The 288,358-nt window shown below is 41.6% G+C and overlaps 4 protein-coding genes across 6 annotated transcripts; 1 reads left to right on the top strand and 3 right to left on the bottom strand.

The window, feature by feature from the left end:
• Positions 1 to 57,170: 57,170 nt before the first annotated feature.
• On the bottom strand, positions 57,171 to 85,486 carry FAM124B (family with sequence similarity 124 member B). Of its 3 annotated transcripts, XM_084639194.1 has the most exons (7): positions 85,371 to 85,486; positions 79,836 to 79,867; positions 74,032 to 74,244; positions 73,868 to 73,923; positions 73,463 to 73,640; positions 67,913 to 68,655; positions 57,171 to 59,682 (listed from the first exon to the last, which is right to left on the bottom strand). In XM_084639194.1, exons 6-7 carry the CDS (start codon positions 68,642 to 68,644, stop codon positions 59,038 to 59,040), a joined length of 1,377 nt encoding a protein of 458 aa, XP_084495320.1. In that variant the 5' UTR covers positions 68,645 to 68,655; positions 73,463 to 73,640; positions 73,868 to 73,923; positions 74,032 to 74,244; positions 79,836 to 79,867; positions 85,371 to 85,486; the 3' UTR covers positions 57,171 to 59,037. The 3 variants fall into 3 exon arrangements, with proteins under 3 accessions (XP_084495320.1, XP_084495319.1, XP_084495321.1); XM_084639193.1 differs by having other exon boundaries at positions 73,463 to 73,923; XM_084639195.1 differs by lacking the exons at positions 73,463 to 73,640; positions 73,868 to 73,923; positions 74,032 to 74,244.
• Positions 85,487 to 97,822: 12,336 nt separating this feature from the next.
• CUL3 (cullin 3) lies at positions 97,823 to 200,517 on the bottom strand. The gene is made up of 16 exons (XM_084638902.1): positions 200,136 to 200,517; positions 174,540 to 174,737; positions 161,141 to 161,254; positions 146,643 to 146,803; positions 145,187 to 145,301; positions 142,553 to 142,781; positions 139,561 to 139,706; positions 136,035 to 136,211; positions 134,087 to 134,257; positions 132,821 to 132,928; positions 125,493 to 125,617; positions 125,072 to 125,168; positions 117,787 to 117,921; positions 110,919 to 111,105; positions 99,980 to 100,125; positions 97,823 to 99,026 (listed from the first exon to the last, which is right to left on the bottom strand). Exons 1-16 carry the CDS (start codon positions 200,199 to 200,201, stop codon positions 98,895 to 98,897), a joined length of 2,307 nt encoding a protein of 768 aa, XP_084495028.1. The 5' UTR covers positions 200,202 to 200,517; the 3' UTR covers positions 97,823 to 98,894.
• A 35,397-nt stretch (positions 200,518 to 235,914) lies between these two features.
• Positions 235,915 to 266,495, top strand: LOC311526432 (guanylate cyclase soluble subunit beta-2-like). Its single transcript, XM_084639463.1, has 17 exons — positions 235,915 to 236,918; positions 238,887 to 238,960; positions 239,965 to 240,059; positions 241,283 to 241,443; positions 241,831 to 241,930; positions 243,759 to 243,979; positions 244,851 to 244,962; positions 246,972 to 247,075; positions 249,618 to 249,834; positions 252,086 to 252,406; positions 253,187 to 253,335; positions 258,610 to 258,756; positions 259,028 to 259,182; positions 260,357 to 260,571; positions 260,657 to 260,779; positions 261,802 to 261,979; positions 265,018 to 266,495. The coding sequence occupies exons 1-16, from the start codon at positions 236,916 to 236,918 to the stop codon at positions 261,951 to 261,953; spliced, it is 2,349 nt and encodes a 782-aa protein (XP_084495589.1). The 5' UTR covers positions 235,915 to 236,915; the 3' UTR covers positions 261,954 to 261,979; positions 265,018 to 266,495.
• Positions 266,496 to 268,553: 2,058 nt separating this feature from the next.
• CCDC195 (coiled-coil domain containing 195) lies at positions 268,554 to 275,634 on the bottom strand. Its single transcript, XM_084640151.1, has 3 exons — positions 274,831 to 275,634; positions 273,087 to 273,342; positions 268,554 to 269,029 (listed from the first exon to the last, which is right to left on the bottom strand). Exons 1-3 carry the CDS (start codon positions 275,093 to 275,095, stop codon positions 268,897 to 268,899), a joined length of 654 nt encoding a protein of 217 aa, XP_084496277.1. The 5' UTR covers positions 275,096 to 275,634; the 3' UTR covers positions 268,554 to 268,896.
• Between the last annotated feature and the right edge of the window lie 12,724 nt (positions 275,635 to 288,358).

Genomic DNA, 288,358 nt, shown 5'->3' with positions numbered 1-288,358 from the left:
AGAAAAGGGAAGGCAGGGTAAGGGGACAGGGCTAGGGAGAAGTAAGGAAGGAGGGGCAGGTGTGGTGTGAAGCTGAGGTGAAGAGACTGTGAGGGAGGTGGATAGTTGGATCAAACAGCCAATTAGCACAGGCAGAGACCGTCAGAGAACATTTTACAGTAATGACTGGGGTGGCCAAAGGTCGACAAAGTCCCTGCTCAGCTGCTTCTATCAAATAGAGTCCCTGGCTGGCTCTTCTCTGCAGTTCTTCCCCAGGCCTCAAGGCGGGGGAGGCAGCAGTGGATCCCAGTGCCCCAGCTCACTGGGAGGAGGAGAAGTGATTCAGATTGCGCCCCATTTTACATAAAACACACCTGCTTTGCTGATTCTGTCCCTAGAGGCTGGAGCCTGTGGCTGGCTCCTCTCCTCAGTTTTCCGGCAAGGCCACATGTTGGAGGGGAGGAGAGGCACCATCTGAGCCACAACACCCCTCCCCACCAAAGATGCCCACCCTAAGTGTGAATTTGGAAACTACATTCTGAACAGCAACACACACAATTTTGGAGGACAGGGTGGGAAGATAAGGAAACAGATGAGTCAGCATAGAAGAACCTTAACTCTTTGACCCCCAATTCTGGAGATTATGGTGGAAAACTCAGCATATGGAGACACCGGTCCTGCTATCAATCATTATTTTGTAGCTTGCAGGCCACATGCTGTCAGGCTTCATTTCTGGACCCAGTCCCTCAGGCCCTGAGAGCAGCCCTCTTGCTAGTTAGTTAGATTCACTGGGCTGGAACACACCAACAAAAATGATTCATGAAAATGAAAGTATTTATTGCGTGCCCCCTTGTTCTTGTATTAGGAGAACAGGTAAATAGTGCCTACCATAAATCACAAGTCTCTCTTGTTAGCCTTATGACCAGGTGTAAACTACACATCTATTTATTTGGGGGCTACAGACATGCCATTGTGATTTAAAAATGTACAATATTCAGGATAAAATGGATTTTTTTTTTTTACTATGAAGATGTATATAAAGGACTTTTCTAGAGGAAGGACAATAGCTATTGTCTTGAATGTCTTGAAAGGCTAACACATGAACTGTAATTTTATAGCCATGCATCAGTACTGCCCTGTTTTGTCATGCAATTTTGTTGTCAATTTTTCTCTGGCTTACAGAAGTTTTATGCCATTATAACCCCATTGGCTTCAGTAGGGTAACCAATTTAAGTGAGATCCCCCTGGGTTTAGTAAAGATCATTTGAGCAACCTCATGTGATGCTGGGTTTAACTATTTGAATGGTTTAAAATCACTATCATGCTTTGGGAAAACATTGATCACAATATGAGGGGCTATTAATTTTCCACTTCTCGGAAAGATCTCACTATAATTATTTACATATTTATTTAAATATTTACTATATACTATTCAAAGCTAAAACAAACCAATGCAATCAGAAGCCAGGCAGATATTCCACACCACCTCATTCTTTTGAAAGAATATTTTGAGAGCCCCAGCAATATGAAAACACAACACATACAATTTAGGATCAGACACATTTAACCCTGAATTTCTTTGCCTTTGGAGGACAAAGCCAAACCAGTGATGTATCTTTTAATAGGTTTCCTGTTGTGATCTGTTTTCTGGAGCATTGCTCTTAAGCCTTCACTCCTGTGAAGTTTTAGAAAGACAGTTTAATTGACTTACTCCTTACTAGAAAGGATTTAAAAACCGAACAGGCACATGCACAGAGTTGAGAGTTGAAATACATTAAGATAAAGTTCATGTCAAACATAAGCAGTGATGACATTACTGCAAGGAGAAAACAGAGACTATACTTGTTTGATACAGTGCATTCTGTACAAGTCTGATTTATTCAAATCACTGCCTGTAACAGGAAGCGTGGGCCAAATTTTCAGCTGAAGTGTAATGACTTCAATGGAGCTGCACCAATTTACACCAGTTGAGGATCTGGCTCCTTTTTCTTGCTAGTTATGTGTGTGGAGAAGAGGGTGAGAATGAAATCAGATACATTTACACACAGGTGCCAATTTCCCCTCTTTTCCATGGGTGCTTGACCCCCCCTTTACCCCCACTCTCACTGCACCCCTTCCATGAGGCCCTCCCTCATTCCAACCCCTTCCCCAAATCCCCGCCCCAGTCCCACCTCTTCCCCTGAGCGTGCAACGTTACGCTTCCCCATACTCCCTCCCGTTTGGCCTTGGCTGGGCGGGAAGTTCTGGGAGGTAGGCGGAGGAGTGGGGAGGAAGAGGTGGGACGGGAGGTGAGGGGAGCGTGGCTGCCAGTGGGTGCAGAGCACCCACTTATTTTTTCCCCATGGGTGCTCCAGCCCCCGAGCACCCCTGGAGTCGGCGTCTATGCATTTACAACGCTTCACAGACCAGATCACTGGAAATGCTTCTGCAACAGAAAATGCAGGAGGACTGTGCATTGCATAGAATAGACACCACAAAGAACAAGGAAGTTATCATTTTCATTGTACTTGCCTGCCACTGGTCAGCATTTTAAAAGGATCAAATGGATATGTGTATGTCATCTATAGTAAACTCTAAAATTTATTCCAGAGGCTTCTGCTATAGTTTGAGATATACAATTAGAATGATCAAAATCAGCTAGATTCAGAAACTGGCAAACATGACATTCAGCCTGGATAAGTCATTCTATTTGTTTTTCCCATTACTACAATTTCTAACTGGTGGGTATGCACTAAATATGCCTACGCCATGCCTCTGCTAGCCAAGATACCACAGCTACATGACTATTTATACTCACACTAGCCCTGAGAGCTGGTGAGAGTATATCTACCCAAGCAAGGGAATCATACCCATAGGCTACATCCATGCTGCAAGCTAAGAGAATTATGCCAATTCTTATCTTCATATTAACATGTGTTTGTAAAAGTCAGAGGAACCAGTACTGCAAGAAAGTTTCCTGCTCATCTGTGTCCAAGTGAAGTGCAATGAAAGTTTCAAACTATTAACGGACACCAGGTATTTCCATACAGAACTGGAAATGCCAGTTTCTCCAAGGAAGACAAGACAAGACTAAAAATAGATTCAGGGGCACTCCGTTATCTCCATTTATGCTGGCCCATCCCAGAATGGGTTAGTCATTTCCTGCATATCTTTCTGTTATCTTATGACCAGGTATTTCATGTCAAAAGTGTTCAGCATCAGAAGAAATATTGCTGAGTATCTGTCGCATGGTGATCCAAGGCGAAACTTCACAGCACTTGGATAGTGAAGTTAGTGCCTCTTACTTCCTGTCACATATCAGTTATCACAACACAAATCACAAAGTTTACTGTGTACGTTCGTGTTGGATCAAGTTGCCTTAAGGACCTACACAGAAGATGCAGTTTAATTAGAATACTGCCTACCTTTTATATTGTGCTTTTCATTCGTAGATCTCAACGTGTTATGTTAGAGTTAAGCATCATTATCCCCAATTTATATATGGGGAAACTGAGGCACCTTTGCCACAGTCTCCCAGCAGGACAGTGGGAGCACTGGCTAGAACCCAGGTCTCTTGAATCTGAGTCCTATCCACTAAGCCACACTGCCTTAAAGCCTTACAGCAGGCTGGCTATGAGATCAACCGTCAACATTCTCTAAAAACCTCTCTGTTTTTGTAGTTAGCATCTACATCCATAGAAAATTAGAGAGAACAAAATCCAGGACCAAAGAGATATTTTCCTTCTCCATTCTCCAGGGTAGACAAGCATGGCTGTGTGCAGGAATTTTTTTTTTAAACATCAATTTGGGGGAAAAGTGCAAAATACAATTAATTGATTATAGCGAAGCCCCATTACTGCCTTGTGGAAAGCTGTTCTCTTGTCATAGCTAGTTTTTTTCTACTAGCTTAGTTAGACAAGTAAATTGGTTGGGTCCATTCAAAACCTATACCAGCTGTAAAGTCAAGGAGTGTGTGTTACAGCCTCTTTCATTAGTGGGACCACTGCAATTAATCTCCTAGCCCCACAGATGCCAACTCTGTGGGTACTCGAGGGCTTAACCACCCACCAAAAAAAATAAGGGGTGCTCCGCACCCACAGGGCCGGATTAATCTTTTGTGGGCTTCGGTGCTCAGACCATGGCCCTACCCCCCGCTCTGCCCATGCTCCGCCTCAAGGCCCTGCTCCTGCTTGGCTTCTTCCTCTGAGGCCCCACTTGCCACTCTCATCAAGGGGAGCAGGGGAAGAGGGTGGAAAGGAGAGGATGGCAAAAAAAGTTAGTGCCTGAACTGCAGACACGGAGATGGTTCTTGAGGAGGACTAGAAACAGGGAGAAAATGCCCTGCTAAAGGAGAAGCCCCAGGCAGACAATGCACAGTTGAGCTCAGAAGGTTCTAAAGTGCAGGAAGTGCTGATGAGACGGTGAAGAATGGTGTAACAGAGTACATAGCAGGGACCTGTCAGTTCAGCAATGTAAAAAAATAGGCATGTCCATATCTGGTGCAGACCTAAGGAGATGCAATGAAATATGTAGGAGGAAAAAAGTCTCCCCACCACAGAGGAGAGAAACCCTGATCCTCTGGTTGGTCTTGTGCTGGCCACAGAGGAGATCATATCAGCCTTTGGACTGCTTTAAACTCCACAACTGGTGACAATCACCAAAAGGTCATCTCCCAGCTGTGGATCACAGTGTACTCTGGCATAGAGGCTCTATAGCTGCTGAGGACTCCTCGATGGCAGAATGCAGCCAAAGCTTGCCCAAGTTTAAACCAGGGGACCCAATCCTAAGAAAACTAGATGGAGAAAAATAGTGGATAACACCAGCTGTTGTCACTAGACATAGACAGTACCTTACACTCCTATTTGATCAAGATAGATCAGGGTGCTCACTACAGAAGAAACGGGCAGGTTCCAAACCCAGCTGGATTCTCATGTGACCATAGAAGCAGTACTAAGCACACCATGACCTTATTAAGGTAATAATCCTGCTGAGAAAAGTCGTAAACCTATGGAACAGGGATTTGGGATAATCCAAGAAAAATCAACAGAAGAAAAACCTCCTGCCCTCCAGGCCAGAAGACAACCAAATTTGGATGAGCGGTGGGGTTGGCAACTCATCCAGTTCTATAATTTATTGTTGAATGTTGATTCTTGTTTGTTTAACAAACTAAAAGGAGGAAAGGAGGAAAAGATGTGGAGATAGCATACTCTTAAAAAGTGTAACGGGAGGGAGGGGGAACGTGCAAGATTCTAGAAGAAAGCTCAACAGTGAAGCAGAAAGAGGGGGAGAAACAGAGAGAGGCTTTAGTGAATGGATTATAGTGTTTTCTTACAGGACCTACTGACGTTACTCTAAGTCTAGCTGCACTAGCAAGAATCTAAATTATTTAATGTTCTTAATAAATGTATCTAGTTTGCAACAAAGTTAGAAGAGCAGAAATGCCACCATTCTCTGTATATAGGTTATCAATTCTCCCCACTCCCCCTAAATCTATATCTTAACAATTGCACAGCTATCGCTAATGGAACATTTGTGTCAGTTAATACACAAGCTATTTTGAAAGTTGTCTTCATGACAAAATAATATTTTTGTTGGAATGAAAAGTGTGTTGGAAACATTATGATGCATCTGCTCCTGCAGATTTTTTGATACTTTGGTATTTTCTTGACAAAACAGACCACGAGGTTCTAATTAGGAAGCAGCGTGATGTCCATTCAGCTAAGCAGTAAAATCAGTACTCTCAGCCTTGGCAAACTTTCCAGCCCGCAGCAGTCCTTAATATGTACAGCGAAATGCTGGTCATCACATTAATTGTGGCCCGTGGTTCAGCTTTCCAGTTACACTCCACCCTACTTCAGTTTCCAGATCCAGGAAAAGAGATAAAAATGTATTGCTAAAAAATAAGTTTTGGCTTTAGAGCTAACATAGGGAGTCAGCTTTTGAAAACAATAGTTTTGAGAAATATGAAAGTATTCAGCCTACCACTTATGGACTATTGTCCACCTACAGAAATTAATGTAAATGAACCTTTCAGAATGCACTTAGTGTCTGTCTGTACTCTGGAGGAGAGAGAGACCAGGGAATTAGCATTTACTGCTCTTTTGCTTTGTTGGAGGTACCAATTTCTAACACTTCTGAGCAGATTTGAAGTTTTGCCTTTATTCAAGTGGGGAAGGGGGAGGGAAACCCCGCAGGCTTTGGTAATTCAGTTTGTGCTATTGCACAGCAACTCATTCAGGGTCGTAGCAAAAGCTGTAATCATCAGAAATGTACCAAAATTGTACAGAAGGAAAGTGAAAGAGATGGAGGGGGACAAGAAGTGGAAAGTCATTGGGAAAGCAGCCTGGCTCTTCAGCCAGCACCAGGAGCAGCTAGCTGGCTTTGCAACACTCATGCCTACCATTGTGCCTGCTCCTGTGTTACCTTGTCCTGCTGCTTGTGCCCTGCCTCTGTCCTGCCCTTGCCTTGAATCTTTCCTTGCCTGATACCCTGCTCACTCCAGTTCCTGACCTCTGGTTTGCCCTCTGGCTCCTGATTACAGATTCCAGCTTGACCCTCAGCTCTGGTATCTGGTTCCTGCCTTCTGGTTTGACCCTTAGCTTTGGCATCAGACTGATGCCTGCTCCCACAACTGGGCTAGAACACCCTCGTCCTGGTCAGCTGACAAAGGGAACCAAGAGAGCTGGGTTATGTTTCTGACTGTGTCATTGTGGTGTTTAGTTGCTGCTTGTAATTATTAGAACTGGGAGCACTAGCTGTTGGGAGTCTGAAAGGACAGGAAACAGGAAAGGGGGGGGGTTTGAGGAAGTGGAGTGAGAGCTTCCGAGGGTGCAGCAGCAGCTTGGCAAAGAGGTTTCCACTTTAAAAATAAAGTCCTGTTGAAGTTTGTTAGTGCCTTGCCTAGTTGCTACAACATTTTGGCGATGAGGATGGATCTTCTGCCTCTGAACCCACCTGCACCCTTTCTGCAAAGTCCAGGTGAGCCTCCAATTTGCTTTTACAGCCTGGATCCATATGTTTGAGACTTATCTGCTTGCAATCACTGCTACAGAGATTTCTGAAGTAAGAAAGCGTGCTCTGCTAATCCACTGCCTTGGAGCAGAAGGGCAGAGTATATTTTACACTTTTCCCCTTGTAGATGATAAATATGAGACTGCACTCACTGAATTAAAGAACTTTTTTGTGCAAAAAAGGGAATGTAGTAGTTAATTGCTACAGATTTCACCAGCATGAGCAGAAAACAGGGGAGACTATAATGCAGTATATTGCTTCCCTGAGGAGTCTGATTGTAACTTGTGACTTTGGGAATATGGCAGATGAGATGATTAGAGACCAGCTCATTGAGAAAACAACCATGCTTCGTGTAAGAGAATGCTTACTTCTAGAACCACAACTTACACTAGAAAAAGCAATAACCATTGCTACTCAGATTGAGTCAGCTACAGCTGAAACCAAAATAATGAGCATGGATACAGGAGGCACAGTCCAGGCTGTGACTGCTTTGCAGAAAAGTTTACTATCGCTGCAGACAAACAATTACAAGAGGAAAACTAATGGAAAACCACCAAATTAGCAAATTCAAAATACAGTAAAAGCATGTTTTCGCTGTGGATCCCCACAACACCTTGAAAGCTACACAGGATGTCCGGCAAAAGTAGCTCAGTGCAATCATTGCAAAAAGATTGGGCATTTTGCTAAAGTATGGCGCAGCAGCCAGTTCAATCAACAGGTGCATGCAGTTACAATACCAGATGTTTCTGTGCTGAGCGTGGACAAAATCACTATTGCACATATTCCAGAACAAATAAAGTGCACTGTAAATGTTTCCGCTATACCCTAGGCAAATCACACTCTATTCAGCTAATCTTGGAGACTGGCTCAGCAGTATCTATACTACCTGATTCCATCTATTTGCATTACTTTAAAGACATGGCTCTTACTGAACCCAAACTTCACTTGGTGTGCTATTTGAAAAACCATATTCCAATACATGGCTGCCTGCCAGTAATAGTTACTTTTGGTGATTGCTGTGTAACTGCAAAGTTCTACATTGTCCACAAAGGCACTCCTATCCTTGGCAGAGATTTATTGGCTGCTTTAAATCTCAGGGTAGTTAATGGACTAATTGGTCTTCCTCAGCAGAGCACTCTTGTGGTACATAGACCAGTTTCAACTGGAACCCAACACCAGGTTGAGGAGAAACTCGGCTCTGCTTATGGGTTTCTGCATAAAGTCAAAATGTGGAATAATGTGATGCCTGTATGACAGAAGTTACGGCGCTTACCATTTTCAGTCAGAGAAGCTGTTTCAGAGGAACTTAGAAAACTTGTTTGAAAGTACATTATTGAAGAGATCGACTCCTTGGAATGGGTTTCACCTGTAGTAGTGACGGAGAAGAAGGGTGGAGAAATTTGCCTTTGTGTGGACTTAAGGGAGCCAAATAAAGCTATTGTGATTGACGGCCATCCTCTTCCTCACATAGAAGAAGTATTTGCAGAATTCCATGGAGCAAAGATGTTTTCTACTCTTGATTTTCAGACTGCATACTACCGGGTTATGTTGCACGAAGATAGCAGAGACCTCACAGCATTTATTAAACATGAGGGACTATTTTGTTTTAAACATGTTCCATACAGTCTCGCATCTGCGCAAGTGCCTTCCAAAAAATGAGGTAATTGATTCTGAAGAATCAACATGGAGTTCAGTGCTATCTGGATGATATTATCATGTTTGAAAATACTTCTGAGGAGCATGACAATAACCTGCAGTCTGTACTAAACTGCATCAGCAAAGCAGGCCTCAAGCTCAATAGGTCCAAATGCAAATTTAGACAAACTGAACTCTCCTTTCTGGGCATACAATTTCACAGGTTAGACTAAAACCTGATCCAGATCATATCCTGGCAATTTCAAATGCTCCTCCTCCAACAGATTTGCAAACCTTACATTCCTTCTTGGGTCTTACCTCCTAGTATGCAAAATTCATTCCCAGTTATGCTTCTGTCATTGAACCGTTACAAGAATTACTATGGAGAAGTTCAACCTTAGTGTGGACAACAGATACACAAGCTAGTTTCAAAACGGTGAAAGACTTGATTGTACATAGTCCAGTACTTGCACTATTCAGTCCTGCATTGCCCACAATTGTAACTACTGATGCTTCTGATAATAGACTTGCGGCTGTCCTCGCACAACTTCATGAGGACCACACAGAGAGGACTATTGGATTTGCTTCAAGGACACTAAGTAATGCTGAGAGGAAATATTCTAGTTGAAAAAGAAGCACTTGCTTGTGTCTGGGCTGCTGAAAAATGGAGAACTTACCTGTGGGGCCGCATGTTCAAGTTGCGCACAGGCCACACCCAGTCTGCATTGGATGACTTCACAGTAGTATCAACAACAAGACATTGCACTGGAACTGGAGCTTGTGAGATGGCCTGTCAGACCCAGACAACCACCTGTCTGGACTAGAGACTATGTTATGTAGTAGCTACAGTGTTTTCAGTGTAATATTTCTGCCAACAGTATAGTGTCTTGTTTCATATTTGTTCCTGTGGTTAGAACAACAATGTTTATTTTAATTGGGAGAGTTTCTTAAGAGAGAAGGGAATGTGGTGTTTAGATGCTCCTTGTAATTATTAGAACTGGGAGCACTGGCTGTTGGGAGTCTGAAAGGACAGGAAGCAGGAAGGAGGGGCGGGGAAGTTGAGGAGGAGGAGTGAGAGCTACTGAGGGTGCAGCAGCAGCTTGGTAAAGAGGTTTTCACTTTAAAAATAAAGTCCTGTTGGATTTTGTTAGTACCTTGCCAGGTTGCTACAGTTATAGAGTTTCTTTGTGATCATGGACAATTCTCAGTTTCTTCTTCCATCTGTGAAATGAGGACAGTGCAGCCCTACCTCATATGGATGTTGAAAATGGAAAGTGCATGGGGGGAACCCTCTTATCTGAAAGAGTATGGCAGGAAATTTACTGTTAAAGACTGTGAGTGAAATCCTAGCCCCAGAGAAGTCAGTGGAAAAACTTCCTCATTGACTTCAGTGAAGCCAGAATTTAATCACGGGACTTACAGAAAATTATTGATTCATACCAGGTGAACACATACATATATCTCTCTAGATCTACGTCTCTTCATGCACTTCACCTAGTCAAGATCATCCTGGGAAGTGTCATTAGGCTATCAGCAAGAGTTTAAATATTGGGAGTGGCACAGAAACTGAGTTGTTGGATTACCATTGGCTGACCTTAATTGTCATATGATCCTCTGCAACCACAAAACATTTCAGCAACTAAACTCAATTTCAGTGGCAAGCCTCCCATTGATTTCAACAGAGCCAGGATTTCTCCCCGGAGAACTAAGGTAGGAAAATCTATTGCATTATAACTGCTTATCAGCATTAATAGAAGTCACAGGGTTTAAGGCCAGAAGGGAGCATCCGATCATCGAGTCTGACCTCCAGTGTATCACAGGCCACCACCATCACCCAGGCCCTGCACACTACACCCAATCACCAAAATTAGATCCAAGTATTACTGTGCATAGTAGATGAGACTTATTTGCAATGGGGAGAGGACAGGAGAGACTGAGGTGTACTAATGTCCATGGCCCCTGCAATGGCAGGGAATTGATGAAGGGAGATATATGCAGATAATCCTGGCAAGCGACCCACAGCCACTTGCTGCAGAAGAAGGCAAACCCTCCCCCCACACCAAGTTCCCTGCCAATCTGACCTGGGGGGAAATTATTTCCCAATCCCACATATGGTGATCAGTTAGAGGGTGAACAATTTATGAATGTATCCTGTATAAGCTTTATACAAGGTAAAACAGATTTATTTGGGGTTTGGACCCCACTGGGAGCTGGGCATCTGAGTGCTGGAGATAGGAGCACTTTCTTAAGCTGTTTTCAGTTTAGCCTGCAGCTTTTGGGGGATGTAGTTCAGACCTGGGTCTGTGTTTGTAGCAGGCAAGCGTGTCTGGCTCAAATCAGGCAGGGCACTGAAGTCCCAAGCTGCCAGGGAAAATAGGCTCAGAGGTAGTCTCAGCACATAAGTTGGCAGTCCCAAGGGGGTTTCTGCATAGGCCCCAACTCCATGGGTGCTCCGGGGCTGGAGCACCCACAGGGAAAAATTGGTGAGTGCTCTACACCCACCGGCAGCCAAGCTCCCCACCCCACCCCCCTGCCCCAGCTCACCTCCATCCCTGCTCTGCCTCCTCCCCTGAGCGCACCATGTCCCCACATCTCCTCCCAGCGCTCATGTTTCACGGCGTAACAAGCTGTGGGGCGGGGAGGGGGGAAGAGCGGGAATGGAGTGCGCTCAGGGGAGGAGTCAGGGCCGGGGCGGGGATTTGGGGAGGGAGTCCAACGGGGCAGGGAGGGGACGGAGTTGGGATAGGGACTTTGGGGAATGGGTTGGAATGGGGGTGGGGCAGGGCTGTCGTTGGGGCAGGGCCCTGGGGTCGATTACACACCAGTGCCAGGAGAAGTTGGCACCTCTGGGTTTCTGTGATCCAACCCATTACAACGTTCATAACTTTGTATTATTAAATTTCATCCCCATTTCTGTCATAGAATATCAGGGTTGGAAGGGACCTCAGGAGGTCATCTAGTCCAACACCCTGCTCAAAGCAGGACCAATCCCCAACTAAATCATCCCAGCCAAGGCTTTGTCAAGCCTGACCTTTGTCACTCCAGTCTTTCAGGTCATCGACATCTTCCGGTATCACATTCCGCTCCTTTTCTGCATTGACAATGCCCTCAACTTTGTCAACAACAGATTTCATTTGATATTATGCCATAATCATTAATAAAAATATTGAATAAGAGTTGCTCTAAAACTGATCCTTGAGGAACTCCATTAGTAACCTCCCTCCAGTCCAATAATTCACCTTTCAGCACAACCCTTTAAGCAGTTCCATATCCACCATACAATGCTTGTACTGATCCCAATCTTCCCTAATTGAATTAATAATTTTCCATGTGGTATTTGTGTCAAATGCTTTACTGAAGTCAAGTAGATTAGATCCACTGCACTTCCCGTATCTAAACAAAATCAGTTATTTTCTCAAAGAAGGAAATCAGGTTAGTCAGGCATGTTAGTAAACTTATGTTGCATTATATCCCCTTTACTAGTTAGCTCTATGGATTTAATTATTCTTTCCTTCACAGTTTGTTCTAAAACCTTGAATACTATTGAAGCCAGACTAACAGGTCTGGAGTTGCCTGAATCACTTTTTTCTCATTTCTTAAATATAGGTATGACATCATCAGCTATTGTCCAGTCACATGGTACTACCCCCCAAAGAGATAGTTTTTTTAAAAAAATCCTTGCTACCAGACTAGCAATCTCATGTGCCAGTTTTTCAGTATTGTATGATAGAAACTATCAGGTCCCTCTGATTTGAGTACACTAAGCTCTTAAAAGTTTTTCTTCTACCTCAGATGAGTGTATGAAAATGGAAATGACCACATCATCAGCCACCCCGCCTTCATGCTGATATTCCACATTATCATCCTTATTGAAAACTGAGGGGAAATATTCATTTAATTTTTAGGCCATGTCTATATTACCTTTAATCTCCTTTCCATTCACACTGTAACGACACAACCTCATCTTTCCTTTTATATATATATATATATATATATATAAAAACATATTATTTTAATTTCCTTGGCAAAAGCAAATTTGGCTTGACTTTTAGAAATTCTAACTTTAATCCTACATTTTCTAACCTCCAAGATATAGCTTTCTTCGCTGATCAATCTCTTTTCCCATTCTCTGTTGGGTCTCTGCTTACTCCTAATTACCTTTCTGAGATGGTTATTTATCAAGCTGATCTGGAGCATTTCTCTACAGATTTTTTCCCCCTTGCTTGGGATGCAAATTTCTGACAGTTTTTGTGTAGTTGATTTGAAGAAATTCCAAGTTTCCTTCCACATTTAAGTCCTTGACCTCTTCAACCTACTGGACTTCTTTAATGAAATCCCTTAATTTCCCAAAGTCTTCCCCTTTGAAATAAAAAACTACAACTGATTACTTGGTTTTAGTTATCCTTCTATTTAATTTAAACTGAATCAACTCATGATCACGTGAGCCAAGGTTATTTATAACCAATCTTCTGTGATGTCCTCACTACTTATCAAAACCAAGTTTAAAATTGCATCACTCTCATTGGCTCAGTGACAATTTGATGAAGAGAAGTGTCATCTATCATGTCTAGGAATAACTAGGCCTACCAGTAATTGGTGGCATTTGTCCTCCAATTTATACCAGGGAAGTTAAAGTCTCCCTTTATGACACAATTCCCAATAATATTTCTCTTTCTCTAATAATATTAAAGAGATCTGTATCCAATCCAAGATTGACCCTGGGGGGTCTATAGCAGACCCCTAACACTATCCTAATAGAGCCTGGTACAATCCTTCCCCTCAGCGATTTTGACCCAGACAGATTCTGTTTTGTCCATACCATCACTTCTTATTTCTTGTACATTAACTACCCCATCACCTTTACCTATATTCCGATCTGTCCTAAACCACAAAGACCCTTCAATATTTGTATCCCAGTCATGAGGGCTATTCCACCAGGTTTCTGTAATCCCTATAATATCCAGTTTGGCCTCCTGCATCAGTAGTTCCAGTTCCTCCATTTTATTGCCCAGAATCCAGTATTCATGCTTTTCAGACATTTCCCTCATGTCCCCCCTCAGTTTTCTAGCCAGATTAATCGTAATCCTTTCACTAACAGTCTGTAACACCAACCTGACCACTAGTCCACTCAATATTTGTACTTTCTTTCTCCTTATTGTCCATGCTCTTCCTTTTCTCTGTCTTATTAACACAAAGGCTGAGAATGGGATGAGAATTGTAAGGCAGGCTTTACAGAGAAAAATAACCTAATTTAACAGTTTCAGTTGTATTCAAAGGCTTCAGAGCCAGCACCAGGGTTTCATCAACAAAATCTGAATTGCTAAAATTCTCATTTCTACAGGGACTTTTTTTCATGTTGTGGTTAGATGGTGCTGTAACAATAAACAGACATCTTCGCCATAAGGGATTTTGGATACTGTCAAAGCAAGCAACATTTTAAACCTACAACAACCCTTAACTAATTGCAAAAGTCAGGCCAGACAGTAGAGAAAGACATGAAGCTGATATTTTGACAGATTGGGACTACGCCTTGAGTAAGGGTGACACAACATGAGCCTTTGCAAAGAGACACAGATTCCAAGTGACATAAGCTAAAGTTGTACATCCCTCTGAAAAGCCCGGAAACTGCATCTGAAAAACCTAACAAACTCCTTCACTGTATGCATGATATGCAGTTTATGAACTAAAACCAACACATTAAAGGGGAGATATTTCTTATCCTTCCTCTCTCTCAAAGTTGTCGTTAAAACACAAGGGGAATGTGAAACTGCAGCCTTTTCCTGTTTCTGATCCAATATTACGGATTGAAAACATACATGTCAGTTTTCAGAGGAGCAAGCAGCACTAACGCTAAAACCTGTTTAGAATTCAGATTTAACTGAGTCTAGCTAAGGTTTTCAGTCACGTAACTGGAAATTATTTAAAAACAAAACAAAACAAATGATTTTATTTTCCAAAAGAGAAACATTTATTCTTGTGCTTATCAACCAAGAGATGTTAATAGAGCAGTTAATAGAGCAGTTAATAGAAAGTTGATCAGCACGGAACTTACAGACCTAATGACTAGTAGACTCATTAATGCAACAGGAATATTTAGAGAAATACAGAAAACAAGTGACAGCTACTGTTCCTATGAGATATTCTAGAGACTGAAGGCCTGGAACTAGAGGGTGCAAACTGTGCATTGCCCTAGCACGTAATCCTTGGAACAGGATTCACCGTTACTGTCCCCGCATGTTCCAACATGGTAGCACAACTACTACAACACAGGGCCAGGGTTCTATAATTGTGCCTTTCCTGGGTAAAGCCAGACAAAAAGTAGCTTGGGAGCCCTGGAAAAAAGCCTGAATCTAGCTTCTGGTGCTATGAATCCAGGAATGAGACAAGGCCCAGATATGTATAGGCTTTAGAAAACTACCCTGTCAAGTTTGAAGTTCCATAGCATTCCCATTCCCTTTGATGGGAGGTGGTGCGGAGAAAGGCCTCAGTTTAACTCTGTCGGGGGAACACCAACTGGATGAGTCCAAGCCACGTTTGATCTCACTCCAAGCTTTCTCAGAGGTCAGGGGTGTTTGAATAAGGGTTTTTAAATCCTGGCCCAGATCCCTAAAGAGAGTCAAAACCAGTTTATTGTAAACATAGCTAATATAGAGAGTTACTGTTTATGTGCCAGAAGGGTTTCATTTTAAATCCTACATTGATTCAAAAAAGAGAAGAAAAGAAAAATTAAGAGCCCCATCCCCCGATCAATAAAACAAAAGTACTCCCTGGAGCTGCACAAAACAAATGATCTGGAATTCATAATGGTACCATCTGCCTCCTTCTAAGACATGATCAATCACTCTGAAATTTTAAACACCAACAGTCTCCTTTATCCAATAACTGTGTCCAAATCAACTTGTTTTAAACAGCTGAACAAAGGACATGGTGGCTTTTTATGGTACACAGGGCAGCTCCATTAAGAACTTTGGGGTATAAAAGCTCCATCAGTGTGAACCTCCATTGAAATCAAGTCTGACGATAAAGCACTAACTTTCCCTATTTTTGCAACTATTGCGGCAATGCAGATACTTAATTTTCGAAGAAAACCACTGGAAGGTTTAGGTCCTAAATTGTTACCAGGTTTTATGTGGTCATGCAGTGGGGTGCGTTTTGGAGGAAAATAAGGACTATTTCCTCCCCTTAACATAGTCTGTGCATAGGCTGCCCAGTATCACAGCCCTTGCGCAGGGACTGCTACTGAATTGCTCCATCTGAACATGTTCTCATAATAACACCCCCTCCATCCAGAAACAACTTGACAAACAGTGGTGGGGAGCAGGGGATCTCTCCCTCTCTGAACCAGCCAACAGGGATAGTCAGTTGTGCAGGGGGGCAGCAGTAAGAGGGGAGAAACAGGGGGATGACGTTGGTGGTGGGGGAGGAAGGGTTGCCTTCATCTGCAGCATGAAGTGCAGGTCACTTGCAAGGATCATCTGGCTATATCTCACTACATACGTTCCCTGCCTCTGCAAGGCCCTCAGGCATTGATTCTCTTTGGCGTCCCTCTTATTCTCTGCAAACAACAGTCTCTTGAGGGCTGGGACATACAGAAGGTGAGACAAAACGATTTGGTGGTCCCTTCTGGCCTGAGCTCTGTGATTCAATCATGTTACTCCCCACAGCACAATTAATGAGGAACTGGTTCTCCCTCAAGGGCACTACGGCTCTGCACTGCCCCTTACAACAGGCTGTTCCTAAAAAGCACAATTGAGCCCTTAATTAGGAATAAAACTTCAAAGGATCACCCAGACTTTGCCAACAGGTTAAATGCAGTCCCCAGAAGCACTGCCAGTATCGAACAGCAAGCCATATTACTAATCCATCTAAAATTCAGATTTATAAAGGCCATGTCTACATTAGTGAGCTGACGGCAGCATAGCTGTACCAAAGCAGCTGCAGGGCTGTAAGATCACTTGTGTAGCTGCTCGATGCTGACAGCAGGGAGTGCTCCCGTCGACATAATTAAACCACCCCCAACGAGCGGTGGTAGCTATGCTGACGAGAGAGCGTCTTCCACCATCAAAGCACTGTCCACACCGGCGCTTCTGTCGGTGTAACTTACATCGCTCAGAGGGATGTCACTAAGGGGCATACGTTACACCAACAGTGTAGATATTCCCAAGGTCTTGGTGCAGCCATCCATGTTTCTGCATTACCCTGTTCTGTCAAATCTTGCAAAAAAGATACAAAATATTTACTTTTATTTCTGTTCTCAGAAGATGAGTAAGCAGTACAAAAAAAGGGCTTGAATGTAAGATTTCTTATAACAATTTGGTACCAGACATGCCCTCATCATTGGCTTGGAACTAGTCCATACTGAACAAGTAGTAGTTTGTTCAGGCTGGCAATAAACTGTTTATTTTCTTAGAAAAAATGTTGAATCATTGACAAGTTCATGATTCATTTCCCCTCCTAATTTTCTCTGATGGACAGCTATTTATTCACCTGCTATATCTTTTCTTGGCTTACCTCAGGGGCCTCACTAATTTTATTTGTGCTGGTCTTCATCTACATAACAAAAGAAAAACAAACAAAAATGACCCAGTCATAGTCATGGGGGCAAGGGAGCAAAACAGGACAGAGAATCTGCCCTGGGGTACCTACTCTGCTTTTCATGGAACCAAAGGGAACAGAATGGTCTTGTTAGCGTTAACTCAAATAGTGATTTTCAGTGAGTGCATCACCTTTCTTAACACTTGCTTCTTAACATGTACTGCACATGCAATATGAACAACAAAATGCTTTGAAATATCTAGTCTTCTTTTACTCTGTGCTGCCTTTTAATGCTATATGTGTCACATTCCACTGCAGTTCCATCACCAGGTGGCTGAATGGAGGTACAAAGATTAGTGATTAAAAGCTGAAGCAAATCATCAAGTGAAAAGTTTTTTAGTTATAACATGTGGGAAAGAATTTGAATGACCTACATTAATTTTCTATCCGTTTTCATGCAAAGTCACTGATGCCGAATACAGACCTCCCCTGTGCTCTCTATTAAAATTTCTTTCAGGAAGGTGAGGAAAAAGGATTTTCAAGATGTAAAATAAGTTGTAGGAGCCAAGCTTTTTCCTGCGCCATTTTAATTCTGATGATCTGTACACTTATCTCGATTCCGCCTACACATTACCATGAATGTGTGATTTAATGCATATTGCAAAGCCCACCAATGTACAATTCTCACAGCATGGTGAAATCTGGTTGAGACTGCATTTCCAGTAATTTTTCTGAACAACTTTTGTGCTTTTGAAAATGTCTAAAGACTTCCATTGACTTCAGTGGGCTTTGGAATTGGCCCGAACACAGGAAGCATTGGAAGTTGTGAAACAGAGGTTAATAGGATTTCACTGAACATCTGGTCATTGTCAGTGTCAACAGAAGTATACTGAGATGAACATTAATGATGTTGGCCCTGTATAATTGTTATTTTTTATAAAACAGGGAATTTTAAGTTCACTGTACACAAATCTATTTACTGGCTTCATTTATTGTTTCCATCAGTTTTCTTTCCCAATGGCCTACAAAGAGAAGAGCCACAAATAATATATAACAGATATTTTCCAAAAAATTTACTGCCAACATGATGCTGGTTCCAGACGTAACCAAAGTGTGTGAAATTCTGTTATCTTTAATATAGAAGCATTATAGTTATATACTATGAAACAGCCAAAGATTTTTGAAGGCCCAGGGCAAAATCTGAAACTTAGGCCCTCTACCTTTCCAAAAAATGTACCCCGGAGATGAAAGTGTAGGAAAAGGAGAGGGGTTGGGGTCAGAGAGAACCAAGGCTGTGGGGTCGCTGCCCTCCCCACTTCCATCTGTCCCTAAGTTCCAGGCTCTCAGCCTGCTGGGTCAACTCAGGACCGGTGCGATGATGCCAGTGGCAGTGATGGTGGGATCAGGGCCGGGTCAGGGTTGGTGAGTCACTCCCCATATCAAACCTGAGTGGTATTGGAGCACCATCTCAACTCCTCACACTCTAATTTGGCTTTGCTGCCCCTCCATCATTTTGGGAGCCTGGAGCAAAGTACCCCTTTTGTCTTTCCCATTCCCAACAGCCCTGCTTACTACCATGCAATTAAGATGATTTGGGGGAAGCCTGTTACAAACATACTATGGAACATCATGTTGGAATTGGACCCCTTATCTTGGTTGTAATTGTCATACACACAGGACTTAAGTTTGTACGAAAAATTTAGTCCAGCATTTTCAAATCTGACTTCATTGGGCTGTAGAGTTGGTCAGCACCTCTGAAATCCAGCCATTCTTAATACCTATGACTTGTTTTAGGCATGTAGTTTTGAAAACTTTAGCCTCACATTTCTACAAGCCAAAACCCTGTGAATAATGTCAGTAATTCTACGACTAATGGAAGGGAAAGTCAAATAAATGAACCACAAACCTGACATAACACTTTCTCACAGAGATCATTGGCAAGTTAACAGTATTCTTCTTCTTTTGGCGCTTTCTGCAATTTTACTCTTTGGGGCAGGGACTTTCTTTGTGTTCTGTATTTGTACAGTGCCTTGCACAATGGAAACCTGGTGCTCCTAGCATGACAGAAATACAAATAATGAACAACAACAGTTTATAAGTCACCATCTAGGATATATGGTTCTAAATCTTGAAATCATCTTTGGGGAGGGTTGGGAAAAGGGGTTATTTCAAATGAAAAGTGGTATTGGTATCAGGCCTGAAGGGTTTATGCAGACAAGTCCGTCCTTCTGTTTTTAAAAGCTTGCCATTTTAAAAGTCTCACCCTGTGACTTAGGTAACCAGACACCACAATATTGAATAATTGACGGCATAGTAAAAATGAATGGTTAAACCCTGATCCTGCAAAGACATATTCATTGTGTTAACTGTAAGTATGTGAACAGTCCCAGTATAGATAATAGAACTACACACATGCTTAAAATCAAGCATGCACATAAGTGCTTGCCTGAATGGGAAAAACATGTGCTTTCCTGAACCAGGGCCATAGTCAACAACCCATAGTCTGAAATATGTTCTCATAAACAAGTTAATAAGAAATGAAAATCTAATCTCAGATGATTAATGAATACAAAAAGGGATAAATTCATCAAGTTATTCACCATGACTCACGGTCCCAGCTCTAGTCTTGACTCCCTCTCATCTGTGTGTTCACTCAGACAAAGCCACTTAGCAAGTAAAACAGAAAGAGAGAGGCTTGAGGATAATGATGTGCGTGTATTCCAGATAGCATTTTTGTTTTGGTGGGAGATCGGACGAGTCATTTCAGGGTTTTACAAAGGGACATGCCCATTTCTCTTTGTTATAAACACACACACACACACACACCCCTTTGCTCACTTCAGTAAAAACCCTGCATTAAAACTCACCATTGGGTCCATGTAGGTCTGATTCAGTGAGGTTGTACAATATAAGATGACCTTGCCCAGCCAAACCAGGCTTTTCTCAAAGATATTTTTAAAATAAATGTATTAGATCAGACAGAGCAAGTAGTGGGCAGTTTACCATTCCTTACGATTAGAAGATAGTATTTCAGTATTAATTTCTGCTATAATTATTATTTTTATATGCGTTGCAGTAGCATCTAGAGGCCAGGTCCCCATTGTGCTAGGCACTGTACAAATATAACAAAGACAGCCCTGACCTGAAAAGCTTACAATCTGCTGTCAATTTCCATTTCTTCAAATCTGTTCATAGATCAAAGTTACATCTCAAAGTGTTTGGATGGGAAGTTGTTATGGAACGGCTTCATTTGGCTCTAAAACGTTACTGTCTACATCATTCCACTCTCTGGCACACGCCCAATCCTTTGAATAATCCCACAAGATTTCTTGTTCTTGGAGAACACCAACCATAAGCCTGTACGTACTATCCCCAAATTAATATTAGGAACATAAATGGTGAATTATTTATCAAGAATAGGATGGTTTGTAGGCTAGCCCATGCTGAATGGTTAGAGTGTCCTAATACCACATTGCTACATATCATTATAACTGTGCATTGCAGCTGTTGCAAGAAGCTGGCAGCTCTGAGCAACCCCTTTTTGCTACAGTGGGCAATGCTACCCCTCTCCTGTAAATGCTGACTAATGAAACGGGATATTTATTTACCTTACACAAACATTTCACCTTCCACATGACTCACAGCAGGGCTTGAAAGGAGCAATCACATCACGGGTTTAAAATTGTGGTCACATGCTTTCAATTAGAGACTCCATGGATGGCATCGTTCCAGCTACATTACTTGAGAACAAACACCATGGGAAGCAGCACTGCAGCAAAGACCAAAGGGGAGGTTTTTTAAAGACATTAGGCCAACTACAACTCTGGCGTTACTGAATTTGTTCCATCAAGACAAAGTTATTTCAAACTAGGAAGGAACATGGAAGACAATTAAAGAGATACAGAAACTATTTTAACTATATTAGGCTTAACATTATACAAGTAAGAAGGTTGAGAAAACCATACAGTTCCTTGCCATAAGCTGAATTATGAGTAGTATTACACCTAGATCCCACACCAAGCTCTGTGCTTAGAGACAATTCTTCTTCTAAAGAGCTTATATTCTAAACCGGGGTAGGGCAAAATTTTTGGCTCGAGGGCCACATCTGGGTCTGGAAGGCCATGAATGCTCACAAAATTGGGGGTTGGGGTGCAGGGGGGGCTGAGCATGAGGAGTTGGGGATGCAGGAGCATGCTCCGGGATGGGACTGAGGGGTTCAGAGGGCAGGAGGGGGATCAGGGCTTGGGGTATGGGAGGGAGTCAGGGGTGCAGGCTCTGGGGGGTGCTTACCTCAAGCAGCTCCCAGAAGCATCAGCACATCACCCCTCCAGCTCCTACATGGAGGTGCGACCAGGCAGCTCTGTGCGCTGTCCCGTCCGCAGGCGCCACCCCTGCAGCTCCCATTGGCTGTGGTTCCTGGCCAATGGGAGCTGCAGGGGTGGTGATTGGGGCAGGGGCAGCATGCGGAGTCCCCTGGCTTCCCCTATGTGTCCCAGAGGGGGGACATTCTGCTGCTTCCAAGAGCCACGCGGAGTGGGGCAAGCCCCCGACCCTGCTCCCTCGTGGGAGCTTGAGGGCCAGATTAATACATTTGGAGGGCCAGATGTGGCCCCCGGGCCGTAGTTTGCCCAACCCTGTTCTAAACAGAGGATCCAGATATAGGATGGGAGAAAGTGATACGGCATACAAGCAGAATCTTGAAAAACAAGGTGCCTCAGTTCCCAGTGTAGCAAACAAACACAAAACTGATATGGAGAAGTTAAAAGTCCTTAAATAGGTTACAGCTAACTAATACATTACAGTGTTTTACAGTCTTCAGCTATCACTGAAGGGGACTTAATTCAAATAATCACATGCACAACTAACAAGCTACTACAGCAAGTAGTATGCTGGAAGTACCCCTGTGTTTGTATTATGGTGGCACAAACTATGCCTCTTTAAAATTGAATCAGGTATTGACATGATAAAAATATAAAATTCAGACCTGAGCACCTTCCTATGTTTTCTGTATGAAGTTGGGAACCAGCTGTCATGTTCCTAGATAAAACAGCTGCTGCTTCTGCCAAAGGTATCAGGTATACTCTGGTATTCTGCTGAACTCAGGATGTGGTGGAATGACAGCAACACAAGAAGTGCAATGGAGAACCAGCAACAAAGAGGTTAATAGCTGTAAAAAAAATTGTAATGTCTAATCTTGATTCCCCAGTGCATAATATTGCACAAAGCAAATGAAACTCGCCAACATGATGCCTTTGCAAAATCAGCAAAACAGCGCACGGCTGCAGCAGGGGCACATGGGTTTTGGAAGCCATAACGATATTTCTTAAGCTTTTGGAAGCACACACTGTGTGCTGGATCTGCTTCTTGCATTATTTTCCAGTCACAAAGAAGAAGCTGGTGATCATCATAACTCCTTGCTTACAGAATGCTGTGAATGGTCTGTTCTGCATGCAGGCTTCCTCTGTGTTGGGTATGAATGTAGAATCAGGTAATCAGCAGATCTGTCAGTCTGGAACTTGAGTCATCTTGTATATCTTGATACTACTGTAACCCGTCTGCCGGTCAGAGTTGGCAGCAACAAGGGCTGGGTTCCGTATCAAATAACACAATGCAAAACCGGCTCGAGCCCCCACCCAGTGACCTGGGACAATTACATACCACCCCCTTGGGCACCTCTAAGCGGCAATACTTCCCCTCTCACAAGCACAGAGTCTGAGTGTAGCAAAAGCCTTTTAATAAAGGAGGGAAACAATGCAGCGTTATGTTGGGGGAAACACCACAAACAGGATTCATAACACCAACCATGAGCAAAAGACCCACCCCCAAGTAAGTTTGGCAGTGTCCTTTTCCCCTCAGGGCCTTAAGTCCAGCAACCCAATAGTCACCCCCCACCACACACAGTTTCTGTCCTTTGTCAGTGCAGCCCCCCAGAGTTCAGAAGTTCATCTGCAGAGTTTACCTCCCAGCCTGGGTGGAAGTGGAGGGAGGTATGGGGTGCATCTTACATGCTCCGCTGCTTGGGTTGACGACCGAGTGCCACCCCTCTCCATGGGGTTCTGCTGCAGTCTTCACCGCCAACTGCACCTCTCCGCCAGCCGTCCTGCTGTCTGCTCCTCTCTGCCAGCCACCCGGTTATCTGTTCTGCTCTCCGCTCTAGCCGTCCTGCTGTCCGCTCACCAACTTGTCTTCAGCCCCCCCCCCCCACTTAACACAGCTCTCAGTGATCTCAGCTCTTAGTAACTTCAGCGCTCAATGATTTTTAGCTGGTAGCAGGGGAGCCTCAGTGCTGGTGCACCACTAGCCCAAAGTAGGTCTAATGCTAGACTTAGGGGTCAGTGATTTCAGGTCTGCAGCATGTAACAAGACTCCTAATGGAGCCAAAATTAGCTGTGTTATTACACAGTGGAGAGGTCAAAGTAGCGTTTAGGGCCCTCAGAAGGGGCCCACACTACCAGGCATACATACCTGTCCCCAGCCTCTCTCAATTCACTGGGTTTTGGAACCCATGTCCCTTGCCTAGCACGTGCTACTTAGTTGAGGGTGAGTCCCTCCATCATAAAATACCAAGTACAGTCCTACTGTCCTTGATTCACATAACCAGGATAACAACCCTTTATTACTCCTGCCCCAATAACAAAGAGACTGGGGCTCCCACAGCAGCCAAAGTGACCATTTGGGCAAACAGTCCATCATGCTAGGCAGGGTGGGTGTGCCCAGGCAAACAAGATCAGCCCCTGAATTCCTTTTCTACAGCTCACCACCAGATGTCAGGGTAGAGCGCATTCTGACCCTGCTTACACTACTAATGTGATCTCATTTGGGAGAAGAGGTAAGATGAAGATATTTTAAAATACACCCAACTAACATTTGAGTTACTGAAATATGCATGTAACAGACTGTGGGTTAGAGGACTTCTTGAATGAAGTTAATTCACAGCTGTGATGTAGAATAATGTGCGAGGACTTGGTTTTCAAGCATGACCAATCTTGCTACCAAAGTACAACCATTATCCAGAGAAGCCTTTATCAGTCTGTGATAACAAGCACCTGCAAAGACAGGAGTGCAGCAGGGAACATCTCCCCCAGTTATGTGTAGAGACATGAGGAATGAGTATGTGAGCTGTTCATGGATTGCTTTCAACCACGCCACTTCCATCCTTCTGAAGTATACTATTGATTGTGACAGGGAGTCCGGTGGCACCTTAAAGACTAACAGATTTATTTGGGCATGAGCTTTCATGGGTAAAAAACCCCACTTCTTCAGATGCATGGATTGTGTCAGTTGCAATTTCTCCAAAGGATGCTTTTGAAGAATTCTCATATGACTTCATTTCTACTTTGTATGGAAGAAGGATGAATTAAACCAACCATTGTTCTTATCCCAGCAAGGCATTATTAGCCCTCATCTCCTTCTTTACATTGCTATTAACATGACAACTGCGGCCCATCCTCTCCCCTCATTATTCTGACATGCCATCCTAGCTTGCTTTCTATTCAGGCCTACTTTGTTATCTCTTATTTCTACAGCACCTCAAACATGCTAGGAACTTTACATTACAAAATTAAAGAGAGTGCCATTGCCACACAGTGCTTACAACCAAAATGGAGAGGTGACTTACAAAGGGAAGACTAAAACAGGAGGGAGTGAGAAGGGGGCCTTGAGTGCAGATGCTGAAGATATATAATGGCCTGAGAATTCAGTATGTGCCTAGGTAGCAGTGTGAGATTTTTTTAAAAAACATTAAATGTGTGCTTTATAATTTTGGAAATCCATTTAGATGTAAAATTATGTCAGTGCAGGAAGTAATGTTGAATCAGATCATATGCTTCATGACAATATCTACTAGACCTGCGAAGAGAAAGAGATCTATTGATCAATGCTGTCCTCTGTGGTATCAATTATTACCCTTTACTAACTAAACTAGTAAGCATATGGAAGAAAGATGGTATTATACTTAAGGCACAAGATTAAGAGACAGAAGATCAGGTTTTTATTACAGGTCTTCACAGATTCTCTGTGAGATGTGGAATATGCTGTATAATCTCTCTGTACCTTAGTTTCCCTCTCTGTAGAATGGGATTAATACTTTCCCACTTCATGGGGGTGTTGTCAGGTTTAATTCATTAATGTCTGCTCTGATGCTATTGTGTGCCACTGAAATGTCTATAAAGTATGAGGTTACAAAGAACACATCTAAACCATTTCAGATTGACTGAATTTCTTAATGCAGATGAATTGATTTTCAGCCAACTTCCAAAAAACAAACCCACCATACATCATTAAGTTAAGAATAAGCATGAGAAATTTCACCTCATGGGTAATTTTCTCAAAAAGTTGGACGCCTCTGAAGACATGGGCTTGAAACGAAAGCCATAACCAGACAATTGCTACTGTGACACTATAAGCAAGTTTATATCATTTGTATGATGTCCCAGGAGCAGCTGTGATCTGGTATATGCTATGCAATACTGCAAGACCAGATGATCCGTCTTTGAGCTACAAACCTAGACACAATCTGGGTTTTAAGGCATTAAATTACTCTTGCACATCTCACACTTCCCCCCCACCCCCCAACTAGGTAACGAAGGTTAAAACTATTGTCCCTTTGGGTTAAGCCAGGGTGACCCATTGCCTAACAGCAAGATGAGGCAACTTTCCAACTCCACATTAGATGAATGAATTAGCCTTTTAAAGGAAAGGCTGAATCTAATGTAATACCATTAACTTGTGTGTGTATGTATACTGCATATATCTAAATACACAGACATGCCTATACATATGCATTAGTGTGCATAGATATGTGTAATAAGTAAACAGAATATAATAATTTTAAAGCACTCCTTCACTGTGCAATAAATCTAAAAGCTGGAGGGTAATCAACCCCCATCTTTAAATAAAAGTTCTGAACTTTGAAGTGTCCCTAGCATCTGTAGGCCAGAAGCTGGGAATAGGTGACGGGGATGGATCACTTGACGATTCCCTGTTCTGTTCATTCCCTCTGAAGCACCTGGCATTGGCCACTGTCGGAAGACATAATACCGGGCTAGCTGGACCATTGGTCTCACCCAGTATGGCTGTTCTTATGAACCGGCATAAAGTAGGAAAGAAAAATGGTACAACCCAGAAAACAACTAAGAAGCAACAGCTCTTGGTCTGATGGACGACTGACAGGAACAGTTATCAGATATGTGGGCCCTTCACCGAGAATACCCTGCTGTGAAGAGATTAACTAGCACTGAAAGTGACCCAGTGGATACTGTTCATGAGAATCAGGGAGATCTTAGATAACTGGATTCCAGAGCAATTAGGACTTTATAGAACATAATCAACACCTCAACCCAGAAATAAACAGGCAGCCTGTGCAGCGCATGAGTTATATGCTTGTAAAAGCTTCTCTCATCCCAAGAATTTTGCTGCTCCATTCTGGACTAGCTGAAGCTGCAATGTCCTTTTCTAGGGTGACCTCAAGTAGACCTTATTGGTGTAATCCAGTGTTGTAGTTATGAAGATATGGGTCAATGAGGTGGGGCTGCAGTCATTAGTGGAGCAGTCACAGCATCATAATCTCCTATTAAATGAACCCCCCGCCCAGTATGCCATGCTAAGATATGTATGGGATATCATAGAAAAGATGCTAACAGACCTGGTACGGGACTGTGTTTAGGTGAATAAATTGTGTGGGAGGGGTCATGATGGCTTCTTCTGTTGAGCAATATAATTTAAAGTATTGCGGTTTTATTGAATCAGTCACTGCATCTGGATTCTCAGATAGCATCTTTTCTATCTTAGCTGAATTGTGTTTCAGCCAGATTGCCTTTTCAAATCCTCTTCCCCTGGGTCTTGTCCCTGCCCTCTCCATCAGCATCTGGGGCTGATGAAAATGAAATGTAGATCCAAAATGCATTTTGGTGACAGAGCACATAAATGTGGCACACAGCAAATAAAAATGTCTCACAAAAAAATAAAAGGAGTACTTGTGGCACCTTAGACTCCTTTTCTTTTTGCGAATACAGACTAACACGGCTGTTACTCTGAAACCTGTCACAAAAAAATGACACCGTTGCAATGACGAGAAGGACCCTCAAGAGTGTGCTAAGTGAGGAATTGTTCTCATTCACATTTTCTCTGAGAAAAAGCAATGAACCCACTGAAGGACCATTCCCTACTGCAAGTCTCAATGTAGGAGTCACCAAACCCTCATCAATAATATTGCTGATACCAGTCAAAAATGAACATGGGACTATTTACATGTGTCCATTTCTTGAAGGAGATCCACCACTGCAGATAAAAAATTGTCTCCACATTATACCCAGAGGGATCGGATATCTTCTTCATATTAAATAAGATTTGCTCCTACAATGTACAATTCTGGAAGCGACATGTAAGGGGAAGAGCTAAGATTGTCATCTACCCTATAGTTTCCAGAAATCCATTGGCCTCCCTCTAACATAAATGCAGGAGGGGTAGCTTGCATTTCACTGCATTGTTTTAGTACATGTGCTCTCATTAAGAGATTCCAGTTGAACTGCATTATAATTAACACTCTTTTTTAGTTTTAGAAAAGACTGCTTAATCACAACTCAAAACCGCAACTCAAATATGGTAGTCTATGTAACCCACACCAACTGAGCATGGGGCTCTGTACCCCTCTAGTGTTGGCTGAGTCACATAAAGACAGGACACCACTTGTAACACGATACCTATGACTGGGTCATTGGCAGCCTGGGACTTCTGGACCTGGGATACTGAAACCAGGACTTCTGGATCTGAAACCATGAGCATCTACGGCCTATGCCAAAAGACACTGTTCCTCAAGGCTGTCGGAGGTTCATCAACGTTTATACTCAGCCCAGCCACCCTAGTGGAGAGTGTCACCTGGTGTGGGTTACACCAGCACTGTTTACTGGAGTCCTCCCACATGCTTTCCAATGGGAAATATGATACAGCCACCTTGGAGCCAAAGCATGGCACTGTGTTTGGCTTTGACACAAGCTACAGCTGCTCCTCTTATCACCACGGTGAGAAATGGGAAATTCACTCCAATCTCAGTGTTCTACGTCCCAGAGCAACTTTTAATGAGGGACCACTCCTCCCAAAGCTACTCTGTACTAGCAGTTACCGTAAGATTACTTTTTGTAAGTGGTTAGTCTGCAAAGGGGACTACTTGCTTTGACTTTAAAAATTGGCCATTTAAGAATGCAAACGTAAATGTTGCACATACGTATCTACTTTCATGTTGTCACTGTTCATTCAGGACTACACAATGTACTACTAATACACAATAATAAAAATACACCGCATACTATTCATAAGCATGTATTATGGGTATGAAACTGCTGTTGTGTTTGTATGTGAAGTAAATTAAACAGATAAATATTAAATATACACTACAGCAGCTCTAAAATAGCCACATTATGTGCAATGATTGCACACTGCAAATTAAATCTGAACTAACAGGTTTTGTAATTGTGCACATAGCATATCGGCCGTTATTAGAACCAAAGCAAAGACTCAAACAAAGCATCCAGAGGGCAAGTCCGATCCCGTGTTATTGTAACACATTGCCTCAGCAAGTGTGTCAGTATCACCTCTAGAGGCTGTCCCCATCACAGAATCTCAGGGTTGGAAGGGCCCTCAGGAGGCCATCTAGTCCAACCCCCTGCTCAAAGCAGGACCCATCCCCAATTTTCGCCCCAGATCCCTAAATGGCCTCCTCAAGGATTGAACTCACAACCCTGGGTTTAGCAGGCCAAAGCTCAAACCACAGAGCTATCCCTCCATAGCCTGCTACTCATTAAATAAAGGACATTCTCCTGTAGCTTAGCTGATAGAGGCCTGTGTTTCCAGTGCTGAAGTTATAAGGCTCTATCCACCCGCAGTGATGTAACTGTGGTTTTCACATCATGTTAAATAAGCATTTTCATCCTCCGTCCACTTTCCTATATCAATAGCTTGGGAACAATTTCTCCTCTCAATCCGATAGGCACAAATTTCATTGATTTGCTGGAACATTTCCAGATTTATCCCTGTGTAACACAGCAGAATTTGGCCCACCACAAAAACCAAAAGAATTAGTCAAATCTCAAAGTTACACTGAAGCAATAAGGGACTGAATTAAACCAGCAAATACAATCATGTTAAGGGTTATAGTTGGATCCCTACAATACCCAGGTACTGCAGAGTTCTAGCAGGCAAGCTTCCACACCGAGATGTGACTGGGTGGGTCAGGGATAGAGTTTCAGGCTTAACTCAAAGACTTTCCTTGCTTTTATGGTTTCAGTTAGACTCTTAAATGTTACCTCGTTAACCACAAAATAGTAAGTGCATGACTCAGTTGGGTGGAATGTAAATTCTTGCAATTTAAAGTGGGTTTTGGACAAGTTATCATAAATCAAATAATTGAAAGAAAAAATTTCTAACAGTCAGTCAGCTGGTACAATACTTTACAACTGCAATATGTTAAAAAAATCAGACTTTTTCTAAACGTGTGGGACTTTCATTGCAACATTGCTTTCTGTGTAATTCACAGCCCACAGAAGTTATGCTTGTGTAGACCGCCCTTTAAAAAAACATTCAGAATTACAAGGCCTTCCAGTGACACTCGCTGTCTGGAAATTTTCAACACTTATCAGAATGGGCTGATGTCATTACAGTGACTAAGGAGCTCCCACCCCTAAATAGGATTCCAAGGACCTGCTAATTTTTCACAGCTACCATATGCTGCCTGTTGGTTACAGTTCACTCTTGCTTCACTTTGTTTATGTTGTACTCCCCCAGCCGGATTCTACAGAGACAGGCTTTGTTAGGATCATGCACAGACGGAAAGGGAGAGTCTTTACTGGCACAATCACAGTAAGTAGTTCATAGGCATATTTGGGCGACACTGACTCCACTTCTGCTAGATTCTCATAGCACCGTGTTTCCCAGTCCTCCCGGAAACTCTGATTAACAGTCCATCTCTCATAATAAAGGGTAGACAATACCTCATAGCACCCCTAGCAATTCTGCCTTGTTTTAGGTTCAGCTGGGCTTCCAGCCCACAATAATCTTGCAATATTTCTCAAAGTGCTGCAAATTGACATCAGAAAAGTTGAAACCATGATGCTGGGTGTTAAGGCCAAGATGACCAACAATCAGGGCCGGCTCTACAGCTTTTGCCACCCCAAGCAGTGAAAAAAACTGCCGCCATGGACGGCAAAAGAGAGAAGCTGCCGCTGAATTGCCGCCGCGGCGGAAAAGCAGCCGCCCCTTTCAAACTGCTGCCCCAAGCCCCTGCTTGGAATGCTGGTGCCTGGAGCCGGCCCTGCCAACAATAAAGGGGGTGCGGGGGGGCCCTAAAAATCCCATCCTTAAGTCCACAGTTAGGCAGATAAATAAAGAGACTGTTTATCAACAGTGCTGAGCACAAGCAATCTCTCCTCCCACAAAACATGGTACCAAATACAAAAGATGCAATAAAGAGAACAGCATCTGGTACAGATGTGACTGTACTAGTGATTCTGACACATTGCATAGCCAATTTAATCTCTTTGAACTAGAGTTATTGAAAGATATTTCCTGTTTAATAAAACGTACACATCATATATCACATGCAAGGACAGTGCAAGACAGTGCCAACCCACCATGTGAAACAGGGCATGACAGAAAAAACCCGAGGTGCTGAGTAATATAGAAGCAATTGCAACACAATAAAACAGGAAGAAACTGAACATTAGGGATTTATTTATAGGTTCAAAACAACGACGTGCCCATGTGGAACAGTGTTTATTATCAGATCAGTGATTATTATCAGTGTTTATTATCAGATTCAGACCAAAAAAAGGTCTTCTCTGAGAAAGTGATTTGGAAAGTCAGGAAAACTACATAAGGCAAAGTTTCTATATAAACACTAGGGCTCCCATAACAAGGCATGTAGTAAGATAGTTTTTAGACCTTTTAGGCTTTTACCACATAGTCGCAAGACTGATTGATTCAGCTTTGGCAACTAGTTAATGATTATGAATAATTATAAACTATTTATTTGGAGTGAACTTTCCAAAAGCTACACCAGAAAAGGCAGGAGTTAAAATAAAAGGATTTAAAATAAATCAGTGAGGACAGCTGGGGAAAGAAGAGAAATAGGGCATGGGAAGAAGACTAAACATGGAATTTTCACAAGCATTCAGCACTGGACTAAACCTATTAAAGTCTATAGTAAAAAACCTATTGGCTTGACTGGGAGCAGAGTTGGGCGAATGCTAAGCCTTCTGGAAAATCTCCATCCTTGTAGTCCATTATGATCATTAGAGCGCCCTGACAGTGTGCTTGGCAATGTACAAAACAGCTGAAGAAAGAGTCCCTATCCCAAGGAGCTCATGGGTAGCATTTTCAAAAGCACTTAAGTGACTTTGGAGCCAAAGTCCAATTTTCAAAGTGACTTTAGGCCAGGTTTTAAAAGTATTTAGACCTAAAGATTCAGATAGTAGGATTTTTAAAAGCATCTAAGCAGATTAGGTGCCTAACTCCCACTGAAGTCCTAGGCTCCTAAGTCACTGGCACATTTGAAAAAATTACCTTACATCCTTAACAGCCAGTTTGATGATAGAATTACATACATTCTACATGCAGGTCTTGATTCGATGCCTATTGAAATCAATGAAAAGGCTCCTGCTGACTTTACTGGGCACTAAAACAGACCCTGAGAATGGTACATTTTGTAATGCTCACTGACTGCTCTAGAATTCATGTCTCCCCGCCCGAGGGCTCGCCCAATTACTGTGATTGATTTCTCTTGCAGTAGTGACCAAAGGCCTTGGTTTCAGAACAGGGTTCCCGTTGTATTAGGTGCAATTCAAACACATGGTCACTGCCTTCAAGCATTTCCAATCTAAAATGGCAATACAACACATGGGGTGAGAAAAGGAATACAACAAAACTATCTCTAGTTTTTATATTCTGTACCAGGCTGTAAAACAGAACTCGCAATCTGAGGAGTGGCCAAGAAGATTAGTTTATTTCATTTGGACAGAATTGTTAAAACGACCATTACATTATAAGTAGTGCTGGGGAAAGAACGTTTTAGGAGTTTTCCTGAATATAATCCCTTTTGTTTGCTTTTGAACAAATACCACCAGTTTGACTCAGCATCAGGGGGTGATTTAAACCAATCCTCGAACAGCAATAAATATGCAGATTTGTTTTCAGGTCAAAAATGTGGCAGTTCTAAAGCTAAGTAGAGCTCTAAAGCTCACTTTAAAGTAGCCAGAAAATAAACAAATGTTGCAATTTCACTTCCTGTAACAAAGAAACCCAAACAAACTAAACTGGAATTTTCAAAGCAGTCTGACTGAGTTAGATGTCCAGCTTCATTGGGTTTTGGGTGCCTGCCTCCTGTCGGATCCTTTGACAATCCTAGCCTTTGTGTATTGGTGAAGAGTATGTCAGGCTAAGAAACATCAATGCCTAGAGAGCCTAGAAACTTTTGCTAAACAAGGCTAACCTTTTTCAGATGAAGAAGGATGTCTAGTATTGTACCACTCATGCCTCTCCCAATCTGACATGATGGCCAAAAATGAGACAGGAGATACCTTGTGTTACTTTCATACCATTTTTAATGTTGGTACTTTTTTCTGAATTTGAGTTTTCAACTGCAGTAAGCAAGATGAATAAACCTATTTGTTCACATCTACATGATAGATCAACCCACAAGACTAGACAAATGCTTAATTATAAGTTTCAGTGTGTTCAGCCAAAGAATCGCTATGTACTGCCAGAGACAGGAAATGAAGTTGTGTGTGGCAAGAGTGGAATTGAAAAAGTATAAATGATAAGGTTGAGCTATAGATATTGATGCCAAGAATGAAGTATGAGTGGAAGGTCCTACGAATAGATCTATTGATTTCATCCAGTCTGCAGTGCATCCATTGACTTTTATGGATCTTGCTTTAAATTAGATTTTAAGCCCTTTGGGCCAGACCATGTCAACCTATGTGTTTATATGCTAGCTAGCATAGGATGGCCCTGATCCTGATGTGGACCTTTGGGCACTTCCTAAACACAAAGAAATAATAAACAGTAGCTGCTTTGCTTTCCTGGCTCTGACTACTGCTGACATTAAAAATGCCCAGGAAATCTTAAATAGAATTAAAAAGAAAAATAAAGGGCCTTAAATATGTAGCATGCAGATGGATTGCTGCAGCAGCACAGAGCCCCACCGAAGTTAAAGCAGCTTCACTGTGCATGCAGTGATCTCCTGCATGCCATCATGTACAGGTTCGGAGCCCGAGTCAGTTGCTCCATTAACAACCAGCAGAATTGTGGATATTAGATATATGCAAATAGCATAGCTCTTTCAGCTTTGTGATTTCTAACAGCAAATGAGGTGACCATATCTGAGAAAGGAAGGAGGAAGCACAGTTGATACATTTTTTTCCATGGGTGTGCCACCAGTATAGATTGTTACCTTCCCTAACAGCCAGTCAAATCTCAGTGGCTGTGGATGTTCATCAGCGCTAATTGCAGTACATTGGCCAGGAAAAGATCCCTTTGGTGGCTATTAAAAGGCTTCATTGTACACACACACACACACACACCTCTTTGTCTGCACACTAACATTTAGTGCTTGTCAAGCTAGGTCTCCTTTTATATGGTGTGACAGGGTCAGGCCAGATGGCTACAGGAGAGTGATAGAAGGTAGATACATTAGCCCCAGATTAAGCAAGTCCCTTTCCCCTGAGTAAGATAATGGGCTGTTCCACATCAATCAGGAAGTTGCTGGAACCAATTATGGCAGACAGGCTAATTAGGACACCGGGAGCCAATTAAGAAGCTGCTAGAATCAATTAGGACAGGCAGGCTAATCAGGGCACCTGGTTTAAAAAGGACCTCACTTCAGTTAGTGAGGTGTGTGTGCGGAGCTTGGAGCAAGAGGCGCGCAAGAAGCTGAGAGTGAGAAGACGTACTGCTGGAGGACTGAGGACAACAAGTGTCATCAGGAGGAAGGTTCTGCTGTGAGGACAAAGAAGGTGTTGGGAGGAGGCCATGGGGAAGTAGCCAGGGAGTTGTAGCTGTCACGCAGCTGTTACAGGAAACACTGTAGATAGCTGCGATCCACAGGGCCCTGGGCTGGAACCTTTAGTAGAGGGTTGGCCCGGGTTCCCCCTATCCCTGTAACTCCCTATTTGATACAAGAGGAGTTGACCTGGACTGTGGGTCCCACCAGAGGCGGAGGTCCCTGGCCTGTACCCTGATCCACTAGGTGGGTCCACAGAGACTGCGGGGATTGTTCTCCCCCCTTTCCCCATGCTGGCCAGTGACGAGGTTAGCTGAGTGAATGGCAGGTTTGAGCCACTAGCAAAAGTGGCCAAACTGAGGGCTGCTGTGAATCTCTGAGGCAAGCAAATCTGTCAATAAACAGAGGATCCACCCAAAGCAGAGGAGGAATTTTGTCACAATGGTTAATATGTTTAAAAGTGCAATAACTATTACTACGCATGGAGTGACGGGGCAGAGAGCAGGGCACAGAATAGGGGAATGGTGATGTTGGAACAGGAAGTTAAGATGCAAGTAAGATAACCTGATAAGATTTGTCTTCATTTGGTTTTATGTGCTGTAAAGATGACATCTTATGTCAAGCCCCCATGCTCTTACTAACAGGCTGCTCTTGGGGTTGTTCAGTGAAGTGCCAGTCTATTGCATAGGATTGGTCCATAGCTCTGGCAAGGTGACTAAATGCTATTTTACGTTGTGCAATTACATCAGGGAACGGGTTGAATCAGAGCTGCGTGGAGACTCAACCAGAGAACTTTGGCCTCTTCAATCCAGATTAGGCTTTTGGTGCAGCGTAAGCACTAGGAAAAAACAAGAGTGCAGCCAGCCTGAGAAAAGAGGCACCAACTGGAGACAGAGGAGGGAACTGAGCCCTCCAGCGGTTCTGAGCTTGGTCCCAGTACAAGGTCCAAGCCAGGGCAACTTGTGCCTCTCCAAGCCTGGGCTGCTAGAGAACACTTAGGCCTCTGAAGCAGATTAGAGCAGCCCCAAGGGTTGCCCTAACCCACTCACTCTCTGAACATCCACAGGACACTGTTATGCACTCTGTGTTGGTGGGGAGGGGCAGGATATAGAGTTAGTTATGTCAGTTCAGCATCTGCCAGGGATATTCCCTCACACAGATGATGGCTCCTGGCTGTTTACAGCTACTTTATGCCAGTTCTTCTGGAAGGATGTGAGGGATCCTTTAGACTTCCTCATTGCCAGATGCTAACTCCCAGCTCTACACTCACCCATATGCTCAATACATTCCCTTTGTGCAATGACAGCTGGATGCAGCTTCCTCTGAATATTAGCGTGTGCTTTGGCCATGTCAGAGTGCAGAAAGGAGAAGAGGCATAAGATGCTCCCTACCCCCAGAACAGAGTGCTCAGTAGCAGCCTGGGGAACTAATTTCTCATTCCTTTTACACCTCAACGGTCACTACGCATAATTCACCATTGTTCATTAAAGTGATGTCACTGCTAATGTGGCTGAAGAGATCCATTGTGACACAGATGGTGTAGAAAGAAGTAATTTGATTGTCTGGAAAGGACTCCAGCAGCCAAGTGGTGAAGTAGCAAAGCATCGCTCATATGGGCAGCGTGCTCCCATGTAATGACAAGGGCTGTGTGTGTCTCATACATCTGATGGGGTAGGTAACCCTCTTGTCATTTTGGAGATGGAACACAAGGACATAGCCCCCTCTGCTGGTTAAATGAAGACTACCTACATGCCAGACTCTTAAGCAACCAAGAATCCAAACTGGGCTAGGAGAGAATGCATGAAAGACAAAAATGGGACAGGGGGGCAGCAGGGGACATTTTCCCCCTCCATTTCAACATGCTCAATCACAGCTGTAGAACAGAGTGAGGTTAGTATTAGACCAGAAGTATTTTCCTTCCACCCCGCAGCTGTCAGGATATTTTTAAACCTTGCACAGTGATCATATGCCAGAGTGATAGATTCTTTATAAATACTTATAGCTAGAAAAGCCCTCTTCCTTCCTGTCAAGCCTACTCTGGGCAAAGCATTTACTGATGTTAGGATGTGATTAAAAACTTAGGCTGCCACAATTTTTGATACTCCTTTGGGATGAGGAAGCTGCTGCTATCATGTCTGCTAGAGCAAATTTATATACCTAATTATCTCCCAGCATAACCAGACTGCCAGCTCCCGAATTAGGGTGATGAGGGAAAAGAAAGCCTTTGGGACTTTTAAAGAACATTAACACAAGCTTGTGGAAATGAGGCCTGTACCATAAGTAGCACTAGAGCTGGAATTCTGAACTGGAATGTTAATGCAAGTGCTCCAGAGAAGATGGAAAGCTGTCAAATCCATTTTCAAATTGTGAGAATTAAAAATCAGGATGGCATTGCAGCCAATGCAAGCAAGAATTAAGGAAAGAATTTCATGTTCTGGAGATGCCTGCTAGAAGACTAGGTAGAGAATATTCTACAGAAATTCAGGGGAAGCAGCAGAGTCTACTGGTTAAGCCACAGGATCAGGAATAGGAGATCTGGGTTTGGACCACCCAAGCACCCACTTGCTTTTTGACCTCACCCAAGTCCTTTAGCCTTCAGTTTCCCCATTTAAAATGTTGTGCAATGGAATTTTAAGACTGGATGAAGCTGATCAACCAAATCTGCCTCATGGAACCTTCTATGTGGCTAAATGGGCCACCTCCTTCCTTGGGGAAATTGGGCTTTATAGTCTACAGATTTCAGAGTAGCAGCCGTGTTAGTCTGTATTCGCAAAAAGAAAAGGAGCACTTGTAGCACCGTAGAGACTAACCGTGTTTGTAAGGGAGGAGGAGGGGAAAGACGAGATCTAAGGGGAGATATTGGAATCCCCTAGTTAAAAGTCACTGGTGATTTGGGGGACCCAGCTTGAGATATTTAAAGGTGATGAGCACTTTCTGAAAATCAGGCCCCTTTCAAGTATCTCAAAAGTTGGACACTCAATAATTGAAATACAATATCAGTAGTCACTTCTGAAAAGATAGGCTGCATACAGGTACTGAATACCTCTTGGGAGGGAAAGGTGATTCGGCATGCTACCACTTCCTAGAATACAAAATTAGCTGTATTGTAAAGTGTCTGACTGCACTGATATAAAATTCATCTCTTGTTAATTTATATTTTTAAGTTGAGCAAATTATTGATTAAAAAGAGGATTTGAATAAATAGAACCAGATGGACTGTGTTTAGCCAACAATACCCTATATAATCACAACATATGGCAAATTAATAAATCAGTGACCAACAGAGAGTTTTGTGACTGATATGAACCCTTGAAAATATATAGTATTTATGGTGCTTAGCTGAACAAAAATGGATCCCTGCATCTACCTGGTTTCCTATTGAAGGCAGGGTGACAGCACTTGCTTAAATTTAGATATGCCATTGTATTGCCTAACCAGGAGTCTCAAAGATCTCATCACTGAGGCTTCCCATCTACCAAAGTTCTTAAGCACATGCCTATCTGTAAGTGTGAGTAGTCCCTCTGAAGTCACTGAGACTATTCACATGCTTCAAGGCAGGCATGTGCTTAAGTACCTTGCTGGATCAGGGTCTTAATGAGTGAAATAGAGAGGCTAAGTTTTCACCCAGAAACTCTGGCTATGTCTACACTACAGCTGGAATTTCCAGCTCAGGTAGACACATGTGTTCTAGTTTTGATTGAGCACTGCACTAAAAATAGCTGTGTAGTGGTGGGGCAGGCAGCAGCTCAGGCTAGCTGCCAGAATACGGTCCCATCTTAGGTACATACTCAGGTGGCTAGTCCATCCCACCACCAGCACCATGGCCACACTGCAATTAGCACACTAGCTCGATCAAAGCTGTGTGTGTATATCTCCTGCAGCTGGAAATGACACCTCCCAGCTGCAGTGTAGACATACCTCTGAGAGAAAGGAAGGTCCCCTGACATCCCTAACATAGGAGCTAGACGGGCCATTGGAGGACAAGAGAAAACAAGTAAGATTAAATGAATAGCCCTGTTTATTGAAATCTCCATTTTCCTACAGCGATAATGAAACAAATACTGAAAAGCCAAATATACACTTCGGAGTTCACGGTTGCACAATAGGGTTGCTTCCCCCTAGTGGTCAATGGCTTACACTACATACTGAGTAGCATGCCAGAGTCTCGTAATTTGACTCAACACGGGAAACCTCACTCAGCCCGGACACGGAAAGGATTGACAGATTGATAGCTCTTTCTCGATTCTGTGGGTGGTGGTGCATGGCCGTTCTTAGTTGGTGGAGCGATTTGACTACATACTGAGTTATAAACTATTCTGTATGTGCTGTTGAGTATTGCTTCAGAACATTTTAGCTCCATCTAGATTTTATATGAATGGCATTCTGTAAAAGTTACTCAGGATTCACCAGAAAACTGTACCAGCGCTCTGAGCTTCCATGCACCATAACACAGCTGTGCTATATTTGCAGGATTCTCCCATGCTCAGGAGGAAAACTGGGCCCCCAGATTTATAAAACAGCATTAGTGAAATCTCTGTAAAAACAGGCAAAATAGTCAAGATCAATGTGACTGAATTTCATTTTTCCTGTTTCATTAAACTTTGCACATATATAACAGTGGAACTGCCGTACTTCTCCACAGCGATTCATGTTCAAGTCAACAGGGTATGAGTCAACTAGCTTTTGGGAACCTTGTAAATATTGTTCATCAGATAAGTCCTTATCGTTTAGAAAAGAAAATCTGCTTGATACTTCTTTGTACACGTCACCTTTCCTCTTCATATGAGCTTCATGTATATCAATTATTAAGTAGATACACGAAATTTGTCTCTAGGATTCAATGCTGTTTCTGTTGCACTGCTATCATTTGCTTGTCTTTTCCTGATTCGCTTGCAGGACTGGGCTTCTTTGCATTTAGTATCAGGCAAGATATCTTTTGATATGTCTTCAAATCTTTCAAAATCATTCCTCAAAGTGTGTAAGTGGTCTGCTAATGATTGACAGAGGCCTGCACATATTTTCAAATCCAATTCTTTTTTTTAGAGAGCTTGACTTGTGTGGTAAAAGTGTTGTAAAATTTCATTCCACATGGTCAACATGAATACAAACTCTAGTTCTTGCATCTTGTTTGCAATGTTTTCTGCCTCTCGTATAGTTTCTCCCTTTTGTGATTGGTCTTCAGCTATACTTTCTTATGCATCCACAATCTTTGAGTAGGACTCCAGAATTACACTTGTTGCCACTGCACGTGCCTCCCAGCAAGTATTAGAAAGAGATTTCAACACACGATCATGGCCCAAATATGTTTTAAGAACTGCCCATCAGTGTGTTGAGGCAGAGAAAAATGTATAAAGTTACTGGACTGTTGAGAAAAAAACTTACTGCCCCCAGACAATAATTAACAGCTCTGCGGCCAACAAGATTGAAAGTGTGTGCAGCACATGGTATGAATATGGCATATTTGTTCTGTTCTAAAAGCTTCTTCTGCATTCCTTGAAAATGCCCTGACATGTTGGCAGCATTGTCATAAGACTGACTTCTGCACTTTGAGAAATCTATTTTGCAAACTTGGCACAGATAATGCAGTACTTGATTTTCCATTTCTTCGCCAGTGTGGCTTTTCAAATTGAGGAATGTTATAAATCATTCAACTGGTTTTCCATCTGTGGGAGACACATATCTTAGTACAATAATCAATTGATCAATATGTGAAAGATCAGGTGTAGAGTCGACAGATTACTGCTGGGTACTTCAGTTTCTTATTTCATCCACAATAGCTGAACGAACTTTGTCACTCATTAGACCAATGAGTTCATCACATATTGTCTTGAATAAGTATGATACAAGTACGTATAACTCAGAATAATATATCAATAATAAAACAAATTTATTGCATTTCCTCACATTATTTCGAGGACACCGCCCTGGTTTACGTGGGGATAAGTAATAAAAAGAGAACAGAAAAACGGGGGAAGAGTGTGTAGTGGAGTGTAAGGAAGTCTAACAAAGTTCTGATTTTTCCCAGATTTTTATGACTACTTCGATACTTTTTTTGAAATATCAAATATGATTTTTTTAAAAAAAAAAACACAACCTTTTTTTTAATGCCCCCTGCTTTGCTTTGCACGTGCTTAGTCTGCCTATTGGGTAATCCTTCTCTGCAAATGGTGAAGGAATAGGTGATTGTCTTATGTTAATTCGTAAAGCTAAGTACTGGTGATAGACTGCCTGATGGATAAACTGCCTTATGTTAGTCTGTGAATAATTAATGACTATGCTTAGGAAATAAGGGCCTATTGTTCTCGGAGGGACTCCAACTTTTCAAAGAAGACCTGAAATTATATGAAAGGTCCTTGGGTCCTGATCTTTCTTATCTCAGATCTGCTTAAGCTTCATCAGGGGAAGTTTGAGTCACAAGATGAGATCCCAGTTATGCTGGTACATCCTGGATATGATATTGGACATTGGAGTAAAACCTATGAATTAAATTCTAAAAACTCTTTGCAACTACAATGCTCACCATCTCTGCTATGTATCTAAACTCAAGAATCAAACTCATGTCTGTATGTATACTGATCTTTTCATCATACTCTCCCTCTCATTTTTTAATAAATTTTAGTTTAGTTAATAAGAATTGGCTGTATGCATGTATTTGGGTAAGATCTGGAGTATTCAATAACCAGGGAGGTAAAGTGTTTGATCCTTTGGGATTGGTAGAACCTTTTCTTTTATATGATGAAATAAGATTTTCAGAAATCTTCATCATATTTGACTTGGATACCTGAGGCTGGGTTGCTTTAAGTGTTGTTGGTTTCCGGACAACCAGTGAGGTAATAAAGAAGCTGTTTTATGCTAGCTTGGTAGATCTATGTATTGAATTATCCACCAACTTTGGGGTTTGTCTGCCCCATTCTTTGCAGTTCACCCTAATTGGGTAACCTCAGCTGGCCCCCACTGGGACCCCAGTCACAGCTTCTTTGTTCAGTCCTTGTCTCAGACCTTCTGAAGGCAACTATGGCTATCATGTGTATAAAGAAGCTGGATAATCAGCCCACTTGTTTGATTTAATGGACCTTTCTTCTAGCATCCCATCCAATACAGCATGGCCAACCCTCATGATTTCATCACAAGGGTTTGACTTCTTTATGAAGGTTTGGTAATATTACTACTAGAAGACCCTTCAGTTCCAAGAGTTATTGTCTCTTTAAAGGCATTCCAGGCCTGGTCCCAGATATTGTGTACTTTAGGGCAAGACAACTAATGAAGATGTCCAACAGGAGACTGGGTAATTATTAGGGCTGGATCTCCCCTAATGGTTAGGAGAGCTATCATTCTTGTGCAGTAAACAAAATAACACATGGCTGTAATCTACACGGTTCCTGGGTGTATTTTATCAAATTCTGAACCAGTCAAATATGCATTTAGCTCCATAATTCCCTTGGAGAAATCTTTGGGAGGAGACCCATTTAGTCACAAGTCAAACTCCTGGACAATCTAGAGTGCCACAGATTTTTCTCCCCCAGTTTATCCATGAGTCAAAGATGTTGGGTCTCATCCTTTCTATGCAGTTTGTGATGTGCACACTGGAACGCTGACTCCAGGGTTAAGCCAGCTCTGAGGCTCGAGGCTGTGGGATGCTAATTAGCAACACTCATTTACCTAAATGGGGAGGAAGGGAACTTGGAACCCCAGCAGAAGGGGTCTGTGGCTCTTATCGCTTCCAACAGGAGCAGACCCTTCTTTTAAACCCCTGGACTGTTTTGCAAGGATGTTACTGCTAGTTGGTTTGAACATAATGATTTTTGCTGTAACGGGTAGAAAAAGTGCTGCTGCTCCAGGGCTTTTAGCAAAGCGTCAGTGTTTTAGACATTGCAGCTCTGTATCTTCTAACCGCGTGTGCGCGTGCGAGCGCGCACTCAACCACACCCCTGGCGGATAGAATTAGAAACAGCATATTACATTGCGGGCTCCGTATCTGAGACGACAGGAAAAGGTAAAAATCTGCTGAGGAAGGATGGCTTTTTTTCCTAGCCTCTACATGACAATCCTCTTTAATGCCTGGATGGTTTCTTAGCAGCGAAAATGCATGAATTAAGGGTAAATTGGTCTCCTTTTGTTATTAAATTCTTTATTATTTCCTTACATTTTAGGGTGAATTTAGTGAGGATGAAAGTGAGAGCTGAAAGCCCAAACTGGAGGCAGAGATAACTAAAGAGGCACCTGAGAGACTCCCCAAGGACCTAATCAAGTGCATGGATTGGGCAGCAAGATGGCAGATAACATGTCAATTGAAAGAGATGAGAGGTGTTGCATACAGAGAAGATTTCTCAGCATTTCCCTTGCCTGTAGAAATACAGGCAAGATAGAGGAGACAGAAAGGGGCTCCCTGCTTGCCGTCCACCATAGACCTTTCAGACAAGACCATTAGCATCTAAGTGCTCTCCTGCCACAATTCCATTCTCACTCCTATGCTTGTTGCTGAATGTTACGCTCTTTGAAAAAAACAAGCAAGTTTAAGAGAAACCGTAAAGTGCAGTTATTATCAACCGTGCATGAGAGAAAACTAGGTCACAAAAGGGACTTGAAACGCTCTGAAAATGCTGCCATTTCTGGTCACAAGATGGAGCTGGTGCATTAGCGATAGGATGAATAGTTGTGGTACCATGCTGGAAAAGCCAGCCATCTAATAATAATGATAGCCAATGCCTTCCCTTTTTCCATACACACGCACACAATGCTATGATAGGTTAGATCAGATCAGATCTCTGACTTTTCCAGCAAGGTGTGAGTATATTGTCTTCTCCACAGCCATGACCTAACATTTAGAAACATACATACATATAGCACAACATATTCTTGGGACCTGAGCCTGCCTCTGACATCTCCACCTGTGTTGGTCTGTTCTGATGTTATGTGACGTTACAAGTACCAAACAGTGCAGGAACTCTCCCTTTTCTTTTGAGACAAGTCACATTCCTTACCCATTGCATGAGCAACTGGGATGCAAGCTCTGCAACGCAAAGAAACGTAGCCTAAACTGAGAGTGTAAGCTCCTTGGCAGCAGGCACCATCTTTTGTGATCTATTTTTACTGGTCCTTGCACAATGAGGCCTGTATCCCTGATTGGAGCCATTATCATAATAGAAGTAATAAAGCAACAATACAATAATAATCTGCACAGGGAACATCTAGTGTAGGCAGCATACCACGTGTCCTTGATACTTTCTTCTATTATCCATTGCTCTTGGTGTAGAAGAATATATTAACCGAATGACACAAGACTGTCTCTTGCTCTGCGTCTGCTTTAGAATCTTGACTTTCAGGCTTATGCTGTACAAATACATATTTATCCAGCTAGCTACAAGCATCCTGCAGGGCAGGTGAGCTCATCCTTAATTCTCAATTAGTTATGGAGCTTTTGGGGACTCTGGGTGCTGGTTGCCAATCCTCTAAATTGCCTCCTAGGTCACTGCAAGGCTGTGGATTATTGTTTAGTGCACTGTGTGTCTTCTCTTTTCAGCAAATCTGTCTTCAGATGGGGATCAACAGGAAAGCTGAAAGGGGGATAAGGGACTGGTTAAAGGGGAGACGACAGCGGGTCCCACTGAAAGGTGAACTGTCAGGCTGCAGGGAGGTTACCGGTGGAGTTCCGCAGGGATTGGTTTGGGGGCCAATCTTATTTAATCTTTTCATTACTGACCTTGGCACAAAAGCTGGGAGTGTGCTAATAAAGTCTGCGGATGACACAAAGCTGGGAGGTATTGCCAATACAGAGAAGGACTGGGATAGCCTACAGGAGGATCCGGATGACCTTGTAAACTGGAGTAATGGTAATAGGATGAAATTTAATAGTGAAAAGTGCAAGGTCATGCATTTAGGGATAAACAACAAGAATTTTAGCTATAAGCTGGGGACGCATCACTTGGAAGTAACAGAAGAGGAGAAGGACCTCAGAGTATTGGTTGATCACAGGATGACTATGAGCCGCCAATGTGATATGGCTGTGAAAAAAGCTAATGCGGTCTTGGGATGCATCAAGAGGTATTTCCCGTAGAGATAAGGAGGTGTTAGTACCATTATACAAGGCACTGGTGAGACCTCACCTGGAATACTGTGTGCAGTTCTGGTCTCCCATGTTTAAGAAGGATGAATTCAAACTGGAACAGGTACAGAGAAGGGCTACTAGGATAATTCAAGGAATGGAAAACCTGTCTTATGAAAGGAGACTCAAAGAGCTTGGCTTGTTTAGCCTAACCAAAAGAAGGCTGAGGGGAGATATGAGCGGCGGCGAACCAGCTGAGCAGAGGGGGACAGCAGAGCAGCACACAGCAAGAGTTTGCCTGGGATTGGTGAGTATCCGAGTGCGTGTTTGCTGAGTAAGTACCCGAGTGTGTGTTTGCCGGGAGGGCAGTGTGAGAGCCTGAGCGAGTGCCTGATTGGCTGGTAGCCTGCAGGGGGCGGGCACTGGGGCTGTCTGTCTGTTTGTTTCAGGGAAGCCTGGCTGTTTAAAAATAGCCAGAGCTTCGCGAACCAGCTGAGCAGTGGTGGACAGCAGAGCAGCACACAGCAGGAGTTTGCCTGGGAGTTCGCCTGAAGTGAGTCCAGTGAGGCTTACATCTTGCCAACTTCTCTGAGAAAGCGCATAGTAGGAAGGTGATATGGAAGGGGGGTGGGGTTCAGCTGTTGTGACCTGCACTGGATGTGCCATGTTTGTCTTTCTTCCACAGGACAGAAGCGACTTTGTCTGTACAAAGTGCAAGCTGGTCTCCATATTGGAAGAGAAGATTGAAGGTCTGGAGCAACAGATAACGACCCTGCGTTGCATACGAGAAACGGAGGATTTTCTGGACAAAAGTCAGGATATGCTTCTAGGGGCACAAAGCTCTAAAGATTTAGAGCAGGTTGCACAGCGGAGCCAAGAGGCCAGTGAAGAAGCTTGGCAACATGTGACCTCCAGAAGAAGAAGGGGGAATGTCCAGGTTCCAGCAACGCGGACACAGGTAACTAACCGCTTTCATGTTCTCTCCACAGGTACCATTGCGGAGAGTGGACCAGATGATATGTCTGGGGGGAGAAAGCAGAAGGAGACTCCGCTGGTTGGAAGGCATGAGATGCACTGTCCTGAGATGGGGGGTTCCACGACCACCACTCCCAAGAGAAGGAGGCGGGTGGTGGTGGTCGGGGACTCTCTACTCCGGGGGACTGAGTCATCTATCTGCCGCCCTGACCGGAAAAACCGAGAAGTCTGCTGCTTGCCGGGGACTAAGATTCGCAATGTGACGGAGAGACTGCCGAGACTCATCAAGCCCTCGGATCGCTACCCCTTCCTGCTTCTCCACGTGGGCACCAATGATACTGCCAAGAATGACCTTGAGCGGATCACTGCGGACTATGTGGCTCTGGGAAGAAGGATAAAGGAGTTTGAGGCGCAAGTGGTGTTCTCGTCCATCCTCCCCGTGGAAGGAAAAGGCCTGGGTAGGGACCGTTGAATCGTGGAAGTCAACGAATGGCTACGCAGGTGGTGTCGGACAGAAGGCTTTGGATTCTTTGACCATGGGATGGTGTTCAATGAAGGAGGAGTGCTAGGCAGAGATGGGCTCCACATTACGAAGAGAGGGAAGAGCATCTTTGTGAGCAGGCTGGCTAACCTAGTGAGGAGGGCTTTAAACTAGGTTCACCGGGGGAAGGAGACCAAAGCCCTGAGGTAAGTGGGAAAGCGGGATACCGGGAGGAAGCACAGGCAGGAATGTCTGTGAGGGGAGGGCTCCTGCCTCATACTGAGAATTAGGGGCGATCAGCAGGTTATCTCAAGTGCTTATATACGAATGCACAAAGCCTTGGAAACAAGCAGGGAGAACTGGAGGACCTGGTGATGTCAAGGAATTATGACGTGATTGGAATAACAGAGACTTGGTGGGATAACTCACATGACTGGAGTACTGTCATGGATGGTTATAAACTGTTCAGAAAGAACAGGCAGGGCAGAAAAGGTGGGGGAGTAGCACTGTATGACTGCTCAGAGCTCCGGTACGAAACTGCAGAAAAACCTGTTTAAAGTTTAAAAGTGTGAGCAACAAGAGTGATGTAGTGGTGGGAGTCTGCTATAGACCACCGGACCAGGGGGATGAGGTGGATGAAGCTTTCTTCTGGCAGCTCGCAGAAGCTACTAGATCACACGCCCTGGTTCTCATGGGTGACTTTAATTTTCCTGATATCTGCTGGGAGAGCAATACAGCGGTGCATAGACAATCCAGGAAGTTTTTGGAAAGCGTAGGGGACAATTTCCTGGTGCAAGTGCTAGAGGAGCCAACTGGGGGGGAGCTTTTCTTGACCTGCTGCTCACAAACCGGGAAGAATTAGTAGGGGAAGCAAAAGTGGATGGGAATCTGGGAGGCAGTGACCATGAGTTGGTTGAGTTCAGGATCCTGACACAGGGAAGAAAGGTAAGCAGCAGGATACGGACCCTGGACTTCAGGAAAGCAGACTTCGACTCCCTCGGGGAACGGATGGATAGGATCCCCTGGGGGACTAACATGAAGGGGAAAGGAGTCCAGGAGAGCTGGCTGTATTTCAAGGAATCCCTGTTGAGGTTACAGGGACAAACCATCCCGATGTGTCGAAAGAATAGTAAATATGGCAGGCAACCAGCTTGGCTTAACGGTGAAATCCTAGCAGATCTTAAACATAAAAAAGAAGCTTACAAGAAGTGGAAGGTTGGACATATGACCAGGGAAGAGTATAAAAATATTGCTTGGGCATGTAGGAATGAAATCAGGAGGGCCAAATCGCACCTGGAGCTGCAGCTAGCGAGAGATGTTAAGAGTAACAAGAAGGGTTTCTTCAGGTATGTTGGCAACAAGAAGAAAGCCAAGGAAAGTGTGGGCCCCTTAATGAATGAGGGAGGCAACCTAATGACAGAGGATGTGGAAAAAGCTAATGTACTCAAAGCTTTTTTTGCCTCTGTCTTAACTAACAAGGTCAGCTCCCAGACTGCTGCGCTGGGCATCACAACATGGGGAATAGATGGCCAGCCCTCTGTGGAGAAAGAGGTGGTTAGGGACTATTTAGAAAAGCTGGATGTGCACAAGTCCATGGGGCCGGACGAGTTGCATCAGAGAGTGCTGAAGGAATTGGCGGCTGTGATTGCAGAGCAATTGGCCATTATCTTTGAAAACTCGTGGCGAACGGGGGAAGTCCCAGATGACTGGAAAAAGGCTAATGTAGTGCCAATCTTTAAAAAAGAGAAGAAGGAGGATCCTGGGAACTACAGGCCAGTCAGCCTCACTTCAGTCCCCGGAAAAATCATGGAGCAGGTCCTCAAAGAATCAATCCTGAAGCACTTACATGAGAGGAAAGTGATCAGGAACAGTCAGCATGGATTCACCAAGGGAAGGTCATGCCTGACTAATCTAATCACCTTCTATGATGAGATTACTTGTTCTGTGGATGAAGGGAAAGCAGTGGATGTATAGTTTCTTGACTTTAGCAAAGCTTTTGACACAGTCTCCCACAGTATTCTTGTCAGCAAGTTAAAGAAGTATGGGCTGGATGAGTGCACTATAAGGTGGGTAGAAAGCTGGCTAGATTGTCAGGCTCAACGGGTAGTGATCAATGGCTCCATGTCTAGTTGGCAGCTGGTGTCAAGTGGAGTGCCCCAGGGGTCGGTCCTGGGGCCGATTTTGTTCAATATCTTCATAAATGATCTGGAGGATGGTGTGGATTGCACTCTCAGCAAATTTGCGGATGACACTAAAGTGGGAGGAGTGGTAGATACGCTGGAGGGCAGGGATAGGATACAGAGGGACCTAGACAAATTGGAGGATTGGGCCAAAAGAAATCTGATGAGGTTCAATAAGGATAAGTGCAGGGTCCTGCACTTAGGATGGAAGAACCCAATGCACAGCTACAGACTAGGGACCGAATGGCTAGGCAGCAGTTCTGCGGAAAAGGACCTAGGGGTGACAGTGGACGAGAAGCTGGATATGAGTCAGCAGTGTGCCCTTGTTGCCAAGAAGGCCAATGGCATTTTGGGATGTATAAGTAGGGGCATAGCGAGCAGATCGAGGGACGTGATCGTCCCCCTCTATTTGACATTGGTGAGGCCTCATCTGGAGTACTGTGTCCAGTTTTGGGCCCCACACTACAAGAAGGATGTGGATAAATTGGAAAGAGTCCAGCGAAGGGCAGCAAAAATGATTAGGGGTCTGGAACACATGACTGATGAGGAGAGGCTGAGGGAACTGGGATTGTTTAGTCTGCAGAAGAGAAGAATGAGGGGGGATTTGATAGCTGCTTTCAACTACCTGAGAGGTGGTTCCAGAGAGGATGGTTCTAGACTATTCTCAGTGGTAGCAGATGACAGGACAAGGAGTAATGGTCTCAAGTTGCAGTGGGGGAGGTTTAGATTGGATATTAGGAAAAACTTTTTCACTATGAGTGTGGTGAAACACTGGAATGCGTTGCCTAGGGAGGTGGTGGAATCTCCTTCCTTAGAAGTTTTTAAGGTCAGGCTTGACAAAGCCCAGGCTGGGATGATTTAATTGGGGATTGGTCCTGCTTTTGAGCAGGGGGTTGGACTAGATGACCTCCTGAGGTCCCTTCCAACCCTGATATTCTATGATTGCTCTCTATAAATATATCAGAGGGATAAATACCGGAGAGGTGTAAGTGACCATTTATCACATAGACCAACTTGCCCTGGTGGCAAAATAGACTGGAATATCTAACAGGACTGTCTGTGACTCCATTATAAGATTACTCTGGTACTTTGGAAGTTCACCTTTGTTACTGGGTTGGTTAAATCTAATTATAGAACATACCACCTGTTTGGGGTGTCTGCCCCAGACTGCTTTTTGACAGTCTGTCCTGAGGTCGGCACTCTCAGTCATGAGCCACTCCATAACACCTTCTTTCCTGGCCACTCCAGTTTGGCCCTAATGTAAATGATGTCACTTTGCACCAGAGTGGAATATAACACCTTGTCTATTTCATCAAGTGAATGTCAGCCAGATTCTACAGAAGATTGGTAATGGGCTGTGTAGCCTTTCACATCTAGGTCACTAGTAGTAATTTGATCCAGTTCAACAGAGACTGAAAGGCTCTTCAATGACCCGTATGAAGTAAATTGACATGTGGACTGGTCACAATAGACTGGTAATAAAAGCAAAAAAAATTGTCTGCCAGACTCAGCAAAGCCCAAGGACTGAATAGAAATGAAGCTTGACTTACACTGGAGAGGCAGGTCAGGGCAGAGTCAAAGCAACATGGGGAAGCTCATATGCTGTACCTGCCTGTGGATAAAACTGAGGGCTCCATTGTTCATGTCTTCCAGTTCGCACTCTTTACCAGCAATGTAATGCATTTAAATGAAATTGTAATAGTGCATTTAATTATACTAGTTAAATACATAACCCATTGGGTCTAAATGCAACATATGCTAAAATGCCAACAGGAATCTTATGTCATAAGCCAGTTTATTGATCATCATGAGGATAAAAACTGCAGCTGGTTGCAATACAAATTTGCCCAGTGCTCCTTGTCTGGGCTCATCTAAAGTGACAGCTTTCTTCCTGTCTTTCTGCTAATCCTCTTTTCTGGATTTCCCATGAGCTGCACACCACACAAACTGCAACCAGGTCCTAATGGTCTTGGGTGTCAGCACATGAGGAAGGGAGCAAGCAACAAACATACACAGATGACATCTATCCTGCCACTGCTAAGACAAGGGAGAAAGACCAACTCCTGTGTCAGCCTCAGCAGTATAAATCTGGACCAACTTCACTGAGGTCACTCCAGATTCACAGAGGTGTAAATGAGAGCTGAATTTGACCCAAAATGTTGAGACATGAGCCTTAGTCCCTACAGAGGAACTTCATCCAGCATTTGTTTCTCCACCCAAGTCTTCTAAGCCTCCATTCCAATGTTTTTTTCAATATAAGAGGCCACGGTGATCCATGGCAGAACTTAACTTCAGTGGATTTACACCAGGGGTTAATTTAGCCCACGGTATCTACCTTATTCCTGGGCCCAAGGCCAATATGTGCTGGGCATTAAGCCCAGTGCTTTTTATATTCTGTATCTAGGATGCTAAGGAACACTGCTCTCTCTCTCCCTGGCAACTCATCCCCTGAGCTTCAGAAAATACCATTCTGCTGCTTTCAGGCTAGACAAAAGGCACTGTTACTGTAGCCAGGGGCTAGAAGAATTAAAGCAACAGCATCAATAGTGCCCGTTTAAGTAGAATCCAGCATTAAGTAGAATCCACGGAGCACTCCCCTCTTTTCCAAACTGCCACCTTTATTTTGCTCTTCTCTCAGACTGACAGGCTCTTTCATCTCCAGCATTGCCCCCTCCCCATTACTGACACCGTCTGACTTGAGCAAATGAGAGAATAACCTTTTATTTTAGGCTAAAAATGTTTGGTTGAGTCTCCTGCTAAATGAAGCCATTGCAGCATTTTTGTATTCAGCAGGGCTGGCCAATTAATTATTTAAGCATCATTTAAAGCGATCTTTTGAGTTAGTACCAGCATGGCTTGGCAAGAATGGTTCTACAAAGTTAGTAATTACAAAAGCCATCAAAATGAGAAGAGCATTTAAAAAAGTTAAATGGGTGATTTGCTCAATAGGCAGGGTGGATGAGAGCAGATGCAGATTAATGTGATATAACAGAAAGAAAATATAGTCCTAGCATTTTCCCCTCAGAGATTATACTGCTATTGGCCTGGGTTGGGGAATGAATTCGTCCTTCCTATTAGATTTCTTTTTGGTCTGGTGAAACAGAAATCTGATCTATTTGTCTTGGAAATGTTTGATAGTGTGTTTGTGAATGTAGTGCTCACAAAGAGCTCCTGATTGACAGCTCTATAGACTCGAATCTTCTATTTAGCCCCTGCACCTTGACCACTAAACTGCCGATATTTCCTCAGACTTAATAAGGGACCACCCGTAGAGGTCAAGGGCTATTTCATTCCCCACGCCAAGTCAATCCCGGGCCTCTCTGCTGAGAATGCTAACAAGTTTGTCAGTTACAATGTGGATAATTGCCTATAGAGAATTGGATTGAGAGAACCAAATTCATTTCACCTAAGTCACTGGGTCACAGTCCCGCTTCCATCATCAAGACTGTGTGAAGGGCAGTGCAATCTGAAGACTATAACCCTCCCATTTAATGTACGTTTGTTGGGAAATTAATTATATGTCTTTGCACCCCTTCAGCCAGTCAGACTGTAGTCTAAGTCCATGCTGTTCAGTAAACCATCATCATTCACTTTCACACTTCTGGTGGTTCTACTCAAAGTAGTGCCAGGGCTACCCCACCTGCAGACTAATGTATTGTAGCTCACCAACATCGGTGTTGCAAGAAAGTAGCAATAGAAATAAATGGACATACAGAAATTTCAGTGTCACAATTCCTGATTTGTAGCAGTCTAGGCAAACCTTGAATCAGGCCCAATATGCCTAGATAGTTTGCTGGGGATTCTGGGTTGCTTGATCTATAGCACAAAGTATGGCATCACATTGAAGCATATCCCGCACCACTAGATAAAGACACGATTTATAGACATATAACTTAACGGTATTATTGATGAGCAACTCCACAGCAATTAGACCCAATTTCAATCTAAAATCAGGGTTAGGTTAGAATCATGTCCCTTGGGCCAAATTCATTTCTGATGTGAATGCAAAGAAGCCAATAAATTACACCAGGGATGAATTTGGCCTAATGCTTTGAAAACGAAAAGCCTGTAATAGCAGTTGTCCTACTTCTATAGCAATTCTTTATTGTACAGTATTCTTTTCTTATCACTCTATTTCTCACCTACTTTTCTTTTGCTGATCCTTCTTATTTAACATTTCTACAGTGCAAGGGCCTAGGGGCCAACCAGACTGGAACTGCATCATTTCAGGCTCTATATAAACATAGGAAGTGATTTACTTCTTCCTCTCCTGCTTCTTATTCTCAGTTGTAATCCCATAGCACCTCTGGGCATAATACTGTGCATCATTATTCAGCTCTCTATGGAGGCATGTTTAGTCTTACTTGTTTCGCTATAACTAAGACTTTAGAACAAATATTATGTAAAAAGATAATGGATAAAAGCTTTTCTTCTCTTCAGCTAGCTATGCTAACCTAGATACTCTTTATTGACTTCACCCACAAATGTCCTGGGATACATGACTTGTGTGGGCTCTAGAAGGCCCTAGCAAGCTTGACCAGGTTGCTCAGGCAAAGCCCACTGCTAAGTCACTCCTTTCTTCTGCTTCCCCTTTATGTATAGCATCTGGGCCGCAGCATTTAATAAGCTACATCTACTCTCTAGACACACCTTGGCAGTCTGTTCCCATAACTCTGCAGACCTGGCTGAGAAGGCATGACCTGTCTGGAGTTTAGCTCTACCTCTGGGTGATTCTGGCTAACATGCCTGGGGCCTTTCAAAGACCTACAGGGGTAGTATACCTCATCCAATCCCATCCCACCTCTCTCTTTTTACCCAACACACCCACTATTCATACAATGCTCCCCCTTTCTGATTTGCCACACTATCAACCTCCAACATTCAAGTCCATCCTAAAGACTCATTTGTGATGTTCACAAGAAGGGATCAAAATAACTACAGTTAAATTGCTGGCCTTGCAGCTTTGCCCCATCGTCTTTGGAAGCTCCTTGGGGAAAGCACGGTCTTCAGTCCATGCCTTGTGCCGTGCTGAGCTCACATTTAGCACCTCAGACTAACTCACACCGGAAACAACTCATGCCTCTGAACTGGAAGACGCAGAGAGAATATACAGTGGGAGCCCAAACTCACCCCTCAGATAACTCCACTGAAGTCAGCGAGATACACAAACTAGCAAACTGGAGACAAAGTGGCCCAGTATTCAAGCAAGGTGAAACTTAAAGTGAGCTATAGAATTTAACTTGCGATAGAAAACCAGAGGTTTAAATTATTCAGTGTAATACCATTAAATATGAATGTAAGGCAAGCAGATCTCATATGGCTGATTTTGTCTTATACTAAGCTGCACGGTATTTAAAGAACCAAACTAAGGAACTGCCATGGTCCTAGTGTCCTTCAGTTTAACCCTAAAACACTGGGCAAAAACTCCAGCACTCTGAACAGCTCAGAAAAACTTCCTAATTGCTTTGAAGCATTATCTCCTGATTCTGGACCCAGTTTTGCAGTGTGATGAATGTGCGTGAACCCTTAGGCAGGGCTCCGTTTAGGGACAGGAGTCCACCTGTGTGGATCCACAAAACAAGGCTACAAGGCTCCAGGAGGGTGCAGGGACAACCTCTGACCATCACATTGTTTTCTCTAACAAGCCATCACTTTTCCATTTCTGTACAATGTGTTAGGCACAGAGTTTGGATAGGTACATGTGCTTTCTTTAGAAACTGAACATTGCTCTGTTTCACCTTAATCTGCTTGTGGGATTACTATGGAAGTACTTTTTTTTTTTTTAACCTAAATTTGCTCAGAGGGTCTAAGGCCCTAATTCTGTTTCCACTGAAATCCACGAGAATTTTGCCTTGGACTTCAATGGAAACAGGATTGGGCCGTTATCTTGCGTGTCTCTCTTCAGGACACTTTGAACATCACTTTAAAGATACTGTTGCTCATTTTGAAAAGAAATAGCAATTCCCATTTATACTGGAAACAGCCTTTAACTGGAACCATAGATCAAAGGCTCCAGGAGCTTGGGATACAAACATTTATTGAGGGCATTTTGTCCCAAAAGACCCACAAGTACTTCACAGCACTAGTGAAATGCTTCAGGCTGGGGAGTGATGGGCCAATGAGCATACAGCATCCTACAGAGAGGAAGGACATTTCAGCTGTGAAACGTGAGCCAAATCTCTACTCGGACAGAAAATGGCTGGACAGCGGCCCTCACTGGGCAGATATAGCCTTGTTTGTTAAAGGATCGTATTAGGAAGGCTCACATTCTTGTTCATCTGTCTTGAAGCACAAAGGATATGAACCTGCTGGGATTTGAACCTTCAGTTCCAAGAAAGATAGAGCAATAAGGCTAAGGAAAAGAGCAGTGATTTGTTATAGAAATGGTTATTTACTGCTATGTCCATTGCATGTGATCATTCAGAACCGTTCTTAGAATACCTGTCACTCCCTCTTATCTCCATAGCTGTGAATGGTCTCAGTGGAAAGTACCATTGTAAGGATACTTTGCAGTAGATCCAGCCTGAAAAATAGCAAGCTGCCACTTTGATCATTGTTAAGTGTCAATTATTCTTTTAAATGCATTGAATTTTTTATTTACTTTTATATGTGATTAAACAAGAACAGGTCTTGAATACAGTGGAAATGAAAATGTTAAGATGGATGTTTGGAGTTACACAGATGGATCATGTTTAGAACAAATGAATTAGGGAAAGTGCAAAGGTGGTACTAATTACGGAAAAGCTGCGGGAATACAGGCTTAGATGGTTTGGGCATCCAAAAGAAGATCAGAAGAATATATAGGAAACTGGGTGTTAAACTTAGAAGTGGAGGGTCTGAAAAGGGTTGGAAGACCCAAAAGTAGAAAGATGGATATCATACAAAAGGATTGTATTTGCTGCAGAATTTCTGAGCAACTGCTTCAAGACAAATTGGAATAGAAGACATGAGGCACTGACCCCATATAGATGGGAATAGGACCAATGCTAGAGGAAGACTACATTTATATGTGATTAGATTTAGTCACTCAGATTTTGACACTGGAATTTTCCTTTTACATGTGTGTTGCTGAAATCGTGAATTCTTTCTTCTGGGGAAAAATATTGGCCCCAATTCTGTATGATTCTATTCCTGCATTTGGGATAGGAACAGGGTGGTGGGGGCCATGGAAGTGCCTTTTAGATACCTCTGCATTCATATTTTGGGGCAACCAGGAGCCTACCCAGTCCCTGCTGTCAGTTAGAGCAGCCTCTGGACTGCTCCAAATTACACTCTGCTTTTCATGAACCTGGTAAGCAGAGCATAACTGTGAGCTCTGGACATAGCACCAACATGTCCTCCACGTGGTGAGTGAGAACTGAGACACTGGATACATTTACTTTCTGCACATGTTGCAAGGCCTACCTTGGCTCCCAGGTACTTGTGGAAATGGAAGTTGTTCTATCCATTGCTTGGAGCATTCAAGGGTGAAGAGGTTTAGCTATTTAGCAGCCTGTAATGGCATAATAAGTTTATTATTTGTTGTTTCAAATGGCAATACAAGACTGTGACTTTGACTTGTGGGGAGAGTGTTGTAGGAGACACCTTTTAACAGAACATCATCTTTTATAAATACCAATACATTAAGTTATACCAGCACCAAGCTCTTATCTAGCACTTTTCATCAGTGTAACTCAAAGCACTTTACAAAGGAGGTCAGGATCATTGTCCCCATTTTACAGAAGGGGAAACTGAGGCCCAGGGACCGAACGTGACTTTATCCAAGGTCACCCTGCAGACCAGTGGCAGAGCTGGAAATAGAACCCAGGGATTCTGAGTCCTAATCCAGTGCTCTATCGACTAGGAAAAACTGCTCTGAAGAGAAATCCGAGTATAGCTCCTAACCCTCTGCATCACATAACCCTGTGTGATCTTGGACCTGTGTAGATCTCATTATTCACTCTCTATGTGCCTCCCAGTTCTCTCACTGCTCTTACCTGCCTAGTCATTTAAACCTCACTCACCAGCATAGTGTTGCCTCCTCCCTATGTTAAATTTGAACCATCATTCATTCTTTTCTATGTGCTAGAGAATTGGCTTTTTTGTCCCTAAGGCACCCTTTGTCCCCACCCCCCGCAAGGCCCGATTCTCTTAGGGCAAATTAGGACTAGCTCCACACAACTCAGGGTCTGTTTTCACTGAAGCTGGAAGGTGATCAAGCTAGTGTGCTCAAACTAGAAGTGCAAGCACAGCAATGCGAGTGACAGAAGTAGTTAGTGGCCCCAAGTGCAAGCCCATTCCAGACTCTAGACACATACTTGGGTGGCTAACCCTGCCGGCACTCATGCCATCACAGCTACACTTCTATTTTTAGGGCACAAGCCATTAAATCCCTTCTTAAAACCTCTTATTCCAGGAATCCATCTCCTCCGTCATTCTCCTCTCCAGTAATCCACCACCACCACTCCTTTCCTGAACTGTTCTCCCTTGTCCTGTGTTCGTTTGGCTTCTTCATATTAGCATGTCTCCAGTGGTGGTAAATCACCTTGCTCTGGGCTTGTGAAGTGCTGGGTAAATTTATGCCACTCGATGTTGTTGTTAATAATCAGCTTATATGCAGTAAACTGTCTTGTTATGTTTTATTGAAAACGATTAAAACTACTACAGACTGTAGGATGACACATCTTTTAAAAAATTAAGTGTATCATGGTACAGGTATAAAATGGAAGATCAGTTATCTCTGGCAATGGACGTTCTACCTCGGATCTATAACTCTGCATGTCAAGCCACACAGTATGGTTTCCTTTGCACAGGACGCAGGAAAATAAGAATCCGTTTTCAGGACAGCCTGGCACGGTATGACAATATGTAGCAGATGAAAATAATGTTAGGAACATGTGTCATTCTACACATCAGAACTTGTTCTCCCAGCACACACACAGTTGCGGCTGGAGAACAACAGCCTCAGTTGCTCTGACTCATCTGATTCCATCTTGGCAGTATTAGGGCATGATCCTGAAAACCCACAGGTCCCTTTCATTTGAATGGCCACTGAGGGTGTTCAGCACTGCTCACAATCCGGCATTTAATCCCATAAAGAAAGAACTCCTACTGAAACAATGCAAAGGCAACAAAGATATGAGCTGACCCAGCTTGTTTTGTGTCACTGAAATACACAGATAGGATTCGGAGACAACAGGAGCAGAGCAGATCTGCTGAGTGAGAGGATGCTGTGCTATTACACAGTTATTTTTCAGAGAAGACCCACACTTCAAGGTCTAAGCAGGAGCCTTTTGCAGATTTATTCAAGAGAAAGGTGGATGGAATGAAAGTGGGAGTTAGCCTCCCCCAAGCCAAAACACCAACAAACCACAGCGCCCCCCCCCCCCCCCCCCCGCTGATTAGGCTAGGCTGTTCACAAAGGGGAAATTAACCCTTTTGGACCTGCCTGGGTAATCAAGGTCACACACTGAAGCATAAGGTGTGTTTACTCTCCTTATTTTAGCTAGCATAGACGCAAATGTTGTTAATGATCATAACATTTTCCAGCCCTTTCTAATAGGCAAGCTGCAGTGGGCATCTCAATGTCCTTGTGCAGTAGCAGCAGGAGTGTTATATGCACAGCCCTGGTACTCAGCTGTAAGCAGGACCTTAATTCTGCTGCAGGATTCTTGGGTCCTCAGGCACTCTGGTATAATGCATACTCTGTGCAAAGCTTAAACCAGGTTGCCTGAGTTCACAAGTCTCAGGTGGGCTGGTTACTGGCTAGGGATGGTGATGTGGCTAAATCTGAAATGAATGGGGTGCAGCACTGGTCATCCCCTCCCTAGTCTGTTCTCCCTCAGAGCAGGCAAGAGCATGACAAATGTAAACCTAGTCAAGCCCTAATCCTCTGTTATGAAACATTCCATCAGCCAGGACAGAGCAGACACTTTCAGCAGACACAGTGTAAAGTAGCATCTCCTTGTCATGACTACACATTTACCCTTTTTTGGCAGTGAGGTTCCATGTGTTCCTCATATTCTGGACAAGAGTAAAAAGGGCTGATCAGATTTTTGCCATGCTCTTTGTAATTTTTGACCCCTCAGTCAAGCCCCCTCTAATTCTCCTCCTTTCAGGCCTAGGGAACCGTTCTTGAGTAGGCAAACTTTAAATAAATCCAATCTTGGTAATAAACATTTGTTTCTTTTAAATGAATGGCTTCATTTGCCATTTGGTGAGCACGGCTTACTGACTGTTTAGCTTTTACCATTCTGGTAGCTCTCTCAGCTCCAATGGTTCCTGCTGGTCTCCTGTCATTTAAAATTCAATTGGGATTTTCACCATGTTGATAATTGCACAGAGGTCTAATAAAGATCTTGCATATTGTTTCTAACTTTATTCCATGGAGCACTATGAGGACAGGGGGAATGTGCTTCATGGGGAGAAAAAAAAGAGGTCAAACGATTGATTTTAAATAGTTTTCTTCAAAAATTTGAAAAGAAGCAGTATGAGGGCGTGATTTGGTCTCATTTAAATGCATATGAATGATCACATTCACAGTTTTCAAGTCTGAATGATGGCAGAGGGAGAAATGAGAGGGCACCTAGAAGGAGAAAAACATTGCAAGCCTGTTCACACCTTGTGACCATGCCACTACCTAAGGTACATGTACACGTATGGCAGCATGTAGGGTACAGACACTGCACGCCCAGCTAGCACAGATATAAATAGCAGAGTAGACGGTGAGGCACTGTTTTAGGCGAGTAGAGTGCCCTGCACGCCTGAACTCTGTGTACCCTGCACAGCTCTCTGCGCACTCACGCAGCGCCTCCCGAGTCTGCAGTGCTATTTTTCGCAGTGCAGCGTTCCACTGCCTCCCCACTGCCAAAGCCCTCTAATGCAACTACACAAGACAGAACGTGTCACAGGCTACTGATTAACATTTACAAACAGCAATAGGACTCGCATGGCTTATTCCCATTCATTGCACAATTAGGCTGGTGGGTGCTCTGTATTGAAAAGAATCAAACTCACTGTGTAACTGCACATGATTATTTTTTGTGGTTTTGCCCTCTGTCCCATTAGCATTTTTGTACGTGAGTCACTCTATTGCAATAAAACCCCACTGAAGTCTTTTTCCATCACAGAACAGGTAGCCTAGGTCTAAACACAGAGTTAAACAGCATGCAGATTGCTTTCTCTCCGTTTCCAGAATAAAGCATTTAGCTATCAGTTTTAAAGTCAGTCTGTCAGGCACATTTGTTTCAAGTCAAATAAAGAATTCCTCCTCCTCTTCATTTCCATTCCCATAGTTTGCTCTTGATATTCGCAAGTGAAAGTCTGAAGCTGTCTGTCCTGCGCCTTCATTTCTTTTGACAGCAAATGACGGCAGATGGGTTCTAGCCTCAGAAGGCAAGTTGATTCTGGAGCCAGCAGCAGCTAATGAATAATTTGGTGCTTGTGCTTGAGGAAGGCTGTCCTGCAAGTCCCTTGAAAACCTGCTAAAGGGAGATGGAGTGAATTCAGAATTTACTACTGTGAATCCTGTGTCAACATTGGTCTCTGCTTCTTGCCTTCGAAACCGGATTTCTTGGCTGGAGGTGGTCAGTGTAGTGCCTGCACTTACATTGAAAGAGGTGGTGTCAGACTGTGAAGTAGCTGCTGGACTGCTGGCCTGGGATGCAGAGCAGGAGTTACTCTGTGGGGTGCTGCTAACACTCCCAGAAATAATTCCGTGTTCCGATTTGATTTTACACTTCATCATTCTGACCTTCCGGCTTTTCTGCTCTGAATTAACCCACTTTGTGGGAAAAGGGGCTAGAGTGGAATTCTGTAGGATCTTTTCTTCACCTGCATTATTGTGCTGATTGGAAAGTCCATCATTTTTTTCAGTGTGTTTTGAGTTGCCTTGCACCTGTTAAAGAAAGATTGATGAGAACACTATTAAACCATTGCTTGAACAGCAATGAAGTGACTACTGTGTCCTCAACTGCAGCTATCATGCTGAAATCATCTACAACTTAATGATGAAGGGTCCCATTAGTATCTTCTGCAGTTACACAACTCGGATGTGGAAACCCATGCTAAAGAATTTATGAATACATTCATTTCAATGTATAAATTTATCATTTTACTTTGAAACTAATCACAGTTCACAAATCTCACTCTTTTGATAAAGAAAAACAAAACAAAAACAAAGATTCAGTGGTACCATTAGAGTCATCATTTCTAACCTTATTTTAAGTCACACATGCACTGAATTTTATGGTCTCCTACAAATGTTAAATTAGTTTGTTGATTTAGTTCTGAGATTCCAAAAATCCAGTCTGATTTGTGTTAAAATAACTAACATTTTTCATGAGTTTTAAGATTAAAATCTGTTGGAAAAAGTAATACTTCAGAACACAAAGTGTCTAGTGAGTTCTTGGAGTGCGTTGGGAACAACTTCTTGTTTCAGAAGGCGGAAGTAGTAACCATGGGGGTGGCCACTTTAGGCTTAGTTCTGACTAACAGGGAGAAATTGATTGTGAATCTGAAGGTTTAAGGCAACTTGGAGGAAAGTGACCATGAAATGATAGATTTCATGATTCTAAGGAAAGGAAGGAGTGAGAGCAGCAGAATAAGGACAATGGACTTAAAAAAAACAGACTTTAACAATCTTAGACAATTGACAGGTAGGGAGGGGAAGAACAGAAGGGAAAAATTGTTCAGGAGACGTGGCAGTTTCTCAAAGAGACAATATTAAAGGCACAACAGCAAACTATCCTGACACAAAGGAAAAATAGCAAGAATAGGAAGAGGCCAATTTGGCTCCATGAGGAGCTCATTAATGACCTGAAAATCAAAAGGGAATCCTACAAAAAGTGAAAACATGGAAAAATTGCAAAGGATGAGTTCAAAAGACTACCACAAGCATGTAGGGACAAAAATCAGAAAGCTAAGGCACAAAAACAGTTACACCTAGCAAGGGACATGAAAGGAAATAAGAAGGGTTCTATAAATACATTAGGAATCAGAGAAAGAAGAAAGGAAGGCTAGGTTAACTACTTAGCGGGGAAGGGGAGCCACTAATGGATGACATCATGAAGGCAGAGGTGTTTGATGCCTTTTTTGCTTCAGTCTTCTCTAAAAACGTAACATGCAACCAGATGCTTAACACAATTAATATTAACAAGGGGGAAGGAACACAAGCCAGAACATGGGAAGAACAAGCTAAAGAATATTTAGATAGGTTAGATGTATTCTAGTCGACAGGCCCTGATTAAATTCATTCTATACTACTTAAGGAATTAGCTGAAGAAATCTTGGAATCAATAGCGATTGCCTTCAAGAGCTCATGGATGATGGGCAAGGTCCCAGAGGACTGGAGAAGGGCAAACATAGTACCTATCTTTAAAAGAGGAAACAAAGAGAACCTAGAGAATTATAAACCATTCAGCCTACCGTCGATACATGGAAAGATGCTGGAATAAATTTTTAAACAATCAATTTGTAAGCACCAACAGAATAATAGAGTGATAAGTAATAGCCACCATGGATTTTTCAAGAACAAATCATGCCAAACCAACCTAATTTCCTTCTTTGACAGGGTTACTGGACTATTGGATCAAGGAAAAGCTGTAGATGTGATATAATAAGGCTTTTGACATAATCCCACATGATATTCTCATAAGCAAACTAAGGAAATGTGATCTAGATTAAATTACTATAAGGTTGGTGCATAACTAGCTAAAAAACCATACTCTGAGTAGTTATCAGTGGTTTGCAATAATATGAGAATACAACTGTGTGATAACAAATCCAGACTAACTTTTTTGTGAAGACCTCCATATGTCCCCAAGATGATGCCCTTAAATACTGAAATCCCTTCTGGTTAATGACCAAAGCTCTCAAAACCTTGGGACCATCACCAAAAGACAAATGGCAGAGGCTGTGGATAAACAGCTAGGTCAAGAATCAAGATCTCATTATGGATCCTACAGATCGGCTACCTGGCTTTGCCAGGCTATGTAAGATAAGGAGTGAAATGCCTCAGAACCTCACAACACAATTTCCTACTACACAAATGGACAGCATGATATGCAAATGTGAAGAAGATGCCCAAACCATGGACTGCAAGACAGTAAATATTATAATCTCTCTGTAAATCCATGATGTGCCCACAGTTCTGGTCCCCCCATCTCAAAAAGGACATAGCGGAACTGGAAAAAGTTCAGAGAAGGGCAACAGAGATGATAAAGGAATAGCTTCCATAAGAGGAGAGACTAAAAAGATTAGGGGTGCTTGGCTTCAAAAAAAAAATTGACAAGTCAGGGGGGATAAGATACAGGTCTAAAAGTCATGAATGATGTGGAAAAAGTGAATAAAGAAGTGTTATTTACCTTTTCCCACAATAAAAAAAAATGTATAGACAGCAGATTTAATACGAAGAAGAGGAAGTAACTTTTTCACACAACACACAATTAACCTGTGGAACCCATTGCCACTGGATGTTGTGCTGGCCATACCTATAACTGGGTTCAAAAAATAACTAGATAATTTCATGGATGAAAGGACCATCAATAGCTTCTAGCCAAGATGGTCAGGGATGCAACCCCACTCTTGGGCAGTCCTAAACCTTTGACTGCCGGAAGACAGGAGGAGAAAACAGGGGTAGATTTCTCCAACTGCCCTGTGCTGTACACTCCCCTTGAAGCTCTGGTACTAGCCATTGTTGGAGACAGGATATTGGGCTAGATAAATCATTGGTGTGACCCAGTATGGCATTTCTTATGTTCTTAAGATGAAATTCAATAAAGGCAGGTGCAAAGTACTACACTTAGGAAGGAAAAAAGTCAAATGCACAACTACATAACAGAGAATGACTGGCTAGACAGTTGTACTGCAGTACTACTGGGAGTTATAATGGATCACAAATTGAATACAAACCAACAGTGTGATGTAGGTGCAGAAAAGGCCACTATCATTTTGGGGTGTATTATAATAGAAGGGTCGTATGGAAGATACGGAGGTAATTGTCCCATTCTGCATGGTACTAGTCAGGCCTCAGCTGGAGTATTGTGTCCAGTTCTGGGCACCACACTTCAGGAAAGATGTGGACAAACTGGAGAGAACTCCGAGGAGAGGAACAAAAAAGAGAAAAGGTTTAGAAAAACTGATCTATGTGGAAAGGTTAAAAATACTGGGCACGTTTAGTGTTGAGAAAAGAAGGCTGTGGGGGACCTCATAACAGTCTTCAAATATGTAAGGGTGTTTTATAAAGAGGATGGCGATCAATTGTTCTCCATGTCCACTGAAGGTGGGACAAGAAGTAACTGACAATCTTTAGCAAGGGAGATTTAGATTAGGGAAAACTTTCTAATGATAAAAATAGTTAAGTACTGGAATAGGTAACCAAGGAAGGTTGTGGAATCCCTATGATTGTCTAACCTTGTCTTAAAAACCTCCAACCACCTGTCAGGGATGGTCTAGGTACACTTGGTCCTGCTTCAGCATGGGGGAGTGGACCAGATGACCTCTTGTGGTCCTTTCCAGCCCTAAATTTCCATGATTATATCAACGAAGTATGAGCATTAGCAATCTCCTATAAACCCTTCAGGAAAGGGTAGAGAATGGAACAGTAAAGTAACTAAAGATAACTCAAGGAAGACAACTGAGATCACGGAGGACGTGTGAGCATGTGAAATATCAGGTCTCTTATCAATTATACTATCTATCCCATAATAAATAACCCAAATATAAGAATAGTAATAGACTCCAAGCATCATTTATTTGCTGGAGGAAAAAAAAACAGAGGGATCAGAAGGAGAATGGTAATTATGGGTGAGAGCCTGCCAACCCTGACTCTTGGAAGTCGTTCTTAGTAAGGAGTAAAAAACTACTCACTCAAGTAAGCATAAGTCATATGACTCAGGGTTTGCAGGATCAGGCCTTAAGTCACCAAATGTATTTTGATACCCAAGCATCTTTATCTGAAAAGGGTTGCCCCCTCTTACAACACCCATGTCTCAGTCTGATGCCAGAGCTGCCCCTCTGCCAAGTGGTAGCAGATGTTTGAGGAATTGCAGGTTGGCTTCCCAGTGGTGAAGAAATCAGAATACACCCTGACTCTGTCACTAAGTGTAACTTGTTTTATTTACACACATATGCCAGTCCTGGAACAGAGACAATCACAAATAGCATGCAGGGCAATCCCTTTTTTCAGGCATCTCAACTCAACGCTAATGCCCAGAGAGCAACTCTGCCTCAAGAACTGATTATAATCAGAGACCCAGGCAGTGAGCAAACTTTCCTGCTGCTCACACAGCTCCCTCTCTGTAGATTGCCTATACACAGAATCTAGTGTAACCAAGTCACTAACAGCACACAGCAATGTCCTTCTAAGACTGAACATTTGCTCAAACACTTAGGGCCTGTCTACACAGTAACTTAATGTGTGGCAACCCAGGGTGTGAATGTACTGTGGATTAGCCTAACACATACTAAGTTGCCATGTGAACTATGCTACCATGTTCTAAACATTCTGTAGTGCACTTTGTCATACTGCTGTTAGTGTCAAAACGCACTACCGACCTCTTAGTGCATGGTAGCAGGACCCACTTAGTGCAAGGCAAGCTAGTGCAGCACTTTACAGTCACACCTTGTTGCAACTGTGTCGCCATGTAGACAAGTCATAACACAAGAGAGCTTGGAAAGTTATGCCACCTGTTGGCACCTGCTGTGACAGAAAAAATGCTCACCTATGATTCTCTGGAGAACAGACAGAGTGACTAGTATAGGGGTGAGCACATCCGGCCTGCGGGACCCTCCTGCCCAGCCTCTGAGCTCCTGGCCCGGGAGGCTAGTCCCCGGGCCCACCCCCACTCGCCCCCCTCCCCCGCAGCCTCAGTGCGCCATGCTGCTGGTGTAGAGTATTAAACTGCTCCGCGTAGGAATGTGCTACTGGTAGCATTTACAGAGAGCTATGTACTACTCTACGCCGGAGCAACGCTCTGGGTGGCCGGGCAACGCTCTGGGCGGTGCGGATGTAGCGCCGCCAGCCACTGGTGCTCTGTGCTGCGTGGTCAGAGGGCAGGGAGCGGGGCGGGTTGGATAGAGGGCAGGGGAGTTCAGGGTGGTGGTCAGGGGGTGGGGGTGTGGATGGGGCAGGAGCAGTCAGAGGGCAGGGAACGGTGGGTGGGGAGTTGAATGGGGGCAGGGGTCCCGGGGGGGGGCAGTCAGGAAGGAGGGGGCGTTGGATGGGGCAGTGGGGGGCAGTCAGAGGCAGGGATTCCGGGGGCGGTCAGGGAACAGGGAGCTGGGGGACGGGCTGGATGGGGCAGGGGTCCCGGGGGGGGGGAGCCGTCAGTGGGTGAGAAGCAAGGGGGGGCAGATAGAGGACAGGGCACAGCCTCCCCTAACCGGCCCTCCATACCATTTCCGAAACCTGATGTGGCCCTCAGGCCAAAAAGTTTGCCCACCCCTGGACTAGTAAGCGTGATAAGCCAAGGACATTTTATACTTGTAATTGATCAAGATAAGTTCTGCAACAGGGAGGACAGACTGAAAAGCAGGAAGGTGATCCCTTAACAGAGACAAACTATTAAATAGGTTTCCAAAAAGTCATTCAACATGGAGATGCCCTAACTAATGCTAACTGGTCATTAGCAAGGATCATATGGAACCTTTGTGACTTAAGTAGGATTAGTTCCTTTTCTTAAGTGACAAACCAGGGATACTGTCTTTTCTTCAGCATGAAGAATACAATCCTGGGAAGTGCTGAGAGCCCTCAACTTCCATTACCTCTCGTGGGATCTGAGAGTCCCCGGGTCACAGGATCAGGCTCTTCATGCCAAATTATCAGCATATCAATGTGCTTCTTGAAGCAACAAAACAAAACATAAACCCCAAGTTCAGATTGGCTCCCAGTTCCCTTGACGGGAGGCGGATGAGTCACAGCTAAAAAACAAATCCTAACGCTCTCCTGCCAGGGAATTCAAATGCATCTGTCAAAGTGAAGCCCTTGCCTACATCAAATGGGTAGCCACCTAATTTGCAGATAGACAGGATGAAAAGTGCAAACACTTAAAAGCAAAAGCTGCATTGAGAATTAACAGTGAGAGATCAGTGTAGAAATTAGCCATGGATTAGCAGGAATTGTACCAAATAATCTCTAGAAGGAATAGAAAGAGAAAAAATAAAAATGAAGGCGAAATCCTTCTGCCAAAGAATCAGAGAAAAATTAAAACTACACAGGATTGCTACAAATTATTAAAATAATCCAAATTATACTGTACACAGAAGTATGAGAAAATGGATGAAAATACGAGGACATAAAAATGTTTAAATGGAAAATGCTGAGTAATTTAGATCCAAAAGGAATAATAGTTCAGCAATACACTTAGTTGATATGTTTTAATTGAAATTTTGAATTTTCAAAAAAATCTATTAAATCTATAAACTCGTTGGAAAAAAAACTTTTTTGTGGAAAATTTTCAACCCCAAAATTGACATTTCTAAAATATTCAGGTAGATTGATTCAAAAGCATGTTACAAATACTGGGCCTGTTCCCATAGCTCTTATTCCTGTCCACCATTTGAAGATGAAGCCATTTTAAAGTTAACTCTTAGTAATTATTACTGTATTACAGCAATGCCAAGAGCCTACAACCAGATCAAGGCCCTGTTGTGTTAGGTGCTATACATCCATATACTAAATGAAAGTTCCTGCCTCAAATAGCTATAAAAGCTATTGGGCCTGATTCTTTCCCTCACACTGGTGCTAATCAGGACTTAGTTCATTAAAGTCAAGGGAGTTAAACTGATTTAAAGTGCGTGGAGAATCAGAGCCACTGAATTCATTTTTTTCATTTCTAGCTCTGGGTGACTCATTTACTGCCCAATAACACCAAGTGCTGGGTGCTTCCTGTTAGGTGTGTAATGCTTATCTCCAGCTTCTCACAATGCCCTCAAATATATCAAGCTTTTAATCTTTCTGCCCTCCATTTCCCCATCCGTACAATGGGGATGCTACCTGTGACAGATATGCACAATATCTGATATGCATGTTAGCCTGCCATAGCCTTGAAGAAACCTTACTGAATTAAGTGTGCTTGGGGTCCACAGTACTAAATGCAAAGTTTGTGTGTCATTGTGGGCTGGGATCATATGTAACCTCTAGGCAGGAGATGTAATGTAAGGCCTGAAGGATCACAGAACTATACTGAACAACGTGCCAAACAAGAACGGACTTTTGGGACAATATGTTTGAAGTGGATTTCCTGGCAAATATCAAGGGGGAGGCGAATGCAAATTCCCAACTTCCAGACCAGTAAAGTGCACATAAGTAGGCAGACAGATCAAATCAAATGTAAAGCAATGCAGTGTGGGATAGCAGTAGGAGGACTGCCAGAGGTGGAAAAGTTAATCCAAAATACAGACAGGTCCACTTGAACCATTTTCCAGACTAATTCATCCTGAAATGAACTAAATCCACTTTCAAAATGGATTATCTAATTTGCAAAAGGACACAAGATTATTCTAAAAAGAATTGTGCCATGTGAACACAAGTCAGTTTAAGCCGAAAAACCAAAAGTTAACATGAAAAAAACTACCCATGGAAACAAGCCTTTATTCACTATGATTTATTCACTCCAGCCTAGGCAGTACAGTTTCACGGCTCAGTTGAACAACTAAACATTCACAAAAATTGAAGGATACCATACACCCAAATATACCCTTCCTCGGGTGGCACCCAATAGCACAGCTAGAAATCAGCTTCTGAAAGCTTTTCCACTCTAAACCCTTATCATAAAGAAATAATTCAGACACTTACAGTAATTTGATCGGAGGGTGAAACTTTGTCTACAGACCAGCCTGCAAAGGCCTTGCATTTCAGGTTATCATTTATCAAGTCTAACTGCGCAATGTCATATCAGCCCAGGGGGAGATATTACAAAAATATCTGGCAATCTTTTTATGTTACTTTGTGTGGTTTTATTAATGGGGAAAGCACCCAGAGTATGGGATGGACAGCTATAAATATTCTATAAATTTGAAGGAAGAAATAAATAATAGTAAAACAACTATCTTCCAATCAGACACTGTGTTCTTTGCTAGCAAGTCACCTATTGAATTAAAGAGAAAACACACAAAAAACCCAATACCTGAAGCAAGATTTTGTTTCCTTCGTAGTCCTGAGTTTGCCATCGGGTTCTACTGATAGGAATACATGGATTAGGCAGAAGAGGTACCAGCTTCCCAATTTCGTGCACCTTGAATTGCAACACGGAAGATTCTTTCAGTTCAACAGAGACCCCAGGGGGAAGCTGCTTCAAGCAGAGCTGAACAGCAACGGTTTCTGTTGCATACAGCACAAAGACACAGAAGTTACTCTTCTGCATAGATGCTTCTTTCTGCAGAATCATCTCGTAAAGTCTGACTGCATCATCATAGTTATCAAAGCTACAGTAGAGGGTCACACGCAGAATTTCAGTGCCATAATGAACTTGCCGCAAACCCCATACAGGCATATGCTCATCCAGACCATAAAATTCCTGACTAGCAGGTGCATAAGGGTACAGTTTCCCATTAGCATGTTGCATGTGGTGATCCTGCCATGGAGGGTGCTGGAAAAAATCATGGACCCGAAAAATCCGTTCTTCCCCAAAGTCCTCATGCAGGAAAAGGAGAATGGACATCCCAGGAAATCCAGAGCTTTTCCGGCGATATTTCTCATAATACTTCAATGGAGTAACACGTTCAGATACGAGGAAGAGGCGAACATCCAGGCAGATCCACCCCAGAAGCCGATCAAGAGTTTGCTGCAAGAGTAATGAATGTCCAGAGGTGGCAAGAAGATGCACAGTCATCACCAACGAGTCTGCTCTTCCATCCATTGTAAAATCACCTTGAGAATAAAAATAAAGACAGATGAGTGCTTCCATATACACTGAATAATCATAAACAATTATACTTTGGATTTCTCTTTTGCTTCCCATCTGAAGATCTCAGCATGCTTTACATGCCTCACAACATCCCTGTGAAGTAAAGACTTGTAGCTGTATCTATATTTTACGGATAAAAGACGAAGCACAAAGAGGTTAAGAGATTTGCCCAAGGTCATACAGAGGAACAGTGACAGAGCTGTGAATAAATCTCTCACTGTGAATAAGTCTCTCCCAGTCCTGATCTTTAACCAACAACTAATACAAATAGAAACCATCTGACATTCCCCCTCAAAAACAAAAAACCCAAGCCCTAACATTTTTGTCCTTCATAGTGCAATACAGTGGCGATTAAGAACACTGAAATACTAGCGCAGTTATTCTCAAATGCGTAGATTACTTTTAAAATATACTTGCCAGTTGACCATGGAAATGCAAACTTTGAGATCTAGCAGAACCCTGGCAACGGACAACAAGAGACGCAGTTACTGCCTCAGTGCAAATGCAATGCGGCACTTGTGTTTTAAAGCCTCAGCATGCATTGTTTTTTTAGTCAATGTGCCAATGTTTTTGCTAGATCTAAAGCTTGTGATCTTTATGAGTAACACCCTTCCAGGGTGTGCGGATAAACTATTCTTTAAAAAGAGAAAGGGAAACAGGCTAACAAAAGAAAAACAAATGTGAACTGTGCAGATAACAATTAGTGCAGATGTGAATCAATCTAAGGAAAGACAAGAGTTTAGGGAGATGCCTTAAATCCTAGTTTTCCCATTGTGTCATTTTACACAGCAGGGAGAGCATGCTGCCCTTCGGTTCTAATCAAAATATTTCAGTGCCCTGTTTATTACATTTATTCCAAAGTAATCCCAGTGCCGGGTTTTCCCTCCTCCCCCCCCCCTTTTTTTGGTGCATTTCTATTGCTACGCTGTATTTGGATAAACTCCTACATTTATGTTATTTGTGCATGTAAACAGATCATGACCATTATTATTTGCCTTTACAGATGAATATAGTTTCTACCCAACTACAAAGAGAATGCTGAAAACATTACTCCTTCCAGCTTTTCTCTAGGGACCCTGGACAACTAAACAATACTGGCCCTGGGTTCTCCATCATGTTGCCAATTCAGAAGCAATTTACACAGAGCAAGTTAACCTCAATTCTTCAGACAGAACTTTCTTTACTTCTGCATGTATTTAGGTCAAGGGTTATAATTTCTGGTGATGTATCTGACTACATATGTTTAGGAACCACAGCTCTCTTTGCTTTTCCTCTTTCCAAAGAAGCAGAGTGCACAAAATGACAGCTATTGTTGTTCAACAACGGTGTTTCCAAACCCGGGCATTAATAAAACTCTGTTTTTGAAGGGATTGTGTTATCCAAACTTTGATCCAGCAGTGAATAACTTTCAAACTGCAGTACAGACAGAAGCCTCGTTCATTAAAAGTTTGTATTTTAAACCAAATGTTATGGACTGAACCATAATGGACTGAACTGAAACACCAGGTTTGAACAACCTTGAAGTTTGGAAAGTTCCATGTCTGAATGTTGTGGCCTTATGTGTCTCATTATAAAAGACCACTTTTAATTGACTTTAAAATATATATTTTATATACATACATAGAGAGAGAGAATCACTCTTATTTTAATTAATCTAGGTTTTTACCATGGTGATAATCCCAATATAAAACACAGAATTATAGATTAGATATAGATAAGATCTGGGGAAGTTTTATACAAAAATCTGTTTTACAGCCCTGGCTACTTGACAGTAACTGCAGTGAAATGCTGGGAGTGGTGGGGGCAGAACTACCCTGGCGACAATTACAGGAATTCGATGAAAAGAACAGAAACCAATTATAGCACTTCAAGCAATGTAAGTGTTTAAGGCTTCAGATGAAACACTGTAAATGAATTCTGAACAACATTTTTTCTAAGGCACTTTTGTCAGCCCAAAGGGAAGGGAATATTTGATTAACTGTGTGCTGAACCTCATATACCAGCGAATGGGAAAGCAAAGTCAGCTGGCTTCCTCTGTGTTTGAGATGAACGGGGTGTTTGCCTGAGTGAGGAGGACTGATTAGAACTAAGGAGGAACTTCAGGTTTTGGTCTTCAGTAAGTAATACTAGTGCAAATGGTACCCATGCTCTTAGGCAGGCTGCGGCTGAGCCAAGCAGCTTGGAAGGGGCATCCTAGGCTATCGGGTCACTACTGTGCTCATATGTAAAAAAAACCCCATTATTGTGGTTGTTTTCTGATCAAACCTACTATATAGAGGATGATGAAGGATGAAGATGATGATATAAGCCAGGAAACAAAAAACAAACCCCACTGTAGCTGATCAGAGCGTAAAATATATTCAGGACCACGTGTTTATTGATACAACCGTTCTACCAACACCTGAATTATCAGCCACTACTTTGGATACCTTCCTGACTAAGCAGTCAATCCATTCCGCCATCCCGTTTGTGGGTTTCCTCCCCACGCTGTGTGTCCCCCTCCCCCACCAGTCCCATCGGGTGTCTCTCTCTCTTCACTCCCATTGTGTGTGTTTGTGTGTGCATCTTTCTCCCTCCTTAGTCCACACTTGCTCTCCCCAGGATCACCATGGTGCTGCTACTTCTAAACACGCCGTTTTCCCCAGGGTGCTAGCAAGAGCACCAAAGGGAAAGTGGCATGGTCACGTTCAGTTTCAACATACTGAGTACACGAGTAGCACTGAAAAAGGAGCATCGGAGAATCCCTCCTGCTTAGAGCTGGAAAAAACCTATTCCCCTCCTATGTCCCAGCAAGCCCCTATACTGTGGGGGGGGGAGAAACACATGAGAAGAGATCAGTGCAGTAATAATCCGATTACAAATAATTGTCATCTCCTTCCCTTTCTCCAGTACAGCATGTACACTCAGGAGTGAAGGAGCTGATATACTAGCTTGTTGGCAAGCCCTTAGTTTTCATAGGTGTGAACAGAGAGCATGGTTTGCCCTAGTTTCCTTGTTGTGAGTCACATCAACCTCACTGCAATACCTCTGGAAACAAACAGCTTTTCCACCTCTGTTCAGGTCACTATGACAGCCTGGCTGAGTAAAAACCCCATGGATGTAAAAATATATTCAGGAAGGAGACACATTCTTGAATGCAACACAAAAAATAGAGTATTTTAAACTGAAATTTTACGAGCTAGCATGGGGGGGGGCAGGGGAGTTATTAAAATTAAAAATATATAGGCATTAAGTCTTCATCAAACTTCCAATGAAGTCAGTGAGAGTCTTTCCATTGATTTCAAAAGGGACAGCATCAGCACGAGGATAATGCCATGATAAAGTAGCCTACAAGTGTTAGTGCCCTTGTATATTCATACCAACAGGTCTACACAATGTACTTAATATATCAGAGAGCAAATGAAGGAAAAAAACCATACGTGATCGATCAAGTTTACAAAAAATCCAGCTCCACTTCTGATCTGGTGTTCGTGGCTCCTGTCATATTCTCCCAGCATACGGTGGAGAAGATCAGCTACTGATGTCTCAAAGGATGCAGCAGTACATGCCGGGTTATACAAATCCAAAATAAGGTGCTAATGTGAAAATCAGCAAGTGGTTTTAACCAGGTAAAAAAGTGGGTTCTTCGAGCATGAACACACTGCAGCTGGGACCCAGCCTCCCCACCCAGCTAGACAGACATGCACTAGCTCTACTCGAACTAGCATACTAAAAATAGCAATGCGGCCAGATGCACGGGCCTTGCCCCCTGAACATGGAGCCGGTGGGCTGGGCAGGCTTGTACTCAGGCAGCTAGCCCCCCGGCCTAACATCCACATTGTTACTGTTAGCACGCTAGCTAGTGCGTGTATGTCTACTTGGGCTGGGAGGCTCATACCCAGCTGCAGCACTGATGTCCCCTTAAAATCCCTCTTAGCTATAGCATGGTCAATGAATTCTCAGCTCTAACGGAACTATGGCTCCGAACTTAAACACAATACCTTTCAGAACCCCCATGGGCACAGACAGAGCTACCACTGAAGTCAATAAAAGAGGTTAGCTTGAGTAAGAATTGCCTAAGCGTTTCTGGGCAGGGCCTCATGTAATCAACAGGCTACAACGACGACTGTAAAGCATAGGTGATTTTACCAACACTTCCTGCATCCTTTTTACTGTAAAATTCATTCCAACACACCAGGTTTTCAGCACTTTCCAGTAGAGAAAGAAGAAACACGTAGAGCACAAATCTACATGCTGATTGTCGACCTGGAATTCTGATTTTTGACTCATCCCCACCCTTCTAGATCCTGGTTAAATTGATTTTTGGACCCACCAACTGGAAAAGGTCCATCTGATCAAACACAAAGCATTTTCATAACAGACACTGAGCAAACCATTTATTCATTGTGGTCAGACTCAGATTTAAACATGCCTGAAATTCAAGGAGTCTGGCTATGGATCCAAATTTTGCAGCTCAGGAACATGTTTTCTTTCCAGGAAAGTAAAACCACAATGACTGGAAGAAAGGGGAAAAAAAAACAAAAACCCCCTCATCCCTAGAGCATTAAATGCATTAACACAGGCTTCTCTTTTGGTGTCTCCAGTTTCTTATCCACAACTGACCAATGCAGAAAAGGTTAGAAAACTAACAAAGGTCTATGATAGAAGAGGTACAGAAACTGCAGACCTCTGCTAGGATGCAAAAGGGTCTGATTTCATAAGACAATGAGATCATCCCAGACAACAACAAGAGAATGAAGTGGAACCTCACCATCCCCCTGATTATCTTACCTGAGGGAGCTAATGAGGAGGCTGCACCTTAGGCTGCTGGCTCCAAGTCACCTCTGCAAGCTTTCATCAGGAATGAAGATTCAAAAATTAGCAAAAGGCTGCCTTTGAAAACAAGCTTCGGACAAGCTCTCACGAACAGTCCCAGTGACTTGAGATTCTTTCCTTAAGGAACAGTATTCTAAGAGGTCAACAGACAAGATAGAGTTTCACGGCTCACAAGATCTTTGGCCAGACAATGTTCCCTTGCTGGCTAAGATGATAGGCAGCTTCTTGCTAACTCTAAAAGACAGCTTGGGGAATGTGCACCCCCTGCATTCCTCTTCCTCCAGATCAGGGATTTAAGGCTGCTATTTCCTCCTGCAACTCACTGTGATCACCTTAGCAAGTCTGACTTCAGTTTAGTACCTGCCATCCTGTTCACTCCCAGGGACGACAACAGGGTTAGCCAGTGAGCAGCCAGCCTTCATAAAGCAAAAACATTTATTCAGAACACCAGCATTACAGAAAAAAGCACATCTTGAAAACAAGGAACAGCTTATGTGCATCCTGTTTTGCCAGGCTTCACCCACCTTCTACATGGAGTTCCTGGTGAGTTTCAAAGTCCTTCAAACCCCTTCGGCAGGATCTCAAACCTCTTGGCCACGCTGTCATTTCAGTTCTTTCATAAAGTGAATGACCCCTTGCTGGGTTTATCACTTTATACAATTCCCAGTTCTTTGTTTGCTGGGCCTCTTGAACCTGGGCAAACCCAAGATGTGGAATTTCCCCCGGGGGTGGTACTTCTGGGGACACATGTAAGGATTTGCATTAATTACCATCACCCAGTGATTTTAATTCTTGATAGTTCATTTACAGATAGTGATTTCCCCCTCAGAGACTGCATGCCCTGTCTTATTTCAAGAAAAAAACCCTTCACACCTGGCAGGTAACCATGCAAGGAGAGGAGAAATTGAGTCATAAAAGAGTTTCCCAGTTCTCCACAAAGTGTGGGCATATCCCTGGAAGTCAATGGGAGCTGCACATACAGATTCTGGTCTCTCAGACTATAAAACCTGCAGAATAGTCAGAGTATTTCCTCTCCCATCCAATCACACTGTATAACACCAAAATGGACAAAGACCACCAGCAGCAAAGGGAACTGAAAAGGCAGAAAAGAGAGTGGAATGAGACTATGCGTTGACATAAAAACTCTATAAACAAAATTTCCATTGGCCTCAGGGGGACCAATATTTCCACCTGTATGGCCTGGATAGATAGGGTTCTGCATGGGTGATCAATAAAAGAAAAGAAGAACCCACTTTCCAGACTGAGGGCTTGGTAGGTTCAGATTTCACAATGATCTTTTGGGGCCTGAGCCAAAGCCCACTCTAGTCAGTGGGAGTCTCTCTGTTGACATCATTGTATCAGGCCCATCAAGAACAAACCCTAGTTCTATATAAATAAAGGAGTGGGTCATTGAAGAGAGACATGAAAGATGTTGGCCTCAAACCTACACTCTGGAGGACTGGATTTGTGAGCTTCCGCAACTTTGATAAACCAGGCTGCTATGCTCTCCCACCCCTGCCAGCTCCTATTATTATTAAATGCATGAGATGCAGTAGCTAGATCGAAGAGGGGTAAAGGAACAAAGAACTCAGTGAATAAATCAGTCTCCCCACTATTAGACATTTTCAGACAGCCTTGGCAGGGACATGGTGTGTGGTTTTACAGATGCCACAGCCATAAACTTGCCCCTCTCGATTACACAGAGGAAGTCAACCACAACTATATCCTAGTGAAAATTTCATGAAAGGATCAAGTGAAGAAGGAAATCTCTGCAGTCCTTCAAATGAACTACTTTCCTGATGTGCGCTTTCCAAACAATCCAGAGACAAGAATGGTGGAGAGCCATCAAGGGAACTGCTGTAACCAAAGATGCACAGAGCACTCTGCAGAAAATCCTGCACTCTCAAGCCCCAGCAAGTTAGGATTTCCTGACTAAAAGCTAATGGTTGTGTGCCCCAGCTTCCGGCAGCTCAAAATCCCAACTCAGCTCTGAGTAGTCACACTCTATGCCTTTTTAAAGCTGTGAAATATAGCTTGCCCATTTTAACCTCTGATGAGTAACATAAAACAGGGGTAACTATAGTACGTGCTAACCTGATTATAGCTGAAAATAGGCAAATGGTTAGAAGACTGATCAAGGCAGTTTTCCCTCCCTTTTCACATACCAACTCCAAAGAATTCTGGTTTATATTACCTCAGCAAGATGGGTGGCATTTCCAAAAGATAGTCTTAAACCAGCTCCAAGATTTCTTCTTAACTGTTTTTTATGAAAGGTTAAGTACCTAAAACCTATAATGTACAAATCAGCCTCATGGAGGCTCAGTAAAACTCTGGGGGGAAAACACCTATTTAGAGCTGGTTGAATTTAAAAAAAATAAATCTCCCAAAAATTTGAAATTTCAGATTTTTCTTATTTTACAAGGTTCCAACGAGGTCTTTTTTTCCTTTTTATTAAAATATTCACAACTTTTAATCAATATTTTTCACTAAAATCACAAAAAAGAAACACCTCCAAAAAGTCAACAGTTTCCCACAACATGTTGTTTAAATAAGACCCCACATTCTTCAGTGAAAATTCTTGTTCAAAAAATTTCAACCATTTCTACTTCTACTTGTGAAATAATATAAGAGGCAAAGTGGTGTAGCAAATAGAGCAACTGATGGTGATTTGAGAAACCAGGATTTCTATTTCCAGTTCTGCCACTGACCTGCTGAGTGACCGTGGGCCTATCGTGTCCATTCTCTATGCCTCAATTTCCCATCTGTAAAATGGTAGTAACCTTCTTTGTAATGTGCTTTGAGATCTACACATGAAAAGTGCTACGTCATAGCTGGGTATTATACATTATAATTATAATGTATCTTTAGTACAAATGGAGGACATCTGTAAGGGAACTACCATATCAGTTCCAGATCTACTATTGCGGGGGGTAATAGGATGAAGTAGGACTTTGTGTCCAGCTCCTGCTCGTTGACTTGGGTACTAAAGATTTTTGTTCCTAAGAAAAGAAAAATAAATTTAAAAAAATAAAATGGTACCATTAGAAAAATATCTTTACATCAGTGAAAAACTAAGATGTCAGGGTAGAAGGAAAAAATTGAAAATATCCCTGTATCTTCCTGATGTGCAGGGACAGTGCAGCTGCTGCTATACCCTAACAGGAATGCACCAGGGTTTGCTAATTTTGCTGGCTGGTGCAGAGATGGGGGCAAGAACTTGCCAGGAGTGTGACAGCAGCTGACACCATGGCACGTACTTCCTGTGCCCTGTTCCCCGGAGCACCCATGCAGGGGCAGGCCATGCTCTGGCCTGCCATTTGGGATTTTATGAAAGCAGGAGGGGCTGGACCGTGAGGGATGTTAGGAGAGTACTGACAAGCAGCATTGAATGAATGGCCACCTAGAAGACAAATGTAAAAGGCCAGGTCTACCCTAAAACGAGCTACTCCAGACCCTGAGGCCAACAGAAACAGCTCCAGGAACTTCTCCAAATTCTAGTGGAAACAGTGGGGTTTTTTTTGTTTTTGTTTTTTTGTTTTTTTTTTTTTTACAAACAAATCAATGTTCCTTTGAGGTATCTGCAGACTTGGCTAATCTACAGGGACCTGGCAGGGAGAAAAGACTCCAAACTAAAGTGAAAATTCTCTTATATTCAATAGCTAAATGTAAACAAAGTAAATCAGAATCAGGAGGGGAAAAAACAAACTCTAAATTTAATTACATTGAAGGCGATTTACAGAGAAATGCTTAAAAAGCCAGCGAGAGAGAAAAGGTGGATGAGGTAATATCTTTTATTGGCCCAACTTCTGTGGGTGGAAGGGACCAGCTTTTGAGCCACACAGAGTTTTCCCTCAGGTCTGGAGAGGCCAATAAACTGATGCTGAAATTTGCAGCACCCTAAAAAGTGTTAATAAGAACAAGTCACCAGGAGACGGCATGCTCGCCAGTCAATCTAGCCTTCACTTTAAGAAACAATTGAGATCCATGCTATGTGAGACTCCAGATTACTTCCCTTCCTCAGGGCAACTCCTCCAGACAGGGAATAATACACCTATAATTCTAATTTAAAAAAACAGGCATGGATCCTACATTATGTGGAAGTTTAAGATCTTGTCACTGATTAACTTGAAGCCAACATCATGATAGAGAAGCTGTAGAGATTATTAACCCCTTCGAGGGGAATTTTAAAAGGGGCAGCTTCTAACCAGAAAACACAAGAAAAACACTGAAAATTAGCATCTGGGGGAGTGACTTGCAGGGTCCTACAATGGCTTCTGCAGCAGACACAGCAAAACCCCTGGGATTCTTTAGTGTATGACATTACAGAAAGGTTTGGGCAGAGGACAGAATTACATAAAAACAGGGACAGGGATCTTCCAGCTTTAGATGGTGGAACTGGTACAATATATTATACTACTGAGTAGAATGTTTGGGGTGACTTGTTCCACACTAGGTAGAAGTTCCAAACTCAGAAGCCTGTAGTTCACCACCTCTGCCAACAGACCATGTGAGAAATAGCCATTTTTAACAATTGGGCTCATGACACAGGATGATTGGCCTAATCCTGGCAGCCCTGTGCAAGCTTTAGGCACTCCACGCATTAGAAAACGTAGGCGAAAAGCACCCAGATCTTTCTTTATGCTGTACTTGTGAATGTGCATAACTAAATCCACTTTTTGTCCAAGTGGAAAGGAGGGTCTGGCAGCCTGTCCAATAGATAATTTACAACACAGCGGGCACTGTGTTATTCCCTATGTCTCTCTATTTTCTGATGCTTTAGTAGTTTGCTGACCCTTTAAGAGTTGGCCTAATGTCAAATGCCATAAAACAAAGAAATTCACATTGTATGGCCAGCACAATAGTAGGCAGAAAACTGCTCCGAGCAGGAATCATGGCTACACCTCTCTCTTCATACAGCACCTAACACCATGGGGTCATGGAGGGGGCCTTTGGCTGCTACTGTAATGTGAATATCTTATTATGATTAAAAAGAGGAAGAAACTACTATAGTGAAGATAATGGCAAAGAGAAGACATTACCATTCCTGGGGTATAGGCTGAGTTCTGCACAATTCCTGTTACAGCTCATGACCTGAATGCTCAAAGCACAGCAGCACTCTAAGGTCCAGTCTACGTTTTTCTGAGCTGTAACTCCTGAGGTGTACACACTGCCAAGTCACTTAGTGCATAGAAACTCCGCAGTTGCAACGCTGTAAAAAAACCCCACCCCAATGAGAGGCGTCGAGCTTTCTGCACCAAGGCTACAGCACTGCGGTGCCGGTGTAGACGCCCTGGTGGATTACAGCGCTGCGATTGGACTCCAGGAGGTCCCACAATGCCTGTTCTCACCTCTCTGCTCATCAGTTTGAATTCTACTGCTCTGCCCTCAGGTGACCAACCGTCATCCCCACCCCGTAAATTCCTTGGGCATTTTGAAAATCCCCTTCCTGTTTGCTTGGTGCTGCATGCAGTGGTCTCAGCACATCTTGCCAGGTGGCCATGCCTGCTCCACGCACCCGGAGCAATGCTGAGCTGCTGGACCTCATCAGCATTTGGGGAGAGGAAGCTGTGCAGCCCCAGCTGCGCTCCAGCTCTAGGAATTGTGATACCTACAGACAGATTTCACAATGTGTGACAAAAAGGGGCCAGGACTGGGACACATTGCAGTTCAGGGTCAAAGTGAAGGCACTGCGGAACGCCTACCACAAGGTGGAGAAGGCAAACCGCCACTCTGGTGCTGCGCCCACGAGCTGCCGGTTCTACAAAGAGTTGGACGTGATACTCGGTGGTGACCCCACCTCCACGGTGGCTCAAGTGCCAGTCGGAAGTGGACTGAGCCAGGAGGAGGAAATCTTGGACGAGGATGTGGAGCGGGAGGGGGACCCAGAGGCAGAGGATGACTCAGAGGCCAGAGATGCATGCAGCCAGGAGCTCTTTTCTACCCCAGAGGAGGGTAGCCAGTCACAGCTGTCGCAGAGTGGTGAAGTGCAAACAGGAGAGGAGGCCCCTGGGAAGTGGGTCTGATTTTGGGAATCGCTGAAGTGAGTTGTTGGGGGCAGGAGGGTTGCAGACAGCAGGCTTGTTTCCAATAGGCGTTTCACGCAGTTGAGGATTGGACCATAAATTGAAGCACATCAGAAGACTTTAATGGTATTACTTTTGGTAAGGTGCAGTCCTGAGCAGGGAAAAAGCCCAAGTAAGTACAGCAAGGTTCTTAGAAAGTTCATGCTGGAAGAATTGAATTAGCACTATCCTCCTTGCCTGCCCCCCACTGTTTTTAAATTTATGTAATAAACAAGTGCATTATCTAGAGGGGGAAAGTTACTTACTGCTGGTTGATCACACTCCACTGCAGTGAGATCTGTGAAAACAAAATTCAAGGTCAATGCTATTTTGACCAAAACTGTGTTTGAAATTAAAAGCTTCTACAAACTATGAATTATAGCTGCATGAGTCAATAGCTATCTTCACTATTAAAATTGATCACTTACATTATACACCCTTGAGATACCACTGTTTTTGCTTGCTTTCAATTTTTCATGCAGTTTTGGAAAGTAAAATCTGCCCTCAGTGTCAAATGCTCCCTTCTGAAGCCTTCTACAGTGGGAAGCTTCCCAACTGCAGTCACGTCACACAGCTGCAGATGAACTGTTGGAATGCACTGAGCTCGAAACACTTTGTTTTTGGTCTGACTCCATTTTCAATGTCTGTTCTCACCTCTTGCTTTCAATTCCCTAATCCTGGTCCAAGTTCATTATGCACCTTGGAAATAGCATTTTCTGCCAATACAGCTATGTACTTTGTCTCAGAAAGGTTACCAAGCCCCTGCAATTTCATCAAGGGAAGAAGATCACAGCAGGTGCAAAAAAATCTTTACCAATTAAATCAATTAATGTGAACACTTTTAATGCAGTTTCAAAATTTCTCACCCATTACTAGCTATGGAAGGGTAAGAAATAAGGTCAGTGAATGAATACAATATCATAATAATTAATCAGGGTAGCATGTCCTGTAGTGAGAGCAAGGGACTGAGTTTTAGGACTCCTGGGTTCTATTTCCAATCTACCACCAACTTGCTCTGACATTTTAAGTTTAAGTAACTTGATCGTTCATACTACTCATTTCCCAATATTAAAATCTTTAATATTAAACAAGTGGGATCAGTAAAACAGATTCCCAGGGGATGGCATTTGGGAATGCACATTTTACAGTTTTTGTGGTGATATACAAAATATCCACCTACATTTCTCCTCACCAACATTCATGAGGCTCTCTCTCACACACACACACACCTTATGATTGAAAGCAGAGAAAGGACGCTACCTTAGACTGGCAGTTAACCCAAAGCACTTCCAGAGAACTGTTACTGGGAGATCATTCTCCTAGAACCATTCCTCCACGTATGGATTTAAGAATAAGGAGAGAGGCAGACAGATATCTCAGTGGCACCTCCCTCCCTTGACCAAAGCATGGCACCCAGGAGGAACTCCACTGCAAAATATTCCATCAAAGTACTTATACTGCCCCCACAGTGAGCAGAGCACCTCACAAACATTAATCTCCCAACATCCCTGGGAGCTATGGAAGTACAACTAACCCTGTTTACAGATAGCAAGCTGAAATAAATTAAGTGACTTGCATAGGGTCACATAGGAAATCTGTGGCAGAGACGGGAATGGATTCCCAGACTCAGTTGAATGCCTTAAACACAAGACCATCCTCCATCCGCAAGCTGTGTTAACTTTCGACAACCACCGTCCCCTCCCATTGGAATGTCCCCAAATGGATGGGACCACGGGCTGCTGTAAACGAAAGAGACCCTGAAAGCACGACTCCATTGGAGTCATGTTGCCAGGGCACTGTAGACAGCAGTGGCCCCACAGTTGGCAGGGAAGAACAATGCTCAGATGTGATTGAGGTGGCCTCCTTTGAACTGAGGGATAGGGATGTATTTGCAGAGCTTGGCACATGCCCAGTCCCCCAACAAAGAAACCCCTTCTGTATCTTTTCTACCTTCTTACAAGTTCTAACACATTACGGGGAGGCCTAGCCCTAATCTAGTCATCAGATCCTCTGAAACATGTTTCTCTTCACACAAGAGAATTTTCAGGCAGGCGGGCGGGCAATTTCTTTGGAGAAGCCCATTCTAACATCTCAGACTCACATACTTAAGCTACCTGGGCACTGCTTCCGCTGGCATTAATGAGAGATGTGCTCATGTATCTGAAGGCAGAACTGGCCTCTGCGCCTCGCAACAAATTACAGGACAGCACAGAAACTCTGGAAGCATTGCGAAAAGTCATGGAACGTCAGTAGGCAGGAACCAAATGCTTCAGCTGATGTGATTAATAAGCCTGATATAAACACAGAGAGAATGCAGCTTGGCGGCTTGCGGATTCTGTTAAAATAATTATTACTGAAGAGCACGTGTCTGATTACTCACTGTCCTGATTGACAGGCTCAAGAAAAAATAACATGAACTAATGAAAAAACAACTGATTCATGTGAGCAACTCAGTTTCACTCTTGAATGCTGTCGGTAAGCACATGTAGAGTAGCTCGGAGGCCAGCACGCTTGTCCTGTAAATCAGAGCAGGGGAATCTGAGCCTGCTGGTGGTGTGCTCTAAGTGCTGCTAGTTATATTAAACATGAACATTTCACTGTTAGTTTGTCCTTACCCCCATTTAGTTGTAGCCTCTCTGTGTCTTATCATATGCTAAGATTATAAGCTCTATGGGGCCAGGATCCTCTTGTTATTACATCTGTGGACTATGCCTAGCACAATGGGGCCTTGGTCCCTGATTGGGCCCTTTAGGCACTGTAATACAAATAATGAAAAGTTGTCATCGTCATCATAACTTAAGTGAAGTACGTTGAGCCCCTCAAAAGGTGTCCGAGGTATTCACAGTGGATACGACAGGACATTACAATGGGTTTTAGCAAGAAGAAAAACACGTTAAACTTGCATGGATAGGAGGAAACAAAGGCTGATCATCTGCTCCCAACAGGAAGATATATCTTTTCTTTAAGGGACGGAAACAAGCCAGCATAACATAGACAAGGTCCCCAGCACTAGCAACATTCTCCCACTGAAGAGAGCCGCCCGTGTGATCATCCTGTTCACCTTGTCTTGACATCCTTGTCTTAGGGCACAGGGTCTATGTGAGGGGGAAATGAGCTGAAATACGAGCATTTTAATAAAAGCCCATTGGGAAACATTTCCCGTCACTGAGAAATAACCCCACAAAAGTATACATCCTTCATAGGCAAATGCCTTCCTCAGAGGAAGAGCCCTTTATTGCAGAGTTAACATGTAGCTCTGAAGTAATTACTTGCTTCCTCTGGAATCAGTTAAACAAATGTGTCCTTGGCTCCCTCAGCACACATTCTGGGCACCACCCTTAGGATGGTTAGGGTCCTACTCTGTAAGCAGCTGAGACTCACAATTGAGTCCATATTGCTCTGAGCAACACTAAGTCCATGTGCACAGGTAGGTGTAGGAGTGGGGGATGGCATTCTTTTTTTTTTTTTTAGTTAATTAATTTTAGGGGCAAATCTTGTTTCCAGACACCAGCCCAAACAGCTGACCTAGAGATCTTCTCAACAGTCCTCAGAGCACAAACAGAATGGGAACGTCTCTGTAGCCACTACTCCAGGCTGAGGACTGGATACACTGGCCTCGTCCCTGAGGAGCTATGGTCAGCCTCGGTGATAGCCCCTTGGGAGCTGGGTTCTGCAGGCCCTGCACAAGCTCCTGAAATCCTTCCTCTCCCTCTTCCTCAACAGGGATTCTACTGCAGACAAGGCTTCCTGTACTCATGGAGGAGAGGGCTTGAAATGCAATGTCTATTTGCAGTATGAAGAAAAGGAGGACTTGTGGCACCTTAGAGACTAACCAATTTATTAGAGCATGAGCTTTCGTGAGCTACAGCTCACTTCCTCAGATGCAGTATATTTATTTGCAGTATATTATTCAGCCACTAGATGTCTCTGTGTGCTGGACAGAGTTCCAAAGTGTGGTAGTTGGTCAACAAAATGGGAACTCAAGCTTTGTGGAAGCCTGTTTGGGTCTTTAGTTTTAGCTGCTTTCTTTAATAAATGCCTCCTGTATAAGAAGGTCTGTGATTCTATAGATCATGACAGGGTTTAGCCCCATAAATAGCCCATTCTACAACTGCATGCAATTAAGTATCACACTAGTTTTGCAATGATATTTTGTACATGCAGCGTCAGCTACATGCTTACGTTGCAAACTGTGCTTTATAATTTGTTAATTTAACACATGGTTAATAAAGTCCTCTCCCCACATGCTGGTTTTGTTGTTTAACCATAAAGCTCACTTCTCTTTCAAGCAGCATAGACCGTTTCTCTGTTGGATTCATCAAAACCACACTAAGTGTTTGACATCAACAAGAGCAGCAACGGGTGAACTAATTGGTTTCACTGGCTTCCAACATGTATCTCATTCTCACAATCAAAAGCAATGCCAAAACAATCAGTGAAGAGCCCTATCACTTGTTTTTACATTTACCCTCAGATTGCAGAGCAGGGCTGAGAGAAGAGAAGCACTAGAGTAGGGGAAGTTAAACACAAGTCAAAAGGGCACATTTCTCAAATACCCCAGAAAGGAAATGAATAAGCTTGTTACCGTGGTAACCTCTTATGTTCTTAGCCAGTTAGTTGATCCCACATGAACAAAGTTTTCCCCAACACAAAAATGTCCTTGCATTTTGAAGTATTAGAGAAGGGGGTGAAACAGATACAGTAGGTGTTTTTAAATAAAGACAATTATTTCTCATTGATTAAAAAGTAAAACCTGAAGAAGCTGGGAAAGATCCTATGTGTGCTCAGATGGCTCTCAACAGTGGGATCACATCCACGTAGTTCCAATGGGGTTGGGGTGGGAGACAGACAGACAGACACACTAAAATAAACTTCCTGAGTGGCGAAGAGGAAACACGATTCCCATAGCAAATCTACCTAGCCATTTGAATGCCCCCTTCCTGGGAGGAATACAATAGCATGCCTGCTGCATTGGGTCTGACATTTTAAATTCTTTGCTTTCCAAGTCCCCACTGCACAAGATTCATGGGCTGGGCTAGGACATGGTCTGTGAATATTTTGTGACCAGTTCAGAGCCAGCTTCAGTCACCAGATACTCGTCAGTTTTAGTAATATAACTGTTTTAGTGATCCAACCCCTGATAACCATTGTTTACAGAGCGCCAGAAGTGAACGTGGCATTTTACAGAACAAGGCAAGAGTCCGGTCCTGAAGAATTTACTGTCTGACTCAGAGCCTCCATTCCCCACACCCGCTCCCAGGTCTGTCAGTCTAGTAGCAAAGAGATAAAAGAGGCTGGGGAAGCTTTAGGAAGACAGCTCCACTACTCAGGGACTCCACTCCACAGCCAGTCCTGCATCCATTCCCCCTTCCCTAGTTCTACTGAGCACCCACTAGACCCACCCCTCTGCAAAGAAAGAAATTTAAGTACAGAGAGAGTTAAACTCACACTGGCATGAAATCCTTGTTCTACAATACTGTGTACGCAACACTCATCTCTGCCCACTTCCAAACCTCTGCCTGCCAGAAGCTGGGACTGGACCACAGGGGATGGATCACTAGATAATTGCCCTGTTCTGTACAGTCCCTCTGAAGTACTTGGCACCAGCCACTGTCAGAAGGCAGAATACTGGGCTAGATGGCCATTCTTATGTTATGTAAAGCTGCGCCAGCAGCAGGAGTGAGTGTCCAAGAGAAAGGACTGTCTGATCTCTGCCACCTAGATACCAAACAACAAACCCATTAGTAACCAGCTTACACCCTACAGCCTCCCCAGACACAAGAGCAGCAGCCCCCACCTACCCTGCAGTATCTGCCCTGGAGCCCGGGCACTCATGCTGCAGCAGGAGGATGTTCTTTCACAGCAGCATGACCTCTAGAGAGCAGCTCTCGGTGCAGTGCTCTGAGCCAGGAAGAACCTCACTATCCCTGCCTGGACTTGCCAGTCACACTTCAGCCTGCTGCACCACACGCCTACCTCCTTTCCACTTGCTCCTCCCCTGCCCTAGCCAGCAGCTGCTAGCTAGAAGCCTGGTCCAGAGATCATCCCAGAGAAGTATAAATCCGAGTCTGGGACAGCAGCTGCAGATACCTGCAGGGAGAGAACAGGAAAGGCGGGAGGGTGTTTGTACGACTTACCCATGGGGAAGAGGCAGGGGAGCTACTTGGGAAATAAAATATTGCAACCAAATCAAGGACATTTTTTAGTCAATTTATAAGCTGTAGGAAGGGGAGATTTGGGGGAAAGAAGGGGGAGGAAGAGAGGCAGCCAGGGAAATCCACCAGGCCAGCACTCGCCCCTTAAACTATCTTGTCCCTGGCTCCAAACCAGAGACTCTCTAACTGTGGCATATGGACCACCAGTGAGCCGCAGAGCGCCTGCAGAGCTGCCTGGCCGAGCAGTGCTAGCTTCTCTTCCTTTCCAGCTGTCACACTGTATTAAAGACAGCTACCCACACACTTAATCTTTCCTAATATTAAATAAAACCAGTTGACGTTCTTCGTCCTGATGCAGCCGTGTCAATCCCAGGATACTAGAGAGACGAGGTGGGTGATGTCATATCTTTTATAGGACCAACGTCTGTTGGTGAGAGAGACCAACTTTCAATCCACACACAGCTCTTCCTTAGGTCTCTGTGTAAGCTCGACAGTTGTCTCTCTCACTAACAGAAGCTGGTCGGATATAAAACACATTACCTCACCCACCTTATGTCTCTAGTATTTCATGGGGAAAGTTTTCCCACTGCAAAAAACAATTGTGTAGAAACCAAAGTTTTCCCCTGGACAGTATTAATTCAGACAAAAACGCTGGTTCTCTCACAGGAAATTTCCAAACCAAAATGTTATTTCCTTTACACTTAAAATGTCGTGTGGTTTGGATGTATTGGTTTAAAAATAAAATAAAATTGAAAAATTTTAAGTCAAAATGTTGGTTTAAAACAAAAATCTGGGGTAGAGTGGGGTGGGATAGGGTGAGGTGGGGGGGGGGGAGAAGGGATTAACTGAAGAACCAAACAAAATGATATTTTAAGCCAAATTAAACAACTGATGGTTTCAAATCAGTTCAAAGCTTCCCACAGGAAACCCAAATTTTGCAATTGAAAAATTTCAAACATGTAGATTTTTCAGCTGTAATTTCTCATGGGAAAACTTTTGGGTTTTTGATCAGCTCTAATACTAATGCAATTGCAGTGGTTGCTACAGGGCTGTTATCCAACAGTATGTGAGAAGGGAAGTTGGTTTATGGGACACTCCATTAATAATAATAAATAAATACACACACACACTGCTAATTTAGCATTTTTATCTTTAGATCTCAAAGTCCTTTTCCAAGGAGATCAATATCATTATCCCCTTTTTTAATTGATGGAGAAACTGAGGCACAGCAGTGTAATCATTTGCCCAAGATCACCCAGCAGGCCAGCGGCTGAACCAGAAATTGGACCCACATCTCCTGAGTCCCAGATCAGAGCCCTATCTACTAGGTTATACTACCTTAAGAGGGGGCCCACACTATGAAAACGTTTGAGACCCCCTGCCCCAAAGTAAAAATCCTAGCCACAGTACCATGCAAGGCCAGCAACATTTACACCTGGAATTTTGATAATTTGACTTCTGTTGTAAATTCTTCTTGGCCATGACTGAAGTGCCAGATTCGGAGTAGAGTTACAGCAGGGTAACTTCAGTAAAGCTGTTGGCTTTATTCTGGATTTACAGCAGATCAGAATCTGGTCCTGTGCTGTTATGCAAAGCACTGAATGCCACTCAGCTAACTACCACCAATATTACAACTCGCCATGATCATTGCCCAAGAGACATTTCTGATCTTTAGAAATTCACACAGATTTAGGGAGGATTAAGGCTAAAGAGAACCCACCACTTTCGAAGTTAACCCACATCTCCAGAACACACAAAACATTTCCTCCCAGCCCAGCCTGTCCCTCCTGTAGACTCTTCCTCCCAGCACTTCCTTGGGGAGATAGTTGTATTCCTTCCACTTGAATCCTTGTTCCCTATCCAGTCAAGGCAACGGAGCCCAGCCCAGCTGTCAAGGTTCCTCCCCCACTCTGAACTCTAGGGTACAGATGTGGGGACCTGCATGAAAAAACCTCCTAAGCTTATCTTTACCAGCTTAGGTCAAAACTTCCCCAAGGTACAAAATATTCCCCCCCGTTGTCCTTGGACTGGCCGCTACCACCACCAAACTAATATTGGTTACTGGGGAAGAGCTGTTTGGACGCGTCTTTCCCCCCAAAATACTTCCCAAAACCCTGCACTCCACTTCCTGGACAAGGTTTGGTAAAAAGCCTCACCAATTTGCCTAGGTGACTACAGACCCAGACCCTTGGATCTTAAGAACAATGAACAATCCTCCCAACACTTGCACCCCCCCTTTCCTGGGAAATGTTGGATAAAAAGCCTCACCAATTTGCATAGGTGACCACAGACCCAAACCCTTGGATCTGAGAACAATGAAAAAGCATTCAGTTTTTTACAAGAAGACTTTTAATAAAAAAATAGAAGTAAATAGAAATAAAGAAATCCCCCCTGTAAAATCAGGATGGTAGATATCTTACAGGGTAATTAGATTCAAAAACATAGAGAACCCCTCTAGGCAAAACCTTAAGTTACAAAAAAGATACACAGACAGAAATAGTTATTCTATTCAGCACAAATTCTTTTCTCAGCCATTTAAAGAAATCATAATCTAACACATACCTAGCTAGATTACTTACTAAAAGTTCTAGCTCCATTCCTGGTCTATCCCCGGCCAAGATGACTACAGACAGACACAGACCCTTTGTTTCTCTCCCTCCTCCCAGCTTTTGAAAGTATCTTGTCTCCTCATTGGTCATTTTGGTCAGGTGCCAGCGAGGTTACCTTTAGCTTCTTAACCCTTTACAGGTGAGAGGAGCTTTCCCTTGGCCAGGAGGGATTTCAAAGGGGTTTACCCTTCCCTTTATATTTATGACACCAGCTGACAGTGAACTAGAAGTAATAGGCATTTGCACCTGCCGCTCTCCCTCTAACTCACTGCTGCATTCCGATCCCCTCTGAGCACAAGTCCTTGATCCAAGGATTCTCCTTTAATCTATTCCTGATTATCCAAAGTGGGCACTTCACTGACAAAGAAACAAATGTGGACTGAACACAGGACCAGCAGCTATGGACTGATTAATTCTAATTCTGCCTCTGTCACTAGCTTAGTGTGCTGTGCTGAGGATGGGGCTTAAGGTATGCCTCTGTTTTTTCATTTGAACAATGAAAGTAATACCATGTACCTGTTCTATTCACGGCATACACGGAAAGTCAGAAAAAAAGGAAAATGTACACTCTTCCTGAAAGGGTGCAGCACACGACTACTTTATTCCTTAGAACCCAGAAATCTAAAACACAACCAATTACACAGAGAGAGAGAGAGCGAGAGCGCAGACTACTGTCTAAGGCCGAGAAGCACAACTCTACCCACCTTGCTCCAGACTGGCTCTTGCAGACTGACTGCTGATGACCCAGCCCACAAGCTTCCCTACAGAGCTTCTGGTCCAACTTGCAGGCAAGGTTAACCCCTTACAACTTAAAGTGAGCACTTATAATTTCAACACAGTTTGCAACAGACCACATTGCCTGTCCCCACCACACAAGGGAGTTGGGAAGATGAGCATTAGTACAGTGCTTGGAAGATGTAAAACATATGAAGTGTGAAATAATTCAGCAAAGATAGCAGGAGGAGCAAATTCAGTTTTATTACTACACAAGGTAAGTCATGTCTGATGATTCTATGCGCTAAGCATTTTTGCACTTCTGAAGTGACTCTGCTCTTTCCCACTCATACAGTGCATTCCATTTACCTCAGTATTGGCCAGCTTGGGGAACCCTGTTCAACAATTCAGTGGTCACTGAAACAAACACCTCTTTCAAATTATATTGAGAGGTGAAAATGAGTTGAAACTCACAGCAAGTGAAGCAAGAAGCACTTATGTATCGAACAGCACAGCTGAGTATTAATTTATTGTGCAGAGCTTTAAAGAGCAAGCTTTAAGAAAAATAAATGTCCGACAGAGAAATGGGTATGAAAGGATGAATGCAAAATAGCACTAAACTATGAAAGAAATCCAGGGAGACCATCTAAAAAAGTTTCAGTTCTGGCATAGCCACTTCGTTTGTAGTCACATTACTCCATTGCTTGAAATCCCTGTGCTTACTCTCTCAACTTTCTCAGAATTAAAACTAACTCTCTATCTTTTAATTCCTACTTCAAGGATGGATCAGGACCTTCTCTGATCCTTCCACTTCTTCACCGCTCACAGGTATGTATTATACACCATGCTAGTAAAGGGGGAGAATTAACATACTCAACTGATTAATGATCCAGGTTGTGGGCCCCACTCTGTCCTAAGTCTGTTTGTAACTCCCTTTTCGTCAGGGATCACCTGGCACAGCCACAGAAATGGCAGGATCAGCCCACAAGTGTTGATTCAGCACCTCAACTGGGCAGTCTGCAAAACAATGCATATATAGGGCCTGATTTTCAGAGTAGCTCAGCCCCCATACCTCCCATTCACTTCACCTGGAGCTGTAGGGACGCTGGGCATCTGAAATGTGTCACGAAGGGTGAGATCCTCAAAGGTATTTAGACATCTGCCTCCCATTGAAATCAACGTGAGGTAGGCCTTTAATGCCATTGAAGATCTGGGCCTTAGTTTGTAAATTTCTCATCCTATGACTCCCTCCAAGCCCTGACCTATTGTTGCTCCTGTTTGACCCTCACAATTCTATCATGACCCCTGCAGTTTGTGCCTCTGGGTTATTTAAGCTTGACAGGATCACAGGAGCAGTTTCAGGCATCATGCGACATCTTGCTCTCTCTAAAAGTGGCTATTGTTTCCAAAGGGTATGAAGGCAGGTTGCCCTCATTGAAGATGGCTACATCCTAAGATGGTGTGTATTGTGTCTTTAATGTTGTAGCCTGACGCCAGGAAGGAGGGTGGTAAGGAATTTTGTAGCCCAGCTGCCAAATCTTGTTCTGCTACTTGTGCGACATTTTATGCCGATTATTTAGTGTACTAATCTGCATCTGTAACCCCCTTTGGAGTTTGTCACCTCCTGGAACGCTGGCCTGAGCTTAGTCTAAGGGTACGTTTGCACTGGAACAAAAGACCCACGGCACAGCCATGGCTGGCCTGGGTCAGTGACTATGGCTTGAGCTGCAGGTCTAAAAATTGTTGTGTAGAAGTTCTGCCTCTGGGACTCTCCCACTTCACAGGATCCCAGAGCCTCAGCTCCAACCTGAGCCTGAATGTCTACACAGCAATTTTAGAGCCCTGCAGCCCAAGCCCAGTGAGCCCAAGTCAGCTGATCCAGGCCAGCTGCAGATGTTTAATTGCTGTGTAGACATATGAGTAGGGACTTAACCTATAGACAACAACAAACAATGGCTCCAGGGCCTCCTGACACCATTTCACAGCCTGAAAAGTGTCTGGGGCAGGGACAGACTAGACTGGATGGCTTCTGCCTGCGGAGATATGGACAAGCAGTTTGCTGGATCAGTGATGAACCAGGGCTACTGGAGGTGGTGGGGGTGGTGAGAGAGCCTGACTCAAAGACAAATTAGTTTTAGTTTCACTCTTGGAGCTTTTGAGTTTGGAGCTGAGAGAGAAGCAAAAGTTTCTGCTTAGCTCCCAGTCCCCACAAAGGGAGACTTTGAATTGCTGCAGGATCCAGTGTGTGGTCGGACAGTTCCAGCCCAGCAGAGAGCAGCATCAACCGAGGCAGAGAATTGAGCCAGCTGAGACCTTCACAGGACTCCAACCCAGGCAGCCAGGACGGGACCCACTTGTAGGCGAAAACAAAGTAACCAAAACCCTTTTTGTTCTCTTTAAGCTTGCCAACATTTGCAGCACTGCTACACCCATCTCAGGCCTGGCCCTACGTGTTCCCTCTGCCTGAGAAGGAGCCAGGAGGGTCCTGGGGCTGGTGGTACAGTTGTGAAGTGTTAGGAGGTGGGGAATATGTTCTACTATTAATGTTTTATCAATTATTAGTTAACAGTGACTATTTCCTTCCCTAGACCCTCTGTTTTCTGTCCCCAGTAAAGTGTCCCTTTGTTACATTGGTGTTTTTGGGTGTGGCACTTCATTTGTTGAGGTGTGTATTTTGTTTCTGGTGTACTGGGCTAAGAGTAGCAGTACCAGTCATTTTTACAAGGGACAGCACTCCTTGTGTTCCAGGCACAGAGAGGCATCACCCTGCCTGGAGGCACCAGAGGTCGCAACAAAGAACCCAGGAGCCAACCCAAGCAAGGAGGGGGGAAGAAAGCCCTCAGATTAGCAAGCACGAGGGTGGAGGCTTGAGCCACGCTTCTGGGGAGGGCTACAAATGTTTACATATATGCATCTATATGTAACAGACGCTGCCGCAAGCAATGGCAAGGGTAGGGCAAGGAGCTGCACAAAACTTGGCAGCTCTAGCTAGGACAGGTGCTTGATGGTATTGGGACAGGAGGAGCAGGAGTGGGAAAAAAGGGGTGGCCAGTGAGTGCAGGGGACCGCGGGGGGAATGTAGGAGCACTAGTACTCCTGAAGGAGCATGGTGCAGGTATCACATCCCTCACCTTGTTCCGTTTCTGCTTCCAAAAACTAAGAAGAAGATTTGATACAATCATGTGCCTTATCTTAAAGCAAGAAGAACCAGTAATAGAAATAAAAGATAGGGGAAAGGGAGGAGCTATTGACTACGAACCAATCCACGTTGTGACACAAAGAAGGACTGCAGAAAGAGCGGCACCCCAAATATTGACTAAACAAACTGAAAGTCAGCAGAGTAAATTAGACAAGAGTAGAAACTGTAAGGACAGGAAATCAGGACTCCAGCTAAAAGCCAGTGGATTAAGTATACCTCTTCATTTCAAAAACACGAGAGAAAATCTATGTCTAATCTACATCACTCCAGATACTATATCCATATTGGACTGGGAGCGTCCAAAGCTGTGTCCCTTATTCCCCTTCTGTGCATGTAGCTCAGGAGATGAAAGTCTAAAGAAGTGGGGAACAGGTGAAAGGGGGGAGTGACAAATGTGGCAAGTGGTGAACTGGGGTTGAGAAATGGAGAGTGCACCACTATGAAGTCCTTAATGGGCTTTAATGGAGTAGCCCTTGGAAAAGTGTGAAGTTCAGAAGTAACAAAATAGGAAGGGGATAGGGAGCAGCAGGAAAAAGCAGAGAGCAGGGTAGATAATGAGACCATCTGCCTAAGGATTACTGGATATGAACTTTTTGGTAACTCAGTTCTGGAGCAGAGTCAAAACCTCTTGATGCTAACATGGGCATCTCCAAATTTTCTATCAAAGTGGTAAATCAACTTGTCAAGGGAAGAGAGCCCTAAATAAAACCATTTGCACATGATGGTACAGCAACACCAAGCAAAGAGGATAATTGATGCTGTGTTAAACCACAGAGTTGTGTACTGGTTGTTTTACTTGGTATCCCAAAATGGAATTTTCTACTGACCCCTGCTGTAGGATTCTCCATGGGCAGTCGATACAATGATTATTCTATTACTCCATTGCAAAAATGGTGTCACTTGTAAATACCACTTAAATGCCACATACCTACAATCTGAGTGTGTACAGCTTACTGCAAGACAGCTAGCTGGACCAAAGTTTATTGGTTGTTTTAATTTCATTTTTTCAACTTTGGAATTGCCCTTTGCCACCTTCTTTTAAGGACTCTTCAAGCTAGAGTGTAAATTAATGCGTAGGTGAATTAAACCCAATGGAAAGGTAATGTGATTGGAGAGTGTCTCAACATTTGCTGTGCTTGTAATAAAAAGAGGTTTTTGCATGGTGGATGGTTGTGATGAATGTAAGTTATCCAATATGTAATAAAGCATCAATAATAAAAATACCACTGCAGCAAGTTCAGGTATACGGTACTACTTTGTTACCAGAAATGGACCTGCAAACTTTTATCTCACTAGTGGCATTAAATGTTACTAGCTTCAAGGGATCGACACTGGTCTGAATTCTTACTCCAGTAACAGAGGCCTGGGAAGAAATGAAGTTGCTTTGTAAGCTTGACTCACATTGCTGTCAACACAGCAATGTCGTTTAGCAGTAGCAAGTTCTGTCATGTAAATAGGTTAGACCAAAAATCTAAGACAGGTTACAGAGACATGGTTCAACAAACTTGTGACTCCTAAAGAAACTAAGTGTACTACCAAACATAAATGGACTGGTTACATCAGCTATATGGATGTTGCTGTGTGTCAGCTACTGTATGCTCCACTTATCATGAATTGACATCATGTCGCTGTTTTCTCACAGTCATTTGTTCCAGTGCTGAGTTCAGTGTTAGTTAAGTGTCCACTAGCTATTCTCATCTGAAACTACATAATCCAGTTTTCTCTAACTTTCATTTCTATCACAGTAGATACATGGCCAAGGCAGAAGTGAATTTGCTTTGCAGAGATTCAAAACACTAAACACATTTTGTGCATTAGGTCCATCAAGTTGTTCAATATACCGAAGGACAGAAGTTGCAAGTCAATGGCCCTCCAAATCTTTCGTTCTGCAGAACACTGTATGAGGAGAGATCCTCCTTAGACCGTCTCCCCTCCTAACCCCACTCTGCATGCTTCCAAAATACAGGCAACCTCTCCTGTAACCTGATTTATCAGGAACATTGCAGTTGCTGGAGCCCAGGATGAATTTATCAGGAACCAGTCTCTTACGGGGGCAGGTCCTCATGTGTGCCATGCACTACAACTGGAGATCAAAGAAAAGTCCAAGTTGTGGCTACTTTGGACCACAAGAAAGGATTCCTCTCTTTGTGCAAGCCTTCCTCAATAAAGGCTGCAGAATGACTCAAGTTTCTCCTGAAGAATTAAGGAACTCTCCACTTAAGGAGACAACATGAACAATGCAATAGTAAAAAAAAATGATATTTTATATAGGGCATCAGAAAACTACAGTAATAGCTGATTCAATCCATAGATAAAGGGCATTTCAGTCAATGGGTGCACTTAGCTTATTATCCCTTTTGTTCTGCAGGTCCACAACACTGGTATCTTGCAATTGCTGATTTCCTGATAATACTATAACATCCCAGTATACACTAGAACTGAGTGGGAGAGGGATTTATGTGAAAGGCTTCGGGGCTGTCTGAGCAGGTTTTCCCCAGCACTGAATTCACTTTTACAAAGTAAGAGGAAAGTTCAATATTCCTGTAATGACTTGTGTGACTGCAAAAAGTCTAGGGAAAAAAAATAACTATCACCATTTAACTTACGCACTTACCCATCCAAGACTCTGAATCTGCTTTATAAATATTAAGCTTAACCTCCTCACATACTTTTGTAGGCATGGGGGAATTTTTTAGATTGGAGTATCTGAGGCACACAGTAAATGGGAATCATAGCTGCTCATAAACCAAAGCCTCCTAACTCCCAATCCTGTACTGTAACCACTGAGCCAGATGTCTACAAAGTGTAGGGCATGCCTCCCCTAAGAGGTGCAAAGGAACATTGGGGGGGGGTGGCTGGGGTCCGGGCCAGTCCACTCCTGGCCTTGGTTCTGCTCCCAGCCCCAGCTGTGGCCCCCTTACTCCGTGCCCCTCCCTGGAGGCGCAGCCCCGCTTCCAGCCCAGGGGGAAGGGGGAGGGAACAGATAGAAATAAAGGGGGGCATGCAATAAAAAGTTTGGGGACCACTGCACTAAACCATGCTGCTGCTAACACTATGGTATAAATTTTGAATTTACAAGGAAGCTCATAAAAGAAAACTCAGAGTGGCGATGTGGATGGGGAAGGGAGGTAGTTGAAGTTGAGAAGTGAAACCGATAAGTGTAGATGGGGTGGTTATAGATGCAATGACTTTTTATCATGTGTTGTTGAAGTTGCAGTCATGGAGCCTTAACTATTACTTTACAATTTGCGTAGGAATGCTCAGCACATCTTGAAGTCTGGCCATGTGTGTTTAGAGACCTAAAAATGGATTTAGAAGTCTAATTTTAGGCACCATTGGCAAATATGGATTTAGGAGTAATTTTAGGCACCACTGGTTTGAAATTCTGCCCTGAGATCTTACAAGAAAAACTGCAGGGTATTTTTTTTTTTTAATTTTTCACTTCACTGTCTTAGATGAATATAAAAAAAATAAATTTAATAAAGGAATTACACATAGCAGTATTTAAAAATGCTTGATAATGTTCATATTCTCCATCAATACAAACAGCTGTGTAAACTCTATATATGCCATTTTAATAAATTTCAGTAGGAAGAGCCTAACTCATTAAGAAAAGAAGATCAGAAGTGAAATCAGATAAGGAACAGCAGGACATTTCCACAGTTTGCACAAGACATTTTAAATTCACATGTATACATTCTAAAAACACAGTACTAAACTCACCTTAAAAGGAGCTGTAGCAATTTTCTGCTGTTCTCTAAGTCTGACTTCAGTTTGAATATCCTCATCTAGATACATAAAGATATCTTCTGCTTCATTACCTCACATTTAATGTTTATGGGTAAGATTTTTCGAAGGATCACACAAGCAAATTTTAAAATCATTAATGTCTTTAAAATTCTGTTTGCAGTATTGTTGTAGACATGTTGGTCCCAGGATATTAGAAAGACAAGATGGGTGACGTCTTTTATTGAACCAACTTGTGTTGCTGACAGAGAGAAGCTTTCGAGCTACACAGAGCTGCCCAGATCTGAAGAGTTCAGTGTAGCTTGAAGTCTTGTCTCTGTCACCAACACAGGTTGGTCCAATAAAAAGTATTATCCCACCCATCTTGTCTCTTTAAAATTCTAGTAATTTTAAATTGTAAAAAATTCCATTCCTTGTTACTTAAGGAGGTTTAAATTACCCTGCTATCCTTTCACATACTATGCTTATGTAGGTTAAAAAACATTAGCTACACAACTACACACAATTATTTACACATAACATTAAATGTGAGACAGCCAAGAGCTAGAACACATGCAACATTAACATCTATCCCCATTGAAATAAATCCTAAAACCTCCATTGACTTCAATGGAATTAGAATTTCACTTTTCCATCCCCCCTTCTTTTCAAAAACACAGATTATATAGTGTTAAATTTGAATGTCTAGGTTTTTGATACTTTACCACATCAACACCTTTTAACAAAACAAACAATTTTTTCCTGTATCTGGAAAATTTATAAAAGGTTACACATCAGAAAACATGAGACAAAGCACATATTTGGGGAAAATTTTAAATGTCTTAGGACACAACAGTCCATAGAGGTACTCTGAAATAATTCTGTTATCTCATTTAGTAGGTGTACTGTACTTGGAAAACAATCATGGAAGGGTGCTACCTATCCATAGCATTATTGAAAATAAATACCTTTGTCACTTAAAATATATTATTCATATACACACAGGTATTTAATAACTGACACCACAGAGACCTTCCAGCCTGGCTGCTTGCCAAATATCAATGTTGAAACAGAAGTTAGCGAAATACAAAGAAAATGTTGAAGCCTGGGAGTTTTCTTTCACTCTGATCACTCAGAACTGGTCTAGTCAAAATTTTTGGAACTTTTGGGGATAAAATGAAAGACACTCTTTTATTTGGACTTTGAAGCATGTTGCATAAATTACAAAATATTCAAGATAAAATGTTTGAGATAGAAATATATTTTCTTAGCTGTCAAATGCGGACAGTGAAACAAAAGTAAAATCAATCTACACATATGCAGACCAGAGTAAAAACATTGCCCAAAATGCTATGGAAACAGCTATGTGGCATCTTTATCCATACTGAAATTACGTTGATATACTTTACCATATATTTGAACAGAAACCTTTGTCAGATACAGTTAACAAATGCACAAGCAGTACCTTAATGCTTCATGATCATCAACCAGGTTTTTTTACTCCAAATTGGTGTCTATATTATAAGCAGCCTTTCCCAATTATCTTTTTAAATCTCTTGTGAAAAAGCACAATTAAGGAGAACCGAGAATAAAAGTACAGTAGTTTGATGAAAAATGGAGAAAACCATAGTTATGGAAGAGAAGCTGAATAGAGTACATTGTTTGTAACGTCAAAACTATATCTTAATCAAAAGAATCTTTAGTACAATACACATCCGCAGGCAGTGAAACGGACTTATCAAAGAAAAACGATGTCCATGAATCACAATTTTGAAATCCACGGTTTGAACCACATTGACAATATTTGAAAGAAGTTTTACTGTAAGAACTGAAGATTTCATTAAGATTAAAGTAAGAATATTTATTGCATTTTCAGATTGCATTTTAAAACAATTAATAGTGCACAATGGCTTCACTTTAATCTCCTGAAATACGTACTTAACGTGGAAAACCTTCTGGTCGGTCATGACATTAATAAACAAGGTGTAGTCTTGGTGTGTTTCTTCAAGGGGCAGTATTTAGTTCAACAAATTGTACTCCCTGTGCTCTAAAACAACTGAATTAGTGGTTTGTGTACACTAAATCCGTTTATTTTAAATTTATTGTGTCTACATTAAGTGAAATAAAAACATCGCCCTGTACAATCCACTATCAGCAGTGAGTACAACAGCAAAAATTATTATACAGTTTATACACACTAAAACCTTTTCCTTTTTCCTATAAAGAAACCAGAACAAACCTAATCAATATAGAATTTAATTTGGAAGAACTCAAATTACAGAAGGGAAAGCCAAAATTATTACGGTCTTTACTGAGCCCAAAAAGGTTCCTGATCATATTGCCAGAACAATAATGAGTGCAGCTGGAAGAGTGAAGCATGCTAAAATTGTATTCTTGGGTCTTTATAAATTTACCAAATATTTAAATTAAACATGGCTAGTTAAAGAAATGTCTGAAGCAGAGCAATATAACCGGGAATTCTGTCTTACCAGTTGTGTTGTTTTTAAACCCAACTTATACAATGCGCAAAGTGCTAAGCAACACTACAGAAACACATTTACATCAACACTGAAGATTTGGGGAAATGAAATTCCAACAATTTTATTTTTAATGAGCTGTATTTTCTAAATTTGTTTTTATTTTTTCTGTTTTCATACAGTTTTGAAAACAAACGCAGCACGTTCACATTTTCCCGAGGAATTATAAGAATGATCTCTACAGGGATAACGTTGAAAAGCCTGAAGCTCAATCAATTGATGTTGAAAACTCTCAAAATGAGTAAAGGCTTGATCTGCATGGTCTAGAACATGTATTGTAATTTAATAGAAGAGATGGTCGTCTTTAATATTAATGATTTAAAAGAACTTCCCAGTTCATGCGAAGAGTATAGTCCAAGAATAAATCAAATTTGCTGAATGCATTTTATGCTACGTAAGTGTATACTTTGCGATCCTCAGGTGTTCGTGCCAAATATTCTCTCTCAATAAGTCCTTCAATACGTTTTTTAATAACAACTGGACTTGGTAAGAATCGGGCTTTCAGCTGCTGAGTTACCTAGGACATAAAAACAAGAACAATTAATGCTATATTGCAGATGATAATGCGTAAGGCTGCACAACACAAATGCACACTAAAAATAATCATAAACATGTTAAAAACAGGTTGTGTGTAACCTTTAAAGTTTACATGGCCAGCTCCACACTTCAGGTACTAATCAACTGAAAAATTTTGAGTTTGTAATAGAAATTAGATTAATCCATATAAAAATTACTTTGTTTTTTATTTCTGTACCAGTGATCCATCACATTCAATATTGGACCTCCTTTCTTGTCAATAGCTGATATTTCAGAGAAAGACAAAAACCTAATAATGCACCAGGGAAGGCCATTAAGCAGTTATACATATGGGGAAAAACATCCTTCCTCACACCAGCAGCCAATCAATTTATGTCAAGAAGAATGGTTGGCATGAACTCTGTGCTGAAATTTCCTTATCGTCAGCTCTCTCACTTCTTGGTGCAACTGAGTGTTCATCATGAAGCCTCTCAACCTACACCCATCATGGCAGTTAGAACTGGCTGGAAGACATTTGTTTTCTGTACAGCCTTCAAATTTAGTAACTATGAGTGTCAGGACTCTCCCTACAAAAGGTTCACTCTTTGAAACTCACTCCCCTTGGCAGCTCATAAGACCCCGTGTTTAGCAATTTACAAGTTCAATACAGGATATCAATCTTTTGCAGTCAACTTACTTTTTGTTTTTTGTTATAAACCACTGTACTATAAGCAACTGGTTGACATAATAGGAACTAAAGGAATTAAATACATCTATGCTTCCAGAGGTATGAGATAAAAATATAAAGTCTCTCTAGAATCAGTTTAAAAATCTAACAGCTGACAAGGCCTTGTAACTTTGCTACATTAATAGAAGAGTAACAATTGACAGAGAAATCTAAGATGTGCCCTCTTCCTAACCTCTTAACCACCTCAATACTACATGTGATGTTACCTCTGCTACTAGCACATTGTGCTGCATCTTCTTTCTAGATTTCATTATCCGCACTATAGCAGCTTCTATCTCATGTTTTCTGTCGTCATCTACTTTCTGCCTTGTTTCTTTTCTTTCTGGGTCTGATTCCCCTTGTTTGGCAGCAACTAAAAGAGAAGATGAAATACCTTAAGCAAAAGTCAAAATTATTAATTTCAATAACATTAACATGCACAAAATTTAATTTCACCCACAGTGGAATTAAGTTTCTTGGTTTGTAACATTTTCAAGTGTGGTTTTTAATGAAACGTGGCCGCAAGAAGACAGACATGTAAGAAAGTACTTACACATGCATTGATTGCTATATATGTGTTACTGTGTTGTCAATTGCTATTTACTGTTTAAAATTTAATGTAGTAAACTTCTCTGCTTTTCAAACAGTACTGAACTTTGCAAAACTTTTTTTGGCTACTGTCAGATTGAAGATTCTTTTATTTAAAATTACTCCGATTTTGCCAAATTAACTTTGGAGCTATGGGTTATATATGGTGTTTTCTTATTAAATTGCACATAATTTAGAGTTTGTGTCAAAGAAAAAAATTCTGACAGCGTAGTTGGTTTTTATTTCCTTTGCTTGTCAGGAGACTGTTTCAATTAAGGCAATGTTTCAATTACAGTGGGAATTGCAACATAGTAAGGAAAGGGACAGAATTTTATTTACAAGTTTACTTTCCAAACCAGTTAAACTGCTGAAGATAATTAGCCAAAAGAAAAATATTAATCAACCTATTCACTTTGTTCTCTGCCCCTTTTGGATTTTGTGCATTTTCTACCAATTTCTTATTTCTGTCCTTGCTTGCTTCCAGTCTCTCTCCCCCTACAGATATTATTTCTGGGCACCTCTTCTCCCACACACAAATTCAATATTTCCTGCTTTCGAATAGGATTCTTCTAGCTTCTAATATCCTCTTTTCTCATTTTACTCTCTCCACTCAAAAACCCTGAACATCATGGCAGCCTTCCCTCTGGCTAAGGATAGAAAGAACCTTCTTTTTCAGTTGTTCACTAGAGAATGCTGCAAGATACATCCTCTCATGGAGTCAAGAATTGGTTCTGCTGTGCTGCTAGCAGAGAAAACAAGAGGCCAAAACTCAAATATAATCTCTGATGAAAATAACTGTATGAACTTTGCATCAATGAGTATTTTCAATTAAGAGCCATATTGTACTTGTTTATGTAGTGCAAAGGGTGATGGGAATAAGAGGACCGCACAGTAAGAGAATAATTTAGTATCCCATTGGAATTTAGGTGTTGCCACAGAACTTGGTCCTCTTGTGCCACGGAGTATGTGAGGCCCTAGTTAAGGTGCTCTAAAACACCTGTAACCTGCTATTGTGTCTCTGCCACTTTAAGAATACTCCATCCAAGGTAGACACGTTAAATCATGGATACCTTGGCATTTTGCTTGCATCTGCAGACACCCAAGTCCACTGTAGTGTATGCAACAACATATATGTAGTGTAATCATAAGAGCATACTGCTGTGTTTAAGACGTTTGCAGCCTTGTCCACATCCACTGTTAGGAAAGGGTTAGAATGTCTGTAATATTTGCAATGTCTGGCATGAGAGAAGTACAGTGATTGCAGTTAAAACGTACCTGAGAGACTACCAGTCCCAGTGATATGTTCTATTACACTCTCTCAAAATTACAGAATATTTTAAGATGCTTTTTAAATGCTACCACTGTGTATTGTGGGATAGGGGTTAGATAGATCTTAGTTCATACATGAAGTGTATAAATAATAAGTACTAACACACTGCACTCACATATGCATACACATATACAAGCGTCTCAACATATTTCACAAACAATTTAACTTCAAAACTTTAGTGAGCTAGGCAAAAATGGTTACTTACCTGTACTGTTATTCTTCAAGATGTTGTTGCACACAGGTATTGCACTCCCAGCACACCCAGCATGCTGGAGCCAAAGAGTATTTTGCAGAAGTACCCGTCAGGGCATTGCATGCACCCTGCACATACTCATGGCTTCTCCTGAGTCTGTAAAAGGGCAGCGCTTCCCCCATCCCCCTTAGTTCCTTCACGCCAGAAATATGAAACAGGACTCCAATGCACAGGGAAGGAAGGGTTTAGTGGAATACACACATGCAACATCTTGAAAAACAGTGACAAAACAGGTAAGTAATAGTTTTTGTTTCTTCAAGTGGCTGCACATGTGTATTACACAGATGTAACTCAAAAAGCAGTACTGTTAGAAGGTAGGGCTCAGAGTGACTTTAACAGTGACCACAACACAGCCTTCCCAAAATTTGCATGAGATCTCAGAGCAGTCACGATGGTGTAATGATGAGTGAAGGTATGCACTGAGGGCCAACTGGCAGCTCTACAAACATCCAACATGGATGTGTCCTTCAGAAAAGCCACTGAAGTAGTTTGTTTTGATTGAATGAGCAGACGGTCTCTGTGGAAGTGGTGTGTTCGCTATCCATAAACTACCATAATACAGGAAATATTCCATCTAGAAATTGTCTGTGATGTGACCTTTCATTCTATCAACATAAGAAATACACAGTCAAGGAGTCAACCTGAAAGATTTAGTCCTGTCCAGTTAAAAGATTAATGCTCACCTTACTTCCAAAGTACGTATATATTCGTCATCTTTGTGTAAGTGTGGTTTTGAAGGAAGAAAACCAGTCAGTATATTGTCTGGCTCAGATGAAAGGCAGATACCAGTTCAGTCAGGAACTTCGGCTGTGGCCACAAAGCTACATTATCTTTGAAAACATAGTATATATGGGAGTCCTGCCATGACAGCCTGAAGCTCACCCACTCTTCTGGCTAACGTAATGACTATGAGAAAAGATGTCTTCTGACATAGCCAACACAAAGAACAGGTGGCCTACAGGTTCAAATGGAAGGCCCATTAAAGCGGCCTATACAATATTAAGATTCCAAGGTGGCAATGCATCCTTTACCCAGGGAAAGAATTACACTCTCTCTTTTAAAAGTCTAGAAACCATCAGCTAGCGAGAAAGAGAGAGAGAAAGAAAGAAACCCCCACCCCAAAACAGATCTTCCCCGAACTGGAATGCAAACTGAACAAGTTCTTGGAATCCACTGGAAACAACTTTTTATTTCAGAAGGTGAACAAAGCAACTAGGGGAGAGGCTGTTCTAGAGTGATTCGGACAAAGAGGGAGGAAGTGGTTGAGAATTTGATGGTGGGAGGCAGCTTGGGTCTAAGTTATGAAATGATGAGCTCATGATTCTAAGGAATGGCAGAAGGGAAAACAGCACAATAAAGACAATGGACTTCAAGCAGACAGACTTCAGCAAACTCAGAGAATTGGTAGGTAAGATGCTGTGAGAAGCAAGTCTAAGGCAAAAAAAAAAGTTCAGGAGAGTTGGCAATTTTATTAAAGAGACATGACTAAGGGCACCAGAGCAAACTATCCCAGTATATAGGAGAGACAGGAAGCATGATAAGAGACCACCCTGGCTTACCCTGGAGATCTTCAATGACCTGAAACTCAAAATCGAGTCATACAAAAAGTGAAAACTAGGTCAAATTATGAACAATGAATATATATATATATATATATATATATAAATAAATAAATAAATAAATAAATAAAAACACAAGCATGTAGGGACAAACTTAGAAAGGTCAAAGCACAAAAAAAGATTAAACTAGCTAGCAATATACAGGCTAACAAGAAAACATTTTAAAAATACATCAGAAACAAGAAGATCAATACCAATGACAGGGTAGGCCCATTGCTCAATGAGGAGGGACAGAGTAACAGAAAATGCAGCAAAGACCGAAGTGTTACATGCCTTTTTGTTTCAGTTTTCACCAGAATAGGTTAGCAGTGATTGGACAACTCTTGCAGTGACCACCAATGTAAATGGGGAAAATCTGAGGCTAAAATAGGGAAAGAACTAGTTAAGTATTAGTTAGGCGTGGTCTACACTACAGAGTTAGGTTGACATATAGCAGTGTATGTCAACCTAATTAGGTCAGTGTACACACTACAGCCTTGTTCCCGCTGATGTGAGTGCCCTACTACACAGTCATAATAACTTCATCTCCATGACGGGTGTAGAGCTTATGTCGGTTTAGTTAGGGCGATGCAGGGTCCGTGCATTACTTATATCGGTTGTTGGCTGTCATTCTTGTCAATTTCATGGCTCCAGCATGGAGCCGTGATATTGAGAAAAAAGCTGAGCTGTCACCCTGGGGAGGATGGGCGGCTCCAGCTAGAGCCCCGCTACCCCTGGGCTCTCCACTCCGAGCCGGGCTGTGCCCACCTAGCTACCAGTTCCGCACTGGGAGCCTGGGTACTGCCCACAGGGAGCCCAGCAGCTGCACCGCAGCCCCACCAGGAACTGCCCGGACTTTGGGCGTGGAGCCTAGCTAGGTGGGGGGAGCTGGGCTCTCAGCAGGGAGCTGCGTATGGAGTTGAGAGCCCTGGCTTGAAGATCCAAGAATTAACACTGTCTCGACCATGCTGGAGCTAGAAGAATTATCTTGGCATGGTCTTGCTGCAATTTGAGCCTCACATATGTGATGAAAGGAGAGAAATGCATACATGAGACTCTGCCCCCATGAAGAACAGAATTGATGGCATTTCTTTTGTTGAAATTGGCTGACTGATGGAATACTCCAAACTTGAAAAAGATGGTTCTTCAGAGACCAGTTGAGATTTTGAGAAAATCCTGAGATGACTGGCCAAAAGGTATTGGGAGCTTAGCGGTAAACTGAAATTAAAAGTAGTAATGCCCTTCTTGATGCAAGTTCCCAGAGTTTCATTACTTCTTGACCAAATTTATTGGACCATGCACCTCCTCATCTGTTTGGGTAGTACATAATGGTTGTATTATCAATCAGTATCTGTGGGACTTGCACTCCATATTCCTTATGGAAATATGCTTATGATATGGATAGGACATTTGAGATGTATTTTATGCAAGATGGATCTTGTAAAGTATCATTGGAAAGGTTATAATTTACTGAAAATGATTATCCAATTTGTATGCATTTATTATTTCTGTATCTAAAGTTAGGAATATGGACTATGTAACCATTATTACTGGGTGTGTATTGAGAAGACACCCACCAGACAGGCCATCAAATTTGAAGAGCCATCAGGAAGGAACAACAAAACCATGAAGATACTAATCTCTTTCTCTTCTTGGAGGTGTCTGGGGATGTAACTGTGACACTATTAGGTCAGGTAGTCTTGTCACCTGATACTAAACATTACAGTGGAAAGTTACAAGACATCCCAGGTAAAGGAAGGGGGATCAAGTTTGGGAAACAAAGGATTCCTGCCTTATGTAAATCCTCTTTAAGAGTGGGGAGGAAGGCAAATGGGACTCCTCCTCTCCATGGCCTGTCTGCCCAAGAAGAAAGACTGTTAAAGCTACCTGAAGGGAAGGCCGGGGGTGGGGGGGCTCCAGACTGAAACAGGGGTCCAGTCTGAAAAGAAATATAACTGGAATGCTGAACCACAGAAACTTTTCAACCTGTCTAAAACACCATTTAGGGTAAGAAATTACATTTTGTAACCTGTTTCTTAAGTATACTGATCTTAGCCTACGTACCTAGGATTATTTGCTCGGTAATCTGCTTTTTTCTGATTTGTTATCTCTTATGTTCACTTAAAATTCACTTTTGTAGTTAATAAACTTATTGCTTGTTTATAACATAACCCCGTGTGTACAATTCATAATTGTGCATACCTTCCCCCACATTGAGGGAGGAGGCGGATTTCAAAATATATCTTTGGGTCTGCACTCCAAGGGAGGTGGACACCTGAGTGCTGGGGCAAATCCCTTAAAATGAACCTTCCCAGAACTAATCTCAGTGTCTGTTTTGTTCTGCAGTTTGGTGTGGCCTTGCCTGTGTGTGTGCTGGAGGAAGCTTAATAGCTTGGCTCGGCAAGACAGGTAAAAAGGGTGCCCAGGTTGGCATAACAGGCAGGCTCAGTGGTATCTCAGCACATCAGGTGGCATCCAAAGGGGGGCAACCCGTCATAATCTGGACTTACAATATCTTGACATGAGGGAGAACAGCACAGCAAGCCTTGAGAACTGGCCAAAATTTGAGGATATTAGATATGAGGGGTCGATTTGTCTTCTGTCCATAATGCTTGGCTAACAAACCTATGTAAGCATCCCATCCTATCAGACATACTGATAATGAGAGTCTTGGATGGAAGACGACAAGAAAATAATACCTCCCCCCCGCATACTTTTTTTTAATCCATCCACCATTCTAAAGACACTAGGACAGAAGGAAGTACATGTACCAACTTGTCTAAGGGATGTCTGTTCAGTAGACTGACTTTAGTCATCTGTGGAAGATGTGCACGCACAGCCTGACAAGTTGGGTCACATAAGTACGTGAGGCCATGTGGCCTAGTAACCTCAGTCAGGCTCAGACTGTGGTAGTAGAGTGTGACTTGAGAGACATGCACAACTAGTGAATTGTCTGAAATCTATCTCTTCTGAGGGAGAAAAGCAGTCAGAATCATAGGACTTCTAAAGAACTTGATTGTGTGTTGGGAAAAATGTACATTTCTAGACAGTTGAAAAGACAAAGGATAAACCTGATGTGGTGGAGAACCTGATGTTCAGATCTGCCCTGAATGAACCATTTGTCCAGATAAGGGAAAACATGAATTCCTTTCCTCCAGACAGGCTGCCAAAATGACCAGGCACTTGGGAATAGTGGCAGGGCTAATGATAGGCTGAAGGGAAGTACTGTGTACCGATAACGCTGTCCCACTATCACAAGTCTTAGAAACTTCCTGTGATTTGGCGTGACCATCACATGGAAGTAAGCATCCTGCAGATTGAGTAAAGCAAACCAGTCATTGCAATCTAGGGAAGGAATAACTGATGCTAGGGAGATCTTGCAAAAATCTCACATACTTGCTGAAATTTCAAAGATCTAGAATGAGTCTCAAACCCTCTTGGACTTGAAAATCAGAAAGAATTGTGTATAAAATCCCTTTCCCTGAGGTTGAAGGGGAACTTATTCTGTGGCCCCTAGTGTAAGCAGAATCTGAACTTCGTAAGGAGTATTGATTTGTGAGATGGGGCCCTGAAAAGGGATGGGCAGAAACTGAAAAGGATATTCGTTCTTACAGTGCTTAGAACTGATTACTGAGTGATAGCTGTGTTAGTTTGCATCAGCAAAAACAACGAGGAGTCCTTGTGGCAACTTAGAGACTAACACATTTATCTGGGCATAAACTTTCGTGTTTGTCATTACAAATTCCCAAGCACTGAGAAAAAAGGAAGAATGCATGCAAATGACTGTATTGAGCCAGCTATCCCCGGGCTCCCCGCTCCAAGCCGGGCTGCGCCCACAAAGCTACCAGCTCCCCACTGGGAGCCTGAGTGCTGCCCATAGGGAGACCGGTGGCTGCACCGCGGCCCACCAGTAGCTGCCCAGACTTCGGGCTTTTCCCTACAACTGATTGAGCATGAGCTGCTTGTGTGGTGCTGGAGTCAGTGATTTATGTTTCTTTTTGAAGAATTTGGTTGCCTTGATGTGTTGAAAGACTGCCTGTAATATTGCTGCTGGTATTGGGGTTGTTGAGGTCTGTATTGTCACCTGTTAGGGACTGGAACAGATCTCTAATGAGCGAAGCGTAGCTTGAGTCAAAAGAATGTAAGGTCTCATCGGTTTTATCCAAAAAGCACTACCGACCATAAAATGAAAGCCCAACAAGCCCTGCATACCAATTTTTGCATGTCTGTAGCTATTCCTTAGTTCCATAACCAGGAAGCTCTCCTCATTGTTATTGCACAGGCCATCACCCGAGCAGCTGCATCAAGCATAGACTGGACTGATGTCTTGGCTACCGTACAACCTTCTGCAAGGAAAACCTTAAATTCTTCCTTTGTCTCCTCTGGTAACCAGTTTCTCAGTAAATTTACACATTGCATCCCAGTTTGCAAAGGGACATGATAGTGTTTGTCCATGCAGTTGGCTGTTAGAGCTAAAGAGGCTGGTGAATGCCTTAAGTTTTTTGACGGCCCTAGAACAGCCTCATTAATAGGGAGGGCTACCTTCCCTGGAGCACAAGCCTGGAGAATGTCAAAAAGGTTGTGTCTTCTTGTTCAAACTGAACTTGTATGCCCAAAGCCACAGCCATTCTTCTCAGAAGCTTCTGATGAAACTTCAAATAATCTGGAATTGGAGAAGTATCATCCAGAATCATGGAGTCAACATGTGAGGAGGAAAAAAGGTTAACAGGAGCGAATGGATCCTCCTGTGATAAAAATCAGTTCCTTGTGCAATGATTTCTCCTGCAGCACTAGCTGGTCTGGGGTAACAGTGCCTGATCATACTTGCAAGGCAGCTCTGGAAACTCTGTCATCGTACGCTCTGGTGACCTTCTCCTAAACTGCACAGATGTTGGAGACCTAGGGGAATGGGAAACACCCCAGGGAATCCAAAATGGCCACTGAGGTAAAGTATAAGGCAGGGGAGACCAGTAAGAACTAGGCCAGTCAACTGTCCCCTGCTGATGACCTGTCCTGGGACCAATGCTTTCCTTCTGGAGGCAGTCTGGAAGATTTGCTAGACCTTTTGCACCGAGGATGGAATAGCAAACTACTGAAGGACTCCAAACCACACTGCAGGGAATCATCTGAATAGTCACAAGGCATTTGGGGTGCAAAATCAGATGGGGCCAGGAGGTGACTTGGTTGATCTCCAGTGCATCACAAAGATGACAATATTGGCCATAATGAAGTAGATATGGCGGTCTGTACCCTAAAGGCATCATGAGACATCAATGGTACAGCATCACGAGAGGGTGCCAGGAAATATCTCATAGTTGGTGCTGTGGTACAAACTGTAGTAAGTATCCAAGCTAATTCTCACTCTAGTACCAAAGCTGACTGTGCCAGGACAGAGACAGACAAAAAGAGAGGATGGAGACCGTACTGATGCTGACATAATGTGCACCGCGCGCCAAAGATGGTACCAGAGAAGAAGCTGAACCCTGGCCATGCTCCTTAACTGGTACTCATGTTGGTACCGCTACAGTCTCTGTACCAGAACTGAGGAGAAGGACCCGGTACCCCAAGAGTTGCCCTCAAAGCAATGGACTCCTAAACTACAGGAGAGCCTGGAACAGAGAAGAAATACAAATACTTTGCTGCCTTGAAAACTTGCAGGTCCCACTGGTATCGGACTCAACAGCTGTCCTGCAGTCAGTTATGGAATTGATGGCACAGTACCAAGTTCCTCCCATGCAATACTGGGGAAGTAATAGGTAAATGGCTCAGCTCTATCCTGGATACCTGATGAGCCCCAAGGATGCTCTGAATCCTTTTTCAGAGAAGACAAAGTTCTTAGACTTCGAGTGACTTCAGTCTGTTTTATGTGTCCTTTCATGGGGAGGCACTGGAAAAGACGACTGCCCACTCTTTCACTGTGGAGAAGAGTCCAAGTCCAGGGATCTGTCTGAGTGCAGGAAACAGGGCGTCAAGACAAGCCTGAAAACTCTCCATGAGGTCATGGTCTCTCAAAATCTGCATTCTTTTCTTGAAAGAGCAACAAATACTGCATCTCTCTTTAATGTGCCTCTTGCAGAGAAGAAATGGCAGCACTTAAGGGGGGTAACTATTCAGGATATCTACCCACATGACAGGCAGTGCATAAAGCCCAACAAACCCTGCATGTCAATGGTGTCTAGCATTGAAACTAACAATCGCTTAAAAGGAAACTTTAAAATAAAAATAAATTAACAAATATTAACTGCTAACTAACTACTTAGAGATCAGAAAACTAAACTAGCCAACTATGCATAAGAAAAAAATGTGAGGAAAACTGCACAGCAAGCTCCAACTCAATCCATGGGAAAGAACTGAGGGGGTAGAGGTGTCAGTGCCCTTTTGTAGCCTCAGGAGGGGCCACAAGGATGTGCAGGGTGCATGCATCAACCTGATGGGCACTGCTACATAAAACTGGCTTCAGTGTGCTGGGCATGTGCACACCTGAGTGGAATACATGTTTGCAGCCACTCCAACTAGTAGCAGTATCATCCTGACTCCACAAGTGAGGAAAACGAATCTCGGATTAAATAATAATGACTGAACAAGGAAACAATGAACATCTAGCACAGCCAGGAACAGCACCCAGTGTTCACTGAAGAAAACATCAAATCAGTAATTTCATAGCAGTAGAGCAAATTATACATCTATGAGATAGACCAGCGGTTCTCAAACTTCATTGCACCACGACCCCTTCTGACAACAAAAATTACTACACGACTCCAGGAGGGGGGAATCGAAACCTGAGCTCGCCTGAGCCCTACTGCCCCAAGTGGGGGGGCGGGGGAGCCAAAACCCAAGGGTTTCAGTCCCAAGCAGGGAGCCTGTAACTTGAGCCCCACTGCCCAGAGCTGAAGCCCTTGGGCTTCGGCTTTGGCCCCAGGCAATGGGGCTTGGGCTTCAGCTTTGGCCCCAGCCCCCAGCAAGTCTAAAGCCAGCCCTGGCAACCCCATTAAAACAGGGTCGTGATCCACTTTGGGGTCCCAACCCACAGTCTGAGAACCGCTTATAGATGTCTCTCTCGCCAAGTAAATCACAACACATCCTAGTAAGTTTTAAAACATAGTAATTTAATTTAAAAGCTACAGTCCTTCCACCTTCTTCTCCTAGTTGGAGAGGACTACATACTTTTTTAAAAAAAACATCCCCACTTAACTCAACTATTACTTTCTGTAAGTGCTTTGGATTTCCTCAGCATTTAAATTTTCACTTTCAGGCTACTAGTCAATGACAACAACAAGTTTTACAGATTAATATTTTCCTTTTGCTAGTGTGATGCATTTACCTTCAAGGGAGGTGCCAACATTTTACAACTTAAGTTATTTTTGGAGTACAAGAACTGAATATAAAAACAGACTTACCTGTTTGAATCTTGACTCTGTGCAATTTGGACGTGAACTGGTCATTCACTGTAAATATATGACCATTTTCTATTTCTTTTGATTTAGGCTCTTTTGTGAGAACTCGTTGTGTTGGTTTGCCACATGCAAGGGACTGTAGGGCTCTAACAAGCTCTCTTTCAGGGATATCAGTTTCTTGCTGAATTTCCTGAAGGAAAATCACGACATCATCAATAGCTTATAAATAATGTCAGAACATGTTAGGTAGCTTTATTTATTTTATTTATTTATTTATTGGGGGGGGGGGGGACCACGACTGCTCAAAAAGATAATCCTGGTCTCTCAAAACTAATTTCTGAAATTTAGATCCTTTAGATGCTTGAAAAGTTAGAATTCATTTAGTGATAGTCTAATAAGCACTATGCAAAAAGGCTTATGATGAACATTGGTTGATTTAGAGAAAGTGGATTTCTTCTATTATAATTTAAAGTGAACAGCTGCCAGTGTGATGAAAGGAACAAAATAAATAATTAACTGTTATCAATCAATTTATCTCCTGAAAAAGCCAAAAGGGTTTATTTCCATTCTCTCCAATGTTGCTTTATGGAATGAAACCTGAGTTCCAATGTTACTTTCATCATCAGTTCAATGAAAAAAATATACATCGCGATCAAGGACATTTCTGACAGAAAGCTATCCAAAGTACCTTATCAAGCCAGGTAAGGCAGTTTGTTAACATGAAAAGGCGACAGCCTTACAAGAAATATCAAATAGGACTCTCATCCTGGCACCAGCCTTTTCACAAAAACGTGTTTTCTCACCCTTCTGCAGAGTACACTCCTAATAAAGCATAGAGCTGCTTAAGATTAGTTTTGTTTCCACCTTACACTCAGCAGAGAACAAAACTGAGTGTCTGGTTCACCTCAGCTCAAAGTACAAGAGATGACATTTGGAAGATGTCTACTAAAACACTGTTAGAACCATACAAAGCACAAAATTCCTAGAGAAATATACCCCAGCAGTGCTTTGCACACAGTCTTCTAAAGCAGAGTTATCAGCTTATCTGTCAAGTCCCTCTGAAACTTCCACCAAGTGCTTCTGTAGTTTTAGTGCCTCTCAGAGTCACTTTTTGTTGGGAGAAATATAAACTATGGCATGTTTTGCTGTCTTCCTCATAAAAACGTTAGAAAGTCAGTGTTTCTGAGAGGTCTACTGAGAGCCATTTAGAAGCTGAGGCATCAATCCTCATTTTCCACTTTCTCATGGATGCTGAAGTTTTGAACTACTGCAATGTGCTTTCAGACTGTGTTAGCAGAACACCTTCACATTACACCTGCCAATACCCAAAAAGCCCACCTCTAGGGTGACATGAAGAGCTGATACTTGCTCATTTCCAGTTTCATTTAAATAAAACCACCAATTTGGTTCTATCCTATATTTGTTTATCAAATTTCAGCTGAAGTGCATTTTTAAAGACTAAATTACAGTCATTTTTGTCTTGAAAAATGAACCTTATTGCAATGGCATAATCAGGATCACTTCAGTAAACCAGAAGGAAGTGGATCTTGACCATATAAATTAACTGCTTACAACGATGAGTAAGTAAGCTTTTTAATTATTTATTTAAATTTAATGCCTCAAGGCCAGCAGTTCCAGCACAACCTACCGCTGCCAATGAGATTTCAGTCCAACACCCTGATTTCGAATGCCAAAGGATTAAAATCAATCCATCAATAATCATTGCTGTACTTTTCATCTTAATAAAGTATTCTGACTACTGCCATTGAAAGTGAAATACAGAACTAAAATAAAAATTAAGAACCAGTTTTCATGCTGTACACCCTTATTAACCAGGCAATGTGGGGCATTCACTACACCCTGTGCGTATTTTAATTCTCAACATTACAGTTCATCCTTAAACTGACACTTGCACTAAATCTGGTCCTTCAGAAATGCACAAATTGGCTTTAAATAAGCATCACAGAAACGGTTTGATGCTGTGATACGACGAGCACCATCCACTAGTTGCCTTCGGTGGGGGTGGAGAGTACTAAGCAATTTGTAGCACAGAAAGGTTTCTAGAAGAAGGGTAGAAGAATTAGAATTTTTCTATTAACATGAACAACAGGAGTTACTGCATCCTAACAAAGTTTAAGTCATCAGCATGTTATTTTTAGAAATGCACATCTTTTTATAAAGACACTTAATATCTTTTTAAGATTAAAAATAGATATTTAAAAGTGTTTTTCCCCCTACTTTCAGTTATCTGGTATGTTACAGATTTCATTTTGGGGAGGAAAGCTATAATTACAACCTATTATGCAGCTGAACATATCTAAAACAGATCTAAAGGAGCTATGTCTGGAAAACTACACAATAGGCTGCAATAACTAACAAACAAAGTGTTAAATTCCAGACATCTTAAGGTTTTTTCTTAGAGCAAGGAATTAAATAATTGTTTCAACATTAACATGGTTGAAAAATCAACAGAGCCAAAGAATTTTAAATTCTTAGGCTTCACCAACCTTAAACGCTCTCCCAACATGGAAAAAGGGGAAAAAAGGAAGAGCATGAATTAAGAAGTCAGTCTAAACTTTTAATGAACTAGTTTTGCTGAATGATGTAACAATTTCACATATCAAATTTTGAATTTCACATTGACATGGTTAGGGATGGGACAAATCTTCAGTTTATATTCAATTTGTGAACAAATCAAGCTTTTGATGCTATATACTTCAAAGTATTTAAGTATTCTTCACCAGACACTGAAATGAGCAACAACATAAGTTTTGAATATAAGGAGTAGCCCACTTGGAAAGACTGGGATAAGTTATTAAGAGAATGCAAAAGCTTAAGCTATTCAGAAAAACCTCCCTCTCATGTGGAAGCACCGTTAAAACAAGCCCATTTTTTCTCCACAAAAATATCCAACTAGTTACATAAAGCCCTAACATATGAACCTCCAACAATTAAAAAGCAAAACTCTTTCCTCAAAATCTTAGTACTACTCTGTGCTTCTATAGTACCTCATCAAGTATTAAGTGTCAGCACTGCTCCAAAAGAGAAAGTATTTGCCTTAGTTACCACTTATCCAAAATGGGGGCTAAGAGCTTAGGGAAATTTAAAAGTTGGTGCATCAGTGGCAGAGCTGGGAACAGAAGCCTGATTAGAAAAAACTCCTTCCTCTTTTGCTAAGGCACAATTTTTTATTGGTGCTTCTGCTTATCGTCAGCACAGAGGGTACTTGAACTTCTTCGGCGTTATGCTGTACTATCGTGTCCTTTAAAGTACTGACTTTATAGAGTGCTGAAAGCAGAATGCTGGAAATGGGAGCTGGGTCACTCAAAAGTCTATAGAGTGTCACAGGGTAGATGGTCCCTGTGAGTAGACCAGAACCAGATGCATATATCAGAGCAGGTGGGCCCAAATGAGCCAATTAAAGGAACCAGGATTACACCTGGGTCTATACAGACTTATCAGAGGGCAGGAAAGGGATAAGTTACTGGGATAGGCTGGGTCTGAGAAGTGAAGCCACAGAGAAGTGGAGCTAATTCCCATGGAGAGTCCCTGGAGCAAAGGGCCAGGTACTGGTGTTCCAGAAAGGGAACAGAGCTGTCTGGAACTGGGAAGTTGCAAGAAGCAGGATCACCAGAGACTGTAGGAGGGGAGACCATGAAACCCTAGGACAAGGGTGACCTAAGGGACTATTTCTGTTTCCTTTATTCACTTATGTTTGGACAATAAGCCTTCTTAAAGGAGACAGTGTGGCAGCATATGATTGGAAGCTGGGGAGAAGCCCTGGCCTACCACAATGAGATTTTCACACATACCAAGCAATGTCATGGCTATTTTGGAATGGGGCAAAAGTCTCCTGACCCCCATCAAAGGATAGAAGAAATCACTTCAAGTCAATCTAAGTGGGAGACTTCAGTGGCCTCTATCCCTCTTAGGCTCTGGCTAGCAATAGACCGTGACCCCACAAAGTGACGAGACCTCCTCGTCCACCTTTTCCTGACACTGGCGAAAATGGCTATCCATCACATCAGAAAAGGAAGCTGGAAGGCAGGGTGCTCTGTGACTGTGGGGCCTACTTCTGATCGCTCTTTAAGTCTTGTCTCTGGGCAGAGTTCCTCTGGGTGATGTCTACTGCCTCCCTGGATGCCTTGAGGGGCAAGGGGCGCTGTCTGGGATTCTCTGCTCGGTGTCTCCCCCTGGATCCCTGTGACCTGCACTCCTAGTCTTATTTTTTAATTTGTTATCCCCTGGATTTAGTTGATGCCTGGGTTTGGTGGCTCCTCCCCTCATGCTCGTAGCCTTTAGCAATGGGCAGGGCCAAGCCCACCCACCCCAGTGCCTCAATAGGTTCCCACTGTTTGTGGGGACAGCACTGTTAAGTCAATAGGTCTATAGAAGACAATCTAAAAACTAGAACTCACTGTCCATTTTGGCTGCTGTGGTGATCTCTACCTGTCCAACCTCCCATCAGTACTTGTCACTCCTGAGGGAATTCTGTGCTACTGCATGTGCGCAGAATTTGTGTCCCCTGCAGAAAAATCACTTTCTGACAGGGAAGCTTCAAGAGCTGTCATGCACCACTCCCTAGCAGCGCAGGTACATCGTTTCAGGTACCCGGAGCAGCTGGCAGAAAGGTAAATCACTGCTGGGCTGGGGACACCCCAGCAAGTGGCTCCTACCATGAGCTGGAATCAGCTGCTAGTCCAGGCTGGGCTCCAGGCAGGAGAGGAGTTGCTGGGGCTGTGTCAGACCCACCCCCAGAAACCTCCCGCAGACGCGGCAAGCCCAGTATTCTCCCCTGCTTTCTGCCTCCATCGCTCCTCAGCTGTGGGGAGGGGGGGGGGAAGGGTCACTGTACGGGGAGCTGGTCCCCCATCCACCCAATCCCTGTTCATCTGGACCTCCCATACCCAGACACCTGTGCCAAGCCCCACGCGGTACATCCAGAACTCCCCGAGCCCTCCATACCCAAACCCCACCCCACTGAACCTCAACCCCTGCATCTGGAGTCCCCCTGCACCCAGACCCCCTGCCTCTGTACCTGACTCCCAACCCTGTACCTAGACTACCCCCCAGAGCCCCATGCACTCAAACCCCCACGATGGCCGATCCCCCACATCCAGACCCCCATGCCACTGACCCCCCACTAGCTGCACCCAGACCCCCACCCCACCAAGCCTCACTCCCCCAGCACCCAGACCTGCTGCTGAGACCCCCCACAGCCAGACCCCATTGCTGAGCCCCAACCACTTTCACCTGGAAGCCCCTGGAGAGTCCCATTGCCCCTGCACCTGGAACCCCCACCCAGCATGAATCATAGAATCATAGAATATCAGGTTTGGAAGGGACCTCAGGAGGTCATTTGTCCAACCCCCTGCTCAAAGCAGGACCAATAAGCCTCTGTGCATCCAGATGCCCTCCACTGAGTTGCTTGCACCCAGATTGTCCCATACAGAATCCTCTCACCCCACACTGAGCCCCTCCACACTTGGATCCTTCCTGGTTGAGCCTGCCTGCCCCATACCTGGTGCACCTGGCACAGAGGGACAAGGCCCCAGGCCTTGTGCTGTGTCTAGGTCAGGTGCAGCCTCACCACGGAGTGCCCATATCCCAGGGGTAGAAACTGGAGGGCTGCAGAGTGATCTCCCACCTTTATGCAGCCAGTGGCTTGTGCTCCCCACTGCAATGCTGGAGTCTCTGCATTTATTTATTGACAAATAAAACTTGCAGAATTTCTAATTTTTTGGCACGGAATGCCCTCAGGAGTATACTTGTGTGAAACAGAAAAAGAGCAGCAAAGTGCAGTTTCAAAGGCAACTGAAAAATAAAGTCAGTCTATCAACCTCTATGTTTTGCACAAGCACTTACACATCAGTGATGCTTCTATGTTCTGGCAATCTTATGCTTTTGTGAATGCATGCACTATCTGCAAAGTCATGCTATCATAGGACATCATGAGGTCAACAGAGCAAAGCATCACTATTTTACTGGTACTGAATATATTAACTACTATTCAGCAATCAAATAAAGGCAGATTCTTCCTATTGCAAGGTTTGATAACTCAGAATATGAAACATGTATCAAGAATAAAGATTTCTTCAAGAAAAAGAAGAAGACCAAACAAAATGAAATCAGTCTTTTTAATGCTTTAGGTACAAGTGGATCCTCATATTCATGAAAGAATACTTAAATAAAAGGACCAAAACCAATCTGGGCCCCATCTTCACTAGCTGGCTATACTGAATTAAAACCTTTTAACTTGAAGCAGTCTTAAAATAGTATTTTATACTGCTGTGAAGAATATCATTTCCCTAAATGCAGCTGGGGTCTAAAGGTATATACTTCTAAATCCTGAGTTTCTGGAACAGAGAATGACAAGGCTATCAGCCAATTTTCAACACCTTTAAAGGAAACAAACGGTTAAGGGCCCTGGCCCCTTTGTATAAGTGTTCCAAGGAAGAGGGGCTTGCGGCTACACACAGCCCGCACCTTTAATATGGGTTTCACAGCATACAATCCCAATGGAAACTTCTCTAAAAAATGCACATTCCGTATGTTAAGGGATTAACAATACGTCAGACAAGATTATGGAGCTAAAAACAATCTCTCTAACCATAAAAGTAAATTATTATGGATTCTGAACTCTCACTATCAAGTAAAGAAAAAGGGAGGGAGGTGGTGGTGGTTAAGGACGAATGAGGTATATCCCCTTGGCATCAAAAAGGTCTGAGTACATAGGTCAAGATTTCCTACACAACTTCTGAAAGAGTACAGGCGGATATATAATACCATAGATCTACATATGCTCTGCATCTATCTGCAGAATACATTTTAACAGTTTTTTAAAGTCAGCTTAGAAAGCCACAAATCATACCTCAAACGTGTATTTTTCTCTGTTGTTAAAGAGCATTAGTATTGTCATCTGGAAAGTGGAGACTTGCAATATGTGCTTCCTTGTATTTGAGCCAGTTACTTGGGCACCTCCTACACCAACCTCTGAGCCATCTTCCTGTTTGAATTTAAAAGAAGTCATGAAATCATTTTTAGAAACATTTTTTCCATCTCCTGATTAAACTTTTTATGTAGCCAATGGAGAACTATGCTTAAGCAATATTAAGTTTGAGATTTTAAATCCACAAGTTCCAGAGTAATATATGCTTAGTTCCAATTTTGCCTAACTACTGTAATATACTCTTCAGGTCTTCCTGCTCCCCAATTTATCAAAATAGCTGCAGCAAAAATCTTTGCCCCTTTGCTCCAACCAGACCAGTTCCAAAACTTCTTTTAGTAATCCATATTATTGGTGTGTCCTAATCTTACTTTTATGTTTATGTTGCAGTTACGCTTCGATTACCTTCTCTGTCCTCATGCACCATACAATCTCTTCCTGCCTTCTAACCTTTGCTTAGCTTTCCAGTGCTGATCTCTCCAGCGCTTACTACTCCCCATTTCTCACAAATGAAATTTACTTGTTTTGTTTGTATAATTTAAATTTTAAGCTTTCTATAACTTTAAAAGTGTAATCGACAATAGTGGCATTATGAAACTACATTAGGTTTGCCTTGAAATTTTTTTTTAAACCTTAATTCCAATGTCAGGTTTCAGAGTAACAGCCGTGTTAGTCTGTATTTGCAAAAAGAAAAGGAGTACTTGTGGCACCTTAGAGACTAACCAATTTATTTGAGCATAATTCCAATGTAACAACGGTGGAGAAATTTCACTTTGGTCTGAGTCACAGCCTAAAATAAGGTGGGAGGGCAAGGAAGAACAGCTAGTCCTATAAGAAGAGGGGAAGAATCGATGGAGATACCCAGAGTTCAGAGCTGCAGGAGGATACTGGTTGACTCAGAGAAGATTGTAAGGGAGAATAAAAGACAAGAGGACTTGCAGCCAGAAAGAACAGGAGAAAGGCCGGAGAATCACACCATCCCCAGAAAAAGGCAGATCTATCTAATTGAGGACTCCCTACTAAGAAGAACAAACAGGCATGTCACCAGAGCTGATCCAGAGAATAGAAGGGTGTGCTGCCTGCCAGGAGCTGAGATACAGAATATGGATCTGAGGCTGAAATGGATCCTAATGGGAGCAGGAAAGAATTGAGTGACTGTTTTTCATGTGGGAACAAATGATACAGCTAGATTCTCGCTGGAATATATCAAAGGAGACTATGGCAGGCTGGGGAAGATGCTTAAGGAAATGGAGGCTCAGGGATTCTACCTGTCCCTAGAGGAGGAGAATGAAGGCGAGATAAGATTATGACTATCAACAGATGGCTTAAGGAAGTAGTGCTATAGGGTGAGCTTCGGCATGTTAGATAATGGAAGATAATGGCATGAAAGATAATGGAGCAAATAATTAAGCAGTCAATTTGCAAACATCTAGAAGATAATAAGATGATAAATAACAGTCAGCATGGATTTGTCAACAACAAATCCTATCAAACCAACCTGATAGCTTTCTTTGACAGGGTAACAAGCCTTCTGGATAGGGGGAAAGCAGTAGACATGGTATATCTAGACTTTAGTAAAGCTTTTGATACTGTTTCACATGACCGTCTCATAAACAAACTATGGAAATGCAACCTAGATGAAGCTACTACAAGGTGGGTGCAAAGCTGGTTGGAAAACCATTCCCAGAGAGTAGTTATCAGTGGTTCACAGTCATGCTGGAAGGGCATAACGAGTGGGGTCCCGCAGGGATCAGTTCTGGGTCTGGTTCTGTTCAATACCTTCATCAATGATTTAGATAAGGGTATAAGAGAGTACACTTATAAAGTTTGCAGATGATAGCAAGCTGTGAGGGGTGCAAAGGCTTTAGAGCATAGGATTAAAATTCAAAATGATCTGGACAAACTGGAGAAATGATCTGAAGTAAACAGGATGAAATTCAATATGGACAAATGCAAAGTACGCCATTTAGGAAGGATCAATTAGTTGCACACACGCAAAATGGGAAATGACTGCCTAGGAAGGAGTACTGCGGAAAGGGATGTGGGGGTCATAGTGGACCATAAGCTAAATATGAGTCAACAGTGTAACACTGTTGCAAAAAAAGAAAACATCATTCTGGGACGTATTAGCAGCAGTGTTGTAAGCAAGACATGAGAAGTAATTATTCCGCTCTACTCCACGCTGATTAGGCCAGTTCTGGGCACCACGTTTCAGGAAAGATGTCGACAAATTGGAGAAAGTCCAGAGAAGAACAACAAAAATAATTAAAGGTCTAGAAAACATGACCTATAATGGGAAGATTGAAAACAATTGGGTTGTTTGGTCTGGAGAAGAGAAGACTGAGAGGGGACATGATAACAGCTTTCAAGTACATAAAAAAGGTTGTTACAAGGAGGAGGGACCAAAACTGTTCTTCTTAACCTCTGAGTATAGGACAAGAAGCAATAGGCTTAAATTGCAGCAACGGAGGTTTAGGCTGGACATTAAGAAAAACTTCTTAACTGCCAAGGTGGTTAAGCACTGAAATAAATTGCCGAGGGAGGTTGTGGAATCTCCATCATTGGTGATTTTTAAGAGATGTTAGACAAACACCCGTCAGGAATGGTCTAGATCAGTGGTTCTCAAACTAGGGCCACCGCTTGTTCAGGGAAAGCTCCTGGTGGGCCGGTTTGTTTACCTGCCGCGTCCGCAGGTTCAGCTGATCGCGGCTCCCACTGGCTGTGGTTCGCCACTCCAGGCCAATGGGGGCTGCACGAAGGGCGGCCAGCACATCCCTTGGCCCACGCCGCTTTCTGCGGCACCCATTGGCCTGGAGCCGTGATCGGCTGAACCTGAGTCCTGCCATGAGCGCAGGGGAATGGACTAGATTGCCATTCGAGATCCCTTCCAGTCCTATGATTCTATGTTTGACCACTGGGAGGCATTCATGGACAGAGTACTGTTAGCAAGGGATGGACTCCACCTGAATAGGGAGAGAAGTAGACTTCTGGGATAGAAGCTGGCACAACTGAGTGACTTGGGAGAGATGGCTGGGTGATACTTATGTAATCTCCACACCTGAATACTATTGAGAGGGAGGAAAATCAAGTAAGAAAGGATACAGCAATGGAGAAAGGAAAGCAGTGGGTAGAAGAATGGACATTAAGAGGAAATATAGTGCCGATACCAATAAAGCTAACAGTCAGGTAGGTGATACTGGGAGTAGAATGACTGCATCTAATTAGGCGAGAAATGTGGGTGAAGCCAAGCAGCAACAATTAGGATGTTTGTACACCAATGCAAGGAGCTTGGGCAACATAATGGAGGAACTAGAACTACTGGGACAGAAAGTGAAATCAGATATTATAGAGATAACAGAAACCTGGTGGAATAGCAGTCATGACTGAAGTACAGGTATTAAAGGCTATGTGCTGTTCAGAAAAGACAGAAATAAAGGCAAAGATGGTGGAGTAGCACTGTATATTAATGATGAAATATACTGTAAAGAAATTAGAAATGATGGAATGGATAAGACAATCTGTCTGAGCCAAAATCACTTTGGGGAAGAAACTACTAGAGGTTCCCTTGGGCTAGAGCAGGGGTTCTCAATTTTTTTTTTTTTTTTTAAACTGGGACCCACTCTGAAAATATTTCAGGTTGTGATACACCCCCCCCCCCCAAAAAAAAAAGATGACGACACCCCTCCCATACCATACTTACTTCTGCACTGCTGCTGTCAGAAGTGCTGCCTTCAGATGTGGGGACACGTCCAGCAGCCACCACTCTCTGCTCTGCTTTCAGAGCTGGGCAGTTGGAAAGCAGTATCTTCTGGCTGGGCGCCCAGCTCTGAAGACAGTGCTGATGACACAAGCACAGAAGTAAGGGTGGCAATACCATACTACCATGCCACCCTTACTTCTGTGCCGCTGCTGGCAGCAGCGTTGCCTTCAGAGCTGGGTGGCTGGCAATATCAGCTCTGAAGGCAGCACAGAAGTAAGGGCAGCTATACCACGAGCCCTCCTACAATAGGCTTGCAATCCACTTTTGGGTCAGGACTCCCAGACTGAGAAACGCTGGGCTAGTGCTTGGGGTATGCTACAGACCCCCAAGATCCAATATGGATAGAGACCTCTCTAATGTTTTTAAGGAAATAAATACTACAGGGAATTGTGTGATTATGCGAGACTAACTTCCCAGATATAGATTGGAGGACAAGTGCTACCAATAACAGTAGGGCCCCAGATTTTCCTGGATGTGATAGAGGACAGATTTCTTCACCAAACAGATGCTGAACCAACAAGTGGTGATGCCATTTTAGGTTTGGTACTGGTGAGAAGTGAGGACTTCATAGAAGAACTGGTTGTGGGGGAAAACCTTGCTTAATCATGAGCTAATTCAGCTGAAACTAAATGGAAGGATAAACAAAAATAGATCTGCAGCTAGGGTCCTTTATTTCAAAAGAACTAACTTTAAAAAAAAAGGGGGGGGGATTAATTAGGGAAGTGAACTGGACTGAAGAACTCAAGGATCTGAATGTGGAGAATGCTTGGATTTACTTTAAGTCAGTTTCTGCAAATTTATCTGAAGCCTGCATCCCAAGAAAGGGGGGGGGAGGGAATTCATAGGGAAGGGCCACAGACCAAGAATCTCAAACCAGTGATTAAGAGAAAGCAGAAAGCCAACAAGTAATGAAGATGGGATGGATTAGTAAGGAAAGCTACCTCTTGGAGGTCAGAAAGTGTACGGATAAAGTGAGAACTGCCAAAAGCCAAGCAGAGTTGGACCTTGCAAGGGGAATTAAAAACAATAGGAAAAGGGTCTATAGCCATATAAATAAAAAAGAAAACAAGGAAAGAAGTGGGACTGCTAAGCACTGAGGATGGGATGGAGATTAAAGATAATCTAGGCATAGCCCAACACCTAAACAAATATTTGCTCAGTTTTTATAAGGATAATGAAGAGCTTAGAAATAATGGCAGAGTGGCGAATGGGAACGAGAATATGGAGGTAGAAATTACCACATCTGAGGTACAAGTCCCACTCAAACAGCTTAATGGGACTAATTTGGGGGGCCCAGATAATCTCCATCTAAGAATTTTAAAGGAACCAGCATATGAAATTGCAAGTACAGTAGCAAGGATTTTTAATGAACCTTTAAATTCAGGGGTCATACCCTATGACTGGAGAATTGCTAATACAGTTCCTATTTTTAAGAATGGGAAAAAGGTGATCCGGGACATGACAGGCCTCTTTGTTTGATCTCAATTGTATGCAAGGTCTTGGAACAAATTTTGAAAGAGAAAGTGGTTAAGGACAGAGGTGAACGGTAATTGGGATACAATACAACAAGATTTTACAAAAGGTAGATCATGTCAGACCAACCTGATCTCCTCCTTTGAGAAGATAACTGATTTTTTAGACAAAGGAAATGCAGTAGATTTAATCTACCTGGATTTCAGTAAGGCATTTGATACGGTTCCAAATGGGAAATAATTAAATTGGAGAGGATGGGGATTAATATGAGAATTAAAAGGTGCATAAGGAACTGGTTAAAGGAGAGACTACAACAGGTCATACTGAAAGTGAACTGCCAGGCTGGAGGGAGGTTACAAAGGAATTCCTCAGGGATCAGGCGTGGGACCTATCTTATTTAACATTTTTATTACTGACCTTGGCAGAAAAAGTGCATGCGTGCTAATAAAATTGCAGATGAAATAAAGTTGGGAGGTATTTCCAATACAGAGGAGGACCGAACTATCACACAAGATGATCTGGATGACCTTGTAAACTGGAGTAATAGAAATGGGATGAAATTTAATAGCACAAATTGAAAGGTCATGCATTTAGGGACTAACAAGAATTTCTGCTATAAGATGGGGGTGTATCAGTTGGAAGTGATAGAGGAGGACAAAGACCAGAGCATATATTGGTTGATCACAGGATGACTATGAGCCGCCAATGTGATGCAATTGTGAAAAAGGCTAATGAAGTCCTAGGGTGCATTAGGCTAGGTATTTCCAGTAGAGACAGGGAACTGTTAGTACCATTATACAAGGCACTGGTGAGACTCATCTGGAATAGTGTGTGTAATTTTGGTATCCCATGTTTAGGAAAGATGAATTCAAACAGGAACAGGGGCAGAGAAGGGTTAATAAGATGATTTGAGGAATGGAAAACATACCTTATGAGAGGAGACTCAAAGAGCTCGACTTATTTAGCCTAACCAAACAAAGGCTTGGGGGAGATATGATTGCTCTCTATAAATACATCAGAGGGATAAATACCAAGGAGGGTGAGAAGTTATTTATGTTAAGCACCAATGTGGACACAAGAATAAAATGGATATAAACTGTCCATCAACAAGTTTAGTCTTGAAATTAGACGAAGGTTTCTAACCACCAGAGGAGTAAAGTTCTGGAACTGTCTTCCAAGGGGAGTAGTGGGAGCAAAAAACCTAACTGACTTAAAGACTGAGCTTGATAAGTTTATGGAGAGGATGGTATGATGAAACTGCCCACAACAGCATGCAGCTGATCTGCGACTGCTAGCAGCAAATATCTCCAATGGCTGGTAATGGGACATTAGATGGGGAGGGCTCTAAGTTACTACAGCAAATTCTTTTCCAGGTGTCTGGCTCATGGGTCTTGCCCACATGCTCAGGGTCTAATTGATGGCCATATTTGGGGTCAGGAAGGAATTTTAAAATAGATCAGATTGGCAGAGATGGAGGGGGGGTTCTCCTTCCCCTGCACTACAGGGCATGGGTCGTTTGCAGGTTTAAACTAGTATAAATGGTGGATTTTCTGTAACTTGAACTCTTTAATTCATAATTTGAGGACTTCATTAACTCAGCCAGAGGTTACGGATCTATTACAGGAGTTGGTGGGTGAAGTTCTGTGACCTGCAATGTGCAGGAGGTCAGACTAGATTATCATGATGATCCCTTCTGACCTTAAAGTCCATTATCATCCTATGATTTAATTAAACCAACAGGTTGGAGAGTTTCAAATTTGATTCAGGCTTACAAAATGTATGCTTGTAAGTATATTCCAAACTGCTGCCAAGGTAAGAGTTGAATTAAAAAAAAGATGCACTTTTTTTAAACTTGTATTTATGTCCTATACTGGCAGTTTAATTTATAGCTAAAAAAATCCAAAACTGATAGAAATTTATCTTTACATTTACAAAGTTTTTGAGATTAAATCATAACACTTTCAAATAGACATTTACCTTTTTAACAGGTCCATAGAAAGTGGCATTGAGATCTGCCGAACCCATGTGATGCTGGAGTGTCAGCTGTCGACCACTGTGTTTGGCTAAATAAAATCTATGAGACAATTAAAATGAAAATTTACATATTTATAAGGCACATTTTATGCAGATGATCCAAAATCACTTTACATACGTGGATAATTTTGAATTCTTCAGGATGGAATGTACTAAGTGTAACATATAACTATTACTCTTAAAAAAAAAAAAATTAAATTGAGGTTAAGGTCTCATCTGAAACAAAAAACCAAGTAGTGAGTAGTTGGTTTTCTAGTTTTCCCAAAAAAGAACAAAGCAGCTCTCTAACATGCCTTTAATACTCACAAAAGTATATTTACTGTACCCATTGTTTTAAAAATACGAAGCCTGATTTAATACATACCTTCTAAATACTTCAAAAGCATGTCTGGGGGCTGGAGGAATGTTGCACTTTGGTGTGGCTGACTGAGTAGGCCAGTAGCCTGTTGTGAGAACCCGCACCGTGAGATCAACACCACCTAATGAGACCTACAGCAACATTGGAAGAAGACATCCACCGTTTTAAAACAGGACAGTATTCGCCACTTCCCCTACGTTATAATTAGACTTTCATTTTTTTACTTTCCACAGGCTAAGGAGAAATTGTAGTTGCCATTCTTTCTGAGCTGCACAAATTAAAATTCATCCTTGCTGGAGCAGGAGCCAAAAAGCTCACATTGTTCCCATATGGCAATTTAAGACTATACAGAATATGACAATGTAAAAAATACTATGCAACTGTTCAGTATTCATGATAATAAACAGTAATTCTGAAATTCAGAGCTTTACATGGCCAGATGCATTACAGGTAATGTGTGTCATATTTTGCCTTCTGCTTTTATTCTGTTTCCAATACAACTGACTGGATAGAAAAAATTTATGCTGTGTTGCTAACAATACAAATGGCAAAGTAACAGTTTTTGTACTTGCCCTCTGGCAGAAAAGTACAAGCAACAGTTTGACATTCAACACTAAGCAATAGGGAGTTTTTCCTGCCATTCCCTCTTTGGAGTTTTAAAGCGGAAATCCTCTACATATATATTTTCCCATTGTTTTATGTAAAGGTCTGGTTTCTTGCTCAGCCTGAAAAAATTATGTGGCTTTGACACTTGTTCTCTGAAAGTTGTTATTAACATAGGTATTCACACAAGCTTGGAACACTCTACAGCTGATGGTCTAAATGGTCTCATCAGCAGGTGGCACACATCTATCTGAAATCAAAGTACAATTGTCAAAAAGTGTCTTAACTAAATTCCATAGTGCCAAACTTATAACTGAGTATCTCCAGCTTCCACAGGGAAATGAGTTGGGTTAATGACGGCTTACGATTAATACCTCCAAGGAACATGCTTATAGGTAAGTACTTTTCTTAAAAAGAAAAAGTATAATTATAAACAGATCCAGGTTCTTACAGACTACAAAAACTAATATACAGCAATAGAGTGGATCAGATTAAAGACAAAAAAGTCACAAATATCATTGGGAAAAAAAGTAGAGGCCTCCCAAGTTAAATAGCGACATAGCATCCCTGAGAAGTATTAAGAATGCTATTTTTATATTAGAAGAATAAAATGCACCTAATAAATACATTAGAACTAACATCAAAAGACCTCTTCGGGGAAAAAATAAAAGTCAGCTGGGCCACACAATCCAGAAACAGGGTTTAACAGAGACTGGACTCAAGAGAACAGTCTAAAACAATATTTTACAAATATACATAAAGAACTGTACTGAGGTTTCTCCAGAGTGAACCAAAGGCCATCCAATGTTATTGACATGCTTCTGATTTCATGAGCCTTAACATGACACTGATGTTCAGAGAAATGCAGTCAATCATCCATCTAGAGATGGGGTATGTCTACACGGAGATTAAAAAAACCACAGCACCAAATCTCAGAGCCAGGTCAGCTGACAGACTTGAGGGGCTCTGAAATCACAGCATGGATGTTCAGGTTCGGGCTGGAGCCCAAATGTCTACACTGCAATTTTATATCCTCATAGCTTGCGCCTCATGAGCACAAGTCAATTGACCTGGGCCAGCCACAGCTGTGCCAGAGGTTTATTATCACAGTGCAGACATACCCTTGAACATTAAGCCAATGCATACAATCAACAAAAAGGTGCACTGAATTAAAGTATTTTTGTTTGTTCCAGATAATACCTTGCTTGTGAACTGTGGTATCAGCATGGGCATGAGGGTATGGAAAATATGTTTACTGAATATAGTGGAACCGCAACATCGTATCTGGAAAGAAGAGTATGCTTTCTTACCCACTGAATCTTTGAAACATCTTAGTCATAGACAAGAGCCTGAGCTCGTTCAGATTCTCACAGATGCAGTACTAAACATAATGGGTCAGATATTTGATTTGGAATAAGTTTTAGGAATGCCAAGTCTCATATGACTCCTCTTATCACCAGCATGTGTGTAGCATGGACTAATAGAGGGACAGTGTCTTTCAAGTCGAGAATTGTGCTGCATGACCTCCAAAACCCAAGGTTTCAGGTTCATCAATCTGGAAAATGTCTAAAGTCCTATAATCTTTTGACTTCTCCTACTTCAGCTTCTCAGGGAAAGAAAGAACTGCTGCATGTACAAAGTCGATCATCAGCTGCATCATCCTTCCCAATACCTACTAACTCAGTTTTATATCTATGAGGCTTTTGGCTTCTGAATGAGGAAGAGCTGGCTTGTGACTCTTATCTAGGAAGGATCATATGCATACATTGCACCACAGATGTTTCAAAAAAAGAACACGCTGGGGCTATTTGTTTAATAGAAACTCTAGAACCTCTTGCACCACAATGGTAATATGAAGAAAGACTTGTGATTCCTTTCCCAGCGCCATCTTTTATTACAGAATTGTTCTGCTCGAGCAGTGGTTCTCAACCTATTTATCATTGTGGGCTGCATATGCGACCCACAATGTGTCACCTGGGCCGCAGATTGAGAACCACAGCGCGCCCCGCCTGGATCTCCCCTACAGACCCTTATGCCCAATGCCTCCTGCCCAGAGACCCCTCCACAGAGTGGGGCCAGGAGCAGAGCCCTGGGTGGCGGGCTGAGTGGCAGGGACCCCCGGACCCCGCTGTGTGGGGCCAGGTGGCAACCTCGACCCTGGACCTGGCTGCATAGGGCAGGGATGCAGCCCCCCTGCTAACCTTGCAGGGCCGGCCAGCTGGCATCCCCAGACCCTCGCCGCACAGCCCAGCTTTGTGCTAATTGGGTGGCATGCGTCCCGCAGGCCAAGAACCACTGTGCTAGAGAAACACATGCATTCCCATTCTCTGTATGTACTCTAAGCCAGTGGTTCTCAAACTAGGGCCGCCGCTTGTTCAGGGAAAGCCCCTGGCGGGCCAGGCTGGTTTGTTTACCTGCCGTGTCCGCAGGTTCGGCCAATCGCAGCTTCCACTGGCCATGGTTTGCCACTCCAGGCCAATGGGGGCTGCAGGAAGGGCGGCAAGCACATCTCTCGGCCCGCGCCACTTCCCTTCTCTTCATGTGTCAGTATATTTGTGTCTGCATCTGTAACTTTCACTCCATGCTTCTGAAGAAGTGAGGTTTTCACTTACGAAAGCTTATGCTCAAATAAATCTAAGTCTTTAAGGTGCCAATGGACTCTTTGTTGTTTTTGTGGATAAGACTAACACGGCTACCCCCGATACTTGACACCATGTAAAGAATTTAAGTTACTGTATTTTCATTGCCCTGAAACTTATAAACCATGATGTGACAATTTGAGGAACCTGTCTATATATAAACTTATGAATTCCAATTTGATTTTTTCAACTCTCTGATCCCTTGTCTTATGATTGTCTTACTTTTTACTGCCTTGGGCTCCTTGTGAAAAGGAGACAGGGGTTGGCACCACCATCTCTCTCTCTGAATAACCCAATCATTAAAGACTGTCAGCACCTGAACAGATCTCCTGAAGAGAACAAGAGAGCATTCTAGGGTAACACCGGTTTTCCCCAGCTTCTCTGCAGGGGACTTGGGTTAAGAAAACGGAAAAATCCTAGACACTGCAGCAAGTGAACCGAGAGTTGATAGGACTTATAAACTTAAGGGACTCTCAGATCTAGAGGAAGAGAGGAGCCTGCTCCCATAGCAGAGGGTCCTGTTTAACTGTGGGACCAGCCAAGAAAGGAGGACACAAAGTGACAGGAAAGAGATACTCCATGATTTGAAGCACAGTGCAAGCCTGTACAGGAGCATGAGGCGGCGGGGGGGGGAAAGAGGAAGGAATTGCTGAACGAAGACACACTCCCAAAGGAAGGATGAGCTAGAATGAGGGAAATGGTGCACAGAGGTTTTATTGTTTTGTCTGGGTCTGTATATTTCTGTGCTATCTAAGGCCATGTCTACACTCAAAAGCTTACAGCGACAGAGCTGTATCAGTACAGTTGTGCTGCTATAAGAATGCTTGCGTTATGCTGACAGGAGAGAGCTCTTCTGTCAACATAATAAAACCAGTTCAACAAACGGCAGTAGCTATGTCAGCAGGAGAGAGTCTCTCCCTGACATAGCACTGTGAACATGAGCGCTTATGCTGACAAAACTTACGTTGCTCAGGGGTCTGTTTTTTTCACACCCTGAGTGATAAAAGTTTGCCAACGTACATGCTAGGGTAGACATGGCCTAAGTGAAGAGTATTTAAGAAATCCTTACAAAGCCTTGTGTCTGTTTGCTTTTCACTCTTCGTATCCCTGAAGAGGTGAACTATAAACCCAGAGTATCCATAAGATGGAACTCTGAGAAAGGATGTGCTTAGGCTACTTGGGAATCTGAGGAGTCAGCATTGATCCTGGGGGTCTAGGGAAGTCGGGCTGCAGGGCCCCATTTCCAAGAAGGGATAACAGACAAAGTCTGTTCCTGGGAAACATGCGAGAAGGGTCAAGAGAAAAGAGGGTCCAGTCTACTTGGACCCAAGAAGCTTAGGTCCCATGTGCTGGGGCTCAACACAGCAGTCTGGTGAGCGTTCAGTCAGGGGGAGCTCTACAAGGGCTGTGTATGACACATGTGCTTGAGATAAGTAAAGGCTATTTGGAATGCAAGGGCCCCCAAGACCTATTGAGGCAAGATACAGTAAACTTATCTCACACTACACCAACATCTTGTGTAGTAGCCATGGGAAATTTATGCTGCTTGGGGAAAGTGAAAGTTCAAATTAACTGCTGTTGTCATTCTTTGGCACAAGATATTTAAGTTCACCTGTTCAGCTACAGTAATACAGAAATGAGTATAAAGCCATATGGCATTAACTCACACAACACAAAACCTTGTGGATACACACTTACACAATAAACAAGAGCCTTTAAGCTCAAAGAATCCCATGTCTGCCCAGAGTTTCAAGTGCTGCTTATAGAAAATGGGAAGATTGTAGCAATCCTACTCATGAAATCAACATAGCTCAGTCTCTGGGAGGAGTTTTCTGTTGTGGTTCTCTTTGATACCTGAGAAACTGTAAAAGATCTAGGTGGACTTCTTTGATTTCTCTAAATAAAACATGTCTGTGTAATCCATTTTCAAATCACTTGTGGGACAGTCTCACCTCCCAGTAATCAGCATAAGGATTTTAAGTTGCCTGCTTCAAGGTGGTGAAAATTTCAGAGTGCATTGCTCAACCGAGGTGCTCCCATGAGGCAAAAAATTCATTCACAGTATTCAGATTCTAAAATGGCTTGGCACAGAGAATATCCAGGTTTGCTTGGTGAACAGGAGTCTTTGCGTATTTGTGAGCTGGTAGTATTTGGAAGCCTGTTAGCATTATTGTCTAGTGTATTTCAATTACTGTGAATTTTAAGTTTTTTTTTTAAAAAACGTTGAGCACAAAGCACTTTGGACTGCTATAAACAGAAATAAAAACATGGAGCTTGTAATGCCAAACCACCTACGAAACAAAATGAGCACATTCTATAGGTAGTACACCACAAGGCACATCCTCGCTCTTCCCAGTATCAGGAAGAACAATCTCCAGAAACTGACCCATGTACTAATAATGAGCAAAAGTGAATGAAGTAGTAAAGTCTTGCTGTGTGTTTTGTGGAAGGATTAAACTAACCTTCAAGTCACTGCTGTCACAGAGAACACGGACATAAACTGATGCACTGTTCTAATGTTTCAAACGCCATAAAATGCTTTCTTTACTTGCACTGATGTAACATACAGGCAGAAACTGCACCTCTAATTATTTTTAAAGAATCAGGAAGGAAACAAATTTTGTTGGTTGTATGGTCAATATCTAAAAAGTGCATCATAGGTGACAATAACTATCTAAGATCTAATTCACATACATTCAGAACAACAGAACTAGCAAGACCACCTGTAATAGTGCTATCTGTGACTCCCAACAGAGTTAGTACTATCAAAATCTCCCCATAAAAATTAGACAAACAAAATTTTGTCAAAGTGCTGCCATAAAACTAATTCTGTTGGATGTGCACCAAAGTAGATGGATCTCATACAAAACTTTGACTCCCAAAAGGGCAGAAACTCAATTCTGTAGCCTTTAAACACTTCAAGGTATTTCATACCAATTAAGATCCAAACACAAAGAAAAACTAAATGTCTAAAAAGAAACTTGACCAAAATGAGATAAAAAGAAAGGTCCCTTTAATAAAAAAACATGGGGAAAAAATCCTTGATAAAAAATTAAAACGGAACTGACAGACAATAACAAAGAGTTGCACAAACATTTCTTTAAAAAGGGACATACAAAAATGCGACTTTAAAGTGGAGCTCATGAGTTCAAATACTAACTGATGATTAAACATTTATCATCGATTTGCCTCAACAACAAGTAAGTGTACGCCACCTGCTGGTAAAGCAGTTTAACAGTTCATAAGTTTAGCTACGAAGCTTTTCAAATCTTGTCATGTACTGGTGTATTGACAAGACTGTATGTCCACTGTAATTATTCCTACTTTTACTGAGCACTATGTCTATGCAAATATACTGTATAACTTTTACTTCATGAATTAACATTTAAATTATTACATTATGTTTTGGCATAAATTAGAGTTTTGCAATTGTGTGACTCATTTATAGAAGACAGTCCATACAACTATTTAGAACAGCAGTGGGCAAACTGCGGCCTGTCAGGGTAATCCGCTGGCGTGCTGAGAGACAGTTTGTTTACATTGACCATCCGCAGGCACGTCTGCCCGCAGCTCCCAGTGGCTGCAGTTCGCTGTTCCCGGCCAACAGGAGCTGCAGGAAGCAGCGGGCAGCATGTCCCTGAGAGTGTGCCATTTCCTGCAGCTCCCAGTGGCCGGGAACAGCAAACTGTGGCCAGTGGGAGCTGCGAGCGTCTGTGCCTACAGACAGTCAGTGTAAACAAAGTGTCTCACGGCTCGCCAGTGGATTAACCTAACGGGTCGTGTGCGGCCCGCGGGCCACAGGTTGCCCACCACTGATTTAGAAGAACACTGACACAGTAAAAGACTCAACAGGACTTAAAGAATACTAGTGTCACTCAAAGTAATAAGTCAGGCTTCAAACAAATCTCAAGATCCAAATATTTTCAGAGTGAGTAAGAAAAAGGTTGCAAGGTTAAAAAAAAAGTTAAGTTAAAAAGTTCTTATTTTGTTGAGAGAAGTGAGCAAATGAAGAGTAATGCAGAATTTCTCCAGTGCAGGTTTGTGTTTATATGTAAAAATAGAAGCACAAGAAAAGATCTGAATGATTCTTACCCCTGTAGCCTGTAGATGTTGCCTGAATTCATCCATTGTTGTGTTTGAGATGCTCATATCCCTGAACATTCCTTCCAGTTTAGATGTGAATTGACATCCACATTCAGTCTACAAAAAAAATTATTTGCTGTATTGTAATTATAAAATGGATCTGCAAACACTTAAATCCTGAAATGTTTGAGACATTCAGTGACTAACTCCGACAAACATGGAGAGGACATTCTCTATACTTTTCTTTAGCTTAGTTCTACCCCTAGCCCATTTTCAGGTCTTGGAAGCTCTTTTGCATGTGAGGACTAAAGCCTACCCACATAAATATGGTAAAATCTGTTTTCTCTCATCTCCCCTTACACTACTGCATTTTTTCTAAATACTTCTTTTAAACATCCTTATCTCTTATCATACAGGACAATTATGCAAAACTGTCATGAAAATTCACCAGGACAGGCATAAACATTTACCTATCATTTACCATGACACTGATAAACAAAGTCATAATAGTTTATTCATCCATCCATCCAAAAAGTTAATTTGCTCTAGACAAGTAGAATTTTTTTAAGGATGCTATAGGTTATGAAGTGAGATTACTGAAAATTTTAGAAACCGCATAGTATTGAGTATGAGGGAAGTGAAGGAAACTATAAGGTAAGTTTGTTTTCAGAGATTAGTATGGTATCACTATTAGAATGCATATGGGTGAAAGGAGGATTCATACAGAAGAAATAATACTTGCTGCTTATCAGAGAACCTTTCACCAAAGGACCTCAAAGTGCTTTAGATGGTTAAGTATTATTAGCATTTAAAAGATGAGGACATTTTGATACAGAAATGGTAAGCATCTTTTGCAAAGTTACATAGTATGTCAGTGGAAAAGTTAGGAATAAGATCAAGATGAAACTCCTGGTCTCAAACCACTGGATCACACTGCCTCACTGGAGTCACTTTCTTGCTGAAAAATTGTTCTTAGAGCCACCCTCCTCCCCCAAAAAGTTCAATATTCTAAAATGCCCTCCTACCCAATGTGGGACATTGAACCCTAATTTTGTAGTAGTATTTCTTTTTTCTGACAGATAACCTTTAATATATGGAAATAAAGCTGATTAGTGTTTTCTCTGTTTATTAAAAACTTTAATTTGATTTTAATGAGTATATTGTAATCAGTTTTATGCCAACTAAACATTTATTAAAAAGAAAAGAAATAAAGGAATAAAACTCAATTTAAGAACAGTTTGATGGAAATAAGCTGCGTGTAGGTAGCCATCTTACCTTTAATTTAGATATCATATTTTTCTCAGAGTCATCTGAAACACTCTTGTTTGTAAGAAGCCTTCTTGCCAAGTGCTGTTTATAGTAACGTTCAAAAACATCTTTCTCTTGCATAAACCTAAATAGAACCATTGCCTTATCCAATATAGTCTCTACTTCTTGCTCCGTTAGCTATAAAATAAAGAAAAAATTAATTTGCTATTTTTACTCTCAGAGTACAAATTTCTTATAAAACAAAAAGTAATGGAAAAGTAATCTACAGCCAGCACACACAACCAATCAATACTAGAGTACATTTCACTGTGAAACAATCCAGTTACATACCCAGGACAAAGTTAGGCCTGCTCTACACTAGCAAATGAGGTCAGTTTAACTACATCAGTCAGTGATATAAAAAAACGCACACCCAAGTGGTGTAATCAAGCCGACCTAAGACCCTGTGTAGACAGAGCTAGATTGACGGAAGAATTATTCCACCTCTCAGGGGAGGTGGATTACCTATACCAAAGGGACAACCCCACCCACTGACGCATGCAGTGTCCACACTAAGGTTTTAAGTATAGACAAGCCCTTAGATCAGTTTGCACCCATGACAAAGCATGGAAGTTCTAATGCTAAAATGTTGATTTAATTGGATTTAACTCCTGCATCCTTAAGCATTTCCTCACCACCACTATGGCAAATTAAAGACTCTCTTTTTATGATTCATACCATCAACGCAATTTGCTTCCCTTAATTAGAATCCCATTCTGCCTGTGGGAAGTATGATTACAGATTGGCAGAAGTGGAACCACTGTGGTAGCAAAATGGCCAAAGGGCAGGGCAGTCATATCATGCAAAGAAGAAAACCCACTAGTATGAAAATGGAGAAGAGACAATGAGGAGGGGAAAAGCTGTGATATACAATAGGAAAAAACAGCATTTTATTCGAAAGCTGCAAACAAAGTGAACAGAAGTGCTGCTGAAATGACATGTCATTTTAAATTAAGACTGAAAGCCAGTTAATAACTCATTTTATTGAGTTTGACTGTTACACAGAAAGTGGGTTAAAAGACAGTTTCAGACTGCAACCTGAATTTTCAGATAGTATAAAATAGTATAAAATAATTTATAAATAGAATTTATAATTTAATTTCTGAAGTACAAGAACAAATATAAACTATAAGGATCTCAGAGATTTTCTTGCAATATGAACATGTTAAAGGAAATAAATAAAAGGAATAATAAATAAAGGAATAATAAATAAAGGAAATAAAAAGCAAGCAATTCTGACCAAGACTGTCAGCAACACTCAGCATATACACCTCTAATTAAAAATGGTCTGTGCTTCTTTCCATTTTGATTGATCTTTCAAACTATCCTGCTTTGTTTTCTTTCAAATTAGAAAGAGCCAATAAAACAGAAAAACTGGCCAGTGTCTTTTTGAGTAAGCTGTAACATCTTTTCTAAAGGAAAATCTCTTGGCTTAGTATACATTTTTATTGTGTAATATTTTATATTCAAGTAATACTGATCACAGTCCAGCAGAAATAAAAAACTTACTCTTAAAAGTTAATTCTTTTGACTAGACTTCCTCCACTAACCATCTCTGGCCCCCCACTTTCATGCCTAAGTGTAACTGTAACTTGCATGCCCAACTGCAATTTAAGACATAAAAAAATAAATAAAAACTGAGCAACTGTTTACCATGCTTGAGTCTAATTTCTTCCCCCTCATCCTTTGTCTGTATGTTAACTGTTTAGCTTATAAGGCTTTTGTGACAGGCAACTTTTTTTTACATACCTAAAGCATTACACACACGAACACACTATATAACAGTGCATTTTTAAGAAGTTTTACACACAGTCACATAATGCTTTATAAAAGTATAAAAAGACAACTAGCTTAGTTTAACCTGCTACTGTTTTCCATAGATTCCGTATAGTCTCATAACTGAACTTGTACTTACTCCCTTGACTCCTTTTTTCAGCTTATCATCAATAAATAATGAGAGGTACTCTGGAGACCTAGAGTTGAGGTTGAGGAAATACTCAAAGTCACCCGCAATAGTTTGTTTGAAGAGCCGGTCATTATTGAAAGATTCTTGAAGAAACCGATCAAACCTACTCTTCAAATCCAGTAAACCCTTAAGAAAAACAGAGCATAACATTTTATTTTTACAGATATAATATGGCTAGTAAGAAAATTACACTGCAATATTGCATTTCAGAAGACCATAGTTAAACAGAGATTCTGCTAATTTAGCATTTACCTTCATATTTTGCAGTATTATTCAGAATCTTTACTTCGATTTAAAATTATGTTTCTAGTTGCTGTAATTCAAATTTATGGTCAGCACCACTTTCAGGGGCATGGCAGAATACAAATATGAACTGTTGTAACACTTTTATTAGCTCAACATCTTTGTGGGATGGTTTTGGTTGCATGTTCATGAGCTGAAGATGCTATCTGCTAATGCATACGTAACTGGGTTGCAAATCTTCAACTTTATGGTCGTATTGCTTTTGTTTTTGTATCAAGAAATTCTCAGCATATCATTAAAATCAGTCTTAACTCTCTTTATTCAGTTCATTTTCTGAGATATCCCTTTAGAGTTCCATCAGGTTTTAACACTTGAAATTCTGTTTCAAAGTAGTCTGAAAACTCCTATTTTCTATATTAAAGTCTTTCAGCTTTTTAAAATAGAAGTTTTGTTATGCTTTTTAACTTAAAATTATTCTTAGAGTTTTAAAACTCATCTCATCATCAAAGGCATTTTCTTCTTAATTCTTTGAGAAGTGGTTCTTGTCTTTGAGTCTGGTAAAGAAGCTGCTTAAGCACTGCCACATAACTAATTAATTCCACAATTAATATCAATATTTTTATACTCAAATGGCTTCTTTTACTAGTAATCAGTAATAAGGTCATTTGATTCCATGTTGATAGATAAAACACCATACTCTTAATATAGCGATGATAATTAGGAAATTACACTAAATGTTTGCATTTAGATACAGTACAAGACATTTGCAAATGACCATCCTCCCCCATACACCCACAAATTTAAGAGTTTAAGGAAGAAACAACAGTTTTCACCTTAAGAGAAAGCATGGGGTAAGAAGTAAATCAATAATGCCGCAACTACAGGTTTTCCTTAAAAAGATAAAATGAGTGCTTAGAAAAGAAATCAATTTTAATAAGAACATTTCCAGACTTCTTTGCATGGGTTTAAAACTAAGGTTTTTTCCTCTACGAAGAGAGAGGACAGAGTGGAAAGGATGACAATAGGCTCCTGGCTCAGCTTGTGTGACCTTGATAAACCAGGTGCTACACATCACTTTCCTCTAGAACCTGGGGGGGGAAGGGGAGGGGGTGGGGGAGAGTATCTCATTCCTTAACAAAGAGGATACATCCTGCTTTTTGAGAAGACACCCATCGGCAGGTTGTTGCATTCAACAGTAGCTTCACTCATAATACACAATTAAAAACTACCACCAAAAACTCTAAACAAGATAAAAATTACTATTACTAATATTCAGGTCCCTCTTTCAAACATCCCATACAACTGTAGAGTATTAAAGTAAAACAGAAGTTACAAAGCTGCATTTCAGAGCCTCTACTTGCCTCCCTCTGCCCCCAAACTCAACAGGGCATGCAACACTGCCTGGAAGAAGTATTTTGGGTGGAAGTGAGAGAGCATGCATGGCAAGAGTGAGGGGCTGTCCACATCCCCATTCAGATCTGCCACCTTCCCATTGGCTAGGAGATATTTATAATTACTTCCCAAAACCTCTTCTTCCCACCTGCCTATCCGCCCACCTTTCCCCTAGTCTCAGCTGAATTTTTAGGATGTTCCTTTAGGAGTTGTGTTTTTAGGATGCTCAGTCAGACCAATCACGTGTTTTGAGACCAGGAAGGAACTTTTCCCACAGGACCAAACTGGCAGAGGTCTGGTGGGTTTTTCCACCTTCCTCACATCTTCATAGGGCATGTCTATGCTGCAATCGGGAGGTGTGAGTGCAACACGTATAGACATAGTTGAGCTAGCTTCCATCTAACTAGATCAAAACTAAGTGGAGTAACAATAGCAATTAAGCCATGGCAGCATTATGAACTGACAGGTCAACCACACACCTCATTTGGAACCAGAATTACACAACCGGACAGTCGCAGAGACCAACCAAAAAAAAAAAGGCAATTACAGTATTGTGTTCAATGTAAACTACTAAAAAAAATAAAGTTTAAAAAAAGACTTGACAAGATAAGGAAGCTGCTTGTTTTATTTAAATTAAGATGGTTAAAAGCAGCATTTTTCTTCTGCACAGTAAAGTTTCAAAGCTGTATTAAGTCAATGTTCAGTTGTAAACTTTTTGAAAGAACATAACCATAATGTTTTGTTCAGAGTTATGAACATTTCAGAGTTATGGACAACTTCCATTCCTGAGGTGATCGTAATTCTGAGGTTTAATACTCACGCAGCTGCTGCCCTAGCATATAGGTGGGGCCAGCCTGTGCAGTTGCCTCTGCTGCCATAGTTTCACTGCTATTGTTACTCAAGCTAGCTTTGATTTAGTTTAGATAAGCTTACACATGCTGCAATCACACTTCCCAACTGCAATATAGTCATACCAACAGTGACACAGTTGAGTTGTACGAAATAGAACATGAATGTTTAATATTAGGAAAGGTAAGACTGTTTAGGTTGTTGCAATTTATGGCCGGTGTCCAGCAAGGATAAGGGGAAGCCTGCTAGCTCCTGAGATAAAGGAGACTTGAGCTGATGGACTCTGCATCTATACAAGAAAAGGAGATCTGAAGTCTGTGTACTAAGGTCACCCGTTGGTCATCTCTTCCCCATTCATGTGGGGGAAGGCAAAGAGGATTCAGGCACAAGTCCTCGGAGTAGGCCTACAAGGGGTCTACCCCCAGGTACTGTTTTATGGTGGGAACTTTAACTCTACACTCCTAGTATGTGGGAGCAGGGCATGGGTGCATACTCTCCCTCTCCTCAGTGTTAAAATTAATAAAGTTGTGGCCTAAAAAAGTGTACATCCATCCATGTGGTGTGTTGTTCATTTGCCTACAACTCCTAATCATTACACCTGGAGTTGCTAAGTACAGATTTCTGGTCAAGAGGAAGTATTCTCCTAGAAACTTTTAGTGCTTGTCACTTATTGGGAGAAAAGCAGAGATTTCCTAGGAATTTCTTTAATTAGCCTGAATATATTTCATTTAATAAAATAAGCAAATAAAAACAAATATACAAAGTATTATTCTCCAAGCACCATGGGTATGAAAATAATTGAAAATATTTCCCAAAGTTCACCACAGACAGGTTTGTAACAACCTGAAACTGTAAGGTATAGTTTTATTCCTAACCATTTGTGCATCAGTTTGGAGGTTTAACTCCCAAACAAAGCATTGCTCAAAAATCTTTGCTACCCTGTGAGACAAATAAAAACATTGAAAAGACAACAATGAGAACTTTTATCTACCTGAATATAGTCAACTGGGTTCTTTCCTTCTCCCTCTTCAGATACTAGAGCTTTACCTTGCTCCCTCAGGTACGAACTCATACACTCACACATTGTCTTCAGGCCATTCGGCACACGGCTAAATAACTTGTACATGCAAGCAAGGTCTGAAAACAGAAACAGTGAAATATTGTGCACTACAGCCAACATGTACCATATCTGCATGCATCTCATTCATTAGACATGCAAAATAGGTATGAATAGGACAAGTTCTGTCTCAGAAGATTCACATAGAACAGCCTCTCCAATAAAAAAAAGCCAACATCTGCTAACAGAACAAAAAATACAGCATCACAATTCTCTAGATAATGAGACATTTATTAGTGGGGATGTGCTGTAAATCTTGTTCAGCAATGTACTCTTCAAATTCACCATCCCAAAGATCAAACACCTTATTTAAGGATGAGAGAATACTTAAAAAATTAAAATAGAAAGGGGTTAGTTAAATGACAGTTTCTAGTTTTCACTTAAAATTGCTAAAATGTTAAATTCCCAAAGCAAAAATGAGTTTTTAGCTAAAACAGACCCAAATTCATCATTTTATATCTGTTTGTCAATAACGTAAAAAACTTAATCTTATTTGCAGTAACAATTTTCAGCTCTTGCCTCCATTCCTGTGTTGAGTCCCTTTATTCCTGCCCTTCTTTGCTCCAGAGGATTAGGGGGAGGGGAGAGGGGGGTTAAGTTATATAATACTTCAACACCCCCCCCCCCAACACACACACACACTTTCCTCTAGAACCATCATCCTTTGTAACTGTGTCGGAGTTCTTTTCTACTACTTGCCTCTAACCCATGCCTACCCCATTGAATTTGTGCCTGTTCTGCCATCACCAGCTCCCTGTTTTGTTCCTATCCACCCCACTTACCTTTAAAGGCTCTCCCACTATTAGCATCTTCTGCATTCAAGCATGCTCTTATCTTGAAAAAAATCTTGGCTTATCCCACTTGCCTCTCTCACTCTCTTCCTACTACACTCACTACCATCTCCTTTTCCTCCTCATGTTAGCCTCAAAAAATCCTAGTATCTGCCATCTACTTGCACTTCTTTGACTTCCTATTCTCTAGCCCTGGAACTCCTCCTATTAAATTAATGGGGATTCTCTATCCCTTTCTTCTTTGCCTGCTGCCTTTGATGCTGCTGATTAATCTTCCATCTTTAGCTTTCTGTTGGCTCTCCCCTTACCAACCAACTGCTCCTTCAATATCTCCTTACCTTCCTTTCTCCTCCTCTCTGTTGGTGTCATGTTTTTGGTATCTGGTATCCGATTCCTCCCTCCACACACTCTTGACATCATAGTCCTCTAAGTTCAGTCACTACTGTTATGCAGATGATTTTCTAACATAATACTTCATCCACAAATATTTCCCTTCTATCCAGTCTTACTTTGAGCTCTCTCTCATACAGTTTTGAATCCCTAGTTAACTCGGATTAGATATACTTCCAAAGCTGAAGATAACTTTCCATATAATCCTTCATTGACCATTCAACCACTCGTCTCACCAGCTGGAAACCTCAGAGTCACTTTACTTTATACACCAATATCCAGTTAAATATAGTCCTGTCATCTCCTCTTTAAAGAAGATGAACATTTTCTCTTTCCACACAGCTAATACCTTTGTCCACTCACACCTTGGTTCTCTGTCACTGACTAGTGTTACCTTCTATCTGACTTCCTCGTGTTTCTAAAGTTGCTTTGGGAACAAGGAACTATTTGCATAAGAGACAGCTCAGTTACCTTCCTGTTCTGATATGAACACTGTTGTACAATTTATTGCACAGAAATACTGATACATTACTTAGCACTTCTGTGCCATTTCTCCTCTGAAAAGCCCTACAGTAATGTAAACTCAAAACCCCTTTGAGTGATAAAAGGAGATATTTTTAAACAGATGAGGAAATCGATACAGAGCTTGTGTGACTAATATTCTTCCTTAATATGAGCCTCTGCATTTGACTGACTTTGTTGATTTCCTCCTTTTCTCATTTTTTCTTCACTCCCCTTATTCTTACAAGTTTTTCTACCTTAAAATGGTGCTTTAGCCACATGACTGAAGTTCTGTTTCCATTGTATGTTTCTTTTACGGTCTCTCCTTTTAAGTTACAATTCTGAAGTCATAAGAGTTTTAGTTACCTCACACCCTTTTGAAATCTATCAATTCCTGGATGTACTACTACTTTGAAGATTGAGGATGAGTGAATATGTACTGAATACTACTAGAGCCACTCACACTACACTCACCTCTTTCCTGTCCTGAGGCTCAAGGCCTCTCTTGCTGCAGGAAATTATAACCAATCACTCCATGTCTCATGTTCACCTCTTAAATTGCTATCTTGAGGAGAAGAATAATTGTGTGCTTTTTTTTATTATTATTATTAAACAGAACTGAGACAATTCTCTGCAATGCAGTTTTTAGTCTCTTCCGTCAATGCATTCATCATGCAAGTCTACTGTTAAGTGAATGGCTTACTCTAGCAGTTCTCAAACTATGGCCTGTTGGCCAAAATTAATCCATGGAACCTTTCTGACACTCCACAGAAAGATGCATTTTGAGAACAATGCATTGGAAGAGTGGCAGGTTGGCATTACAGTGGTTCACAGAAGGTAGGAGACATATGACAGGATAATACGATTCATTCTTTTGCCAATGACTCTTTTATATTTCACTGAGAAGCAGAACGTTTGGCATTAAGCAGAAATATATGACATGGATGGTACAGTCCCTGCCCTGAGGTGACTGTGACCTAATTTACTTAAGATGCATTTAAAGTTGTAGCAACTTTCCCAGATATATTTAACATAGAACTAGTGGGGGTTTTAAGCTTCCATAGGAACATCAATATTAAGGTGTAAAGAGAACCCATACTGAGACTTAAAAGCAAGGTTACAAGTGTCACAAGAATCACAGCAGCATTCCAGGCATTTTTGCTTCCAGTGTGATCTAGTCTTACCTTCTGTCTTTCCATTTTTCAGCATATGAACAAGCCCAGAGTTCTCCATTTCCACTATAGTCTTCATGTGTTTGGATATAAGTTCCCTTTCAACAACTTTCACAATTGGCTCTTCTGTTGATTTATCAAGGCAGTGCATCACCCGTTCTATTTCTTCATTAATTCTAGCTTCTACTTTCTTTATATATACTGAAGCACTATTTTCAGCTAAAAATTTCTGACTTTCCATCTGTGATTAAAAAAAACAAATTAATACCTGAGATACTTTTAAAGTGGGAAAGTACTATGAAATTTATTCTGTATTAATCACATCATTTATAAATAGGCCCATACCAAACAAAAAAATGACAAAAATGTGAAATCACCACACCCATGATCCTACAAAGATTTATGAATGTACTTAACTCGAAGTATGTGAGCTCAAAGGGCCTACTCATATACCCAGGGTTAAGCTCACGCCTCTGTGAGCACAATAAGAACATCAGTTTCTCTGGGCACGGGATTTGCCATGCCAAATTTCCAATAGTAGCCATGGTCATACGATCCAGAGAAAGGCATAAAACCCCCAATACAGTGTACCGAGCTGTATAGTACTATACTATGGGGGAAAAGAGGAAAGAAAGGAAAGATAGAAATTTCTCTTTAACGCCCGCTGGTGATAAATTGAGATGTGAGGATTCACAGCCTTTATTATTCCAGCTAATTTCATATCAAATTATTTTGAATCCCTATTGGTCAATATTATACTTTTATTTCTCTTATTATACCTCCCAACATCTTTAATTCACTATAACCACAAATGCACATAAAACAAACATCTTCAATCAGTGTTCACAGTTACTCTGAGGTATTTAGAACTCATACGGAAAACAAGAATTGAAATCAAATTGTTCCACTGGATTATTTCAAATTTAGTCTTCCAATGTGAACCTATGGTAAATTTTGTCTGCCATTATGATGCTGAAATTGCTTAGTTTTATTAATATAGGTCTTTTTCGGAGTTCAATTATTTGGAATTGACTAACCTAAATTGCTGTCAGCAAATTTTGCTATCTGATTTTCTCACTCCCAGATAGTTAATACAGTGAACAACACTAGCCCTAGCCACTGGTTCTTAACCCACGGCCCAATCAGCGCACAGCTGTGGCCCATGACGACATCCTCAGGGCCATATAGGTAGTATATATAGATCATGTGGATGCAGCCCACATAACACACAGAGAGCTGCATATTTATCACAATAGTAAATAGGTTGAGAACCACTGACTTAAGCACGCCTTATTCAACTCACACACACTGAGAATTAGCTATTTATTCCTCCCCCACTTTCTGTATCAACAAGATTTTAAAATTAAGACATAACTTTCTCTTTCACATTTGAGAAATTTCTTTAATAGCCTCGAGTAAGAAATTTTACCGAAACCCTTTTGGAAGAAAATTCTTCACTTTTTAAATCTATTGTTTGTCAAATCTTTCAAATAAATAATTCTTACAAGTTAGAGATGGACAGTTTCTCTCCTTTGAAAATTGTCCATCTCTAACTTTCTTCCCTCCTCTCTCTTTTTTTTTTTCAATAAAGAGTTAAGATAGATAAATCATAAATCCTGCATTGATAATTTTTCTTTAAGAAATTACCTAATATTGAACTAAGGCTCTCCAGTCTTCTTTCCAGAATTATTTTTGGTAATCTGACTTTTTAAAAAGTCAGCACATGTACACCATGCTGCAGTTCACAAATGAAGTAACATTTTTGATTCTGACATTTGTTAGCAACTCATTTTAGTTCCCTCAGATTAGGGAAATTCAGGTATGGGAATTTTTCTGGATTATTTTGGACACCTAAATACTAATCACACACAGGTACATACTGCTGTGTAATTTTTTAAAAATCATGCTGCACATGCTTGCTGATTTCAAGTAATTTTGCAGGATACAGGAACTCATCCCCATGAATGAGGGCAGGACTGAATCGCAACCATTTTTAACAAGTGGCATTTTTCCCCCAACTCAATTTTTAGCTATGAAATTTGTTAAACTTTCTTAATCCATTACTCAGGTCCACCCTCAAAAGGCTATTTACGAAGATTTCATTATTCTTCCTTTATTTTATGCAATTAGAGCCTGTGAAATTAAAAATTCTGCAATACGCTTAATCACTCTCATAAGGCAGTTTCCCAAATAATTTCCCTTTTCTACTGACATTATAAAGGACCCTAATTTAAGGTTAATTGGAAATTTTTGTTATATAGTCAGACACAAAAACACAGACACCCTCCCTATTTATCAAGTTACAATTATCGAATGCTGTGCTTTGATTCTTATCAATTGTCACACTATTCAGGAAATTATAAATAAGGATATGATTTGGTCACGGATGCCATAACTTTAGCAGATCTCTGTGAATTCTTCGGCTTCAGCACCGGGCAGTGGGGCTCCAGCTGTCAGCCCCAGGCAGCGGGGTTCTGGCTTCGGCCTCGCCGTGACCATATCTTGATTTTTATACATTTTCCCACATAACTGTTGCGTGAATTTTGTTTAACTTTACCATGATAAAATCATATCCATAATTATAAATGTACTAGCTCTATTCCATATATAATTAAAATACAAATTTAAGTGGCAACATTGCCGTACCTGAAAGAATTCTGCAGACATCTCCAAAAATGGAGCCTCAAAGTCTTCTTCATAGACTGATCTTCCTTCAAGACCTAGAATCATTAACATCTGGCAAGCATTTCTTATTGCGCCTCTGCCAAAAGATGTTAACAATTTAGAAATTCAGACATGCTTTGAAGATAGAGCAAAAAGAAGAATAAAAGTTAATAAAATGGTACAGAACGCTGCTAAGATGGTTTCTCTCATTAATGTCCCAAACCGCTAATTTGGTGGGAGGGGGGGGGAATCAAATCCACTATAAGCAATTTTAAAATATAACGGTCTTACATTTTCTATTTAATTAAATTATAAAAAAAAAAACATCTTTCAAAGGAACTAGTCTGACAAGAGCAGTAAACAGTTTTGAAATCCATTTCAGTTTATATTGACAGTAAATTCCACAGTACAATGGACAACCAACAGGATTTTTGCTTTAAATGAAGCTAAGTTGAAAACTACCAACGTGGAGTGAACTGAGCAATTTATTTCACCCAGAACAATCCCACAATTAAAGTTGTAGCACTGGTCTAGTCCAGTGAAAGTATACAGTATTTTTTATTACTGACAAAAGAGATAGTCAGCAAGTCGAAACATGGTTAAGTACATGTCAATAAAGATAATGTAAGAGTGCAAAGGATTAGTCAGGCTGGGAAAAATCCCAGTGTGTGGCACTAGGGGACAATATACAGCTGCTGACAGACAATATTATTCTCTTAATAAAATGCCTGTTGGGCAATCCCAATGACACTACTGCAACTAAAGCAGCATGCAGTTTACATGCCTCCACACCCAACAGCTGCTGTGAAGTTGGAGAGGCACAAAAAACTTGCAAATTGCAAGTTACTTCAGATGTAGCATGAGGCATGGCAATCAGCATCTGATGAAATTGTAAAACAGAATAAGAAATGTATTTAGAAAGGAACAAATTAACAGAGAAAGGCACGTTAAAACTCTAGAAAAGTAAAATGGAGAGAAAAAATAAACCTTCCCCCACCCCAAAAAGGTCAAACAAGGAGTGTCCAAGCAAAAGAGGAAACAAGGAGAAGGAATGCACAAGGAATTGCCTTAACCGCAAACTTTAGAGCAACCTGGAAAGCAAAGTAATGGGAAAGACTTGAAACAAAAACAAAAAATAAAAGCAGGGAGTAAATATGAAACCTTTGTAGATAAACTAAATATTTATTTAACAGTTTTCTTAGTACACTTTAAGTTATCCAGACATATGCATTCAACATTTACAGGAGACAAGTGTTCAAAAATCTTTTTTTTTGTCTTTTAAAGAACAACTCTCCAACATACCTGTGATCAGAATTACAGACTAACTGGTGGTTTGCAAAGCAAGCAAGCAAGCTATACATATTTTATCTTGTAAATACTACTTACCACTCTATGATTAAAGATTAAATAGAACAGTAATCAGTCAGAGCCATCATACCTATCTACAACTTCTCCTTTCCGCTCTCTTGCGATCATATCCAACAGAGTCTGTCGTAGGTGATCTCTTATACAGCCATAACGTACAACTTGATCTCGAAAAATTATTAATCCCAAATTGTAGACATTCTCCACATTATTTTGTTGTACATATACACGGTCCTATAAGGAAAAAATACATAAATGTAAATATAAGTTTATATCCCACACACCTGTATAATTCAAAATGTGTTCAAGAGATTGTTCATGGTTTAAACTGCAGGGAAACAGCGGAATAATTGAATTACATTCCCCCCCCCTCACGCTCCCACACCCAGACTGCTACCCTTTATAAACTCAGTATTTAGCTTTCCAAGTCTTTATTTACACAGATTAAAAAAAGGCTAGACTAATCAACACAATGCTGACATTGTTAGTGGCGACATTATATGAAGAAAAACATGTCAAAGACAAATCTGTATCCTTTATGCTGTTCAGCTGTTCATAGGAGAAAGTCGCCATACTATGTGGAAATGCCCATGTATAATCTGAAGTAGCTCCCCCCACCACCTTTTTTATTTTTAAAGGGAACAAACCAATTTAATTATGTTTCCCCTAAGTGAAAAAAAAGCTTAGTACTGCAAAAATTCGCACATTCCAAATCTGAACCTTAGTTCCCAATCAAAAATACCCTTATTTTAAACTTTAATTCTATAACAAATATCTATTGATTCACGACACTGCTGGAAATGAAATTTTCAAATTGCTTTTTAAGGAAGAGACAAGGTGGGTGAGGTAATATCTTTTATTGGACCAACTGCTGCTGGTGGAAGAGACAAGCTTTGGAGCTTCACAGAGTTCATCTTCAGATCTGGAAAACATAACCAGAGCGTCACATCTAAATATAAGGTCAGACAGTTTGTTAAGCATGAGGAGTTAACTTAACACATGTTGCAACAAACCAGGTAAGATGAAGTGGGCAATTAACACCTCTACAGGCAGAGGACAACGGAAGGTTGGTAGTTACAAATTGCTGTAATGAGTCATAAAACCAGCATCTCTGTTGAGACCACAATTTTTAGTGCCCCAACAGAATTATGCATTTAAGTTCCCATCGGGCCCGGAGTGCCTTTGCTCGATTCCACATCCACTTCCTTCGGGAGATGGACCGTGGCTCCCACTTCTTCTATGCCCTGGAGAAAAATAAGGGGGCTAAGAAGCACATCACCTGCCTTCTGGAAGAGGACGGCATCCTCCCTCAGAGATCCAGAGGAGATGTGTGGGAGGGCCAGGGCCTTCTACACGAGACTTTTCTTCCCAGATCCGACCGATCCCAACGCTTGCAGAGTGCTCTGGGATGGACTCCTGACGGTTAGCGTGGGCAACCGGGACCAGCTAGAGCTGCCTCTCACTCTGGCTGAGTTCTCAGAAGTCCTCCGTTGCATGCCCACGAATAAATCAACTTTTGAAGATGCTGTGAAGATTTCCTTTGAGGACAAGGGCTGCTAGTGAGCGACCTACAAAAGAGCCCTGGAAGCTCAAAAGCTTGTCCCTTCCACCAACAGAAGATGGTCTAATAAAAGATATCACATCCCCTACCTTGTTTCTCTCATATCCTGAGCCCAACATGGCTACAACAACACTGCACACAATTGTTAAAAGACCGACATTTTTCTTTAAGATCATCACAAACGAACTTATTCCACCTCCATCTCTCTGCTTAGCCTCAACCTGAAGCATTGGCCAAGAAACTCATATATCCAACACTATTTAATATACATTTCAAATATGGGCCACAAATCCTCATAAAACAGTATCCACCTATTACATATGGCCTAAAGACCATTCCTCTAGAGCCCACCTGCCCATTACTGGATAGTGTCTCCTACTCTCATACACACAGACCAAAAGAAAATCAGCGATCCCACTTTTTGTTGAGTGTTCTAACATTTGTATTAGGAGAAATGGTAAATAAGAGAGTGCCTGATAAACTTTCCTTCCCCATTCATTTGTATGTCTCTCTTATCTCTATTCCTCTCTCCAAAAGTAAACAGGATGAGGTGAATAAATCAGGTAGGGGCTACAATTGTTATCTGGCATTTAATAGTATAGTGCTGAATGAAACCATGCATGTGACATTACTAAGACACCATCAAGAGGAGGAAGTTCTTGTGGTTTGTACTAGTACTGTTGTGAGATGATAAAATGTTTGCCTTTATTTTTAAGAGCATGCTCCATAACTCCAAATAGCAAATCCGCTACTTACTGAAAACATTCCTACACCAACATTTTTAAGGTCTCAGGATATTCATTAATTTTAATACACATTAGTTTCAAAATGTGCTAGTTCATTCCTACCAGCTTGTACAATATAAAAAATTATGGAGATTTTTATAGCTATGCATGTCAGAGTGCATACAAATTCACTGTAGGAAAAAGGTCAGTATTTGAATTGGAGATATAAACACTTAATTGATATTCCGTTAAGCCGCACCGGTTTGTTTACCTGCCGTGTCCGAAGGTTCGGCTGATTGCGGCTCCCAGTGGCCGCAGTTCGCGGCTCCAGGCCAATGGGAGCTGCTGGAAGCAGTGCGGGCCAAGGGACATACTGGCCACTACTTCCAGCGGCTCCCAATGGCCTGGAGCAGCAAACTGCAGCCCCTGGGAGCCTCGATCAGCCAAACCTGCAGATGCGGCAGGTAAACAAACCGGCATGGCCCGCCATGGGCCTTCCCTGCACTAGCGGCAGAACAAGTTTGGGAACCACTGCTCCAACAGATACTATACAAAGAGAAATGAAACAGTAAACGTGAACAGGTGAGAAACATACACTCTGTGGCACTTATATGAATCATTTAACAATTTGGCCTCAAAGCAATGACTGTTACTAACTGGCCTAACAAATTCACCCTCCTCATGTCACATAATGAAGATGGTCGCTAGAGGATATCACCATTAACCAGACTTTCCTGATACCTTGAGACATTGTTATTTATTTCACTGCCTTGTTTATAGGCTTGCACGCAAGAACATTATAGTCCTTGTCTTGTGATTCTTGAATAAAACCAAGACAAAAAGTGTACTTTTGTAAAAAAAAAAAAAAATCAACAAAGTTGAGGCAATTAAAAATAACTTAATATTCTAGGCAACTTTGAGGAAAAAAAGGGCATACTAGCTCCAAAGAAAATTTATGAACAGAGTTTAAATACTAGGGTATCAATTGACGAGATTAAAACCAGGAAAGTGACTGATCTGTATAGTATCCATGGTATCAGTATTAATACCAATAGTATTAATGATGCTATTACAACAGTAGCACCTCACACTCCAGTGAATCTGTGATGCTACAGAGTTAGAACAGCACTACTGTTGCTCCTGAAGCTGCAGATATGCTTTCCACTGGGGACAAGTTACTTTTATTTGATGCTTTCAAAAACTAGAAACAACTGTGGGACTAAAGCCCATGTGGCCTAGGTTTAGTACACAAAAGTTGTAGACCAGGGAGCAGCATTTACATCCCAGGAAAAGCAGCAGCAGCAAGTGCTTGAAAGGATAACAGAAACTCCCAGGAGCCAGGGGTTGGCAATGATTCACAAGCTAGAATGTTGCTGAAGTGATTATGGACGCAACCTAAAACAAGTTACCTATTCTAAAATCAACTACTTTCCCAGTCTCTCCATGGGTATACAAAGTGAGCTGTAGCTCACGAAAGCTTATGCTCAAATAAATTGGTTAGTCTCTAAGGTGCCACAAGTACTCCTTTTCTTTTTGCGAATACAGACTAACATGGCTGTTACTCTGAAAAAAGTAAAGATGAGTTCTCTGGGGCAGGAACTGTCTTCAGTCACCTTTTTTGTATAGTGCCTAGCACAATGAGCACGTCTACACTGCATTTTAAAACCCAAGGCAGCCAGTATCAGAGCCTGGCTCTACAGGCTCGGACTCTGCTATGACACTAGAAACAGTTGTAAAAATGTTTGGGGTTGGGCTGCAAAACGGGCTCTAAAACCCACCTCCCTCACCAGGTTTCAGGTCCCAAGCTCCAGCCTGAGCCCGAACATCTACATAGCTTTTTTTGTGCTGTAGCATGAGCCATGCAAGCTTGTGTCTGTAGACCGTGGCTCTGAGGCCGTGTCCATACTAACCATGCAAGTCGATTTAAGTTAATTTAAGTGGACGTAACATACAGCGGCATCTACTTTGCGCTCAATCGACAGGAGACACTCTCCCATCAACTTATCGCATCCACGGACCCACTAAAAATCGATGCCTGCTGCATTGATCGCAGCAGCACTGATTTAGTCTGTAGTGAAGACAAGCCCTTGAGACTTGCTGCCAAGGGGTTTTTAAATGCAGTGTAGGCACACACCCATCCTGGACCGAGCTTCCTCCGTGCTACCATGATAAAAAATAAACGAGCCTCTTCTCCCTGCCCCCACACATATGAGCCATGCACAATGGGAGTCCCCTGTATTCAGAGGGCAGAACTCACAGGCCTATCCATCAGTGCGGACCTAAGCCAAGGAAATGTGGAGGGCCATGGGCTCTTGTTCTGTGCCCCAGTCAGCATGGAAGTAATACACACAGAACGTGCTTTAAAGGTAGCACAGAATATGCATTCCTAGAAAGTCCTGGATAGCATTATGCTCTACTTGCTAGAGCTCCACTAAGGCAGTACATTCCACACCACCCAATCTAGGGCTCGGTTGTAGCTTCATGTCACAAGCTATCCTTAATTGTTTAAATCTGCCTGTCCATTCAGGTTTACAGAGAATCTTTGGTTATATGCAATTTGGCACTGGCTGTCGTAGACTATGTGTAAATCAAAAGAAGTAGAGCTTGTTTACATATGTAACAACATATGGTATAGCTAAACAACTCAAATTCAATTATGAAACTGAAATATGTCAAGTGAGCTAATACTGCCTTTAAAACACAATTACAGGTCACAGAACCATGCACTATTATGTAATGGACCTACATGAAACTCAGATTGATGCCAGGAAACATTCAAGGAAGACAGAACTAAAGAAAAAACAACAACATAATGCACTTCTGCTTTAAAGAAGCTGTAACTCAAAACTAGCAAAGTCCTATAATTTACAGAAGGTTTTCAATATCAGAACAACAATATCAGGCAACTGAAACCATAAATGTGACTCACTACAACAAACATCTTGGCCCAGGTATGATTATTAGTATAAAAATGCATAAAACTATATGTATATACACATTATTAACCTAACTGAAAATGGTACTTTAACATTAAAGAAGTAAAATTAAACAAAAAAGAGGAAAGAAAGGTGCAATATTAGCTTATCAACATTACACACATATAACTTCCTTTTTTCAACTTGTGTGTAAGTTTGAAACTTCCATATTTTATTTTAGGTTTTTGTATTACAAATTATTTCTGCAGTTTGCAAAAAACAAACCTGCACATTAGTTAATTCCACCTTTTCCTGATCATCATTGCTTTGGATACAGTGTTTCAGAAAGATGTGACCTATGCAGTTAAGTACAAGTATTTATAAATAAAGCCATCCTCCAAGGGCAGCTCAAGTAGTTACAATATAATAATATGATCTATAATATCTACAATATAATAAATGATCTATAATCTCCATAGGCACATTTAAGAAACAAATTTGTAGTAAAACAATTACCAACAGCCAGTGCTATTTTAATGGCTTTTATGAAATAAATTGGTATCTTCGCTCCAGTTTTTAGTGGAACTGTGTACATTTGATAAAAACCATCACCATATAGTTGGCATCCTTGTTTATTTTCTTCACTTAGGTGATTAACATATAAGAGACTGATGGACCCAGCTACTTTTGGCCCTATGTATTTAGCTTTCAGCTCACATTAAAACAACTCTAGGAAGGTGTTAAACTTACTTGGTAGAAAGATTCTAATAGATTCAACCCATTACAAAACAATTAAACAGTGCAGTAAACTAGGTAGACTTTTTGTAAGTCATTCTGTAACAAAGCTATGTACATATGGTTTTCAAATGTTTTTAGCACCATCCAAGCAAGAATGAACTGTTCTTTGTGGGTAAATCCACCATGCTGAGGAGCCCTGTACTGGGGAGGAGGCTATAAAAGAAGGACTGTTTATTGGCATTCAGTTCAGCCAGGTTGCATGTATATTAGGTGCATATCTGTAGATTAGAGGAGTTTTGAAGATTTTTGAAGAGTTTTCAGAGATTTAGCTCTCCATTAATTTTAATAGCTATTAATTAACAAGTTGGACGCTTACCAGGTTCCATTTCACTGCTGTGGGCACTAAGTGGGAAAATGAGGGAGAATCACAGCTGTTATGCTCTTTGAGGCACAGGGCAAACACCTGGCACTGATCTTGCACTCATGGAGCCCAAGAGCACCTACAATGGGATCCACACCAACGCACACTCGAATAAAAACGCACTTTTAAAAAAATATATATATATTTTTAAGGTGCTAATATGGTTTGAAAAATGTGGGTAGACCTGAGGCTTGAAAGCAGACTGGTGGCATGGTATTGTGCATACCTGGTTTTCTCAGATAGTAAGGATTCTCAGTTTGTAGCCCTGTCCATCTGACCATTCAAAGGGACATTTTAAACCAAAGGAATTTATCATATGTTAAGTTTATGCCTTGATATTAATTCACTAGCAGTTCAAACGCATTTCTGCTGATAAACCATGGGAATCTGAATTCTGCAAATAATGAACCTACACTTCAAAACCAAGAGTTCATAAACATCAGAAACGCCAAGTGGAAGCAGCTGAACTTGGGACCCACATTGTTAGGTACTGGTGAACTATACATGTGTGATGGATGAAAACTAACACACATAAAATGGATATTAATAAGTGCAATGCATTCACTGAAGCATCAGCAATAAGAATGCAACAATGGGTACTTTGGCTATCTTGAAATGTTTACTAATTATCCAACAAGTGGGTAAATAAGTAGATTGAGCCTGAGGACATGGTCTAGGGGATGTCCCTCATTTAGAATGTACAAAACATTCTCCTTTTCTTTCTAGAATGTACAAAAGCATCTCTGCTGACAGTATCTGCAGATAAACAAGGTACAAAAATTTGGCTACATTTAGATATTGTTTATGACTTTACCTGTGCTTATATGTGGGGACGCGTATAAGTAGTTTCGACATAATGAGCACCACAGTGTAATGATAGATGCCAGTCATATTTACTACTTTTGGTTCCGACTCATTTTAGAGGATAAAATAAGAGCAAATAATAATACCTAGCATTACGCAGTACTTTACGTATCTTTAAAGAGCTAAGCAATTAAGTCTCAACATCACTGGGAGATGCTACTGGTTACTTGATCAAGTCGTACAACTGTGATTAAAACTCAGACATACCTTCCTCCCCGTCCTATTTTAAACCAATAGCATACGTTGTATCAAGGGTCCATTCAAATGAAACAAACAGAAGAAGTGTAAAACTGCAAAGATACGGGAGTGCTAAATTTTTAAGCCAACACTTAAGCCTTCTGTTGGATCATAACACTCATTTCCCATGGCAGAGCCCTTCAATCTATAGCAAGCCTTCCAAATCCATAGGAAAGAAAGCACCCTGCCCAACATGCTGGTTTCCTATCAGATAGGGCTATCTGGAAAAAAATGATAGAGGAGGTAAAATGAAATTTTAAAATGAAAGGTATAGACTGGCCTTTTAATAACAGAAGACTATCTGAAATGGTAAGTCTACTTAGAAACAGGCTTTAAATAAAGCTCTATGACTTCTGAAAGTTTTATTAGACCAATTCTTTACACAACATGTTAATAGATAAGAAACATGTATTGTTTTTGTTCAATAGTTTCTTAAAGTCTATCATTGTAAAAGTTTATAATTCAGTGAAATAAAATGACAAATATGTAGTTCAAGTTTCAGTATTTCTGCTGCTGTAGGCAAAGCTATTTTCTTCTGATAACATTTCTTTTTATGTAATTCATTTTTCTCTATTAGGTTCTCACTTTGGTGTAAGGGAAAAAAAAGCCTGCTGAAAGAGGCAGCTAATTAATCAAATGGAAGCCTCAAGAGAACAGTTGACTATTCTGGAGTATTAAGAGCTGCCAAATACTGCACTGAAGGTTTCCACAAAGTAACCTAGTATTGGTTACTTCTAACCAAGGTTAGTAAGTGGATTTAAACACAGATGGTCAACTTTACTTCTTTGGCACTACACAATGTCTCATATATTACTTCTGGGGGAATTCTGTACCACTGCGCAATGCAGAATTTTTCAGAACTTAATGTTGTGCAGGCAGAATTTCCTTTCCCCGACAGAAATGGGCTCCAGTGCTGCTAGCCACCACTAGGGGCTACTGAAACCAGCAGAGCCCAGTTCGCACACAGAAGACACTGCTGGGGGGAGGAAGCAGCAAAAGGGTTCCTGGCAGCTTCAGTTCCCAGAATGCCCTGAAGGAAGGAGAGAGCCGCACACAGGAAAATCCATGCAAACCTGGGACTGAGCATCAGACTGTTTCTCCCTCTGGATCCCTGGGCTCTGGAGGGGGAGGGAGATGGATGTCTGGGTTGGGGGGCGGGGCATGGCTGGGCTCTGGGGGTGAAGGTATCTGGGCTAGGGGGCCCCACAGCTGGGCTCTGGGGGGCAGGGGGAGATTTGGGTGTACTGGCTGAGGGGGGCCCTGCAGCTGGGCTCTGGGGGGAGGGGCTAAGGTGTCTGGCACCCTGGCTGGTCTTGGGGGAGGGAGGGCTAAAGGAGGCAGAGAAACAGGAACTGTGTTGTCATAGGGGTTTCTTTAACTCTCTATTCCTGGGGGAATTTTTGTGCAGGTTTGAACTGTTACAGGCAGGTATTTTGAAATAAATGACCAAAATAATTGAAACTGGCATAATTATGCAGTGTTATATTGACAAATAAAATTTGCAGAATTTAAAAATATTGTGCACAGAATTTTTAATTTTTGGCGCACATTTTTTAGTGCAGAATGCCCCCAGTAATAATAATATATATACACTAAATAAATAGCCCAGCCCAAGCCCAGCCTCACTCATATATAGGAATCTGAGGCAGCCCTACCAAGTTCAGATGGAGAAGAAAAAGAAGACTGAACATGTACCTAGTTATCATTTGTATTTATTCCTGGAGGAATTCTGTACTCCCCTCAAAAAAAATTATAATAAAAAAATAAATTCTGCTCACAATATTTTTTTAATTCTGCAAAATTCTGCATATTTTATTTGTCAAAATAACACAGTATAATCACACCAGTTTGAATTACTTTGGCGATTTATTTCAAAATACTTGTCAGCAAGTGTGTCTGTAAGAAAACCAGACAAAAAACAAAAGATTCAAGAATTTTTTTTGTTGTTGACAGCTTCTTTAGTAGGCATATTAATATAGAACATTGAGTAATTCATTTAAACTACAATAAAGAAATGTATTTCATGACCCCTTTGAAGCAGTGCAAAGGCTTCGGGGAATCAGGGGTAATGGAGGAGCTAAGGAAAAGGGAAGGAGCCTGGGAATGAACCTGGAGGTTTGTTGGGTGTGGACAGAAGCAGCATGGAACTGGGGTTTTTGGAAGGACAGGGGGAAGAATAGTTAGGGAGCTGGAGAGCCTCCCCTATGCAGACCCTGGCTGACCCCTAGCCTCTCCCTTCACTGTACTTTCAAAAGTCAAAACACTGAAAGGCTGGTGGGCCCACTACCATTTTTATCCATCAAGCCCTGGGAGAAGGAAGAGGAGTGAATGGCCCCAGCAGACAATGCTTTTTTTTCCCCTTGGGATATAGCTACACTGTTATTGAGACAGCGTGTATGGGCATACCTGCGCTAGCTTTGATTGAGCTAGCTTGCTAAAAATAACTGTAGTTGCAGCAGCACAGGCTCAGCTAGCCATCCAGATACAATCCCGCCTGGGACCCCAGATACATAAATCAAAACTAGCATGGGTATGCCTGCACAAGTTGTAATTGTACCTCCCGACTGCTGTGTAGACATACACTAGAGAAGACTACAAGTTCATGCATGAGGTGTGTTAATCCTGAGAGTAGGAACATATAGGAGCAATTTTTAAATGGAGGTGATTATGTCCAAATTTATGTTAGTGATTACAACCAAATATTATGGATTAATACAACATGATCCACACAATGGCTTCCAGCACAACAGTAAAACATGTGACATTGATAACAAAAGACTGCCTCCCAACAACCTGGAAAGTTTCAATAGTGTATTCATCAATCTTAAGGCAGAGATCCCTGCATAGCTAGGACTTGTAACTGCAGAGTAATTCATGACTGTCACATGCAAATTAAACCAATACCACACTCTGTTGATAACACCAAAATAAGAGGCGTGCACACACACACAAGTGACCTTGAAGGTTTGACATAATGGGCTCAACCAGAAAGTGTCCATATTAAACTTAAAATACTACAACTAGGAAGAGGGGGGGGGAAGTATATATACATATGAGGTGTTAGGAGGAAATAAAGCCACATCCATCATATTAAACCAGCCTCATTCATCTTGCCTCTTATCTATTGCTTTTCACGTAACCAAATACTCTAGTTGCCACAAAAAGAGCCTACAAGGGAATCCCTACTTTAAGAAACATCATACAATTTGAAAGTTGGGAGAACCACTGGGTTAGAGGATAAGTGCACACTCAAACTCAATCATAAATGGCACTCACTGGTATCCTGATTGGCGCACACAGAGGAATACTTACTCTGCATGAAGACTGAACCACTGTATTTTTCCCTGGTGGTTCCTTCACACCGCAATTAAGGTATACTGACAAGTCTGTATCAGGAAACTGGATCTTCCTGGGACTACACAAGTTCTGTAGGTAAAGGACTTCAGCCTCCAGGACTGTTAGTACTGCACCTTTACAAACACTAAATTTCACTCAAATTTTATAATATAAAACCAATAAGGGAGCAGGGTTTCTATACAGTCTTAATATTTCAGCTCACCATAACTTGGAGACTCGTGGAGTGTAGCACTTCCGAACAGAGTCCCACAGCACAAAGTTGTTTACCTTTTAGTAGTGTATTGACCAATTAAGACTTTGTTCTAGCTAATTCCAACAAACTATGACCCTCCATCTTTATTTTATTGGATCCACTGGCACTCTTGACATGCTGCAGCACAAGCAATCATCTCAGTCTAAATTTGGTAACCAAGGCGCAGAACACTTTCTTGCTTAACCACCTTTCTGAGCACCTGACTTTTGGTAAACTGGGGTATTAATCCAACTTCTTATGCCTTACTACTAAGTGTTTCACAGGATTTATTTAAGTTCTACATTCCTTTATATCAAAAGCTGCATTAACTGGTTCTTATATACAGATGGCACACAACTCAATACATCTCTATATTTTCTCAAGATATTGGTCTTATTGTTTATTTTGAGTTACACTTAATAGATGTAGACTAATCCTTTTTGCTTTCCTGTCTAGTTACTAGCCTTGCCGAATTTATCTCAGAGTTTATCTCAAAACAGAATCCTTTTGGCCACTTCTGTTCCAATTTATCTGTATATCCATCTACTTATTGTACTTAGACCCATAGATTTACATTAATAAATATGTCTAAAATTCGTGTTACTTTATAGTTAAAATGAAATGTTTATTTCCTTCTTTTATCTGCATACTTGGGCTCTGGCTTAGAGGATGTAGTACTGTGGTTCTTTCCCTGTTAGATTACAGCATGGTCTAGCAGAATGTGCTGGATCTGAGCCTCGAACTCCAGAGTCCGTAAATCACAACCTCTGTCTCACTGCCTAGTCTGTAAAACAAGTATCATTCCTTCTTAACTAATTTGAAGATGTCTTGGGGATCAGTTAATGTTTATATAGTACTTTATTTCCAAAGTGCTAAATTTTTAAATTACATTCTCTGGAGAAACAAGGGGTTGACTTGGTCTTTTAATGCTTGTGTTTTTCACCCATAGACTGAAGTTTTAACTATAGAATTAAAAGGCCTGGTCTACACTTAAAAGTTTTGTCGGCACAGCTATCTCAGTTAGTAGTGTGAAAAAATCACACCCATAACTAACATAGCTATGCCAGCAAAAGCTTTACTGCAGATGCCGTTACACCAGCAAAAAAGTAATTTTGTTGTAGACCTTATTTCATTTGGGGGAACAGGTATAAGCTTTGTCAGCAAAAGAACTCTTGCTGCTATAAACAGTGTCTACACCAGGAGCGTTTGCCAGTATAGCTACGCCAGCAAGCCCTTTGTAATACAGGCAAGGCCTAAGGCTTCATATGTTGAATATGATCTGACTTTCAGCGACTGATTGATGTACACACCTACTAACAACTTGTGTTCACTTGCAGAAGTATCTGTAATCACCCTCAGTATCACTCACTAATTCTAGATACCAGATCTTGATCCAGCCTGCTGGCACTCTCCACTGAAACATTAATGCAGAGTGTTACCACAAATTTTAAAAAAAGATAACTTTTTTCCTAATTATCCTTTAGCGGTTCTGTTTGTTGTAAAAAGCATGTTGTTAAAATGTGTAAAAGCAAACTTCAGAAAAATACTATTCTTAACTACGTTTCCTGTGTTGCCTTGAAATATCTGAACGTAGGTAACACAAAATGCAAGCCTTTCTGCCATTTTGGATGTATGCATTGTTACATAGACTTCGTTGCCAGAAGATCACCAAATCATATGAGTATTAATTAGAAACTCTTAGAATAAAAGATCTTCCTCAAGGAAAATGCCCATTAAACACACATAGAACTTAATGAATTAATTATAAAGACTGCAAGATGTGGACCACAGGAAGTACCCATAGCCATAACCTGTATATTTTTCTCAATTCAAGTTCAAAAATACCTCAAAAAAAAAAATCTTGTGTGCACCAAGCTTTTGCATAGATAATTTTATTCAGAAGCTGTAATTGGCTGAAAACATGTATTTAGAAAGGAAATATTAATGTTGGCACTTGAGACTTATAGAAGGTCAGATTTCCTGCACTGACAAGCTTAAAGATTAATAAAAAACTACCTACAGGGGAAGAAGGTGAAGTGAGAGAATTCAATGAAAGATTTATTTTAAACTTGATTGTTCCCCTCCTTTAACCTAAGTCCTATTTTTAGTCGTCTAAATTAAAAAGTAGTACCTACTAAGGAACATAGTAATTGCCATACCAATCAGAGGTCCATCTAGTCCAATACTGTCTCCTGACAGTGACCAACACCACATCCTTTTATTTTCCTAAGTAATGTGGTAGTTAGGTACAATACTGTCATTTTACAACCCTAACTGGTTTTTGCAAACAAGTTTTTTGGTTCTGGAATATGAATTGTGGTTTGAGAGCATATAGGAGTCCATTCTACCACCTCCTCACCAGAGACTAAATTCCCTTCTGAGAGCTCAAACTCCATAGTGGCTAACTTAAACCACACTAAAACCCTAGTGCTACAGACCCAAAAACTAAGGACACCATCATCCAAGCTGAAAGAAGACCTCTATTAGCTATCAGGCACTGAAGGATCTTTATGTTATTTTTGAATTACAACCATCCAATTGAAGGCAACATGTTCACACATGCACCATGAATGATTCTGCTCCCACTAAGTCAATAGCAAAAATAATAATTTGGAGCCATGTAAATCCAGAACAAGACTCGTAAATAATTTTGCTTACTGTCTATTTTCCTCAAATACAGCTAGCACAAAGTTTCAAGGAGATTCCACTATGCTGTAAGTTTGATGGAAGAGTCACCATCTGGTTTTCAGTTTCAGGATAACAAAAACATTAGACAAAAGAGAAATTCAAATCAGGGTAATTTTGTCTTCCTGTAATTCTACAGCATCCTGATAATATTATCTTCAAGATTTTGCTGAGCATTTATACTGAGTATGTTTGGAAGTCTCCAAGCCGAATTTAGAGGTGATAATAGAGGTGTCCTAATCTAGGACTTTGGAGTGGAACCTCATTGCAATTTTACACCTCTCAGAAACCTGGCAATCTGTAAATTGGGTTCTCACTCATCAATGGATAAATAGCAGACTACGCTGAACGTGTAAACGTAAATATCATGAGGCAGTTTAAGACTACTATATTAGACTGGCACAAGTCTGAGAAAAGTGAAAGCTCCTTTAATTGAAAGAGAGGAACCATTCAGAACCAACTGCCCAAATAAAAACGAAGTAAACCATGTATTCTGAATCAATTACCCTTACCTTTTTGCTTGGCTTTTGAAAGCCTTTTCCATCCCTGAAGCACGAGTGACAGCAAGAAACAAAGAATTGAACAACACTTTCAATAAGCTCTGCTCTGTCTACCAAACAACATGATGATGAAATAAAAAGATCAGTTTACCATTTTCTTGTTCATGTAGGTTTTTTAGTAGTTTATCTTTGAGATAAATTACTTCTCTAGGAAAGCAGATTACTGTGCATACCTTACTGCTCCTCCTCCTGCCACGGTGGTCTAAAAGGAAAGCAGCTTACATTTCTGAGGACCAGGCTGTAAATGATGAAAAGTGGAATACCACTATTACCCACCATGTACATGAGAATGTCTCTAATCATCACCATTGCTGTCTGATGATCATTCCACGCTTGGTTTAGTGTTTGAAGAAAGTTGTTATTCAATGAATTTAACACATCTTCTCGCACCTGTAATGAAACAGGAAGATAATGACACATTAACAAATTAGTTTTGACACTAGAAAGTTCTTCTTCAAATCTGCAGACCGCTACTCCATATGTATTTGCTGTGCTACTATCTCAAGAATGCCAGCTACTAGGGTATTGTCCTAAGTGCTGTCCACCAACAGCTCCTATTCAAATTCAATGGAAATTGCAGGTGCTCAACATCTCGGGGGTGGGGGAGAAAAGGCCAAAGCTTACTCACCATTATCCGCTTTGAAAGTGATGTCTGAATTATCAAAATATGAATAACGCACATAACCTTTACACATTCTAGTATTGCTATTTAGCTTGCCTAATATGCAGTGTCAAAACTAAGTGAATATTCTTAGATATTTGAAGTCATTTTGTCCTGATGACATCCACTGCATGTACTTAAATGAAACCATAGTTTAACTTTAATGAAAAAGATTCATCTTTAAGACAAACAAAAAGCATACACTTACTTACATTTTGGACCAGTCATACAAATATTAAACAAACAGCTAGGAAAAGGAAGGTTTACTTACCACAAATACAAAGCCAAGGACTGTTACTAGCTAGCATACAACATTCTATATTTGTTCTCCAAGAGTATTAGCTGCATATAGCTGGTACAGTCCCTTTGTAAGTAAGGGGCAAATCAAAATAAAAACAAGATTTCTATGACAGAAATGAATATTATGACTCCCACTGCACAGCAACTCAAAACAATGAATATCACTGTAAAGTGTTACAATCAGAAGTGAGTTTAGGTGGGCCATTGGACATGGCAAAGTTTAAAAAGGGATGGTATGAAGAATTGGCAGCAAAGAAGAGTTTTTAAAAGGAGCATTCATCTAGTAAGAGATTCCTCCAGAGTGTACCAGTGCAGTCACTAACAACAGAACTCCAGGAGAGAGAAAGGACTAGGGAGCTAGCAAGCAGTAATTGATAGTAAGGAGGCTAAAAATGACATTTTATGAACAAATTCCCAACCTATGATATTCATTTATTTTTAACCATTAATGCTGTTTGTCTACTGTTGCACTCAGTTTACCCAGTGAAACCAAACTAGTTCCAGTTTTCATAAGCTACCACCGTGTTGCAATGTTTGGGTGTTTAAATCATAATTAATTATTGGAATGTTCTAATGACTGAGTTTATTTATAAAATTTTGTAAAACATTTTGGGGGTGGGGGAGACAGTATGTTGTGCCATAACCCTCCTTTCTCCTCTTCCAGGTCTTGCCATATACTTTTTGCCCTTTACCTCTTGCCTGTGGACAGTCAGAATTCTCCCCCCACCATCTAGGGGGATGAATTCTGTTTGGTTTCAGGTCTCTATATTCGCAAGGGCAGTGTGAATGATTCAATTGCTGAAAATTTCATATAGTGTCTAACTGAGGTTATTTTGAGCTTGGTACCTTATTAAAGGGACAGTTTGAAGGCTCTGGTACTTTAGTTTTGGCATAGTCTCATTTAAAGCTTTTTCCAAATTATCAATCTCTTGCTTTTAGCAGTCATTAGATAAGACACAGAATGTGCTGCCAGTCACTGTACAGCAGGATTTCCCTTGAATTTATCATCCCTTACCCTGTAAGTGAAGTTACTGGAACAAAAACAGCATTAGATGGCTTTGTTTTTTCTCAATTTTACAGTCCCATAACATTTATCTCCACATGGGACTGTTTTAACATTCTCTGTCATCTAGAAGCCCCAGGGTGCCTGTCAGCTCCTCGTCTGGATGGCTAGACAAAGTAGAGTGCATTAATCCATACAATACCTTTTACAACTGAGACAGAAGTTACTACGTGGCTAAGTTGAGTTTCATCTTGGATGCATATACATCAATGACCCTCAACATGCAAACCATTCGCACTTGGCACCATAACAATATGGAATAGTTAAACACTACATGTTGTTTCTTACAGAATAAATTGTAATTAACCAATATCACCCAAAAGTTAGCTGTTTGCAGGTGACAGTAAGTTAGCAGATATAAGAAATATAGACATGTGCAGCCCTGTATATTTCTCAGATACTAGAATTTACTTTAAGCTGTATTTGGAATGTTATGCTGAGTGTTTTTAAAACACATAGAAGCACTTAGGATGCTGCTTCTTTGCACTCACTTTCCCACAAATATTTCTCTGCCGTTTCCTCATCTAAGACACATATTAAGTCTACCACAGTTTGCATAAAAAGAAGGATCTGTGGTCACTATGGGTGTCTTCACTGCAGTTACTGAGAGCTACAGTCCAGACATTGCCCCTAACCCCATTCCATCTTCCAAGAAAAACCTCTAACCAGAGCTATGAGGGTGTTTCAAGCCTAAGCTTGCAGGCACAGCTGAGTACAGGCTCAAAATCAGTTTTTTTGCTTGGGTTTTGCTTCAGCCCAGGTTAGCAGCATCTACTTTGTGGTGAGAATGCCAGCTAATCAAGCTTGGGTGCTGTTAGCCCTTCAAAAACATATCTCACAATTCCACCTAGGCTCTACTTTGTCGACTTAATTCCTCCATTCTTCTGCACTGGAAACCACTGGCTCAGTGTTTAACCCCCACATTCCCCAACTCCACTTGAGCTGCATTCCACAGTATCTGAACAGAGATACTGCTCAAGAAATCCTCCTCACAGGCTGCTAGTTGGCCAGAATCTGACACCAGCCTTTCGGTAAAAATGTGGTGTGACATCAGGATGAATTCAGAGAGAGTGGCCCACTTTAATGCATCATTAAGAACCAGGGATGTCTTGCTAGAAATCCAGCCCAGCACAGGGGCTAGTACAGTACCATTGTACACACTGCCACATAGCTCTGAGTTGGTTAAGGCTTGCAGTGTGGATGGCTCATGCAAGACTAGCCTGGGCTAACTCTGATAATACGACAAACCCTACCTAGCCTTGCTCACATGTCACAACACAATTAACTCTTTGGAGTTATAAACTAATCTGCATAAAATACAAAAGTAACTGTGTTAAAGGGTAGCTGAAGCCTTGCAATCAGTGACACAGCTCTGTCACTGAACTTGTCTTCAGACTTTGAGATAAACTGAACAAACTAGCAAAGACCTATCTGAAGGTTTGCTGTGTGAGTTATCTATAGAACTATACAGAAGATACACACGTGTTTAATTGCTTCAGTGTATGTATTTAAGAATAAGTTAGATAGCCTCCTATATTCACAAAGGTGAAAGAAAGCTTGCACAAGATTTGTTTTAGACTTTCATTTAGACTAGGGCTGTTGATTAATCGCAGTCAACTCACATGATTAACTCAAAAAAAATTAATTGCGATTTATCGCACTGTTAAACAATAGAATACCAACTGAAATTTATTAAATATTTTGGATGTTTTTCTACATTTTCAAATATATTGATTTCTATTACAACACAGAATACAAAGTGTATAGTGCTCACTTTACATTATTATTTTTGATTACAAATATTTGCACTGTAAAAATGAAACAAAATAAATAGAATTTTTCTATTCACCTCATACAAGTACTATAGTCCAATCTCTTTATCGTGAAAGTGTAACTTTCAAATGTAGATTTTTTTGGTTACATAACTGCACTCAAAAACAAAACTATGTAAAACTTTAAAGCATACAAGTCCTACTTCTTTTTCAGCCAATCGCTCAGACAAACAAGTTTGTTACATTAATGGGAGATACTGCTGCCTGCTTCTTATTTACAATGTCACCTGAACGCAAAAACAGGCGTTCATATGGCACTTTTGTAGCAGCACTGCAAGGTATTTACGTGCCAGATATGCTTTGGTACCACCATTCCAGAGGACATGATTTCATGCTGATGATGCTCGTTAAAAAATAATGCATTAATGAAATTTGTGACTGAACTCCTTGGGGGAGAATTGTATGTCTCCTGCTCTGTGTTTTACCCGCATTCTGCCATCTATTTCATGTTATAGCAGTTTCGGATGATGACCCAGCACATGTTCATTTTAAGAACACTTTCACAGATTTGACAAAATGCAAAGAAGGAATCAGATTTCTAAAAACAGCTACAGCACTCAATTCAAGCTTTAAGAATCTGAAGTGCTGGCCAAAATCTGAGAAGGACAAGATATGGAGTATGCTTTCAGAAGTCTCAAAAGAGCCACCCTCAGATGCGGAAACTACAAAACCCGAACCACCAAAAACGAAAATCAACCTTCTACTGGTAGCATCTGACTCAGATGATGAAAATGAACATACATCAGTCCACTCTGCTTTGGATCGTTATCGAGCAGAACCCGTCATCAGCATGGATGTATGTCCTCTGGAATGTTGGTTGAAGCATGAAAGGACATATGAATCTTTAGTGCATCTGGCATGTACATATCTTACAATGATGGCTACAACAGTGTCATGCAAATGCCTGTTCTCACTTTCAGGTGACATTGTAAATAAGAAGCAGACAGCATTATTTCCTGCAAATTGTAACCTAACTTGTTTGTCTGACCGACTGGCTGAACAAGAAGTAGGACTGAGTAGACTTGTAGGCTCTAAAGTTTTACACTGTTTTGTTTTTGAGTGCAGTTATTTTTTTGTACATAATTCTACATTTGTATGTTCAACTTTCATGATAAAGAGATTGCACTACAGTACTTATATTAGGTGAACTGAAAAATACTATTTCTTTTGTTTTTCACAGTGCAAATATTTGTAATAAAAATAAATATCAAGTGAGCACTGTATACTTTGTATTCTGTTGTAAGTGAAATAAATATATTTGAAAATGCAGAATACATCAAAAATATTTAAATAAATTGTATTCTATTAACAACAGCTCGATTAATCACGATTAATTTTTTTAATCGCTTGACAGCCCTAATTTAGAGAGATCTTGGCTTTTAAAGAAATTTAGCTTTTTTTTTTAAAAACTGTTTTTCTTTTTAAAATTTTCTCCTTGCATAGCTTTACTTTTAACTAACTTAGTGTTAAATAGGCTGTGCAGTAGATTTATGGTATAACATTTTTCCTTTTGCAATTTTGAGATCTGGTACAGTACAAACAGTTCAGCCATGTAATTCCCTAAACTACACCACTTGGCCCAGCTAGCCATATCCATCTTCTGTAGGGAGGAAAAAAAATTATAAAATATATGACTCCCATTTCATGAAGGTACTTAAGTATGTTTAAGTACCTCCTGAACTGGGGCCTAAATCTGCTTTTTAGCTATAATTCGAGTTAAAAGCTTTTATTGCAGAAGTTTTCCATTCATTATAATATGGTATTATTAAAGTAAAAGAGTTTCTACATTTGTGACATTAGATACTCTGTATTCACATGTAGCTTTAAAATAACGTATTACAGTGTAATTTTGTATTTTCCATGAGGAATATTTGTTCCCCACCCTTTGCCCCTTTTCTAGAGGAAAGAATAAAAAACATAATACTGAATCACATTTGCTTTCTAGTAAAAGATTTTTACATTTTTTTAAATATACACAACAGATTACTGTAAAATGTAAATACCTTAAACACACACACACACACACACAATATGCCAATTACCCATGAAGGAAAATACTCTGTGGTATGGTATTTTAGTGTCAGTTTGGATTATCTAACAGGTTTTTTAAAAACAAAAACAAAAACCCACCACACAACTCTCTCCTCTAACATTTTAACTTTTTATTATTTTTAACTGTAGTTTTTCCTTTTGTCTAGCCATGGTATTGCTTATCAGCAAAAGGTTCTGGGGCTCTAGGCCTGCTGGCTTTTGTTATATTTAGGGTGAGATTTTTGTCCCGGCATAGCTGTGTCACAAATGGAGCAAAGGGACAACACTATCTGGAATGTGTGGGACCAAGCCATGGAAGGGTAAAGCCCTGAGGTGAAGCTAGGAGCTAAGCCCAGGGCAAGAAAACAGATACAAATGAAGTGCAAGGTGCCAGATACAGATGGCATAGGACCAGCAGTGATGTCACCAAAAAATGGTTACTTGCCTTTCGTAACTGTTGTTCCTTGACATATGTTGCACATGTCCATTCCACTCTTGGTGTGTGTGCACCCCACACATAGATGCTGGAAATTTTTCCCTCAGCAGGACCTCTTAGGGCAGCTTGAGCACGCTCTGCTGCTGCACACCACTGGCATAAGGTTAATTGGCCCAGTCGATCCTGAGCCCCCTCAGGTCCTTCTTTCTGGAAACTCCAATGTAGAGAGGTAGGAGAGTGAGTCATGGAATGGACACATGCAACACATCTCAAAGAAAAACAGTTAGAAGAGTTTAGTAACTGTTTTTAATTCTTCAAATGATTGCACATGAGCATTTGACTCTTGGTGACTCCCAAGCACAGGGATCGGAGTTCACATACACACAGACTGTAGTACAGCTCGACAAAATTTGGTATTGTCTCTAGAGTACTAGATGATGGCATAATGGGAAGTATGCACTGGTGACCAAGTTGCTGCTTTACACATGTCCAGGATAGGGAATCTGTGCTAGGAATGCCACTGAGGAATGCTTGCGATCTTGCAGAGTGAGCAACCAGCTTGCATGGTGGTCAAATGCTTACTAGATCATAACAAGCACAGATACAAGATGAAATTCTCTGTTAGGATCCTGAAAGATTTTTCCTTCTGTCCCTATAGCCACAAAATGGTTTGGTCCTGTCTATGTAGAATGCCAGTGCTCATCTAACATCCAATGTGTAAACCATTGCTCATCCCTATTTGCATGTGGTTTGGGGTAAAATACAGGTAATTACATGGATTGATGTGAAAATCTGCAACTACCTTAGAGAGAAAACTCAGATGAGGACATAAGTGCACCTTATCTTTAAAGAAGGCTGTACAGTGGATCGGATGCAAGGGCACACAGTTCAGAGGCTCTTCTGGCAGAACTGATAGGAATTAGGAAAACCATTTTCCACGAAAGGTATAGTAAACAGCATTTTGCCAAAGGCTCAAATGGTGGTCTCATAAGTTTAGACAAAACCAAGTTCAAGTCCTAAGAAAGGAACAGGCTCCCTTAATTGAGGGCACAATCTTTCCAGGCTTTTAAGGAATCCAATTGTCATGTCATTAGAAAAAACATAAGTTATCCATGCAAGAGTAGAAAGCTGATACTGCTGCCAGGTGAACCTTGATAGAGAAAATTGCTAAACCTTGCTGTTTCAGGTACAGCAAAAAGTTGAGCATATGTTGGATGGACATCTGCATTGGTGAGACTCCGGTTTGACAATCCCAGATAGAAAACTGCTTCCATTTTGTCAGGTCGGTTGCCTTGGCGGAGAGCTTTCTGCTACTTAGTAAGACCCGGCAAACTTGTTCCAAGCCAGCTTCCTCTTTGGGATTTAACCCTGGAGCTTCCAGGCCATTAAATTAAGGGACTGCCAGTTCAGGTGGAGCAGCTGATTGTGGTCCTGAGAGATCAAATCCGGGTGCAACTGAAGTGAGACTGGAGTTGCCACTGAGAGGACCAGGAAGTCATAACCTTGGGCAGGCACATGCTTGTTCTCAGCCCATTTTGAAGTGGGGAGAAGAATGCAGAGGTCTGCCACAGACCCTTAACTGTCTCACTGAGAGGAAGAGCCATTCTGAAAGGATCTGCAGTGGCTAAAATACTGACTAGGCAGTGTGAGGATTCTTTTACTGCCTCCACCTGTATGCCCAGTTTTAAAGCAACCCTCTAACAATTCTTGGTGTGCCTTAGTGTCATCTGGGAAGATGACATGACCCCTCCTGAGACTCCCTCATGAGGGGAAGAGGAAGAGAAGCCCAGCACTGGCTGCAGATGCTCCTCCATTTCCTGATCTGCAGGGTCCTGTTGAGCTCATAGACTCATAGACTCTAAGGTCAGAAGGGACCATTATGATAGTCTAGTCTGACCTCCTGCACAATGCAGGCCACAGAATCTCACCCACCCACTCCTGTAATAAACCCCTAACCTATGTCTGTGTGAGCTACTGAAGTCCTCAAATCATGGTTTAAAGACTTCAAGGTTCAGAGAATCCTCCAGCATGTGACCTGTGTCCCACGCTGCAGAGGAAGGCGAAAACCCCCAGGGCCTCTGCCAATCTGCCCTGGAGCTGGTTCTTGCTGTCTGGCACTGGACTCTGTACCAGAGTCAAGAATGGGTGCTTCCCAGTGAGGAGGTGCCGCAGGCCTTTCCAATGCCACCGAATAGAAGTGCCCGGAATTCGATCTGGAAACGGGGAAAGACCCACAGACTCAAAAAAAAAAGACACTGGACAGGTATAGGGCCCCCAGTGATCTCCTGGCCACCCACTCTATGGTGCTCCCGTGACAGGATACATGAAAGGATGGAAACATCTGGAGGAGGGGTAGAGAGTGTGGCTCCGAGACTGGGAAATGTTGCACCTGACCTCCAATTCAGAAGACGACAACTCTCCTTCCACTGACCATGGAGGCGCCATTCCAGACAATCGGTGTTGGCGATCGGTGCCAACATTGGGAGGTCTGCAGTAAAGCAAACATTGTGGGTTTTCCCTTTGATGGTACAGAAGGACAAGCCATCAGGGGTACATGAGGCTGGCATGATACCGACTGCTGTAGCAGTCCTGCTGGTTCTCCTGCGTTCGCCAGAACTGATAGCATCGACTCTTGTACTGCCAGCAATACTGGCACTGATGAAGTCAGGAGGTCTCTGCCAGCTGCAAATGCCTCTAGTATGATCGATTCCACGATAAACTTTATACAATGCAGTGCCACAGGTGTGGAAGGTGCTTCCTCTAGCTCTGGGCTTAACACAGCCTACCTAAGCTGCTGTAATCAACAGTGCCATCTGCTGAAGCAGAGGAGTGCTTATCCTCAGACTGCACTCCACTTATCGCCATGCCAAGCAGACTTCAGTGCTGGGGATCTCCCCCTTTCAGCAGTCTGCTTCTAATACCTCCTAGGCACTGGGGATGGCAAAGTGGTTGTTGGGACTCAGGCACAGTAAAAGGCGCACTCCTTACCGATGTTGAGGCACTCGGTGCCAAGTTTTACCAACCTGACTCAGATGGAGGTCTCCATGAGTAAAAAGTTTAGCCGGACTTCATGATCTTTCTTCGTGCAAGGCTTAAAGTCCCTGCAAATTTGGTAATGCTCCCCAACGTGATCTTCCCCAAGGCACTTCAAGCAACTTGAGTGTGGGTCGCTCAAGGGCATAGGCCTATGGCAAGAAATGCAGGCCTTGAAGCCTGGTGACTGAGATGTCCCTCAGAACCAGGAATCAACCAAAATCATCAGATGGGGTAAAAACCTAACAAAGCAAACACTAAACTATTTACAATAAAATGCAAGAGAACAGAGTCCACTGAGAGTACATGGTCTAGATAATATACTTAGTCCTGCCGTGAGTGCAGGGGACTGGACTAGATGACCTCTCGAGGTCTATGAAGAGCAGCAAGAATTGAGTGAGCTCATGGTCAGCTGGCCATTTATACTACTAGATACAGTGGCATGCAGCAGGAGAGGGCGCTCAAGCCACCCAGATAGTTACCACTGAGGAAAAAAATTCCAGCAACTGTACGTGGAGCAAATACACATGTGCCATCACTTGAACAAAGTTACCTATCAATCTATTTAGATTTGATAGACAGTATGATCTCCCACTACTTAAATGCACCATGGTTCAGTAGATATGGCACTGGACTAGGTGTTAGGACACCTGGTTTCTATTCTAATCTCTACAACTGAGATGCCATGTCATCTTGGACACAGAACGTCACTTGTTCCATTTCCCTTCCCATTCTTTACCTGTCTTATCTATTTAGAATGTAAACTGTAGGGGGCAAAAATGATTTCTTGCTTTGTGTTTATGCAAAACCTAGCTCAAAGAAGCCTCAATCTTGGTTAGCACCTGAAGGTGTAACTATAATTCAAGGTTTCAGAGTAACAGCCGTGTTAGTCTGTATTCGCAAAAAAGAAAAGGAGTACTTGTGGCACCTTAGAGACTAACCAATTTATTTGAGCATGAGCTTTCGTGAGTAACTTCAAAGTAAATTCAAGTAACTACAAAAAGCTATTTTTAAGCTCATTAACTACACAATACACAGAAGAAACTGAAAATGTAAAAGTTAGGTGTCCCACTACCTACAACAATTCAGACCTATTTCATACTTGAACCACTGTGAGGGTGGTTTAATACTTTTATCTAGCTAAAGTTAATATACTGGGTTTTTTTTAATTTGATCTTTCTTAGATTTTATACTTGTTACATTTTAATTTTAGTGCCAGTGCTCACAAGTGGGGCTGGGACTTGGCAGGGGAAAACATTAATGATTTTAATTACAACTAAATATATTGCAAAAAACGTATCAGTTAGTGGCTTTTTGTTTGTTTTTTAAAGTTACATAACTTTTTTCCTCAAAAGGTCTGGTCCAGGGGTGAGCAAACTACAGCCCACAGGCCATGTCCAACCTGTTGGACCTTTTAATCTGGCCCTCAAGTTCCTGCCAGGGAGCGGGGTCAGGGGCTTGCCCCGCTTTGCGCTCCAGCCAGGGAGCGGGGTGGGGAGCTTTCTGTGCGGCTCCTGGAAGTAGCAGCATGTCCCCCCTCCAGCAACTATGCATGGTGGCAGCCATGGGGCTCTGCACGTTGCCCCCACCCCAAGCACCGCCCCCGGCAGCTCCCTTTGGCCGGGAACTTTCAGGTGAAGATGTTTTAAAGACTTCCGCCCACCCTACCCCCGGGGCCACACCTCTGCTTAGGAGCTGGAGGGGGGACATGCCACTGCTTCCAGTAAGCACCGCCTGGCACCTGCACTCCTGAGCCCCACCACGCCCCAGCCCTGATCCCCCTCCTGCCCTCCAACCCCTCAGGCCCAGCCCAGAGCACCCGCCTGCACCCCAACCCCCTCATCCCCAGCTCCACCCCAGAACCTGCACCCCCAACCCTCCCACACCCCAACCATCTGCCCCAGCCTTGATACTCCTCCCACTCTCCGAACCCCTTGGTCCCAGTACGGAGCACTGTCCTGCACTCCAGCCCCACCCCAGAGCCTGCACCCCCAGCTGGAGCCCTCACCCTCTCAGCACCCTAATCCCCTGCCCCAGTCCTGAGGCCTCTCCCACACCCTGAACTCCCTCATTTCTGACCCCATCCCAGAGCCTGCACCCCCAGCTGGAGTCGTCACCCCCTCCAGCACCCCAACCCCCAATTTCATGAGCATTCATGGCCCACCATACAATTTCTATACCCAGATGTGACCCTCAAGCTAAAAAGTTTGCCTACCCCTGGTCTGGTCTCTTCCTAAGTAAAGTCTGGCTGAACACAACTTTCAACAAGCAATTAAGGATAGCAGAGCAAGAGTTCCCACCTACACAAGAAAAATATACATTTGTGTTCCAAACCTGAACAGCACTAACCATGAAAAATGCTTTCAAATAGATGAGTAGCAACTCGCTAATCTCTGGTGTCTATTAACCACAGATAAACCTCTGTATTACATTCACAGCACAAGCACCATACCTGGTATACTTAATTACGAGAACGTAACCTGTTCTCACAAGGGTATCCCCAAAGAATGAAGCCCCAGCTCCAGTGCTGTCTACCCAGTGAGCTGCCTTGGAACCACAGACCCTGCAGTCCCCCTGTCCAATGCAGTCAGCCAGGTGAACTGACAGGAAACCAGGCAGTTTTCTAAACATGCCTGTATTCTATTGGAACTTCATCAAATCAAGCTGTCCCCACTAAATGTTTTGTTTTGACAAATTAGCAAAAAATGTTTTGTCAGAATTTTCCTAACCAGCCCTAGTATCCACCATTTGTTCTTTGAAGGTATAGATAAGTGAACACCTGTGACTAGAATGCATTCTAGTGATTTAATTAGATACTTAATGTTTCAAATACTGACATAAGTAGTAGTGTTGGAAAGAGCTATCAAAGATTTTTCCACTAAACTTTCAGTTAAGTAAAATGCTCAGTTAAATAGATTGAACTGTAATTAGTTGTTTCATCTGCCTTGCAACAAGTACTACAACAAAACTGAAGAGATGTCTAATTTCAGAACCGAACCAACTTCTACCACCTGTGTATATGCTCCTAAACACCACTAAGTCCATGATAACGTAGAGATGTTTACAGGCATAGATTTCTAAAAGTCTCAGACATTTACCATGTTACATGACCAGTCTTGACAAATTCAGTAATATCTCTGAGGCATTAATATATTACAATAAAAGGACATATACGTGCAAAATCCTATAGTCACTTTATACTCAACCTGTCCTTGCATTCACACAGTGTAAAAAATATATATATTTAAAGCATATTTTAGACTGAAGTGGTCTGGAGTGAAGTCTTTAAAACGTCTTCACCTGAAAGAACCACCAAAAATGGGAAGCAGTCCACTGATTACTTCAACTCACTAAACTGTGCAGTAAGGGCATGATAGGCTATGATGCTACTCGAGTGCTTTGGTCAGTACATACAATGGGCACAGTGGAAAAGCAGCTGTTCTCCAGGCTGCATCTTTGATTCTGCCACAAGTGCTGGACCTCTTTAGAGCAATAAGTTTTCAGCCTTGTTTCAACTCAGAAAAAGGTCAAGTCAAGGCTGGGTTTAGCTAACGTGAGCTAGCTAAGCCAGATCTAAACAGGACTGCTTTTCTTCACCAACACAAAGCCACAGAGGTCCAATCTGTGGTCTGAGGCGAGATGGAAGGTCTTTATATCTTATATATTCAGAATCAAAAGGATTGTTTATTTAAAATTTTAGGCTAAATTAAATGTATGTTTTGAAAAGACTGAAATTTAAGGACTCAGACTGTTCAGGATGTTTTTTGTCAAGTTGATTTTATGCATTGAACGATGCCTGTCTACTCTCTATATAATGTAATCCCAGCACAACTATTGCATTAGATCACGAACAAAGCCCATTACAAGCAAGTTCTTATTCCGGGATGTAGTTAGCTCCCAGACTGAAAAATGGGGTTATTATTACTAGTAAGTGAAACCGACCCCACCCAAGAAGGCCACTCAATTCTATCAAAAAGCCACAACTTAAAAAATAAATAAATAAACAAACAGGTTAGCAGACCTACCTATGCAATCATGCAATAATGATTCAACTAAAAGTGATTTCTTGATTCACATATTCATAAACATTTAAATTTGCACATTTCATTATTCATTAGTAGTTTAAACATAAATGGTACCTCTAACAGGAGATCATCTTATGCTTGACATAGTCCTAAACTGGTATTATATGAGTAAAAACATTGTTTTAAAACTAAAGTACCAAAATTTGGATTTTTGTCACAAACCACAATTATATAGTGCTCATCTTACATATCAGCAAGAAAACCACTGATTTAAAATTTAGTTTAGTTAGATACCTTGTTTATGAGGTGCTCAGTGACGACTTCTCGTAGTCCAGTGTACAATTTTTCTCCATGTTTATGTAACACCATAGTATATGCATTCCTATACAGTTCCTCAAAGCTGAGACCACTGTTGTTCTTACGCTGGATTTCTTGGATCGCATTTTTCAGGAGATCCCAAATGCTGTTTACATATTTCTCATCCATGGTCATCTGCAATATTGAAGAAAAGAAATTAGTATTTTCCAGAATTAAGAACCGTGGCTACCAGAAAATTAGCTGGAAACCACTGTAATTTGAAAGCAGCAGTAATGGTTTCTGTCAAATTTCTCCGATTCAAAATTTATGACATTTATCAGAACCTTGGATCAACGAGAGTTGACAAGATTGGTAGGGATTAACTCCACTGAGTCAAAGATAGCCTTCTCTATGATTTTTCCAAGTACAGTAACTCCTCACTTAAAGTCGTCCCGGTTAACGTTGTTTTGTTGTTACATTACTGATCAATTAAGGAACATGCTCATTTAAAGTTGTGCAATGCTCCCTTATAAGTCGTTTGGCAGCCGCCTGCTTTGTCCACTGCTTGCAGGAAGAGCCCGTTGCAGCTAGCTGGTAGGAGTTCGGAACCAGGGTGGACCGGCAGCCCCCCTATCAGCTCCCAGCTCCCCCAGGTTCCCTGTGTAGCAGCCACCCAGCAGGCTATCTATTGGGCAGTTCAGCTGTCCTTTCCCCCACTGCCATGTGCTGCTCCTGTCCTCTGCCTTGAAGTTGCTCCCCAACCATCCCGCTTGCTGTGCAGGGGTGGGGGCCAGAGGGAGGCTAATGTCAGGATGTCCCCCTCCCCTGCTCCTGCACCCCACTTACCCCATCTTCCATAGAGTAGGGGACACACACCACAGGGCTTAGGACGGAGGGAGCTTCCTGGCAGAAGCTGTGGTCTCAGCTGGCTGATTAACTTAACAAGCCAGTGTACTTAAAAGTGGGGACAGCCTACTTAAAGGGGAAATGCGCATCTCTCTCTCTCTCACACAGAGTTTGTGTCTCTGTCTGCCATGCTGTCTCCCCTCCCTCCATTCATGCTGCCTTGTAGAGTATCAGGCTACATTAACAACAATGAGTTAACCCTGGAGGGCTCAGTGCACTGCTAGTTCATCATTTAGCAGTAAGGCATTCCCTGGGAATATCCCACCCTCTGACTTTACCACCTCAACCAAACTTCACAATCATCATTGCTATGTACAGTATTAAATTGTTTGTTTAAAACTTATACTGTGTGTGTGTGTGTGTGTGTGTGTCTTTTGTCTGGCAACAAAATTTTTTCCCTGGAACCTAACCCCCACTATTTATATTAATTCTTATGGGGAAACTGGATTCGCTTAACATCATTTCACTTAAAGTTGCATTTTTCAGGAACATAACTACAATGTTAAATGAGGAGTTACTGTACACCATCAAGAGCATCTTTTTTTTTTTAAATGACATTTTTTCCTTCAAAAATACCGTTTTCATAGGATTCAACCCTGATTCCACAGGGAAAAAATTCTTGTTTTCCCCCAAAATATAACAACCAATCTCAAAAAAGAAAAGGAGTACTTGTGGCACCTTGGAGACTAACCAATTTATTTGAGCATAAGCTTTCGTGAGCTACAGCTCACTTCATCGGATGCATACTGTGGAAACTGCAGAAGATCTTTTTATACACACAAAGCATGAAAAAATACCTCCCCCCCACTCTCCTGCTGGTAATAGCTTATCTAAAGTCCAGGATTTGTGTTGGAAATAGCCCAACTTGATTATCATACACATTGTAAGGAGAGTGATCACTTTAGATAAGCTATTACCAGAAGGAGAGTGGGGTGGGGGGGAGGTATTTTTTCATGCTTTGTGTGTATAAAACGATCTTCTGCACTTTCCACAGTATGCATCCGATAAAGTGAGCTGTAGCTCACGAAAGCTTATGCTCAAATAAATTGGTTAGTCTCTAAGGTGTCACAAGTACTCCTTTTCTTTTTGCGAATACAGACTAACACGGCTGTTACTCTGAAACCAGTCTCCAGTTTTCACCCACACTAACATACAACCTGACAAATTTTAGGCCATGGTATAAGCCTCACCTATGTGGAGTTCTCATTCGGAAGTAAAGTGGCCTGCATAGACAAGTCCTGAAATATGAATACTTTAGAGCAGTCAGACTAATTTCTGTGTAAATATATACCTTGTCATCTTAACTATGGCCAAAATTGGGGTTTCACATATCCAGTACAAAATGCATGAGAACAAATGGCAAGAATCTCAAAATTGGGTTCCCAAGGCTTTTAAATAGTACACAATTTATGTGGACTCTGGCCTCTTAAAAGATTAATTGCAAAGAATTTCCCCTCCCATCTTCAAAATGTTAATATATATTACTAAGTAAACCTATTTTTAATATTGTCTTGTTTATCTTTAAAATTTACATGCCTGATACTCTCTTCTGAAGCTTAGTTGGCGCTAATGAAGTCCTGTTTTAGAGGACTTCATTAGTGCAAACTAAGGACTTTTAAGTGTGTGCCCACAGTGTCCACACAGGGAATTACAGTACAGCACTTTGGTGCATGCTGTAATTCACACGCTCTTAGTATAAACTGCAGGTCAGTGTAGGCATGCACTTAGTTTGGAACTAAAGGCTTGTAAACACAGCACATTAGTCTGCACCAGAGGGGTGTAAATCTAGTGCACACTTGTGTGCTGCGCACTAACAGGCCTGTGCAGACCCTGCTGATGTGCACTAAAAATTACCAAATGTATACTAACGTAGTCCCGTTTCAAACAGTACTATGTTAACACACACTAGGTAAAGGAGTAGAGATATGTGGTCCCTATGGGGATTCACTGTGGTGCGCATATGCTTTGAACCAAAAATTCTTCGGCAGCAGGGTCCATTAGTTCATAACTGTGCCACCTCATGCTTCCATCCAGGGGCATAAAGGATAGAGCAAATCGACCAGCCCCCAGTTTGGACTCTACTGTGAATCAGGTTGACTCAAACAGAAGGTAAGGAGAGAGGTCATGGAATACCCATAGGGACCACACATCTTCAAGAACTCCAGTTACCATAAGGTAAGTAACATTCCTTTTTTCTTAAAAGTGCTGCTCCCTAGGAGTATTTACTGTGACTCCCAAGCAGTGGTCACTGAAGAGGAGGGTGTGAGGAAGTATTGCTGTAACAATAGCAGAGTGGGGGATTGCTGAGCCAAAGGAGGTATCTGTAGTCAAAGCTTGGAATACCTGGTGAAAGCGTGTAAGGAGCCCCAGGTGGCTGCTCTGCAAATTTCAGAGAGGGGAATTCCCTGTAAAGAAGCTACTGGTACCACTTGAGCAATCACAGAATGGGCCCTGACAGTTTGAGGAGGAGGGGCTTTCATAGCATCATAGCAGAGAGAAATGCAAGAGGCTATCCACTTAGTCTTTGGGAAGAATGTACAAGAATGAATGGATGATCCAAGACAGCTTTCCTTTCCATTTTCACGGCGACAGCAATGAACAACCCTGGAGATTTCTGAAAAGGAATTGTTCTTTGCAGAGAGAAGGCAAGAGCCCTGTATGTCTAGGGAATGGAGACTTGCCTTCTCCATGTTTCAGGGAGGTTTAGCATAAAACACTGGTAGGTGTATAGCCTGATTAAGATGAAACTCAAAGGCACCTTAGGTATGAACTTAGCACATAGACCTAAAGAAACCTTGCCCTTGTGAAAAACTGTATAAGGTGGGTCTACCATAAGAGCTCCAAGTTTCCCTACCTTCTAGCAGAGATAACAGCTATCAGAAGGTGATCTTCAAAGAAAGGTGCCGGAGGGAAAAAGGGGCTAAAGGTTCAAAAGGACAGCAGAAAGAATGAAGTTCAGATCCCAGGCAGGAACTGGTTGCAAAGCTAGAAAAAATGTCCTTATGATACCATTCAGGAACTTTTTGATAGAGGGATGAGTAAAAACAGGGCGGCCTCCACCAGGGACTGGAAAGAGCTAACAGCTGCCAAATGTACTCACAGGGAGCTGATGACAAGCCAGGTGTCTTTAGCAAAAGAAGATACTCCAATAGGAAAGGCATACCTGACACCTCAATAGAAAGTGATGCTGCTGGCATGAAAGAGAGAGCAGTAGCATTTTCCCATAGGGCGTCTCCTGCTGTTCTGGAGGACGGCTCAAATGTCTTGAAAGCAGGTTTGTTCTACGCTCATTGTCAGTCCTAAAGCTATGCTGCCAGATGTAGGGATGCTGGACTGGGGTGCTTTACACTGCCCTCATTTTGGGACAGTAGGCCCTGGAACATGCAGATTTGGAGACATTGTAGATGCAATCATGTCAACGGGGTGACATAAGTGCATGCCCCTACAGAACCAGGCAGGACTGGACTGTAGTCTGAGGGCTGAGATAAAGCTGGCTGAGGAGATTCCTCATGGCAAGGAATTGGTCCAGAGATAAGCAGGGCCCTGCTGTGTCTAAGTTCAGGTCCACCCGATTAATTGTATGGTTTGTGCAGGTAATATTTTGTGCAAGTTAATATGGACTTGTCCAAAATGTCTGAAGTCTTAGGGAATCAAAGAGTTGAATTGTGGTAGTGACTGTTGCTTGTATCTCCTGGTATGACCAACCAGTAAGCAGCCAATTGTCCAGGTAAGGCTATATCTGTCTCCCCTGTCTACAGAGGTATGCAGCCATCACCACAACACCTTTCATAAATAACCTGAGGCCATGGAGAGGCTGAAAGGGAGCATTCTGTATTCAAAGTGCTTCTGGCCCACTGTGACCTGCAGGAACCTTTTGTGAGCAGGATGAATATCCAAATGAAAAGAAGCATCCTTCAAACTGAAGCCTGTAAACCGGTCACCTGAGCTGAGGGAGGGTATATAGGGGCCAAGGTGCTCATTCTGAACTTTCAATGCTGTATAAAGATGTTCAGTATCTGAGGTCTTGAACAGGTCTTCACCCCCTTTCCATTCTTTTTGGGACTGAGGCATTACCTTGAGTAAAAGCCCTTCCCTGTAATAGGAATAATAAATTCTGTCAACTTTAATTTTCTGTTCTTTGGTGGGACTGGGATTAAAGTTAGAATTTGCTATTTTATCCTTATCTGCCCCAAATATAAAGGTAAACAACCTGCTACTCTAATCATAACTCACACACTGGGGCCACTTCAGAGAACTGCAGAAGGGAAATTCCAGGAAATTTCAAGCTATAGAAGACAACTTTACAAAGTTATCACAAAGAATATTTGAAATATATTACTTTTTAATATTTGATATTAAATATTCCATCTTTTGGTGTAGCTTCATATTCTCCTTCAATTAATCATCTCTCTCTTTCAAGTAGCAGCAGCACTTGAATAAATTTTAGGAAATGGGTTTGCTGAAGTTTTATCATGACAAATTAAGAGAATATTATCCTCTACTTCGACATCAAAAATAGTTGACTTGCTTTGCAATGATGGTTTTCTGGCGAATCAAAGCTTTCTAAGAACTTAAATTACTATGTATTGCAGCAGTGAATAAGTTACGTATGTAAGTTTTAGTAAGAAGAGTCTTACAGTTTTCCCCTCTGTTAAAAAGCTCTGTTTAAAACTTTTGCACAAAATACATAGGACCTTACACTGGCCAATATTTGCTTCCTCAAAACTAAATAAGAATGTCAATGAACCGTTACCTCTGGGTTGTTTAGCTTGTGAGGCTGTCACAAATGAAAAATTTTAAATAAAATGAAAATATTTTTCTAAAGACAGCTGTAACAAAAACTGTCTCCATAAAAACAAACATACTGAAAGTTCCAATATGGTAGTTAAGAGACATAAAATTAGTTTGTGATGTCATAAGAACATTTATGTACTTCTGAGATCTAGATTGAGATCCTTGGATAAGAACAGGCATATATGTATTATTAGAAAATTAAAGCCCTGATTCCGCAATTTGATCCACTAGAGCAGACCCCTCACAACAAAAGGGTGCTCACAGATCCACACTAGCAATTCTGAGTGAAGAACCAGTCCCCTAATGTTCTTCCTTGCTCATTCCCTGCCTCGCATCGATAGATTTACTGGAACTGTTGACGTAAACGTTTTAAAATAATGAATTGCTGTTCAGTTGTAGAGTTCAATTCATGCACTATATTAGTTTTCAAATGAAAACTAAAAATTAAATCACTGCTGCTTGTGAGGGCTTTTCAAAGCCCATTTCTCAGACAATTTGAGGATGGAAGAGAGAAAGGGTTCTTTTAAATTAAACAGTAGGGTGAGTTGCAACAGCATTTTCCAAAGACTTAATGGAGAGGGGCCAGTTCTTTCCAATTTAAAGGATTAAATTAAGGGCAACAGCAACAAGATATAGACAGAGTCAGAAAGAAATTTTCTAACATGCAGACCTGGTTGGCGTTTCATCATCTAACAGTATTCAGTGCCCTATATAAAATAGACTTTAAACCATATCCTTATCCGGATCTGGCAGCGTTTTTGACAAATTTAGGAGACTGAGAATTTAAACTAATGAACAGAAATTTAACTATCCTTCCTCTCCTAGAAATGGCCCCAACAGAATAAGATTGACACACATTAATTTCCTTCATTGCTTGACTAATGAATCTGGATTTCAGGTTCTATTTTTATGACATCCTGTATTTTTTCAATTGTAATATCTTATAAATTCCTAGGAAAGTAATTGTTTTTATAGGTTTGTTTGAATTCCGACTGTAAATTAGAGCAGCCACCAGTTCTGAAGCAATCAAAGAAACAGAATTAATATACTCAAAAGCTCTTTATAGTTCAAAGCTTATTCTAGAAAATTTACAACTTTAGGAATTCTGGATGTCAGTCTAAATATAGTCATTGCTGCCATCACATTGTTCACTGCTTGTGTGTTCTATCCCTTCCCCCCACCCTGCACCTGTCTTGTCTATTTAAATTGTAAAGTCTTCAGGGCAGGGACTGTCTTCTACTCTATACTGTAGCATAGTGGGATCCCATGCTTGGCTGGCCCTTAGGCACTGATAAATAATAGCTAGTCATGGCATGCTATTGTCCATGCTGTCCTGATTCTGTGAATAAAGAAGACTTCCCTCCACATCTGTTAATCTAGCACCTTTTTCCATCACTAAATTTACATTTAAAATAAAATATTTGTGACCACCAGAAATACCACCATAAGCTGAAAAATCTCTAGCCAAGTACAGAAAGACTGAGACCAGCACGCTTTAAAAACAAAGATCGCATTTCACAGGATATCACAACTGTGAAAGGATAAGTTTTTCGATGTCTCTAAATTGTGGTGGATTACACACATCACAGGGTCAGAAATGAAATCACTTAAGGGTTATGTATAACAGTACAGTAACTCCTCACTTAACGTTGTAGTTATGTTTCTGAAAAATGCGACTTTAAGCAAAACGATGTTAAGTGAATCCAATTTCCACATAAGAATTCATATTAATAGGTGGGGTTAGGTTCCAGAGAAATTTTTTTTTGCCAGACAAAAGGCATTATATACATTTTAAACAAGCAATTTAATACAGGTATAAGTTTTAAACAGTTTTACATACAGTACAGTACTATAGTTGGGAGGCGCCCCCGCCTTACCCCGCACAGGTACAGCCCACTGGCACTGCAGACAATGAGGCAGCAAGGAGGCTGAAGGTGCCATAGACTAGGAGAAGCGGCAGCTTCCCCACTGTGCAAGCACAGGTACCGACTTTGCCGGGGGCTCAACCGTTGGCCCGGCCACTCCACCCCTTCCCCCAAACCTCCACCCTTAACCCGCCTCTTCCCCCCCCCACCTCCTTCCCCTTTACTCTGCACGCCGAGTCCTCACTCCTCACCGCTCCCTCCCCTGCCTCCTGCCCGTGGCAGTCAGGAGGCCTATGCGCTGTGTCCTTGCTCCTCTCCCCCCTCCCTCCTGAACGCCGCAAACCAGCTGACTGGTGGGGAAGCAGGGAGAAGGTGCTGATTCGCGGGGTCCGCCAGCAGGCGGGGAGGTGCTGGCGGGAGGGAGGGGAATGGCGGGGGCTGTCAGCCGTGGACAAAGCAGGCAGCCAAACGACGTTATAGCGGAGCATTCCACAACTTTAAACGACCATGTTCTGTAGTGGAGCAGGGACGCAAGATCGAAACAACATTAAGCGAGAGGATGTTAAGTGGGGAGTTACTGTATTATTCCTATTTGGAATCAGAATTCTGTTGCCTTGTATACTTATTAGGGATGTAAAAGGTTAACTGGTAAGCATTAGTCTTACCGGTTAACCCGCCTTAACTGTTAACCCCGAGCCGGTCGCCCAGCCCGGCCTCAGCCCCAGCCATGCCAGCCGGATCAGCCCCAGCCGCTCTGGCAGGCTGGCCCTTTAATCATTTAAACGGTTAATTTTAAAAGATATGTACATCACTAATACTTACTTCTGTTGTGATAATGTAACACCACATAATTTTGCTATGAAATTATTTGTGGTGCAAAGTTACAAAATCTATTATAGACAATTTACTCCTTTTGTTACAGATAAAAAAACATAAAATGCTGCCTACCAGCAATTAGAAATTCAATGCATAAATCAAAACCAAGTCACCAATTTCAGTTCTAATATTCATGCCTATGAACTACGATTCTAAAAAAACCCACCACACAAGGTTGCAACATGAAGCACTTGAAGTAAGTGAATATCGTAGTTTCTTTACGACAACCTTAATTCTTCCCCCTTGTGTGTAGGCTTTGTTCTAATCTGGATCTTACTATTTATTTTCCCCAGAACACGAACAGGTCAGTTGGTGAATTAGGCAACGTTCTGAAGGACACCATCCTCAAACTGCTGAAGCTGGACAGTGGACTGTGAATGACGCAGCCCTGTTTTGTTTCCACTTTTACATATTGCATTGAATGAGGAGGTGCTCCTCAGGGGCCTGGGTTCCAAATGAGCCCTGCTTCATTCCACACAAATCCTGAAGTATCATATTAATTAAAATGAGAAATTATACTTATCTTCCCTTTCTGCAATCCCAATAGAAATGTTTTTCAACTGATCTCTCGTTTCTGCACAAAGTCAGTGCATGTGCTGCACAAAGTCATAACTCTGCCAAATATAAATGGTTCTTCAACAGACCACCAAAAGATATATCTGTAAACTAGGCACCATCTCCCTGCTAAGTTTCAAGCTCCTATCATCTCACACTGAGGTGCTAGAGCTGTTCAAAAGAGTTACAATATTTTGGTAACTTGTTTTTAATGGCTTAGCTGATTTGCTCAAGCTTTCAAATTAAGTGAATCTCGATCAGAAATCAAATAGGGAAGGTTTCAGCTCAAAAGTCATAAATTGAAGAAAGTTATATCAAACCGCAAATGGCCCTTTGAAATGGAAATGCTTATACAACCTAAAATACAGACATTGCCTATAATATTAACCAAGGATTACAGCAAATATTTAGAGACATTTCCATGGTGGTCATTTCCATAGTGTCTCAAGTCAGAAAAAGTTTAGCATGTATTATAGAATGGCCATAATGAAAGTGCTCATTTTCAAACATATCTGAACCTAACAGTTTGGGGGAGAGAGAGAGCTGGCTATACTGTGGAATTTTTCTAATTGATTTTAAGGCTAGCTCAACCTAACCTAATTCTAAAACTTGGTTAGAGCCAAAGCAGAGACCTAGATTCAGGGGTTTAAAATAGCCGGAGCAATTTTATAAAACTGGTTTGAAAACAGGTTAGAAAACTTCTCCAATGCAGACAGATCCAGTCAGCCTGGTGCATCAGTATGCATGGCAATTTGGTTTGGGAAGAGTGAACAATTAGAAACTATCCTTGGATTCTTACTTAGCAAGAGTTGTAGGAGATGAATTAAGTGTTTTGTATCTGGGAAGGCACACTGTGTGTTTTGTCTGGTCCAACTCACAATCTCCAATACAAATGTGATATAGCTAACATAGGAGGCCACATCTCACTGTCTTGGTTTCTTCAATTCAAGTAAATTGCCTTGCTTGTGATCCGTTAAAAATTACAGGAAATAGTTTACCAGGAGCTCAGAATTACACAGTAAAAGAAAAATTAATACATCCTGAATGAACTGGGAGAACAAATGCAAACTGTGATATCTAACTTCTCTTGCTCATCCTTCACCCAAAATAGAACAAAATGGTATCATGAAACAATAAAAACTGCAGTATACTGATCTATGAAAGAGGAATCTAGTTCAGACTTGCCACAAAGCAGGCAAGGAAGTCCTTTTGTCACCCATGCCACAAACATCAACAGTTCCAAAAACAGTTTCTTTAAAAGAGAACTAGAAGATAATCATTGTTTCTAATTATAAAGAAAGGTAGGTCATTAAAATACTGTCTTAAATGTAATAAAACACTCAATTAGGAAATCACCACCTTGATCATTCAGAGATACCAAGAACTTGGAAAAAAAAATTCTCCTATTAGAAAGCATAAGAAATGTGAATTTCAAAGTTGCCGGAACTTAAGTTGTTTAAATTTAAAAATCTATTAACATTGATCTTAAATTTCTAAACAACCATTAAATGTTTTTAATATATACACCTTACAATGTTGAAACTCATCTCCAATATGTTCTAATAGGAAAGAGGATTAATTTAATCTTATTTGCAATCACAAATTGGGCTTCCTGAATATGTTCATCTACATGTTGAAATACGTTTACATGCATGATGTGTGGGCACAGTTTACTGGTCATTCTGGCAGAGGTGGTGGATAGATCTCTGAGTTAGGGCATGATCCTGCACCACTGAAGTCAATAGGAACAGGATTAGTTAAGCACATAAGAGTATGTCCTTGCAATATGGTTTGTACATGCTTCACTGTTTTTCAATCTGATTGAGGCTTCAGGTTGACGGAAACGTCACTTCAGCAACCCTAACTCCAAATTAACAAACTTTATTGTGCAGTTATTATGTCAGCCCCACTATTATAACAGCATCAACCACATGCACTAAAGAGGTTATGAAACAATGACAGGTGCAGTATTTTATCAGTGCTTTGAAGATTCCTTTTCCTACTTATATTTATTAATTCCTTTTACTCATTATATATAGTAAGTATCAGATTCTGATACCCTTATTCACAATCAATAGCACCTTATGCAGTGCTGAAGTCACTGGAACTACTCATGCAGTACGGTACTGTATGAGTATCAGAATCTAACCATAAAGAATCACTTACCTAAAATAACTACTTATCCATCAATCTTAATGGGATCTGAGTACCTAACTTCCCTAGGCTCCTCTGAAAATCCTTGTGTAGGATTCAAAGTGTTTCAGATGACATTCCATACAACAGTTTGCCCTGTAATTACTATAACAGATAAAGTGTGCCTGTTCAAATAAGTGGCACTATATTTCAGCCTTCAGATCAATGGGAGGTGGGGGAGGGAAGTGAGGGGGAGAATGCTCTGAATCAGGCAGGGCAGGGACCTGAACTTGTGTCTCCCCATCTTAGCTTTGATAAATATTTCTAGTACTATTTAATGCGAAATATATAGAGCAGCAGTTCTCTCTCTCCTCACATATCACAGCTTGAGTATAATATTAGAATAGGAATCTCTTATAATTACACTGAGTAAAGTTATGACGGTGGTACCCAAAGTACTTCTGAGTTGTAGATATGGTTTACTAAGTCAGTCTGAGAGCCACTGCTGGAGAACCGCTCTAGAACCAATGTTTGTAATAAATATTTGTAATGAAATAATGGGAAATTAGCTGATACAAAAGGGTTGTGCAGGGCAGTGGTTCTCAACCAGGGGTACACATACCCCTGGGGGCACACAGAGGTCTTCCAGGGGCTACAGCAACTCATCTAGATATTTGCCTAGTTTTGCAACAGCACTAGCTAAGTCAGTACAAACTAAAATTTCATACAGACAACTTGTTTATACTGTTCTATATATTATATTTACATTCCAATTGATTTATTTTACAATTATATGGTAAAAATGAAAAAGTAAGCAATTTTTCAGTAATAGTGTGCTGTGACACACTTGTATTTTTATGTCCAATTTTGTAAGCAAGTAGTTTTTAAGGGGGTATGGAAGATAAATCTGAGTCCTGAAAGGGGTACAGTAGTCTGGAAAGGTTGAGAGCCACTGGTGTAGGGCTTCCCAAATCTATCCAAAGAATTCTGACTTAGAATAAAATGATTATGTATATTTCAAGATCTGTTCTGACAAATTTTCTTTAATTATCTCTGCCTACTGTGTGTAAAATCATTTAAATCTCTTTTTTTCTTAGTGGGTATTACCTTAAAAACATCAATTTAATTTCTCCTTTTTGCCAGCTCATGTCTATTGATTACTACAAAAACTCAGACATTAAAAAAAGATACTCACTTCAGAGCATGATGCAGATACTATATTGTCAGGTCTTAGTTGGGAACTAGTAGGAGAAGGGAAAAATATTACTTCCAGAGAAATTGGGGCATGGGAAGGCACCAAGTCTACTCAGAGGTACCATCTTCCCAACTTAACAATTTGTTAGTTCATTAGCCTTTCAGCTCTCATTCAAAGTTTCCTTGAGCCACAATACTAATTTCGATCTAAACCCCACTAGAAACATACCCATATGATTTTAAAAAAAAAGTGAATCTACAAATAGGTTAAATGTTTAATATTTTGAAATTGTTATATAGATGTTAAACAGAACATATCAAGATCAAAAGGAAGTGTTCCAAGCACGCAACAATATATACAGGAAACTTACAAAGATTATAACACCATTTCCAGAATGCATTCCAAAAGAAGAAACATAAGGGAAAAGAAATGCTTTAGACTCCTTCTGGGCTTGAACACAACTATTTTTTTCTCGTGATAACCCCACAACACTGCAAGAGAGAGAGGCCTAAAAGGGACAAAAAAGGCCTACTTTTCCACTTTGTTTGAAGTTGTAATACATTTAGAATTTCGTGGGTAATCTACATTGGTGCACTATGGTAACATTTTTTCTTTTTTCTCTCATATATTTAACATATTTACCATAATTTTTGGCACACAAGAAAGCATTGCCTGGAAAACCCTAGCACTGGAACAACACAGGAAGAAAGCAACGAATTAAGAGTTGTAAGAGAAAGTTTAAAGGGCGTCTGGCCTCACTAATCTTAGTTCCAATTTTCTCCCAAATTCATAAGCATCGAAGTGTCTCCCATCCCTCCCCACCACAAGTAAAAAAAAAAAAAAAAAAATCAGCCAAAAAGAAGGGGTGGGGGTGGAGGGGAGAAAACTAGCACTTCAATACTCTAGATTGGAAGAGTGAATGTGAAGAGCTGCAATGGACTACTTAAACAAAACCCCTTTTAGGTTCAAACTAATGTGAAACATAAGGCAAGCTGTCAGTTTTGTATTGCACATATCTTAAACTAAGACTACAAATAGTAAAGATTCGCCCTCCATTTCATAGTTGTTGGGGGGTCTTTTTTAGAGAGACCTGAAGCTCACGTATTTAAAGTATATAAACAAACACATGAATTGATAATATATTTAAATTATGCAGATGTTTATTGTTATTAATATTAACCTAATAAATCCATATTTACACACAAGTAGAATAAATCTTAACCATAACAATTTACATCTCTCACCTCTCCTAATTCCACCTTATTTTACCCTAGAAGTATCAAAAAGGCTTCAGGCCTGTAATCAGCAACAACATGAATACCAATTTAAAGAGTCTAATCAATTTCGCAGCACACATTGTCCTAATAAAAAAAATGATTCCATCTTATGGTATCACACAGTCCCCTGGAATTTTTTTCCTTCTTTATTTCTCCTCACCTCATAAATCTTACAAGTCATAACTAACTACCATATACAAAAATCTGCCCTGATCCACTTCCGCTTATTCTCCAGAATGTACATCTTCACACAAACTTCCTCGTGGCTGGATTTTACTACAACTAGACAAGCCATTTACAACGCACACTTTGCTTCTCTACAAAAGAAAAAGGACACTAAACTTTCTAAACTACTACATGCTACAAGGGGCCACAGCAATGGTTCCCTCAACCCACCCAGCAATATTGTTAACCTATCCAACTATACTCTCAGCCCAGCAGAAGCAGCTGTCCTAATTCGGGGCCTCTCCTTCTGTCCCTCCACCCCCACGAACATGATACAGTTCTGTGGTGACCTAGAATCCTATTTTCGATGTCTCCGACTCAAGGAATATTTCCAATATACCTCTGAACAACATACTAATCCACAGAGGCCTCCCTACCAACACTACAAAAAGAAGGATTCTAGGTGGACTCCTCCTGAAGGTCGAAACAGCAGACTGGACTTCTACATAGAGTGCTTCCGCCGACGTGCACGGGCTGAAATTGTGGAAAAGCAGCATCACTTGCCCCATAACCTCAGCCGTGCGGAACACAATGCCACCCACAGCCTCAGAAACAACTCTGACATCATAATCAAAAAGGCTGACAAAGGAGGTGCTGTTGTCATCATGAATAGGTCGGAATATGAACAAGAGGCTGCTCGGCAGCTCTCCAACACCACTTTCTACAAGCCATTACCCTATGATCCCACTGAGAGTTACCAAAAGCAACTCCAGAATTTGCTCAAGAAACTTCCTGAAAAAGCAGAAGAACAAATCCGCACAGACACACCCCTGGAATCCCGACCTGGGATATTCTATCTACTACCCAAGATCCATAATCCTGGGCGCCCCATCATCTCAGGCATTGGCACCCTGACAGCAGGATTGTCTGGCTATGTAGACTCCCTCCTCAGGCCCTATGCTAACAGCACTCCCAGCTACCTTCGAGACACCACTGACTTCCTGAGGAAACTTCAATCCATCGGTGATCTTCCTGATAACACCATCCTGGCCACTATGGATGTAGAAGCCCTCTACACCAACATTCCACACAAAGATGGACTACAAGCCGTCAAGAACACTATCCCCGATAATGTCACGGCTAACCTGGTGGCTGAACTTTGTGACTTTGTCCTTACCCATAACTATTTTACATTTGGGGACAATGTATACCTTCAGATCAGCAGCACTGCTATGGGTACCCGCATGGCCCCACAGTATGCCAACATTTTTATGGCTGATTTAGAACAACGCTTTCTCAGCTCTCGTCCCCTAAAGCCCCTACTCTACTTGCGTTATATTGATGACATCTTCATCATCTGGACCCATGGAAAAGAAGCCCTTGAGGAATTCCACCATGATTTCAACAATTTCCATCCCAACATCAACCTCAGCCTGGTCCAGTTCACACAAGAGATCCACTTCCTGGACACTACAGTGCTAATAAACAATGGTCACATAAACACCACCCTATACCGGAAACCTACTGACCGCTATTCCTATCTATCTACATGCTTCCAGCTTTCACCCTGACCACACCACACGATCCATCCTCTACAGCCAAGCTCTGTGATACAACCGCATTTGCTCCAACCCCTCAGACAGAGACAAACACCTACAAGATCTCCATCAAGCTTTCTTACAACTACAATACTCACCTGCGGAAGTGAAGAAACAGATTGATAGAGCCAGAAGAGTTCCCAAAAGTCACCTGCTACAGGACAGGCCTAACAAAGAAAATAACAGAACGCCACTAGCCGTCACCTTCAGCCCCCAACTAAAACCCCTCCAACGCATTATTAAGGATCTACAACCTATCCTGAAGGATGACCCAACACTCTCACAAATCTTGGGAGACAGGCCAGTCCTTGCTTACAGACAGCCCCCCAACCTGAAGCAAATACTCACCAACAACCACATACCACACAACAGAACCACTAACCCAGGAACCTATCCTTGCAACAAAGCCCGTTGCCAACTGTGCCCACATATCTATTCAGGGGACACCATCACAGGGCCTAATAACATCAGCCACACTGTCAGAGGCTCGTTCACCTGCACATCCACCAATGTGATATATGCCATCATGTGCCAGCAATGCCCCTCTGCCATGTACATTGGTCAAACTGGACAGTCTCTACGTAAAAGAATAAATGGACACAAATCAGATGTCAAGAATTATAACATTCATATTCCAGTCGGAGAACACTTCAATCTCTCTGGTCACGCAATCACAGACATGAAGGTCGCCATCTTACAAAAAAAACTTCAAATCCAGACTCCAGCGAGAAACTGCTGAATTGGAATTCATTTGCAAATTGGATACTTTTAATTTAGGCTTAAATAGAGACTGGGAGTGGCTAAGTCATTATGCAAGGTAGCCTATTTCCCCTTGTTTTTTCTACCCCCCCCCCCTTAGACGTTCTGGTTAAACTTGGATTTAAACTTGGAGAGTGGTCAGTTTGGATGAGCTATTGCCAGCAGGAGAGTGAGTTGTGTGTGTATGGGGGTGAGGGGGTGAGAAAGCCTGGATTTGTGCTGGAAATGGCCCACCTTGATTACCATGCACATTGTAGGGAGAGTGGTCACTTTGGATAAGCTATTACCAGCAGGAGAGTGAGTTTGTGTGTGTGGTTTTTGGAGGGGGGCGAGGGAACCTGGATTTGTGCAGGAAATGGCCCATCTTGAATATCATACACATTGTGAAGAGAGTGGTCACTTTGGATGGGCTATTACCAGCAGGAGAGTGAGTTTGTGTGTGTGTGGGGGGGGGGGTGAGAAAACCTGGATTTGTGCTGGAAATGGCCCAACTTGATGATCACTTTAGATAAGCTATTACCAGCAGGACAGTGGGGTGGGAGGAGGTATTGTTTCATGGTCTCTGTGTGTATATAATGTCTTCTGCAGTTTCCACAGTATGCATCCAATGAAGTGAGCTGTAGCTCACGAAAGCTCATGCTCAAATAAATTGGTTAGTCTCTAAGGTGCCACAAGTACTCCTTTTCTTTTTGCGAATACAGACTAACACGGCTGTTACTCTGAAACCTGTCATCTTCATATCATTACCTGAATATTTATTTTGATTAAACTCCAAAAAGAGTAATTATAAATTATAAAATCTACTTCATCCTCACATAAAGCATTGCAACAGAAAAAAATGACAGCTTTCCCATACCTTGTTTCTCCACATTCCACTAATTCTGGGAGGATCAGTCCTTTTCCAAAAAGAAGCTAACACACTTCACTTACAGCAGTCGTTGAGTCAATATCCCATAACCATGAGAGCAATCCCCAAATCAATAACCTTCTTTGGTCTGTAACCTAAAACAGACCATAGAAACCATAAAACCATAAAAACATTATGGGTTAGGTGGATTGGCTAACTTCAGTTATTTTGAAAATTCTATTTGTTATTTTCCTCCAAAAATCTATTATCTTAGAGCATCCCTGCCACATGTACAGAAGGTCTCTATTTCTCCAAATTCTCTTCAGCATTTATGACTCCTTTTTAACTTAAATATAGTGAGGTACTATTGATATAGTTTTGCAATAGTTGTCCTTAATAGTTATATATAGAGCTTAGGTTTTGGTCCTCCTCCGGACATTTTCAAATTGCTGCAAAAATGACATCTATTTGTAGATCCTTTTCACGTTTTTTCCAAAAACAGAGATCAGGAAGACAAGACTGTCACTAACAATCTGCTAACACATGGAAGTGAGGCCCAAACAACAGTTTTAAGGAGCTCTTTATTTTCTGTATCCTGAAAACTCAAAAAAGTAAAGGTAGTCCTAACACTACTACCTGTAGCTTAATTTAAAAATGTATGTCTCACAATCAAAATAGAACTTTAAACTACTAAAAACCACCTGCTTTCTTTTGAGGGAGCATAGATGGAGAAGTCCACTAATTAGAAAACTGCAAAAATTTTATTTTACATTTAAATCAGGAACCTGCACTCACACTCCTATAGAACATTATTACAAATGTTCCAGGCTGCATCATATGAAGGAAGCAATTAACAAATGAAACACAACACAAAAGTGAAATAGTATTTTTTCAGAGACCCCAATAATTTATGCAACCTTCATCTAAAAGGTCTTACAATAAAAAGCATCTTCCATCCTGCGTAAGTTGTAAAGCAATTCTCATTTAACTCATTCACCCACCATTGATGCAGATACACATAAGACAAAAGGGGGTCAATGCTTAACAGCAGTTAAACTACACAACAGTTTAGCAGAAAACAAATACCAACAAATCCACTGAAAAAAGCAGAAAAAATTTAATCACCTAAATTAGAATTTGGCCTGACTACTACTGTTGTCTCCTTCTCTTGCAAAGACTGCCAAAGAATTTTTATCAATCACAAATGGCCAAGATCTTTTGTTTTTCCATCTCATTTAAAGGATGGTAGTAACCTCCAGCAGCAAGGTGCTTACCAACACCATGCTGAGGTATTTAATTCAGTACCAACTTAGCTGGAATCAGGGGTACCCAATACCTATCAAGATCAGGCCTGCAGAGAGAAGTGCTGCTAAATAACTAACACCAAGAAGACTTGGGAATCGCCTTGAAACTCTTCCATATAAGGGCTGAATAGACTTGTCCCTGCCTATCTTGAAAGATCTGATGACACGACAGCTAGACATAGTATGGTCATAGAATTAGGAAAAAAAACACACAAAAAACCATACAAATTTCTTGTAAAACTTCTCCTAAAATTAGTATTAGCACACCTTTATCAACTCAAATACCTAAAACATGGTGAAAATGAACAGATGGCTAGTTTTCCAGAGTCCAACCTCTTCAACTCATGCCACCATTTAATCTGAAATATTAATTAAATCCAGTGATGCTCTTTCAATGTTCATGATTAGGTAAAATTTAAGAGCATTTTCACATTAAAGAATGTATACCACTGTTAAATGGGAATTTTCCAAAACAATGCCCATTTCCTTTCAACAAGGTAAATAATTGTTGCAGCTTTGTCTTTTTTATTTCAAAGCCCTAAATGTGTTTCAGTGAAACTTAACTGATGAATATCCAACTTATTACTACATATTTTATTACGGGCCAAAAGCTCATTTGCTTTTATAAAAATATGGCTTGTGCATGTGAAATACAGCATACACTCACAAACAGATGGATGTGATATGTTTATTTAACTATATGGTCTGAAGTGAATAGTATCAGTCATTATGTTTATATTAATTCATTTATTTGGAGCTGAACAAATGTGTGACAAACCATTTTCCCTTTCGCCCCACACCCCATCCCAAAACGCACACCACAGAGAACACGTACTATGAGTCTAAGGCCATGACTACACTACCCGCCGGATAGTGATCGATCTATTGGGGATCGATTTATCGCATCTACTGCAGACACGATAAATCGATCCCCGATCGCTCTGCTGTCGACTCTGGAACTCCACCACGGCGAGAGGCGGAGTCGACGGGGGAGCAGCGGCCATTGATCCCGCGCCGCGAGGACGCCAAGTAAGTGATTCTAAGTCGATCCAAGACACGTCAACTTCAGCTATGCTATACTCATAGCTGAAGTTGCGTATCTTAGATCGATCTTCCCCTCCCCTCCCCAAGCTACAGCTTATGTCGACATAATTTATGTCGCTCTGGGATATGAATAAACCACCCCTCTGAGCTACGTAAATTACACCAACATAAGTGCGAGCGTGGACAGCACTATGGCAGCGGGAGAGCTTCTCCCGCTAATATAGCTACTGCTGCTCGTGGGGGTGGTTTTATTATGCCGATGGGAGATGAGCTGCAGCGGTGCATGTGTAGAATGCCCTAAATGTAACAGCTTCTGCCACCTGAATACTCACAGTTTTAGTCTACATCAACAAATTATCCAGGTTCTTTCTGAAATCTCAGCTCAGACTCATTCATGTGAATCTACAGATGTTAAAGCAACTTCTTTAATGCTTGGACGGATCCATGCATTATGGATATCTAATGTAAATTTTAATTTCACTTCAAGGTACAGCATGTCCCCCCTATCCTGTCCCTCCTCCCCCCCCCAGGTCAAAACAAGCCATAAAAGAAGCTAATGTTCCCAGAAGCAGAGTTTTCTTTCAGCCATGCAAAAGCCACAGGTACCAGCCACTCTGATTTGGAGAATGTAGGAGTGTCAATGAGACTCTCAGCCTTCTTTATTTTTTAAATACAAAAATTAAGCCACTATCTCTTTGCTCTGAATCAATAGTTTGGAAAACTTAAAACTAATGTAAGCTGATCACTGGGGTTGAAAAGAACAAGCATCCAAGCGACACTTATGCAAAAGAAGGCTGGGAAAAGTGGAGCATAACTATCCTATCCATTCCATATTAAATGCATCAGTTTACGGTTTGGGGTATATTTAAACAGACTCTCATTTTACATAACACACATGTATGGGATCTCTCTAACGCTCTCTAAAACTCTTTAAGTAGCCCTGTATCTATTGTTGCAACAACAGCGGACAGGAACAGTTGGTTATGTTCCGGGGGCTGGCAGAAAAATATTTTGTAGGATTATCCAAAAATACGAAAGAGAGCTCTACAGGAAATTAAGATGGTCAAAAGCATTAACAAAGTATGATGCATAAACAAATCAATAACTCACTTCAAGTCAGACTGATCTAACCAACCAATTTCTTGTAGACAACAGTTAATTTCTTGTGATAAAAGTAATAAGAATCCTTGGTGAGAGTCCATCTAATAGCTCTTAAAGTAATGTTATTTGTGTAATTTTATAAAACACTTCCTGTTAGCCCAATTCTCACGTAGTATGTATTTTCACAAGAAACGTGTAGAATTGGATATATTAAGGCTATTTTGTCTTTTCACTATACTCTGACACTTCAGTATGCACTCATGGCCTTTATGTTCACTGGTCAAAAGTCATAACAAAACAGTTCAAATGCAGCTGCAGTAAAGTCAGGCCTGCATTGACTCACCTCTAACAAAGTTTTAAAGACAGAACTAACATGCTTTTGCTCCATCCACACAGGTCAACTAAATCATGTTAAAAATTATATTTGTTATAATGTTGTTTGAGAGCTTTTTAAGTAGTCCTTTAACCAGCAACAACAGGCCCATTGTGACTTGAGTAGAGAAAAGCAACATAAGAATGCTAGAGTACTTTAACAAGAGGATAAAAGAGAGCAAAAAATATAACTCCTTCCCCATATTTTGGGAACATGACTAGAACTTCAATGTGTGTTTTGTGCGGCAGACTTAGTACTCTGCAAGGCACTGTTTTAGTCCCTCAAATGTGAACAATGTTTACAAAATATAGCTAATGTACAGACATTCTTTATTATCAATATACAACATAATATGAATTAATCACTTGCCACATTTAACATGTCAAATCAAATTGACTTGAGCATCCATTGCACACTAAGTTTTTCTGGCTTCTGTGTAACAGATAGCCAACCAATTAAAGAGAGATTTGTTGAAAAAACTTGCAGAGTTTCAACCCTATGCCAAGTTTCATCTCCAAATTTTTATAGCTGAATTATTGATGCTGACAGAGGTGTGTGTATGAGTACATATTTTAAGTGTTAAGACTATCCTGTTATATTTTTGAAAATTGCATTATTGTACAGGCTCTGAACTCCTGAAAGTTCATACACAAGATTATTTTATTGCACAGCCTTAAAGTAACCATTGTATGCTTAATGCAAACACACACAACTTTAGTAACAAGATAATAAAAAGTTATTTCCATTACTCTTTCTAGATTTAATTTCAAAAGGTAAAATTTAAAAAAAAAACCTATACCATCTGTTTTTTGTGTTTGTTTTATGTCCTAATCCCACAATCTAGCCACACTCAAAATACCCATATGCTTTAATGTGCATTTAATAAGACAATGTTGCATAAACACCTGTTTTAATATGTTAGAGTTAAACTGGTCACACAAATTTATTTGTTTCTACTGTGAATAGGAAGGGCGGTTTACTGCTCAGGGAATTCTAGTCATTGACTGCTTCTGACTACTGAACAGCCCACTTCAGTCTCTAGATTCCTAAGTACTCAAAGCCTCTGTCTATCCTGCAATTAGACACCCCCGGCTGGCCTGTGCCAGCTGACTCAGGATCTCGGGGTTTAGGGACTTTTTAACTGGGGTGTAGAAATTTGGTCTTGGGCTGGAGAGCTAGGATCCTGTGAGGTGGGAGGGTCCCAGAGCTCAGACTGCAGCCTGAGCCTATCTACACCACAATTAAACAGCCCTTTAGCCAAGCCTTGGGAGCTGTCAGCTGGCACAGGTCAGTCATGAGTGTCTAACTGCAGTGCAAACATAGGGACTGTTTAACTGTGGTGTAATGTTCAGGTTGCAGCCTGGGCTCTGGGACCCTCCTGCTTCACAGGGTCCTAAAGCCCAGGCTCCGGCCAAGCCCAAAAGTCTACACCACAATTAAACAGCCCCTTAGCCCAAGTCCCATGAGCACTAGTGAGCTGGCATATGCTGGTTGCAAGTTTTTAATTGCAAAAACATGCCCTCTGCCACTGCCCTTGAGGGAAGGAAGAGCAGAGTCAGTGAGATTCTGTATACCAGCAGCAGGTTAATACTGAATGACATTTCTATGGAGGAGCATTTGCCACCTTAATTTACACTCCTTAATTACCAGAAAACTAAAAAAACTGGGAAGAAAATAATTTTGCAATAAAATAACGATTCTTAGATAGAGCATTTGTGACTGAGCAACAGTTTTTAACACTGAGTTTACACTTATGCTATTTTTAATTCATACATGAAGAAACAGCAAAAGCATAAAAATTTGAAAAGAAAATTATTGTACACCTTTCCATTATTATTCACCCATGTTTATTATAGGAAAGAAATGCTTAAAATGTTATAGGTAAGTACAGAATATGAAGGGCCATGGCCATCATTAGGGAGTAACCATGACGTTGCTAGATTTCAGGAACCTTACTTGTCCAACAAGGTTACCTTTTCCAGATAATGAAATAGTAAATATTTATTCCCAAATGAAAAACTGAAACAAAATAAAGGAAATGGAGATGTAAGACTGCTGAAGATATACGACAAACTACCAGAGAGCAGAGAAATGGCGTAACACTGGCAACATTAACAATTCAAAACTAAAAACGATGCATCGGAATTGGAGGTGAAAAGAAAGAACAGTAACCAGATATGAATGTAAATACTAAACACAGGTCCCAGTCTTGCAAACACATGTAACTTAATTTACATGATGAGTCCACTGAAGTCAACTGAGCAAATTACACACGTGCCTACATCTTTACAGAACTGGGGTTATAGTTTTTGGAGTGTGAGATAACTTTTCTCTCTTATAATTACTCACATGATAGTAAACTCTTAAAAGCTGTCATTCACTTCCATGTTCTTTTTTCAGTTAGAAATCCTTTGTGAACTTTTGACTGGGTTTGGTTGCAAAAAAGGAAATGTATTTTAAATAGCAAAACTTGAAAAATACTACCCACAGATATCAGCTTCTACTTTGGAGTTTGGAGGCCTTGATGTCAATATATACTTAAATAATGTGTTAATTTTTAAGGAAGATAATTAGGTAACTTTTGTGAAATAACTGTAATCCGTTCTTTAAACAACTCAAAAGGAAAAATTAAAACAACGCTAACAAGAAGCAGTTTGATGGGTAAAAAAATATCAAGCATTCTCAGCATTTATGAGAGCAGGGCTCCGGGTGAACATTTTTCACTCACGAACAGCATTTCATGTGCTCGGTTATAAGAACTGTCAAAAAATAAAGTGCAAAATAATGTTTATTCTAATCACTGAATTTGCCCTAGTTAGTATACCCTCATCTACATACATAAAGAGATTCTATGCATGGATCCTATTAGCCAAATTTAAAACTTTTATTGTACAAGAGTAGTTTGCTGTAAAATAGATGCACAATTTTTGTCATTAAGAATTTTTGTCATTCTTAATTTTTATGATCATCCCTCTATGATATACAAGTTGTCTAAGGCTGTTTCAGGCAATCTATTATTTTTCTATTACTCCAAAAGTTCTAATAATATGAGGTTTATGTGTTGAATAAGAGTGTATTAAAAATAAATAATTTCTTTGGAGATCACTAGCCATAGATCACTTAAAACATTCCAGTCTTTTAATACACAGTACACAGTGCTGCTTTCTTTGACATTCACTGTTCAACATAAAGAATTATTGCTGATTAGAAGTAGAGTTTAAGGGGGAAGCTGTCCAGTTGAATCAGAGTCCTAAAGATAACTTCCAGCAATTTAAAGAAGTCCTAAAATCCTCAACTTCATTGGCAAGAATTTTGGCTTAGCAAATCCTCTGCCATATTTCATACTGGTAAACTGATGTGAACAGGTATGTCCAGTTTATATGTGAAGGCAACACATTTAAATTGTTTGCCACTGGCTACCTGCATCAGGTGTAACATCAAAAAGTTACGATAAACACTAAAAGCCAGTGACTCAACAGAGCGTCTCCTTTTTAACGTGTGTGTGTGTGCACACATACACACACACTTGCAGGAAATCACGAAGGACGACTGAAGTTTTCATATTTCTTGTAATGCTAGAAACCATTAACAGCAGTCTTTGTATTCATTTGCTCTAACCTTCAACTGAAAAAACTGTTTAAGCACCAGCACAGATTTATGGCAGTACAAGGTAATAACTAGGCCCATTCACTGAGTAACTAATGTGGCTGGCAATCTCACAGCTGGATATATGAAACAATCCTATGAAAGTTACACAGAGGCTATGTTGCTACCAACTCTTCATGTCACCTGACATTTTACCATCTGACCTAAAATCCCTGCAACATGAAGTTGCAGGAAAACTAGCTCAGAGATGGATTTATAAGACTCCTTATTTTTTTTTTAATGTGCATCTATAACTTCTGATTCCTTGTCTGAGAGTCTTTCATTGGAAACTGCATTAAATATATTTTCATAACATATTTGCATAGGTTATGAAAAGGGAAGAACCGCCACAGGTGCCGGTTCCTCTGAATGCTTCTTGCTGGGATGGGATGGGAGGGGTCCCCCTCAACTGTCTGTAATACCCACTCTTCCAATCCCAATCCCCTGTAAATGCCTGTGCTGCTCTCCCCCAATTCCCAATCCCAGTTTCTGTAAAGTGCGTCCCCCCCAAGCTCCAGTGAGTGCCTGTGCCACCGCCAGCCCACTGAGCACCAGTACCACCAGCCACAACTCCAGTCAATGCCCATGCAGCCACCCCCGTCCTGGTGCCATCCCCAGTAAGTGCCCATACCACCCTCCTTCCACCAGTCCAAGTCCCAGCCCCCAGTGCCTGTGCTGGCCCTCCACACCCCTCAGTAAGTGCTCATGCCGCCTCCCCTTTCCCCCCCAGTAAATGCCCATGTTGCCACCTCACCCCTCAGTCCCGGTCCCAGTCCTCAGTGGGCGGGACTGAGCCACCCACCAGTGCCAGGCGCAGTACCAATGCCGCCACTGCCCCCCAGTGCCGGTCCCGGACCCGAGTAAGTGCCAGGGCCGCCGCCCCCCCAGTCCCGGTCCTTCCTCCCCCGCCTGGCCGCGGTGACAGGTTTCATTGTGCTGATAACAGATGGGGGCACAGAGCGTGTCATCCTCCTCCTCCCCCCGGCTCCCCAGCCCCCCAACTCCTTTCCCCTGCCCTCCCCCCGGTCCCCGGAGTTTCTCCCCCTCGCCCCCAGCCCGCCCCCCGCGGGGAGCAGGGTGACACACCGGGCGGCTGCGGGGCCTGCGGCCGGGCGGAGGCCGGGGCCTGGCGCGGAACCGGTAGCCGGGTACTCACGGGGAAAGCTCGGATCCGCATCTTGGTGTCCTTCCGGCTGCCCGTCCCCTTGCTCAGGTTCGACATCTTCGGACCCGGCTCGAGCGGAGCCTCCTGCGGGGTGAGGGGGGGCTGCGGGGAGACCCCGGGCAGGAGCCCCTGGCGACCTTCACTCCGGGCGGCGGCCCCCGGGGGCTGCGGGGCGGGGAGGAGGGAGGCGGCTACGGGGGGTTGTGGGCGGCGGCGGCGCAGGCCCCTGTCTTCAGAGGCGGCGGCGGCGGCGTTTCCTTCACCCTCGTCCGCCGCGATGGCGGACAAACATCGCTCAGTGCGCAGGGCCAAGCGCCCCCCCACCCCTGAGACAGATCCGGCCGCGGCGGCAGGAGGGGCGCGGGGAGGAGCAGGGCGGGCGACGGGGTGGGGGCTCCGATGTCTAGATCTCGCGAGACTTCGCTCCGAGCTGTCACTGGCTGCAAAGGGGCGGGTGGGAGAGGGAAAGGCAGGAAGAGAAAGCGCGCTGGGGCAAAGGTGGCCGCTGATTGGCTGAGTGAGGCGCGGCGGGGGGGGCAAATGCAGAGAGGGTCCCGTGGCTGGCCTGGAAGAGGGGGGAGCGGTGGTGGGATTCGGGGGAAGGGGTTCCTTAGCAACCCCAGCTGCTGTAAAGAGCCTGTCAGGAGTCTCTCCGGGCCCGTAGACACCACAGACTGAGGTTCTCCACCTGCAGGTTTGCGGCGCAGAGGGTCTTCGATGAAACTCACTGCTCACCCCTCTCTGCGACAAACAGGTGTGCAGAATCCCCCTGTGCAACTCTTCTAATTTCTGCTCCCATCTATAGTAGAAATAAAGCAGCTTTGCTAAATGTAAGGTCTCGTGCTCACACAAGAGACCACTGGAATTGCTCTTAAGTACCAGTGGTGTCAATCAGAGGGGAGATAGGGTGGGTGAAGAATAGCAAGATTGACCTATGAACTGCTAGTAGCCCTAATGCCCATCTTGGTCAATGCCAGCTATGTTATGTATACATCTTCAAATATTCCTACAATAAAGAAAGTAGTAACTAGTTTTTTTGGGAAATAACCTTCAGTAATAGGGGTTCAGGTTCATGTGCCATGACTACTTCTACCTTCTATCCACCCACAGCCTCCTTCACGCTAGTATGCAAGCTTGTAGTATAAGGGCCAGGAATGCCTGCTCTAGTAGGTAGAGAACAGCTCTGCATGGGGACTGACTAGTATGCGTTTATCAGAGTAGAAGCCGCGTTAGTCTGTATTTGCAAAAAGAAAAGGAGGACTTGTGGCACCTTAGAGACTAACAAATTTATTTGAGCATAAGCTTTCGTGAGCTACAGCTCACTTCATCGGATGCGTGCAGTGGAAAATACAGTGGGGAGATTTATATACACAGAGAACATGAAAGGTGAACATGAAAGGTGGGGGAGTAGCACTGTATGTAAGGGAGCAGTATGACTGCTCAGAGCTCCGGTATGAAACTGCAGAAAAACCTGAGTGTCTCTGGATTAAGTTTAGAAGTGTGAGCAACAAGAGTGATGTAGTGGTGGGAGTCTGCTATAGACCACCGGACCAGGGGGATGAGGTGGATGAGGCTTTCTTCCGGCAACTTGCAGAAGCTACTAGATCGCACGCCCTGGTTCTCATGAGTGACTTTAATTTTCCTGATATCTGCTGGGAGAGCAATACAGCGGTGCATAGACAATCCAGGAAGTTTTTGGAAAGCGTAGGGGACAATTTCCTGGTGCAAATGCTAGAGGAGCCAACTAGAGGGGGAGCTTTTCTTGACCTGCTGCTCACAAATCGGGAAAAATTAGTGGGGTAAGCAAAAGTGGATGGGAATTTGGGAGGCAGTGACCATGAGTTGGTTGAGTTCAGGATCCTGACACAGGGAAGAAAGGTAAGCAGCAGGATACGGATCCTGGACTTCAGGAAAGCAGACTTCGACTCCCTCAGGGAACGGATAGGTAGGATTCCCTGGGGGACTAACATGAAGGGGAAAGGAGTCCAGGAGAGCTGGCTGTATTTCAAGGAATCCCTGTTGAGGTTACAGGGACAAACCATCCCGATGTGTCGAAAGAATAGTAAATATGGCAGGCAACCAGCTTGGCTTAACGGTGAAATCCTAGCGGATCTTAAACATAAAAAAGAAGCTTACAAGAAGTGGAAGGTTGAACATATGACCAGGGAAGAGTATAAAAATATTGCTTGGGCATGTAGGAATGAAATCAGGAGGGCCAAATCGCACCTGGAGCTGCAGCTAGTAAGAGATGTCAAGAGTAACAAGAAGGGTTTCTTCAGGTATGTTGGCAATAAGAAGAAAGCCAAGGAAAGTGTGGGCCCCTTAATGAATGAGGGAGGCAACCTAGTGACAGAGGATGTGGAAAAAGCTAAGGTACTCAATGCTTTTTTTGCCTCTGTCTTCACTAACAAGGTCAGCTCCCAGACTGCTGCGCTGGGCATCACAGCATGGGGAGTAGATGGCCAGCCCTCTGTGGAGAAAGAGGTGGTTAGGGACTATTTAGAAAAGCTGTACATGCACAAGTCCATGGGGCCGGACGAGTTGCATCCGAGAGTGCTAAAGGAATTGGCGGCTGTGATTGCAGAGCCATTGGCCATTATCTTTGAAAACTCGTGGCGAACGGGGGAAGTCCCAGATGACTGGAAAAAGGCTAATGTAGTGCCAATCTTTAAAAAAGGGAAGAAGGAGGATCCTGGGAACTACAGGCCAGTCAGCCTCACCTCAGTCACCGGAAAAATCATGGAGCAGGTCCTCAAAGAATCAATCCTGAAGCACTTACATGAGAGGAAAGTGATCAGGAACAGTCAGCATGGATTCACCAAGGGAAGGTCATGCCTGACTAATCTAATCGCCTTCTATGATGAGATTACTGGTTCTGTGGATGAAGGGAAAGCAGTGAATGTATTGTTTCTTGACTTTAGCAAAGCTTTTGACACGGTCTCCCACAGTATTCTTGTCAGCAAGTTAAAGAAGTATGGGCTGGATGAATGCACTATAAGGTGGGTAGAAAGTTGGCTAGATTGTCGGGCTCAACGGGTAGTGATCAATGGCTCCATGTCTAGTTGGCAGCCGGTATCAAGTGGAGTGCCCCAGGGGTCGGTCCTGGGGCCGGTTTTGTTCAATATCTTCATAAATGATCTGGAGGATGGTGTGGATTGCACTCTCAGCAAATTTGCGGATGATACTAAACTGGGAGGAGTGGTAGATACGCTGGAGGGCAGGGATAGGATACAGAGGGACCTAGACAAATTGGAGGATTGGGCCAAAAGAAATCTGATGAGGTTCAATAAGGATAAGTGCAGGGTCCTGCACTTAGGACGGAAGAACCCAATGCACCGCTACAGACTAGGGACCGAATGGCTAGGCAGCAGTTCTGCGGAAAAGGACCTAGGGTGACAGTGGACGAGAAGCTGGATATGAGTCAGCAGTGTGCCCTTGTTGCCAAGAAGGCCGATGGCATTTTGGGATGTATAAGTAGGGGCATAGCGAGCAGATCGAGGGACATGATCGTCCCCCTCTATTTGACATTGGTGAGGCCTCATCTGGAGTACTGTGTCCAGTTTTGGGCCCCACACTACAAGAAGGATGTGGATAAATTGGAAAGAGTCCAGCGAAGGGCAGCAAAAATGATTAGGGGTCTGGAACACATGACTGATGAGGAGAGGCTGAGGGAACTGGGATTGTTTAGTCTGCAGAAGAGAAGAATGAGGGGGGATTTGATAGCTGCTTTCAACTACCTGAGAGGTGGTTCCAGAGAGGATGGTTCTAGACTATTCTCAGTGGTAGAAGAGGACAGGACAAGGAGTAATGGTCCTCAAGTTGCAGTGGGGGAGGTTTAGGTTGGATATTAGGAAAAACTTTTTCCCTAGGAGGGTGGTGAAACACTGGAATGCGTTACCTAGGGAGGTGGTAGAATCTCCTTCCTTAGAAGTTTTTAAGGTCAGGCTTGACAAAGCCCTGGCTGGGATGATTTAATTGGGGATTGGTCCTGCTTTGAGCAGGGGGTTGGACTAGATGACCTCCTGAGGTCCCTTCCAACCCTGATATTCTATGATTCTATGAGTCTATGAAACAATGGGTGTTACCATACACACTGTAACAAGAGTGATCAGGTAAGGTGAGCTATTAACAGCAGGAGAGCGTGGGCGGGGGAGGAACCTTTTGTAGTGATAATCAAGGTGGGCCATTTCCAGCAGTTGACAAGAACGTGTGAGTAATGGGGGGGGGAATAAACATGGGGAAATAGTATGCATTTGAAGGTCACATGGCTAAATTGAGCTTCAGTACTACAGTGATGAGCACAGTATAAGGACCTACACAGAATACTTTCTGTTCAGTATGACAGGCATGCTGCTTTTACTAGTATTTTTTCAAGTGACATGATCATAGAATCATAGAATCTCAGGTTGGAAGGGACCTCTTTGTATGGCCCTACCCACCGTGTTCCTCCCCGCATCCCTCCTGCCACCTAATTGACAATACCTACCTGCCACTCAATTGGAACCTCTTAATAGTAGTACATCTGCAGTACTTTACCCTCAAACCAAACAGGAGACTTTGGAAAAGTTGTCTTCACATACACATAGTGCCAACAGGGATCAAAGCAGGAGTGGTTGAGCAGTTACTGTGGAGAATTTCAATTCAAATTGAAATGTATGTGCCACCCAATTAGCCCCTTGTTTAGCTTCACACCTTCAGTAACTACTTTCAGACCACCTCACTGAAGCAATAATCCTCTGCGTTACAGTCACAGTATAAAAAACAAAATAACCGAGACTGTAAGGGGGCTGAAATAAGACAAGTTTATTTAAGAACAGTGATACAATGCACACTTTCTATACACACTGCCATAGGAAACCAACCTTCAAAACCTTCTACTATTTCCATTCACTGAAGAGCTGTGTGAATTTCCTTCCAACCTCAGGTCACACTAATGGAGAAGCGCGTAGCGATTGCACTGTGGAAGCTGGCTACTCCAGACTGCTACCAATCAGTCGCTAATCAGTACAGAGTGAGAAAGTGAACGATTGCACTTGTGTTGACAGAAGTCTGCAGGGCTATTAATCGCATCCTGCTCTGAAAGACCGTGACTCTGGACAATGTGCATGACATTGTGGATGGCTTTGCACAAATGGGCTTCCTTAACTGCAGAGGGGCGATAGATGGCACACATATTCCAATTCTGGCACCAGACCACCTAGCCATCAAGTACATTAATCGCCAGGGGTATTTCTCAGTGGTTCTCCAGGTGCTTGTGGATCACTGTGGGTGTTTCACAGAAATTAACACAGGCTGGTCCGGAAAGATGCATAACTCATGCATCTATCAGAACACTGGTCTGTTCAGGAAGCTGCAAGCAGGGACTTTCTTCCTGGACCAGAAGATCACCGTAGGGAAAGTCGAAATGCCCACTGTGATCTTGGGAGGCCCCGCCTACCCCTTAATGCCATGGCTTATGAAGCCATACGCGGGGCAACTTGACAGCAGCAAGGAGCTGTTCAACAAAACAGGCTAAGCAAGTGCAGAATGACTGTTGAGTGTGCTTTTGGCTGTTTAAAAGCCCGCTGGTGCTGCCTCTATGGAAAGCTGGACCTGGCCGATGACAATATTCCTATGCTTATAGCCACATGCTGTACGCTCCATAATATTTGTGAAGGGAAGGGTGAAAGCTTCACTCAGGGCTGAACTGCAGAGGCTCAGTGCCTGGAGGTTGAGTTTGAACAGCCAGAGACCAGGGCTATTAAAGGGGCACAGCCTGGGTCCATAAGGATCAGGGATGCCTTGAGGCAGCAATTTGAAGCTGAAAGCCACTAATATTTGTTGCTATGCTCGGGATTGCACTGCTTGTAATGCTAGGAGGTGATTGGTGCACATGATGCAATAAGGGGGTTTAACATAATTGTATGTTGCTTTGCAGTGCTCTTTTTGCTTTCATTAATAGAATAAAGATTGCTTTCAAACCAACACAATTCTTTTATTAAAAGACAACAACCGGAGGAGAGACCAAAAGAAAGAAAAAAAACATCAGCAGTGAGGGGCATGGGGGAAGGAAAGGTCCCAGGAGGGAGAGGGGTCCCAGGACAGCTAAAGATTTGTGTATGTCCAGGGATCATATTCAACCTCCTCCTTTGGAGTACTGTGCAGTGGGTACTGTACTTCAGCAGGGCCAAATTGCAGAGGGATGGGTGTTGAGTACAGTGGAAGTCCACAGTGCTGGACTGTGAGGGGAAAGGAGTGGAATGCCGCGGGTATAGACTGGAGCCAGGAGGTTGATAAGCACTCCATAACCTTTAAGAGCCGCTCCGCTGCTTCATTCTGGTGTGCTGCATTCTCCTTTTGGTCCCTCTTCTCACTGTCCTGCCACTCCTTCAATTCCTGTTTCTCGGCGGCGGAGTGCACCACACAGAAAGTCCTCCTTCATTCTTCTTGGCCACTTTCTTATTCTGCACATTCAGCTGCCGATAACAAAGAACGAGGCTGGGCTCCCAATGTCGTCTCTGTGAAGTTTAAACGCAACATTTTACAGAAGCAGTATTGTTTGCAACACAGAGAACACTGATTCAGTGATTTAAAGCACAGCCAGTACTCACACACCTGCCACTAACTGGCTGACCCCAGGCAAGCACACATGAGCCACAAGACCCGCAAAATGGTGAGTAGCCGCAGGGTCAGGGTAAATCACTCTTCCCAGACCCTGCTGTACACTGGGCACATGGCTCTTGGGGAGAGCCAGCACTGTAGGGGGGGCTGATAATCATTCCTGTCCCCACACTTTCCACAGGATGTGATCATTATGGCAGATGTTTCACTGCTGAGGGTGAGCAGGGAATCAAGGGGGGCGGCTTCCATCCTGCGGCTTCCACCCTGGCCCCTATGCAGCTCGCCTGTGTGCAGCAATGGTCCTCCCTCCCCTTTTCCCCCATGACGGCACAGTGGTGCAGGAAAGTTACCGTTAATGGGGCAAGAAAAAAAGCAGTTCTGCTGAAGAACGTGTGGCAGCAGATTGCCCAGTATCTCCACGAGAGTTTCCTGGAGATCTCTGAGGGAGATTCCCGTGAAGTGAAGGAGTCAGTCAACAGCCTGTTCTGCCGCTCAGACTCGGCATGTGGTGGGAGACAAGCCTGCTGTCTGCAACCCTCCTGCCCCCAACAACTCGCTTCAGCAATTCCCAAAATCAGATCCACTTACCAGGGACCTCTTCTCCTGTTTGCACTTCGCCACTCTCTGACAGCTGTGACTGGCTACCTTCCTCCAGGGTAGAAAAGAGCTCCTGGCTGCATGCATCTCTGGCCTCCGAGTCTTCCTCTGCCTCTGGGTCCTCCTCCCGCTCCACATCCTCGTCCAAGATTTCCTTCTCCTGGCTTGGTCCACTCTTGACTGGCACATTAGCCACTGAAGTATCCACAGTGGCCTTCGCAGTGGAGGTGGGGTCGCTGCCAAGTATTGCATCCAGCTCTTTGTAGAACCGGAAGCTTGTGGGTGTGTGTTCCGCAGCTCCTTCACTTTGACCCTGCACTGCAATGTGTCTGGGTCATGGCCCCTTTCTGTCATGCATCGTGAAATCTGTCCATAGGTATCATAATTCCTACGGCTGGAGCACAGTTGGGACTGGACAGCCTCCTCTCCCCAAATGCTGATAAGGTCCAGCAGCTTGGCATTGCTCAAGCTGGGGATCGCCTGGTGCATGGAGCAGGCATGGCCACCTGAAAAGAAGAGCTGAGACCACTGCATGCATCACTGAGCAAACAGGAAGGGGACTTTCAAATTTCCAAAGGAATTTACGGGATGACGATTGGTCACCTGAGCGCAGGGCAGTAGAGTTCAAACCGATGACCAGAGAGGCGAGAACAGGCATCGTGGGACACCTCCCGGAGGCCAATCACAGTCCTGTAATCGCCATGGTGTCTACACTTGCACCGCAGCGCTGTAGCCCTGGCACAAAAAGCTGTATGCGTCTTGTTGGGGTGCTGCTAAGTGGCTTGGCAGTGTTTACACCTCGGGAGTTACAGCACAGAAAGCTGCTTTACTGTGCAGAAATCTTCCAGTGTAGACAGGGCCTTACAGCGGCACAGCTGCATTGGTACAGCTGTGCCATTGTCAGCTTGTGAGTGTAGACATAGCCTAGCTCCTAACAGCATCCTAACAGAAAACATCCTAACAGAAGATGTCAATCCATAAAGCAGGGGTGATGTAATAATGAAATATTGTTTTCGACAACAGCGTTTGTATGCTTGGGCATGAACACAGTACTAACGTAGATTCTAGTGCATGCAAGGATACCTGGCAATGAAATAGTAGATAAAGAAGCAAAAAATGCTTTTAAACATGGAGAAAATGATATAGAGATTCCTCTCAGTATTCAGGAATTTAAAAGGTTAATTAAAAAATGATTTAAAAAGGAATGGTAAAAATTGTGGACCACGGATAAAAGAGGAAGAAGATTGATTCTATGATATATGCCCCAAAATAGAGGATAATGCACTATTCCAAAGTTCTGAGCAGATCAGTGAAGTACTCATATTTAGACTGTTAACTGGTTACTGCGGTTTGAATAACAATTTGTATCTATTGAAGAGACACTAAGATGGGTTATGTAACACACGCAAGGTTAAAGAAAACAGTCGATCACCTGATTTTGAAATGTTGGCAGTGTTCCCAGGAAAGAAAGGCTGTTTCTGAAAAATTTAGAAGCTTGAAGGTGACAAAACATACTATGCAGAGTTTAGTGAGCATATCAGGAAACTGAGTAACATTAAAAAAGCTCTGCTACATATTTTATGGGCCCAGAGCAGGATAAAAAGGTGTATTGGAATGCACATATGAGGAATATAGTAAGTGGCAGTTATAGACTCAGAAGCTGTGTCTGTTTCTCCATAAAGAAGAAGAAGAAGAAGAAGATTTAAATCCAAGTGGAAGCAAAATTATCACAGATTAATGAGGCAGAGAGAATTTAATCCAAACAAGGAAAAAATTAATTCAGAACAGTATCCCTACAAATTTAACTTGCTAGAATAGGGGTGGGCAAACTACGCGGCCCGTCAGGGCTTTGGATCTGGCCTGCGGGATTGCCAGCCCCTCACCACTCCCAGAAGCGGTCGGCACCACGTCCCTGCGGCCTCTGGGGACATGAGGCAGAAGGCTCCGTGCAGTGCCCTCGCCTGCAGGCACTGCCCCCCGCAGCTCCCATTGGCCGGGAATAGGGAGGTACCCATAGGCGAGGGCAGCATGTGGAGCCCTCTGCCACACCCCACACCCCTCCTGCACCCCAGCCCCCTCCCACACTCTGCACTGCTCCTGCACCCCAACCTCCTGCCCTGAGCCCCTTCCTGCACACTGCACACTGCACCTCTCCCACCCCGCACTCCCTCCTGCACCCCTACCCCCTGCCCTGAGCCCCCTCCTGCACCCCTCCCTGCACCCCTGCCACACCCCACACCCCTACCCTGAGCCCCATCCTGCACACTGCACCCCAACCCCCACCCGAGCCCCACATTCATGGTCCTGCATTCAATTTTCCCACCCAGATGTGGCCCTTGGGCCAAAAAGTTTGCCCACCCCATGCTAGAAGTTACCAACATTGCCCCAGATACTTCTGTAACAATGTAGAAATTCAAATTCAAAGCAAACATACAAGTATTTAAAGGGACATTATTGACTTTAAAAAAAAAGACCACACTCATTTTGAAATTATATTTATTTGCTATTGTTATACGCAACTCCTAGGATTACTGTAAATGAATAAGATTAGTGAAAATATTTCTCTTTTTTTTAGAATTTGATTTCAATGGAAGTTAGGATCCTAAATACTTCTTTGAATCTGGGCCAGAGCTATCAATCTGGTAAACATTTATACACATGCATAACTTAATGTAAGTATTCCCATTGACTTCGATGGAAGTATTCAAGTGTTTAAAGTTTGATGTGTACCTAAGCTTTTTCAGGATGGGGGGGGTGTCTTATTTTCCTGTTTGTTTAAATGTAGTAACAGGGAAGAAAAGCATTTACAAAAAGAAAGAACTGTGACTGTAAAACCCCAACAATTTGTTGGGGGATTAAAGAGTGGGTGTGTCTAAAATTTATTCTGATTTATTTGTTTAATTGTGATTAGATTTTAAGTGAATAGTGTCCCTTTAAATATAACAAATCCTGTAAACCAGATAATATTACAAATTGTATCCTGAAACATTGGACTGCTCATGACTGTGCACTATAGAAATGGTTTATCCTAATTTTTTGGACTTTGAGATGTGCTCAAAGGGATCAGTTCCTGCAATATAAAAATGGACATCTGTCAGACTATCAACTACAGAGATACATCCATGTTAGCAGCAGCACAAATAAATTGCTCTCCAGCAGCATCAACAAAAGACTATTAAAATAGCTAGCCAATAACAACATACGAACATGGGAACCAAATCTGATTTCTGATGGTGAGCACCTGGAGAAAAAAAAAAGAGTAAAGATATTTGCTTGCTTCATAAAATTTTACTGGTCTATATTTAAATATGCTACAAAACAGAAGTGATGGTAAAACACATGACATAATTTAAATCCATGTATCAAACCATCAGTTTCAAAATAAAAAATAAACAAAATGCAGAAAAGCTTTCAGGTAAGAAAAAGGAGTGTGACTAAGATGCAGTCTCACCCCTACTTTGTCAAGTTATCTATCAATGACCTAACTTCACTGGTGTAAACCACTAGTGTAGACAGGGTTTCCATCAGTGCAGCATGATCTCTACTGGTGCAGTTTATTCCAGTTACTCCCTTAAAACATTATGCATCATTTTGTGCTGTACAAGTCAACCCAACACAAACGTCAGTCTTGCAGAACGAGATCTGCACCATGTTCTGATCAATTCCAGGTGGACTGTTGCCAGTCAGCGTTCATAGGGTGAAAGGCAAAGATCATGAGGATGCTGTAATTAGGACATCACATAAGTGGCTCTGAACAGGTTTAACCAGACAAAGCATATTAATAATAAATGCTAAGGCTGTACAACCTACACTACCTTCCCTTTCAGTTCTAGACTCACTTGAAAAAGTAATATAAATAGATAGCCCTTAATGGACTAGGTCTACTCTAGCTCCAGGAACCACTTCTCATTCCAAGATCCAAGATGGGATTTGCAGTCACCTGGTACAATATGGCTGCAAATGCACTAGCAAATGGAGAACCTCTAATTCACTACCATTGCCGTTCCACTGGTGGTAACAGTGGTGGAAGCTGTTGTGTAGATAGGATTCAGCTGTTTGTCGTTTTTAACAGAACACGGTATAAATGTCTGAGTCCTCACTGCATTACTGTCTCCACCAGAGATGGAACTGCTGTGCTGATGAATGACAGATCCTCAATTTCCAACTGTTGATAGACTAGCATATTTTGGCCCTGTTTTCCAGCAACGGTACTTTTGCACAAGTGCTAGCATAGAGAAATCTTACCTACTTTCACCATTGTGTCATGAAGATTTGGTCAGAGCAAGTCTTCTATGCTAAAACCATAGCAGAAAACTTAATGCCCATGTTACAGCAATTGCTACCACCAACACTGTAAGGTGCACTGATGGTAGCAATGGTATAAGTGCTAATGTAGAGGGGGCTTTGGCATTTTTACCTCTTTATTTGACTCAATAAAGAATTAAAAGGATGGTACTATAATTAATGCCATGGGTTTATGGAAAATAGATCCTATCAAACTAACTTGATATCTTTCTTTAATGAGATTGCAAGTTTGGTTGATAAAGGCAATAGTGCTGATGTAATATACTTAGACATCTATAAGACGTTTGACTTGGTACCACATGACATTTTGATTAAAAAAAATATATATATAAAATTAACCTGGCATTCTTTAAATGGATTAAAAGCTTACTAATAGATAGCTCTCAAAAGGTAATTCTAAATGGGGAATTATCATTGAGTTGATGTGTTTCCAGTGGGGACTGGTTCTTGGCCCTAGTGTAATTAACATTTTTATCAACAACCTGGAAGAAAACATAAAATTACTGATAAAGTTTTCAGAGAACACAGAATTTAGAAGAGTGGTAAATAATAAAGAGGACAGATCACTTGATACCTATAAGCAGGATGTGAGCAAGCAAAGTGGGTTTTAATACAGCTAAATGTAAATGTAAATATCCAGGAACAAAGAGTGCAGCCATACATACAGGATGAGGGACTCTATCCTGGAAGCAGTGACTCTGGCCTTGTCTACCCTGACACTTTACAGCGCTGCAACTTCCTCGCTCAGGGTTGTGAAAAAACATCCCTCTGAGTGCTACAAGTTTCAGCGCTGTAAAGTGGCAGTGTAGACAGTGCACTAGCGCTGGGAGCCGTGCTCCCAGCAGTGGTAGCTACTCCCCTCATGGAGGTGTTTTTTTTTATAGCGCTGGGAATGCCACAACTACACAGCCATGTTAAAGCACCGCCACGGCAGCACTTTAACGTTGCTGGTGAAGACATGTCCTCTGAAAAAGATTTGGGCGTCATTGTGAATAATCAGTTGAAAATGAGCTCTCAGCATAATGCTATGGCCAAAAACAGCTAATGCAGTTCTGGGATGCATAAACAGGGGAATTGCGAGTGGAAGTGGAGAGATTGTTTTACCTCTGTGTTTGGCAGTGGTGGGACCACTTCTGGAAAACTGTGTCTGGTTCTGGGGCCCACCATTGAAAATTACATTGATAAATTGGAGAGCATTCAGAGAAGAACCATAAGAAAGATTAGAGACTTAGCAAACATGCCTGATAGTGATAGACTCAAGGAGCTTAATCTATTTAGTTTAACAAAGAGAAGGGTAAGGGGTGACTTGGTCACAATTTATAAGTACCATCATGGGGAACAAATATTTGATAATGGGCTCTCTGCTAGACTGAAGAAAGGTATAACATGTTCCAATGGTTGAAAGTTGAAGGTAGACAAATTCAGACTGGAAATAAGGTGTACATTTTTAACAGTGACAGTAATTAACTATTGGGACAATATGCCAGAAAATTCCAGTGTGTAAAATAGGAATAGTTGATTTAGTTGGGGTTGGTCCTGCTTTGAGCAGAGGGTTGGACTAGATGATCTCCTGAGGTCTCTTCCTACCCTAAACTTCTATGATTCTTTGAATAGTATTAAATAATACAGTCAAAACAGATTTCAATATGCATCATATTTATTTCAGAAGCAGTTGCTACTTCTCAGGAATAAACTTTACTTCAAAAATATACCTTAAATTACAATTTAATGTTGTAGAGCAACTATGAATATCACATTAATCCATGGGGGTGCTGGACCTCGCAGACCTGTGGCCTTCCTCCAATTGCTCACTATATTCCAAAGTAGCATTGCATGATCTTTGGCCACGTGTCCAGGATGGACAAAAACACCCTAGCACACTCTGCTCTCAAACTCCATTGATATATGAAGGGGTGCACATCTTTACCCTATGTGGTGTCACCTGTGGGGGCTGTCCCAAAGATATGTGGATTTTCAGGATTAAGCCAGATCAGGGAACTTCAATCTACAATGCCATCAACTGTGGTCACTCTGGCTGCTGCAATGGCCCTCAGTAGACTATGCATATTTGATGACGATGGGTGATGGAGTGTTTTTTGGAAACGGCCAGCAGCCAGGGTGATATGGGTAAAATCCCAGCCAAGCAACTGGTTCACTGTGTAATACTAGGTCACAATGACCAAGTCATTGACCTACAGGTCCATGTACCTCACTGAAGCCTAATTGATTAAAAAAAGAAAGAAACAAACAAACCAAGATTTTTACAGAACGTGTGATAGTCAATCTCCCCTCAGTTTTCCTGATGATATCAATTACTGAAAAGGGGCAAAAGTACAAAAAGTGTGCTCACTAAGAACATTAAGTAGGGAGACCTAAAATGACGAAAAATGTGCTTCATAGCTCACACCATAAATTATCCATTTTTATACCTTATAGTGCATCAGAGCTGTTTTTCACATTCACTTGGCAATAGGTATTTCTGATTACTTTTCTTTGTTCTATACAAGCATTGTTCAATAAACCAACTATAGACGAAAGCACAGACAAATAGATAAGCCTTTGGTTGTAAAATTAGCCAAAGACTCTATATATCTAAGTCCCAAATTTTTAGAATTACGTGAGCATAATTTGCAGATGCAGTTGTACTGATTGTACATTCCAGTTACCAGATGGACATCTAACTGGTACTTTCATGCAAAATTACTACCGTTGTCCATGTAATTATGCGTGTATAGTGTGTGTGTACATTTTTTGTGAGCTTATTAATAAGGACACTGAATTGGCAGTGAATTCTAAAGACGAAGAGTATGTTTTGCAAGGTGCTATATACCAAATATTAAAATCAGCACCTTGAAGGTTTTCAGAAGTTCTAATTTAGCTAAGTTCAGTAATTGATCAGGGATATAGGAAACCAACAAGTCTCAAAGGAATCAATTGTGTGAGTCTTCATATAACTTTAGAATTTCAATACATCAATAGACCAGAAGCCAGATTCCTTGTAATTTTGAGTCAGAAATTATGTGTAATTCAAAAAAAGCCTGCATTAAAATTCCAGATACATTTTTCTTGGGGAACAGTGAAGGGGGAGAAAGAAGCTCTTTCAGATGTTTCATTTTTTCCCTTTTCCAGTGCTTCCAGGAAATATAAGCCTTATATTTTACCCTACACAAAGAATAAATCATATACTTTCAGTGTGACTGACTTATTTTACACTCAAGGAAACAACAAAACAAGAAAGCACAGAAGTAATGTCCTCAGAGATGGCACGGCATGTTAGTCCTCTGTAAAATACTTTGTCTCTCCCACAAAATGCTTATTGTTTCTTGAGACAGCATGCTTTTAGAAATGTAAAGATGCAGTATACAGAAGACAAACTCGTAACAGTTACACAGCTCTATATATTAGAATAACATTCATCTTGTACGTTTCAGAGTAGAAGCCGTGTTAGTCTGTATTCGCAAAAAGAAAAGGAGTACTTGTGGCACCTTAGAGACTAACAAATTTATTTGAGCATAAGCTTTTGTGAGCTACAGCTCACTTCATCGGATGCATTCAGTGGAAAATACAGTGGGGAGATTTATATACATAGAGAACATGAAACAATGGGTGTTACCATACACACTGTAACGAGAATGATCACTTAAGGTGAGCTATTACCAGCAGGAGAGCGGGGGTGGGGGGAACCTTTTGTAGTGATAATCAAGGAGGGCCCCTTCCAGCAGTTGACAAGAACGTCTGAGGAACAGTGAGGGGTGAGAGGGGGGAAAAATAAACATGGGGAAATAGTTTTACTTTGTGTAATGACCCATCCACTCCCAGTCTCTATTCAAGCCTAAGTTAATTGTATCCAGTTTGCAAATTAATTCCAATTCAGCAGTCTCTCGTTGGAGTCTGTTTTTGAAGATTTTTTGTTGAAGAATTGCCACTTTTAGGTCTGTAATCGAGTGACCAGAGACATTGAAGTGTTCTCCAACTGGTTTTTGAATGTTATAATTCTTGACGTCTGATTTGTGTCCATTTATTCTTTTACATAGAGACTGTCCAGTTTGACCAATGTACGTGGCAGAGGGGCATTGCTGGCACATATCACATTGGTAGATGTGCAGGTGAACGAGCCTCTGATAGTGTGGCTGATGTGATTAGGCCCTGTGATGGTGTCTCCTGAATAGATATGTGGACACAGTTGGCAACGGGCTTTGTTTTAAGGATAGGTTCCTGGGTTAGTGGTTCTGTTGTGTGGTCTGTGGTGGCTGGTGAGTATTTGTTTCAGGTTGGGAGGTTGTCTGTAAGCAAGGACTGGCCTGTATCCCAAGATCTGTGAGAGTGATGGGTCGTCCTTCAGGATAGGTTGTAGATCCTTGATGATGCGTTGGAGAGGTTTTAGTTGGGGGCTGAAGGTGATGGCTAGTGGTGTTCTGTTATTTTCTTTGTTGGGCCTGTCCTGTAGTAGGTGACTTCTGGGTACTCTTCTGGCTCTGTCAATCTGTTTCTTCACTTCATTAGATGGGTACTTCACTCTGTAGTTGTAAGAACGCTTGATAGAGATCTTGTAGGTGTTTGTCTGTCTGAGGGGTTGGAGCAAATGCGGTTGTATTGTAGAGCTTGGCTGTAGACAATGGATCGTGTGGTGTGGTCTGGATGAAAGCTGGAGGCATGTAGGTAGGAATAGCGGTCAGTAGGTTTCCGGTATAGGGTGATGTTTATGTGATCATTGCTTATTAGCACCGTAGTGTCCAGGAAGTGGATCTCTTGTGTGGACTGGTCCAGGCTGACTTGATGGTAGGATAGAAATTGTTGAAATCATGGTGGAATTCCTCAAGGGCTTCTTTTCCATGGGTCCAAATGATGAAGATGTCATCAATGTAGCGCAAGCAGAGTAGGGGCATTAGGGGACGAGAGCTGAGGAAGCGTTGTTCTAAGTCAGCCATAAAAATGTTGGCATACTGTGGGGCCATGCGGGTACTCATAGCAGTGCCGCTGATTTGAAGATATACATTTTCCCCAAATGTGAAATAATACAAATACGTCTTGTAGTTTTCTGGTTTTCCCTGTAGCTAATATCCTGTTTTTAATGGTATTTGCCCCTCTTATTCTTTAGTAAGGGTCAGTTTTGATTGTTTCCTCTATGTGCCTCTAAATAATTACTCTTTAATAGACAGTAAAAACTACTGTTGCTTGGTTGACATTTCTTTTCAGATCACTAGTCTTTCCTGTTTCTTAGCCTTTAAGTACTGATTACAGTTCATCACCATATTCTGCCCATGTTTTGAAATCAGTGAGAGGCACATCTCAGGGCTAATTTGGCTCTTGTATTTTATTCTGAAGTAACAATTCACTTATCTGGCTAGTGAATTTTGTTTTGATGCCCTTAGTTTTGCTTTATTCACATGAATCAGTTGACTCTTCAGTAACTACTTTGATTTGGAATACTGTTAGAAACCCTAAGAATTTTATTAATACAGTTTATATGCAATTTTGAACAATTCCTCAGATGAGCTGCATTTCACTTGGCACACTGTAAACTTTTATTTCCATTGATTAAAACTCATGCATGCTATTCATTAATTTGGGTCAATGTAACTTCTGACATCAAAATAAGGGTAGCATGAATATGCAAAAAAAGGTCATATTCTAGTCAGGATGGGGATTAATTATGTTAATTCAAGATGTGCAAAAAGATTTTAATTAATCTTTTTGCATACGATTACTCCTTTTCAGTTCATTCTAACTGAACCATAGCCAATTGGTGTGGAAGTGCCTGCAAACCCCCAAATTATATACATCTATCATTTCCCTGTTTCTGGTTCCTCTAAACCAGGAGCTATAACATTTCTTATGGCTCTGATATACAGAGTAGCAGATATATTATGTCTACATATTACAAATAGGTCACCTTTAATTTGCCTAGGTAAAGAGTGGCTTAGGGCTCAAACCTGCATCTACTGATGTCACTGAGCAGACATTCCCACTGGTTTCAATCTGTGCAGAAAAAAACCATGAATCACATCTGTGGACCATGAAATCAGATGAGCTTCTGTGGACCATGAAATCAGATGAGCTGGATCAAAGCAATCTAGGGCTCTAGGTACACCATGACACAGGGCTGCCTGTGGTCCTGCACTTGAAATGGCAGTGGCAGTGGGGCCTTTCTTCACCTCCCAGAGAGGCACATGGAGTGGCATGGATCCCTCTTGCTCCCCACAACCACCAGCAAGGGTCTCACCTTTCTACTGAAAAGGCAGGAATAGCAACAGAAAACCTCAGTCTATTCCACAGCAGCCAGGGAGTATCTGCTTGGGTATGAGCCTACGACATTCTTCCCCTTCTGTCACACACAGAGTCCTCTATGCCAGTAAGTCTTGGAGTTAGCACCCATTAAGATGAATGAGGCAATTTACACCTTTCAGACCTATAGTTTCAGGCTGTTTGCAGACTCAGGCAGACATGGCTAGAACAGCTATGACCAAGTCATGTTTTCAAGCTGAACCCCAACTATGAGTGCTAGAAACCAATTTTTTTTTAAATAAAGCTTAGATTCTGATCTAGTCACGTGCCTCCAGAAACTGAAACACTAGTACCTAAGCCTTAATATGGTCCCGGAAGTAAATATAGGGACATGTGATAGCCAGAAGTCCACATTTCCATCAAAGAATATCTGTGGAAAATAAGAGAGTCTTCCTTTTAACTTTTGCAGTGAAACTAGGACGTAGTACTTGTAGGAATATTTCTGTGCCATGAAGTAAATATTCATGGCACTGGATTATGCAAATATGTGGGCCAATACTTAAAAATAAACAACCTTAAAGTTAAGCTCCCAAAGTCATAATTAGGCTCTGAGATAAGTTTGGTCTGATTTTCAGAAGTACTGACCACCAGTCACCACTGGAATCAATCTGATTTTGTGCAGCCTCCATTCCCAGACTGTGTGCTTGGCCCTTTTGAAAAGTCAGACCTAAGTTATTCGTAAACCTGACTTTACGCCTCCATTTAAAAAATAATCTTTGCCGTTGTGTCCAAGAAACATGGTACTGTCAGGACTGAACAAGGTAAGTACAGCTCTTATCATGGCAAACTCAATGGGTAAGCAGCAGGTAACAAAGTACTGAGAGGCCAGTTTTCAAACTCAGACATGCAGCACTGTATCCAATCATATTCCAAAAACATCTCCAGCTCCTTTCTGCACTATTTTGCAGTCCTGGTATTGACTTTAGCAGCCTTTTTTTTTTTTTTTTTTTAAATTCCATTTGCTCTTTATATAAGGAGCTTCTGTCTGAATCTCTTATTAATTAGTAGCCTCTTCAACATTTCCAGTGACATCTGGTATTGCATTCATTATCACCTATTGGACAGTTTTACTACTGTAACTCTAATACTTTGGCTTTCTAATATAAATAAATAAATAAACAAACCAAACAAACACCACCACACCTCTCCCCCTAACCTCACCAACTCCTTTTTTGCCTTAAATTAAACAAGCATCTTGAAGAAAGTCCAATATAATTATCTTAATGAGCCCAGTCTGAGGATGGGGACTACAAAAAACAATCAGCTAGAGGCAGCTTCCAGCAAGTAATAAAAAGAAAAAGAAAAAAAATAAAGCACACTTGCAGAGTTTTGCTCGGCTTTGACCAGACTACTCTGAGTGATTTTGAGGTCATGCTCCTAAAACTTTGCACAATGCTTTAACAATACAGAAGTATTAATGGAATAAATCAGAAATGGAAGTTTCCAGCTAAAGCAAACCATGGCTAAAAGTCCTGTTAGAGGGGGGAAAAAATTATGATGGAGCATATCAACATTGTACTAATTTAAAAGAAAATACATTGAGGCCAGTTGGTAAATCCAGGATAAGAATTAAAATCTAAAGAACAATAAATGTATCAGTTTAAACTGGAAGCGGTTAATGTTGGTTCCTGCATATTGCAGTCATTCATAGACTGGTTTAGACAATAGATCTTATAAAAGTTATAGGCTCTTCTTTGTAAACCTTAGCGTGAGGAGTGTTAAGGGCAACACCCACACATATGGATAAAGCCAGAACAGATGTTTACACCTACAAGATCTAGGTTTCAGGTTCATCACTGTGCACAGAGTTTTGAAAATCAGTTGTAATATACTATATGCATGGTCTACAAGTCACCTTTCTGCTCCCTATGTTTTTGCCTATCTGGGGGGCCTGCCTGGCTGTTCTAATTTATTTTCTGGCTGAAAAAAGTGCCCTATAGGCCATCCACTGGCCTATCGTAGCAAGAGTGTATGTATGATGCCCCAGCCATGCACCTCCTTCTCCTCCCTACCCCTGACATGTTCCTTAAGTGAGTGCTCTGTTTCTGCAGGTCTATATTAATAGATAATTGCCAGAAGATACTCCTTAAGAACATGAAACACAACTTCTGAGTTTTGCTTGCTCAATAAAACATGTGCTCTGCAAGTGGCTTCCTCTCCACAGGCCCCCCCAGACAGCCCAAGTACACAGGGGGCAGAAAGGTGACTTACAGCCACCTTGGGTTCCCTGTTTCCCTTGCATCAAGCATAGGAACACAAAGTAACAGATAATTGGGTCCTATGTGGATTACAAGCCCAAGTTTGTCCATTTCAGAAAAGGGTGTTTTTTCACTTTTTTGGCCTGAAGAGGGCCTGGGAGGTTCAGACGGAGTCTTTAGTAGATGCCATTTGGTCATTTAGTTTTATATTTTGTACATATGTTTTGGAAGCTGGTCATGAGTGCACTTTAATCTATACTTGTAAGGGGCTAGAGAAGTTATAGAGTCTGGCCTTGACTGCCTGTGCATTGATGTATAAAGAACTGGTGTTTTTCTCTTTATTATATGGATGCTGCTGCAGGTCAGGGCTGGATACTACTAGCTTAAGGTATGTGTACCTGCAAGAGCAGTGACTGCAGTTCAGTTACTGAAGCTTTCAGAGAGTTACTAGTAAAAGACATAATTTAGGGTCTGTCACTGTAATGGACAGATTAAAGGTGTTGGTACTATAGATTTGGGATTAGCCTTATCAAACTTTTTTCAGTAATTGCACACTTGCTTTCAGCAAGTAGCAAAGTTAGAAGCACACCAGCTAGCCTATACATGTCATAGGACAGCAGAGTTTCCACTGAGTCATCTTACACCATCCAGCAAGCAGTTGGACAAAACAGCAAAGCAGCTGATGGACAGGTTGGGGCAAGCCTCCTGTCTCTTAACTCTGTTTAATGGCTCTGTTGCTCAATTCTAAAGTCCCACCATAATCTTTATGCTTGTATGCAGCTGTTTTAATAAAGTAGGTTGTCCTGAAGCCAGAGTACAGGTCTGGTGCCCAGGAACTCCTGAATTACACTCTTGACCTGCCTCCATCACCCTATGCTCCCTTCAGCAGGAGACACTACATCTCATTTTCCCCCTCCTGAAAATAGAAATACCACCATTTACCAGGCTCACAGGGGTGTTTTGTGCACTATTTAATATTTGTACAATGCTTCAAAGATATTCTGTACAGAATAGCCAAGAACTAGTTTTTACTTTATACAATGTCTCATAAAAAGTGCTAATTTTTAAACAAATCAGTGATCCGTTTTTCCACAATTACTGCTATTTAATGTCATTGGTAAGAGGTCAGACATCCTAAATACTTTAAGTTTTGTCAACACCATGAAGTTGCACCATGTTAGAACATGTTAACTAACTCAATGTCAAATGGCCAATGTTAAGGACACGTACAAAAATATGTAAAAACAATAAGGCCAAAGAAGACTCTCCTGGATGCCAGAAATCTGAAGCAGAAGACGAAAGGTTAGTAAAAGAGCAAATACCTGTAGTGATCCTTCAGGCATGATAGTAGTTCCATTACATTCTATACAGGATTACACACAAAAACCTATATTAAGAAGATACTGAAGTTGCAAAGTCAAGCACTCAAAAGTCAAGAAATGCCAGAATTAAGGTTGCCTGTGCAACCTTAGTTCAGCTTCTTTGTTCATATTCGTTAGGGTACAGTCTTCCAGCCTCCTTTCTCCTCAGCTTCTAATCCCCATCCCCTCGTCCCACTCTCCTCCCTCCACCATTGCCATCCATCACCCCCCTCAGGTCTGTTTGCTATCCTCTCCATTTGACAGAAACCGCTGCGTGCGCAGAAGAAACAAATCTCCCTTTTTTCAGTTCCGGTACACAGCACCACAGTGACCTGCAGCAGCAGCTGGGATCACCAATTGTAGAGCAAGTCCTACTCAGCCTTGAAACAATGGGCTGGAGCATGCCCAGTGGGGATGGAATCTTCAGAAAATTTAACTGCCATATTTTGAGCATGTGCAAACTAAAATTTTTCAAAGGTTGATAACTTGGCAAAATTTGGGTGGATGAACACGGGAACAACAAAAGGCACATCCCCAACTGCAGAGTGACCCCCTCTGCCAAATTTAGAGTCCCTGCTACAAAATGGGGGGACTAGAGCTACTCAACTAAACAGTTTAAAGGTCGTTGGGTTTTTTTTAAAAAAACATGGACAAGTCACAATTTCCCCAATCTCATTCTCAAACAGCAGAGCCATTTTTGCTGGAACTTTCCAAGGGAAGTTCAGCCTTAGACTAACACCTGGAATGGAAAATATCAGTCTACATTTTTTAAAGTTTGGCAAAGCTATCAACAACTGAAAATAGGGTATTTATATGGGAAGTATTGGGCAACCTTTTATGTTGGCAACACTGGAAGTGATGCCTACAATAATATTTATACCTAATATCCCATATCCATATTTTAAATCTTTTGTTGTTTCCACATGATCCAGACAGGTTTTTAGCTGGTCAGTAAGTTTGGCCACCCCTGGACTATACCATCAATCTCAGCTAAAGATCCAGTTCTACAAATCCCTACTTGCACAAGTACTCAGGTGAGCAAAAACTACTCATATGAGGAAAGACATGTGGAATCAGGCTCTAAATTAGTTCACAACTAAGACCCACATTTTCAAAAGGAAAACTTCCCTGGAATTGAGCAAATATTGTTCTTAAAGGTGCTGCAGATGCAAGCAACTTTCTCTGAGTCACAGAATCTTTTATTGTCAGGATTGTCAGATGCCTTAGTCTCCCTGCTTATCAGTAATCTCCCTCTCACTCATGGGGCAGTTTAATTTATCCCTTAAGCTAAATTAGGAAAACCACACCCCTTACAGAGCAATTTAAAATCCAGAAAAACAATCTCTCCTACCAGCGATTCAGCACCCTGTTTGTTTCCCTCTCTGGGCCACAGCCCTTCTTCACAAGTGTAAACAATTCCCTCTTTTGATGCAGTGGGCGGAAAGGGGCTCTCCTGTCTCTGAAGTCCCAGCTGTGGATCCCCAAATAGAAAGTGCTCAGTTCACATTCAAAGCTCTCTTGACTCATGTTGTCAACTGCCTCTTCCTCCACTCTGCTAGTCTCTGAACTTCCCTCCTCAAGTTTGGCTACTTCTGGTTCATTAGCCACTCTTCCTTAGTATTACAAAACCCTTTATTAGCCCACCTAGTTCTATCCACTTGAAGGCTTTGTGACAATGTCCACAGCAAATCCCTTTCTCCTTGAGGTTCCTTATCTTCAGTACATCTGCTCTTATACCTCCCTTGTATCACCTTCACAGGCTTCCACCTAGGACTGTTCAGCAGGTTATAGCTCTTCCCTGGTCTCTCATTTACTGGAGAAAAGGGAGATATGTACAGCTGCCCTCTCCCAGTATGCATTGCTGCCAAGCCTTCAATTCCTTCCAGTCTTTCCTGGGGATTCTGAGAGGTGTAGTTCTCTTGATCAGGACTAAAATTGGGAATAGGCTGTGCTGGGCCTATAACCCCCCTTAGAGGGAAAATATACACTGATACAGCCTTCAGAAAGAGAAATCAGACCTCAGCCCATTAGAAACTATATCCTAAAATGTGTTGCTCTAAGACACTGTGTCCTATTAAAATCTCAATATTTTATTAACGTCCAGCAAGCTGTAATATTAATTGTATAGATACTGCAGTAGCAATGAGAAAGACTGTTGTTATGTCATAGCAACTATCTTACAGATGTATCACAACATGCGCTACAGGTTTAATGCTATAGTAACAGAATCAAATAAAAAACATATAGGGTAAGATTCTTTTACCTTTATTTCACAAATTGTCCCATCAAAATCAGTGGGACCCCTTGGCGAGAAAGGCACTGCTCGATATGAGCCAGGGTGTCTGGCTCAAATAATATAGTTACATAATTATTTGAGAACATTAAGTATATTCCATAAGAAAATTTCAAAGTAGTACTGGGACAGGGAAATTAAGAAGTACAAATGAGGGAGAAAAGAAAAATGAAAATTAAATTTAGAAAATCAAGTGAGAGCCAGTGAGTTGTAGATGAACAGGAAGGCTGTTTCAGAAGGCAGGGGCTGCCAAAGAGAAGGCTCTCATGCCACCAGTGGCGCAAGACTGAAGAGAGGGGCATGCGCTGGATTCTGAAATGGCAAGGTTGAGTGCACAAAAGAAGCAGGAGTAGAACAATGACAAGAGGGAACTAAAGACACTGCAGTGTCACTGGCTGAACTGCAGTCAAGGAGCAAGAAATAAATGCATTCATTGAAGATTTACAACTTAATGGTCACACAAGTAATTAAGATACAAAATATGAGATTTGTTTCCATGTCATAAGTACAAAGACGACTGATACTTAACACTCTGCAGTATAGGGTAACTGGATTATCATTTTAACAAGTGAAACAGCATTTTCTAATGTTATTCAGGCTAAATTATGGTAACCCACAAATGCTGAGACTACTATTAATTTTGCATTATTAGTGACATGCTGTACATTGCTCTGAGTACTTGAACTGTGAGCATGCTTGGGAATTTCAAGAGAGCTCTTTGAATTACATAGCATATTATGTATAGCATCAATAGATACTAGAAGAGCCATCAGCAGCGATTTGAAAATGTACCTCTTTCTTAAATTAAGAAAAGATTAGCTGGGGAGAAGAGAAATATGCTAAATGCCCATAAAATCTAATCCTGTTTATCAGCACAGCATGCATGGACTAATAGTAAATTATTTTATCATCTGACATGAATAAAATATGTCTAGAAGTCGTGGTTGCCTTTTGAAAGTAGCAATGAAAAATGAGGAATTAAGAAACATTATCTTGAAATTGTCAAACTTTGCTGTTTTGAGATCAATAAAAATATAAGAACAAGATCAGGGATTTGTAGTTGATTTTTTTATATATGTCTCTGTACTGCAATGTGCTAATGATGACATTTATCCCAACTCTTACTCCATTGAAGTCTGTCTGTGAGTTGCAGCAGAAATGAATTTGCCCCATGGAGTCAAAATGTATTTATGATTTTTCATAGCCTATTAAAATTATTTTTGTAGACAGAACTGAGACATTTAATTTAGTGGACAATCAGAGGTCAAAATACAATAATTATTAATTTTTCTACCTAAAATAATTGTGGATTTTGGATGAACAGCTGTAGCATGTATTCCGTAAGTGAAGCAACAAGAGTCAGAAACCATAGAGGAAATGCCCATAGAAATATTCCCCAGGGTTTATTACACAGGGATCTTGCACAGAGAATGTACACAGAGGGTCTGATTCTCCACTTGGCTATACCTGCTTTACATCAGGGTAGCTCTATTGACTTTCCTGCCACACAGAAGAATCAGGGCCAGGAAGTGCAGAAGGAATCTTGCACGAGGAGATTAAATACATAGGCACTGTGCATGGAGGCCTGGGGAAAGAAAAAAGGAAGGGAGTGATAACAGAAAGCATCAAGCTGGATGAGCAAATCATTAGGTTTTGTATTCTATCATCATTCATTATGGTAAAGGGCATTTATGAGTGGATTTTGTGTCTGTGATGGTAAATTGTTATGACAATGTTGCAAGTCTGAGTTAATACTGTCAACACACTCCTCCAAATCCCACTTAAATTAACAGTTAAGCAAAGGGCTTGGGTTTTTTAAAGCTTGCATTGGTCCACATTCTATCCTGATGTAAGCTGGTGCCACTCCATTGAAGACAATGGAGTTAGTCTACTTACATAATGGCTAAATTTTCCCCAGTATCTTTAGTGAAGGATGGTTACAAAGTTCAGGAGTCAAGGTGCTGGGTTTTTGAAAATACATATAAAAAAATGTAGCTATTTAAACTGTGCAGAACAACACATCTTCAGTATTTTTATTTTACTAATGATCTAAGCTATATAAAGTGTCTTGATGGTCTGATCAGACCAGAAAACTACCAACATACATCTCTACATTACTCCTTGATTTCTCTGCCTTTGGTAGAGAGGAATTATTTTTCTTTTCAAGTAGCCTTAAACATTACAGTGAATTTAGATTCAGGAGAAATGTGAATGTGTGGTGTCTGAAGTGCTGGCATTGGATTGTGCTGGGAACAGAATGTGGTAGAAAAAGGACAGCATGCTATGGGTCTTTCACTGGAGCAATGGCTGGAAATCATTTGGAGAAAGTATTCTGTTACTGCTATGATATTTTGGGCTCCAGACTGAAATGTTTAGAATGTGAACTGTTCAGACAGTTGAGTGTTTTGGGAAGTGGCCCTACACCATGGCAACTAACATATAGTTTTTCATTGCTGCTGGATCATTACACAAGAGAAAGAAAAGAGGATGTGAAAAAAGAAAAATATATGCATATACAGACAGACAGATATATCCACAGGCAGGCAGGCAGGCTGACAGACAAACATATCCACTAGTTCCATGCATATATCTCCCACCATGTAACATTAAGTCCTACATGGCTATATGTTGTATTTGTCTCTTTCATTTAAATGGCAAATGCATATAAACTCCTGCAGACAGATAATTTCTTTTGCCTAGCCATCTAAGCCTTGGTCTACACAAGGAGTTGAGGTCGAATTTAGCAGCATTAAATCGATTTAACCCTGCACCCGTCCACACGACGAAGCCCTTTTTTCGACTTAGGGGATGTCTACACTACGAAATTAGGTCAAATTTATAGAAGTCGGTTTTGTAGAAAGCGGTTTTATACAGTTGCTTGTGTGTGTCCCCACACAAGTGCTCTAAGTGCATGTAGTCGGCGGAGTGTGTCCACAGTACTGAGGCAACCGTCGACTTCCGGAGCGTTGCACTGTGGGTGGCTATCCCACAGTTCCCGCAGTCTCCGCCGCCCATTTGAATTCTGGGTAGAAATCCCAGAAACCATTTAGTGCCCAATGATGGGGCTAAAACATTGTCGCAAGTGGTTCTGGGTACACATTGTCAGGCCCCCCTTCCCTCCCTCCCTCTGTGAAAACAAGGAAATACAATCGTTTTGCGCCTTTTTTCTTGAGTTACCTGTGCAGACGCCATACCACAGCAAGCATGGAGCCTGCTCAGCTAACCGTCACTGTATGTCTTCTGGGTACTGGCAGACGTGGTACTGCATTGCTACACAGCAACAGTTTATTGCCTCTTGGCAGCAGACAGTGCAGTATGACTGGTAGCCGTCGTTGACATAGTCCAGGGTGTTCTTTTAACTGACCTTGATGAGGTCACGGGCGCCTGGGCAAACAAGGGAGTGATTCAGCCAAATCATTTCCCTTTTAAGTTTCTTTTCATGGCGATTCACTCCTACCGGCAGTGCACTGGCTTTTAATCTGCAGCCAGCAGAAGACGATGGCCAGCAGTCATACTGCACCGTCTTCTGCCGAACACCCAGGAGATGACAATGGCTAGCGGTCATACTGCACAGTCTGCTGCCAGCAAGTTGTATAAAGATAGATGAAGTGGCTCAAAACAAGAAATAGACCAGATTTGTTTTGTATTCATTTTCTCCTCCCTCCCTCCGTGAAATCAATGGCCTGCTAAAACCAGTTTTGAGTTCTATCCCTGAGGTTTTGAGTTCTATCCTTGAGGGGGCCATTCAGTTTCTCGCAAAGCCACCCCCTTTGTTGATTTTAATTCCCTGTAAGCCAACCCTGTAAGCCATGTCGTCAGTCGCCCCTCCTCTGTCAGAGCAATGGCAGACAATCGTTCCATGCCTTTTTTCTGTGCAGATGCCATACCACGGCAAGCATGGAGCCCGATCAGATCACTTTGGCAATTAAAAGCACATTAAACACCACGCGCATTATCCAGCAGTGTATGCAGCACCAGAACCTGGCAAAGCAAAACCGGGCGAATAGCGACGTCAGCGCGGTGATGAGAGTGATGAGGACATGGACACAGACTTCTCTCAAAGCACGGGCACTGGCAGTGTGGTGCTAATGGGGCAGGTTCATGTGGTGGAACGCCGATTCTGGGCTCGGGAAACAAGCACAGACTGGTGGGACCACATAGTGTTGCAGGTCTGGGACGATTCCCAGGGGTTGCGAAACTTTTGCATGCGTAAGGGCACTTTCATGGAACTTTGTGACTTGCTTTCCCCTGCCCGGAGGCGCAAGAATACCAAGATGAGAGCAGCCCTCACAGTTGAGAAGCGAGTGGCAATAGCCCCGTGGAAGCTTGCAACGCAAGACAGCTACCGGTCAGTCAGGAATCAAATTGGAGTGGGCAAATCTACTGTGGGGGCTGCTGTGATGCAAGTAGCCAACGCAATCAAAGATCTGCTGATATCAAGGGTAATGACCCTGGGAAATGTGCAGGTCATAGTGGATGGCTTTGCTGCAATGGGATTCCCTAACTGTGGTGGGGCCATAGACGGAACCCATATCCCTATCTTGGCACCGGAGCACCAAGCCGGCGAGTACATAAACCGCAAGGAGTACTTTTCAATAGTGCTGCAAGCACTGGTGGATCACAAGGGACGTTTCACCAACATCAACATGGGATGGCCGGGAAAGGTACATGACACTCGCATCTTCAGGATCTCTGGTCTGTTTCAAAAGCTGCAGGAAGCCCCAAGGATACATATAGGCATTTCAACATCCCCAATGGTTATTTTCTGGTCTGGGAATAAAGTCCCTTCCTGCAGCCCTCTAAAGCTAGGCTTAATGAAACGGAGGAGGTACATCCCTCCTGTGCAGATCTCCTTGATCCAACCTCTCCCTTCTGCTGCAGAACTACACCAGTTCCACTGGCTGCACGGAGGTTGGAATTGCCCTTTAATGCTGACACATTAACTACAGGGGCCTGCAAGGGTAGAAAACTGAAAACGTAAAGGTAAAATATTAGACAAATGCATTTTTGCATACTCAAACTGTAACTAATTTTACATTTGCCACAACAGCTTTTTGAATTACATAAACTAAATTAAATATTTTCACGGGTTTAAGTGATGTTTAATTAATAAAGATGAGCAAAATGGTTCAAATAGAATAGGAACCAAACCTAGAATCCTGAACATCCCTTGTTGAATCCAGACCTTTATTTAGATTCAGATTGGTTCAGATACAGCAAATATCCCTTCAACCTATCTCAATGCCTTTCTCTGCTTCTGTTACTTCTATCTGATCCCCAATACACTTGCTGGCCACTCCCCTTATTCCTGACACAATCCCCAAACCACTTCCTACCACTGATGTTTCCTCTTGTGTGCCTTTGAAGATTAATGGGGACTAGCAGGTTTAACAGCCTCCCTGCTTGGCCCTGAGCTTTCACTCACAGCAAACTTTCTGGCACTCTGGGTTCTTACCTGTTTGTTGTTCTCCAGGATGCATAGTGATCCTTTGAAGCCAAAGAGGGTACAAAATTGAGCAAGACCTGTTGGTCCTCATGAATATTCAAAGAAAGAGGGGTTGGGGTAGAACTGAACAGGGGCATATGCTGAGAAGTTTGTTTAAGGGCTGGGGAGGATGTTAGGGACTCAGGAAAAGGGATTGGGGGAAGGGAGGCTGCTCCTGGATTAGAGCTGCATGAATAGTAAATAAACAGACTTGTGAAGATATTTGCTAATAAAAATGCTGCATTTACTTTGTAAAGATTCATGAGGTTATTATAATTATTTAATGTAGCATCTAGAGGCCCCTGTCAGAATCAGGATCCCATTGTGCTAGGTACTGTATGTACACAGGGGGAGAAACAGTGCCTGTCCCAAACAGGCAATCTTAATGCCTGTACAATCTACATAGACCAGACAGACAAAGTGTGAGAGAAAGGGGCTATTTTTAGCTGAATAGTATATGTGAGGCGCAAAGGCACAGACAAATTAAATATTTGATCAACTGACATGTATGTGTGAAAATATTTGCATATCTCCAAACTTGTATAAATTTTGTCACTAATGATCCCATGTCTGAAAAATCACACTCGAAGTGGATTGATTAGTCACTGTTCTGTATTTGCATTCATGACTTTTCATTCTCCTCTTTAAAAAGTTTCAATCATCCATTTAGGGAACAGAAACAATACCATGTGATCAATCTAGGTAATCACGAACAATGGACACTAGTAAATAGTCAAATGACCCATTTGCAAACAAACCATGATCTGAAAATCTAAACTATACATGTGACTAACAAATACATCTGAAGAAAATTTGAATAAATTCACAAACAATTCACTAACCCAAGAAGGGCTCAGTTCATAATTAGTGAAAAATTCAGCTCTCACATGAGTGTGTTTGTGAAATGAGTTATGCTCAGATAAGTATTTGAATTTTCAGTAGCTCACCTGAATTGAACCTCCAAACTTTTCCAAGGTTTATCTAGCATACTGATTAAGTCTTTGAAAGTCACTTTACTATTTCTTTAATTTCTTGCAGATAACCTACAAAAGAAACTAAGGAAAGTACTTTCTTTTCCAAATCCTTATGATCTTTCTTCTCAATGTCCCATGACCCAGGAATCTGACACTGAAATTTTGAATATGTGATGAAGATTAAAAATCAAGTTTACAATTTAAAATTAGCAGCATGTGAATCTTTAAATGATGTGGGGTTAATTTCTTACATGTGTATTTTGTAACCTTGGTTTCATGATTCATCACTTCTAAAGTCAATTATTTACATTTATATACAGCATAATAAACAGCAGGATTATGTGGGTAAAATTGGAACTGAAATCAGGGACATAGCTCATAATGAGTTACAGTTGAGAAATACATGGATGGGTGGAAACCTCATACTGGAATCATGTCGCTCATGAACTCAGAACGAAATTATTTTTAGTTGTTTTGTAGGAGTGATTAAGCAAGCAAATCTGGTATGCAAATTGTATGCCCATCCCATAAGGTAACTAACAATTATAATATCCAACCTTGCCCATTTTAAGGCAGATTGGAATTTCTATACAAAAACAAATATTTCAAATAAGAACAAATGCTACAACATGTAAATTCTGTCAAAACAAATGCTGCTCATGCTATAAATAATTGTAATGGTGGGATAAATTGGTTTCTAGATGCTAACAGTCCTTTGCTGGGTTGCTATTTAAGAAAAATGTATAATGTAGAAATAAGACAAAAACACTGAAAAATATAGAGGGGATTTTTTTAAAGAAATATTTAAAATTGAGGGAAACTCAAATCAGTTTTTCCAGGTGAAAGTTCTTTTTAAAAGAAAGGCAATTTACAGCTGCAAAGTGTAACAGAAGCAATAGCAACAAAATGGATCCCATTTGGGCCTCAATACAGTCTTTAAAAGAGTGAGCACAATTTTGGCCAGAATTGTTTACACAAAAATGTACATTGCTAGATTTCTCATATGCAAAATAATTGTATTTGAGCATGCAAAATGGTAAATAGATGACTGAAGCCTTGATTTAGGTGTACAAGTACACATAAAATACACATAAAACAATTTTGCAGAAATCTAGGTAATAGAAATGTAGTGGACTTGAAAGTGGAAAGGACAGAGGAGGACTAATGTGGTCTCATTCCTTGGAATAATAGAATTATTTGAGTGTGGCTGATTCTGGATTCCCTAGAAGTTGGGAGCTGGAAATTAGGAAGGCCGTAATTTTGGTAGGGTCTGACTCATTAAAAATGGGATTCAGGCAGTGTTCTGCTTATGGGCAAAGAAGAAGAATTGTAAATTTGATATCAAAGAAGAGTCCAAGATTTGTTGCCTTGGGACTATGGTTAATATTAGACATAAGTCAAACAAATCTTTTTCTGCAGGGGAAGAATTTTAGATTCTGAGGCATTCTTGTTTAAATATGCAAAACTCTGGAATCCACAGATCAGGCATCCTAAATGTGGTTCATTCCAAATTTTAGTAATTAATTAATATTCATTCTTATTTTCTAATAGTCTTCTTCTTTGTACGGTTTAAAAAAACCAGCAGTGTTAGATATCCAAGTCTAGGTTGGCAATCCAGTTAATAGCTTCAGATAACACAGAGTGGATCGCAGATATACTACTGGAATATGTTCATTTGGGACATTGACTGATGAGATATTCTGTAGTTTGAGGTCCATTTCTTCAGTCACAAATATGATTGTGTCTCAGTTCCCTTAATGGGCAAAGTAGGTGCATCTGCCATGTGATATGTGGATGCTATTCAAAGTGAACGATATTTCCTATCAGAGTGAAAAGCCACTGGATTTTTCAGATGGTTCCTTGATGAGGTGTTTCTTTGGGATGTTGGCATCCTTCCACTTTTCTGCCATTGATCTGTTCAGTGAAGTTGCAGACTTAACAGCAATAGACATAATTTTCCGAAAGTGTCACAATGTACTAGACATATTTCAAAATGAAAAGAAAACATGGTCTGTGCCCCAAGGAGCTTGCAACCTAAAAACAGAAAAAGAAGAGCAGGTGAAAGGGGCAGAACTTATTAGGAGAGTGTTCAAGATGGTGCTTAGCCACATCTTGTTCATGTATCGTTCTATTTGTCATAGTTCTTGCATCCACTTCTCCAAACAATGAATAAATAAGGCTCAATTATTCCTCAAACTGGTCAATGTAAGTCAGCTAGTTTCCCTGTAGGGTGTCCAAGTGATAGTGGATCTTCGTGAGGGACTTGAGTGCAGAGATGATAGAGGCCTTGTGGATGAACTCAAGAAAGGCATTTCATGCTTAGAGGTGGTATGGAAGAAGGCATGGAGATGTGTATGTTATAAACTGACAAATGGGTAGTTAAGGCTAGCATCATTACCGGGGTTGAGAAAGGACAAGGGAAGGGCACAATTATGCAGGATTTTAAAGACATTGACAAGAAACTTGATACGTGAAACAGAGCATGTGTGTGTGTGGACCAGATGTGTGAGAGGAGGGAGTGGTATGGTTGGAATGGTTGGCAAGGAAGGTAGAGCTGGTTGGAACATTTTCAACCAACACCCTCCCCCCCCCCCATTGAAATATCATGTTGTTTAATCAAAGCCAAAACATTTTTTTTTTTGGACATGTATTGATTTTGATGAACTTTTCACTGGGAAGGTTTCTGCAGTGCAGGGTGGACTCCCCAGTCACTTCCAGAGAGACAGAGAAAGCTGGAGAAAGAGAAACCCAAATCGAAAACCTGATTAAAAATAGATGTTTAGACACAATTTCATTTTCTGAAAACATTTAAAAGGTGTTGGTTTTGTTCCAGCGCAGAATGAAAACAAATTCTGGAACCTCAGAGGTTGTAATGACTTGTTGTTCTCCAGCCAGCTCTACAGGAGGGTGAATTGTTGTCAGGAAGGACTAATTAAAAATGGAGTCAGAAGTTGAGTATTTGACCCAAATCACAAGAGCCTACATTAATTGTTCTGGCAGAGTGTCCCACCTAGACTTTAACCACTCATTCTAATATAAGATATAAGGGTTGGTTACAGTGTTTTATGGGAATAATGTACTACTGGGTTTGTGCTTGTATTAGCAGAACTGGATTTTTCAGAATTTTGCACTATGACACTATTCTCTTTACTGAAAGGTTTTAGTGATGGTGACATAGTCATTGCATAATACACACATATTCATCCATTTGGTTGGTGGTAATGTATTCATTCATCTTGTTGTTTTAAAACTAGACTGATTTTTTTTACACTGAAAGTTATGAAGGCCCAGCTCCTGAAAGGCATTTAGGTGCTTAACTCTCATTAAAATTAATTGGAGTTTCTGTGAGAATCTAGGCTCAAATTCATATTTGAGCAGCTGACTAGAAGTGGTCTGATTTTCACAAAGTATTGACCAGCTGCTGTCCTGTTGATTTTAATGGGATTTGAGGGTGCTCAGTGGTTCTGAAAATCAGATTACTTTTAAGTAGAGGCACCAGAATGGATTTAAGAGCATGATTTTAGGCACCCAGATGCCAGATCTCAACATTATAGTCATGTTCCTCTGAGCATAACAGGACCTAAGGCATATAAAGGGATGCATTCTAACCCTAAAAATTCTTAATATATTTTTGTTCTTTATTTACCTCGAATATATTCATTCCTCTGAGTAGTCAAGAATCTGCTAATAATTCTAGAGCAATACACGTTGTGTTGCTCCCCTGCAGTGTGCTTCTAAATTTAAAATTGGGAAGGGACGCCCTCTAGAGGTCAAATTACAAAGAAGTTGATGAAGTGAGCTGCAGCTCAGGAAAGCTTATGCTCAAATAAATTGGTTAGTCTCCAAGGTGCCAGAAGTACTCCTTTTCTTTTTGCGAATAATAGAAACTGACTCTCTTGGCTGGAATAGTGTAGTAAGACTGATGTTTTAAAACATCAGGTAGGAGGAGTTTTACTTCATTTGAATTACTTTGCGAAACAGGAAACGAGCAACCACTGAACTGAATACATAACGTCAGCAAAAAGTAACTCTTATGATTTTAAAAGACAAGTTACAAAAGGGAAATGCTCAAGTTCACTGCCAGATATGCTGCTGCTCTACGGTTGTGCCTCACTGATACGCTTGTATTCTTCGTAGCTGAATGCAGCTTTATAAACCCCCTTCAATAGGTTGAAATTACTGTTAGAAAAATCTCTTCTCCTTTTGCTGGCTATTTACTTTGAATGCAGGAACCCTCAGCGTTCATGTACAACAAAATATAATGGCCAAATTTAATTTCACTGGAGCTTCACCAGAGCTGAATTTGGCCCAGCTGGTTGAATTTAACTTCTTCATAATTCTAACCTGTTTTTTATTTGTTATACATAACACCTAAATCGAACGTACGACCAATGTAACCTCAGAGACCAGCTATGTATAATGCTCTCACTTTGGTTTTTGTATTTACATTAAAATGTTATTGATTTCCGTTTTACAGCAATTTCATGGTGTGCTCTAACTGCCAAGGTTTTGTTTCACAACTCAATTACAACACAGTGGACATTTTTAAGGACTCAGGACAGAGATGCGATGTTTGCCTTGATAGTAATGTTTGTGATTAAAAGAATAACGGGAGTATCCGCTAGATCTGTTGTGTCACGACACTGGAACGTCGTGTCACACTTACCTGAGCGTGATCGTTCCCAGATGCTTAGCAGCAAACTAGCAACCCCTTTTTATAACCTTAAACAACTGAAATGAATCAGTTACATGGTGCTCCGTCCTGGGGCCTTTATGGAAGGTAGCTGGCTCTTCTCAGCGAGTAGTACCGACATCTACAGACTAGGGATCTATGGCTCAGCGAACAAGAGGCAAGGCAGCTACCCTGTGAAGTAAAAGGGTGAAAGGCAAGGCATGAAATTGACTGAAAAATTGCTTGAGCGCACAAAACTCCGATCGCCTCTGTACTGCTCACAGTGGAGCTCAGTATAGATGTTCTCAAAAAGAACAGGAGGACTTGAGACACCTTAGAGACTAACAAATTTATTTGAGCATAAGCTTTCCTGAGCTACAGCTCACTTCATCGGATGCATTGGTTCTAGCTCTTACACTGATTAACAGCCTTCTATTACAAGTCCATGTTTAAATAAATATTTGATGGTGCACCAGGAAATGTGGCATGTGTGTATAAATGCTACAGGAACCCTTAGAATCATAGAATAGCAGAGTTGGAAGGGACCTCAGGAGGTCATCTAGTCCAACCCCCTACTCAAAGCAGGACCAATCCCCAATTTTTGCCCCAGATCCCTAAATGGCCCCCTCAAGGATTGAGCTCACAATCACAACCCTGGGTTTAGCAGGCCAATGCTCAAACCACTGAGCTATCCCTCACACCCCCATGTAACTGCAGCAATAAGTCCAATGCAGAAGCTTTAAATTATATATTTTTCCTAACTAAATCTGAGTATCCTTTGAATGAAAACACACTGTGAATGTTTTTGATACAATACTTGACTTATTAATAACAATTACCTACGAGTCATTAAAAAAGCATTGCAAGCCCGGTGATCTTCTTAGCTATGTTAATCAAACCAGGTGGATTTTAGCTTGTAATTTAGGATTTCAGTAAGGGTGTTTGCCAGAATTTGCGATAAGATACCTTGATCAGGAAAACAAAAACATCACTGGAAAAACTCCATCGTAATGGGGCCTTCGTTTGCATTTTACTGGCTTACTTGTCATTCCTGCAAGGGCTGGTAAATTTCCTTTTCTGCCTAATTAATTGCTGTACAAGCGGCTCGGAAGGCCTGGAAAAACAAAGCCCTTTTTAGAGAGCAAGACGCAGTGAAGAACCCTGCCGAAGCCTTCCGTCTTCCACGCTTCCGGGTTTGCTTTGAAGCAGAAGTGTGGGTTTTCTATGGGGTCGGCTTGGCGCCCCGGCAGTGCCCACTCCACTTGCGGAAGCCTCGTACACATGCCGCGTGTGAAACGAATTAGCTCGGGACAGGGGCAGAGGGAGTCGCGCCCCTGTGAGCTCGGCTCTGTTCTCCAGCAGTCGCAGTCAGGGCTGGCAGACTCGGGGCTCCCCCTCCCCAGGCTTCGCTGGGCACGGCGGAATGGGCACCAAGCCCTTGGCGGCAGGGCTGAATGACCGGGGCTTGCTCCGGAGCAGCGAGGAGTTCAGCACCCGCGCCCCTTGGACAGCGACCTGGGCTCCCCAGCGCCGCCCAGCGCAGCGCCAAGCGATCGGCACCCACCCAGCCCCGGCTGCGCGGGGGCAGCAAGCCCGAAAAGCTGCGGATGGGCGTTTGCGGGGGAGGAAGACAGGCGCTGCAGCTCCAGCATGAGCCGGCTCCTCCGGCCCGGACCGCTGCGGGGAGATGATCGCTGCCCGGCTGCGGATGGCCGGCGGCTCCTGACTGCCAGAGGGGAGGATGGAGACTCCAGACCCGTCGCGGTGCCTGACTCACCGGGAACGGGGTTGCTGAGGCTTTGCTAGGAGACGGCTGCCCGCCAATGGGCCACGACTTAAAGCCTTTCTCTCTGCTTGTGGGGAGCAGGGGAACCGCTGAGGACCCCGAGGTACCATGGAGACGGGGCAGCCCTCCCTGTCCTGGGGGATTTCGCCTCTTTAAACGAGGGGCCCGGCTCTGGTGAGATCAGCGGGATCCAGCGCTGCGCCTTCGGTGCCAGGATGGTGAGTGGCGCTTGGGTCCCTTTCCACCCCCGGCCCCACTGGGGGATTCCCCGCCAGCAGCCAGCCTGCCCTGTGCGTGGCGGGGAAGCTTAGGGGGTGTCTGTGGAAGGGCAGATCTGGCATTTCGCCTCTCGCCCTTCATCGGCCCTGGCCTAAGAGCCCGCCACTGATGGGTCTGAGGCTGGTTCCCCGCCATTCGGTTCCCCCCAGCCAGGGTTGCTGCGCGGTACAGCCCGGAGCGCAGGAACAGCTCTGGAAGTAGCTAAAGATCCCCCATCCCACCTACAGGCCAGATTTAACGGAAATCAAAAAAAAGGCTCCTCCTCACTGCAGTGCCCGAAGGGACCTGGAGCTAGAGCGTAACTGAAGGGTCAACCACTGTTCTAGACAAACCCTGCCCTGTAATAGTCCCATCACTACCCCGCACTTTCAGAGCGCGGTGGGGGCTTAAACTTGGCGCACAAGAGCTCGTGGGTGGGGGAGAAGGCAATTTCTGATAGGAATTTGAGGATGACAGAAATGCAGCGTTGGACACAGAATCATAGAATATCAGAGTTGGAAGGGACCTGAGGAGGTCATCTAGTCCAACCCCCTGCTTAAAGCCTGAGGGATCCCCAATTTTTGCCCCAGATCCCAAATGGCCCCCTTAAGGATTGAACTCACAACCCTGGGTTTAGCAGACCAATGCTCAAACCACTGAGCTATGAATAGAGAGATGGTGTCACAGACAGACATTTAGACCAGGTCCCTCAAAAAGAGTGACGGGCACTTTATTAAGGTTAGAAAGTTATTCATTGGCCAAGATGCAAATGTCTGCCTGGACCTGGCATGGACTGCACATTAACCACTGATAGGTGACATAACTCTTATGGGGAATAGTGTCAATCAAACAGAATAGCTTCTGTGGATTTACAAGTTTTCTTGGGCTGAATTTATGTGACTAACTTTGACAGGTTAACATATATATATATATATTCTTTAAACATGTGTTTCCATGACAAGCCCTATTCTGATCATACTGGTGAATATTGTGCATTTTATCAAATCCCAGAAATGATGCTTCTTTCCATTGACCTGCACAGCAGCAATGCAGTATCCCACTGCTCTGTCAAGTACCTGCAGCAAGTAAAATTCCCATTGACTTCCCTGCAGATTTTGCCTGCTGTATAATGATAATACTGAAGAAATGCAGGATCAGGCCTTCATTGTGAAAATTTAAAAATGTGGCAGAAATGCTTACTGAGGACTTTCCTTTTCTTCTAAGTAAATTCTGATACTAAAATAGTGATTTTAATCATTTTAAGCAGTGGGGTTGGAGGGCCAACTGGGCCCTGCAGTTCCCATTCTCACACCAACTCACCATGGGCATACACCAAACCCCATTCCTCTCACAGGTGGGTTTAACATTAACATCAGTGGGCTTTGGATCATGCCCATGTGAATTTGGGTAAGTCTCCAATTTGCAAAAGCTGCCCCTAACTTCAGGTAATCATTGCTGTAATGATACTATTTATCTGTATAACTTAATGTTTGCTCACCTTTTTAATCCACTGTCACCTCCATTTTATAGGTACCTAGATAAACACATACACAATAATTGAGACAACAGTGGGGCTAATCTTGCTTTCTGTTACACTGATGTAAATCTGCACTAACTCCTTTCACTCCATGGGAGTGAATCTGGATTGACATCAGTGTATTAGAACAGATTTTAGCTTGCTTTTGCCTGTTTCCTAATCTATAAAACAGGACTAAGAATTTTTTTTACCCTAAATTTTTTTTAAATGTACGGATAAATAATACTCAACTTTGTAAAGGACTTGGTTGAAAGGAACTAAATGAGCGCAAAGTGTTATTTCTCTATTTTGTATTATATTATAACAGTGGAATTTAAAATATTATGGGCTTGCATGATTCAAGGGCACTTTTGTAAATAATTTTTCCATATTCCTATATTTATTTTTGCAGTATGGATTTATAAACACATGCCTGAAGTTTTTGGTGGCTGAAAAATATGGTGAAGAAACATGGGAAAAATTAAGGTAACGCATTCCTATGGAATTTAATAAATTAAGAGAAAGTATAAAAAGGAATATAGTACCACAGAATACCAATCTCTCACTGTTGAATGAATGCTGAAGTATTCATTATTCAGTAAGCAATCATTAAAAATACCTATTAAGTCAAAGTCAAGGCTTTTACACTGCAACATTTTATCCTAGGATATTAATTACTTCATGTATTAGACCAAATAATGAAGGATGACGTTTTGTCCGAGGGACATATGTGCAATAGACACACTGACTCATTGTATCATTATTGAAAAGTAATTATGCTGAATAGAAGCCACCCTTATTTTGAAATCAATTTAATCTAGGAGCCTCAGGGGAAAGTAATTAAATGTAATAGAAAACATTGATTTTGCTCTTGCTCTCTCTCTCTTTTTTTAACTTGAAAAGCTTTATGAAATTTTACTTAATATAAAGAAATAAAAATGAAACAAATGTAGATACCAAGAGGCACAGGGCCTGATCCAAAGTCCATTGGAACCAATGGAAAGATTCCCATTGACTCAAATAGGTTTTGGTTCAGGCCCACAGAGAACCAAGAATGTATCAGAATGTGCCACAATGTACAGTAAACCAGTGAAACAAAAGCAAAAGCAATACTGTCATCTGTACAGTGCCTAACACAATGGGGCACTAATACTAGGTTGGGGTTCATAGGAACTACCATAATAAATAATATGATCAGCCTTGTACAGCATACATCCTGATTCAGCCAATCACTTAGGCACGTACTTAAGTCTCACCAATGTCAATGTGACCTCTCACATGAGCAAAGGTTGCAGGTTTGAGCCCTACGTTTAGATTCTGTCCTCAACAGGTACTCATCTATCCAGTTAACATTAATGAAGGGAAGGGTCATTCTCAGGTACCACAGTGAGGGGTGCAAATAGGAGAACTGTGATTAAGGGATGCCAGCTGGGTCTTAAACGTATTCTGTTTAGAATGATATTGCAACATGAATCTCATTTTTGTTTCAGAATCCAGGCAGGAGTTCAGGACACATTTCTGACTTTTGAAGTTTACAAAGATGAGATCACAATGCAGCTAATTGACAAAGCCTGCAAAATGTTAGGTATGTCAATGCAATACAAAACAATACCTGGGCCCAAGCCTCTGAGGTCTTGTGCCCCATATAAGTCAATGGGAGTTTTCCAAATGAGTGGAAAGTGTAACTGGGCTTTCTATAAACCAGGGACTAAGCTGATCTTGGGTTATACCTGCTTGTACTGGAGCAGGGTCAGAGTTGGGAAGTCCATCCAGAAGGCAGTTGCACCAACCTCATGATAAAAAGTGCTTGGAGCAGGCCACTGTTTGGAGCTCCCAAAATGGGTAATGTTAGTTAGGATTAATTGACCAGACACCCTCCACTATTGTGGGGTCCTACCGGGCCCTGAACTCTGTTTAAGACCATCCTCCCCATCTACCCTTTTGGGGGAAGGCAATAGTGAAAACATTGCCTGCCCTTCTCCCAGGAAGATGGCTGCAGCCCCAGGGATCAGGGAGGTGCAGTTTTCATCTCCAGGCACTAATGGGGAGAACAGAGTCAGAGAACAGTATTAAGAATTAATATTGAAAACATTAGAATTTCAGACATGTACTGGAAGTGGCTTTTTTGTTTTCTATTTTAGACAATGAGACAGCTAGAGAAAATACATGTTTTTCCATTTCTAACAGTCATATAACTTTTTTTTGCAACTTTTCTTTAAAAATAATATACAATAAAGATGCGTAATACATAGCCATGGCTTTTGCTGCTAGTTGGAGATCAACACATTTCAAAAGACTGACCAAATTAGGCTTGTGGGTTGGGATATTTGGGTGTATCATGGTTGCTTTGCACTGTGTTGCCATCAAGCCAACCTAGTAAGCAATGGATGGAAGAACAGTTCAGTGAAAGGAGGATATTCTGGTGGCATAGGAGCTCCTACGTCCCTTTCCTGTTACATATGGGGTCATGGCTGAAGGAAAGGGGGCAAGATGGGATGCCCCTACACTACCCTGATCCCCCATCTGTTGTTTCAGCTTCTTGGGGCTAACAGCTAGTGAGCTAGAGCTGCTCTCAGGATGCTCCCAGTTAAGCCCAGGAATGCACACAAGACCCCAGGGTAGGGAGAGTACAAAGGAGAGCTTTGTACTTTCACCCTCCCTGATCTCTGCTGTGTGTTACACACACGTTTCTTAACATTCCCTACCATTTTTACAAACATTTTGCATTTATTGTTTGTCCATTTCTCAGCACTGTTTGAACTCTCACATCTGTCATGTTAATTAATTAAGGTACCTTTATTTTGCCAGATGTCCCCCCTGATATGGTTCTGAAGCAGTTTGGAGAGTTTTTCTTTGAATTTTGCAAACGGTCAGGCTATGACCATATGCTGAGAACTTTGGGTGGAAATCTCTATGAGTTCATCGAGAACTTGGATGCATTACATAGCTACCTGTCTCTTTCTTATCAGGCAAGTTTAAGTAAGAACTACTGAGCAGATATGGATGTACCCTGCCAGGGTTTACACACCAACGTGTCAACAAAATACTGTGCTACAACCATCCCTCTTGTGCACTGAAATTAATTATTCTGATGCACTAGTGGGGAAAGAAGTCAGCTATTCTAAGTTATCCTTAATACTAGATGTAAAGTTATGCAATACTTTGAATCAAATAAAAGGTATAGTTTCCTTCTAACATAAAGATCTTTCATTTCTGATAAATGCAAATGAAATGAGATCAGCATTATAAAGTATAACTATTTATTTTGATAAGATACAAGGTGCTTTTATAGAGCTTGCTATTGCACTAGTTCCTTATGATAGAGGATATTATTTAACTATTATTATTATTTTCAGGAGATGAATGCACCTTCTTTTAGGGTAGAAAAGAATGAAGATGGGTCAATGCATTTGCATTACTACTCAGACAGAAGAGGTCTCTGCCATATTGTTCCAGGTAATAATGCAGTTGAGCTAGTAATGCATTACATCTATAAACTCATACATTTGCAGCTATTCTTTGCTTAGTTTTCCCAAGGATGAGAATTGACAGCCTGACAGTATCTTGATTGACTTTTAAATATTTTACTGTTATGGTTTAATTTGCAGAGATGCTGAGCATCTGCAGCTTTCATTGACTTCAGTGGGATTTGGGATGCTCAGCAATTCTGCAAAAGCAGTCCATTAATGTCTGTCCTGTCATAGCAGTTCTAAAACATACAGATTTTTATGATGGAAGAAGTTGAAACTGCTGATATGCATTATGGAGTCCACCTATGTGCTAGTTCTCAATATCTCATATCCCTAAAATCATTAAAATGGAGTATAAAGGACAGTTAATCTGAGGAGAGATGTTAAAAATAGATCATGGAGACATCCTGCAATGAATATCCAGGCAAAACTGCCATTGGACTCAATTCAGCACTAGGCTCTCCATTATCATTTGCAAGAATCTATATCTTCACTCAGAAACTGATCCATGTGAACATTGAGAGAATCACTATATTTCACAATTTGTGCTATGATTAAATAGATCCCTACTCGTAACCTCTAGATGATTAAGTGGAGTCCCTTCAAAGGAACTTGTAATCTAAAATGGGAATCAAAGCTTCTCCCTTTATGAATACCCATTGCCTTTTGATATTTCAGAATGTATAGTGATTTGAGACTTCACCGGTCTCTAGAAATTCAGAACAATTTTTCAGATCATTGTCACTGTATAATAGTGCACGCAGCTACCACATATTACTAAGTACAAATGGAAGCAGTAATAATGCATGTTGATGCAATGTCTTATTTCAAGAGAGAAAATTCCCCTTAACTACATAATCAAGGTCAGACTGTGTAAAATGTTATTCAAAATAAAAAGGAAGAATCATAGCAAAACTCTATAATCTGTCTAAATATACATATTAGAAAATAGCTGCAGTGTGTTTTACAAAGGAAAACATTTTGTACATGCATGACAATCAGCAAGATTGAGACTAATCCGCACAGGAGGGTAAGAGGAGTAAAGCCTCAAAGCACCCCTCAACCCAGCAATACAGGACGTGTTTGGATCTTGAATCTAGGCATGGAGTGAAAGGGGGGTGGGAAACCAGGGCCTGCTAGCCCAATACTGCTCTCCTGGGCCCATATGGGTGAGGATGAGGCAGGCTGATTGAGGCGAGGTGATGGGGAGGCTACCTCCATGGCCCAGCCAGAAGAGTGCAGTATCTGAAGAAGAGCCAAAGCAGAAAATGATGCAAACTACCACTCTTCCCCCTCCACTCCCCACATCAAATGGGAGCTCTGCAGGGATTCGGAATCAGAGAGGTGTCTCTGAGTCACAATTCCTCCTCAGCGCTCTGCTTAGGGTAGTGCAGCTACAAACCCCTTTTTACTTATGGCTCCGTCTAAAGGCTCAATTAAGTCCTTAGAGAATTTTTCAGATTCTACAGATCTTCTGAACTAACTTTGTTTGCTATGTTGATAGTTAAATATGTCTCATAACATCCCAAGGTGTACGTCACATCAAAGCTAGTGTAAATCGCCCTTGTGCTATATAAAATTACTGGGGGTAGGCTGATTTACACCAGCTGAGGATTTAGCCCAAAATGTACACATTGGTGTACCTAGTCTTATTGATTCATCATGTCATCTTGCGCTTCTGATTTTTTATATATAAACACTCAAAACTGCATAAGTTAGGTATAAATGCTAGAATTGGTACACAGCATTGCAGATATTTGTTACAATGGAAGGTTTTAGTTCGCTACAGAAATTTGTCTTTTATTCCCTTTCAGGAATCATTGGTGCAGCAGCCCTGGATTTTTTCAACACTGAAATTTCAATGGAAATAGTCAATCAAACAGAGGAGGAAGAAAGAACTGGGAAAAAAGAACATATAGTTTTCCTTGTCACTCAAAAACCTGTATTTTCATACAAAAAGAGAAATAAATTCTCTTCCTCACCACAATACACTGCTGACTCTGGAAGGCAAATTGAGAAACAACTGAATAAAGAGGTATTTTGATGTTCCTCCTATAAATAAATGTCAGGGAAATAAATATCTTTCATTAATATATATTGTACCTGGGATTTTTTTATCCAAAATATGTTAGATGAATCTGCTGTTACCATTTAAGGCTCCTATCCTGCAAGTTACTTCATGTAGACAGATCCCACTGACACCACAGAATAATATGCAGGACTGGGTCCTGCAGATCCAATCTCCAATTTACTGAATGCCTTCAGCTCCCATTAAAATCTGTAGGAAATCAAATATTTCAATAAGAAGTAAGGATGGCTAATCACTGCACAGTTTCATGCCCTGAGCCTCTGGGAACTAACTTAAGAAGTTTGACATGATTTATTTGCAGTTATTTGTTTAGTCTGGTATAAAAATATAAATGTAGGTACCAAGTTTTCAAAAGCTGCCTCTAAGCTTGCAGTGTGCGTACCCTCATGTGCATACCCACATTTTTGGGCATGTATTTCTGAGTTCCTAAATTTGGATTGCACAAATGGAATTTGCACATGAAGATCAGGTAGATGCTAAGTATCTGATTTGGACATTTGTACAAATCTGTGACTGTCTGGGTGTGCAAGATCTTGTACACCACAGACAACTGTATGTTGAACTACCAAATTTGCATGTCTCAGTTTAAGTTCAAAGGCTGCGGTCAAGGAATTTTGAAAATTTGGCCCTTTATATTTTTTTATCTCCATTAAAGTATTTTTCTTTGGGTCAGATCCTCAGCTAGTGTAAATTAGCATAGCTTCTTTGAAGTTAGTGGGCCTATAGTGATTTACACCTGATGAGGATTTGGCCCTCAGAGCTAGAGTTTTAAGAACTGAAAAAAGAGTTGAATGTTCAGATTGGGTTTATTCCACAGGATATTGAAAAAAACCTGAATAAGATTAGAGACAGAACAAGCCTTGTTTCTATTTGTCCTGCCAAGAAAAATCACTGGGAAACAATCAGAGGAATCGTTACACTAGGAAGAGGTAAGAGAGAGATCATTCAAAGGGAATCTGACATCATCTATTAATACTGTTAATTTAGTATTCTATAAGCCGTACATAACTTCACTTCCATTAGCTACTCACCAATCATATTTTCCCTGTATCCTTTCAGTAGAATATCGTATTCCATCAAAGTTGTGGACAAAGAAGCATGCTTACTGACAGCACATTCTCAAGTGCAGCAGGTTGTGTGTCTCTCAGACTTTAAAGTGTCTCATCTTTAGAGTGTGTTTATACATGAAAAGTGATTCTGTAAAAACAGCATCATGGAGTTCCATGTTTAATTACAATGATTTCCAGATCAAGTAGTCTCAGTTTATAAATAATAAAATAAAATAAAAGGTTTTCTAGCTGCCAGCCTTGTGAGCTCAACCTGAGATCTGATTCAAACTGGGTTATTTCCTTTTCAAACATCAGCAACTGTATTGGTTCTGTGGGTCAAATTATACCCTCTGCTACAGCTATGCAAGTATAATGCTGTCTGATTAATGCCCTAGGTGACACCTGTGTATCAATAGGTATCAGTAGGTTCTCTCAAGGGTAGCTGATTGAATTCTGTTGGTGATCCACAAAGATTAAAATCCAGTTCACTTTCCCATAGCTGTTTTGGTTCAATAGGGCTAATAGGAGTGAAAACTGATGTCTGAATCTAGCATCAACCTATATGACTCTAAATATACAGAACGAGCAGATCTGCCGAGTACAAAATTGCCATTTATCACTTTTTGAAGTAGAACTGCATTTTAAAAATCAAAGAAATTGATTCCTTGTGTTAACTTGTAACAGCTCGTCAATTGTTGGAGTTTCCAAGGGTCTGATTTTCAAAGATGCTGAGCTCCCACTGACTTCAGCTAGAGCTGCAGAACCTCAACTCTTCTGAAAATTAGGCCTCGCATTCTTAATCTAGCCCCCTTCTCTCCATAGTCACCTGAGAACTTGCTACCTTTGTTCCTCTGCTCCTAATGACAGACATTTGAAAATAGATCATTTGAAATAATCATCAGTCTGATAGTTATGGGTTACTGGAGAATGCTTAGCTATAAACCATGCAGTAATAATCATGCATTTCCCCATTCTCAGAGATTGTTTATTGTTATATGGGTAAAATAGTCAAAACTGCTTAAAGGTACACCTACACTGCAATTAAACACCCACAGCTGGGGGGCTGTTTAATTGAATTGGAGATGTACCTTTATGTAGAAAATAGATGGGTCGCTGCAGCCCGATCCTGAACATCTACACCACAATTAAACGGCCCCTCAGCCCGAGCTTGACAAGCCTAAGTCAACTGACAAGGGCCAGCTGCAGGTGTTTAATCACAGTGTAGACATACCCTAAGTGACTGAGGTGCCTAAGACCTGTTGAAAATCAACAAGACTTGGGCATGTGTTTTATGTAGACACTTTTGACATTTTAATCTACATGCTTTGTGCTCAGCATGTAATATGAAAACATCACCTTTCTGATTGCAAGCTGCTACCTTCCCTCAGACAAAGCAACTGCTTTCAGGAAAAGCTCAAGGAATGTTTCACACACACTCCTTTTGTTCTCCATTACTTGGACCAGATTTCTGCACATAAGGGACAGCAAACTGTGTCCCTAAACCTTTCCACTGTGAGTGTCCATAAGCAGCTGGCAGACTATATTGAACACCTTTGTTATATACCCTTTGGTGTGAATATCGCAGTGGCAATTGCTATAGTATCTGAAATATTAACAGAGCCGCACTGGTACCCATCTATTTTCTGCATAATTTCACACACATAAAAATTCATATTTTTCTGGGTTTAAAAACCTAAACTTTTTCATCCAGATAAAATTGAAATGGATGAGCCGCTTTATATTTATCTACGGCATACGACACCTAGAATTTGCACATATCTATACTCACACATTATTTATATTGATTTACCTTATTGTTTCACATCATCCTGTTAATTATTTTTCTGAGCTACAATATGATCAAAAGCTTCAGATTTATCTTACTGCAGGTAAACTTCTGAGAGGATTTGATCCTGCTTATCCTACAACCCTCTGGATAGATACAAAAACATTTTGCAATGGACTTCCTTTCCATATTGTTTTTGATGAAGAGGTAAGGCAAGTACCTGGTAAGTAAGTTTTACACACACAAGCCATATAGGCCCAGATTCACAAAGGGATTTAGGCATTGCAATGCTGAGCAATGACAGGGTTGCGTCCTACGCCCCATCCCACTCATAGAGATAGGTGCCCATCTCTGCTAGCAATCTATGAACTGTGTTAAGACAGGTTTTCCTCTATCTCACTCCTGTGTGTGGCCTGATCCAGTAGATGTGCTCAGAGGCCATCTAGCGCCACACAAAATGGCCAGGGAGTGTGTGTGTGTAGGAGGAGAACCTCCTTATAACCGTAAGCCCAGGGCTCACCCGGTGCACTAACCACTATGCTATGGAGTGATTCTCACTCTCTCTCTGACCCAGTTAATAGTTAATTATTTAACTAAAGTGCAACAACTTCAGTAGGAGAGATTGAGGGAGCCCTACATCAGATTATCACATAGCCCTGTGGTTAGTGCTGAAAGGTGGCAGATACCTGATCAAATCCCTACTTCTCATCAATTGGAGGGGGAACTTGAAGTAGGGTCTCCTGCATTGCAAAGGGATTCACTGAGATTTCTGAGTGTGAAGTGGCTGCACACATGCTAACATGGTGCATCATTCTCAGTCACTCAATCATCAAACACCCATTAGTTTCCTGGATTCTCCAACATCTTTCCCTATCTCCTGGACTCCCTAGCAAAGTGACCTCTCCCCTGACAGTCCAGCACTAGCATCTGACTTCCCTTTTACATCCCCCACTCACAATCTCCTGTTCACCCAATGACTTCAGTGGAGCCTGGCTGATCAGTGAGACTCTGCATGCAGCAAAGGGCTCCTCTTCTAGGAAAACCCAGACACACAGCCACATGACTGGCACACCACCCCATCCTCTGGGAAGAGGAACCCAGCTTCTTTTCACTCCTAATGGTAGGACTCTGAGCCATTTCTCTTTCACAAACGCACTGCCACAAGGGGACTGGTATGAGCAGCTTCTCCGTTCCCACTGACTGCAGCGATTATGTGCTGGGGAACTCTCCCAGATTTGCTAATTTCCCTTATCTTGGTCCCTGGCAAGCTCCTCAATTTTCTACTCTCATGCTCTGCAGAGAATGTTGGCTTCACATAGGAGATGGATGGATGAGAGAGAGAGAGAAAGAGAGCATGTGGGTGGGTAGGGTAAGCAAAGCAAATAACTTAGCCACTTATGGGATGTGTTCCTGCAACTGGGCTAGATACAGAGGTTTCAAAATGTTCATGGGACCCACTTCATAATGTAGTAAATGGTGAATGAAAATCAGGGGTTTTAAGCCTTTTAAGGCATCTTATCAACACCACTGCAACCAGATTCTTTGTGCAGAATAAGATCTTGCTCCCATCAATTGGGGCAGGTCCTCAGCTGGGGTGCACTTAACATAGTCATGGAAAGTGAATTGCTTGTTGAGGAGAAAGTCCCAGGCCCTGCTGAAATTAGGGTCATATTATCATCAGTTTCAAAGACAGCTCTTAAACCCTTAAAAACTGATAAAAGATACGGCCAAAGAAAGTAACCATAGGTCAATGGTGCCCATTACAAAGTTAGTATTTGCCAACACATTTGCCACCACAGTTATTTTCTATTCTGAGTGTAGGTCAATACTGTGATATCTCTCAGATCTCCCTTTGTGGTAGTTGCTGGCAAAGGCTGACTGGTTAATTTGTTTTTGTAATTATAGTATTTAACTATAATGAGTGGTATATCTTTTAAAAAGGTTCTAGAAACACCCATCCCAAATGCTGAATGTCCCTTACAAAACTTAAGATTATAACAATCATTTTGAAAATCACAGAAAACAGCTTAAATCTGCTGCCACTACCATAGCCACCACAATGTGAAACCATGGCCATATGAGGAACAGAAAAGAGATCAAAGCATGGCAGATTATAGAAACAAACATAATATAATCCTCTTTAATGTTAGAATTCGTTTTTCTCCAAAGTCACCATGACATTGTTATACACCCTAGGGAGCCAGGAATTGTGGGGAGACAAGGAAGGAGCTTAATGAGTCTTAGAAAAAAATGATTCATATAACAGACTGGAGCTGAACTGAACTGATCATGCAGTGCTTTCTCATTACTAATCATTGATGTTCTACTGCATAGAATTGAGGGAAAATTGACTTGATTCTCCTCTCACTTGCATTGGTTTTTAGCTGCACTGGGATTGATTGAGTTGCACAGGACTTACATTGGTGTAAGCAAGACAAAGATCAGACTCATTACTTGAATATAATTGATATTTCACTGAAGATTAAAGTTTGGAAACTTAGCAAAACATATACACGTGTATGATTATAACACTTTTTCCTAGTTCTATGTTATGTTATTCTATAAGACAAAAGTAATGCGGAGGAATGAGCCATGTACTTGAGCCATGAGATGGTTGACTGTTTGGCTCTGTGTGAAGCTAAGTCCATTTGAAAACAGTGATCATATATTGCAAGTGGTGGTTCAGATGACTGGTAGCTGATCCCAAAGAGGACATGAAATGTAATCTGTGGCCCATGTTGTTTTTAAGCTCAGAGTAAAGCAATCTGGGGTGAGCATTCAAAAGATTGTCCCTGGCCTTCAGACCATGGGCATTCGCCTGGATCATTACTTCAGTATCGTGCACCCAGAAGTGACATTCACCATCTCTAGCATTCAGAAGTTTATCAACAGTCAATTTGTTTTCCGGACTAGGAGAGAGATGATGCCAGAGTCATGGAAACAACGTCCAATGCTAGAGCTGAGAGGTACATAATTTTTTCAATGAACATAAATGGCTCTTGCTAAATCAAGAATAACTGTAGAGTTGAATTAGCTGATTTCTCCTCCCTCCCTGCATTAGACAAATAAATGGCCAGCTGTTTGTATAGTATAGGAAAGATGAGTGATACTTTAATACACTCATGCCTGCCCCTCCCTCTGCAGGTATTGTGGGTTTTCTGGCAACAGAACGAATGAGATTCCATTTGTGGAAGGCTGGGGTATTGGGGATGCATAGAAGTGCTCACCCCAAAGCATGGAACCCATCTTTTTAGGGGCTTCCTGAGTTCTTGGGGCAAGGTAGATAGTGTGCAGGGGCAGAATGAGAAGGTAGCTCCCTACACAAACCCTCTGGTCCTTCTCCTTTGTTGTGTATGTGGTAGGATGATAAAATAGAAGCTATTTTAGCCATTAAGTTAAAGCAATCTCTGCTGAGTAGTTCTGCTGCCACTCCATGGCCCCTCCCACTTGTCCCAGTGGATATCCCCAGCACACAGCCAAGACCATCCCCTTCACTGGTAGTTTGGGGTGTGCAAGGCCAGGCCCAGCGAGCTAAGTTCTGCTCTCAGTACCACCTGCAAAGGAGCTGGAACAATTTGTATAGTGAGGGTATAGGCACCAACTCCGTGGGTGCTCCAGCCCTGGAGGACCCATGGAAAAAAATTACACTGGCAGCCAGCTTCCCCCCCTCCAGCGCCTCCTGCCCACTGGCAGCCCCACTGAGCCACTCCTCCCTCTCCCTCCCACTGCCTCCTGCCCACTGCAATCAAAGAATAGTCAGTTTCGCTTTTGTTTATAGTCATTTATACTTTCTGATTCTCATTTCTATCTTTCTCCTTTACTTAAAAATACAGAACAGTTTAAATTATTGTGACAAAGAAGTCACTTTATTTGATTGGTTTTCCTTCAAAGAAAATGGTATTGAGTGGTGCTTTGATTGGTCCATTTAGTTGCAACAAAGTGTATATTTAAAAGGAAAGGAAAAAATGTGTTTTTGCCCTCACTTTGCTTCTTTAAGATATAAACAAGAAGGCCTGAAAAATATATTTGCTCATGTTTTGTCTTAGAAGTATCATGCATGTTAAATCTGGTCTTACCTTGTTTTGCTGGAGATCTTTTGGAAGGTTTCAGAAGTGTATTGGGAGTTTGAGTAAAAAAGATGTTAACAAAACAAGGAGTTCTAAACAGTCCGAGTGAAAATTACATTTCCTCCCAGTTATTTACATTGAATATCTATGGTATCTGTTATGTCATAAGCCTGTTAGTTCTCCAGTTGTCCATACAATTTTTCAAGAAAAACACAATAGATAAGACTTGAATTTCTAACACAGAAAGCAAGCAGAATAAGAAAGAAAGAAAGAAAGAAAGAAAGAAAGAAAGAAAAATCTACCTATCCTTCAGGCATTCTTTATGTATCATAAAGAAGCAAAAAAGAGCACAAGCTCAATTTTCCCCCTTGCAAGTCACCATTAAAACTCAATAATTCTCTCCTGTGCCTACAGACGAAGTAAAAACATATAGTATATCAAGCATAGTGTCAAAAGGAAAGAAACTCTCATAGGAAAGGTGGTCATATGCCGTTAGACTGGGTTTCAGAAAATCTGGGTTCAATGCCTGACTCTACCATAGACCTTCTGGGTGAAAATCCAGGCTCCGCTGAAGTCAATGGGAGTTTTGACAGGCATGTTGTAAGCAATGACTAAGGGAGGAGAGTGGTTTCTAGTATAGAGAAGATAGCATGGGTCAGGATTAGCCACCTTCGGTTGCAAAAAGCCACTGTTTCCTACACAGCACAGCACAGCGTCCGTCATAGTCTGACAGAAACTCTAGGACCTGAGGGTATGTCTGCACTGCAATTAGACACTGGCGGCTGGCCCATGCCAGCTGGCTCTGGTTTGCGGGGCTCGGGCTGTGGGGCTGTTGAAGTGCAGTGCAGATATTCCAGCTCGGGCTGCAGCCTGAGCTCTGGGACCCTCCCACCTTGCAGGATCCTAGAGCCCAGAGTCCAGCCCAAGCCCAAACATCTACACTGCAATTAAACAGCCCCACAGTGAGAGCCCAAGTCAGCTGGCACGGGCCAGTCAAAGGATTTTAATTGCAGTGCAGACAAACCCTGACAGTCCCCAAGGTGATATACACCTAAAGATAAGCCATTGTCCTATGGGCTAAGAATCCCATACTATTAAAACTAGGCTGTTGAAAGTCCTCACTTTCTTTTCCAATTCCTGTTCTAAACAGGCCAGATGATCTGGATGGAGTCTCTGCAGTGCATGCTCTATCTCTGCTCACCTTTACTGCGCACTTTGCATGAGTTGGAAGAGAGACAGATGCACATTGCAGACATAGCACCTCATGACGTTACCAGGGATTTGATTCTTCTCAACCAGCAAAGGCTGGCTGAGATGGAGCTCTCCAACCAGCTGGAGAGGAAGAAAGAAGAACTGCGGATACTCTCAAAGCACCTGGAGGAAGAGAAGAAAAAGACCGAAGCTCTGCTCTATGCCATGCTTCCAAAGCACGTGGCCAACCAGCTAAAAGAGGGGAAACGAGTTGAGGCAGGTGAATGAATATGATATGTGTATTTAAAAAAGCAGCCCTGTCCTTAATATTAGGTTTGGGAACTATGCTGTTATCCAGAGCTGGCGCCAGGGATGTGCAAACTATGTAGCCTCAATGATACCCCCCTTTCTGGTGGCTGCCCATTCAGCAAGCACAATGCCAGTGCTCCGAGTGGCACCAAGAAAACAGGCTTTGTTTTGACCTAGGCAGAAGATGGGAGGTGTGAGTATGGCTGGAGAGCTTTAGGAAAAAGACAGAGTGGAAGGGAGGAGGCGATTGAACAAATTGACTGTACTTCTACAATGCTGTCGTTCCTCTAAAAAAATGTGTAAGCCCAGCACTGGCCGGATTTAGGAAAGCATTTTTATTCTTATTTAGGACAGCATTTAAGCATATGCTTAAATTCCATTGAAGTAAATGGGCCTTAAGCACGGGCTTAAAGTTAAGCATTTGCTTAATTGCTGCCTTGAGTAGGGATAGACTAAAAATGTGCGTAAGTGCTTTGCTGAATCAGGCCTAGGTGCTTAAACATCTGTAGACAGCTCCCTGGATTGTCTAGGATGTGCTGCAGTTCTTACATTAGATACTTTATTAAATCAGATCCTCCCTTACCAATATGGATCTTAAATTAATCATCTTACTTGCTAAAAATGTGGTTAGAAAAGCAATCTCAGCAAACAAGCCTTGCATGTGCATAGCAGCCACAGCTACTGATTGGTCCAGCTCATCAGAATTATTTATAAATGGAAGGAGTGCTAACACAGACCTTTCTGTTCACAGGAGAGTTTAAAGAATGCACCATATTGTTCAGTGATGTTGTGACCTTTACCAACATTTGTGCCCAGTGTGAGCCTATTCAGATAGTCCTCATGTTAAATTCAATGTATCTACGATTTGACAGACTAACCACAGTGCATGATGTCTACAAGGTAATTACTTATTTTAAAAGGCTGCAGCTATTTTCATGAAACTGATTTTTGGGAATTGCAAAGGATTTCAATAAAGCATGCAATACTGGAGTTTATGGTGGCCTTGAAGGGGTCAGGAAACTAAAGGAATTTAAGTTGTTAATAACTGTTGCTGCTATTTCAGTGTTGCTATAGTTAATTAAAACAATTATATTTTTTCCACAGTTGTGTAATGAAACATGCAGAGACTGTAATTAAATGCTAAAAAGATTCAAACATGAATGGAACCAGGCCTTCCTAGTTTCCTTGACTTCATTTTGCTCATTCTGAACCCACCATTCCCCTTTTGGAGCTATTCAGAGTGGCAGATTTTAATCTCTTTTGTTCTTCACCTGGTACTCCAGCAGTCATTCACTCCTTATTTTGCCATCACTGGGGTAAGGACAGTTGATCTCTTTTTACCTCAGAAAAGCCTACCTATAAACCCAAGGTGATAGGACACTTACTATATCACCTTCTGATACCAGTCCAAAGTGGTAAAACTAGTTGGATTGCCTGTTTTGGATAGCTTAGATCATTCACCTTATGCCCAACCTGGCTTAGATCATTGTCCTGGACATGCAGAAAGAAAGACAAAATGCAAGGGATGTGGCTTAATTAGGCCACAACTTTATACTTAACTCATCTGGGAACTAACTGGCTGTAACTCATACAGTGCAAGTCATGATTACGTCCTTAATTGGTTCTACCTGGTGGAGGGCTGCCATCCGCTTCCCCTCACCCAGCTGGTCCTAGCCTGTTGCTGGGACTCCACTGCACTCCCCTCTAATGAGAGTACAGGGGCTGGGAAAAGGGGGTCATCTCTTTGCTGTATCAGGTGTTAGGACCCTCACGCCTGTTTTGCAGCTTCTTTAGGGAATGTCTTCCCCTAAGTCTACTTCCAACTCTTCTTTCTCAGGGAACCAGTCCCCTATGGAATGAATACCTGCATTGGATACCTGCCACCTGTTGAGTTGTGACCACTTGAACCTTACCTTACTGGGTCCCTGAGCTGCTGTGGGGAAGGCAAAAAATCTTACCCCACTCTGGCCAGCCTGATGGTGAGGGAAAAATTCCCACCCAGTCCCAAAAAAGGCAACTGATGCAATGCTCACAATAGCCCAAAGAACTCAGTTGTACACTAATCCTAGTGGAGGCTGCTGACTGGGCTCAGGCTCAAGGGCAGAGTTTATATACCCTCCCTCAGGTGCACGGGGCCAATGACTTAGCTGAGCTCCACTGGCCTGCCCACCAGGAGCCACTACCAGTCCAGACAAAGCCATCCCTGTGGCTGGAGGCTGCAATGTCTTTTTAAGTATCCTCTTTTTCTGGCAGTAACATTATCAGCTAGATCCAATTAACAACTTAGAGATGAAACTTTCATCAAAATGGAACGTGGGTATTTTCTCTCTAGTCTGCTTTTAAGGGCCAGATCGTGGCTGGCATAATCGGCTTGGCTCCATGGACTTCTGAAGTCTGAACATCCAGCCTGAAATTTATATCCCTCCCCCTACAATTGCAAATATTTATGCAAGTAGAGCCAAATCTTAAAGTCCTTACTCATTCCTTACTCAGGCAAAACTCCCAGTTAAACCCATGGGAGCTTGAGGGAAGAGTAGGTTACAGTTTCAAGGTTCTCAGGAGGGAATGAATTCTTGAAACTGATCAAAGGCACTTACCTAGCCCGAACTAATAAATGTCGGAAGTTATGAAAAAATCCAATTAAAGAAAATCTCTAGGGACAGCATAAATATAATTAGAATATCTATTTGCATTAGTGACTTTGGCTGGTTTTTTTTAAAATTTACTATAGTAAATAATAACTGGCATTATCATTAAGTGGACTACCTTGATGGGAGCTATCTATAGCTACACAGTTTTCATGCCTAGCACACTATATTGTTTTAAGAGGTTATGTTAATGGACAGCTCATTAGGAATTTGGTGCTTGCTATATTACTGGCGTTCAGGAAAAAAACACCAGTAAATCCAATTTAAGCTAATCATTCATGTAATGATAATGAATGAAACACTGAAACGTTCTAAGAGTTGTTTAGAGAATTTCTTCACAGCATAACGGCTTGTACAATGAATTTAATACTTTTGGGATTTCTGTGGTTCAAACAACCTTCTTATATTCCTGGCATGGGCTCTCCATAATCTGTTTCCAGGGCCAAATCCCGAAGTACTTTCTTAAGCACAACTTCCACTCACTACAGTGGGATCTATGCCTGAGTAAGGACTACAGACTTTGTCCATAATAGAGACTATGGGAAATCCATAGGTTGCAGAAAGACAACCTGGTCCTTTTATGACAGACCAGCACCACACAGCCTGCTTCACACTGCAATTTAATGTATTCCTAACATTTGGATTGTTTTTCTAAACTATCATTTGACTAGTTTAATGGTAAGTGTCACTGAAGAATAGCCCCTCATTTACATTTCCCCCTAAAATATCCTTTTAAAATTCAATTTGTGAATTAGCCAGCCATCTATGAATCGTCATTGCTCCAATAACCGCATTGGTCGTTGGGGCACCATCATTGATGAGCAATCAACCAATTGTCTCCACCCCGATGATTGTGTCAGTGCTTGAGTCTCCGCAAAGTCCATTCCTGTCCACTCTTTTATGTTGTCAATCCATTTCTTCTGTCTACCTCTTCTTCTCTTCCCCTGTACTGTCCTTTGGAGGACGATCTTGGATAGGCCAGATGATCTTGTTACATGGCTGTACCACTTCAGCTTGCGCTTCTTCCTGGTCATCAAGAGATCTTCATGTGACCCCAAGCATTGGGTGATGATGTTGCAGACCTCTTCATTAGTGACGTGGTCGAAGTAGGAGATGTCCAGGATTTTACGGAAGTATCTCACCTCTACTACCTGTATTTCAATTCAAGTTCTGCCATAAGGGTCCATGTCTCGCATGCATACAGAAAAATGGAGATGACCAATGCATGCAGCAGTTTCAGTTTGGATTCTAGGGGAATGTTCTTATTCCTCCAAATTAGCTTTAGCTTTGCCACTTCTGCTGTTGTTTGCACAGTTCTTGCCAGAATTTCTGCTTTGGATCCTTCATCAGTGATAATTGCCCCCAAATACTTGAACTGTTTCACTGTCTCCAGCTCTTGTCCACTGACAGTGATAGGTGAGCTGATCCCATCACATTTGTTTGTCATCAGCTTGTTTTCTCTGTACTGATTTCCATGCCGTATTTTTCAGAGGTTTCATCCAATTGTTTCACAAGGTTGGCAAGTTCATCTTCGCTGCCTGCCAGGCCATCAATGTCATCAGCATACTGAAGATTTGCGATTGTTCACCCCCCAATGCTGACTGTGCATATGTGACATTCTAGGAGATCAGTCATTATGCGCTCCAAGTAGATGTTCAACAGCGTGGGCAAAAGAAGGCAGCCTTACCAGAGTCCAACAGTGGTGCGAAACCACTGTCCTACTGTGCCATTGACGAGAACTGCACTGCTGGCCTTGGCATACAGTTGTTTAATGATAAGAATAAGCTTACGACCACCATTGTACTTCTTCATGGTTGCCCAGAGAGCTTTGTGACCTACTCTGTCAAATGCCTTCTTGAAGTCAACAAAGACGTGGTAGATGTCCTGCTGGTGTCATAAGTACTTCTCACATAGAACATGAAGGTTGAAAATCTGTTCTGTGGTACTTCTTCCAGCATGAAAGCCAGCCTGTTCTTCAGCAATGATATTCTCCACTTGTGGCTTCAATCTGTTCAATATGACTTTCAACAACACTTTGCTGGGATGGCTAATTAAGCTTATGGTCTGGTAATTTTGACACAATTGCAGGTTGCCTTTCTTTGGCAGAGTGATGATTAGTGACTGTGTCCATGTGGAAGACCTCTCACCGGTCTGCCAGATCTTATAGCAGATCTTGGTGAGTACATCTATTACTATTTCTCCTGTGAATTTCATCAGTTTGGCTGGGATGTTGTCAATACCTGTTGCCTTTCTGTTCTTGAGTGATTTCACCGCTGTCTCCACTTCTTCATGCAGTATTGGAAAATCATCCTCTTCTGTTGAATCTGGGCTGTCTAAGACACTAGGATCTCCATTTGTCTGGTGGTTGTATAGATCAGAGCAGGAGTTTGTCCACCTGTTGATGATGTCCCTTTCTTCTGGAAGACTGTTCCCTTCTTTGTCTTGAATTGCATTAGCTTTGGTCCATCTTTCCTTCATCAGATCTTTTAGAATCTGGAAGGCTCGTTTGCTACTTTCATTATTGATACACTCTTCAATTTTAGAGCACTGTTTTTCAATCCATATCTCCTTGGCCACCTTCATTCCTTTCTTGATCTTTCTGCCAATCGCTCTGTATTTATCAGCTCCCTCAGTGCTATTCTTGTCTCTCTTAAGTTCTCTTCTAATGTCACACATCTATAGTATTTCATTTGTGACCCATGGTTTTGTCTTCTTATGGTGTTTCCCAAGGATGTTCATTGCTGCCTCATTCATTACAGTGTTGAAATTGTTGGTCATTGTTTCTACATCTTCCTCTAAAGCAAGCAGCGGGGCAAATTTTCTGCCAATCATTGCTTGGAATGACTCTGAAATGTTTTGGTCTCTGAGTCTTTCTAAGTCAAAGTTGGTTCTGGTGAACTGTGGCATGACGATTTTCCTTAGAGGCAGCCAAAAATTTAGCATCACAAGGTTGTGATCACTTCCAATATCAGCTCCGGGGAAGCTCCTTGTTTTAGCTCTGTTAATCTCAGAACAAAATCAGTTTTGCACCATGATGTAGTCGATCTGGCTGTGATATAGACCATTAGGTGCATGCGATGTTGATCATCTGGATGCTTTATGTGCTCCTAATGTGTTTGCAAGAACCAGATTGTTATAGCTGGCAAACTCCAAAAGTCTCAATCCTCTCCTATTGGTTACCACATTACAGAAAGGGCCACAATAATCTCGCCAATCTACCTGTGTGTCAGTACCCACTTTAGCATTTCAATCTCTCTGTACAATCAGGATATCTTTCTTGTGTACCTTATCGATGATGTCATGCAGCTGATTGTAAAAATCTTCAATTTGCTCATCGTTATAGTCTGTTGTAGGGGCATATACTTCTATGATATTAAACGGTACTGCCTTTAGATGGATGGAAATAAGCTTGCTGGACATTGGGCGGCATCCTAATAGTGAATTCTTGATATCTTTATGCACAAGAAATCCTACGCTGAATTAGAAGTATTTAGAAGACTCATCTGTGTTTCCCTAAATATTAAAGGTGGAGACAATAGGCGATGCCTACATGGTGGTAGGAGGTGTCCCTGTGCCTGTATCTACTCATGCTGAGCGAGTTGCCAACTTTGCCCTGGGAATAATCATAGCAGCCAAAGAAGTGAAGAATCCAGTTTCTGGAAATCCTATCCAAGTGAGTCAGTACCACAGAGATGTACATATTTCCAAGTGCTATTTGGGTGAAAGAGTTGTTGTGTGGTAAATGCACTGGTCTGGGACTCAACAGAGCCGTGTTCTGTTCCTTTGTGACCTTGGGCAAGTACCCTAGAGCCACATTTTAATAAGTTGCCTGATTTTTCAGAGGTGCGCCCCACTATATTAGGATTAATGGATAGATGGCTGTTTAACATTTTAAACGTACATTAAATAGGTGATATTCTGGGTTTCTTTGTGTCTTTGTAAAGATTAGAGTTGGGATCCACACAGGTCCTGTCCTGGCTGGAGTAGTTGGAGAAAAGATGCCTCGTTATTGCTTGTTTGGAGACACCGTGAATATAGCTTCCCGGATGGAGAGTCATGGGATTCCAAGTAAAATTCACCTTAGCCCCACTACCTATTAGTGAGTAGCTACAGTAATGCTCCTTCTTCTTTACAGCTTTGCTGGAAAATTTTGCATTGGGTTTTAGATGTAAATCCCATTGTCTTCCATAACTTACTCAGTTTTAACAAATATTTCATTACAATAATCAGTTCTTGTAAAACAGTTTTATTTGTCCAAATTATTTTGAGGCAATTACATGAGGGTGAAATTTACGGTCCCTGCACAAAGACAGATTACTCTGATTCTACATTTTAGAGTAAAATATTTCAAAAATATTTTTCCATATCTCATGTGAATACATACTACATAATGGTGTGATGTAAAGACTCATTAGATCATCTAGGCTGATCTGCATAAAATAAGCCATAGAATTTCATCCATTTATCCCTGTACTGGGCCTGATAACTTGTGATATAACGGTTTTATTGGGATTTATTTAGCATGAGCTACATAAACCACTGTATTTTTTCCACCCATGAGGAGTACAGCTTTCTCAATGCCAATAAAACCTTTACACTACACCTCCATGTTGTTTATAAAATCAGAGCTTTTGTTCACCTAAAGAATCACTTATTTGACCCCTTTCCCTAGTTTTTACTTTCTATTTTCTAAAAATAAAGGACTGAACTCTGTTCATCTAAGTCTGAAGCATAATGATAATTTCTGGTATGTAATAGATGAAGTTTGCCATCAGAAATACTTAGTTAAACGACATTAGGGAAGAAGAATTAGTCCAACTCGTGATATGGACAATTTCATATCACCCTATACCCGCTCTATATAAAGCTCTAATTGGCAGGTAAATCCCGCCTCAATCACTCGTATATTTTACTCTCGCTTCATGGACAGTAAGAACCCTACATATCAAGTGAGAATTTGATTTTGTTAAACCTTATTAGAGTCTGAGACAAAGTCAATTAAATTCATTGACTTCAGTGGGCTTTGGATCAGACACTTTGTGTATAAATACATGGGCAAATGAAGCCTTGTTCTGAATACAAAAACCAGCTTCAGGGCAAAATCCTTCTCTCCGTTATTTGTAGGGAATCACAACTGGACTGTCCTGGTCTCGCTACCTGTTTTAGTTTAATTGCTGGTATACACCATGTTATTCTGAGAGGAGAAGGCTCAGAAGCTGATCATTTTTGATCTGTATAAGCCCCTTTTAATGTAATTGTTATTGTTGTTCTAGCTGCCTAAAGGACAAAAGTTTTGAGATGACTGAAAGAGGAGAGATCGAAGTGAAGGGCAAAGGGAAAATGTATACGTATTTCCTGATTAGAAACAGGACTGCAACTGAGAATGAGATCATGGGAAACCCAATAAAGGAATCAGATTCTGACCATGAATCTGTTCAGTCCTTTCAGGAGTCCAGGATCAAAATGATACAAAGTTCATGTCAGCAAGGTAGAGTTGGCATAAAAGAAAACCAATTCTTTCCACAGTCTTTTCATGCCAATTAAAGTAAATATTTGTTCCCATCTTTCCTCAGCTATGCAGCTCAATTCAGACCAGTATCAGCCTCCAACCATAGCAATGAAGTACATTGATGGTCTTACAGAAACACAAGCCAGTTACAAAGGAAGAAGTCAAGAAAGAATTATGGATTTAACAGGTATTTTCTTTGTTACTGAATATTCAAAAAGTGGAATTAGAAAGCATTTGAGACTTGATCCTGCAAACTGACTATATTACTCATGTGAACAGTCATTGCTTACATACAGATGCATTATATCAATGGGACTCCTCACATCAGTGGCTGCTTAAGGCTAACCATCCTGCACATTGTTTGGGGCTGACCATAGCCATCTTCACAGTAATCTCAGGCTTCAGGGATGGGCTAGGGAGAAAGAAGGTCACAATGAGACTATTCTGACTACCATTATCTTTACGATTTTGAAGGCCCTAATGAAGTTGTTTCTGGGATCCCGTGCAGTGGTCAAAGCCGAGTGAAGTGGGAAAGGGTATTCTCACTGCACCAGCCAAGGAGGAGGGGGAGCAGCTAACGCAGACCATATAGAGGAAAGGGCTCTGTGGGGGGTGCATGAGTCACCTTTGCCAGAGACAGGATGGGGAGCTCTGATTCCCACCCCAACCTTCTGTAACTTTATCTGTTGGTCCCATCTCCTCAGTCTCTTTTGACCCAAGTACACTCAGGATTAATTCCTCAAACATGGGGGTCTTCTGCAAATCAGGTGCCCCCATTAATTGTGCATTCCGTAAGCACTGGAAACTGGTTTGTTTGTGTTTTTCCTGGTTATGAGTGGTAAGGTTAATTAATGAGTGGTAAGGTCAAATATTATGCCTTAAGGAACAAGCCAATCACCTGTGGTTAGGAAGGATTTATTCCCTCATGTACAGTGTTACACAGTTTATCAGGTGCTTCCTGAGAAGTTGCAGGTACTGGCCAATGCTGGAAGCAGAATATCAGATTTGATGAATCCTGCAATCCTACGTACAGAACAAAAATATTTTATGGCTCTTAAACAGACTTAAAAAAAGTACATCTCCCTTTACCTCTGCTCCGCTCATGTGTAACCAGTAATATAACATTCACACCCCTTGGATAGGCCTCACACACCTACCGGTCCATCTATGGTCATTAAGAGCTCATGCAGAAGGAACATTTCTTTACAGGCAAAACACATGACTTTGAAAGCTATGGATGTCTCCATGGTGACCAGCAGCCCGGCAGTGATCCTTATCTACCCAACCAGGAAAGAATCAAATCAGCACCTGAAGAACCACAGAACAGAAATGTCAGATCCAATTTTTGCAATTTAGTTTAAGCTGCTGCCTTTTAAAGTTAAACAGGGTAAGTACATTACAATCTACTTCATTTTGCTATCTGGGTACTGATTTTGTATAGAAATTAGTACAGGGGTTTTGCAAAAATGACATTTTTTCAGTACTTGCAAAAAATACAAAACTATGGAGGATCTCACAGTTTTTTTTTATTATGGTATTTACATAATTTAATTGTAGTATATAAACATGAGATGATGCAAGATGCCTTGGACATGAGGTGCTCCTCAGCAAGCGACATATTTCTCCTACTCTCCTTCCCCTTGTACCAATTGTGTTCACGTTCTTGGGTTCCCATCCAGTGGTCAAAGTACATTGAGACAGGAAAGGATGTACTCATGTGACTAGTGACATCCCTGCTCTAATGAGCATTCATAATAAAAGAAAAATGCCCTGAAGTGACAACTGCCTTGACTCCAATAGAACTGACCACTCGCCTGAGCAAGGTGAGCAGAATTTGGCCCACATCCTAACTTTGATTCCAGTTTAATAACTGACGTGTTCTCTGCAGGGGAATATATCATGTCCTGATAGCAGAGATGGACTTGGATTTAATAAAATCAGTATTTCCATTTCAAAATAAAGATGGTTTTTGCTTTTTAGTATTTATGGGTCACACATCAGTTTATAGTTTTTATACCTACATTTGTGCTGCACTTAGAAGACCTTAAAAGGAAACACACTGCTGAATATAAAAGCATTTTGGTCCCAGTTCACCCCGTGCAGAGGGCCGGTACAAGGTCTATGCACCACTTGAGTCCTCTAAGTCGGGTTTAAGTGGGATATAAGTGGATTTCAATTTATTTCTGAGCATCCCTCCCCACCTAAACAAGATAAATAAAGATCTGGAGCCCAGCAATGGGGCATGACTTTGCTCCAGACAAGCAGTTGTTTAATTTCACGTACCTAATGCAGAAAATGAGATTCAGGCTCGCTAGATGATTTACCTCCACTGTAATGTACCCTCAGAATACATTTGATCAACAATAGCAGGCGGAAACGACAGGCACAGTTGCCAAAAAAGGATTTGTGACCTATGACATAGAAAGGAACCATGATGGACATACTGACTGTGAACAAGATAGTGCATGGCAAAAATTTTCCTCTTATTGCACTGCAGCCATCCTAGTGTGGATGTAACACACCAGCCCCCAGTCAGGGGGTTGGCTTTAGACTCCACCCCCAAATTGATTTAAGGTCTGCAACTGTGGATTCCTTAACTACATAAGTTTGTGAACATGAATACACGTTGATGCACTTTGAGCAAGTAGTCACCAGGGTGGATAATGTGGCTACTGTGCTGACATGCTCCGGGGCATCAAAGTTCCATCTCTGTATATAGGTGCATCAGAGGCAAATGTTCAGATCTCTTTTAAATACCAAAGAAGAATGTGAGACTTCTGTAAGGAATCTTTCCTCTGAAGAAGACCCAAAGGGAAGTAATGTTATTTCATCAAGTTAAATGTTTCTGTTAATATGTAATAAAGTAATATGACTTGTCTGGCCAGGTGCCCTAGAACATTAACATTTTAGACACTACACCTGAGCACTGTGGGACAGTCAGAATTGAACTCTGTTTTATTACTGGTATGTTTTTAAGCATGGTCCCCCTGCTCTCTGAGAACTGTGTATTGTTTTGGTGATGGCCACACCTGCTATAGGTTACAGACCTAAGTTTTGCAAAAAGAAAAGGAGTACTTGTGGCACCTTAGAGACTAACCAATTTATTTGAGCATAAGCTTTCGTGAGCTACAGCTCACTTCATCGGATGCATAAACTGGAAAATACAGTGAGGAGATTTATATACACACAGACCATGAAAAAATGGGTGTTTATCATGTTTATCATGTATATAAATCTCCTCACTGTATTTTCCACTTTATGCATCTGATGAAGTGAGCTGTAGCTCATGAAAGCTTATGCTCAAATAAATTGGTTAGTCTCTAAGGTGCTACAAGTACTCCCTTTCTTTTTGCGAATACAGACTAACACGGCTGCTACTCTGAGACCTAAGTTTTGTTATTGTAAAACTGGGCAATCTTTGGTGGTGGGTTGTTCCTTAGATTTGTGACATCTGCATTCCAGGCTACATCTTACTAAACCCCTTCTCACTCTGGATACCCTGGAGCCCTTTACTTTCCACTATGAGTATGGACAAACTGTGCTCGTGTATTTATATACAAATCTCTCAAGAGACATAGGGCCTGACTCTTTCCTCATTCACACTGACTCTCACTGACACTTAATCTGAGGGACTGGCAGTGAAATCAGTGGTGTCTTGTCGGTGTAAGAGGACAACCTGTCCTGAAAGCATTTATCTGCCCTACTAGACAATTAATTAGCCTTTCTCAAAGAGTCACATATGGTGGAACAGTGTTCTGAGTTCTTGCCAATTTTCCCAATTTGGACCGGACAGCTGTAAGATTTGCTAACCTTTCTGGGTTCCCAGTGGTCCTGGGCAATTGGGAGTGAAACTCCTTTTGCTGGCAGTGTTCCACTCTGGCCACTAGAAACAAGGGATCCTAAGGCTGCTGCAGTCAGCAGCTGCCTCTCTTGTTGTTCCTCAGCTGTCCTGACAGCTCCCCTTGCTCCGAGTGCCTCACTGGAGAAAAAAGAGGATGCACTCTCCCCAATCCCAGTAACATCAGGGCCTTGACAGCTGGAACAATGTCAGGCCCCCTGGCATAGGAAAGGAGGCCATAGAGGGACAGAAGAGGAATGAGAGATCCCACAGGCAGCTATCCCAGAAGGAGAAGGGGCAGATCCTCCAGTAGGGAGTGGAGAGAAGGGAGGGCAGCTTAACAGGAAGAGCAAGAGAGAGCGGGTTGGCAGGGGAGAGAGAAAGAGAACCCAGCACAGCTGGCAGAGAAGGAAGTGGGAAGACATCACAGGTGCCCGAGAAAGAGAGAGAAGAAAGAAAGGGGGTGGAGGAAGAGATATCCCAAAAGAGATGAGAGTTAGGGGAGCAGGCTACCTTGCTCTCCCTGGCAGATCTCCACCGAAAAGATGCCTTCATGCTGTGTAGCCCTTTAAAAATCTTTTTTCCAGGTAACCAGCTATCAATCATCTCCTTGCTAGGACGTGTGAGGATGCAAGGCTCAGCGCTGGGCAGAGTATGGGGCTCCACTCTGGAAGGGAATTAGCACTTGAATGGCTGAATAATGTCATTTGCCCCTTCTCCAGTTTGGAAGCTCACACAACTGCATCACCCATGAAGACCTCTCTGGACCAGCAGTCAGTAAGGCAAATTTGATTTATACTAGGTCATTTTCCACTGAAAACACTGTGAATGTTTAACATGTGAAATATTTTAAATGCTAGTAACTAGTCCAGTTCTAAGCGCTATTGAATAATTTATTCCAGGGGTTCTCAAACTGTGGGTTGGGACCCCAAAGTGGGTTGCAACCCTGTTTTAATGGGATCCCCAAGGCTGGTGTTAGACTTGCTGGGGCCTTGGGCTTCAGCTTTGCTCCCCCAGCAGTGGGGCTGGACTCAGGCTTCGGTCCCCCTTTTTGGGGTCATGTAGTAATTTTTGTTGTCGGAAGGGCGTCACGATGCAATGGAGTTTGAGAACCGCTGATTTATTCTGTTAAGTTTTATTTCATACTCTGTGTGTGTGTGTGTGTGTGTCTGTGTCTGTGTGTATTTTAAATCTACATGGGCAATGTCTTCAGTATGTACTCTCTTATACAAAGTCCTTCTAATGTCTCCATACGGAGATCCATCCAAGATATCCTATGGGCACCTGGTTTTTAAAAATAAATTATGGCTGCACATCATTAGTTGTTCTTAAAGCAACAAATATCACTAAAGATGTTGAAATAAAGGGGACTAGACACACAACATAAATAGTTTGGGTTTCACTTCACTATTCATGACTTTTTACAAACACTATGGGAAGTTAGTGCAGGTTTGCGCTCCTAAATCAATTAAGTGCTTTTGAAAATCCCACCCATAGTGTCTTACAAAAGAATCAAAACTTGTTGCTAAAAAAGAACCTGGGCTAAAATTTTCAAAAGCACCTAGAGGAGTTAGGCACCTTAGACATTTTTTACCCATAATTAACAATGTAATTTCAAGTAGAACTGGGGAAAACAGTCCCAAACTCTCAAAACCTTCCCATTTTTCAGTAACTTTTTCATTGGTTCTGTTCCCCTCACCCCACTTCTTATGAACATTGAAGCAATAAAATTTTACTTGCAAAAATATACAAGGAAATTTAATTTTTAGGTTGCAGCCATATTATTTATTACTTCTACTGTGATCAGAGCCATCATTGTGCTAGGGAATGAACATACACCTAGCAGGAGACAGTCTCGGCTCCAGCGACCTTACAATCTAAATAGACATGTCAGAAAAGGGGTGAGAGAAAAGAAATCTGATTGCCACTTTATGGATAGGAAACCAAGGCACAGAGAGATTTTCAAATTGTGTAAGGGATTTGGATGCACAATTCTCATTAAACCTGGGATATTCAAAGGAGTCTAAGGATTTTAGATCACAAGAATACAATTTTCAAAAATATCTAAGTGACATAGGAGTCTAAATCCCAGTTTCAAAAGCAACACAGACAGTGACTTTCATAAACGAACATTTTAATTTAGATTCCACATTAAAAGAAAAAAAATATTTCTAATAGATTCAGGGGAAAAAAATCAGAAAACCAGTGAAACATTTCAACTGAAACAAACATTTTATTTTGTTTTTAATTTATTTGTGCAAAATAGTTCCTATTTTCAACCAGCCTAACTGAGTTCTTTTAAAAGCCTCACCCTACATTTTCAAGTAACTTATATTTAAATATGCAGGAGAAGGGAACACTCAAATAAATAATAATAAAAAAAATTGTAGAAGCAGAAACCAATATTGATCTAAAGAAGTCAAAGTTGAACTGCTCAAAATAATTAGGCAAAAGATTTGCAATAGTTATGTGAAGCTCTTGCCAGAAATACAGCCCCTTTCAAAGGGCTGATGACTAAAGCTTAGTAAATAATTCACAGTGTATAGTTTGTTTGATGAATTTAGACTTTTTCCATTTATATTTGATGAGGAGCCCATAGTTCTTGCAGATATATTCATTATTCAAAATCATTTGCCAAATAATTTATACAACTAATTCTTAGTTTTTAGCTCATCCACATGGAAATCACTGTCTACATGCAAGATCTGACATTTAAAATTCAAGCTGCGTTGGTTAGCTTTGGTTGAGCCCATTGGTCATGAGGCATTGCTAGTGTTCTGTGGCTCTGATTCAGGAAAGCACTTCAGCATGTCCTAAAGTCTCACTGATTAGGGATGCTTTCCACAATCCAAGCCTGACTGGATGTACACTTAGAATCTAGTTTCTGGTGAGAGAAAGCTTATGTTTGCAAATATAAAAAGTCACTTTTGGCAAATATTTTCTAAAATTAGCTGTTCATTGGGCTGTCCTGCCAATAAACTTATTTGCAGGCATGTTCACAAATCATGAACAAATGGAGCCAAAAGGAAATCAGTTTTTTATTAGAGTGACTATCTATGGAAACAGTTTTTGAGCTGTTCACCCAGTTCTACTGGAAACATTACAAAGCATTACTGGATCCAGATTGAGCATGAAAAACAACATGAGCAGTGAGCTCACACATTCTCATCTCAATGAGAATATAAAGATTTTTTTCTAAAAACAACAAACTAAACTTTAAAATTTCAGAAATGAGACATGGTGAGAAACTTTTTTACAAGAACACATTTAGCTGAATGTAAATTGATGGAGTAAACTCTCAGTCATTGCTCTAAAAATATTCAGATAAATATGTTGTTTAAGTGCAGTCAATTGGAATAAATCCCTTCTGTAGCCACATACTATATTAATCATGTGTATAAACACCTCCTCTTTGTGCTTATGGTTAGTGATATGCATACACCTGGACAGTGTATAGAGAAATAGGATTGTATGTGCAATATTCCAGTCTGTAAATATTTGCAGCCAAATTAAACAATGTTTTGGCAATGTCTGTTTCTTTAAATAACTGGAGCGGGTAAATAGTTCACAATAAATAATTTACTTGATGAGTTTTTCCTCTTTTCCTTGTCATGAATTGTCCCCACTTTTCCTTTTCCTCACATTTTCTTTGTATTTGAAGTTATTTGCTAAATATTTTCAGCAAATAATTCTTGATCTGGAGCTTGTTCACAAATAATTCACTACAAGAGTTTGATATTCAGAATTCCAATCAAAACAGCTGAACACATGGTATGTTTCTGGTGGCTGATCAGATGAGCATAACTTAGAATCAGGCTCTTGATGGCATTTTCATAGTAAGATCTGTCACGGTTTCTATTCTCTCAATAGTCCCTTCATGCAATTTTAGGTGAACATTCCTGCCAGTACCTCATGCGCTAGAATGTTCACAGAAAATGAGTAGAAAAGGGATATTGACAGTCAAGGTGAATGCCTATAAATATTCAAATGACTGTTAACATATTATTCTCAACACAGAAGCCCAGCTATATTTCTATTATAAGGTTTTACAGAAAACACAGAAAAATTCACAGGTCCTTTAATTGTTTCTATTTTGTGATTTCAAATATATATTTTTCTAGCAATGGGAACAACAACAAAACATAAGAAATTGTGTTGCGTGGTAACAGTAACACTGCAACATATGCTATTTAAAAGTAGTTCTTGAGGTATGTGGATCTTGCAAAAATATACTTGGTGGTGGTATAGTGTTACCAAGGGATTTCAACATGGTATATAGGCTTCTGACAGGTTTTGTCATGGCTTCCATTTTCTTGCTAAACAACAGGCCAGTGACCTGGAACACAGTCTTAATGATTCTCTGAAGGCATCCTGCCAAAGCACTTTGCAGAAACATAACCTGACACACAGCTATCATTAAGGCTAGTTTATCTCAAGAATCAATGGGCCTTTAAAAATTCACCAGCTCACATATCCTTTTCAATAATGGTGCTTAACTGTTTTGTGTCCTGATTTTGTGGGCATTTGAAAGAACCTTGATTTTCGGAATAAGATGACATGTCCATTGGTAACAGGAACCTAACCGCCTTTACTTTACCCCTAGAAGAAAATGAGAAAGAATTATGAGTTGCTATGAATGTACAGGGTGTGCAGAAAACAGTGAGAAAAGGGAAAATTCCCTAAGACTACATACCACTTGTATGTCTACAAAACGCATACAGACTTAGTGAACAAATGATTGCATCATCTGTCAGGTGTGTGCTCCCCATGCCTGTGTGTACTCATATACCTGCATACTCTTTCAGTGGTCTTATACTTGTGCACAGAAAGGTCCAACTATTGAAAGTGTGCAAGCAGCTATAAAATGTTTTAAGGTACACAGACAGTTGCATCTTCCAACTATGTATGTGCATCCTCAATTTTGCTCACACAAGTGAATACCTGGTAAAAATTAAAACATATCCCTTCAAATGTTCAGAAATCAGAAATCTGGAGAATAAATGATCAAATTATCTCTCTCCCTGCCCCCCAGTCCTTTGCTGTAAATGCCACTTTTCCTCTGTCCTTCAAGCCAACAGGAGAAAAGAAAATCATGAAAACGGTGAAATATTTTTCCTCCAATAGTTATTGTAGGATAAAATATGCCCCACAATTCTCTTTGCTCTACTTAAATTCAACCAAAGCCTTGCATTATGGGTTAAATTAATCTCTATGGTGATTAACCATCCAGGCCTATGCACTGCTTAAGTCCTACTTATGTCTTCAACATAGGACTTAAGTGGTGTATGGTCATTGTGTGGACCCTATGCATAGACCTGAATGTTACCCTAATGGGTAACCCTTTAAGTGGTGCAAAAGGTCTCATGTGGACCTTCTGCACTCAGGTCAATTTTATGAGTTAAAGAGTAATTTTGATCATACAAGCTACATTCCATTTCCGTGTGTATAAAGCGCATGGCTATTATTTGTAAGCTAGAGTGATCTTTCAACTTGTGTATTAACCACCTTCCTGTAACTTATACACAGATGGAGAATACATATCATGGCAAGATGAATGCTAAGGGCTAGGGACTGTACCATTTAGGCACTTCGCTGTATATGGAATGCTGTGTAGATGCTGCTTGATCACAGTTTGTACCACAGGATGTACAATCACTCCCCCAACCTCTGGAGTGCAGGGCAGTATGCAGACCACGCTGTCCTTTAGCATAAGCTTTCTCTTCTGGCTCTGCCCTTCCCCACCCGCTTTGGAGCAGTGTACACATAGGATTGGACCTCAAGTCAAGGTTTGCTTCTGCAGTTTAATAAAAGGAACCATGTTTATAACCTGCCCGATGTGTGGCACTTTGCTGCAAGTCAGTGGAAATTCTGCCCATGGCGTGCATGCAGAGTGGTGCCTGTGAATGATTCTAAACAGGCTTTTGTATACTTTGTAGTTTTGCTATAAATCCAAGAGCCAGGAGAATCAATAAAACATCTTCTAATGAGTCTTTTGCTTTCCTACAGTAACCTCTCATATTTGCTTTGCAAAATGTTTATTTTCCAGTACTGAGTGTAAAGTGTTTTGAGATCTGTGGATCAAAAACTCTATATACCTGCAAACTATTAATGTTTAGTCATAGTATTATTAATTTCTACAACTACTTTAAGAAATTGCCACACCAGATAAAACAAAGTCTAGTCCTCCCCAGTCCAGCATCTTGTCTCTGACCATACTTTCAGAGGAAGGTGCAAGAAACCCCCATAGTGAACAACGAATGCAATTGCTTGTAAAAATGATGTATAATTAGCCTGTGGAACTCATTGCCACAAAATATCATTGATACTAAGAGTGTACTAGGAATACAGAAAGTATTAGACATTTACATGGGTAATGGGAACATCCAGTCATGGCAAAAACATTTAAAAAAATAAGTGACAAAGCTTTGTGATTCAGGGCATAAGCCAATCACCATACTAATGGGGGTTGTGAAGAAACTTCCTCATAAATTAAGATAATTCATAATTGTGTTGGGGTACAGTTAAAGACTTAGGCCTAGCTGAATAAGCCCCTCAAAATGCAACAGGTAAAATTGCTGACAGGGCTTTCTAATAATTTACAAACATAAGTGCTAACTTTGAGCAAAAGTCCCTAAAAACGTATGTTTGAAAAAAATAATAATATTTTATTATTACACGCTGTTCCCCATAAATTTCCTATTCAAATAAAAAAATACTTCAGGATGCTACATGGGTACTGAACAATGATACTAAACGATGGACAATTGCTGAATGGTAAAAATGAAGGCTACATTTTGTTAGTTTAGTTACTAGTTCATGACAATGTATGTTACATGGTAAAAGGATAATTGAGTTGTGCTGACGATTTGTAATAACATAGAATGGAGAATGAAAAACAAATTATGAAAGTTTGGGTAAATGTGTAAGTGGGTATGTGGAATGATAGATGACAGAATGGGATAAATTAATATATACAAACCAAATGGACAAGGGCCCAAACTGGAGAACACCGGCCCAGAGATAGAATTGACCATCATGAAGTAGAGATCCTCACTGTCCCCTGGAACTCAGTAACTTGGGCCCCTACCTGTTCCGTCTTATCTTATTGTCTGTCATAGGTATATGATCAGAAACAATAAGTGACACTGACTTTGTCAGAACATTTATAAATAAAGGCTAAAAATTGATTAAGCCTAAATTGGGTGGACTCATGCCTCAGTTTCCCATTTTACAATTGTTTCCTGCGCCTTCTTCTGAAGCAGCTAGCACAGGCTACTGATCAGAGATAGGATACTATATTAGATGGACCATTGCTCTGAGCTGGTATGGAAGTTCCTGTGTTCTCAAAAGCAGTAATAAAATAGTCAATACTACTACTTTGACTAACAGGTAGTTATATAGCAATTTTCAACCATGGATCCCAAAGCATTTGTTAGGAAATATATATTTTTGATCTGTTACCTTTTCACTTTCATCAAATGTTCCTTTTTTCTTGGATTATGAGAAAAGGTAAATATCTTCTCTATGCCATTCATTGTTTTGTGCACCTCTTTCATGTACCCACTTATTCATATCGTCTGTAAACTAAATAGCCCCATGGTGAACAGTTCAAAAGCACTTAAAAGTCCTGTTGAAAAGAGCCTAAGACCCAACTGACTTTCAGTGAGACTTAGGTTGAAATCAATAGGAGGTAGATGCCTAGGCACTTTTGAAAATCCCACTGTGTGCTAGGTGCATCTTTAGGTGTGTAAGTACCTTTAAAAATTTAGCCCTAAGTGAGATTTTAAAATGGGACTTATGCACTTTTGTATATTTTACCCCCAGTCTTTTTCAGCCTTTCATACACAAGACTTTCTGTGCTTGTAGGCATTTTTGTTACTCACCTCCGGACTCCTTCTAGTTCTACTATTAATTTTTTTTAGCATAGGGTGACCAAAACTGAACATCCTATTCTAGCTGAATGCAAATCACCAGTTTATATAATGACATTATAATATTTCCAGTATTATTTTCTATTGTACACTTTAGATATCCTAACTACTTTTGTGTACATTTTTGATTGCTGCCTTATATTGGAGAGGTTTTCACTGAGCAGTGGACAGTGACACCCAAGACTTGTTTCTGAGCAATCATAGTTCATTTAGTACCTAGCACTGTGTACAAGTAGTCTTCCCAAGGTGCAAAGTCAACCTATAATGCTTCAAGTGACAGGAAAGAATCAAATTACAATAAAAAACCTAAATCAACTGTGAAATGTATTAATCAAACTTCCAACAAGTTAATCCGGATCTCCTTAATGTCCTTATGCTTTTCATTCAAATAGAAAAATGTAGCTTAGCTTGCCAGAACAACACACCAATCTATAAAACTCCCATTGATTTCTCCCAATGGGGCCAGAATTTCATTTTTTTTTTTTTGTAATTGTTAGTTAGGCGTCAGTCCTGCGTTGAAACCAATATGAGTTTTGCCATTGACTGCACTGAGAACAGGCTTAGGCCCCTTATCTGAGACAGAATTTTCCCCTGTGCCTCACATACATTTCACAAGTTATCCTCATAATAAAGAGCTTTGAATTCAAAGTACCCACATTTATTATCAAATCAAGCGGAAGTAACACTGCTAAGCAACCTACACTTTAAAGGTAAATATTACCTACCTGCACTTATAAACATGCTCTTGAAAAGATCTCTTTTTGCTAGAATTATTGCTGGAGAAGCAATCCGCTGGAATTTTTGCAGATCCTTTTTCTTCTTCGTTGGTTATCACCGAGGAGCCGGCTGGTGGTTTGACAATTCCCTGCACCTCCAGGATTCTGTTACTTGGATGTCTTTTCTCAGCTTTGTGGTGTTTGTGGCCAGAAAAAGATTGCACAGAGGAAGAGATGGAATAACGCCTAACAATCATACTATTACCTGTGTAGCAGACACAAAATCATAGAGGTAAAACCAAATTAAATAGACGCATCTGCTTCATAGACTTTTATTATGTGGAAACTAAAAACCAATAGCAAAATTATTAAGTCCTACATGATAAGAAAATATATTTGAGGAAGATTTTCCTAAGCAGAAGTGGCAGTTAGGGGCACTTGGCCATGGAGAGTTATTTGCTATTTTGCTTTCGAAAGATCCCTTCCTGTATTTTGAGTGTAAAGTCAATGACCAATAAAAACCTAAAAGATATTTACATATGGCCTGAATGTGAAATCCTTACTCATAATGCTGGGTTGCTGGGACTACTGGAGTCAGTAGGACCACTGATATGAGTAACTGGTCATCAGCAGGAGTAAGGGGTTCAGAATCTGGCCTAGAGACACACAGCTGTTTAAGCACAAGAGCAGGCCATGAGCCCTTATGCTTGGAACGACGATGCCATCTGATTGTGTTTAAATTTTATGAACAAAGTTTAAGATTTATTTTCAACATTAATAATATTTGTGGGGGGATGGGGACCAAAGGGGTTAAACACACTCTTCCTTGAAAACACCCCTCACCTCCAAGAAATATAGATATGGGAAAGCAAGATAGCTGGAAAACTTCTTGCTCACCAGTTCACCCACCTGAAAGAGTCGCTAACTATTCCCAAGCTATTTCCCAAATTTGTACTCATTTAAGGGCCTGATCCAAAGCCTTTTGAAATACACAGGAGACTCTCCATTGAGTTCAATAGGCTTGGATCAGACTGTATGTTATTCAATTCCATTCAGTCACCAACTGTACTTAAATACATTAATACCCTTTGACCCCACCACCTACATCACACCTTTCCATCAATTTATCTCCTTATAGTCTTTTTATGTATGTTCTTCCTAACTTAAACCTATGCTCTCAAGAGGCACTTCATCATGGGCATGGATCTTAGCCTCCATCAGGTTGTCAACAAACCCTACTGGACGGCAACCTCTGAAAGGGGTCAAAAACGTGGAAAATGTGGTGACACAATTATGATTAATTATTTGTATTATTTATTTATACCCAGTCATGGATTAGGTTCCCATTGTACTAAGTACAGTGCAAACATATAATAAAAAGACGATAGGCCTTAATTGGACATTTTTGTACAAGGTCCTGCAAACCCAAGCATAAATGTGTACAGTATCCAGTTCTCCACATTTGTATGTCAACAAATGTACTGTCTTTTGCATTAAATCCTGCTCAGTTAACTCACACAGGTGAGTACTTGGGCAGCCACTGAAGGGCTCAAAGTTAAGTCCATGTTTAAGTGCTTTACTAGATTGGGTCCTTGATGAAGGCCAGAGGGCTTCACCCATGTTGGCGAAGTACATAACAAGGGCAGTTTGCCATTCTCTGTCGGTATATAACAACAGTGCAGCACTTTGTGATCCCTGAATGAAAACTAAGTGCAAAGTAATACTATCAATAGTAATCGTGACTCTTCAGTACCTTTCTGTTCCTGCAGTGCCAGAGCTGAGCTGGCTGAGACATTCCTACGCAGGGCCACTGGAGAAGTAACCCTCTCTTCCCCTGAATCAGTGAGGCTTCTGGCTTCCCCATTTCCACCTTGTCCTCTTGCTCCTTCCTCCCGGTTAGTTGCCCTCTGTCCGCTGAATTTCAGCTCCACCCGAAGGGCCCTATTTTCTCTCTCCAGCTTGTTGATCTCTGAGTGCATTTCCTGGATGACCTGAATGAGCTGCGTGTTTCCCTCCATGACCCTCTCCCTGCGGCAGGTCCCCAGCTCCTCCCCAGGCAGCTAAGGCAAGTGCTGCTTGTGCAGAGGAGAAACCATTAATCCAGTGTGGCGGGCTCATCCTGCACTTAAATACATGTGAACAACAGGATCCCTCTTTGCCATCTTTCACCACCAGGAGAGCTTGGATTAAGCTGTCAAACTCTTCAGAGAGCCCAAATGATTTATTCATTCAGGGTTTCATTTTTCAGGACTGAGCTTTTCATTTTGGCATTTACTTTTACACAAGTCAATTACATTTCCATATTGCAGCATTATTAGAAAAACTTAGGGGTAAGATCCAAACAATCATTCCTTTCCCTTCTACTTACCTCAAGCCATCATTTTAGGTTTTCCACCAAAAGGGGGTGTTTCTCAAGCAGGTACCCTGGAGCTCTGTTTCCTCATCTGGTTCCTAAGGGCCACTGAATGCTTCAGATACACACAGGAGGGGTTTGTTTGTGCATCAAAACAATTAATCTCTTCAATGCCACGTGGTGAATTATTTATTTCTGCTTTCAGCATTTGGCAATCTCTCACTTCTCAGAGGTTACCACTTGGAATTAAAACAATAAAACAAACAAAATGTTCCCAACTCAAAGTACCAAGAGCTGTGATAAAACAGCAGGCAAACTAAAGTTATTCCTGAGAGAATAGTCTGTATTTCATTACCCCCTCACTACTCCTTATTGTTTGCTTTGGGAAGTTTGCCTGAACAAAGCATGGGAAATGTAAGGAGAGACAGAGCAAACATGAATCTTGCAGTAGAAAAGAAACACAATCCTTTGAGCTGCTTTCATTACCTGATCCTGAAAGATGTTTCTCTGCTGGAAATAAAAAGAAAGAATCTCATAAAGCACACTGTGAAACATCCATTTTCCTTCCCTACATTTACATTAATATTTAAACATTAGAGAACTGCCAAACCTGCATGAAAACATTTAAAAATCCTTCTGCTCTGAGATAATTCTGCATCTCCTCTAATTTTTATAACTAAGGAACGTTTGAAGGAAAATAAGATATTTGGGCCAGATGCAACCTACTGCTTAAGTTGACTAACCAATGTGCTGGAACTAGGCCGAGTAATGGGTATAAGTGTTGTGTTGTTCCTGAAGTCTACCAAGCATGCTGAATTTTTCCAGGATCTGGAACCACATACATGATGGTTTTGACAAGTTTTCTCCAAGAGTTTATTTGTTCTAGAATTTTCTACCTTGCACAGAGCTGGCAAAGCTCCAACTGCTTGTAAAGGCAACATTTGCTCCTGTAACAAACCAGGCTTCATGAAAACAGGAACCATATTCCTCAGTGAGGCTGGACCCATAATGTTCAGCAGTAAGAGAACAAGCCCTTACCAGCTGGGCTAAGAAGATGCCAGTCAACTCTCAGATTGTAAATTTGTTAGGGCAACCACACCCTCTATGCTCAGGGAATCCAGCTCTGGCCAGCCAAGCTGACTTTCAGTGAAAAACAGCCTTAACAGACCACAGAATCTGACCCTGTTGTATATAATGCACCCCCCTTGTTCCAGCTAGAAAAACATAGCTGTGTGTTTTTCACTGAATCACCATTGAACAGCTAAAAGCCATTGAACTCAAAGGATAGAGATGTTCAAACTTGAACTAGTTTTCAAAGCTGCCCAAAACAGTTCCAGAGATTCCAAGAACACTGAACTGCACAAAATTTTACCCACTTTCAATCAAAGTCACAGCTCGCTCTTCTAGAAGTGAATAGCTAAATAACACAGATTGCGAAGTCTTGGCATCTGGATGAAATTTAATATCTTCACAAAAAACTCACTCGATTTAACCAATAGGAAGGTCTTTGGTGTGTTCTGTATGGGTCAGTGAAGTGTATGAATTTCTTACAAAGTAGATTTCTAAAAGAAAGGACGTGAGGAAAATGTACAAACCTTACAATAGAACTTCATTAAAAATCCAGGATAAACTAAATTTTTATTCTGAATGGCACAGAGATGACTTGAAAGTACATCATATCCCTGCATGCTTATAGCTATAGATGAGAGAGCATGTGTGTCTGTGTGTGTGCACACGTGCAAGTGTAACTGTTGCTGGTAGCCACCGTGGCACACAAGTAAAGGAAGCGGTTTTGTAGATATAGAGTGTACATTATAAAAGTTGGACAATATTAGAAAATGACATCCACACTGCTACTGGAATAATGAAACAGCTTTTATAGCTGCTTGGCTTGCCAACTTCGTTCTCTTGCTTTTCTAAGGATTAGACAGGCCACATGGGCACTTTGCTGTTCCAATAAAACCAAATTGTGCTGTAAATCAGTCTTTTCCTTGAATGAACTTGAGTGTTTTATATGACAAACCGCAGCCACAAAGATGCAGGCACCATGACCATCAGTAAGGACGAAACCCAGAAGCTTCAGAACAAAAAGGAAAAGGCTTGATATCACTTGAACTAAAGGAGCAACTCCATTAGAGATGAGCAAGCAGCAGGTTTTATCCTTAACTGGGCCCAGCCACTTGAAGGAAACATGATCAAACGCAAAAAAAAGCCAGTATACAACATTTACATAGTTTGTATGATTATAGACAAAGCGGTAGCATTGCCTACAGTCAATGAGATCCAAAGACAAACTTCACTGGGAGTCCTCAAAATTCTAAAGCTAATTGAAATCAAAGTAGTTTCATTGTGACCTTGTGCTCCTCCCATCTGTTTATTGCAACCAACTGCTGCATCTGTCTTATTCTCAGACTCTACATTCTTTGGGGCAGGAGTTGTCTTTTTGTTATGTGCTTGTGCAGTGGGGTTCTGATCCATGAATGGGGCCTCTAGGTGTTACTACATACAAATAATTTTAAAAAGCCCTTTTAGAAAACTATTAGATGGGAGCATTGTCTGTGTGCCCAGCGTCGAACAGAATAGCAGCAGCGTTGCACTTACCAGAAGGACCTTGGTTTGATAACTAGATTTAGCTTTTTTCTCTGTAGACCACCTTTCAAGCTTCGGATTACTGTGAAAATGGATGTGCTCAATCCCCAACAACATCCAGCATGGTTAGCCTGAACCAGCCACTGATGTGAATACTCCCATTGGTATCATGCATCTTCTGTTCCTGTGAAAAAACAAAATTATCCAAGTTATGAGCCTTTGAAAAATCTTAGTTCGCACATGCTCAGTAAAGACTTGTTAGAATTTGGCAGCTAAATTCTCATAAGATTCTGTCTTCACTGAGCATACTCAAGTGGCTGAGCAGGACTTTCTCTGCCATTTCTGCTCTAGGCATCTTGGGACCTTGAATGCAGAATTGTTCAAGGTTAATCCTAAATTAGCAGCATCTGTCCTGGCCCCCCTATTTACATCAGTCTGGGAAAGGGGAAAAATGCCAGATGAGTGGACCACTGGGGTTATAGTGAAGATACCAAAGAAAGAAACTCTCAGTGATTGTAATAACTGGCGTGGTATCACACTTTTGTCTGTGCCAAGCAAAGTATTGTGTAAGATCATAGTCCAGCATATATCAGAGGCAGTTGATAGCATTCTCAGAAAAGAGCAAGCTGATTTTTGGAAAAGGTGTGGATGCACAGACCAGATCTTTACTCTACAAAACATAATAGAACAGTGCTTAGAATGGCAATGGCAACTCTACATAAATTTCATAGACTGTGAGAAGGCTTTTGATAGCATTCACAGGACCAGCCTATGGCACATTCTGCAGGCATATATAATTCCTTTCCGTATAATCAACGTCATTGAAAGCTTCTATTGCAACTTTACATACAGTGTTGATCACAGTGAGCTCAGTTTTGAAGTCAAAACAGGAATACATCAGGGGTGTGTCATGTCTGCAATCCTCTTCAACATTGCCATCAACTGGGTAATGCTGTGTACAACAGAAGACATGCCAAGAGGCATTAAATGGACACTCTTCTCATCCCTTGAATACCTGGACTTCGCAGATGATCTCGCTCTCCTTTCACATACCCAACACCATAGACAAGAAAAAACAACTCGACTCAACGCATTCAGCCAGCAAATTGGACTGAAAATCAACCACAATAAGACAGATATCATGACCTTTAATGTCGCCACACTATCACCAGTAAGGATAGAGGATTATGTTCTCACCAATGTAGAAACATTCACATACTTGGGCAGCACCATCAGCCAGCACCGTGGAACAAGCCAGGACATCTGGAACAAAATCAAGAAAGCCAGGAACACCTTCAGGAGCTTAAATACAGTCTGCAAATCATCAAAATACAACACTAAAACCAAACTCAAGATTTATCAGAACTGTTTACTTTCAACAGTACTTTATAGTGCAGAATGCTGGGGAATAGAAGAGTATGACATGTCCAAACTATCTTAATTCCATACAACCTGCCTCAGAAAATTCTCCATATCTTTTGGCCCAGAACAATCTCAAAATGAGATCTATTGACACAGTGCAGCCAAGAGGATCTGAGTACCATCATTGCCGGGAGGCATTGGAGATGGATCAGTCATGTACTTTGGATGGAAACTGATGCCATTGACAGAGCAGCAATAAGATGGACACCTGAAGGCAAGCGAAAATGAGGCTGCCCGAAAACAACATGGCAAAGAGCTGTGGAATCCGAGCTGAAAAATCCTTTGAAAGACTTGCCAGAAATAGATAGGAGTGGAGGAACTTTGTCACTGTCCTAAACGCCAGAGGCGTAATAGGAACATGATTATGATGATGCATCTTGGGACCGCTGTTACAGCAAGGACCAAAACTGAAAGCAGGGAGACTGCCTCTCCTGTGTTCTCATTGCTCTTCTTGCAGGTGCCCAACTAATGTGAAGGAGGAGGATTCAGCCTGAGTTGAAGGGAGTGTTGGACTGGAGGTAAGGGGAGTTGATTGGGACAAGGAGCCTGGAGGTGAGGGAAGATGGTGTTTGGGAGCTGGGGAGAGGGAAGGAGCTGGGATGGGGAGCCAAAGTGGGGTTAGACTGAGTCTGGATGCAGTGTCAGGAGCTAGACAAGGAGTCTGGAATGAGAGGACAGTATGTGATCATGTGATAAAAGACTATCATAACGTGTACAGTAACAGAGGGTGGGAGGGAATGTTCATCTGTACAGGCAACCTTAATTCTGGTGCTTCCTAATTTTTGAGTGCTTGACTTTGCAACTTCAATAATGTTCTTTTAATGTAAGTGGGTAGTATATGTAATATTGCAGACATTGCCTCAGACAGTGTCTTTAATACAGGGAAATGTTTTAGAGTTGTTGCATAAGGAAGGCTATTATGTTGGGAGACTGAATTTACAACTCTTTGCAGGAATTATCTGGACAGAAATTGTTATTTAAAAGGGCTGAATTTGAAGAATACCAGATTTTTCAGACTGGAGAACCAATATAAAAGTTAATGAGATTTGAAGGCAGTGCTCCAGAACGTGGTAGTATTTCAGACAGTGGTTATAGCTGTCAACTTGCATGTACAATTATAATTATTTTAGTACAACAGACTATACATTTAGAAAGAATAGTGAGATTCTAGTGTAATACACACCTTTAAAACTAGAGTCCATCCTCCCAATCATTGTAACTTGTACTGGGAATGACACATGACACTGCTCATCATGACAGATGCTTATCTGTCATACAAGATTGCATCTGGCTTTGAACAATGTTCATCTGTGAGAATGCTTTCTCACATAAATAAGTGCATCATTTCTATAATGCAAGGATTTGACAGGCAAGACTTTTCAGCAAGGTTGAGAGTGTTTTAATGGCTATTGATGGAAGGAAACAATATCCAGTCCACTAAATTGTGTCTTTCACTGCAGTTCCTAATAGCTTTTACTAGCTGTGTTCTCTCCAAAGCTGAAGGAAGCAGACTGCTGATGGTGTAAGCATTTTCCTGAAGGAATGAAATTCACCGCACCTTTTCAGAAACTTGAAAGTGAATCTTTTCTTCATATGTGAGAGGGACATGCCCATCCATATCTAGGTGTTTTTCTTTTCACAACTTGTGTTGTTCAGCATAATACAAACTGCCCCTAGCAAGCCTTTCCTCCCAGAACTGAAGTTTCATTTGAAATGCATGCACAAGATCAAATGCAACTTCAATAACCGGGCCTTGACCTGCATCAAAATGATCAGCGGAGTTAATTGCCAGCTAACATCTATAGAACAAACAAGAGTTCTAACTTTGCAGAGATCAGCATTTTCTCATGACATATCCATAGGATTTGTATGTATTCAAACCTTCTCTTTAGCATATCTGTATCCTCCAGAAGCACATAATACATTTACGTAGTGATACACAGTGATACACTCACCTGTGATATACAATCTGCACTCTCCGGTGTTTCTTGTAGCCTGCTAATTGTCTAGTTTTTCAGTGCAACAATTTAATTAAAATATATGTAATTCTTCATGAGTGTGAAGAAAAACTTAGGAATGTCAACCCAATGCCTTGTTGTTTTTCAGAGCCTGAAGTAGTGTGATATGACTTTCACTCATTCAGCCCAGTGAGTTGTTAACTCTGAAGCTAATATGGACAATTTCTATGTCAACCGTCTTAACTATTTAGTGCTGATTACTTGGCATAAAGATACAACTAACAAGCATACTCAGTGTGGATGAATGTCACATGAGTTAGAGATGAAGAAGACTTAGACAGTAGTGTATGACCAGAAGTACCAATGCTAATCCTGATTTCTGCATGTTTATGGAAGGTAGTGACAGGTTTCAGAGTAACAGCCGTGTTAGTCTGTATTCGCAAAAAGAAAAGGAGTACTTGTGGCACCTTAAAGACTAACCAATTTATTTGAGCATGAGCTTTCGTGAGCCACAGCTCACTTCATCAGAAGGTAGGATATTGTCAAGAGTGGGTGTATAGGAAAGCAGAAAACTTCTGTGTATGGTAGACAGATTCAAGGGTTTTAGTATCCACAAACGAACTTATTGAAGATTTATTCTGCAATTAACTCTGCAAGGCTCACTACATTCTCAAAGCTCTATTGTCAGCAAGGCTGAGGCCACTTCTTGAGTTGCAACATCTGGCAAATTATTATTTTAGGGGTACTTAAAATATTGCATTGTGCAGTGGCGGCATTTGCTTTTTTCCAGATCCCCATTGTTAAATGGGAGAGATGGGTAGAACACCTGCTCCCCTGAAAGCTGTTCCCCAGAACATTTTATGGAAGAGCATGGGCACTTTTGCTAGACCCTTTGAAGACTACACCTTGGAAAGTAGGCCATTCAGATGCCTCCTGAAGATCTTACAAAAGGGCCAAATGGCCATCCTGACAGTAGATGAAAGGAGAGCTGCAGGCACAGGCAGTGAAGTGTTTAGAATCTCTTGTGAGAAGAGAGATATGGGGAGGGAGATACGCTGCAAATCTGGGACGTGGATGCAATTTTACCCATGATTCCATCTGAAACCAGAAGTAATTTTGTTTCTGAAAAGGGCTTTTTCCCTCAGAATCTTCACTTTTGCCATTTCCAAGAACCCATCACGCCTGTTTGCATTGGTTTCTCTTTTATAAAGTTTCCACACATTTTAGGCATTGTAAGTTACATTCTCCCCTACTTGCCAGGTGGCATTATCCTACAGCTGAACTGAGCTTTCAGAAATACTGACACTCATTTCAACATTGATTCGAGCCTCAAAATGATCATGAACCTCGACACGTGTTCTTGAAGAGTTTGTGTACTTTGGCGAAAGTTTATCAAACAGTTGAACCTGACAAACGCTAGTGTCCCTCCCCTAAGCTGGCCCGTCCCCCACCCTTTCAACCCAAAAAGCAAGAGACCCCCCCCTTCTTTGTAATGTTAGCTTGTAAGCCTTGAGTTCATTTAATTCAAGCCTTTAACTGAACCGCTGGGAAACGTCTCTTTTTTACTGTCTTGCAATGAGACCTAAGAGACTGAGTGTTGTGTCTTCTCTGAGGGCTTAAAGCACCTGTAAGCAAAAGCATCAGAAGTAATGCAGCTAAAGGCCAAGGGTGCTATATGCCAACAGCACAGTGCTTTGCCAATCACTCTGTAGAAATTGTTTGAAATAGATTTTCAGTTCTATGTGTATGTGTTTCTGAGACACACATCATAGAATCGTAGGACTGGAAGGGACCTCGAGAGATCTAGTTCAGTCCCCTGCACTCATATTATATCCACTCAGAGAAACTTTCATTAAGGCTAACTATAGGCTTCCCTTGCTGCTTACACAGAACACTGAAACTACTTTGGATGTGACAAATGGCAAATTCTGCCTTGTCTAAGCATCTGCACTGGCAGGAGGGAAAGGTGCAAAAACCTCTTTCTCTTTCCCTGCAGTGCACCAGTAAAAGCCAGGAAACATCTTGACTCAACATTGGCTTGAGGCGCTAACGGCCTGATCCAAAGCTCACCTAAGCTATTGACTTCTATGGACTTTGGACCAGGTCCAATGTGACCAGCTAATAAGCCTAGCAGTGCCCCCAGGGAGTCTGGACAGCTGGCCTGGGTTTGTGGTCAGGGTACCCAATCCTGTCACGCGATGGCATCCACAGGCACTGGGCAAAGTGCATATGTCTCCTTTCTGATGTTTCAGTGAACTCCTACAAAGACATTCTGCATTGAACAGGCAGAATGGCTCTGAGAAGACAACCTCTGTCCAGCTGATCCAGGTCTACTCTTATAGCTCTACAGAAAAGATAAGGCATAATTTTTATCTTCCATGCAGAAAATACGGTGGGGAGACTTGCCCCTTTCACAAGGCCATGATTCTTCCTGGGTGCCTGACTCTGGTCTCCTTTACCCCAGTGCAAATCAGGGGTAACTCCACTCAGTCAGTGGAGTAATACCAATGCATGTGAAAGAAGAGAAAAACATCAGTCCCTAAATAAGGATCATTCATGCTAAAGGGATTCAATACAGCCAAATGGACTGAATTAAATTAAATTCCTTTTCTTGCCATTAGCGGAACTAGTTTAGAATCCTACTGCTTAGTTAGGAAAGTTATTATTTTCTTCCGAGCCTCTCTCTGATGTGAAGGGAAATGTCTCTTCTATAGCATTTTGAATTCGCCACTCATAAAACCTACATTGTCTGATTCTTTGGTATGTTGTTTCCCTCACTCAGAAATCACAAGGTTGCTGAATAGCTTAAGTAGTTAAAGAAAATTCGCACAATATTTGATGATAATTATTGCTTTTTAATATAAGGTTCAAGTTCATAACCTCTAGTCTTATGACAGTAGCAAAAATTTAAATAATACATTGAAAATACCTTCAACTGAATGAATATTTAAGCCCTTCTAACAAGAAAGTTTCCTGGTTTAATATAAAATGATTCTGGAGTATAAATTATTTATAGATGAATTGAGGGGTTATAAATGGCAGAATAAAAAAACAGAATAGCAAAATCTCACATTTAGGTAGCAGGATCTGCAAGGTGCAGAAACTCACTCTATTGCTGTCAATCCAGTAACAACATTTTTCTATTTGCATTAAATTATGAGAATTAAGTTGTCAACACTTAATAGTTTTCTATTTTTATTAACTGAGAGGAGATGACCAGGAGTACATATGGGGCCCAGTTCTGCCACCTTTTTATCAAGCAGCATCTACTCACAAAAGTCAGTGCTACTTGACATAAATCAGCTCTAATTTATTCTGCTAGGGCACAAGAATGCCCAGCTAACACCCCCTCTGCTCTGGGAGTGTCCTCTACACTGAGTAGGTGAAGGGCTGAGACTGGATGGCACACAGCTGCTATGGCACCCAAGCACTGGACACCATCAAGGGCCAGAACCACCGACTTTACAGATGGTTTGTACCACCAGCTGTATCATGGTCAAGAATTTGGTCCACATTGCTAATCATCCTCCTTAAACAGGTAAAGCTGTAACACAAACCAGACCTCCTTTATGGCTTGCTACTGCTCACACTGAGGTCAGTGGCAAAATTCCCATTCAATAGGATCAGGACTGGGCCCTTACTGTCCCCACATGTGTAACAGGAGGAAGATAGAATACATCTTTGTTTAACTTCACCACAGGTGGGCCTTTGGAGCAGATGAGTAACTGCTTAACAGTATTCTATGAGAACCCTGATAGCCACTGAAAACCTCAACTCCATCCATCTGCAGACATGTCAACAGAACTTTATGGCCAAGTGAATCAAGGACTACTGATAGATCTCCCAGACACTTAACCCTTGTCCATCACCATAAGAAGATCATTGACAAGAGTTCTCTGCTGCTGCAATGTTCATAATAACCAGAGCTAGTTGAAAAATTCAGTTGATTTTTCATGGGATATTTTGGCAGTGGGTTGTCAAAAAACTGTAAAGCCAAACATTGAAATTATTTTGGATTTTGGTAGTCAGAAGAAAAAAATGATTTTTATTTGTTGAAAACTGAAAGCGTTTCAGTTGAATCCACCTCTTTTGAATACCAGACTTGTGCCCCATTCACTAGACCCTCCATTCCACTAGAAACTTTTTGGTCAGCTGCAATAGGGCCCTTTCCCTAAAAGGAAGACTAAAAGATGGTGAGACTTGCAGTTTTAATAGATGGATTTCTGAGCAAAGGCTTCATACCAGGTGTTTGAAGGAAACTAGAAGTAGGCATTGACAGTCTCACTTAAAATATTAAAATGCAGATGAAAAGTTATGAAAATTCAAGAATAAATAAATAAATAGCTTTAAGTGCCATATTATTAATGAAACAGATATATTGCTTTTGGAGTAGGGTACAACTGTAACCCATGTTAACCGGAAAAAAGCAGAGTAGACGTTTCAAATTAGTCAAGTACACATGCTGTTTTGTGTATAAGAAAAAACAGCTAAAGGAGTTGGGCCAAATTCTGCTCTGAGTTACCTGGGTGCAACCCCAATGACATCACATCATGTCTGTGGGAAGGATGGGCTAGTGAATGGGGCACTAGGCTGGTACTCAAAAGACCTGCGTTCAACTCTTAGCTCAGCCACAGATTCCCTCTGTGACCTTGGGCAAATCACTTAATCCACCCTGTTGCTCAGCTCCCCATCTGTTAAATGGGGATGAATTTTTCTTCCCTCAGAGGGTACCGATTTTTCTATTGGTAATGATTTTTGAGGCCCTTGGATGCTATAGTAATAACGCCATACAAGTAGAAAAATGTAACAGAGAAGAATGTGGCCTATTATGTGTTTTGTGAAGAGTTTTGAGCATTGATGTGAAGTATATGTTACTTAATGCATTGTATTTATAAATTGTTCTGTTGGTGCAGACCCATCTGAATCCATCTACAATTTGTATATAAAACAAAAACAAACTTCCTAAATGATTACTGAAGTGTTTGTAGACGTTCTTTTTTGCAGGCCAAGAGTACCACTGAAATGATGTATAAACTCCCTCTGGATATGCTGCCATACAGATTTATGCAATAGTAGCTCTACCCAGCTGTCTAGAACTTTACATTCTTCATCTGAGATGATGTGTTGATTTAGGATTTCTTCTATAAACAGTCAGGCAGAAATGTGGCTAAAAGCATATATAGAGCAACTTCAGCTATGCACCAGACCGATCTCCCTCACTCAAGTTCTTCCACATCAATAAGGGACAGTTCTGAGAAAATTCCTGCTCTACATAAAAAGAGTGATGAACTTTCTAGGGCCTGTTAGGCCAAGCCCATGTAAAGGGTTGGTGTGCGGTCACACTGCCCCATGGGCAGCAATCAGAGATACTCTGCCTGGGACAGGGACAGAGAACACCTGTATAAACTCCTTGGCATGTTGGAATCTGCCAACTACTACACTTCTTTATGGGATGCAGGGAGGACAGCTCTGCCTGTTCCTTACACTGGCTGCTCAAGGTTGGGGAGAAGGCCATTTGTACCTTCCCTTCATCACACTACACTGTATCAGGGCCTGGGAGAGTCTCATTCTGCACCCATTGAAATCAATGAGAATTTTGCCATTGACTTCAGTGGGAGTAGGTGCCTTACTGGCCAGTTTCTGCATTGTTCTCGTAAGGTGCTGTATCTAATGGAGAATTTCTATATATTGACTTAACACCTCCAGTGAACTACCATATAATTGGGGCACTCATGGAGGATATTTAAGTTGACAGGGTGTTTGCTATTTTATTTAATTTGACTATAGAGTAATCTATTTCCCTCTCAATGTGATATGCCTGGGGTAATCAGATTGTAATTTACCCTGGCAGGAGTAACAACATTTTGCAAAGCACTTTACACACTTTGATTAAGTCCTACAATATGCCCGCGAGGGAGACACGCTTTATAAGCATTTCATGTGAGGGTAAATTGAGACAGAAGGCCAAACAGTGACCCTTAAGTAGAACGAAGGGCCCTACTCCAAGTCTTCTGTTGTCTTAGCCCACCAGTGCTGGTGTGTGTAAAATGCCTGCAGTTGGATGTTTTATGGAAGGTCTTGCTAAATATAATACAAAAGAGTCAGTCTCCCAATAAGTAAAAATCTCACTGTAAATTGTTTATACTGTGAATAGAAATTGAATGTTGTCACATTCTTAAAGATGTTTTCTGATTGCTGGAGCTCTTGGACTGTGATTTCCCAGCTGAATTAGATCACCTAGTGCATCAGTAAGATCAATCTAAGAATGTAATTGAAAGCCCTATGTTGGCACTGTATCATTGACATTTCAGTATGGAACAGCAACATGACAGCAAAATGGATAGGAGAGAGGACATTGACAGCAGGCGTCAATGGGATACTGACACGATAAGCAGCAATTGGAGTGGAATCTGAAGGAATTGCAGGGACAGACCATGTGTAAAAATTAAGCTGCCTTTTGTATAACCAGCATGAGAGAATATAAGGCTGGCTGCTTTTTTATGCTTGAAAGAAAGCTTGTGTAAAAGCAGTCATTAATGAAATTACCCAACTGTGGGAAGCGTTTCATGATTTTTGTTTATCTTTAGTGCTGTTCACCTAAAAGGGCAGCTGTAGAAATGACGTTTCTAGGGTCAAAAGATCTACCAGGATTCATTTGTATTTGAATAAGACTAATTTAAATGTTATTACATATCTTAAAATGTACAATGGCAGGTGAGCTTGCTCCCAAAATTTAGGTTCACTAAGATCATTAGAACTGTTTATAATAATAAAGTGGTTATTATTAGAACATTTTTGTTGGGATTTCAACTCTTTTTCCTATTTTTCTGAATCCATCTATCTGATACCTCTCATGGCATCTGAACACCTTTGCTACCTAAATATTACAATTCTGTGTTAGTATGTAGAGGTAGAAAATGAAACTGATTAGAAACTGACTAACATATTTTCATTTTCCA

This window comes from Lepidochelys olivacea (genome assembly GCF_965140295.1).
Source record: "Lepidochelys olivacea isolate rLepOli2 genome assembly, chromosome: 9".
Classification (NCBI taxonomy): domain Eukaryota; kingdom Metazoa; phylum Chordata; order Testudines; family Cheloniidae; genus Lepidochelys; species Lepidochelys olivacea.
The sequence above is the reverse complement of the archived record's forward strand: the minus strand, read 5'-3'. Positions and strand labels throughout refer to the sequence as shown.

What these genes read in the sequence shown, in the direction of transcription:
- LOC311526432 (XM_084639463.1), top strand. An exon ending in TCCAATGCTAGAGCTGAGAG is followed by an intron (nt 249,835 to 252,085) that starts GTACATAATTTT and finishes TGTTCTAAACAG; the next exon opens with GCCAGATGATCTGGATGGAG. An exon ending in ACAAAGTTCATGTCAGCAAG is followed by an intron (nt 260,572 to 260,656) that starts GTAGAGTTGGCA and finishes ATCTTTCCTCAG; the next exon opens with CTATGCAGCTCAATTCAGAC.
- CUL3 (XM_084638902.1), bottom strand. Translation starts at nt 200,201, where the DNA reads ATGTCGAACCTGAGCAAGGGGACGGGCAGCCGGAAGGACACCAAGATG. An exon ending in TGAAAAAAGGAGTCAAGGGA is followed by an intron (nt 134,258 to 136,034) that starts GTAAGTACAAGT and finishes TTTATTTTATAG; the next exon opens with CTAACGGAGCAAGAAGTAGA. An exon ending in GCTTTTGAAGTATTTAGAAG is followed by an intron (nt 125,169 to 125,492) that starts GTATGTATTAAA and finishes ATTGTCTCATAG; the next exon opens with ATTTTATTTAGCCAAACACA.
- FAM124B (XM_084639193.1), bottom strand. Translation starts at nt 68,644, where the DNA reads ATGGATGGAAGAGCAGACTCGTTGGTGATGACTGTGCATCTTCTTGCC. An exon ending in GAAACAAAATCTTGCTTCAG is followed by an intron (nt 59,683 to 67,912) that starts GTATTGGGTTTT and finishes TTTCTTTAACAG; the next exon opens with GTGCAAGGCAACTCAAAACA.
- CCDC195 (XM_084640151.1), bottom strand. Translation starts at nt 275,095, where the DNA reads ATGGAGGGAAACACGCAGCTCATTCAGGTCATCCAGGAAATGCACTCA. An exon ending in GGCACTGCAGGAACAGAAAG is followed by an intron (nt 273,343 to 274,830) that starts GTACTGAAGAGT and finishes TCTGCTACACAG; the next exon opens with GTAATAGTATGATTGTTAGG. An exon ending in GAGCATGTTTATAAGTGCAG is followed by an intron (nt 269,030 to 273,086) that starts GTAGGTAATATT and finishes ATTTTCTTCTAG; the next exon opens with GGGTAAAGTAAAGGCGGTTA.